The 288,358-nt window shown below is 38.5% G+C and overlaps 1 protein-coding gene and 3 pseudogenes across 1 annotated transcript; 2 read left to right on the top strand and 2 right to left on the bottom strand.

The window, feature by feature from the left end:
• Positions 1-24,476: 24,476 nt before the first annotated feature.
• LOC143671445 (mirror-image polydactyly gene 1 protein pseudogene) lies at positions 24,477-25,730 on the bottom strand (annotated as a pseudogene).
• A 21,788-nt stretch (positions 25,731-47,518) lies between these two features.
• On the top strand, positions 47,519-221,373 carry GUCY2F (guanylate cyclase 2F, retinal). Its single transcript, XM_077146970.1, is given in 30 exon segments — positions 47,519-48,067; positions 48,069-48,244; positions 76,481-76,669; positions 76,671-76,776; positions 99,758-99,836; positions 99,839-100,052; positions 100,054-100,106; positions 102,984-103,068; positions 106,794-106,882; positions 108,140-108,174; positions 111,189-111,296; positions 117,524-117,588; positions 180,647-180,824; positions 183,175-183,192; positions 183,195-183,228; positions 183,231-183,287; positions 183,290-183,331; positions 186,266-186,269; positions 188,305-188,453; positions 193,671-193,724; positions 193,727-193,809; positions 195,984-196,188; positions 196,950-197,076; positions 200,719-200,887; positions 200,889-200,934; positions 204,894-204,987; positions 206,315-206,357; positions 208,527-208,595; positions 221,103-221,191; positions 221,286-221,373. Coding segments are annotated over 30 exon segments (3,297 nt in total).
• On the bottom strand, positions 85,814-86,564 carry LOC143670929 (transcription factor E2F6 pseudogene; annotated as a pseudogene).
• Positions 91,786-92,284, top strand: LOC143670930 (double homeobox protein A-like; annotated as a pseudogene).
• Positions 221,374-288,358: the final 66,985 nt, after the last annotated feature.

Genomic DNA, 288,358 nt, shown 5'->3' on the forward strand with positions numbered 1-288,358 from the left:
GGGTCTCCCGCATGGAAGGTGAGCATTCTACCACTGAATCACCCATGTGCCCCGGATGCCTTTTATTTCTTTTTCTTGCATAGTTGCTCTGGCAGGAACTTCTGGTACTATGTTGAATAACAGTGGTGACAGTGGGCATCCTTGTCTTTTCCAGATCTTAGAGGAAAGTTTTCAGTCTTTCACCATTGTGAAAGATGTTCACAGTAGGTTTTTCATATATGCCCTTTGTCAAGTTGAGGAAGTTCCCTTCTATTCCCATTTATCTAAGTGTTTTATGAAGAAAGGATGCTGGGTTATGTCAAATGACTTTTCTGCATTAATTGAGATTGTCGTGTGCTTTTTTCCCCCCTGCAATTTGTTAATGTGGTGTATTATATTAATTGATTTTCTTGTGTTGAACTACCCTTGCATATCTGGGATAAATCTTATTTGGCCATGTTGTATAGTTATTTTAATTTGCTATTAGATTCAGTTTGCTAGCATTCTGTTGATGATTTTTGCATCTATATTCGTAACGGATAGTGGTCTGTAATTTTCTTTTCTTGTGGTATCTTTATTTGATATTGGTGATATTGGGTGTGAGGGTGATATTGGCCTCATAGAATGAGTTAAGAAATGTTCTTTCCTCCTCAATGTTGGGAGATTTGGAGCACGATTGGTGTTACTTCTTGGAATGTTGGATAGAATTCACCTGCAGGTCAGGTGCTTTGTATCGTTGGTATGTATTTGACTACTGATTCAATCTCTTTACGTGTAATTGGTGTGGTGAGATACTCTATTTTTTCTAGAGTCAGTGTAGGCTGTTTGTAAGTTTCTAGGAATTTGTCCATTTTCATCTATGTGGTCTAATGTGTTGGTATACACTTGTTCATAGTATCCTCTTCTGATCTTTTTATTTCTGAGGGGCCCATGGTAATGATCCCCTCTCATTTCTAACTTTATTTATTCATGTCCTCACTCTTTTTTTCTTTGTAGGTTATTTTGGTTTGCTAAAGCTGCTGGAATGCAATAACCAGAAATAGGTTGGCCTTTACAAGAGAGGTTTATTAGGTTACCATTCTAAGACCATGAAAATGTCCAGATTAAGGCATCAAGAGAAATTTACCCTCTCGAAGGAAAGGCTGATGGCATCTGGATCCCTCTGTCACATGGGAAGGCACATGGTGATGTCTGCTGGTCCTTCTCTCCTGCTCTCCTGGGTTGGTTTCAATGGCTCTCTCCTCTGGAGACTTTTGTCTGGATTTCATCTCTTAGCTTCTCTGGGCATTTCTTTCTCTCTAATTTCTCTCTCCCTGTGTTTCTGTCTTTTATACTCTCATAAAGGACCAGTGAAGGATTAAAGCCCACCTTGAATGGGCTGGGTCATATCTCAATTGAAATAGCCTAACCCAAAAGTCCTACCCACAATAGGTCTGTCCCTACAAGAACGAATTAAAATAACATATCCTTTTCTGGGATACATAACAGATTCAAACCAGCACATTTCACCCTCTGGACTCCCAAAAGACATGTTCTTTCCATATGCAAAATACATCTTCCATCAAAATATCATAAAAGCCTTAAACCATATTGTAATAATATTAAGTACGAACTATGAAAATCAGTTACAGGCATGGTTTGTTCTAAGGCAAAATTCCCCTCTGGTTATGGACCTGTGAAACTTAGAACAAGTTTTCTGCTTCTAATATAGAAAGAAAGGACAATCATAGAATAAACATTCCCATTGTCATAGGGTGAAATTGAAAGGAAACCAGGGGTCACTGGGCCAAAACAGTTCTGAAAACCAGCAGGGCATACTTTCTTAAATTTTAAGTTCTGAGAGTCATTTATAGAATGATATTTTATCCCACCCTCTCCAAGGGCTTACACAGCATCCCTGCTCTCTCCAAATACTGGGGTGAGGATTCCAATATCACGCATTGGGGAGACCACCTTGTTCTTGGCCCCACCCTCCACAAGCATCTGGGTGGCATCTAGACACTATGCCATCTCTGGGATACATGCTCAACCCCTTCAGAACAGTGGGGTGATCACCAGACTCTCCCCCATTCCTGGGGAATGTGCTCCACCCTCTCTGAGGTCTGGGAAGGCAGCATTCTTCCTGAACAAATGGGCTGCCAAGGTTCCCTCAATTCCCCAGGCATCTGAGAGTCCTGGGGTGGGAACCTTCTTCTTGAACAATGGAGCAGAAGGCCCACCCTCTGCAAACTCACCCTTTCAGTGTGCATGGGTGGGTCCACTCTCCTGGCCTGTGGTTTCTTTGCTCCAGACCTTAGCTTCCATGGTTCTGCCTTTGAAGTAATTTTTCCTTCAATCTGTCCCTTTTATTCAGACTGGCAGTGGTTCCATTTATACAGATCCTGGAACAAACTTGTCAGTTTCCCATGCAGGAAACAAGCGTCCCAAACATCAGACAATAGGACTTTCTACAAATCCTTTCTGAATAACTCCATTTCCAATTCTGACTCCCACTGACATGGCTGACTGGTTCTTCCATATGCAGTTAAATTCGCCAGTGCACTTGCCTCTGGGGCCTCACTTTCTGGAAGCCCAGAATTTTCCAGACCACCAGTTTCTGGTTTCTTTGTATCCAAGAGTTCAATTGGATTTTTTCTGTCTGAAAATGTCTTTTCTTTAAATGTTGGATGATTTACCTACAGTAATTTGATTAAATTTTAAATATACCAATTGATGGATTTTTACAGAAGCATACACTCATGTATCTATTAACTACATCAAAACAGAATTTTTTGAGTGCCCCAGAAGTCTCTTTCCTGCCACCTCCCAGTAAATACTCCCCCAAAGGTAATCACCATAATGATCTCTATCACCATACATGGATTTTGTCCATTATTAGACCTCATATATGTGTAATCATACAGTTTGTACTCTTAGTGTTTGTCTTCTGTCACTCAACATTAGTGTGTGATTCATTTATTTTGTTGCACGTAACAATAGTTCATTATGTTTCACTGATGGGTAGTATTTGATTGGATAAGTATATCACAGTTATTTGTGTATTCTCCCATTGGCTATTTGTGTTGTTTCCAATTTGAGGCTATTATCAATAAAGATGCTATGAATATTCTTGTATATGTGCTCTCATGGACAAAACCCTCATTTCTTTGGGGTTTATAGATAGGAATGGAATTTCTGTGTCATAGAGTATACATTCAATCAACTTCAGTAGATTCTGGCAAATAGTTTTTCCAAGATGATTATGCTAATTTACACCTTCAACAGCAATTATGAAAGTTCCAGTCGTTCCACATTCCTATCAACACCAGATATTATCAGTCCTTTTATTTTTAGTCATTTTAGTGAATATGTACTGGCACTTCATCATGGTTTTAATTTGTATTTGCTGATAATAATTTGAGCTCCTTTTCAGATGCTTATTTTCCATTTTATGTCATGTATTTTGGAAGACCTGGTTGAGCATTTTCAACCATTTAAACAAATTGTGTCATCTTTGATTTTCTTTTTTAAAGGATTCTTTCTATATTCTGTATATGACTTTTGTTAAATATATGTATTGTGAATGTTTTCTCCAAACCTGTAACTTACCTTTTCACTCTCTTAATGGTGTTTTTTCATCCACAAAAGTTTTCAATTTTTATGAGATACAACTTATCAATCTTTTCTTTTAAGATGAAAGCTGTTGGTGTATGGTTTAAGAAACCTTTGCTTACCTGAAAGTCCTAAAGGTATTCTCCTATTTATCTTTTACCTGATGTTTATAATATATCTTGAGTATATTTTTGGGTATAGTGTGAAGAAGATTATATATGGATATGTATATAAAGATTATATACAGATACCCAGTTGACACAGCACCATTTATTGAAAAGACCATCATTTGTTCTACTGAATTGCAGTGGGTCTTTTTTTCTTTTTTTGTAAGTCAAGTGATTGCATATTTGTTTCTGGACTATTCGGTTCTACTGGCTTGTTCTTGCATCAATGCAGCACTGTCCTAATTATTGTAGATTTATAATAAGTCTTCATAACTGAGAGTGTTAAGCCTGTCAATTATGTTATTTTTTATTTTCAAAATTGTCTTGCTTATTCTAGGTCTTCTGCATTTCCAAATGATTTTACAATTAACTGTTCAACTTCCATACAAAAATACCCTCCTGAGATTTTGATTAGGATTGCATTGAGTCTTTGATAAATTTTCAGAAAATTGAAATCTCAGCAATATAAACTTTTCAAATAAACAAACATGATGTATCTTTCCATTTGTTTAGACATTCTTTAATTTCTCTCAACAATGCTCCATAAGTGGGATTTTAAACATTTTTCATTCAGTTTGTTCCTGGGTAACTCACATTCTATGCTATTGTAAATGGTATTGCCTTTTGTTTAATTTTCTAATTGCTGTTATTTATTTAGAAATTCAACAGATTTTTGTGTATTTAATTTTTCTCAGACTTTGTTAAACTCATTTAATATTTCAAAGAGTTTGTAGATACCTTTGAGTATTTTACATACATAATCATGTTATCTTTGACTAAAGACAGGTTACTTCTTCATTTATAATCTTTATATTTGTGAAATTTATTTTTCTTGATTTGTGCTAACTAAGGTTCTACTACAATGTTAAATAGAAATGGAGACAACAGTCATCTTTGTTTTGATTCTAATCTCAGGGGGACAGAGTTCAATACTTCACTTGTAAGTGGGAAACTAGTTTTTTTTTTAATACCCTGTGCTGGTTTGAAACTGTTATGTACCCCAGAAAAGCCACATCCTTTTAATCCAATCTTTTGGGGACAGACCTGTTGTTTGATGGGACCTTTTAATTAGGTTGTTTCCATGTAGAGGTGACCCCGCTCATTCAAGCTGGGTCTTAATCTGCTTGCTGGAGTCCTTTAAGGGAGAGACATTTTGGAGAGAGTTCTGAGCTGAGAGAAGCTAAGAGAGAAAGGGAAAACACCCCAGAGAATCCAGAAGACCCACAGGAGCTGAAAGAAATATTTGGAAACCAATCCAGGAGTGAAGCGCCACAGACATTGCCATGTGTCTTCCCATGTGACAGAAGAAAACCAGATACCATTGGTCTTTCTTCAGTGAAGTTATCCTCCTGTTAATGTCTTAGTTTGGATGTTTTTATGTCCTTAGAACTGTAAATTTGTCACCTAATACATCACCTTTGACAAAGCCAGCCCTTTTCTGGCATATTGCTTTCTTCAGCTTTACCAAACCAAAACAGACTTTGGTTACCAGAGAAGCAGGGTGCTGCTGAATTTTCAAATACCAAACATGTTGGAATAGCTTTGTAAATGGATAAGGGGAAGATTCCAGAAGAATTGTGAGGAACTTCCTCAAAAGGGCCCAGATTGCTTTCAAGAGACTGTTGGTAGCAATGTGGACTCTAAAGATACTTCCAATGAAGACTTAGACAGAAATGATGAATGTGTCATTGCAAATTGGAAGGAAGGTGACCCCTGGATGAACTCCACAGGAGAGGCTCACCAGCCGAAGCAGGAATGGGGCCTGTCTCCTCTGAGTCCTCCTTAAAAGGCTTCTTGTGATTAGATTAAGCATCACTCATTGTAGAAGACACTCCCCTTTGGCTGATTACAAGTGGAATCAGCTGTGGATGTAGCTGACGTGATCATGACCTAATCCTATGAAATGTCCTCATTGCAACAGACAGGCCAGCGCTTGCCCAATCAGATAAACAGGTACCACTACTTGGCCAAGTTGACACCTGTCCCTAACCATGACATGACCCTTTGGCAGACAATTTGGCAAAAGTGAGTTTTGGTGTTGTATATAAGGTAGAATTTGAAAGCAATGAGCTGGAATATCTAGCTGAGGAAATTTCTAAACCAAATGTGGAAAATTCAGCCTGGCTTCTCCTTGCAGCCTGTAGTAAAGCATGAGAGCAAAGAGATAAGCTGAGAACTGAACTGTTGGGTACAAAGAAACCAGAAACTTATAGTTTGGAAAATTCTGAGCTTTTGAAAACTGAATCTCCAAAGAATAGTGCCCCATGTGATGATTTAACCAAACGTGGAACCAGTTAGCCATTACAAGAGGAACCAGGATTGGAGATGGTTCTTAATCCAATCTTAAACCAAGATCCACGAAAAAAAAAGGATTTGTGGAAAGTCTTATTGTCTGATGGATTATACCCCTGTATGTTTCATGCTAAACCAAAGAAAAAACAAACACATTTTTTTGTGTGTGTGTGTGGAATCTGTATAAACAGAACCACTGCCAATATGGACTAAAAGGGATAGATTTAAGGAAAAACAACCTCATAGGCAGAACCATGTTGGCTGAGGTTTGGATCAAAGAAAACTCAGGCCAGGAGAGCAGACCCACATGGAAAGGATGAATTTTCCCTGGAGTCTGAAGAGGGTGGAGCATATTCCCCAGGGATTGGGGAGACCCTGGCCACCATCTCCCTATTCTGAAGGGATTAAGACTGTGCCCCAGAGACGGCACAGAGTCCAGGTGCCACCCTGGTGCTTGAAGAAAGTGGGACTGAGAATAAGGTCGTCTCCTCAATACTCCCAGTGTTGCAACCCTCACCTCATATTTGGAGAGAGCAAGGCTGCTGGGTAAGTCCTTGGAGAAGGTTGGACTTCTACTCTTAAACCTCAAGGATAAAGCATAATTCTATAGGTAACTCTCAGATTTTGAAATCTAAAGGATTTTGCCTGCAAATTTTCAGAATTTTTTGGGAACTTTGATCCCTGTTTCCATTTCAATTTCTCCCTATTACAATGGAAACATTTATCCTATGACTGTCCTTCCTTTGTTTATTGGAAGCAGATAACTCATTCTGGATTTCACAGATCTCTAGCCAGAGAATAATTTTGCCTTAGGATAGACCATGCTTGTAGCTGATTTTGATGAGACTTTGTACTGTTTTTGACCTGGTATTTTTTTCACATTATGATACTGTGATGAAATGAATGTATTTTGTATATGGAAAGAATGTGCCTTTTGGGGGTCCAGAAGGTGGAATGTGCTGGTTTGAAACTGTTATGTACTCCAGAAAAGCCCTGCTTTCTTAATCCAATCTTGGGAGGGGAGACCTCCTGTTGGGTGGAAACTTTTGAGTGGGTTGTTTTCATGGAGAGATGACCTTACCCATTAAAGCTGGGTCTTAATCCACTTGCTGGATTCCTTTACTGGAGAGAGATTTTGGGGAGAGCTCAGAGCTGAGAGAAGCTAATAGAGAAAGAAAACATACTAAGAGAAGCCAGAAGGAACTAAGAGAGACATTTTGAAACCAACCCAGGAGTGAAGGGCCAGCAGGCATTACCATTTGCCTTTCCATGTGATAGAGGAGCCCCAGACATCCTTGGCCTTTCTTCAATGAAAGTATCCTCTTGCTGATGCCATAGTTTGTATATTTTTTATGGTCTTATAACTGTAAATTTGTAGCCTAACAGATCCCCTTTGAAAAAGCCAACCCACTTCGGGTACATTGCATCCCAGCAGCTTTAGCAAACCAAAACATACCCCTTATTAAATTAAGGACGTTTCTTTCTCTTCCCAGTTTGGTGCTTTTTTAAAAAGTCATAAACAGGTGTTGAATATTATTAAATGTCTTTTATGTACCTATTGGAAGCTTTCGCCTTTATTTTGCTAATATAGCAATTTATACTGTTTGCTTTTCAAATGTTAAACCAAGCTTGCATTACTAAGATAAACCTTACTTGGTCATGATTCTTTTCATATATTGCTAGATTCAATTTATTAATCTTTTGTTTAGGATTTTTGCATCTATGTTCATAACAGATATTCACCTTCAATTTTCCTTTCTTGTTATATCCTTGTTAAGCTTTGGCTTCAGGGTTCTGCTGGCCTTATCAAATATATTTGTATCAGATTTCTTTTTAGGTTTTGCAGTGTATATACTTACACCCTTTTACTTTCGACCTTTCTTTATCCTAATTTTTAATGTGAGTCTATTTTAAGCAGTGTCTGGTTGCATTTTTTTCTATAAAAGAAAAGGCAGTCTGGGGTGCATGGGTGGTTCAGTGGTAGAATGCTCGCCGTCTATGTGGAAGACCCGGGTTCAATTCCTGGACCATGCACTCACCCCCTCCCCCAAAAGAAAAGGCAATCTGAAAAAAATTATATTTTAGTTGAAGTGCTTAGTATGTTTACATTTAAAGTAATTATTAAATTATACTTGGGTTTATAGCTATCATCTTGCTACTTGTTTTCTATTTGTCCTCTCTGTTCTTTATTTCTACCTTCTTGCCTTCTATTTTATTATTGAAATATCTTTATTACTCCATTTCCCTTCTACTATGTTTTGTGTTTTTTTGGGTGCATAGATCAGGAATCAAATCCAGATCTCCCACATTGCAGGTGAGCATTCTACCACTGAACCACTCATGCACACCATTTCCCTTCTATTATGCTTTATTTATGCATATTTTCATAATTCCTTTTGTGGTTATCCCAGAGAGTACAATATGCATCCTTTCCTTATTCCAGCCCACCTTAAATTAGTACTTTCACCACTTCCTTAATATGTAAGAAGCTTACAATAATTCTGCCCTATTTAATGGTCTATCATGTTTTGTGCTATCATTATTACATATTTTTTCTATATAAGTTTGAAACCCAAAGGACATTAATGTTATCATTATTTTAAGTAATTAGTGCTCTTTGTTCCTTCCTGCAGTACCATGATTCCACGTGTGATCATTTGCCATCAGTCCAAATTATCCCACATAATATTTCTTGTAGTGTGTGTTCTGATGTCAAAATTTCAGTTGCAAGGGTGGTATAACACAAGAAAATAAATCAATGTAATACAGCACATTAACAAATCAGAAGGGAAAATTCACATGATCATCTTGATTGATTCTGAAATAGCATTCTACAAAATTCAACATACTTTTTCTGATAAAGACACTTCAAAGGGTAGAATCAGGGCCATGGTAGCTCAGCAGGCAGCGTTTTCATCTGCCATGCCAGAGACCCAGGTTCGAGTCCTGATGCTTGCCCATGTAAAAAAAAAAAAAAAAAAGGTAGACTCAAAGGAAACTCCCTCAATATGATAAAGGGCATATATGAAAATCCCATAGTCAGCATTATAGTCAGCATTGTACTCAATAGTGAGGGACTGCAAACCTTCCCCTTAAGATAGGGAATGAGATGAGGCTGTCCACTGTCAAAAGGCAGAAATGAAATGAAACAAAATGTTTCAGTGGCCAAAGATTTCAAATAGAATCGAGGGGGCATTCTGGAGTTTACTCTTATGCAAGCTTCAGGCAGATATTGTAAATTTGCCACAGTATGCCAAGCCTCAACAACAATATTCCTGAAAACCCTAAAGAATACCCTGGGCTCTATCTAAGACTTTTACAAAATATTAAGTTTATTTTTTCAGAAAGTTAAAACTTCCATGTTTTTCTTATTCCAGATAAGCCCTGAAATCCAGAGGTACCAGTAATTTACCACACCAATACTGTGGGTCAACAGTAGCGGAGGATAAAGGGTATGGGAGAATTTGAATTTTATTTTTTTATTATTATTTCATTTCTGAAGTCATGAAAATGTTCTTAAATTGATCATGGGGATGTATACACAACTATGTGGTGATACTGTGAACCAGTGATTGCATATTTTGGATGGTTTGTGTAGTGTGTGTATAAACCTCAATAAAACTATAAAAAAGGTGGTTGAGACCCATCCTAGGGAGTGTCTAGAGCTGAGATTATGTCCCTGCAGAAGGGGTGATTGGGCATGGTTAGTTCTGTTGCCTTAATGTTCTTTTTTATTCTTTTTTTTAAAAGGTAATATTGAAGTGTGAAATGATTTTTAGACGGAGCTGGAATGGGGAAAAGTTTTCAACACTTTTGTTTTATTCTAACCGATAAAGTTAATAAAAAGCTGCCCATTTTGGAAAAAAATTGTAGGCCTGAATTATGGTTGGGTCTTCACAGTAGGCCATCACCAGCTGGAAGTAGATGGTCACTGCTCTACAAGCCTAGTTAGGGCAGCCCTGAAAGACAGGAGAGAAGAAAGTTTCTCCCAGTAAACTAAACTTCAGATGGAACACTTAGTTTCCACATTGTGTGGAAGGAAAGTTCACCTGGGATATGTATTTATTGGTTAGAAACTTGTTAAAAGCATAAGTGGAAAATTGATGACAAGGACATCTGGGAGAAAGATAAGTAGATGGTCCTGTTGGAATGGGCACAGGGTGTGAAGGTATTTATTCTCTAAATAAAGAAAGCATCTAGTCCAGAGGAGGTTCTCAATGTTCAGGTAAAAAAGATGATCTGACCTCTGGATGTTAGCTGAGTTCTCTCCTCAACCATGTCAATACTTCTGCAACAATTAGATGAACAGAACAAATATGCAGTCAGGGATAAAGTTTCTGCATAGCTTCAGTAAAATAAAGCCCACTAAAGCTTATTCTGCCTACTCCAAATGATGATATGTAACCCCTCAACAGCATGGGCTAGTATTGAGCTTGTGATATGGCACCATTCCCAAGGGTAACCAGCTGGCTTCCTGGTAGCAGGTTGATTTCATTGGACCTCTTCCACTGTGAAGGTGTAGTACTTTGTCCTCACAGGAAAGACACATATCCTAGTATAAATTTACCTTTATATCCATAGGGCTTCTTCACATCCACCATCATTCATGGATTTACAGACTGACTGATCTATGCCAGGGTAGCTCACGCAACATTGCCTCTGACCAGGAATTCACTTTATGACAGAGGAAGAGAGGCAGTGGGCTCATACCTATAGAATTCATTGGTCTTGCCATCTGTTCCATCATCCAGAAATAGCTGCCTTGGTAGAAGGTAGAAGAGACTGCTGAAGACTCAGTTGTGGCAGCAGCTTGGAGACATCCCGTGAGGTTTTAGTGCTATCATACAGGACAGTTTATGCTAAGAAACCAGCAATCCCATGGCCAGAATGTACAGAATGAAAACCAAGGAGTGGAATTAGGAGTGACCCTTCTCACTATAACGTCTAATAATTCACTTAAAGAATGTTCTTCTAATATCTCCAAGCTTGGGCTTGATGTGTTTGAAAGTTCTAGTGCCTAAGAGAGGAATGCTTACACAAGGTTACATGGTCAAGGTGCCAATGAGTGGGGAGCCGAGACATAAACTGCTATTTTAGACACATTATGCTACTGAAAAACAGAGGAGGAGGGCAGACTGGGGTGACTGATCCCAACTATCATGGAAAATTGGATTCCTATGACACAGTGAGAGAAAGGAAAACTAAGTTTGGAACCTAAGGGATTCACTGGGTTGTCTCTTATATTCCTTTTGCCCAATAATACTGGCCAGATGTGAACTGGGGCAACCCAATAATATAAGACCTTAAGGACTTAAATCCTACAGATATAAAGATTTAATTTTCTCCAGAAATTTAAGGACCCGATTAAGTCTAGATGTTGGCAGAGAGTAAAAGGTACATGGAATGAGTGGTGGAAGAAGGCAGCTTTGATTATCATTTAGGCAAGCTACAGCAAACAGACTGTGGCAGCAATGCTTTATTATTTTTTACTTGATTTTGTCCCCGATATCTTACATGAAGAATATTGGTAGTGATTACTGTTTTAGGTTTCAAGTGGGAATATGCCCCAATTTACATCATCCTATGATCATACAGTAGTTGAAGGTACATTGTGTGACCCTGTGCTCAGGACACAACTCTTCACCTAGAACAAGGGCAAGAGTGGATGCTGAGGGGCGTAAGTGGTGGACTGTGTTGGATATGTCCTATCTTCTCTTTCAGATCCACACTACACCCTTTTTCACCCTGCTCTATGGATTTTGTGGATTACATCAACAGGCTTCCTTGTCCTTTTAGTTAGTTTCTAGTAAGTTGTGTCCACTGGGGAGCCATGACAACATATCATACAGATAGAGGATAATAAAATTAAGCTATTTATTACACCAGTTCCTTCACTGCAAGGCCATTGAGAATTGGTTGTGTCCTACCAAAGGCCTTTTCAAAATGGTCCTCTCAAAATGACTCTCTTTTTGAGCTTTGGTAATCACTCCCTTCCCTCATTACTTTTAATCTAGGGGTTTTAACAGCTTTAGGGCACAGCATTTTCCCTGGTGGTTTTGTTGCAAACTGCCCACACTTTTGTAAACAATTCCTTTATTAAACCTTTCTTGAATGTTCTTATTTTCAGCATGCCATCTCTTTCCTGCAGGGAACTTAATGTATCCATTCATCTTGTTTCCTCCCATTCTATCTTGCCCCTTTCCTCCTCTAATTCCCTTAACTCTAAGTGCTTACTTAGAGTTTATTACTGGGGTTGCAACTATTACCACTAACTTGATGACACCCAAATCTAAAACTGTAGTAAAGATTAACTTTCTCAGACACAACACTGCCTTTACGGCTGCCTACTGAACCACTTAAAATTTAACATTTCAAAACATGGAATTTGTTCATTTCTCTTTAAGACTATGTGCCTACTGCTGTATCCCCTAACAGAATTCTAAAATATGTCAGGCATAAGGGTCCTCATCTCATAAGTAAAAGACTCAGCTATATTCATAGAAAGAACATTTTTAAAGCTTTTTATTTGGAAATACTCTCAAATTTACAGGATAGTTGAAAAAATAATATCAAGCCCATACAGAAAACTCCAACATATCCCCCACTCAAATACCCAGATCCACCAACTTAAGTTAAATTTTACCATATTTGTCCTTCTTTCCTTCCTTCTATCTATCTGTCTATCTATCTATCTATCTATCTATCTATCTATCTATCTATCTATCTATATCTATCTATCATCCCTTCAAAAAGCATCAGCGTAGATTGTATATATCATGCTCCTTGAATACTTTATACTTTCAAAAATATTTCCTGAGAATAAAGGTATTAATTTATATACACTTATCAACTTCAAGCAATTTCACATCTATATAAAGCTTATAGATAATATTCTAGTTTTTTCATATCCCAATAATATCATTTGGGCCTTTTCTCCTCCATTATTAGTTCCAGTCCATAATCATGGATTGCATGTAATTGTCATTATCTCTGTAATTGCTCTTTTTTAAAAAAAATTATGGACATGTAAACAATATAAACATCCCCATCTCAACCACTCCCAAGCTAACCATTCAGTGAAATTAATCACACTTACAGTGTTGCACTACAGTCATCACTATTCATTACCAGAACTTTTCCATCACCCCAAACAAAACCCTACACCTATTATATATTAATTCCCCATTTCTTCTCTCCCTTCATAAAACCTATACTCTCTTTTCTGAATATTTTCATATTCTAGTTGTTTCATGTAAATGAGATCATAGACATTTTTCCTTTTGTGTCTGGCTGATTTCACTCAACATGATGTCTTCAAGGTTCATCCATATTGTAGCATGTCAGAATGTCATTCCTTTTAACAGCTGAATAACATTCCCTTGTGTGTATATACTAAAATTGTTTATCCATTTATCTCTTCATGGACATGAGCTGCTTCCAGAACTATTGAGAATAATGCCACTATAAACATAGGTCTATAGAAATCAAGTCCCTGTTTTCAAGTAGAAGAGCATTTTTAAAACACCATTATCACTGTCATACAGGTCTAAGTCTAAATTTATATTTGACTGGCAATTCACCCTCACCTCCACTCCTCTCAAATCAGTTGCTGTTATGTCAATTTACCCCTTAAATATTTCTTTAATCTACTCTCTCTTCTCCATTGTTATGGCTACTATGAAATACAACATAGTGATGAAGAGCATGGGCATTGGCCTCAGTTGGACCTGTGTTTGAATTCTATATCTATCACTTATTTGAGTAAATTAATCTCTTAATCAACAAATATTTATTGACTTTATGCCAGGTACGCCTCTAGGGCCTGAGGATTCAACAGTGAATAAGACTAAGTCCCAGCCTTCATGAACCTTACCTTCCAATTGAAAGAGATATATTAGAAACATGTGAACAAGACAGTAAATAAAATACTTTTGTATTAAAAAAAATCAGTACATTGGAAATATTGTTGGTTAACTTGATCACTTTTAAGAATTCCTGAATATGTATAACTCTGATAAGAAATCATAACTAATAATAAATGGCAAAAGCAAAATTTAAAATCTACTTTAAACTTTTGGCAAAAAAAATAATGTAGGATGTGGGTACATATTAATGTATATATTATAAGATGTGGAGTGGGGCCTCTAAGAGCAAGAGTGGCTAAGACTTAGTATGCTCTTAGTCTGACCAAAAATGTCATGTTTTGAGCACTTATTCTGTGCTACAAATATAACATGCACCATCTTTATCCCCCACACTAGTGCTGAGAGGCAATTCTGTTTATTGTCATTTCTTGAATTTAAGGAAAACTAGGCTTTAGGGAACTTAAGACACATGATAAACATGGCAACATCTGCTAGCTTTCTCTCCAGGCTTTTTGTTGTCCCCCCAGGGACGTACTACTTCTTCATCTCCAAAGGTCTCTGACTGCATGGGCTCTCATGGTTCTCATGGCCTCTAATATTTTCCAAATTGATTCCTCTTTTAAAGGATTCCAGCAAACTAATCAAGATCCACTTGGAATGGATGGAGTACATCTCCCTGTAATCAAAGGTTAACACCTACAATTGGGCATGTCACATCTCCTTGGAGATAATCTAATCAAGTTTCCAACCTACAGTACTGAGCAGGGATTAAAAGAAATGGCTGCCCCCACAAGATGAATCAGGTTTAAAACATGGCTTTTCTAGGGTACATAATCCTTTCAAACAGGCACAGAGGGGGCCTAAAGGTACAACGACTGAGGAATGGAAGGGGAAGTGTTGCATATATATGCAACGGACTAATTTCTGGGAAAATGGTGGAATAGGATAGGTTGCATTCAACCCTGCTCCAAGGAATAGCTAAAGAAGGGAAGCGAGGGTGACTGAGATGGTGATTCCAGGGTGTAAGTGACCTGGGAGAGTCTTCTGCACCACATAGTGCAGCTCTGTTTGCAAAGCTGAGGAACTGAGAAGCAGAGAACTGAAGGCCATTTGGTTGGTGCAAACAGCCTAATGTGGAAGCCTGGAGCACTCAGGAGCGCATGGACAGGGAGACTGGGAGTAGGAAGTAAGCCAAGCCACATTCCTTGAATGCACTACCCTCACTAGCACAGCCCTATAACCTGTGACTCACCCCACAGCCACGCACCTGAACCCCATCACCCACCCCCACTCCCCATGCTCCAAGTGCCCCCACCCTGCCAACCCCTTATGTGCATACCCATCCCACCACACAACCCCACCCAAAGGACAGCCCAACCCACCTCTTCAGTGCCAGCACAGTCTCACCGCTCCCCTCCTGAGCCCTATCACCCAGTCCCTGCCCCTGAGTCGCCAGTGCATAAAAGCTGCTCGCACTTACCACCATACCCAGGCTACACCTACCCTCAAGCTCATACAGTCTTGCAGTACCACACCACCTCCCCTGAGTTCTGGTCATGGGTACATCAGTTTATGGCACTCCCAGATCTGCACATGCACATGGCCCCCGGTCACACCCCCCCACCCCCAGCTCTGGGAAAGCACTGACCTGAGCAGCTGGGCCACATCTGACCATGCAGGTCTAATACCAACCCACTGCCATAGCTCTGTGTACGTGCACAAAGGGCCCTATGTCCTAGACCAGCACACACCAGGACCCTGCCCTCCAGACCTATGCACCTACACAGCCACATCCTCACCTGCTGCTGGGTGCCCATGCTGACAGGGATCAGCATAGCATCCCCAACTTAAGCCTATACCTGCAATGCAATGCATCACACACTGTTGTGCCCTGCCCCATACCCTGCATCCTGCTCCACATCCATCCTGCAAATATAAGGCTTTAGTTTACTGAAGGAAATAAATTTCAAAAGTAAACCAATCAAAATATTTACATGCCGTGAAGACAGCAGAAGATCATTAAACATATCACGATGCAGACAGATATAGTTAAGCCTAACAACCAAATTAAAACCCCAGAGGAGACACAGAAATTGGAACAATTAATCAAATATGTTCATATAACTTTACTAAATAAAATAAATGGGAGAGCTAAAGACATACAAGAGATCAAGAAAACAGTACAAGAGCATAAAGAGAATTTGAAAGAGTAAATAGAAAAATAGCAGATATCACAGAAATTAAAGATGCTGTAGACCAAACAAAAAAAACGTACTAGAGACAGACAACAGCAGATTTGAAGAGAGAGAAGGAAGAAAAAGCCAACTAGAGGACAAGACAACTGATTTTGAACACTTAAAACAGCAAATGGCAAAAAAGATGGAAAAACTTGAATTGGATCTCAGGGAATAATGGAGAAGACAAAATGCACAAATATAAGAATCATAAGTGTCCCAGAAGGAGAAGAGAAGAATAAAGGGCTAGGAAGATTACTTGAGAATATAATGGGGGAAAACTTCCCAAACCTTATAAAAGATATAAATATGCAAGTCAGAGAAGCCCAATGAACTCCAAATAGAATAAATCCAAATAGGTCTTTCCCAAGACATATACTAACCAGTCTGTCAAATGTTAAAGAGAAGCAGAAAATTCTGAAAGTGGCAAGAGAAAAACAATCTACTACATACAAGGGAAACCACATAAGACTGAGTTCAGACTACTCAACTGGCACTACGGAGGTGAGAAGACAGTGGTATGATATATTAAAGATCCTGAAAATGAAAGACTTCCAGCCAAGAATTCTGTACCCAGCCAAATTGTCCTTCAAAACTGAGGGAGAGATTAAAATATTCACAGACAAACAAATGCTGAAAGAATTTGTCAACAAGAGACTGGCCCAACAAGAAATACTAAAGGGAATTCTGCCAGTTGGAAAAAAAAAGAAAAGAGAGGGAGGTCTGGAGGAGGGCACTGAATTGAAGAATACCAGTAAAGGTAACTTGAAGGATAAAAAGAGAAAGAGGGAAAAGAATATATAGATCTGACAAATCAAATCCAAAAGATAAGATGGTGGATTCAAGAAATGCCTTTTCAGTAATAATTCTGAATATTAATAGACTACACTTACCAATTAAAAGATACAGATTGGCAGAATGGATTAAGAAATATAATCCAGCTATATGCGCCTTACAAGAGATTCATCTTAGACACAAAGATACAAATAGATTGAAAGTAAAAAGATGGAAAAAGATGTTCCATGCAAGTTTTATCCAAAAGAAAGCATGAGTAGCTATACTAAAATCAGACAAAATAGGCCTTAAATGTGAAGACATCATAAGAGACAAAAGACATTATATATTAATTAAAGGGACAATTTACCAAGAAGAAATAACAATCATAAATATTTATGCTTCCAATCAAGGAGTTCCAAAGTACATGAGACAGACATTGGCAAAACTGAAGGGAGCGATAGATGTTTCAACAATAATAGTAGGAGACTTCAATACACCACTCTCCTCTGTAGATAGGACAACCAGACAGAAGATCAACAAGGAAATAGAGAAACTAAACAACTTGATAAATGAATTAGGCCTAACAGACATATATAGGTCATTACACCCCAAAACACCAGGATATATATTCTTCTCTAGTGGTCATGGAACATTCTCCAGGATAGATTATATGCTGGGGCATAAAACAGGTCTTATAAATTTAAAAACATTGAAATTATTCATAGAACTTTGAATATCATAGAACTTATTATCATAGAATTATTCATAGAACTTTGAATATTTGCCAAGAACATCAAACTAACCCCAAAGCAAAATAGAAGAAGAGAAATAATAAAGATTAAAATCGATTTAAATGAGTGAGAGAACTAAAGAACGATAGAAAGAATCAATAAAACAAAAGTTGGTTCTTTAAGAAAATCAATAAAATTGATGGGCCACTAGCAAGACTGACAAAGAAAAAAAGAGAGAGGATGCAAATAAACAAATCAGAAATGAGAAGGGGTGCATTAACACAGACCTTGAAGAAATCATAAGATGATACTATGAACAACTACATGCCTACAAACTAGACACCTTAGATGAAATGGACAAATTCCTGGAAGCACACAAACAAGCTACCCTGACTCAGGAAGAAATAGAAGATCTCAACAAACCAATCACAAATAAAGAGATTCAATCAGTTATGAAAAATCTTCTTGCAAAGAAAAGCCCATGGCCAGATGGCTTCAGGGGGAATTTTATCAAACATTCCAAAAAGAACTAATACCAATCCTGCTCAAACTTTTCCCAAAAAAAATGAGGGAAAAGGAACACTACCTAACTCATTTTATGAAGCGAATATCATTTTAATACCAAAACCAGATAAAGATGCTATAAGAAAGGAAAACTATTGGACAATCTCCCTAATGAACATAGATGCAAAAATTCTCAACAAAATACTAGCAAATCAAATACATACAACAGCCTGCTGAGTGGCTGCAAGAAGGAATGAAGCTGTGAGGCATGCAACTTGGTGAATGAACTTTAAGGACTGTATGTTGAATGAAAGGTCAGGAACAAAAAGACAAATATTATCCTGTCTCAATCATATGGACTACCTATTATATAAAAACTTGGTGAACTAAACTTAAGAGCATGGGTTATCAGGTTGGGGCTATTGTAAAGGGTCCTAGATTGTAAGCTCTTACAACGGTCACATATATTCAGGAGTTGTAACTGATATTTCTAAGTTCTGAGATACTGAGCTGTTTGTATGTAACATGGTCATTCCCAGAAACTTTGGGTATTTAGGTAACATCTGAGAATCAGAGTTAAAGCACAAACTATGCAAGGCAGCAGTACATCATACAGGAATTGTTTAAAAAATTGAAGAAGTGATCAGACTTCGAGTAGAGATATGAATGAGGTTGATCTGGATATGACTAAGGTATATCAAAATAAATGGTAAAGTATGATATCATCCATATTTTCAAACTTCAACTTCTGTGTAAGACTAAAAGGACAGATGTTTATTGGGTGCAAAATTTATATTTTGGGTAGTGTATGATCAGTTTAGTTGAACACCATAATTACATGGAATCTTGATTAGGGTGTGAGATCTTGTTGGTTTGTCCAGGTTAGTGTGATGCCCAGATAAATCCCAGAGTAATTTGGGCAGTGAATAAATAAGTATTTGCCAAGTCCCCTTGGGGGATTGGGGAGAATGCAGGAAATATTCAACTTCCCCTTTTGGGGAATTTCCGATATTCTTGCAAGCAGTAGGGACAACCAAATCAATAGGCCAAGCCCCTGATCTTGGGGTTTGCCCCTATGAAATTTATTCCTGCAAAGGATAGGCTAAGCCTACTTAAAATTAGGCCTAAGTGTCACCCCCAGAGAACCTCTTTTGTTGCTTAGATGTGACTTCCATCTCTAAGCCAACTTGACAGGTGAACTCACTGCCCTCACCCCCTACATAGGACATGAGTCACAGGAGTCTAAATCTCCCTGGCAACATGGGACAGAAATCCTGGGATGGGCAGGGACCTGGCATCAAAGGATTGAGAAAGACTTCTTGACCAAGGAGGAGGAAATAAAGAAATGCGACAAGATAAAGTTTCAGTGGCTGAGAGATTTCAAACAGATTTGTGAGGTTATTCTGCAGGGTATTCTTATGCATTATATAGATATTCCTTTTTAGTTTATGGTTTATTGCAGTGGGTGGAGGGAAGTACCTGAAGCTGTTGAGATGTGTTCCAGTAGCCTTCATTCTTGAAGAAGACTGTATAACTACATACCTTTTGCAATGTGACCAAATGATTGTGAAAACCTTATGTCTGATGCTCCTTTCATCCAAGACATGGACAAATGAGTAAAAAAATATGGATAAAAATAAATAAATGAATAATGGGGGGACAAAAGGTAAAATAAATTGGGTAGATGGAAATACTAGTGGTCAATGAGAGGGAGGGATAAGGTGTGCGGTATGTATGAATTTTTTCTATTTCTTTTCTGGAGTGATGCAAATGTTTTAAAAATTATCATGGTGATGAATACACAACTATGTGATGACATTGTGAGCATTTTATTTTACACCATGTATGGAATGTATGTGTGTGAAGATTTCTCAATAAAAATATATATTTAAAAAAATTGTATTATTAGATTTTTAAGAAAAGCATTGATATGGGGAGCTTAATAATAATTGTATAATAGTGACATCTTGTGGCTATATGGGGTCATTATAGCTTTGGCTTTATTTTCTTTTTAGGAGCTGAATACTAGAGGGCAGCACTGAGTGTTTTTTTTTTTTTTTTTTTTTTTTGGTATTTTTATTGAGAAATATCCACACCCAGCACAACCATATAATACAATCAATGGCTCAAAATATCATCACATAGTTCTGTACTCTTTACGATGATCATTTTTAGAACATTTTCATCACTCCAGATAAAGAAATAACAAGAGAAAAAAAAAGAACACATACATCCCATACCCCTTACTCCTCTCATTGACCCACAGTATTTCAATCTATCCCATTTTTACCTCTTATCTCCCTCTATTATTTATTTATTTTTGTCCCCCCCCCCCCCACTTTTTTTTACTCATCTGTCCATACCCTGGATAAAAGGAGTATCAGACACAAGGTTTTCACGATCACACAGTCACAATGTAAAAGCTATATAATTATACCATCTTCTTCAAGAATCAAAACTACTGGAATACAGCTCAACAGTTTCAGGTACTTCCCTCTAGCCACTCCAATACATCATAAACTAAAGATGGATATCTATATAATGCATAAGAATAACCACCAGGATAACCTCTCAACTCTGTTTGAAATCTCTCAGCCACTGAAACTTTATTTTGTCTCATTTCTCTCTTCCCCCTTCTGGTCAAGAAAGCTTTTTCAATCCCATGATGCTGGGTCCCAGCTAATCCTCAGTAGTCAGATCCCATGTTACCAATGTTACACCTCTGGGAGTCATGTTACACCCCTGGGAATAATGTCCCATGTAGGGGGAATGCAGTGATTTCACCTGCCAAGTTGGCTTAGAGAGAGAGGCCACATCTGAGCAACCAAAGAAGTCCTTTGAGGGTGACTCTTAGGCACAGTTATCAGTAGGCTTAGCTTCTCCTTTGCAGGAATAAGCTTCATAGGGGCAAGTCCTAAGATTGAGGGCTCAGCCTATTGAATTGGTTTTCCCCCCTGCTGGTGAGAATATCAGGAATTCCCCAGGTAAGGTAGTTGAATATTTCCTCTTTTCTCCTTAGACCCTCAAGTGGACTTTGCAAATCCTTTTTTATTGTCTGCCCAAATTATTCTGGGATATATTGGGGCATCACACTAACCTGCACAAACCGATAAGATCTCATGCCCTATTCAAGAATCCATTTAATTATGGTGTTCAAGTTAATTGACCATACAAATTAAATTAGATAATGTGCTACCCAAAATATAAATTTTGCACCAAATTAACATCTCTCCCATTGGTCTCACACAGAGGTTGAAGTTTGAAAATATCATCCTTTACCCAGCATTCTGGTTTACCTTAGTCCTATCCAGATCACCCTCATTCATAGCTCTAAACAAAATCTGATCACTTTTTCAGCTTTGTAAACAGTTGCTGAATGGGATAAAAGTGACTTTCATAGTTTCAATGCACTAACTCTGAGTCTCAGGTGTCACATAAATACCTGAAATTTCAGGGAATGACCAGGTTATATACAAATAGTTCAGTATCTCAGAACTTAGAAATATCAGTTACAATTCCTGAATATATGTGACTACTGTAAAAGCTTACAATCTAGGAACCTTTACAATAGGCCCCAACCTGATAACCCATGCTCTTGACTTCAATTCTCTGAGTTAGTTTATTATAGTTAATCCATATGAGTGATGTGTGATAATATTTAACTTTTTGTTTCTGACATTTTATTCAACATACTGTACTTAAGGTTCATTTACGTAGTTGCATGCCTCTCAACTTCATTCCATATTGCAGGTGTTCAGTAGTCCATTGTAAGTAAACACCACAGTTCCCCCTTCCATTCCCAGTCACTGTACCTTTAGGCCACCTCCATCCATTAGGAATCATGAACACTGCCACAGTAAACATCAGTGTGAAAATGTCCATTTACGTCCCCACTGTCCTTTCTTCCAGGTATATACCTAGAAATTGAGTTGCAAGATCAAATGTCATCGCCACCCCTAACCTCCTGTGGAACCACCTCATGGCCTTCCAAAGGGCTGCACCTCTCAGCTCTCCTACAAACAGTGAGTAGGTGCATCTCTTTCTCCACATTTTCTCTAGCACTTGTTTCTCTCTATTCATTTTTAAACAATTTTATTGTACATTGTACAATCCAACCTAAATAAATATATATGCCTTCACCACCATAATGTATATGAAGACATTTCCTTTTTTTCTGCATTGAATCCATCCACCTCCCCCATACCCCTGCATGTTGACATTTAGTTTTGACATAATGCCTTTGTTACATTCAGTGGAAACATATTACAACATTACTGTTGACTGTAGACCCTAATTTGCATTGAATGTAGCTTTTTCTGTACATCTTCCATTTTCAATCCCTTGTAATCTTGACATTCATTTGTTCACCCTCATGCAAAAACATTTTTATATTTGTATATTTAGTCACCATCATTGTCCACTCTAGGCATTCATAAGTTATATTGTCTCAGTCTTTATCCTCTACCTTTCCTTCTGGTTTCATATGTACCCCCAGCCCTTCTCCCTTAACCATACTCACATTCAACTTCATTCAGTGTACTTATATTATTGTGTTACCATCAGGTAGTATTCTGCTATCTATTTCTGAATTTTTACAATCAGTCCTGTTACACATTCTGTATTCCTTCAACACCTAGTGCCCAATCTTAACCCTTTTTCTATCTCCTTATAACTTGTGTTCTTAACCTTAATTCTCAAAGATCATTCATTAATATTAGTTCATATTTGTGAGACCATTCAGCATTTGTCCTTTTGTTTCTGGCTAATTTCACTCAGTATAATGTCTTCAAGGTTCATCCACATCCTTACATGCTTCATGACTTTATTCTGTGTTAAAGCTGCACAGTATCCCATCATATGTATATATTACAACTTGTTTAGCCACTTGTCCATTGATGGACATTTGGGCTGTTTCCATCTCTTGGCAACTGTAGATAACGGTGTTATAAATATCAATGTGAAAATATACATTTGTGTCCTTACCTTCAGAGTTCCTCTGAATATATACCTAGTAATTGGATTGCTGGATCACATGGCAATTCTATACTTAACTTCCTGAGGAACCACCAAACAGCTTCCCAGAGTGCTTGTACCATTTTACATTCCCACCAACAGTGGATAAGTGTGCCTCTTTCTCTACATCCTCTCCAGCACATGTCATTTTCTGTGTTTTTGATAATGGCCGTTCTAGTGGATGTGAGATGATATCTCATTGTGGTTTTGGTTTGCATTTCCCTAATAACCAGTTATGTTGAAGATCTTTCCATGTGCCTTTTAGTCACTTGTATTTCCTCTACTGAAAAGAGTCTGTTTATGTCTTTTGCCCATTTTTTTTTTTTTTTTGCAAAAATCTGGATTTATTGACAGCAATATAGATCACAATTTGTCAGGGTACAGATTTTGTAAACTGAAAAGGAATGAAAGTGTACATGTTACAGGAAAAAAAAATGCCAGCATGACTAGGCTTTAGGGCAAAGAAATCAAGAGGGAAAGTGATAGAAGAGATCAGAGAGTTTTCAGACCACACAGAATCTTACAGGTTATTGTAAAAATTTACATTTTAATCCATGTAATGAAAAGCTGTAGGAGAGTTTAAGCAGATACGATTTGATTTTCAAAGATAACTGGGTATTATGTGGAGATATAGACTACTAAGGGCAAGTGTAGAAAATTCAGGGCCAATTGTACTAGTTGAGGTGGGAAATATTGGTGGCCTGAGTTATGGAGACAGCAATCAAGAAGTGAAATATGATTTAAACCAGACATGTTTTAAAGGTAGAGTAACAAGGGCTTGATGATGGGAGTTGTGGGGGGGGGGTGTAGAGAATGAAGGGTAATACACATCTAAAATGGAAAACACTGGGTGAGGAACAAAGTTGGGGGTAAGGATTAAAAAAAAGGAGGAAATCAAGGGCTCTCTTTAGACCTGTTAGGTGTGAGATATCTTTTTAATACTCAAACAGAAGTGACAAAATAGCCAATTGTATATACACAGCAAGCTCAGGGGAGCGACTAAGAACTGGAAATTTAAATTTGAGAGCCATTAGCATATAGTATTTAGAGCCATAAGCTTCACTGAAACCACTTAGAAAGTGAACGTAGGTAGAGAAATTAAATGGTAGGGTTTTGAGGCCTTCTTTATTTGTTTCTATTAAAAAAAAATCAGCTTTATATTAAGAAAAACTCTACAGTATCATTTATATACTAATAATATAAAAACTATTTCCCAGGATATTTTTTATGAAAATAGCTACTCTAACATATTCAGATTATATAAATTATGAAATAAAGATTTATTCATAAATTTTAAGGTAGCAGATCCTAGGAAAAATGGAATTTTAGTTGAAAAGGTTTATGTTACAATATTTAAACCTTTTTACTTTTGGAGTTCCAATGTTTCACAATACAGTAAGAAATATCATGAAGTATTTAACATTTAAAACTGATTCTGAAGTCTATGGAGATAAATCAAATTTGTGATTTTGCTGGGGTATTTAGATGATGAATGAGCTTTGTCAACCAGCAGTATTGGCATCGCCCCATGGATTTGTTGTTTTCTACTCAACATGACCTTCAGAGCACGTTCTTGATTGTTTTCAGCAGTCAGATGTCTCATGTTGTTTGCCGAAGTCTGGTTCTGCTCTTTCAGATGATGAAGCTCCTGCTCTAGGCGTTTGCACTGAGACAAAGCAGCATTCCGTTCTTCTATCACTGCATTCATTTCTTCTGCAGTTATTCTCTTTTTACATTCTTTGGTCTTGTAGATTCTATCCACAACTATAGTTCCATTCTGCTGAATAGCTATCCCTGTGTCTGCATTGTTTATTCTGTTCAGTAATTCCTGTAATGTCATGTCATTTTCTTCAGGGTTAATATTTTCTAGCGCTTTTAGAGACATTTCCATGTGCTTGAGTCTTGCAATAGCGTCATCTCTCTCCTCATTGGCTAATCGCAGTCTAGACATAATAGCTTCATCACGTTCCCTCTGTGCAAGATACACTTCTTCAACCAGAGCTGCTGTCTTTTCAGCAATTTTAGCTTCAGTTGCTTTCTCTTGGAGTTCCAGCTTAAGCTTTAGTTTTCTCTGTTCTTTATCTTCTATTATCAATTTTTCTTGAAGCTTTTTATTGCTTATTCTGAGACTGTCCAATTCTTTTAGAAGTGCTACTGTCTTCTCTTTATTTAAGTCTGAAGTAATTTGACAAGAAATCATGAATTCGTAATGCAAATCATTATTTCTATGCTCCATAAGGTTGGGTTTTTCAGTAGCGCAATAAGCTGTTTCATCATTTGGGTAAGAACTGATGACCTGAGAATTCCTTGATCTCTGCCCTGGCAGTTCTGCATTCTCATATGTGGCTTCATTAACTAATTCCCTGAATATCTGATGCATGCTTTCGGCAGAATTCATAGTCAGTAGCTCATCTGGTTGCGTACTTTTGTTTTTCCCTGTAGTTTCTGGTTCAAGATAACTGTGGGTTATATCTGAGACGTGCGCGGCGCCTCCGGGGCAGCAGGCTCGATGCACTCCCCCGGAGTTTCTCCGGCCAGACGGCAGCCACCCCGCCAGCCAATCGCCGCTCGGTCGGAGCGTCCGCTCCCGCGCGAGGAGGCGCGCGTCCCTCTTTTGCCCATTTTTGAATTGGGATGTCTTTTTGTTGTTCAGTTGAAGAAGCTCTTTATATATTCTGGATACTAAACCCTTTATCTGATATGTGGCTTCCAGATATCGTCTCCTATTGTATAGGCTGCCTTTTTACTTTCCTGACAAAGTTCTTTGCTCCACGAAACTGTTTAACTTTATGGAGTTCCCTTTATCTTTTTCATTTTTCAAAGCTCACACTTTGGGTGTAAGCTCTAGGAAATCATCTCCTATTAAAAGATTTATACGATATTTCCCTACATTTTCTTCTAAAAGTTTTATGGTCTTAGCTCTAATGTTTAGGTTTTTGATCCATTTTGAGCTAATTTTTGTATAGAGTGTGAGATACGGATCCCCTTTCACTCTTTTGCATATGGATAGCCAATTCTGCAAGCACCATTTATTGAAGAGGCTAGTCTGTCCTAGGTGAGTTTGCTTGTCCACCGTATCAAAGATCAATTGTCCATAGATGAGAGGGTCTATATCTGAACACTCAATTCGATTCCATTGGTCAGTATATCTATCTTTATGCTAGTACCATGCTGTTTTGACCACTGTATCTTTGTCATATGCTTTAAAGTCAGGTAATGTGAGACTTCCCACTTGATTTTTCTTTCTCAAAATATTTTTAGCTATTCAGGGCATCCTGTCCTTCCAAATAAATTTGGTTATTGGTTTATATGTTTCTGCAAAATAAGTTTTTGGGATTTTAATTGGTATTGCATTGAATCTACAAAACAATTAGGGTAGAATTGATGTCTTAACTATGTTTAGTCTTCCAATCCATTAAGAAGTTATGCCCTTCCATTTATTTAGGCCTCCTATGATTTCTTTTAGCAATTTCTTGTGGTATTGTGTGTATAGTTCTTTTGTATCCTTAGTTAAGTTTATTCTGAAATATTTTATTCTTTTTCTTGTGATTGCAAATGGAATTTTTTTCTTGATTTCCTCCTCAGATTGCTCATCACTAGTATATAGAATCTCTACTGATTTTTGGGTGTTGATCTTGTAACCTGCCACTTTGCTGTACTCATTTATTAGCTCTAGTAGCTTTGCTGTAGATTTTTCAGGATTTTGACATATGTTATCATGTTATCTGCAAACAGTGAGATTTTATTTCTTCCTTTCCAATTTGGATGCCCTTTATTTCTTTTTCTTGTCTAATTTCACTGACCAGAACTTTCAGCACAATGTTGAATAACAATGGTGACACTGAGCATCCTTGTCTTGTTCCTGATCTTAGAGGGAAAGTTTGCAGTCTTTCCCTATTAAGGATGATGTTAGCTGTGGGTTTTTTATATATTCTCTTTATTGTGTTGAGGAAGTTCCCATCTATTCCTATCCTTTGAAGTGTTTCACCAAGAAAGGATGTTGAATTTTGTCAAATGGCTTTTCTGCATCAATTGAGATATCATGTGGTTTTTCTGCTTTGAGTAATTGATATGTTATATTACATTACTTTATTTTCTTGTGTTGAATCAGCTTTGCATACCTGGTATAAATCCCACTTGGTCACAGTGTATAATTCTTTTAATGTGCTGCTGGATTTGATTTGCAAGTATTTTTTTGTGGATTTTTGCATCTATATTCATTAAAGAGATTGGTTTGTAATTTTCTTTTCTTGTTGTATAATTTCTGGCATTGGTATTAGGGTGATGTTGGCTTCATAGAATAATTATGTAGCTTTCCTTTTGAGCAAGAGTGGTACTAGTTTTTTCTTGAATACTTGGTAGACTTCACATGTGAAGCCATGTGGTCTTGGACTTTTCTTTTTGGGGAGCTTCTTGATGACTGATTCAATCTCTTTATTTGTGATTGGTTTGTTGAAGCCATCTATTTCTTCTTGAGCCAGTGTTGGTTGTTCATGACTTTCTAGGAAGTTGTGTATTTCATCTACGTTGTTTAGTTTATTAGCATATAGTTGCTCACAGTCTCCTCTCCTTACCTCCTTTATTGGGAGGTAATGGTTATGTTAATGGTTATGTCCCCTCTTCCATTTCATATTTTATTTATTTGTATCTTCTCTCTCTCTCTCTCTCTCTCTCTCTCTCTCTCTCTCTCTCTCTCTCTGTCAGGGTAGCTGAGGATCCTTCGTTTTTAATGATTTTCTTAAAGAATCAACTTCTGGTTTTGTTTATTTTCTCTATTGTTTTCATATTCTCAATTTCATTTATTTGTGCTCTGATCTTCATAATTTCTTTTCTTTTGTTTGCTTTGGGGTTAGTTTCCTGTTCTTTCTCTTGTTCTCCCAAGTGGACTGTTAATTCCTCAATATTGCTCTTTCTTCTTTTTTAATATAGGCACTTAAGGCAATAAATTTCCCTCTCAGCACTGCCATTTCTGCACTCCATATTTTTCATCATTCTGTTCTACATATTTAATCAGTAATTCACAATATCATCACATAGTTGCATATTCATCATCATGATAATTTCTTAGAACATTTGCATCAATTCAGAAAGAGAAATCAAAAGACAACAGAAAAAAATTCATGCATATCATACCCCTTACCCCTCCCTTTCATTGATCACTAGCATTTCAATCTAAGTTCATTTTAACATTCCCCCTATTATTTATTTTTATTCCGTATGTTCTACTCGTCTGTTGACAAGGTAGATAAAAGGAGCATCAGACACAAGGTTTTCACAATCACACAGTCACATTGTGAAAGCTATATCATTATACAATCATCTTCAAGAAACATGGCTACTAGAACACAGCTCTACATTTTCAGGCAGTTCCCTACAGCCTGTCCATTACATCTTGACTGTGAAGGTGATATCCATTTAATGCATGAGAATAACCTCCAGGATAACCTCTCGACTCTGTTTGGAATCGCTCAGCCATTGACATTTTATTTTGTCTCATTTCGCTCTTCCCCTTTTGGTGGAGAAGTTTCTCTCAATCCCTTGATGCTGAGTCTCAGCTCATTCTAGGGTTTTTTCTCAATCCCTTGTGCATCCCATAAATTTGATATGTTGTGTTTTCATTTTCAGTTGCCTCAAGATATTTACTGATTTCTCTTGTAAATCTTCCTTGACTCACTGGTTGTTTAAGAGTGTGATGTTTAGCCTCCATATATTTGTGAATTTTCTGGACCTCTGCTGTTATTTAATTCCAACTTCATTCCATTATGATCCAAGAAAGTTTTTTGTATAATTTCAATCTTATTAAATTTATTAAGACTTGCTTAGTGACCCAGGATATGATCTATCCTTAAGAATAATCCATGAGCACTTGAGAAAAATGTATATCCTGTTGTTGTAGGTTGTAATGTTCTGTAAATGTCTGTTAAGTCTGGCATTTTTATCATATTAATCAAGATCTTTGTTTCCTTAAGGATCCTATGATAGATGTTTGATCCATTGATGAGAGCAGGGAATTGAATTCTCCAACTATTATGGTACAGCTGTCTGCTTCCACCAGAGTTGTCAATGTTAGACTTGGGTTTTGAAGCACTCTGACTCAGTGCATAAATATTTATAATTGTTATGTCTTCTTGTTGAATTGTTACTTTTATTAATGCATAGTGTCTTTCTTTGTCTCCTTCAATTGGTTTACATTGTATGTGATGGATTGCTTTCCTTTTGCTGCTTTAAAATTTCTCTTTGTCACTGACATTTGACAATCTGATCAGTAAGTGGCTTGGAATATTTCTATTTGGATCTATTCTGTTTATGGTATGCTACACTTCTTGGACTTGTAATTTTATGTCTTTCCTAAGAGATGGGAAATTTTCTGTGATTATTTCCTCCATCAGTCTTTCTCCTTGTTCTTTCTCTTCTTCTGGGGCACCCACAACATATATATTTCTGTGCTTCATGTTGCCATTCAATTCCCTGAGACCCTGCTCATATTTTTCCATTCTTTTCACCATATTTTCTTTTGTGTGTTGGATTTCAGATATCCAGTCCTCTAGTTCACTAATTCTTTCTTCTGCCTCTTCAAATCTATTGTTATAGCTTTCCATAGTATTTTTTTTCATCTCTTCTATTGTGCCTTTAGTCCTCATAAGTTCTGTGATTTGTTTTTTCAAACTTTCAAGCTCTTCTTTATGTTCACCACATCTTCTTTATATCTTCCCTCAAATCATTGATTTGATTTTTTATGAGATTTTGCATGTCTGCTCAAACATACTGAATTAGTTGTTTCAGCTCCTGTATCCCATTTGAACTGTTGGTTTGTTCCTTTGATTGGGCCATATCTTTGATTTTCCTAGTATGACTTGTTATTTTTTTTTTTTTGCTGGTGTCTAGGCATTCAATTTCCTTAATTAGTTTATTCTGGAAGATTTTTTCATTCTTTTATCTAGAGTTTTCTTGCTGGATGAGCCTGTTTTCTAGCTGTTCTTTGACATTCAGTTCAACTTATTCTAGACCTCTAGCATAGCTTCTGTCTAACTTATCAGAATTTTTCCACTCTTGTTTTCCTGCTCATTGCCCTGCTTATATGGAGCCTTTTTTTTCAGTAGGTTCTCCTCAGATATTATAGACCCCAGTTAGATTTTCCCAGACCAGACAGGTCCATGTCTCAGGAGAAGAGAGTAGCCAGCATCAGTTTTCCCTGAGGGTGAGACCCAGCAGTGTGTCAAACTTTCCTATGAAGTCTATCCTGCCCAGCATGTGACGCTTGTCTCCCCACAGCTTCCCACCATCAGCTTAAAGTGATACAGTGCTTTTAATTTTATTAGACTGTCTTTGCCAGAGGTGTGGTTGAGACAGAGCTGAGGGAGTAGGTGGACTTTGATTGCTACTGTTTTTCAGCTCCTGGGATTCTACTTGAGCTGGATCCTGCACCCTTTTTCTTGGGAAAGGTACACCCTTTAGGGAATTAACCCCTTTCATTTGATTGGTTACTTTGTCTCTCAGACACACCTTAGTTCCACCCTTGCCTGGGGGTAATGTTGGAGCCTGAAAGTGCTTGCAGTTTTATCTAGTGGGCTGCTAAGAAATAAAAAAGAAGCAAAGAAGCCTTTTCAGTGTCAGACTTCTGGTCCTTGGGTTTGCCAATCAGGAGCTTGAGTTGGTATGTGGTTCTATGTATTTCCAGGCTCTATGTGTTCCCTTTCCTTGGGGTCCAGCCATTTTCCAGTATTTTGTGCTAATTCACAAAGCCTCTGTTATTTTTTCCATCAACCCTACCCCCTCTCTGCTGGGGCAAACACTCCTAGTTCCTTTACTGCTTATTCCAGGTTTATCTGTGTAGAGGCCTGTTTTCATTAGTCAAAGTTTATTAATTAATTCTGAAATTGGAACTTGGTTGATCTAATCCCTTGCTACTAGTAAAATGTGTTTCCTTTCTCTTCAGGGAAGCAGCCTGCCATGCCCAAGGGGGAGAGGCTCCAGCCTCTGTGGCTTGGGGAACTTACAGTTCTGTGTGGGATCTCAGCTGTTCTACCTGGTCCAGATTGTTATATGCTGTGTGTACAGTCACTTATGTTCCACCAGCAGTTGTTCTGTAACATTCCTGGCTATTTAATAGTTGCTCCGGAGGATGAACTAAATTCCACACCTCACTCTGCCACCATCTTGGCCCCTTCTAGAACTGAATGTTATTTTGGGTTAACCATGGCAGAAAGCAGGATTAGGATTTCAACTCTACTCAGAACTGGAGAAAACAAATGCATTCTTAATAGGATGAATGAATGAATGACTGAAAGACCCTTCAATACTCCTGAAGCAATACATCAAAATTATTAAGCACTAAGTCTAGGAGCTTGGGCATGAACCCTGACTCCACCATTTACAGTGTGACTTTGGCCAAGTCACATAACTTCTCTGGACTTTATCTTTTTCTGCATCTCTAAAGTGAGATAAGAATTACCTCCTGGGGTTGTTATGATAATTAAATGAAATAATGGACTTACAGTGTCAATTGAGAGGAGGTACTCAATAATTGGTAATTATTATGTTGCCTTCTGTCCAAGACTACCCTACTTTTAAAAACCAAAAAATATATATACCTTTTTCAGCATTATAAACAGAAAGATAATTTTCTATTTCTATTGAGTTAACCAAAAGAGCTTTTAGTGGAGTAGAGTTTGTATGAAGTGTGCAAAGGGAAGTAGAGAATTGTGGTTCAGAGTCCAAGATGGAATCAGGCAGATGTGGCTTTGAATCTAGTCTGGGCTTGGGCAAGTTGCTTGACCTACTTAAGCCTCATTTCTCTAAAATGGAGGAAATGATTAATGCTTCATAGAGTTTTTGTGACAATTAAAATGAGAGATTGTCTTTCATGCACATAGCACAGTGACTGGCACATAGAGCTTACAGTGATTTTCAGCTTTACTTTCCCTCCTTATCCTCAGTGAAGTTATATCTGACACAGCAGCCCTTGTGACAAAATTGGGAAGTTTGCCTTAAGTATGCTTTCCTGCAATTTTTCTCTCCTACTCTCATTCTTTCTCCATCTCCCTTGCTCCCCAGGCTCTCACATGACTTTCTGACTGCAAAAAACTTCTTGTCCAATCTTTGGGACACATCATTTGAACCTAGAGTGCACACTATAACCTTGCAGAGCAATTTATCTGATGTTTCCATCTCAAAAGGAACACATGGATCCCACACATGGATCAAAATAAATACATGGACCCCTTACACGTCATGTAAAGGTTTTATAACTGTCCTATGATGTATGAAGTTGAAGGTTCCCTATAGTGTTTAGCAGTAAAACGAAATTCATTAAATGTAAAGGGACTACACTTTTGTCTCTGTGATCTACACAGAGATGTGTAGATCTCTGGGGCAAGAGGTGTAAAGGGGAGTGGAGAAGCTAGATATGTCTTAGGAGACACTGGGTTGAACTACATGAAATTGCCAGTTTAATAGGTTATAAGTGGTAGAATTATCAGCAATTTCATATAGTTTCACCTATTGGATTGGCTGGTGGCAAATGTTAAAGAGAAAGGGCTCTGGAAAGCCCACAGGGCTGACATCCAGGCAAGATAGGTCAAGTGGTGTTGGCGAAGCTTATGGATGAGGTCTTGTCTTGTAATAAGGTGCCACATTGCTATCCCAGTCTAATCTGAGGTGGTAGAGATGGACCATTGTTTTCTGAATCCTTGTCACAAGTAGGTTGGGCTCCCTAGGGACACGATACCAAGAACTCTTCCTAAGACCACTTTTCAAGACTCAAAGAGGTCATGTAGCTTATCTGAGTTGCCTAGGTAATTGCCACAGAACAGCTGTGGGTTGATAGTATTCTATTTAAAAAAAAATTCGTATCTGCAAACTTTTATTTTAGTTGTTCCCATGTTTCTTATTAACCAGAGGGAAGCCTTCAGCTGGCTTGTTTTGAAGACAGTATATTCTACACAAGAGTTTTATAATTTTTTCTTTGAAACCAAATCAGCAGAAAAGGCTTAGGGCTTCCTTCCTTTCTTCTTTCCTTCCTCCCTCCCTCCATCCCTCCCTTCCTCCCTTCCTTCTGACATCATTTCCTATCTTTCTTCTTTCTTTTCAGAATAAATTTCCATCTGCAAAAACTTTGATTAGGAGTTCAAAACTATTCCTAGAGCAATACAGAAGTTTCTGGAGGTTCTCTTCAGAGGGTCTCAGTAGAGTCAGAAATACCACACAATGCATGACATGGAGCCCAGATAGAATGGAAGTGCAAACTTTCAGCTTGGGGATTGTTTATTTTGCACTTAACAAAGGAAAAGAAAAAGACTAACGAAGAACAGATGATAAGGTATACTTTCTGAAATGTGCTTGACAATGCGCACGTTATAAATATATTAACTTGAGAAATGGTAATAAAAGAGTTAATATTTTAGAATTTGTGATGAGGCAGGCATTATGCTCAGGAAAAATGATCTAAATTGTAACATAAAGTGCTAGCCTTATACCTTAGAGGAATAGACAGCTGATGATTTTGATCTGAAGAGCACCTGAAGTCCCTTTCCTTCTCTACTCAAAAAAGTAATCCAGGGTCGGCAACAATGGTTTAGTGGCAGAATTCCCACCTGCCATGCTGGAGACCTGGGTTGGATTCATGTTGTCTGCCCATGTTAAAATAAAAAAAGTAATTCACCCCCTTACTGATCTCCAACTGATCCTGGAAATTGAAATGATATTGTCAGGGATTAATTCCTTTGAGATAAACTTCTCCCCAGCCCTTATTAAAACACAAATACCTGTGGTTGGGATGGAGTATGGTAAAGTGTGCATATCATCATCCATTTACATATCAGTGCAAATGATTTATTTAAAGAGTTTCTTTCTCTAGAGTTTTTCTCTCCACTGGGGGAGAGGGCAGAGAAAGCTGGAACAGGGTGTTGGAAGACAAGTTTGACCTACTTGGTACTTTTGCCAAAGGTGGTTCTGATGAAGGCCCAGCCTTTTCAAGAACATAGCCATATTAAAAAAAAATTCACTTTTACTCCATGAATACAAATATTTGTCAAACACCTACTGTGCGGCAGGCATTGTGCAGAGCACTGAGAACACGATGTTGAACAAAAGCAAGTAGGGACTTTATAAATTTGACCTTACATACCAGCCATGCTGGTGGACATTACTGATCCTCAGTTCTATTATACATGATTGCTTTTCCTGCTGAGATTTCTTGGCCAGACCCCTCTCCACACTCACATTTTTGTAGTTACAAGCCTTGCACAAACTGAGTTATCAATGTGTGCATGCTAATAATAACATGGTGGATTGTGTCAGGAACCCAGAGAGTCAGTGTAGCATAACTCCAGGGTTGGGGAGGGGGCTTTATATTGTAGGTATTGATAGAGAAGTCTAGGCCAAAATGGAAAGTTATCAGGAGCTGGACCCACAGGACAGAAATAAGTACAAAACACTGGGAAAATCTGACTCCAGCAAGAAGCTAATTAGAGCAGCAAAGGCTAGAGAATGTTAAATTAATTAAGAAAGCAGTTTAACTGTGCAGAAGTTTAGAAATGTCATTACCTGGAGGAAGTACCAAACTCTAGAACTGGTATGTCAGAGAAGAAAGGGACTTGAAGATCCTCATGAACAGCTGAGGTGGGGGGTGGAGGGGGAGAGTCCTAGAGAGGGGGAAAAATTTGTTCCAGATCTCATGGTGAGTTAGTAAAAGAACTGGGTTCATGACCGAAGCCTTCTGATTCTTAACGCTGTCCTCTTCCCAAACAGCAAGGTAGGCCCAGTATTTATTGAAAGATAACTACATACTTGGCATTCTGTTTCATTAACCTCCATCCAACAAAGGGAGTAAATTAAATTTTCGCTCATTTTTCAGATGAAAAAATTGAGACTCAAAGCTAATATGCCAAATGTTGTACACCTGGGTCTTCCATTCTGGAAGACTAGGATTAGATATATATAGAGTCCTGTGTGACTGGTGCTCCCTACCCCCAAATGTGCAAGACTGCACCCTGAGTATGGGGCAAGTCAGCAAGGCCAGGGCTGTGGACTCTGCTTAAACAGTAGTGACAGATTTCTTCTGGTTGGATAGTGAGTTTCTAGTTGCTCTTTAAAATTTACCTAATTGATTCCTGGAACTAAGGAATTTTCAAATTTTCATTTTGGTGTATGGTCCAGGAATTCTCCTGCATGGAAGGTGAGCATTCCACTAAACCACCTGTAAAGATTTTTTTAAACCACAAATCAATCATTAAATCTCAATCTGACTTCCAGCAAGATGACCGACTAAAGTGGCTGGAGATTAGCCCTGCTCCACGGAAAGGTTGGAGAGGGGACAGGAGGGTCACTGAGGCAGTGATTTGGAAGTCTAGGGGACCTGGGAGAGCCTTCTGCACCATATGCTGCAGCCCTGGTTGCAGAGGCTGAGGAACTGAGAGGCAGAAAGCTGCATCCAAGCACAGAGGTGTGGGACCACGGAGCCCATGGGAGTGCACAGACTGGAATGCAGGTCTACGAAGTAAGCCAGGTCATGTTCTTTGGCCATGCTACCCTCACCAGTGCAGCCCCATGACCAGCGACTCACTCCACACACCACGCACCTGAACCCTATCACCCTCTCCCATTCCCCGCACTCCAGGCACCCCCACCCCACAAGCCCCCAGTGCATGTACCTGCCCCACACCCCCGCCTCAAGTGCAGCCCAACCCATCTTTCCTGCATGCTTCCCAAGCACTACCTCCCCCTCCCTGTTCCCTGCAGGCTATTGCCAGCACATAAAGTTTGCCGCCAGAACTAACCTCCATACCTAGGCTACCCCCCCCCCCATAGGGTCACACAGCCTCATCCCACCTTCCCTGAGCACAGCACATCCTTATACAGCACTCTCAGGCCTACGCATGCACACAGGCTCCCAATCACATTATTCGGCTCTGGGAACCGCACTTAACAGCAGTCCTAGAACTGTGCATGCGCACAGCCCTCAGACTCATTCCCAGCTCTGAGAAAGTGTCCACCTATGCAGTAGGGTCACATCTGCTTCCAATCCTTGAAGGTATAATGCTGATCTGCTGCCAGAGCTCTACGCATGTGCACAAAGGGCCTATGCCTTAGACCAGGGCACACCAGGGTTACACCCCACAGACTACTGCACCCACAGCAATACATTCACCCTGGCCGCTGGCTGCCCACATTCACAAGCATCAGCATAATATCCCCAACCTGTGCCCATACTTGCCCTGAAACAAATTACCGTACTGAGTGTTCCACCCCATGCCCTGCTCCCTGCTGTACAACCAACCCGCAAACACAAGGCCTCAGACTACTGACAGAAATCAACTTCCAAAGTAAATCATTCAAGATATTTACATGTGATGAAAACAACTGAAGATCACTAAGCATATCACAATGCAGACAGATATAGCCCTGCCTAGGGACCAAATTAAAACACCAGAGGAAATACAGACTTTGGAACAACTAATCAAAGATGTTTATACAACTCTACTTAATAAAATAAGTGGGATAGGAAATGACATAAAGGAGATCAAGAAAACAGTAGAAGAGCATAAAGAGGAATTTGAATGAATAAATAGAAAAAGAATGGAAATCACAGAGATTAAAGACTCTGTTGACCAAATAAAACACATACTAGAGGAATGCAACACCAGATTTTTAGAGACAGGAGAAAGAATAAGTGATATAGAGGATAGGATAATTGACTTCAAAGGTTCAAAACAGCAAATGGTAAAAAAAGATGGAAAAAATTGAAAGGGAACTCAGAGAAATGATAGACAAAACAAAGTGCACAAGTGTGAGAATTGTTGGTGTCCCAGAAGGGGAAGAGAGGAATAAAGGGCTAGGAAGAGTAGTTGAGGATATAATGGGGGAAAACTTCCCAACCCTCATCAAGGACATAAATATAGAAGTCAAAGAAGCCCAAAGAACTCCACACAGAATAAGTCCAGACAGGCCTTCCCCAAGGGACATACTAATCAGACTATCAAATGTTGAGGAGAAGCAGAAAATCCTGAAAGCAGCAAGAGAAAAACAATCTACTACATACAAGGGAAATCAAATAAGACTGAGTCCAGACTACTCAACTAGCACACTGAAGGTGAGAAGGCAGTGGTATGATATATTCAAGATCTTGAAAGAGAAAGACTTCCAGCCAAGAATTTTGTACCCAGCCAAATTGTCCTTCAAAATTGAGGGGGAGATTAAAGTTTTCACAGACAAAGAAGTCCTGAAAGAATTTGTCAACAAGAGACTGGCCCTTCAAGAAATACTTAAAGGAATTTGCTGGCTGTAAAAAAAAGACAGGAGAGGGAGGTCTGGAGGAGGGCACAGAATTGAAGAGTACCACTAAGTGTAATTTAAAGAATACAAAGAGAAAGAGGGAAAAGAATATACAGATATGACAAATAAAATAAAAAGGATAAGATGGTGGAATCAAGAAACTCCTTTTTAGAAATAACTTTGAATGTTAACAGACTAAACTTACCAATTAAAAGATGCAGATTGACAGAATGGATTAAGAAACATAATCCAGCTATATGCTGCTTACAGGAGACTCATCTTAGACACAAGGATACAAATAGATTGAAAGTGAAATGACAGAAAAAGATTTTCCATGCAAGTTGTAACCAAAAGAAAGCAGGAGTAGCTATACTAATATTGGACAAAATGGACTTTAAATGTAAAGACATCATAAGAGACAAAGACGGACACTATATACTAATTAAAAGGTCAGTTCACCAAGAGGATATAACAATCATTAATGTTTATGCTCCCAATCAAGGAGCTCCAAAGTATATGAGACAGACATTGGCAAAACTGAAAGGAGTGATAGATGTTTCAACAATAATAGTAGAAGACTTCAATACACCACTCTACTCTATAGATAGGACAACCAGACAGAAGATCAAAAAGGAAATAAAGAAGTTAAATAACTTGATAAATGAATTAGACCTAACAGACATATATAGGTCATTGCACCCCATAGCACAAGATTATACATTCTTCTCTAGTGCTCATGGAACATTCTCCAGGATAGATCATATGCTGGGGCACAAAAAGGTCTTTATAAATTTTAAAATATTGAAATTATTCAAAGCACTGTCTCTGATCACAATGGGATGAAGCTGGATCTCAATATCCACCAAAGAACGAGAACATTCACAAATATATGGAGATTAAATAACACACTCTTAAACAGTCAGTGGATTGAAGAAGAAATTGCTAGAGAAATCAGTAGCTATCTGGAGATGAATGAAAATGAGAATACAACTTATCAGAACTTATGGGATGTGGCAAAGGCTGTGCTGAGAGGGAAATTTATTGCCTTAAATGCCTATATTAAAAATGAAAAAGAGCAAAAATCAAGGACTTAACAGGAAACTTGGAGGAACTTGAGAAAGAACAGCAAACTAACCCCAAAGCAAATAGAAGAAGAGAAATAACAAAGATTAAAGCAGAGATAAATGAATGGGAGAACAAAAGAACAATAAAAATAATCAATAAAACCAAAGTTGGTTATTTGAGAAAATCAATAAAATTGATGAGCCACTAGCAATACTGACAAAGAAAAAAAAAAGAGAGAGGATGCAAATTAACAAAATCAGAAATGAGAAGAGGTGCATTGCCACAGACCCTGAAGAAATAATAGAAATCATAAGAGGATACTATGAACAACTATATGCCAACAAATTAAACAACTTAGATGAAATGGACAAATTCATGGAGACACACAAATAAGCTACACTGACTCAGGAAGAAATAGAAGATCTCAAAAAACCAATCACAAGTAAAGAGATTCAATCAGTCATCAAAAATCTTCTGACAAAGAAAAGCCCAGGGCCAGATGGCTTCACAAGGGAATTTTATCGAACATTCCAGAAAGAACTAACACCAATCTTGCTCAAACTTTTCCAAAAACATTGAGGAAAAAGGTAATCTACATAACTCATTTTATGAAGCTAATATTTTAATACCAAAACTGAGTAAAGATGCTATAAGAATGGAAAACGACAGGCCAATCTCCCTAATGAACATAGGTGCAAAAATTCTCAATAGAATATTAGCAAATTTAATCCAACAGCATATTAAAAAAAATATACACCATGACCAAGTGGGGTTTATACCAAGAATGCCACTATGGTTCAACACAAGAAAATCAATTAATGTAATACAGCACATTAACAAATCAAAAGGAAAAAATCACATGATCAACTTTGATTGATGCTGAAAAAACATTCAACAAAATTCAGTATCCTTTTCTGATAAAAACACTCGGAAAGATAGGAATCCAAGGTAACTACCGCAATATGATAAAGGGAATATATGAAAAACCGATAGTCAGCATTGTACTCAATGGAGAGAGAATGAAAGCCTTCTCCCTAAGATCAGGTACAAGAGAAGGATGTCCACTGTCACTACTATTCTTCAACATTGTGCTAGAAGTTCTAGCTAGAGCCATTAGGCAGGACAAAGAAATAAAAGGCATACAAATTGGACAGGAATAAATAAAACTCTCATTATTTGCAGATGATATGATATTATACTTGGAAGATCCTGAGAAATTACTTTGAGCTCAAAGTTACTTGAGCTAATAACCAAATTCAGCAAGGTGGTGGGATATAAAATTAACGTGCAAAAATCAGTAACATTTCTATACAAAAGCAATGACCTAGCTAAGGAGACAGGTAAGGAAAAAATTCCACTCAAAATAGCAACTAAAAGAATCAAATACTTAGGAATGAACTTAACTAGGGACATAAAGGACTTGTACACAGAAAACTACATAACATTGCTAAAACAAATCAAAGGAGATCTAAATAGGTGGAAAGACATTCCCTGCTTATGGATAGGAAGGCTAAATATAGTTAAGATGTCAATTCTCCCCAAGTTGATCTACAGATTCAACACAGTACCAACAAATTTCCAACAACCTACTTTGAAGATTTGGAAAAGCTAACTACCAAATTCGTCTTGAAGGGAAAGAGACCCCAAATAGCTAAAAGCATCCTAAAAAAAGAGGAACGAAGTAGGAGGATTAACACTTTGTGACTTTAAAACCTTTATAAAGCTACTGCAGTCAAAACAGCATGGTACTGGCACAAAGACAGAAGCATTGACTAACGGATTTGAATCAAGAGTGCAGAAATAGACCACCGAATCTATGGTCAACTGATTTTTGACAAGGCACCCAAATCCTCTAAACTGGGACAAAATAGTCTTTTCAATAATTGGGCATGGAAGAACTGGATGTCAATAGCAAAGAGAATGAAAGAGGACCCTTATCTTACACCCTACACAAAAATTAACTCAGTGGATCAACACTGAAATATAAGAACTAGCATCATAAAGCTTCCAGAAAAAATGTAAGGAAACTCTTCAAGACCTAGTAGGAGGAGGTAGCTTCCTAAACTTTATGCCCAAAGCACAAGTAACAAAAGAAAACATAGATAAATGGGAACTCCTCAAAATCAAATGCTTCTGTACCTCAAAAGACTTTGTCAAAAAGGTGAAGAGGCAGCCAGCTCAATGGGAGAAAATATTTGGAAATCACATATCAGACAAAGGTTTGATTTCCTGTATATACAAAGAAATCATACAACTCAACAACAAAAGAACAAACAATCCAATTATAAAATGGGCTAAAGATATGAATAGGCATTTTTCTGAAGAGCAAATACAAATGACTCATGAAGAGATGCTCATTTTTATTGGCTATAAGGGAAATGCAGATCAAGACCACAATGTGATACCACCCCACACCTATCAGAATGGCTGCTATTAAACAAACAGTAAACTATAAATGTTGGAGAGGCTGTGGAGAAACTTGAATACTTACGCACTGTTGGTGGGAATATATAATGGTGCAGCCACTATGGAAGACTGGTGGTTCCTTAGGAAACTAAATATTGAGTTGCCCTATGACCTAGCAATAGCACTACTTGGTATATACCCAAAAGAGCTGAAAACAATGACACAAACAGACATTTGCACACTGATGTTCATAGCAGCATTTTTCACAATCACTGAAAAATGGAAACAAACCAAATGCCCATCAACAGACGAGTGGATCAACAAAATGTGGTATATACATATGATGGAATATTATGCAGCAGTAAGAAAAAATGATGTCCTGAACCAGATGACAAGATGGATGAGCCTTGAGGACATAATACTGAGTGAAATAAGCGCAGACACAAAAGGGTAGATACTCTATGATTCCACTTTTATGACCAGCATAAAGGTATAATCAGAGGCTTATAATACAGAAGATAGGGGACTTAGAGATACATAGAAGCTAGAGATGGGTGAACCATTAGCTAATGAAGTTGAACAGCAATGTAAGGGAATAGACAGGAGTGAAGGTGATTCTAAAAATAGTGGGTCTAGAAGTAATATTACCATATTGAAGATGAACAAGATTGAAAGGGGTTGTATAGACCAAGTGTCCTGCTGACTCACACTAGAAATATGAATGAGTTCTCATAAGAATTACTTCAAAGATATGATTTCTGTATAAAGAGTGTTTAAGTCCAGGGTACAGGGGGGAAGCTGCTATTGCATGCTATAAATTAGGTTCCAAAGGAAACCATCAGCACTACCACAGCAACAGCAGAGGTAAATAATAGGGTGAAGGACAAGAGTTAAGAGGCCATTTAGATTTCCTATTTGGCGAAAGTGTGTTTATTGGTTTTCTATCTTTTGGGAACAATGAAATTATCTAAAATTGAGAATGTTGATGGACTTTGGGCCCTCAACATGAATCCCAATGAATGCAGGTGGCTGAAGGTTGCACTGACTGAGAAGTAGATTGGTGAACATGGTGTATACTTATGAACAAAGGTTGTGCTGATACAAAAAGAAACAATGTTGTGAGGCATGTAACAATGTGAATGAACATGTGGACATTTGGTGAGACAAAATAAGCCAGAAACAAAAAAACAACAATGGTATAGTCACCTTTAGAAAATGCTTATAAGAAAACAGGGGCCTAGATTGTAAGCTTTTAGAGTAGATACATTAAATCCAGAGTGGTGATTATTATTTCTGGATTTTGAGAGACTGTTTTATATATATATAACCTGATATTTAGAGATAAGAATGAAGTCGAACAGGTTGGGGTTAAAGTAATTCAGAACATAGGGGTAAGGAAGACAACGTCTATATTTTAGAACCATACATACTCTTGGAGACCAATAGAAGAAAGGTTTATTTGATCTGGAACTGAAATTTTCTGTAGTGCATAATCTAATTCAACCTATGTGTATAGTTCATCTGAACAATTGAAACACAGGAAGCACAGAATAAGAAAGAGGTCCTTTAATCCTGTATAGATTATTGTAATGCCTGGAAACATCCTAGAGTATATTAAGCAGATAATCAAAAAGTATTGGCAGTTCTCTGAGGGAGGGGAGAAAAAATATGGAACTATTAAACCTTACTATCAGGGAATCCCCTGATACTATGTCAAACTTTAGGGATACCCAAATCAATAGGCCATGGCCTCTATCATGAGGCTTACTCTTCTGAAATTTATGTAGGTAGCGTAGAAGCTTAGACTACCTATAGGCATGCCTAAGAGTTACTTCTGGAGGACCTCAGTTGTTTCTCAGATGTGGCTCAGTCTCTCTAAGCCCAACTCTGCAAGTAAAATCATTGCCCTCCCCTCTATGTGGGACTAGACATCCAGGGGTGAAAGCCTCCCTGGCAACATGGCAGGTGACGCCCAGGGATGAATTCAAACCTGGCACCATGGGATCAACAATTACATCTTGACCAAAAGGGGAAAAGAAGTGTAATTAATAAAGTATCAGTGGTAGAGAGAGTTCAAATAGAGTCAAGAGGCTACTCTGGAGGTTACTGTTCAGGTAGACCTTGCTAGCTATCATAACCTGCCAACCCCCAAGCAGGACCATTCCAGCCAATCCTAAAGAACACCTAGGGCAATATATAAGATTCCATAAGGGTTCCAGGCACTAGAGTAACTTTCCACAAACCTACAACCTCCAGATGGGTACCTGGTCCAGATAAGTCCTGAAACCTAGCCCAGCCTCTCCAGAACATCAGATAGTTCCATCTCCCTACCCCATATTAGTGACAGACCCTTCCAATATGGAAAATTTAAAATTGCCATAGCCCAAACAACCCTGAAAAGAGGTATGTAAATATCAAAGGTAATAGAGGAATTATATGTAGAAGATAGGACTTAACAAATGAGTATGAATGCTGAATCATTAAATCGATATCTCTTTTAGTCTCCAGCATTTTAGAGCAGCTGGAAGTGAAAACCTAAAATTGTGGAATTGTAACCCATGTCAAAGTCTAAAATATAATCTACAACTAATTATGGTGCTGTGCTTGGAAATTTATAGTTTTTTTGGATACATGTTATTGTTCACAAAAAAAGAAGGAAAAAAGTCAATTGTGATGATACAAAATTATTTAAGTCCTCTAGCTTCCTATATTCTGGAGCAGCTAGAAGGAAAAATATGAGAGGATCATATGGTAACCCATGACAAACTCTGGGATCTGTCCTGTAGCTACTTGTTGAAGAGTGCTTTGCAAACTCTTGCTTTTTTATTTCTTTGTTTTATATATATGTTATACTATAGAATAAACATAGATTTTTTTTAAAAAACCTCAATCTGGGTAGCATTGAAGTGTTATAATGGTGGCCTCGGTGACTTCATAGAATAGTCCTAGGTGTCTGCCAGCAGATCTTCCAGGTTAGTGCTCAATCAACCTGGGTGTAAATCCCAGTTCTAACATGGCTACCCTCAGGCAAGTTACTTACCTTTTATGAGCCTCAGTTTCATCATCTGTAAATGTACTACCTCAAAGGGCTGTAATGAGGTTTTCTTAAAATTGAGTCCTTAAAATAAGATAATATATGTAAAGAGTTTGGCTCAGTATCTGACACATAGCACTTGGTATATCTTAGCCTTTTATTAATCCAAGTCTTATTTCTGGCTTAAATGTACCTTTCCTGTGAAAGAACCCATAAAAATAACTGTATTTGGGGGAGCAGAGGTGGTCAATTGGCCTCTTTGCTCTGTTGTTCTGACTAAGGCCCTGTTGCCCAGTCCTTAGGGATGAAAGTATGAGGTCCTATAAGAACAGAGAGACCACACAGTTGCAATTGTCTTGTTTCAGTACAGATGAATAAAGAACCCCATGCCATTGCAGAGAATGGTTTACCTCATGGATCCCAACTTTTGCCATAACAGAAAAAAAGCCTTGGGTTGGAAGAGGATGGGAAGAGAAGTATGTCGCTATCCAGCTAGAGCTCTGTTTCTCCTGCTGGGTGGGGAGCTCTTTAAGGGCTTAGTCTACACCTCACACCTAATCCTTTGTGAATCTCTCCCTCATGTTTCAACAAAGTTAACACATGGAATATATCTCTTTTCTGGAAGGGAGGTTGGATTAGATTATTTGAAAGTTTAAGAATAAATTTGAGGCCCTAATGTACATAATCAGCCAAGAACCACCTTCCCACTGCCCCAAAGCAAAGTTGGAAGTTTACCCCTCCATCACTCATACCGCTGAGTCTCTGGTGCATGCCATTTTGTGACTTGTTTCCTTCTCAAGTCTTGTTGACCCAGCTTTTATCTGGGTACAAAAATTGGGGAAACTACTTTAGTAGGCCTTCAAGGTCCACTATTTATATCAGGGTCTCTAATGAAACTGGAGATAAGAGTCAGGATGATAACCAACAGTCTTGGAATAGGCAGAATTGTTGCTGGCAATAAGCAACCACTTGAGCCTACCCAGTGCATACTAGTACTGATTATCAGCTCTGAAGTGAACCATGTCATTATTTTTATCATTTGCTAGAATTAAGAACTTACTAAGGATTTTCCTCATTAATGTCTCCTCCCCAAACAATTAATTCTTATTATGGCAACTAGGTTATTCCTGACTTTGGATCAAGTTTGATTTTCTATTCATTCATGTCTAAAACATTTAATTCCTACTATCTGTTGGGCACTTGGTTAGGTATTAGAGCTTTAAAAAAGATCTCTAGGAGCTCCCCGAACAGTAGGATCTGTGTCCCATTTACATTTTCCTTCAGTGTTGCCCACTCCTTGTAGTTGAAAGTGTGAGGTCCTGTAAGGACAGTGATAACACACAGCTCAATTTCCTTGTAACAATACAGACTAGAAAGCACTATAGTTTGTAAATCAATTGCACCTTATCTAATGGGCATAAGGATGAAGCACAGATAGAGAACAATGAGCTCAACCTTAGGGTATTAGCTAAGGATACACAGAATAGTGGATACTTGAATGGGGTCTTGAAGGTAGAATTCATCAGGAGAAAAGGGAAGTGGAGCATGAGAGATGGGAGGGAGTCATTCCAGGCAGATAGAATGACATTTCTAAGGTATAGACTTGATAGAAAATGTTACATGTGTCAGAAGAAGTGCAAGAAGGTCAGAGGAGAGCTGTGTGAGATGGATTGTAGAGAAAGACAAGGCCAACCCAAGAACTTTGCATGTGTCATTTTGCATGAGTTCTCTACATTTGCTGACTCCAATTCATTAATTCTCATTCATTCTTTGATTCATTGTGGCCACTCAACTTATAGGTTTCCAATGGAAATCTTTCTATTGTTGGTTTCCTTGACTTCTCATCAAGACAAGTTTGACTTGAGTTCTCATATAGAGTTTGACACTGGATAACTACTTCCATCCTCAAAATTTCTTCTTCTTTGGACTGTAAGACACCACTGTCTCCTGGAGTTTGCTCAATTTCTCTAGACTTGTAAGTTTTTGTTATGAGTGCCTCTCTCTTTGCCTGGCCTTTAAATGTTGTGGGATCTCAGGGTTTTGTCATCTGTCTTTGATCTTATATACCATGTGTTCAATTACCCTCTATAAACTGATTATATACAAATGTCTATCTTTAGTCACCTTCTTACTATAAGCTCTAGTATGTCAAATTGCCTAGTGGACATCACCATTTGTATATTGTACAGGCACAACCAATACAATATATCTAAAAGAATTGCATTATCTCTCCCATCCCCTTCCTCCAGTGTTCTGTATCTCAGAGACATACCATTTTCAATCAGTTGCCTAGGCCTGAAAAGCTCAAAATCATCTTGGAGTTCTTATTTTGTCCCCTAATTTTCTACCTCCAAAATTCTAGTTGGTTCTATTTTCTTAATATCTTGATAGTTTTAATTTTGGTGGGATTTTTCTCCTGTCTTCTAAATCTGGCCCCATTCAAACCATTTTCCATATTCCTGCTAGAGTGATCTTTCAAAAATGGAAATCTTCTTAGGTCATTTTTCTGTTTCAAGCATGTGCTCACTGGTTGTTGTCTGCAGGATTAAATTGAAAAATCTATGAATGGCATATAGAACTCTTGGTGATCTGTTCCCTTCCTTTCCTGACATCACAGATCCAGGCATCTTGTTCCTCCTGCCTGGAAGGCTCTTAGTGTCAACTGCCTTTTCAACCCTATTCACATGGCTTTTTTCCCCCAATACTCAACTCAGAGAGATTTCCATCTTCTTTCCCTTTTCCTCACCTGAAACTGGGTTTAGGTGACCCCCTATGTCTGGCTTACCTCAGTCATAGCACGTCTTACCCTGCAATGGCATTATCTGTTTACACCTTTATCCTTCTTTTAAACTACAAGAAGGCAGTATGGCTGAGGAAAGATGAATGTATTTAAAAGTAAAATAATGATAATAATATGATAATGGTACCACTAATATAATGCTTAGCACTAACATAACATGCTAGGCACTATTATAAGCATTTGATGCCAGTTAACTCATGCAAACCTCCCAATTCTGTGAAGTAAGGAACTATTAAGAAAGTTGAATAGACAGGACTTGGTGATGACTTGAATGTGGGGGCAAAGAAAAAGGATTCTTAGTTGACTCCCGGATTTCTGACTTGAGCAGTGGGTAAACAGTGGGTGGAGATGCCCTCTACTGAGACAAGGAATATAGGAAAAGGTGGAGTGTTGGTGTGGGGAGAGAAACTCAATTTGGGGATGACCACTGCCTCCCCCAGTTCCACTCTTTTTTTCTGTCACCGTAAAAAGCTGGAGCAGGGACAATTCTCTGGAGTGGCATCAGATTAGAAGAGGTTTCCCCCTTTTTCTAGTCTGTATTGTGATAATAATATTAACCTGTGTAATATCTCTGTCTTTATAAGGTATCATATTTTCAACCCCAAGGACTTGGCAACAGTGCAGGCTATTGCCATTCTTTCATAACAGATATTTCTGGAAGCTTCAAAATAATATGAATAACAAAGCTTTTCCTCTAATTGACAGACATTTGGAAACCTTACTGCCCATCTCTGGAGAGCAGAGTCACCCTCCAGTATCTCTTTTTAGTTTGTTGGAAGTAGGAGGGCTATGTTTCTGGGATCCTGACCTTTCTTTCATATTATGTTCTGGTTTGCAGCTCCCAGCAGCCAGCCAGGACACCATGGCCTTGCATCCTCCTAGCTCTTATGGTGCTTGTGTCTCCTGGTCATCACATCCTTTCTGCAGTAAGTGGGGGCACATCCCTACAAGGTAAGGATGGTGGACCCTTGGGCTTGTGATCTGTTTTTCTCAAAGGCTCTGCCTGAGGTTGGTGCTCAATTAGTCATTCAGAGGATCAACAGAGACTCATTGTTTGATCTAGACTACTTGTTTGAATAGGTGATTCTTAACGAAGACTGTCAGATTCTCAGAGCCCTCTCTAGTTTTATTTCCCACCACCATATGACCACTGGATTTATTGGACTTGCCAACACTGTCTACTGTGAAGCAGACTCGTTCTTGGGAAACAGCTGAGACAAAGGGATTTTCTCTTGGGTGAGTGTGAATTATGAATTAGACAATAAAAATAGCTACTTGACCTTTTCTCAGACACTCCCTTGTCATATCCAGGTGCTGGTAACTGTCATGAAATATTTCTAGTTGGGCTCATGCTGGAGTCATTTCCTCAGCTGAAGACATTTGGACACACACAGCCAATCAGGTAGCAAGTGCTCTTTGGAGCTGCTGCCTACTTCTAGGGATTATCCTGACCACAGGACAAGACAGCCAAAGCATTCGTAATGCTCTTCAGGGGTTTCTCCAGGCAGAGAGAATTTGCAGTGAGTGCTTTCTCCTAGCTGAGGCTCAAACGTGGCTTCAATGAAAGATATTGTCATCTCCAAAAGGTTTCCTACCCTCACACTTTAGGATAGCATATCACTTCCCAAACCTTTATACTTTTGCCCTCTTTCATTCACACTCAGGCCCCAAAACTTTGCTGTTTCAAGGGAGCTTATTTTATGGACTGAGTACAGGTTCAAAGAATCCTGCGCTAAAATGTTCTTTCTGCCTCATCACCTGGTTGGGGAATAATAGCATCGAGAGCAACTGTAGCCATATATTATTTCTGCCAGCCCAAGAGGGACAGTTCTTAGTACTCAATTTTGTCTGTTGTTGTCATTGAGGGGAGGTTTGCTTTTCTCCCTTTCCGGGGACTTTCCTTCACAGGTACTAGTGCCCTGTGTCATCATATTCCCTTGTCTTCTCTGGACTCCAAAATGCACTCCCCCTTGCCTTCCCTCCCTGCAAAAAATAAAACGAAACAACACGGAGCTTCTCTTTCTGCAGCACATGGCTAGCTGATATGGAGGAGACGTAGCTTATAAATGAAAGCGAACTAAAATGAAAAGACTGCCTATGTTTTAACATGTTCCTCTTTCCAAAGAAAGTTTTATATATTCAAAGACATTCTTGCGGAGACAGTGGATAAATTTTGCAGCCCAGGTCTGACTCACTGAAACTATCATTACCAGGGTGAGTTGGGTGGACTTTTTGGAAGGTGAAGGGCCTTCCTGATCCTTTAGAATCAAATCTCTTTAATTACACTTTCAGCAAACCCTTGTGATTCTTGGTTTTGATTTTTTACTATTCCAATTTTTTAAATTTCCATCTTACCTTCTGCTGGAAAGTGATAGTGATTTATAGGAATGTTGCTTGATCCGCCCTTGCAGCCACTCCCATAGTTCAGAAACTACTTGTCAAACAGATTACTACAAGGTAAGTCCTCATTCCAGTCATTTCCATAACATGACAATGGGCTGGTTAGAGAGTGGTCCAGCTTAGGCCTGCCACATTACCCGAAGCCCATTTTGAGTTTCAAGTGTCTGCAGTATTGGAATTGGACTTTAGTTATGATCATTATAGGAGGATGAGGGCAGGAGGTTTTAGTTCCAGGATCTTATAATGTTAAACAATCAGTGTGGCTCTGATTACTTTAAAATAGAGTTTGATACTTTCAAAGCAGAGCACATTATTTATAAAGATATAAAACCATTTCCAGGGAAGAGCCATGTCAGAAACAAGCTGACATATTTACTATCATAACTTTATAATATTTTACACATCTTTATGAAGACCAGAGTCTCTTGCAAGTTTATATTCCATGAGTATTTCACATCTCACCCATTCTAACAGTATACTTTGAAATGGCATTTTGAGCTCTACTATGAAATGTTAAATAAATCCCAGCCTTGAAGTTCTTTGAGGTGTCAGACTGACAAAATTGGGAGCTCACCACCAATCACCGCTTTGAGGTAACAGGAGGTGGGGGTGGGGGTGGGCTAGAAAATATGCATATTATTCCCACCATTAGAGATTCATTCCTTTAGATAAATGGTTCTCACTCTGGCTGTGTATTGGAATTACCTGGAAATCTTTTTTAAACGCCTCCTACTTCCAGAGATTCTGATTTAATTGGTCTGAGTTGGGTCCTCAGTAAAGGTATTTTAAGTCACTTTCCAGGTGATTCTGAAGGGCAATTAGAGTTGAAAAAAACTGCTTTAAGTTAATGAAAATATAAGTAGATATTTCTCACTTTAAGTTACCAGTCATTTTGATCTTACTATGACTTTGTTTGATCAGATTATTTTCTTTATAACAGTATAGATCATCCATTAAGGGAATGGGGATTTTGTGATGGGAAGGGGACCAGAGAGGAAGAAATGTGGTTATGGAGCAAAAGAAGACGCTATGTAGGGCAGACATGTAGGGCAGGAAGTGGAGTTGGAACTCAGAAGGGTAGAAAAGAGGGAGTAAAGACAAAACTCTGCACTCCAGGATTTTGCCTCTGGTTTCTGGCAAAACATAGGTGAACTCTGATGAAACATGCTGAGACCTCAGCAGCATGAGTTAGAATGGGAGGTGGGGGAAGCATCAGGGAAATTGAACTATTAGTTTGGCTGTGGTTTGAGGATGATCTCTGGCAGCTCAGTGTCCCGTGTCCAAAAGAGTGTGTGGTATTTATGCATAGTACAGGTGTTGGTTTCTGAGGGCACTTCAACTGGTGGGTAGGTATGGCAGCAGAAGTCAAAGAAGGGGAGTGAGTCTTAAAGTATGATAGGATTTGTTGTCTACTGATCATCCATTCAGGCATGGCCTGTCTAGTGTGAACACCAGAAGCAAGAGCCAGACAATGAGCAAAAACATACAAAATATCAGAACTCTAGCCAGGTGCACTCAGGGTTCAGGGCACATCACTGGTCCCATTAAAAGATTAGAGATCTGGTGAGAAACTGAGTTAGAAGCCATAAAGTAGGGATTTGTCCAACATAGCAGAGACAACGGGAATGTTGCAACATTCCAGGCATAACATGCACAGGACCAGATAACTAGCTGATATTCAACCCCTCCCCTCTGGTGGTACTGAGGCTATTATTTCTGGTTGTTTTGTCTGTCTTGACTGAGAAGGACTGAAAAGGCACTAAGTTTTCATATGGAATCTGTGTGTGGCCTCGGTCTAACATCTTCCCTATTCTGTTGGCTATGAGGCTACTTCTTAACATTGCAGATCCCCAAGTAAACCTTTGGAGAGGGACTCTTTGTGAAGTACAAAACAGTAGAAAAGGACACCTTCCATTTGTGGGGGCCTGAAAATATTTGGAAGTAATGGAAATAACTGGAAGATTCATTTTGTCTGATCTGCTCACAATAACAGATCACAATCCCATGGCAGTAGCAGTTGTGATGGTGGCAATGGTGGTGAAGTTGAGAGAGAAGAGAAAAGAGCTAGCCTATTACTGCCTGGTATGCACTTCTCTTCCTTGTAAGTTGTTTCTAATTAGAGAATATCACTGGCATGTTATTAGGGTTATAAGAAATTTCTTTATCAGAAACAGGTTTAAAATGTATCTACATACTACCAAGGCTTGATAACCTTAGTAGTGAAGATGCTGATTGCAATAATGATAACTGTGTGCTTTGGGGAGTGGAAACAACAGAGGTGTTATTAGATGCACAGAGACAATAAAATCAATCAGATTACTACTCTACATGTGAACAGCCCTTTATAGTTTATCATACCTTTTTACATAGATCATCTCATTTAATCATCAGCATTACCCAGGAGATAGTTATTTTCTTTCAAGTTTTACAGCACCTGTAAGTCTCACAGTAAGAAGTACATAAGTGTAGGCATTATTAACAACAAAGAATGGAGTAAATGAAGTCCCAGATTAGGAGGATTCAGCTTTGAAGTCCCAGATTCTCAACACATTTCCCTTCAGCCTTGGGGCAATTGCCAATTGTCATAGTCAAACGAGGAAATGTTAATCAAAGTCAAAGGCCTCAATTTACAGTCAGGGCTGAGGTTTGCCCTGCATAAGCAAACTAGCTGAGTGGGCATGAGGGCCAAACTTCAGCCCACCCTACTCCTTAAGCTGTGCACCTTGATGGATGATTTTGTCCAATGGAAATATGGGGCCCCTATTCCTAGGCACAAAGGAGCCATCTACTCACCAAGCAGGGTACCTGCAAGGTTGCATTTATCCAGAAGTGATTCTTTTTTCTAATTTGCACAAAGGCTAGCAAGAAAAAACTACGGCTCTTTAGAGAACTTTTCAAAAGGCTATTTCAAACCCCCCTCTCATCTACTCAATCTTTTTGCTAATCAGCCCTATGCTTGGCTGGTTGTGAACTCCTTCCATTTTGAATTCACCAGGTTCTTGGCCTATTTGGGGCTTCCTTTAAATTCTTCCAAATTGGGAACGCTTCATCACAATATGATGTCTGGTAATTATGACACAGTCAGAATGGCCTTCTCTTGTTCTTCTAAAATTTGATATGTTGATGTTATCTTATTGCCAGGGACCTGACTAGCCTCTTCACATATATCAAGCATTCCTGTACATCAAAATAATAGTAACAATCACTACCACACAATGATAGTAGCTAACATTTATTGAGAGTTTATTATGTGCCAGTTGTTCTGCAATGGCTTTGAATGGATCATCTCACTCAATTCTTGCAACACTCCTAAAATTAGTGCTTTCCCCACTTTACAGCTGAGACTTCTGAGGCTCAGAGAGGTTAAATAACTTTCCTAATGTCACACAGCTAGTGAGTGGTGGAGCCAGATTTTGTATACATGTAGTGGTTCTCAAACCTGAGTGTGCACCAGAATCTCTTGAGGGGTTTGTTAAAACACAGACTCTAAACAACAACAGCAACAACAACAACAACAAGAAACACAGACTGCTGGGGCCCTTCCCTAGAGTTTTTTATTCAGGAGGGCTGGAGCAGGGCTCCAGAATTTGCACTTCTAACAAGTTCATAGTACTACTGATGCTGCTGGTACAGGGACAACACTTTGAGAACCACTGGTTTAATGAAAGATTTGTGCTCTACTGCCTCCTGTTCACTTGAGCTGCACTCCTAAATCATACTCCTTTGAAATCCTATGTTCCATTTATGGTTTATAATTCAGCTCTTCTAGTTTTCTTTCCTACCTTTGGCAGGGAAGAAAACTTTTGGGCTGATGAAATTATTTTAAGCACCCCAGGTATCAGGGGTCAGCCTTGTTTTCCTACACTGATAACAACAGTGATACTCATATCACTATTGCCAAAAGCCTTAGTGTTTATAGGGAGTTTGGTATAGATAAATGTAAGCAAATATAAATGGTGAAAGGAAAACTTACTCTTATGAATGCATATCAGTAATAATCAACTTATTGAAGGCAAAGCACAAGGGGAAATCCCTAAACATCTAGGTTTCTAGTATTTAAGAAGGCTTATTTTAATTTTTTTCTTGGGGGAGGTGGGTGCATGGTCTGGGAATTGAACTTGGGTCTCCTGCATGGAAGGCAAGCATTCTACCACTGAACCACCTGTGTACCCAAAAGCCTCATTTTTATAGCAGTTTAGGAAAAGCTGAAAATAGCATGCTGCAGGTGTGGAGAAATACTAGAAACTTTCTCAAGCTAGGCAGCAATAGTAGAACAATAAATGCATTTGCAATACATTTGGTTTGAGAAAAGTCATGATCTGATGCAGACTGAATAGTCATTGGATGTGATATGTGTCTGTCATCATGCAGAGCTACTTAGACCAGTGCAACACTGGTGGCAGTTACAGTGGTGGCCTCAGGACTTAAGGTTGAAACTTTGTGGGGTGTCCTCAGCTGATAGAAACAGCTGCACATTGCCTAGTGCTGTATTCTTAAAGTGTGCTTTTAGACTCTCCTGCACTGACTCATACTTGGGACTCTTGTGAAACATGCAGCTTCCAGAGCCCTATACCCAAGACCTGATGAATCATTGCTGGTGGTTGGGCCCTGGAATCTGCATGTTTGACACACCTCCCGCATGATTCTGATGCATGCTGTTTAGGAGTTACTGGCTTAAACGTTAAGGAAAAGGCTCTGAAGAAAGGTTGCTCTTTCTTTGTCTGTTATTGGGTTTGGTCTCCTTACACAGCTATACTATAAATGTGAGTGGGAGAAAACTGAGAAGAACAGGGTATGATGGGGTAAATCTCGAAGGAATGTGAGACTTGGGATGAATCACATTGTCTTCCTTTCTCCTATTCTGCCCTGCACCCCTCACCCGCCACCACACTCTTCCAATATTTGTTAAAATAAAACAGATTAAAATGAATGTCAGTGGCAGGAAATGTCACAAAAAGATTTATGTGAAGAACAGAGACAGTGGAGGGGGGTTTCTGTGGATGGGGAAGAATAGTCCCACTATTTTTGTTTTTGGGTCATTTTGTCTTGGAAAGGGTGGGATGTTTGTGGACTCACCAAGACAAATATGACTCCTAAGGACTTCTTTAGCACTAGCTTGTGGAATGATTCCATCTTAAAAGGTGTGAGGCTGGGCCTAGTGTCCCCCACAGAGGGCTCTGTGGCTGATAACCTGAGAGAATCAAGTGAGCTTTGCCTTCACATAAACATGGTTCTTCCATCTCAAGGAAACATTGGACAGAGTATTTCGATATAGGAAGAGAAGTAGCAGTTGAGTGACCTGGGAATTGGCTTCTCTTGGAGTTTCATCACATTTCCTGTCGCTAGTGTTGAGGATGAAGGAGAGGGTAGTAGGTAGTCTGCTGTACTAGTTAACACAATATAAAGACCTGGCAGCCAGACAGCTGGAGTGAGGCCCAGGTAGCTCAGAGAAAGTGATAATATCAAATCCTAGAAAGACAGCATCTCAAGAAGGTATATCTCCTGGTCCTTGTTTTGGTCACAGAGTGTCTTGACTGTTCACAATCAGGATGGAAACTTACAAATTAGTATTATTGAGTGACTACACATTGACACAGTCCTTGTCTAGGATTTAATGTTTCTGTACATTAATCCTTTCCTGATAACAAATTACAGTAAAATCTCATTTCAATGAATATAATTTCAAAATAATAAAGGTATTTAGTAAAATCATCCTGTGGAACAGAGGTATCCACAAATCCTTGTCCATGTAACACTAAATCAATTAAGGTGCTGTTGTTTGAATTCAGTATTTCTGCTTTCTACTTTGTGTTCAGTGGCATAGACTTGCCATATAAAAATAGAAAAGCCTGTTATTGTTTGTGCTGGTTTGAAAGGATGTATGTCCCCTAGAAAAGCCATGTTTTAATCTAAATCCCATTTCATAAGGGCAGAATAATCCCTATTCAGTACTGTGTGTTTGAAACTGTAATCAGATCATTTCCCTGGAGGTGTGATTTAATCAAGAGTGGTTGTTAAACTGGATTAGGTGACGACATGTCTCCACCCATTTGGGTGGATCTTGATTAGTTTCTGAAGTCCTATAAAAGAAGTAACATTTTGAAGACAGAGAGAGATTTGAAGAGAGCAGAGAATGCTGCAGCACCATGAAGCAGAGAGTCCATGAGCCAGCAACTTTTAGAGATGAAGAAGGAAAATGCCTCCCAGGGAGCTTCATGAAACCCGAAGCCAGGAGAGAAAGCTAGCAGATCATGCCATGTTTGCCATGTGCCCTTCCAGATGAGCGAGGAACCCTGACCATGTTCGCCATGTGCTACTTGGCAATTGTGAATAATGTCGCTATGAATATCAGTGTGAAAATATCCATTGGAGTCCCTGTTTTCAATTATTTTGGGTATAAGCATAAATAGAAGTAATGCTAGATCATATGGTAATTCTATACTTAACTTCCTGAGGAACTGCCAAACTGTTTTCCACAGGGGTGGTGCAATTTTACATTGCCACCAATAATGAATGAGTATTCCTATTTCTTCACATCCTCTCCAACTCTGGTAATTCCTTGTGTGTGTGTGTGTGTGTGTGTGTGTGTGTGTGTGTGTGTTTAAATAGTAGCCATTCTAGTGGGTGTGAAATGGTATCTCATTGTGGTTTTGATTTAGGTTTACCTAATAGCTAATGATATCGAGCATCTTTCAATGTGCTTTTTAGTCACTTGTACATCCTCTTTGGATAAATGTCTATTCAAGTCTTTCACCCATTTTTATATTGTATTGTTTGTCTGTTTATTGTTTAGTTGTAGGATTTCTTTATATATTCGGGGTGTTAAAACTTATCAGATATGTAGTTTTCAAATATTTTCTCCCTTTGAGTAGGTTGTCTTTTAACTTCCTTGATAAAGTCTTTTGATGCACAACAGTTTTTAATTTTGACAAGGTCCCATTTATCTATTTTTTTGTTGTTGCTTGTGATCTTGGTGTGAAGTCTAAGATGCTGCTTAACACAGGGTCTCTACATGCTTTCCTAAATTTTCCTTTAGGAGTCCTGATTCTTGTATTTAGGTGTTGCTCCATTTCTGAGTTAATTTTTGTGTATGATGTGAGATAGGGGTGGGTGCACCTTGATTCTTTTGAGTATGGATATCCAGTTCTCCCAGCACCATTTGTTGATGAGATTATTCTTTCTTAATTGAGCAGAATTGGCAGCCTTGTAAAAAAGTAATTGGCCAAAACCTCAACCAAAACTATTTCTGCCAATCTTAAAGAATGCCTGGGGCATTATATACGATTCTACAAAGGTTACATGCACTGGGTAATTTTTCAGAAACCTACAACCTCTAGATAGGTCCCTGGACCAGCTAAGTCCTGAAATGCTGAGGGGTCAGCCTCTCCAGAAATATCAACTAGTTCCATCCCTGTATCCCATATTATCGACAGTTCTTTTCAACATGAAAAAGACAGAATGGGCATAGCCTAAATATCCCTAAGGAGTGGGAGAAAGATAAAATGTGATGGTAGAGTTATACAGAGAAGGTAAGGTTTAGCAAATGAGTATGAGTGCTGAATCATTATACTGATATTTCTTTTAGCTTCCAGTACCTTAGAGCAGCTAGAAGTAAAAACATAAAATTGTGGAATTGTAACCCATACCAAACTCCAAAATCTCTTCTACAATTAATTGTTGTGCTGTGCTTTGAAATTTATTGCTTTTTTGTGTATAAGTTATTTCGCAAAAGAAGTTGATTGTGATGATAAGAAAAAAAAGAGTGTATGGGGGAAGATGGCAGACTGGAGTAGAGTGAGTTCACTCCTGCTCCATGAAACAAGATAGAAAATGGGGAGAAGATCTCCAGGACTGCTAGTCCTGGGTTTGAGTAGTCTAGGAGGGTCATTAAGCAGTTTTGGGGGGGGAAGAGCAAGTGGGTCAGGTGACTGGGATTCCCACTGGTCAGACTGTGGTGCACCAGGGAGGTGCAATTGGAGGGACAGCTAGTCTGCACAGCTGCTGGCTGGGGAAACCTCCCCACTGGTCGTGTTGGACAGTGCCTGCAGGGAGCTTTCGGGCCAGTGATCATCTACAGCAGGGCAGGCCTCAGGGTTGGGGAGTGATCACCCGGTCAGGTGCGGGAATAGCCAACCTACAGTCTCGGAGTCTGGCATGCCCACCAGCAAGGTGGATCAGCTAGCTGATCCGCCATGTGCTGGTCGGCTCCCAGGTCCCCTAACAGAGACCCACCATCCAGCTGCTCCTGGTGGAGTGGCCCTCCTGGTGGAGTAGCCCCTCTGGTGGAGCAATCCCCCTGCTAAGCACACAGACCTTGAGACACTCTGACCAGGAGGGGTGGGGCTGAGGGAGAAGGAGACTTGAGCCAGTCATCGGCTGGTTGGAAGTGGCTGGGAATTCAGGTTGGGTCTCCTGGGTGGTAGTCAGCCATTCTGCCACTGGAGTACCCACGCACCCTGGCCTAACTTATAATAGACCCTTAAGTTGAACTGTATCACCTACATGACATCTGGACCTTGATGTGGCAGAGAATAACCTACAAACAAAGGGTAAAAGGAAACATTCAGCAAAAACTAAGTAAATACAAAACTTTAGAAGAGTGAAGGAAACCATCCTGCATAATAACCATATCAAGATAAACAAATGCCCAAAACACAACAGAAAATCACAATGTGCATGAAAATCCAAGCAGAAATGGCCCAGCCAAATGACCAACTACTCAAGGATATTTACAAAGAAATTAAAGATATCAGGAAGATGTTAGACGAGCATAAAGAAGAATTTGGGAAGTTAAATAAAAAAATGGAAGATCTCACAGAAATTACAGATACAGTAGACCAAATAAAAAATATATACTGGAGACATATGATAGCAGATTCGAAGAAGCAGAAGGAAGAATAAGTGAGACAGAACAATAGAACTAGCATGCACAAAAGAACAAATGGCAAGAAAGATGGAAAAAATGTAAATGGATCTTAGGGAAATGATGGACAACAAGAGGTGCAACAATATAAGAACTATTTGGTGTCCCAGAAGGAGAGGAGAAGAGCAAAGGGTTGGGAAAGTTAGCTGAAGATATAATTGGAGAAAACTTTCCGACCCTTATAAAAGACATGAATATACACATTAAAGATGCCCAGAGAACTCCAAATAGAATAAATCTGAACAAGCCCACTCCAAGACACATAATAATCTGACTATCAGGTGTTGAAGAGAAACAGAAAGTCCTGAAAGCAGCACAAGAAAAGCATTCTACTACATAACAAGGGAAAACACTTAAGACTGACTTCAGACTACTCAACAGGCACCATGGAAGCAAGAAGGCAGTGGTATGATATTATTAAGATCCTGAATGAGAAAAGCTTTCAACCAAGAATCCTTTATCCAGCTAAGTTATCCTTCGAAATTGAGGGAAAGATTAAAATCCTCGAAGATGAAGAAAGATTGAGAGAACTAGTCAACAAGAGAACAGCCCTACAAGAAACACTAAAGGGAGCCCTGTCAGTTGATAAAAAAAAGACAGGGGAAGGAGATCTAGAGGAGGGCACAGAATTGAAGAATATGAGTAAAGGTAATGTAAAGGAAAAGAGAGAAAAAAAGAAAATAATATACAGATCTGACAAATAAAAACTAAAAGACAAGATGGTAGCATCAATAACTGCTCTGACAATAATTACTTTGAATGTTAATGGACTAAAATCAATTAAAAGATACAGACTGACAGAATGTGTGAAAAAACATAATCCATCTGCATGCTGTTTATAAGAGACACATCTTAGACACAAGAACACAGTCAGATTGAAAATGAAAGGATGGGAAAAGATCTTCTATGCAAGCTGTAAACAAAAGAAAGCAGGTGTAGCTATACTAATATCAGAAAAATAGACTTTAAATGTAAAGACATCATAAGAGACAAAGAAGCACACTACATATTAATAAAAGGGACAGTTCACCAGGAAGAAATAACAATCAAAAATATATATGCTCCCAATCAAGGAGCTCCAAAGTACATGAGGCACATATTGGAAAAACTGAAGGGAACTATAGACATATCAACTGTAATAGCAGGAGACTTCAATACACCACTCTCCACTATAGATAGAACAACCACACAGAGGATCAACAAAAAAATAGACAACTTACACAATAAGATAAATGAATTAGATCTAATAGAAATATACAGACCATTACATCCCAAAACACCAGGATACACATTCTTTTCTAGTGCATATGGAACATTTTCCAGGATAAATCATATGCTGGGACATAAACAGTCTCTATAAATTTAATAAGATCGAAATTAACTAAAGCAGTTTCTCTGGTCACAACAGAATAAAATCGGCAATTAATAATCACCAAAGAACCAGAGCTTGCACAGATATATGGAGATTAAACAACACACTCTTAAACAATCAGTGGGTCAAGGAAGAAATTGCTAGAGAAATCAGTAAATATCTGGAGATGAATGATAATGAGAATGCAACATATCAAAACTTATGGGATGTGACAAAGGCAGTGCTGAGAAGGAAATTTATTGTCCTAAATATCTATATTGAAAAACAAGAATGAGCAAAACTTGAGGATTTAACTGCTCACCTGGAGAATTTTGAGAAAAAACAGCAAACTAACCCCAAAGCAAATAAAAGAAGAGGAATAATAAAGACTAAAGCAGAAACAAACAAACTGTAGAACAATAAAACAATAAAAAGAATCAACAAAACTAAAAATTGGTTCTTTGAGAAAATTAAAAATTTGATGGTCCCCTAGTGAAAGTCTCCCTGGAGACGTGGGAGATGACTCCCAGGGGTGAATCCAGATGGTATGTGGGATCAACAATTACATCCTGACCAAAAGTGGGGGAGATAAGTGTAATTAATGAAGTATCAGTGGCAGAGAGAGTTCAAATAGAGTAGAGAGACTGCTCTGGAGGTTGCTCTTCAGGTAGACCTTGCTAGCTATCATAACCTGCCAACCCCCAACCAGGATCATTTGAGCCAATCCTAAAGAACACCTAGGGCAATATATAAGATTCCATAAGGGTTCCAGGCACTAGAGTAACCTTCCAGAAACCTATAATCTCCAGTTGGGTCTTTGGTCCAGGTAAGTCTTGAAACCGAGCCCAGCCTCTCCAGAACATCAGATAGTTCCATCTCCTTACCCAATATTAGTGAAAGATCCTTCTAATATCAAAAATTTAGAATTGCCATAACCCAAACAACCCCAAAGAGAGGTATGGAAAGACCAAAGGTGATGATGGAATTATACATAGATGATAGGGCTTAAATGAATATGAATGCTGAATCATTAAATTTATCTCTTTTAGTCTCCAGTATTTTAGAGCAGCCAGAAGTAAAAACCTAAAATTGTGAAATTGTAACCCATGTCAAAATGTGAAATGTGTTCTACAACTAATTGTGGTGCTGTGCTTTGAAATTTATAGCTTTTTTGCATATATGATATTGATCATTAAAAAAGAAGGAAAAAAAGGCGATTGTGATGATAAAAAAAATATTTAAACCTCTAGCCCCCTCTCTGGAGCAACTAGAAGGAAAAGTAGAAGAGGATCATATGGTAGCCCATGACAAACTCTCGGATCTGTCCTGTAACCACTTGTTGAAGAGTGCTTTGAAAACTATTGCTTTTTTATTTCTTTGCTTTGTAGCTATGTTATACTATACAATGAGAAAAGTTTTAAAAAATTGATGGTCCCTTATCCAGACTAACAAAAAAGAAAAGAGAGTGGACACAAATAAATAAAATCAGAAATGAGAGAGCGTTTGTTACCGCAGATCATGAAGAAATTTTTAAAAATCATAAGAGAATGTTATAAACAGCTGTATGCCAACAAACTAGATAAGTTAGATGAAATGGATAAATTCCTAGAAAGACACAAATTACCTATACTGACTTGAGAAGAAATAAAAGATCTCAACAAACCAATTACAAGTAAAGAGATCCGATCAGTCATCAAAAAATATTCCCAAATAGAAGAAGCTCAGGACCTGATGACTTCACAGGAGAATTTTATCAGACTTTTCAAGAAGAATTGACATGAATCCTGCTCAAACTGTTCTAAAAAATTGAAGAAAAAGGAATACTACCTAACTCAATTTATGAAGCTTACATCACTCTAATACCAAAATTGGATAAAGATGATACAAGAAAAGAAAACTACAGACAAATTTTCCTAATGAACATAGATATGAAAATTCTTAACAAAATACTAGCAAGTCATATCCAACACCACATTAAAAGAATTATACATCCTGATCAAGTGGGATTCATACCAGAAATGCAAGGGTGGTTCAACATAAGAAAATCAATCAATGTAATATTGCACATTAACAAATCAAAAAGGAAATCTCACATGATCATATCAATTGATGCTGGAAAGCATTTGACAAAAACCAGCATCCTTTCCTGAGAAAAACACTTCAAAAGTTAGGCATCAAAGGAAAGTTTCTCAATATCATAAACAGCATATAAGAAAAACGCTTAGCCAGCATCACACTTAATGGTGAGAAGTTGAGAGTATTCCCCTTGAGATCAAGGATGAGGCAATAATGCCCATTGTCACCACTATTATTTAACATTGTATTAAAAGTACTAGCTGGAGCAAATAGACAGGAGAAGGAAATAAAAGGCATCCAAACAGGAAGGGAAGAAGTAAAACTTTCATTATTTGCCGGTGACATGATACTATACTTTGAAAACCCTGAGAAATCTACAGTAAAACTACTTGAGCAAATTAACAAATTCAGCAAAGTGGCAGGATACAATGTACAAATGTACAAAAATCAGTAATCTTTCTATACACAAGTGATGACATATCTGAGGTGACAACTAAGGAAAAAATTCCATTCAGAATAGTGACCAGAAGAATTAAGTATGTAGGAATAAGCCTAACCAGGATGTCAAGGACTAACACTCGCAAAATTATAAAACAGTGCTAAAAGAAATAAAAAATGACTTAAATAGATGGAAAGATATTCCATGCTCAAGAATAGAAAGGTTGAATATCGTCAAAATGCTAATTCTACAGAAACTGATCTACAGATTCAGTGTAATACCAATAAAAATCCCAACAACTTACTTTGAAGACTTGGAAAAATTGATTATCAAATTTACATGGGTGGAAAAAAATTTACATGGAAGGGAAAAAGACCTCGAATAGCTAAAGATATCCTAAAAAAAGAAGAGTGAATTGGAAGGTCTATCACTTCCTGACTTTAAAGCTTACTATAAAGCTTTAAAACAGCATGGTACTGGCACAAAGACAGAAGGACTGACCAATGGAATGGAATTAAGAGTGCAGAGATTGACCACCAGATTTATGGACATTTAATCTTTGATAGGGCCTCCAAATCCACTGAATTGGGACAGAATAGTCTTTTCAATAAATGGGCATGGGAGAATTGAATTGCAATAGCCAAAAAATGATAGTGGACCTGTACCTTACACCCTATACAGAAATGAATTCAAAATGAATCAGAGACCTAAATATAAATGACAGTACCATAAAACTTCTTGGACAAAATGTAGGGAAATATCTTCAAGCTCTAGTAACAAGAGGTAGCTTCTTAAACTTTACACCTAAAGCACATGTTGTCAAAGAAAAAATAGATAGATGGGAACTCCTTAAGATAAAGAGCTTCTGAGCCTCAAAGGTCTTTGTTAAAAACGTGAAGAGACAGCCAACTCAACGGGAGAAAATATTCGGAAACTACATATCGGATAAAGGCTTGATATCCTGAGTACATAAATAAATTATACAGCTCAACAAGAAAAGAACAACTAACCCAATTATAAAATGGGCAAATGAAATGAATAGGCAGTTTTCTGAAGAGCAAATACAGATGGCTAAAAATTAGCATATGAAGAGCTACTCATCTTCATTGACTATAAGAGAAATGCAAATTAAGACGACAATGAGATATCACCTCACACCTGTAAGAATGGCTGCAATTCAACACATAGGAAACTATAAATGTTGGAGAGGATGCAGAGAAATTGAAACACTTATTCACTGATGGTGGGAATATAAAATGGTTCAGCTGTTGTGGAAATCAGTTTGGCGATTCCTCAGAAAACTAAATCTTGAGTTGTCCTGTGACCCAGCAAAACCGATACTCGGTATATACCCAGAAGAGTTGAGGGCAGTGAAACAGACATTTGCACACCAATGTTCATAGCAGCACTATTCACAATTGCCAAGAAATGGAAACAATCCAGGTGCCCATCAACAGATAAGTGGATAAACAAAATGTGGTATTCATATGATGGAATATCATTCAGCATTTAGACAGAATGATGTCTTGAAACATATGATAACATGGATGAACCTTGAGGACATAATGCTGAGTGAGATAAGTCAGGCACAAAAGGACAGATATTGTATAATTCCACTATTATGACTCTGATAAAGCCGCCAGTGTTTTGGAGCAGCTAGAAGGAAAAATCTGAATTGAGGGCATGATAGCCCATGACAAACTGTGGGAACTGTTCTGTAGCTGCTTGTTGAAGTGTGCTTTGAAAATTATTCCTTTTTTTTTCTTTTCTTTGTATATATATGTTATATTTTACAACTAAAAAAGGTTAAAAAAAACTATATGCAGTTATAGGAGTATTAGATAAAATAAATTCCTGAAATAAAAAAATTGAAAATATAAAGTAACATAGCTCAGTACTATAGCAAAGTTGATATTTGTAATAATTTTTTACTTGATATTTTGAGAATGCATGGTTTTGATAGTTAATGAAATAGTATTTGAAAGACCTTAATATTTAGAATTCAAGTAACTCTGATATCTGTATTTATGGATTTTTTCCTTCCTTGCTTTAATTTTAAATTGTTTTATGAAACATATTTTACAAACAGGCATAATGATGATTACTTGGATATATGTTTTTTAATATGCCTATGGATAAGCTAACTAAAATATCCAATTTAGGTGTTTAAGATTTCCATATGTTAATTGTAAAAGTGTTTGTATTTTCATATTTTCCTGCGATAAGGAAAATATTTAGTAACATAGGTCATTACTATAGCAATGCAGATATTTGTAAGAATGTTCTACCTGATATTTTGAGAACGTTCACAATTTTGACAGCTGATCAAATGGAATCTAAATTAGTTTTTAATACTTAGAATTTAAGAACTTTGCTATCTGAATATGTAGATTTTTTCCTTGTGGCCTTAATTTTAAATTAGTTTATGAAACTTACTGTGCAAACACAAGCTTTACCATGATTATATGGATACTTCATTTAAATATGCCTATGGTTAAGCTAACTAAGATATCCATTGTTGGTGGTTCTAAGTATATTATTTGTTTTCTTAAATAAATAAATGTTTAAAAAAAAGAGTGTATATGATAGTTGGGAAGCTAGTTTTCAGATGATTACTTTTAACCTAAAAAGAAGCACATCAGAGTTGATAAGTCTGCTAATAGGGAATTTTGCCAACTTTAGCAACAGTGCATGTTTATTTCCAAAATTATTTGGTTTAATGAATGCCACATTTCTGGAATCTTCCCATAAAATTGTACCAATTCAACTCATTTCCATCCATAGCCTAGTAAGGGGAATTTTTGTTTTTAACTTATAGCAACTTTGGTGACTGAGACCTGTAGCACGTCAATTTACGATTTGAATTAAAATTTTTTGTCAACCATATTTGCATTTTATTTTCTTCTCTACCAACTTTGGAACAGAGTACATACCTAAAATCAATATTTATTCATTTTTTATGATATGGAAATAACCATTGTCTATCAACGAAGAAAAAAAACCAATTGGCCATAGATGTGCACATCTATTTCTGAACATTCAATTTAAATTCCATTGTTCTCTATATGAGTCTTTGTGCCAGTACTGTGGTGTTTTGACCACTGTAGCTTTGTAATATATTTTATAGTCAGGAGATGAGCTGTCCAACTTCAGTCTTCTTTTTCAAGAATGGTTTGGTTAATCAAGACCTCTTAACCTTCCAAATAAATTTGATAATTTGCATTTCCATTTCTGCAAAGTAGGCTGTTGAAATTTTGATTGGGATTGCGTTGAATCTGTGACTCATTTGGGATAAGATGAACATTTTAGCAATATTTAATCCTCCAATCCATGAGCATGGAATGTCCTTCCATTTATTTAGATCTTCTTTGATTTCTTTTTAACAAAGTTTTGTAACTTTCTGCATATAAGTACTTTGTATCCTTTCTTAAATTTATTCCTAGATATTTAATTTTTTAGTTGCTATTGTAAATGGAATTTTTTCTTGATATCCTCCTTGTGTTGCTCATTACCAGTATAGAAACACTACTGATGGTTGTATATTGATGATATACCTGCCACTTTCCTGAACTTGTTTATTAGCTGTAGTAGCTTTGTTGTAGATTTTTTCAGGATTTTCTATATATAGGATCATGTCACCTGCAAATAGTGAAAGTTTTATTTCTTCCTTTCAAATTTGATGTCTTTTGTTTATTTTTCTTGCCTAACAGCTCCAGCTAGAACTTCCAGTAGAATATTGAATAAACACTGGTAACAGTGGGCATTTTCTTGTTCCAAATCTTAGAGGGAATGCCTTCAGTCGTTCACCATTGTGTTTGATGTTAGCTGTGGGTTTTTCATTTGTGACCTCTATCATTTTGGAAAATTTTTCTAATTTTTTAAATCAAGAAAGTATATTGTATTTGGTCAAATGCCTTTTTTTTTTTTTTTTTTTTTTTTTTTTGCATGGGCAGGCACTGGGGAGTGAACGCAGTCAAATGCCTTTTATATGCCAAATTGAGATGATCATTTGCTTTTTTCTTTCTTTCTCTTAATGTGATGTATTACAATAATTGGTTTTCTTATGCCAAATTGCTCTTCCATATCTGGGTGAAAACTCACTTAATCCTGGAGTATAATTCTTTTAATATGTTGTTGGTTACAAATTTTTTTGAGGATTTTTGCATCTATATTCAAAAGAAAAATTGGTTTGTAATTTTTTTATAGTATCTTTATTTGGTTATGATATTATGGTGAGGTCAGCCTGAAAAATGAGGTAGCTTTCCCTTCTTTTCAATTTATGAAAGAGTTTTAGCAGGATTCTTCTTTGAATGTTTGGTAGAACTCACCTGTTATGCCATATGTCCCTGGGTTTTTCTTTGCTGGGAGGGTTACTATTTATTTTTTATTTTTGTATGCTTTAAGGTGGGGGTCACATTTCATTTTTTTTCTATGTGAGTATCCCATTATTGCAGCACCATTTGTTGAATTTTGTTTGTTTGTTTTGGGAAGTGCATGGGCCGTGAATCAAATCCGGGTCTCCCACGTGGCAGATGAGAATTCTACCATTGAACTGCCCTTGCATCCTGCGGGAAAGTGGGTTTTGTTTTTTTTTTAAAAAAATTTTTTTTATTGTATAATATAACATATATACAAAGCAAAGGAAGAAAAAAAAACAATAGTTTTCAAAGCATTCTTCAACATATAGTTACAGGACAGATCCCAGAGTTTGTCATGGGTGACCATATCATGCTCTCAGATTTTTCCTTCTAGCTGCTCCAGGATATAGGGGGCTAGAAGGAATAAATATTTTTTTATCATCGCAATTGACTTTTTTGTGAAAAATAATATATACACAAAAAGCAATAAATTACAAAGCACAGCACAGCAATTAGTTGTAGAACAGATTTCAGAGTCTGGTATGGGTTACAATTCCACAATTTTAGGTTTTTACTTCTAGCTGCTCTAAGATATTGGAGACTAACAGAAATATCAATTTAATAATTCATCAATCATATTCATTTGTTAAACACTACCATCTCTGTATAACTCCACCATCAACTTTGACCTTTCTAACCCACTCTTAGTGTTTGGGCTATGGTCATTCTAACTTTTTCATAATGGAAGGGGCTGTCAGTAATATGGAGTAGGGAAATTAAACTAGCTGATATTCTGAACAAGCTGGGCCCTCTAGGTTTCAGGACTTATCTGGTTCAGGGACCTATCTGGAGGTTGTAAGTTTCTGGAAAGTTACTCTAGTGTATGGAACCTTTGTAGAATCTTATATATTGCCATAGGTGTTCTTTAGGATTGGCTGGAATGATTTGGTTGGGGTTTGGCAAGTTATGATATGTAGTGATGTCTAATTGAAGCTTGCATAAGAGTGACCTCCAGAGTAGCCTCTTGACTCTATTTGAACTCTCTCAGCCACTGATACTTTATTATAATTCTTTTCCCCCTTTTGGTCAGGATGGAATTGTTGATCCCTATGGTGCCAGGGCTGGACTCATCCCTTGGAGTCATCTCCCACACCACCAGGGAGACTTTCACCCCCAGATGTCATGTCCCATGTAAGGGGGGGGGGGCAATGATTTCACTTGCAGAGTTGGGGTTACAGAGAGAGATGTCACACCTGAGCAGCAAAAGAGGTCCTCCAGAAGTAGCTCTTAGGCATTCTGCTGGGTGTGTGGGGGGGTGATGACTGATTCAATATCTTTACTTGTATCTGGTCTGTTGAAAGCTTCTAATTCTAGATTCTAATCTTCTTCCTGGTGTAGATTGTTCATGTATTTCTAGGAATTTGTCCATTTCACCTAGATGGCATACAGTTGTTCGTAGGATTCTCTCATGGTCCTTTTATTTCTGTGGTGTCAGTGATAATGTCCCCCTCTCATTCCTGATTTTTTTTATTTGTGTTTTCTCTCTTTTTTCCTTTGTCGATGTAGCTAAGAATTTGTCAGTTGTATTGATCTTTTCAAAGAACCAAATTTTGGATTTCTCAATGGTCCTTATTATTATTTTTTATTCTCTATTTCATTTATTTCTGTTCTTATCCTTATTGTTTCTTTCCTTCTTGCTTTGGGTTTAGTTTCTCCAGGCTTGCAGTAAGATCTTTGATTTTAGCTCCTTCTTCTTTTTAAGTGTATGCATTCAGGGCTGTAAATTTCCCTCCAAGCATTGCTTTCATTGCATCCCATAATGCAGTCATATATTGTGTTCTCATTTTCATTCGTCTCAAATATTTACTATTTTTCCTTGTAATTTATTCTTTGACCCACTGATTGTTTAAAAGCATGTTGTTTAATCTCCAAATATTTGTGAATTTTCCAGTTCTCTGCCTTATTGATTTCCAGCTTCATTTTATTATAGTCAAAGAAAGTACTTTGTATATTTTCAATCTTTTAAAATTCATCAAGACTTGTTTTATGACCCAACATGTGGTGTATCCTGGAGAATTAGCCATGGGTACTTGAGAATGATGCATATCCTGCTGTTCTGTTGTGCAAAGTTCTGTATGTGTCTATTAAGTCTAGTTCATTTTACATGTTTTCAAGTTCTGTGTTTCCTTATTGATCCTCTGTCTAATTGTTCTATCTACTGATGAGAATGGCGTACTGAAGTCTCCAACTAATATTGTAGAGATATCTATTTCTTCCTTCAGATTTCCCAGTGTTTGCCTCATGCATTTTGGGGCACCCTGGTTAGTTGTACAAATATTTATGATTGTTATTTCTTCTTGGTGGATTGTCCTTTATATTAATATATAGTGTCCTTCTTTGTCCCTTATAAATGTTTTGATTTAGTATATTTTGTCCAATATCAGTATAGCTATCCCAGATCTTTTATGGTTACTATTTGTATAGAATATCTTTTTTTCCCATCCTTTCATTTTCAATCTATTAGTTTCTTTGGCTCTAAGGTGAATCTCTTCTAAGCACCATATAGTTAGATTATGCTTTTTTATCCATCTTGTCAATCTGTGTCTTTTGATTGGGAGTTTAATCCATTAACATTCGGTGTTAATACTGTAAAGACACTATTTATTTCAGCTATATTATCACTTGTTTTTTATGTATCATGTCTTTTTTGTCTCTGTTTTCCTTCATTTTATCCTCTTTTTCTGTATGATTCATCTTTTCTGATGTATCCAACTGATCCCTTTCTCATTTTTATTTCTGTATTTTTAAAAAATACTTTCTTTGTGATTACCCTGGGGTTTATATTATACATCCTACATCTATAAGCTACTGATTTGAAAGATACCAACTTAGCTTCAGAAACATGCACATTTTCTGCTCCAGTATATCTGTTTTCCCTATTTATGTTGTTTTTGTCCCATGTTACCTTTTTATATTTTGTTTTGTCAGGAAATATGCCTTTTTCTTGTTCAATAGTATTTGACTCTCATAAGAATTGAAGAGTAGAGTTACATATGGATGATAAAATGTTATTGGGTTTTGCATTTACCATTTTAGTCACCTTTAATTGAGATCCTCATTTCTTCACCCTACTCCAAGCCACTCTTTCCTGTCTTTTCCTTTCAACCAGAAGAACTCCCTATAGTAATTCTTGTGAGCTGGGTCTTTTTATTTCTTTTCAAATTCTTTTAAAACATAACATACAAACATGAACACTCTTACCATATGATCATTCCATTCTTGGTATATAATCAATAACGCACAATATCATCAAATAGTTGTATATTCATCACCACAATCACCTCTCAGAACATTTGCATCAATCCAGAAAAAGAAATAAAAAGAAAAAAGAAAAAAATTCGTACATACCATACCCTTTCCCCCTCTCCCTCACTAATCACCAGCATTTCAATCTACTAAATTTATTTTAACATTTGTTCCCCCTATTGTTTATTTTTAATCCATATGTTTTACTCATCTGTCAATAAGGTAGATAAAAGGAGCATCAGATACAAGGTTTTCACAATCACACAGTCGCATTGCAAAAGCTATATCATTATACAATCATCTTCAAGAAACATGGCTACTGAAACAAGCTCTAAATTTTCAGGCAGTTCCTTTCAGTCTCTCCATTACCCCTTAACTAAAAAGGTGATATCTTTATAATGCTTAAGAACAACCTCCTGGATAACCTCTCAACTTTTTGGAATCTCTCAGCCATTGACACTCTTTTGTCTCATTTCGCTCTTCCTCCTTTTGGTCGAGAAGGTATTCTCAGTCCATTGATGCTGAGTCCCAGTTCATTCTATGATTTCTGTCCCATGTTGCCAGAAAGGTCCACACCCCTGGGAGTCATGTCCCACATAGAGAGGAGGAGGGCAGTGAGTTTGCTTGTCGTGTTGGCTGAGAGAGAGAGTAGGCCAAGTCTTTTATTAATGAACTCTTTCAGTTTATATTTAACTGTGAATATTTTAAACTCTCCCTTATTTTTTGAAGGAGAGTTTTACCAGATAAAGAATTTTTAAGTGGCAGTTTTTTTCCTTTGGGTACCTTAAATGTATCATATCACTGCTTACTCACCTCCCTGGTTTCTTATGATAAACCAGAACTTAGTCTCATTGGGGTTCCCTTGTGTGTGACAAATTGCTTTTCTCTTGCTGCTTTCAGAATTATCTGTTCATCTTTGACATTTGACATTCGGATTAGTATGTATCTTGGAGTGGGTCTATCAGGGTTTATTCTGTATGGAGTACATATTTTTATTGGACACGTTTATTTATTTCTTTTATAAGAGTTGGGAAGTTTTCTGTGATTAATTCCTCAAATATTCTTTCTGCCACTTTCCCCTTCTCTTCCCTCTCTGGGATACCCAAAACGCACGTGTTTGTATACTTCATGCCATCACCAAATACCTGAGATCCTGCTATTTTTTTCCCCAATTTTTTTCTGTATTTTGTTCTTCTGACTATATGATTTTGATTGTCCTGTTTTAATTCACTATTTCTTTCTTCTACCTGTTCAAGTCTGCTATTGTATGCTTCGATTGTATTTTCAATCTCCACTATTGTGCCTTTCCTCTCCATAATTTCCATTAGGTTTCTTTTTAAACTTTCAAATTCTCCTTTATGGTTGCACATTATCTTAGTATCCCCTAGCTCTGCAAACATATTTTCCTTTAACTGATTTAGGAAGTTTGTTTGAACTTCTTTGAGGGGTTGCTCCAAAGTCTATGAATCCTCTGAAGTTTTCATTTGTTCCCTTGACTGAGCCATATCTTCTTGTTTTTTACCATAGCTTGTATTTTTTGCCTATGTCTATGCATCTGATTATTTTGATGCGTTAACTCTGATGGTCAGTTTTCCCATCTTTTCTAGTTTTATTATTGATTGGCTTTGGGTTAAATCTCTTCTTTGACTCTTGGTCAAACTTATTTTGGATCTTTAGAGTAACCCATGTGTTCTAGTTTGCTAGCTTCTGGAATGCAACACACCAGAGACAGATTGACTTTTAATAAAAGGGGATTTATTACATTAGTTCTTCAGAGGAAAGGCAGCTAACTTTCAACTGAGGTTCTTTCTTATGTGGGAAGGCACAGGATGGTCTCTGCTGGCCTTCTCTCCAGGCCTTTGTGTTCCAACAACTTTCCCTGGGGTGATTTCTTTCTGCATCTCCAAAGGCCTGGGCTGAGCTATGAGTGCTGAGATGAGGTATACTGAGCTGCTTGGGCTGTGCTACGTTGAGTCGGTCATTTAAGCACCAGCCAATTAAGTCAAACATCATTCATTGCAGCAGGCACGCCTCCTAGCTGACTGAAGATGTAATCAGCAACAGATGAGGTTCACATGCCATTGGTTCATGCCCACAGCAATGTAACTAAGCACCTTCACCTGCCCAAGTTGACAACTGAGTCTAACTACCACACCGTGTTTAAGTGTTCAGAATTTCTCAACTCTTCATCTGAATTTTGCCCCGGAAATGTGGTACAATTTTTAAGATTGCATTTTTTTGTGCAATTGTTTCATATCTAAGAGAATGTTTCTTTCTTCTGTTCCTTTTCTGGGAATCTTGATCTGTTTTGTTAGTTTTTATGCAGAATTTTCCCCCTAGCTCCTATGATTTGGTTAAAGTCTCTCCCTCACTCAGTGCCCCCTTTTCCTTATACTTTTCAGCTCTGGGACCTGTCCTGTCTTACAGCAGTTTAGCTTCCCCCCTCCTGTTTTTTGGTGAGGCTTTACGGGTGGGTCAATTCAGAAATAACTGTTTTGTGTTTGCAAATGGACACTGGGTTGAGTGTATGCACCTCTTGCCAAAAGTTCTGCCATGGTTTCTCTCTCTCTCTCTCTAATTTCCTGGGGCCCTTTAGTATGTGGCACACCTCACCTACTTATGTCTTGCCCTGAGTCTCTGAGGAGTTGGGTCCCTGTGCTGGATATGTGAGGGATTATAACTTGCTGCTGTGAGTGCCTCTATTGCTTGCATCTGTAGCAGAAGGGACCTGGGCCATGCTCTCTGTGTGACTCCCAAGCTGTGCAGGACTGAATGACATAGAGGGGTCCAGACTGGCAGTCTGGGGATGGAAATCTCCTACCTTTTGATTCAGAATTTGTGAAATACAACATATATACCAAAAAAGCAATAAATTTCAAAGTACATCACAACAATAAGTTGTAGAACAGATTTCACAGTTTGGTATGAGTTACAATTCCATAATTTTAAGGTTTTGTTTCTAGCTGCTCCTAAGGTACTGGAGGCTAAAAGAAATATCAGTATAATGATTCAGCACTCATACTCCTTTGTTGAATGCAACATTCTGTATATAACTCTGCCCTCATCTTTGATCTTTCTCTCACTCTTTAAGAGCATTTGGGATATTCCCATTCTAACATCTTCATGTCGGAAGGGGCTGTTGATAATATGGGATAGAGGGATGGAACAAATTGATGTTCTGGAAAGGCTGGCCCCTCTGCATTTCAGGACTTATTTGGTCCAGTGACCCATCTGGAGGTTGTAAGTTTTGGAGAGTTTATTAGATGACTCTTAGGGGAGACTTTTCCAGGGATGTCTCAGGTTGCCATGTTGATGATGTCATGACTGTGAATGTTCCCTCTTGAGGCTTCTGTTACCTCATCTATGAAATGAAGATGGATTGGGCTAGACTACCTCTAAAGGTCCTTCCAGTTCTAAAAATTCTTACCTTTTGAAATGTCATTAGGGTAGGTCAATGAAAGAAAGTTAAAGAGGAGTTTAAGGGTAAGAACTTAGGTATAGTTAATGATGCTAGACATTAAAGATGGGTATGGTGGTACCTACCTGCCCAGGAAATACCACTGTCAGTTGTATCCCCCTCCTAACAATACAAATAAATCCGTCTCACATTCAAGGAACCCACATAAATACCTACATGCACAACACTTCTCATGAAGAATCAGTTAGTTTGCAAACATTCATCCATGCATCCAAACAATATTCATTGGTGCTTAATATGTATTGGGACACAGACAAATAAGACATGATTCCTGATCTCAAAGAATTCATAGTCTCATGGTAGAAGCTGACAAATAAATAAGGGCAATGGTGCTTATAAGTGCTATCATCAAATTCAGTTCAGGGTATGGTGGAGCACTAACCCAGTATCATAAGTTGGTTTCCCTTGAGATCTGTGTTCAGGTAGCTTGTTGGGGAAGCCCTTTTAAGTCTCAACACCTTTGAGGGAGAGAAGGTAGTAGGGTTGGGTAGAGAGAAGAACTGAACAGAGAAACAGTCTCAGCAAAGACCTCAGCCAGTCCCAAGGGTAGTTCTGGAGCTGGGATGGCCCTTCAGAGTTGTCCAGAATTGAGACAAATAGTCTGGCCCTTTATACCTGCTTATTTACCAGTGACTGGGTCCAGGAGGAATCAGAGAAAGGGGTGCAGGGGTGTGATAGTAATTAACAGCCAACCTTTCTGAAAAAAGGTCCTGGTTTGTAGTGTTTACTGATTTCCATGGTATAATTACTTCCTCCATGGCTGACATCTGCCTACCAACATGATGTTTACTGGCTCACAAAACTTCTGAAAATTTAACTGTTAGCTGTTGTGAGCCAGCACACTGCTGATGAGATGTGACTTTGGGAGAAGTGATTTTCCTCCACTGAGGGCAATTAACAGAGACACACTCACCTATAACCTGCTAACATCTCCAGTAGCTGATAGAATGTATGATTAAGTCCTGAAAGGAGCATCTGGGTGGCCCACTGCAGCATCCACCAAATTCAGTATATATCAAAGTATTTTGCTGTAATTCAGCTAACACATAGCACATAGTTTTACCTAACATTTTCCATGCAATGAAGTAATTTTAATGCCTCTTTCAGTACATCAAATAAAATTTTACCTGTACTGGGTCATCTTACTAAACTCATCCAATAGCTGCTTTTGCAGAAGAATGTTGATAATATTGACCTACTTACCAAGGATACTGTTAAGCAAACTGGCCAATTAATTGAAACTATTGGCTTGGCTCTTTTTTCCCCTCAATGGACCTGTTACTGGAGTAATTTGACCAAACGGATTGATGTTGAATTGTGTTGCCGAACAAAGGGATTGAGAGGTCTTGGGTTCTAGTTTCTCTTACTAACTCAAACCCTTGCCTTGTCAAACATCTCTGGCATTCTATTTTCCCATTAAACTCTGTGTGATTATGAATAAAAGAGGCTAAATTTCTTGTGTAGCTCACAAACTGGCCCCCAAAACATCCCTAGAGAATTTGAAGGATAGACTAATCTTCAGAATACATGTAGAGCCTCTTAGGGTAATTATTTTGAAGGAGCTGATGGTCATTTGAAAACTCAAGTTATGATGTGTTTTGTGTGTTTCATGTGTGTTTAACTCACCCTCATAACCTGTAGTTATATCTTAAAAAATGAGGGGTACCAGCTTTAGTTCAAAGAGGAAAATTTATTGGGGGAGGGTATTTAACAAGTTTAAAGAAATCATTTTTGAAAATAGATGAAGTTTTGGAAAACAGATGAAGCAACATGTAAATGACAAAGACCAGTTATTGAACTTAGTTAAACACACTTAGTTGTTGAGATTAAAGTTTCTGTGTAAGCATGTTTAATTAAAATTTACTAGTAGCAATAGGACATTTGCCTTTCCCCATGAGCTTAAAATATTTCCCTGGTATAACTAATTAAACTACTCAATGTACCTGTGAAATGCATCATAATCTGCATTTTAAAGATGTGAGTACTAAAGCACAAGTGGGCTTAAACTAAACTCATTTAGCATGCCAAGAGCGAAATTGGATATAAGATTTTTAGTCTCATGATCTAGCTGCCATTCTTCAACCATGGCCCCTGTTAATCCTCTCTATTCTAGTGTAGACTTACCAAAAACATAGCTTCATAAGTCTAGGAGGAGTTAAATTAAGTGTAAAGTAATTCCAATTATAATTGGGAAGTTGGATTTTAAAAAGTTGTACATATCATCTATTATTTTAGCAGCATTTATAGGTGGGTGTGACTTAGTGCCATGCTGTGTCTATAATGGGCTTAGTAAAGGTGGGAACAATTGCTCAAAATCTATTGGAGATTGTATGGTGTGTGAATAGACCTGCTTTAAAAAAATCTGTTGGAGTGTATTTTTGTGGGTGGTAGGTAATAAAAACAATTGTAGCTATGGGACTAGCTCCCATCTTCTCCTTCTAGCCCTCTTATTCTTAGGTATAATAACAGCTACCATTTATTGAGTGCTTTGTGCTAAGCCTGTTATATGAATTGTTTCCTTCAAGTATCACTACCAGACCATGAGGCACATATTATTACCTCCATTTTACATATGAAGTAGAGAGATATTAAAGAATTTACCCAAGGGCATACAGCTAGTAACTAGTGGAGTTAAAATACAAATCTAACATAGAAGATAGGGTTTAACAAAGGAGTATGATTGCTGAATCACTATATTGATATTTCTTTTAGTCTCCAGTACCTTAGAGCAGCTAGAGGTAAAACCCTAAAATTGTGGAATTGTAACCCATGCCAAATTCTGAAATCTGTTCTGCAACTAATTATTGTGATGTGCTTTGAAATTTATTGCTTTTTTGTATATATGCTGTTTCTCACAAAAAAAGAAAAAAAATCTTGTAGCTTCCAGTGTTTTGGAGCAGTTAGAAGAAAAAAAATCTGAAATAGTGGAGTGCTAACCCATAACAAACTCTGAAATCTGTTCTGTAACTACTTGTTGAAGTGTTGAATTCATTTGAAAATAATTGTGATTTCTTTTCTTTGTATATATGTTACATTGAACAATTAAAAAAAATTAAAAGGAAAAGTATAAATCTCTCATATTCTCTCTCTCTCTCTCTATATATATATATATATAAACCTACATCTTCCAACTCCAGAGCCTCTTTGTTATGCTAGCTCCCATTTGTTATATTTGTTCTTGTTTCTGTCTGCTGTTAGGCACTACTGCCTGAAGATGTGTCTCTCTTGTCCCCATTCCTAGTCCAGGATCCTTGAACTTATCTCAGTATCAGCTTAGGGCCTCAGCATCTTTCTTATGTTGGAGGCACAAGATAGAATTCTCTAACTAATTGGTTATAATGCATTTATTTATTTATCCCATTCAATAGTTTTTGGTGCTATATTTTATAAACATGCTTCTGCCATAACCTCTCTGTTGGCTTCAATAATGATCACGTGTATGCATTTGGCTTTGATTTGGGGAGAGACTCAGAGGCATTTCTTAGAATAGATTCCTGATTTGAAAATGACCGATGGAACCTATGTCTTTGTTCCCTATGACACTCTACAGTTTACTTTATAAGCATACCCCCATCAGATTCTGAGGAACAACCCAAAGGTTTGAGAGGCCTGCTGTATTGACCATTACTGTCGAGTCCCATGAAAAGTCCTTCTATCAAGCCTATACAGAGGCAGCAGCTAGAGGTGAAATTCCTGAGCAGCTGGAGTCAGATCAAGTAAGTGCAGATTGACAACTTATCATGAGCAAAGAACCTCAAAAATTGGGGAGTAAATATTTTTCCTATCCTGAGCCCTATTCCAAAGGAGACCTGATCAATAGGAGGCAACCACACAAATAAAAAACACCCCTTTTTGCAGCAAACATTTGTAAAACAGACACATTTTTGGAGAATTTTTTTCCACCTTCAAGCAACCCACAATGATAACATATAGTCTTGAAGAATAAATAAGATACATTTAAGAACAGGAAACAAACTTTAATATATACAGATGCTCTTCAATGGGACCTAGTAAAAGAAGTGCTCTTTCCAGCCCATGTTCTGGGACAATTCAGAAGATAAGATATAAGAGTTGGCACAGAACAAAATATCACCATTATCAATAAGTTGGTGTTGGAGAATGCAGCTTCTATCTAGGCATCTAAGCATCCCTATACTGAACCTGAGTATTAAGCTGACATCTCTACCTAGTCACCAACATTGCTGGACCACTGTATTCCTCCACTATGGGGGCAATCTTTTGTAAAATTCACAGCCTGGAGGAGCATAGCAGAATACATGCTTCCTGGAGGTAACTTGCTTTCAAGAGAAAGAAGACAGGAAAGCACAGGGATATTCATGTTTAGTTCTCCTTCAAAACTGACTGGTCGGGTTAAGTCATTCTTCCTTTGAGGGAGGAATGAATAAGTGGATGAAGAGAGGCCAGGAGTTTTTTGCTAGCAGAGCCCTTCTATATGCAAGGAATCATTAGGAATAGAGAGGAAGTGTTCCTCTCTAATATATAGGAAATAACATTTGTATATGTGTAGATGTATGTCTATATAGATATATTTCAGATTCAAATCACAACCACTTAAGGGATAGAGGAAGAACATGGAGTGTGTGTGTATGGGTGGTGGTCAGAGAAAAGAATAGAGAGCAGAGACAAAAACAAAGAAGACGATTACAAAGTAGAGTAGGGATATGAGAGGAAAAAGGGGAGACAAAGGAAGCCAGTTAGATTAGAAAAATATAGGGGAGAGTTTCTATACATTAAAGGCCAGAGGTAGAAATTATACATTTTCAGAATGATTGAGAACAAAATATATATTAATTAAAAATTTCTAGCATATACTAGAATGTTTTTGGCATTCATATAATAGACAGTTTAACACAAAATGGCCTAATTTTTCTTTTCAAAATTTGAAGGTAGGGAGGCTCTAGGAACAGGGTCAGTTGATTTGTCAGCTCAATGATGTCTTCAGAGAATGTGGTTCTTTTCATCTTTCCACTTTGCAAGCCATAGCATGCTGGCTTCCCCTCATGAGCTGGTTCCTGTCATGGTCCCAAGATGGCTGCCACAGTTCCAGACTTCTCATACAGATGTGGAAATATATGGAAATATATATAAGTGAAAAAATATATATTATATATATGTTATTATATATATTTATTCATAATATATTTATTTATTTATATATGTAGAAATATGCAGAGGCAAATTTGGGAACTGTCCCTTTCTTGCATCTCTTTTTAAGGAGTCTTTCCTATACGTACCCCAGGGAGATGTACCCACCCAACATCTTCTTGGTCACAATTGTGTCCCACACCCATGTGCAAGCCAATAATTTGGAAAGAAGAATAAGACCAGCATTATTTACCCTAAGGTTGCTAGGGAAGTGTGAACAAAAGTGAAATTCTGTTAGCAAGGAAGAAGGCTGTCAGATAGGCAGCTGATTGTGTCTGACATTTACATTCTCCATGATACTGTCCTTTATAGCCACTCATTATTTCTTCATCCTGTTGGCTGCTTTCTCTCTGCATAAATGATTCAGATGCAATTTATGTTTACCTATCTCTTTCTGTCCTGAGCATTGATAGTAAAGTTTGCTGATATGATTCTAATGAAAAAGTGACCAGCAAAGATATTAACAGTGCTGGATTTGAACTTTATCACCACTGATACTACCATATATTTATAATAAATGCCTCTCTTTCTTTTACAAGGCTCACACACACAACTCAAAACAATGATAAAAAATTCAGACCTTCTACTTTTAATATTTCATCCAATCCCTTTGAACTTGTGGAAAACATAAGGTAATTAAGGCAAAAAGGATACCATTAGCTTGGTTGCTAGGAAACCTGCACTTTGCTTTAGAACAGGAAGTAGAGCTAAAATGAAAAATCCAGAGCTTATGTAAAATAAAAAAAAAAGCCTGTTTGGATGCATTTCCACCCCCATTTTTTGCAGGTGCCTAAGCTAGACCTTCATAATGAAAGAATTATAGAAGGATGGGACAATTATCTTTATGTCTGATAAACAAAACACTCCTTTCCTCAAATTAACTTGCTTAAAAGTGTGTTTGAAGGTAACTGGTATAGCAGAAACAGCATATGATAAATAATTAGATAAACTTGGGTTTAAATCCTAGCTCTGACTCTTGTTAGCTATGTGAGCTTGTGTTAGCTGTGTGAGCTTGGTCAAGATAGGGTTGGTGTGTCTTAGTTTCCCCATATTTAAAATGGGTTGGTGATCTATATCTTTCAGTATTATCATGAAAATTAAACATGGCAACATGTTTAAAGTGACTATTGGAATTCCTGATACACAGCTACCTTTTTTGCCTTTGGGGCCATGATAACCTTTGAGGTTGATGGTGACCTAGTATCGGAGTGACAATCTGACTTTAGCATCATACTCTTATAAAGATTTCCAATTACTGGCAGATTGTCTCTTAATATCTCCAGCTTTTAAAATTATTTTTCTTTCAGAATTTCAAATGGAATTTTTTTCAGATCAAATAATTTAGTGTTCAGTGGTCTCCTATTCCTGGGCTCCTGTTGTTTAATCCCTATTCAGTCAGTAAATCAACAGCTATTTATTGAGCACCTGCCATGTACTAGGCACTATGTTGAACTTCCTGGACAGACCAGTAAAACGGACAGACAGGGTTTCTGTCAGTGGTGCATTGGAGCCAGTTCACAAAAGCCAATTGTATGTATCTTTTCCCAACTGTGTGGTCAGTGACATCTGTTGGCATTTGAAATCGGGCATAATGAGAGAAATAGGCAAATAATACAGATCAGAACATTTCCCTCTGTAGGATTGTTGTTAAATGTTTACTGCACGTTACTCGCTTCTGCCCTTGTGAGGCATACATTCTAGTGAGCGAGATAGTAAATGAATAAATGAAAGCATTAACAAAGTGTTTCTCCCTTGCACAGTAACTTTCAATGAAAGCCTACCCATTGTCTATAGAAGTGTTTTGCAACCTTTTGTGACTATTGCCCTGTTTCTTTAAAAATTAAAACAAACAAATATCAATAAACACTATAAGGTTCAAATCAGCAACAAAGAAATCTCTTGGCCTCCCTCTCTTGCCTCCTGAGAGGCAACCATTTTCATTTCTCTTTCTTTTTTTTTATATTTTATTTTAAAATACTTTCAAGCATACTGGACAATTACAAAAATAATTCAAACCCCATAGAGAGAGAACTCCAACATATATCTCTACTGTCCTCCCCAGATACCCAGACTACCAACTTTAATATTTTGCCATGTTTGCCATATCATTCTGTCATCTTATCTTTCTATTTATCATTTATCTATCTATCTATCTATCTATCTATCTATCTATCTATCTATCTATCTGCCATCTATCAATCTATCAATCATTTTCTGAAAACTCGAGTGTAGGTTGTGTATATCATGCTATTTGAACACATAGTAAATTCCATGTACATTTCCTAAGTACAAGGATAGTCACTTATGTAACTGACTCTTAAGTGTAGTTATCAAGTTTGAGATATTTAACATTGATATAAAGCTTATGGTCTATATTCTAATTTTTCATATGTCCCAAAAAAATACCCCTTTGAGCCTTTTCTCTTCCTTTGGTAGAGCTCATTCACTATCATGAATTGCATTTAAAAGTTATTGTCTTTTTAGTTGCTCTTTTTTTTTTTTAAATTGCGGGAACATATACAGCATAAACTTTTGCATCTCAACCACTCCCAAGCATACTATTGAATGTGATTAATCATATTCACAATATTGTGGTACCCTTACCACCATCCACTGCTAAAACTTTCCTATCTTCCCAAACAGAAACCCTACATCTATTATGCATTAACTCCCCATTCCCCCATCTCTCCACCCATGGCAACCTGTGCTCTAATTTCTGTATCTATGAGTTTGCATATTCTCCAATATTTCCTTTGGGAAACTTGCATATTCTCCAATATTTCCTTTGGAGAATATTGGAGTTACTAAATATCCAAACACCATAAATCTATAAAAATTTCATTTGCTTTGATACCAACTTAACTTTAATAGAATATACAAAGTATTATTCCTTATAATAGTCCACCCTCCATCTTTATAAACTTCTTGTCACAAGTTATATGTTTATACTTTATAACTTCAAAACCATTGATTTGCAATTGCATTCTATGAAGTTGCCTTTGAGATTCTGTAGGAAATAAAAAGTGGAGAGAAAAACAAAATATACAGAAGTACTAGCATTTATATTTACCCATGTCATTACCCTCACTGGAGATCTTTATTTCTCATGCAATTTCATGCAACTATAGTCCTTTCCTTTCAATCTGCAGAACCCTCTGTAGGATCTCTTGTAGAGTCAGCTTAGTGGTGACACATTACATAGCTTTTACTTAGCTGGCAGTGTCTTAATCTTTCCCTCAGTTTTGAAAGACAGTTTTGCCAGGTATAATATTCTTGGTTGGCAGTTTTTTTTTTTTTTTTGCTTTCAACAGTTTAAATAAGTGGTTTCTGATGAGAAAAGAAACACATAATATTTTTGAAGCTCCCTTAGACATGGCATGTTGCTCCTCTATTGTAGCTTTCAGAATTCTCTCCTTATCTTTAGCATTTGACAATTTGATTATAATATACTGTGGCATGGATCTATTTGGACTTATCTCGTTTGGAGCTCGTTGAATGTCTTGGATGTGTATATTCATGCCTTCATTAAAAGTGGGAAGTTTTCAGCCATTAATTCTTTGGATATTCTCTTTTTTCCTTTCTTTCTTTTCCTTCTGAGACTCCCACAATGTATGTGTTGGTGCAGTTTCCTCAGGCTCCATTCACTTTTCTTCATTCTTTCTTCTTTCTGTTCCTTGTACTGAATGATTTCAATTGTCTTATCTTCAAGTTCTCTGAATCTTCCTTCTGCCAGCTCCAATCTGCTGTTGAAAGCATCTAGGGAATTTTTAATTTCTGTTACTGTGGCTTCAGCTCTGTTTATTTCATTTTCATAATTTCCATTTCTCTATTGATAATCTCTTTTGTGTTCATCTATCATTTTCCTGATTTCCTTTGGTTCTTTAATCATGTTTTCTTTTTGCCCTTTGAGCATATTTATGACCATTTTTAAAAAGTCTTTGTTCCTCCTCACTTATTGTTTCTAAAACTTTTATCTTCTCCTATGCCTAGGCCATTCTTTCCTGTTTCTTTGTATGTTTTATAACCTTTTGTTGAAACCTGGGCAATTTGATATTTTAATGTGTTATCACTGGAATTTAGATATGGAGGCATCTGTTCCTTAAGCTTGTATCCAGCTAATGTTATGACAGAGCTTTCCTTGAATGCCAGGAGCTAACAACAAAAAAGAAGCATAAGAATAAGGAGTAGTAGGAGGAGAGGTGGTAAAAGAAAACACCATCCCCAGCCTATGCAGATTGAGCTGTGTAAGTGCTCTCGTTCTGGGTTTATCCACACAATGAGGTTAGAGAATAGCTCCAGGTCAAGGCATAGGGACTTCCCTGATCTTTTCTGCATGTGTCTTGTTTTGGGCATGCACATGTGGACCTTGGAATTCCCCATTTTCTCAGTTCTGAATGTTCCTTATTCCCCAGGAAACAGTTCCTTCATGGTCCTTGGCACTACACTGAATCACCTATAGCTAGCCATCTCTTGCCCCAAGCAGCACGACTTGACTGGGGCAAGAGAACTTTGTGGACTGCCTTCTACACACAGGGTGAGTACTGGAACAGCAAGTCCTTCAGGCCACCACCAAACAGATTGGATCAGACATAAACCCTCCCAGTGTGTGAAAAAAGTTTATTCTATTCCCTCCAGAATGAGGACCATGGATTTGCATTGAAAGTGTTGGCTAGTTTGGGGTGGGACCCTCTCCTCTGCTCATTTTCATCTCCTTTAGCATTTTGTCCTGGTATCTACCTCTATTTTTCTAAATACTGTACTGCTACATAATTTGGACATAATTTTTTACACCTTATTATAGTTTAGTTGGATTTTAGGATTTTTATACTACCTTATCCTCCTTCAAACCCACAACCCAGTTATGTCACAATTTTTAGTTAAATCCATGTGCAGCATTTTAATATTATATCTATGTAATAAGCATTCACTGCTGAGCCATGTAGTACACTATGGTTATAATTAATTTCTTGTATAACTTATGGGTTTTTCTGGAATTAATAATTGCCTTTTTTTCTCATTTGCACAGCCTTTCCACACCTTTAAGTGAATCTGTAAAATCCTCTCAAAACAATGTCATGGATGATACAACTTGAAAAATCCCTTGTCAGTCCATTTCATTTGTTTTTACTGGCACCCTCTATTCTCCTATTGCAATCTAAACTTGCTGCTTCCTAAGGCTGCTGCACAACTATTAAGCTAGGATCTCCCTTATCATCCTGGAAATTCCCCTTCTCTCTCTTCTGAGCTGGAATAACTATAAATATCTCCTAACGCCTATATTCTTAGTTATCCTCTCATTTTGGTGGAGCATATCCTCCATAATTCCTGAGAAAGGTGTACAGAGGTAAATTTTTGAGATGGTATATATGAAAAGTCATTATTCTATCTTCATTGTTGATTGACAGTTTGACTGAGCATATAAATCTGGATTAGAAATCATTTTCCCCCAGCACATTGAATGGATGGCATATTGTCTTTTAACTTCCATTGTTGCTATTGAGAACCTCAGTATTATTCTGATACCTGATTTTTTTATGCAACTTGTTTTTACATACTATGAAGTTTCATGGTGGCTTCTGAGTCTTTGATACATATTATGCTGTCCATGCAGTGGACTTTTCATCTAGAAGTTTTCTGTCTGGGAAATTTTCTTATATATTTTAAATAATTTCTTCAACAATATTTTCTTTGTTCTCACTGGAAATACTGTTATTTGTATATAGGATTGCCTGGATTGATATTTAATTGTCTTATTATTTCTCCCGTATTGTCGATGCCATTGTTTTTAGTTTTCCTTCCTGAGAGAATTCCTAGACTTTGTGTTCTAGCAGTTTTACTGAATTTTTTATTAGCTATTATATTTTCCATTTATAAGAGTTAATTCTTGTTGTTTAATTATTCTATCTATATATATATATTTTTTTTTTTTTTCTTTTTTTGGCATGGGCAGGCACCAGGAACTGAACCCGGGTCTCCAGCATGGCAAGCGAGATTTCTGCCACTGAGCCACCATCGCACCTAATTATTCTATTTTAATAGCATCTTGCTTCTATTTAAAAAAACGTGGCATTTTCTCTAACTTTTCTGAAGATATTCAGTTTCTTTGAAGTTTTCTTCTGTTTTGCCTGTTTTTCCTGCTTATTTGTTTCAGTTTTTCTGTTTTGCATTGGAGGCTTTTCTTTCAATATCTGATATCTACAGGGTTCAGTATTGAGCAATTGGCTAGCCAGCTGTTTTTAAATTATTTATTATTTTTATTTATTTTTCAATATATGTAGGTCATAGCTCTTGAGTTAGTCACTTTCTTCAGGGAAGAATCCTCCAATCTCCTGCTTGGGGTTCATATACTGGCTATCAGTATACTTGGAGCTGTGTTGAAAGAAGGAGACTGACGTTCTCACCAATAAGTATTAAGACTTCATCACTCTTTTTAGTGCCCCATCTCACTCCTACCTTCCTTTGGGCCTAGTGTCCCAGCTCTGGGCCTTCTTTGAATTAATTTAACCTGCTTTTCACAGAGGTAAAGCTGGAGTCACCTGGCTCTTCTGGATAGAGGTGGGGATGGGGAATTTCTAATCACCCCTTACACAGACTTCCAAATACCTCACCCTTTTTTTAGTGTTCTGCCTTGCCTCCCACTATTACAGGACTTGATGCCTCTAATTCTTAAATTTTTCCAGAATTCTGATGGGGCATAACTACTTGTTGCTCATCAGTGTTCCTCTCTGCAGGACTTATGTTTGACAGTCTTCCACACTGCTAAACCAGATACCACTCCTGTAACAGTTTTCTGGCTTCATATTCTGTGGATCAGGGTTACATAGCTCTCCTAATCCCTTCAGAGATGGAGTTTTAGTGTTTCTATTCCTTTTTATCTTTGTTGTTTGGGAGTGATATTTGAGAGGCAGAAAAGGATGAAGAAAAGTCTTTATTTCACTAACTTTACTCTGGAAGTCCAAGGAAAGTCATGAAGGGAAAAAAGACTTTACAAAAGTATGCAAACCATATTCATTTTTTTTTGGTCAGTTGCTTTCTATATATACATTGTTTTGGCTTTACAATGGTGAAGTTTCACTTAGACATTTTTCGTAAGTAATGTAAATATTATACAGATGTATACAAAGACATCACGTTCAGATTCACTGTGTACACCTACTCAATTACAACAGTTAAATGTAAATATGAACCAGTATAAGGCAATTTTTTTTATATACTATGCATAATCCTTGAAGAAAAAGAGTAGAATCCACAGAGAACTTTCCATTTGAAGTTTGATGTCTGTTTCAATGATATTCTTTGTGATGAAGTTATTTCTGTAGGCAAGATGTTTATGTAATTGACAAAAAGTAGTGGGTAATTATAAAGAGTTGCTTTTGAATACAGAAACCATAATTTCCCATTAATCTAAGCAGTGGACCGCTCCAAGATGCTACCCCTCTTAACACCACTGAGTAGGAAGGAGATACTACTGTCCTCAATGATACTACTAACTGTGAACAAGAAAACTCCATAGATGATTTATTACTCTGAGAAGCAAATTCAAGGCATAATTCATCCATTTGGGATGTCACCCCAAAACTTAATACATTAATTCTCAAATGCTACAGCTAGTCTGTTGTTCACTTCAAGCAATTCTTCACTTTGCTGAGGAGGATTTTCTTCTTCCTCAGTATACTCTGGAGGCCTGCTTTCAGTTGAGGGAGTCCCTCCATCTTCAGGCATTTTGTTACTTGTGTTATCCTGCTCTACTTCATATAAAAAAAGTCAATAGGTCCTTTGGTGCTCCTTATATGTACTGTTATAGAGTCTTCTCTGGGAGCTGGAACATCCAATCTGGTTTCTGCTGGAGCTTGAACTGCAATAGCAATCTTTCATAGAAGGCTTCGATGCTATGAATATCCTGATATGTCATATGCGAGTCTTTCATTTTCTTTGTCATCTGTTAATTCAAACAACTGCTGAGCACAATCTTCAATGAAATCGTTCAAAGCCTCTTTCATTGTTCATAAGTCAGAAAGTTCTTCCTTTAGCTTCCTTTGCTGGGGTATTGCGCCAAAATTGCTGAGCTCAGATCCTATGCATTGAATATGGTTCTTAGACTTTTTTCCAACCAGGTCAATTCCAACTAAGACGTTGATAATGTCATATACTCTTCATTTCACACTCCTAGTTTTGTGGCAACCTTATTTAAGTCAAGAATACTTCCAGGAGCATATCTGACAAGATCCATAAATTTGCAAGTTAAATAAACTAGTGATACATCAAAACGAGGTCTCTTCACCTTTAGAGCATTTTTTATGGACACATATTGAACATTATCTTCTAAATTAATCCTTATTTTTGCTAGCTAAAGTTACAACAGCAGCAGTAGGAGAGTACAGCCCATGGCTTCTCAGGCCACCTCAAACCATATTCTTTTATTGGTGAGTTTACTGCAGTTCATTCATTAATTTAACAACTATTTATGAAGCTCAGATATAATATGTATGGTAAAGAGTATAGGATTTGATGGCAAACTACCATAAATTTACTTAGGCTCTCCGAGTCTCCTTTTCCTCTCTTGTATTTTGGGAATATTAATAGTAACTACCTCTGCATTATTGTGAGGATTAAATGAGTTAAACACATAAGGAGTTTACCTAGAGCCCAATAAGCCTTCAATAAATGCAAATTATTGTTGTTGTTGTTGTTTTTATTATTTCTGAGGGCTAGGAACTCTGCAGGGGATATAATGGAGAAAAAAAATGAGATGAGCACTTCCCCTTAATGAAGGGGAGCAGTTTTACCATTTCAGGAGTGCTAAGGGTACTGGGTCAAAAATTGAGGCTCTAATACTTATTGGTTACAAATTCAAGACTGGGATATGGGACCTGTATACTCTCCACTTCCAGGGTGATGCTACCAGAGCATTGTGCTCCTCTTATTTTTTTGCATGGGCAGGCACTGGGAATCGAACCCAGGTCTCTGGCATGGCAGGCGAGAACTCTGCTTGCTGAGCCATCATGGCCTGTCCTCCTCTTTTTTTAAATGTAATTTTATTGAGATATATTCACATACTATAATCACCCAAAGAGTACAATCATTGCCTGCCATGCCAGAGGACCTGGGTTCGATTCCTAGTGCCTGCCCATGTAAAAAAAAAAAAAAAGAAAGAAAAAAAAAAAAGAGTACAATCAATGCTTCACTGTGTCATCATGCAGTTGTGCTGTCATCAGCACAATCAAGTTTTGAACATTTTCATTACTTCAAAAAATACATATCAAAATATAAATAGAAATGAAAAAGAACACCCAAAACATCCATGCCCCTTATCCTCACTTATTCTTTTTTTTTTTGTTCATTTTTTTACTCATCTGTCCATACCCTGGACAAAAGGAGCATCAGATGCAAAGTTTTCACAATCACAGTCACATTGTAAAAGCTATATAGTTATACAATCCTCTTCAAGAATCAAGGCTACTATAACACAGCTCTACAGTTTCAGGTACTTCCCTCCAGCCACTCCAATACAACATAAACTAAGAAGGGATATCTATTTAATGCATAAGAATAACCTCCAGGATAACCTTTAAGCTCTGTTTGAAATCTCAGCCACTGAGACTTTATTTTGTTTCAGTTCTCTCTTCCCTCTTTTGGTCAAGAAGGCTTTCTCAATCCTTGATGCCGGGTCTGGGCTCATCCTGGGAGTTCTGTCCCACTTTGCCAGGGAGATTTACACCCCTGGGAGTCATGTCCCATGTAGGGGAAAGGGCAGTAAGTTAACTTGCTGAGTTGGCTTTGAGAGAGAGACCATATCTGTGTGCTTCTCTTTTGAAATGCAAACAATAGCAGCTATGGTGTACTCAGTGCTTACTGTGTACCAGGAAGTTTACATAAATGATCCCACTGAATCCTCAGATCAAGTCTATAAATTAAGTATTACTCTCTTCATTTTTTGGATGATGAAACTGAGGATCAAGATAACTTGCCCAAGGTCATATAGGTGGTAAGTGGCAGAGATGAGTTTTCAACCCAAGTCAGCTACCAGAGCCTCAATATTTAAGCACATCTTTGGCTTTGGTTTTTATTTTTTCATCACACTGTGCCCATGTCCAATACTTTAAATGTAACAATATTAAGTGTCTAATGCTTTGGATTGCTTTCTTCTGATGCAGGAGAAACTGGGGCTTAATGAGGATATGTGAAAAGAGAACAATGAATCAGAATGGAGAGATTGGAGGGTAGAAAACCAGTGAGAAATTTCCTAATTTGGTGGTAGGATTATTGGGCAGGACTTCACTTTGTATTAGTATATTTTTGAACAAAATAGATTTCTAAAATAAGGTTTTGGTATCTACATTCCTTCATTTCATTGTATACCCAATTTTGTTTTCAATGAAATTCTATTGGCTGCAAATGCATATTGCTAGAACACACATTTTGGATATTTTTTCCAAATGTCATTATTTGGTTAAACAAGGGAAATCCTCTAGATTTCTCAGCAAGCCTAGAGGATGTTATGCTCCTTACACCTATTACTTCTCATCATTCTAAATGTGGGTGCCTGGCAGGGGTTTCCTAGGCTGAAGGGGATATATTTAGGACTACACCATTCCAGGATTGGGCCCATGACACAGGTTGTCAAAATAGTTGCCAGCAGCTCACACTGGCTACAATTGTCTCTGTAACCCCATTCTGTAAAAATAAAGGCACTGTGTCATGAGCATCACATCACACAGATTGGTATTTTATATACCTCTTGGTTGCGATTATGCACTATTGGATATGCACCTTTAGTAACAGTTACCCTGTGGTTTCTTGATCTCTCCATGTGTCTGGTTTTTTGTTCAAAAATGATGATACTGCCCTTTCATCCTGCAAATGATGCCTTTTAGGCCAGACATGGTTTCTTCCATTTATTAGAGAAGCTGCGGGTTTACAAAACAATCACGCATAAAATACAGGATTCCCATATTCCACCCCACCACAGACTCCTTGCATTGGTGTGGAATATTTGTTACAATTGATTATAGCACATTTTTATAATTGTACTATTAATTAGAGTCCATGGTTTAACTTATAGTTCACTGTTTGTGAGCTGTAGTTCCATGGATTTTTAAAAAATTTATTCTCTTACCAAATATGCAATCTAACATTTCCTCTTTTAATCATATTCAGATATATATTTCAGTGCTATTAATCGCATTCACAATGTTGTGCTACCATCACCACCATCCTTTACCAAAACATTTCCATGATTACAAATAGGAACCCTGTACATTTTAAGCCTTAACTTCCCATTCCCCATCCCCATCCTGTGCTATGGTAACCTATATTCTAGATTCTGATTCTATAAGTTTGTTTATTCTAATTGTTTCAAAACAGTCCATTCATACAATATCTGTCCTTTTGCATCTGGCTTATTTCACTCAACGTGATGTCTTCAGGGTTCATCCATGTTGTCAGATGTATCAGGACTTCATTCCTTTTTATGGCTGAATAATATTCCACGGCTTGGTTATCCCAGATTTTATCTATCCATTCATTGGTTGATGGACACTTGAGTTGCTTCCATCTTTTATCCATTGTGAACCACATTGCTATGAACATTGGTGCACCAATATCTGTTGGATTCCATGGTTTCAATTCTTTGGGGCATGCCAGTAGTGGGATTGCTGGTTCATATACCAGTTCTATACTTACCTTCCTGAAGAACTGTCAGACTGACTGTCTTCCACCATTTTACATTCCTACCAGCAAAGAATGAGCATTCCTATTTCTCTCTATCCCCTTCAACACTAGTTATTTTCTATTTTTTTAAATTGTCATTCTAATTGGTGTGAAAGAGTATCTCATTGTGGTTTTGATTTTAATTTCCTTGATGGCTAATGATGTTGAGCATCTTTTTGCATGCTTTATGGCCATTTTTCACATTTTGTTTTAAAGCTGTCTGTTCAGGTCTTTTGGTTTCTTTGTCTTTTTGTTGTTAAGTTGAAGATTTCTTTATATTATATAAAATATAATATAAATTTTTTTAAATATCTTTGTCTTTTTGCTGTTAAGTTGAAGATTTCTTTATATTATATAAAATATAAGTATAAAATTTCTTTATATTATATAAAATATAAATATAGGAAGGTAATCCTTTATCAGATATGTGCTTTCTAAATATTTTCTCCCCTTATATAGGTTGTCATTTTTCTTTCATGATAAAGTCCTTTGAGGAATGTAAGCTTTTAGTTTTGATGAGGTCCCATTTATTTATTTATTTATTTTGTCACTTGTGCTTTGGGTTTAAAATGTAAGAAACCATTGCCTAACACAATTCACTACTGATAATATAGGGCTTTCTTTTGCTATCTTCGCTATCAGTCTTTGTAAGTTTTATACATTTTTTGTCCCTTACTGACTTTATTTTTTGCCTACTTTTATATCTATTTGATTTTTTGTGTTGTACTTTATTGAGTGCTTTCTCATTCCTATCTGGATATATTTTTCATCTATTTTCCTTGTCATTTACCATTGGGCTAAAATTTAACATTCTAAACAATTAACAATTATATTTGATTTGCTATCTACTAAATTTCAATAGCACACACATATATTTTTCTTATAACCCTTGACCCTCCACCATTTTTGTACTTGTTGCCATTTATATGCTTGTAATTTGTGTATGTAAAAACACAGATTTATCATTATTTGTTATGCATTTGCATGTTGGTACCTGTAGGAAGTAAGAGATGGGGTGATATACCTAACATATAGTACAATAATACTGGCATTTATAATTACCCAAATAGTAATCTTTGCTGCGGGTCTTTATTTCTTTGTGCTGCTTTGAACCACAGTCTCATGTCCTTTCCTTTCAGTCTGAAGAACTCCCTTTAGCATTGCTTGTAGGGCAGGTCTAGTGGTGATGAGCTCCTTCAGCCTTTGTTTATCTGAGAATGTCTTAATTTCACTCTCATTTTTGAAAGAGAGTTTCACTGGATATAAAATTCTTAGATGGCAATTGTTTTCTTTCAGCACTTTAAATATTTCAACCCACTACTTGCTTTCCTCCATGGTTTCTGATGAGAAATCGGCATTCAGTCTAATTGGGACTGCCTTGTACATAACAAATTGCTTTATTTGAAGCTCTCAAAACCCTCTCCTTGTCCTTTGCATTTGATAGTGTAATCACTATATGAAAGAGTATATTTTTCTTCATGTTTAACGTGTTTGGTGTTGTTCTTGAGCTTCTTTGATATGCCTATTCACATTTTTTTGCTGTTTGGGAAGTTCTCTGTCATTGATTCTTTGAATATTCCTTCTACCCCTTTCTCTCTTTCTTCTCCATCTGAGACTCCCATAATGCATATATTGGTTATATTGGTGCACTTGGTGGCGTTCTACAGCTGCTTTAGGCTATTTTTTCACTTTTAATTTTCCTTTTGTCTTTCTGCTCCTCAGCCTGACTCATTTCAAGTGTCTTGTCTTCAAGTTCACTGGTTCTTTCTTCTGCCAGTTCCAATTTGTTCTTAAAATTCTTCTGGGTTATTACTACTCACACGTTTGAGACACCAAGAATGTCTTTCAACATGGCCCAGAAAAACTCTGCAAATGAGATGATCTCTATGTCAAAGACGCAGTCGCATCAAATTCACAGTGGATCAACTGAAAATCCTCATAGACACTTTCAACCAAAAACTTTGCCCAGTTTATGCTACCAAACAAAAATTTGTTTTAGGGATTAACACCAAAGAGTCTAGAATCCAGATTTGGTTTCAGAATCCAAGAGCTAGACACTCATTCCAAAGGACAGAACCTGAGCGGGCCTTAGAATCAAGCCAAGCCCATGGGCAAGATCCCCCTGCAGACACTCAAGTTAGAGAAGCCAGATGGTGTCGGACCACCTACACATACTCTCAATTATGCACTCTGATCAAGGCATTCAAGAAAAACCCTAACCCTGGGATTGATTCCAGAGAATGACTTGCTAAAGAAATAGGGGTTTCAGAGTCAAGAGTCCAAATTTGGTTTCAAAACCGAAGATCTAGATTCTATGACCAAAGAAAAAGAGAATCTGGTGAGATTTGAGAACAAATACAAGACAAGGCGCAAGATCTCTGAGAAGAGAGAGTTCAAGGCATAGAAACTACACAAAATATCACTAACTTCACTAGCAACTGTTTTATTTCTCTGGTGCCAGAATGAGGGGGCATAGAAACAAGTTCAGTGTATCAGATATCACCATCCTGAGATCCAAATCTTTCTCACTCTTCCTGGAAATAAACTCTTCCTCTGAGACTGCAAGTTGAGCGTTCTGGAAATGGTAAGCAAGACGTCAGGAGGTAGAGATAGGTCCAAGAGGCATGCCACAGCACTACTCACCCAGCCTGGATCTAGAGTTCAGCAGAGTTTGAGGACAGTGAAAATAAAACAATACATATCATTTTTAATCATCATAGTAAGAATCAGTTGAGACATAAATCATCAGTGGATGTAAAACTCTCGAAATGAATATTTTATAAAGAGCAAGATATGTATCGTCTCAAAGAATCTACCCATGGATTCCTTATTAATTAAAAAAGGAAAATTGGTGTATTTGTATTGGAGAAACCTGACAGACTCAACCTTAACCAAGTGCTCAAAATTTGCTTTTTCAACAATAACATGGACTGAAGTGAGGTGCCTCCTAATATGAAGTATCTAAGAAAGATACAACATCCCTTCTGTGGTATTACTGCCAAAAGTGTGCATGCTTTATCTAATCATGAGGAAACACCAGACAAACAAAACTAGGTGACATTCTACAAAGTAACAGACCTGTACTTTTCAACAAATGGATTGAATAATTGCAATAAAGATGGAGAGATAGTGTGCTAACTCAGTAAGTTTCCTGAAGAGTTATCTTCTATATGTAGAATGTGCTACCATATATGTGGGGATTAGAAACAAATCCAGAGACCTGGTTATGCCTACAATTTCTCTCAAAAGATGTTCAAGAAACTGGTAACATTAGTTAACTCTCTTTTTATAAATGTAATTTCATTGAGCTATACTCACACACCATACAATCCATCCAAAGTACACAAACAATGGTTCACCTAGCTGTGCATTCATCACCTGCTCATTTTTGGAACATTAGCATTATTCTAGAAAAAGAAATAAAAAGAAAATCCCAAACATCCCATACCCCTTACCCCTCCCTCTTATTGACCACTAGTATTACAATAGAATTAACTAAGACAACATTAGTTAACAGAACAAAACATCCATACACACATGAGCAACTGAATTTTTTCTCAGTATAATTATACAATCATTATCAAAGACCAGGGCTACTATGTTACAATTCAGAAACTTCAAGTATTTCCTTTTGGTTATTCTACAATACTCAACACTAAAGAGAAATATCTATATTATGAGGCAGTAGTCACAGTCATTTATTAAATCCTAATTTCTCAGTTGTACCTACTCCATTTCGCACTAGTTACCTCTTGGGAAGAGAGGTGGAAAGTTGAAGATAGAACTGTTTTTTAACTTTAATCTTTTTTTTATACTATTTGTTGTAGGATCAAATACACAACTCGAAATTTCTCATTTTTACCACTTTTAAGTGCACAATTCAGTGACATTAATTCTACTCATAGTATTGTGCTACCATCCCTAGCATCCATACCTCAACTTTTTCATCATCTCAAACTATCAAATTATCTATTAAGCAACAACTCCTCCTTTGCCAAACACACTACCCCCTCTCCACCACCATGACCGCCGGTAACCTGTAATCTATCTGTCTATGAAGGTTGCTTATTATACGTATATCATATAAATGAGGTCATACAATCATGCAGTATTTGTCTTTTTGTGTCTGGCTTATTTCACTCAACACGACATTCCTTTTTATGGTTGAATAGTATTCCATTGCATGTGTTGACAACATTTTGTTTATCCTATTATCTGATGATGGACACTTGGGTTTCTTCTACCTTTTGGCTATTGTGAATAAAGTTGCTACAAACATGAGTGTAAAAAAAATCCTCCTGGGCATTTTTCATTTCAGTTATTGTGGTCTTTAAATCCAGTAGTTCTGTTTGGTCTTTTAAAAATTTTTATCTCTTTGCTTAAACTCTCATATTCCTTATTCATTGTTTTCCTAATATCCTTTAGTTCTTTGTCTGTACTTTCCTTTATTTCTTTGAGCACTGTTAAGATAATTTTTTAAAGGTTTGTTTGGCATTTCCACATTCTCATCTTTTTCCTCGGTATTTTCTTTACTTTTATATTCTTTCTTTGAATGGACCATCATTTCCTGTTTCTTGTTTGTCTTCTACTCTTTTATTGCACACTATATATTTTAGTATTTAAAAATGTCAACTCTGGGATTTATTTCTGAGATGTCTGTTTTTCGGTTTTATAACCAACTGGTAAGAATGCACTGATTTTTTTGAGCTTCAGACCTCCTATCAGCAGTATCTGCTCAAGATGAATGCAGAGTATAGGGCTTTCCCTGTCTTTCTGGGCCTCTGTCTTGCTCTGGGTTTTTGCTTGTTATTTGTTTCCACATTCCCCTATTTTCAGGAATTTGATTGTTCCCTTTGTTTCCCAGGAGACGGAGCTCCCTCTCAAGGGTTATTAAAGTTTGTAGGCCTTTGTCCAAGATGTCTGCCTCTATAGCTTTTACTCTCCTTTCATTGTCACAAGCTGCTTTGTCCTGGAGGGCAAATCCTAGGAGTAGGGCACAATAGAGTAGACTTTCCAAGTCAGCTTTTCCAGGCAAAACAGTGCCAGGGACCCACAAAGGGGGTGCAGACCAGTTCCAAAGTGCTTTGGAGAGGAGATCAGAAAGGGTACTAAAAGCTTTTTCAGTAGTTCCCCAAAGCTGAGCTTTCCTGCCTGCCCAACAAATGCAGCCCTTTAGCTAGCTGTCCCCTGAAGTCCTGAGGAAGCTCCATGCCTTCAAATATCCAATGCCTCTGCCCCTGTCCAGGGAGGGTTCAAACAATTGCTTCTGTCACTTTTTCCTGGGCAGGATTGAAATAATGGCTGTCACTAACTTTGTATGAAGCAGGTTGAAACAATAGCTGCCATCAAAGCTGGACTCCCTGTGATCCTAATTCATGAATCAAAAGCTGAGATCAGTGATCATCTGTTCTGATATGGTGCTTTGGGAAGAGGGTTTTTGTGTCCTTTTTTGTCACCAGTGAGTTAGTCATGAACTGGTTACCACAGCAACCTGTGGTAGTGGCTGTGAGAGTGGAAGATGGGCACTAGTAGCTGCTGTACAGAGAACAATTTACTGTCCTGTATATAGTTTATCATCCTCTTCCTCCTGTGTTTCCCTGGATACTATACCGTGTTCTTCTGGTCTCTGGAGTTTCAAAATTGTTGTTTCAAACAGTTCCTGCCTGTTTAATAGTTATTTTGGTGGAGGGACTTATCCACTCCTCAATCTTCCCTGGAAGTTCTAGGCATGAATTAACATCCATCTGAGGACAAAATTCTTAGGAAACCGTTTTGTGTCCTGAGCACAGTAACTCTTACCTGATGATCTACTTAACAACATGAACCATTAAATTGAACAAAGTTAAATATCCTGATCCGGACATTGACTTCATGGATACAAGTTATCTAAAGACAATGAGTAACAATCAATGATTAGTTTCATAAAGACAATGAGTAACAATCAATTATTAGTTTCATTTATCATTCATTTGCTCATTCAAGTGCAGGTCTATACAGCATGGAAAACCAAAAGCCTGAGTCATCAGCGGTCTCATCATTCTGGCTGTGATTTCAACATTGTCGTCTCTCTGAGAGGAATTCCAATCCAATTCTGTCTTGCTTCTTTGTAGGTATAATTAGAAGCCAGGCCAGAGGGTTTGGAGAATGTCATTTCTTCCCTTGTCCCGCCCTCTACTTCTCTTTTTTATTATTTGCAGCAGCTACAACTAGAGACATTTTATGACAGATGGTAACAGACTGTACCTTATACTTATGGGAATTGGAAATTCCCACTGCTGAAGGGCAGAATTGGCTGAAACAAGAATATAAGCCAACCTGAACACAAATCTAAGCCCTGACAGTGAGGGTAGGTAGTCGTGGCAGCCAGTCTTTTTGTCTTCCTTTGCAATTAAATGCTGTTCCTATAAATATGTTCTTACTCTGGACCCTCTATCACACTTTGTGGCTGTGTGGTTTGTGTGCATGTGTGTGTGTGTGTGTGAGACAGAGAGAGAGAGAGAGAGAGAGCTGGAGAATGCTGAAGAAAAAAAAAGGCTTCAGGCTTCAGTTGTCTTGGGGAGTTACTGTCAGTCAGCCCTAATTAGGGGTCGACCTCAGAGCACATAGTCAGTATAGCCCGGCTCACTGAAAACCCAGTGGAATGGGTCAACTTGGAGGTTTTTTGTTCTTTTTTTTTTTTTTTTTTAAGAGTTTTAACCTTTGCTTTTGGCTCTATGTAGATATAGTCTCTTCCCTAGAAGCCTCTGTGCCTTTAAAAACTGATTACAAACATTCTCCTTGCCTTCAGCAGTTTACTGCCCTATGTTTTTTGCCCTTCAATTTTTACTTATTTATTTGATTTATTTATTTATTTTCGTGAACAGGCACTGGGAATCGAACCCGGGTCTCTGGCATGGCAGGTGAGAATTCTGCCACTGAGCTGCCTTCTCACTGCCCTTTTTTTCTTTCAATTTTAACTAGCATTGATCTTAGAGTCTACCTTATATCCTTCACTTATTGTTATAACCTTCCAAAGACCCAGAAAGCAGGCATACTCTTGCATAAATCCTAAAGACTGTTGAATGGAGCATCCACGAATATCAGGAGAGAGAGTTAGTGAAAATCTTTTAAGGAACCTCGGTGTATGCTAGGCTATTAAATGTGATTATTTTGATGGCAGCACATCTCATTCATTTCTGATTCCTCTTTCTATAGAGTGTATGTTAAGGTGGAGTGGAGAAGGGAGGACTATAACTCAAGGGACTGAGATGTTGATATCTGTTCTGCCAGCAGTTAGCCTTGTTATCTGGGGCAATGTTTTTGAATTGAACAACTGGAAGGATGGAGCTTCTATTAACAAAAATGGGGTAGACCATAGATGGAGCAGGAGGACTTGGGGTGAACATTAGGAGCTCAATTTTAGGTATGTTGAGTTTAACATCCAAGTTGAGATCCCAAATTAGGCAGTTGAATATATATATGGAATTAAGAATAGAATTCTGAAGTAGAAATAAAAATCTGAGAGTTACATGTATAAACACATTATTTAAATCCATGAGACCAGAAAACAGGCAGGCAGGGAGAATAGATCAAGAAGAGGACTTTTTGAGATTCTTGGACTGCTCAAAGCAGATGCCATGAAAATGGGTTAGCTTAATCAATGGGAATTTATTAGCTTACAGTTTGAGGCCAAGAAAATGTTCAAATCAAGACATCATCAAATCCATGCTTTCTTCCTCAAGACTGGCTGGCTCCCTTGCCACATGACAAGGCACATGGTGTGTCTGCTGGTGTCTCCCTTCCCTTCTGAATTTGTTGATTTCATATTCTTGCTCCCATGGCTTTCTCTGTATTCATTCTGTTTGTAAAGGACTCCAGTAATAGGATTAAGTCCCTTCTTGAATGAGATAGATCACACCTTAATTGAAGTAGTCTCATCAAAAGATCCTGTTTACAATCTGTTTACACACATGGGGATAGATTAAATTTAAGAACATGTCTTTCTGGGGTAAATGCAGCTTCAAAGGACCATAAAGACCAGGGACTCAGATGTTAAGGTGTCAGGGAGATGAAGAAGAACCCATTTACTAGCTAAACAAAACCTGTCTGCAAGCTGAATTTGGTCCTTGACTAGACAAAGAGTTGGGAAATTTTACAGGAGTTCAGAATTAGAAGGAATCCCAAGGAACATCTATTCCAACCAAGAAGGCCAAACTAAGAGACAGGAGACCTGGGTTCTAGTCCTGATTTTATGACAAGTTGAGTGACCTTGGAAGATCACTTAACTACTCTGGGTCTTACCTTCCTGTGTATCAAGAGAGCTAGACCAAATGACCTCCAAGATTTAATAATTCATGATTCTGTGTCCTCATTTTACAGAAGAAGAAATCAAAACCTAGAGAAAGGGGAAAAGTGACTCACTCAAACATCCTGGCATTAGGAATAGACCACAGGCCAGTGTGCACTCTTCTATTATTGGTTTTTAAACCCTGTATATTAGAATCCTCTGGGAAGCTTTTAATAATACTTACTACTGGGTCCTAAACCTAAAGCATCTCATTCTGTTGGTCTGGGTTGTGTTGGACACTAGTATTTTTGACACTTCTAAGGTAATTCTAAGTGCAGCCATGGTTGAAAACCCTTAGCTTAATGTTAAACAGGCATGACAATGCCTTGCTAGCAACTATACCTCTCTGCATCTTGACTTGGATTTTCAGAGCAAAACTGATTCACTCAATTTTTGACCCTTTTATTCAGTCCAAAGTTGTTATAGGAAAATACCTTCTTAGTCCTTGAGAAACCAAAGTAACAAGTATCGGCTTTCTCTGAAGCACAGTAAAATGGCATGACTATAACTTTCTTTAGCTCCATCCTAAAAGTAAAATGTTATGGAAAACCTGAAGCCATATTGGGGTGTGGGGTTTGGGGGTTATTGTTTGCTTTTCCTCACTATGTTTTTGGAAAAAGAGATACAAGGATTGTTCCAAAAATAAATGGAGTTGCTATTAACAAAAATGGGGTAGGCTGTGATGATAATGAGCATGGTACACCATCAGGCATAGTACACACATACTGTTACTTTTAACATATTTATTTGGCAGGCATAGTCATTCTGTCTGCTCTAGCAGCCATGCTGCTTTACTGTAGCTTCCCATGAAAGCTTTGTCACTTTGCACACCAAGTGGATATAGAGTTTCTTGGTTACAAAGCATATTCTCCATTTGCTACACTACTTACCTCTGTATTCGTGGTTGTGTGTGTGTCAGTATACATGTCTGTGTGTGTGTGCAGTTGTGCATTTAACACTGAATTCTAGTGTTCACTTTCTCTGGGAAGTATATGTCTAGGAGACAACCATTTTGAACCAAGGGCATAGACATGAACTGGAGAGACCTGTTAATTACAATCTTGCCCTACACATCTACCATCTAATCATAGTGCCAGCAAAATGACTTTCACCATGTATAACACTCCAGTAATTAACCTGGTAAATTTCCCTTGAGCTCTTCTTTTCTATCCCATACCTGATTTTCCATGCCCTTTATAACTTTAAATCACTTTCTTAGTTTAGGAGCATACAAATATATTGTATATAACTTTGTTTCTCATAAAAGTGTCATATTTGATATATTTAAAGATGTGAAAGCCTGGGGGAGAAAAACAGAAAAATTCAGGGGAGAAACCAAGCAAGTCCTCAGAAACAATTTTTTTTTCCCTCTGGGTCTTCATAGCTCTACTCCATTCAGACACGTAGCCCATAATAATGAGCACAGTCTTGGAATACACTCTGAGACTGCTCTAGGGTGATTGGGGCTCAAGATAATTGTAATTATAAAAAAATAGGCTTCACCATTGTTTGGAACCATCTACAATTCAATTTACTTTATCACACAAGCCATGAATAATCCTTTAAAAGAAAATGGATGGGTAGTGCTGCCAGTCTGGTTCAGCATTCCAGAAACAAGTAGTTATAAAGCTTCAACTAATTGGTAGGAATAGATTCAAATGGAAATGGAATTTCTGAATATACTATCCTGGACACCAACTGGAAAGAATGGGAGCTCCATAGTACTGACACTGCGGATGTGGAAAACAAGTTATTGAAGTTTGGAAAGACCTCCCACTTTTCTGTTGGCAGGCCCTCAAGCAGATGCAAAATGCTAGTTTGCAGAAAGGAAAATTTTCTGAGGAGGTAAGGAATGGAAAATCACTAGTAATCAATTTGTATCAGTTTAGATTACAAGGGAACTTCTTTAAGGGAAGGCATATCTTAATATTGAAACACTGAAAATAAAATCAGTCATTTGCATTCAGGTGACATAAATTTCTTGGTGCTCTATCCACTTAATTTAAAATAATAATAATAATGAGGGGGTACTTTGCAGCCTTGAATAATAGTCCATGTTTTAAAAACCCCCACTGTTTTTAAAAACCAGTTGACTCTTTCCCAAAGATGTCATAGTAATAACAGAAGGCATTAGTCTTCTCTTTGGTCTTGTGTAGGATACTTGAAAAGTTATGGACTGAAATTGTTTTCCACTCTAGAAAACTCACATGAATTCCCCTTAATGTATCCAAATCCTGCTAACCAGGCATCAGCACACCATATTACACTCTTTTCTCTGAACTACCAATGAACTAAAAGTCAGTACCACAAAGCTTAGCACAAAATTATTTTTCAGTTGTTTTTTGTGTATTGATTGTCCTCCCACTCTCTTCCCACCCTCATTCCTGCAAAATGAACTACTCCTTGAGGTCAGGGACCATAGATAATAGTTCATATGCCCCAACCACTCAACACAATAGGCATCCAGTAAATACTTGCAGTTTTACTAATTCACGCAACTCCTCTAGCTTGTGAAAGAGGAAATTTAATCATATCTTTGAGAGCCAGAGAGGTATTTTGGAAGGATTCATATTACTCCTAAGCAAGTGTATACTACACGCTTCCAAAACCAAATGCACCTATTTGAAATGTGCTTTCATTTCTATTTTGATTTAGCATGACATGCCCAATTATTTTTCTAAAAAAATTAATTTTATTGACATATCTTCACACACATACAGTCCATACATGGTATACAATCAGTGGCTCACAATATCATCACATAGTTGTGTATTCAACACCATGATAATTTTTTGGAACATTTGAATCACTCCTGAAAAAGAAATAAAAAGGAGAAAGTACAAACTCATATATCCCATACCCCTTACCCTTCCCTCTTATTGACCACTAGTATTTCAATGTACCCAATTTATTTTACTCCTTATATCCCCCCTATTAATTTATTTTTTATCTATTTCTTTTTTTGCTCATCTGTCCATACACTGAATAAAAGGAGCATCAGACACAAGGTTTTCACAATCACACAGTGATATTGTGAAAGCTATATAGTTATACAGTCTTTAAGAATCAAGGCTACTGGAACACAGCTCAACAGTTTCAGGTACTTCCCTCCAGTTACTCCAGTACACCATAGACTAAAAGGGATATCTATATAATGCATAAGAATAACCTCCAGGATAACCTCTTAACTCTGTTTGAAATCTTTCAGCCACTGAGACTTTGTTTTGTCTTATTTCTGTTTTCCTTCTTTTGGTCAAGAAGACTTTCTCAATTGCATGATGCCAGGTCCCAGCTCATCCACGGAGTTCTGTCCCACATTGCCGGGGAGATTACACCCCTGTGAGTTATGTCCCATGTAGGGGGGAAAGGCAGTGAGTTCACCAGCCAAGTTGGCTTAGAGAGAGAGAGATCACATCTGAACAACAAAAGAGGTTCTCTGGGGGTAACACTTAGGCATCATTATCAGTAGTCTTAGCCTATCCTTTGCAGGAATGAGTTTCATAGAAGTGAACCCAAAGATTGAGGCTCAGCCTATTGATTTGGTTGTCCCCACTGCTTGCGAGAATATCAGAATATCAGAAATATCAGAAGTTCTCCAAATGGGGAAGCTGAATAGTTCTTCCTTTCTCCCCAGTCCTCCAAGGGGACTTTGCAAATACATCTTTAATCACTGGTCAATTTACTCTGGGATATATCGGGGCATTACACTTACCTGGGCAAACCAACAAAATCTCATACTCTATTCAATATTTCATGTACTTACGGTGTTCAACTAAACTGACCATACAAGTTAAATTAGGTCATGTGCTACCCAAAATATCAATTTTGCACCAAATAAACATCTCCCCTTTTGGTCTCACAGAGAAGTTGAAGCTTTAAAATTTGGATGATATCATCCTTTTCCTGTATTCTGATCTACCTTAGCCCTATTCAGATCAGCTTCCTTTATATCTCTACTCAACTCTGATCACTTTTCAACTTTTTAGAAAGTTCCTGTAGGGTACTGGTGACTTTCACAGCTTCAGAGCTCTAACTCTGAGTCTCAGGTATAACATAAATACCCAAAGTTTCTGAGAATTACCAGGTTATATACAAACAGCTCAATATCTCAGAATTTAGAAATAACTCTCAATTACTTCTTTACTCATGTCATCATATATTTCCTTCTGATTCCTTAGTAATCAATTCAAATATTTAGACTTTCCAGTGACCAACTTACATGCTGATAAGAACACTAATTATCAAATCCAGACTCAACTTTGAAGGACAAGTGTTATGTTTCTCATGTACAACTCACAATGTCTATGGGTGCAGATGAATTAAAAGGCCTTTTATTTTATGAAGGCAACATAATACTTCCCCTTCACAGGTGAGATAATATATTTATTCTCAAGAACTCTATTCCTCCCCAGCTTAAATTAAAGTATTCAAAATTTCCATTTGTGGACTTTTTCCTTCAAAGCGACACCAAAATGTCAGCTTTAATTCATGTGATTTGTTATTGTCACAGTGGTGAGTGGATTTGCTTCAGAACAGTGAAGTTACTTTCTGTGTCCATAAAGTCAACAAGGCAGATTATGCTGTAGAAAAATGGAATTAAGTTAGGTAGATGTGGCTTGATTTTAGAGTCACCAGAAAGCATGAGGTGTTGCTCTGTGGTGCCCTTTATTTTTTGCCTCATTCTGATAATGCCAATCTTTCTCTTCCTCTTGCTTTCTGCAGGCATTGACCCTGCCTTTGCTATGATGGTCTGCCTTGCTTTGCTTATAGCCCTGCTGTCCATTAATGGATTTGCTTACTTTATGAGGCACATTTTTTGTTCTTTTTGTATATAAAAAACACAAGCCCGTAACAGCCTTGTTCATATTGGTTTCCAGGAAATCATGTTCCAGTAAAATTCCCTCATTACTGGTTTTCTTTTTTTTCATAGTGATTTACCATCCCTACCAGTCCCATTTAGAGTGAAGTGTTTTCATAAGGCCAAGAATAATTTCCTTTGCTGTGTTGTCAGTGTTGTTTCTGTGAGTAGATCTGACTCTCAAACAATGGTGAAGTAGGAGTAGTATTTTAAGGCAAGTCTACTCCCTTTTTCACTGGCACAGTCTCCTACAGGTGGTATGGACTGGTAGGGAATGGAGTTAGATTAGTTTATTGAGTTCTAAAAATTAAGCAGACTTTGGATAGAATCCAAGCTCTAGGAATAATGATGCCTTAGTCACAGGATTGTTGTGAGGATTAAATAAAGTAAGTAAAGCATATATAACAATACCTGACTCATAGTAGGTGCTCTGTAAATGGTACATCTCAATCCCTTCACAGGTACATGGGATACTCCTGCTGATTGCTGGGAGCCCAGGATTCTCATGTTGAAGTTCATGACTTTTGCCCAGGGTATCAAATAAAAGCCACTCTATCTAATCATCGTCATCATCATCCTGTCATTGTCTTACCTGGTCATTTCCCCTAATAGTTGACCAAATAATCTGGTTAACTCTTTCAAGATCAGAGATAAATGGCTGAAGATGGCTTAGCATAACACCTTTTTCTTGATAATTTTAGTTTTTTTTAACAGTTGGATCCTCTCGATAATAGCTTCAGTTGGGAACAGTAAAAAATGGAATCAATCACAAGCCTCCCACATTTACTCTCTACCCTGCAAATCACACCTTTGTCACTTCTTTGTAAGGGTTGTCCTGACAACAATATGGCATGGACTGGTAGGGGATGAAGTGGGACTTTTATTGTCAAGTTCCAAGAAAAAATGACTAGAATGTATTAAATAGCTGTGTGACCTTAGACAAGCCACTTAACTTTTCTTGACCAGAATTTTCTCATTTGTAAAATGAAGAAATTGGATTAGATGATCTTTAAGAGCCCTTCCAACTTTAATATTCTAGTGAGTCTGTGAAATATTAGGTTAAAACATAATGGTTTTTACTTTTAGTGTTTTAATTATGTTGGCATCTTTGTGAAAAACTGTTAGCCAAGCTCTCCAGTATTAGAAACTTGATAAAGCTACAAGGAGTAGTAAGTAGCGTATGAATCATTAAAACACATTAGATCAAAGGAAGCTTTTCTTTTAATTCCTGTGACTGTGACCTATCTGCAGAGAACAAAAATTTGATGTCTTTAATTTAGCTGCTGGCAAAGAATAAAGTATTTAATTAACATCATTAGATACTTAGTGAAAAATAAATGCCATCCATTCAAAAAGCTTTCCCCTTTAGAATGATTTAAGGTGCAATAGACTTTCTCTACCCAATGCCAAAACATCCCATAGAAAGGTAGAAAATGGAATCCCTCAGCTGCCTTTGTTACTTGTCTATATCCCATATGATTGGTCTCACTGATCTTTACAGCTAAATGGGCTGGTTACTTTGGCATCAGGTGAGCTCAGCCTACAACTCTTGGGAAGAGAAGGAAAACAAGTACTTAGGATGGGGAGATGTGGGGGCGGGGGGGGGGAGGTTGTTGGGAGCATGTGAGCCGAAGGGCAAAGAAGACTGGAGAGGAAAATGATTAGAGAGGAACATGATTAGAAAGAAGAATGATTGGAGAGGAAAATTAGTTTGAGACAATTGGTACTTCAAGTGGTCACAGAATACTCAGAGACGGGGAGAGAGGCACATCATTTTCCAGTCACTTGGACCTCTATTATTCAGCTAAGAAAGCACAAAAGATGCCTCCTCTTTGCTTCCTTCCTCCCTCTCTCTGCCCACTGTGACTGCAATCAGAAGAGCTGAGTGGAGCGGCTGATGTCTTTCTATAATAGTTGATGATTACTTTGCAGGAGAGTGACTCCCTGTTCCTTCCTTTTCTGTGTTTTGATTGTTTGAATTTTGTCAGAAAGAATGACATGCAAAGAACCCAACCACCCCAAAACAAAGGATATTTTGAACTCCTCCTTTCCCCCTATTTCTCTGAAACAGATTGTGTTGTCTTTCTATAAAGCTCTCCTGTGCTTTGTAATACTAATGATGATAATGATAATAATGTTTCCTTATACTTTCATAATGCCTCATGCTTTTCAGAGCATTTTCACATATGCTATCTCATTCAATTTTCAAGAGACAACTCTATAAAGTGGGTAATGCGAGGACTATTATCTTGCTAAATAGATAAGGACACTGAGGCATGAAGAGGTTAAAGTATGTATCTATAATTAATGACAGAACCTGCACTGTACCTCAGGTCTCTGAATTGGAAGTCTAGTTCCCTTTTGATTAGAGTATATTCTGTAGCGTGATTATTTTTACAGGTGTGCCTGCTTTAAGACAGTTCACTACACATATGAAACAGATAAGTTAGGGAGTGATACTTTCCTTTGCCAAAAGAGTCATATTCTTTACCCAAGAATTCACTACAGGGCTCTTTTAGTTTTCTCTGTGGGGCAGTAGCTCCCACAGTGATAAGGGACCTGTTTGTTGGCAGACAATTAGAAACACATTAATTGTTTGTTTACAAACCAGTGGAATCATTTTTTTTAAAAAAGCTGGCTGGGTTGCTGGTACTTAAAGTTATACTGACATTGTAAACTTCTTAGATGAACTTAACAAAGCATTTTGATTCAGTGGTTGTTTTCCCCTCTCTGGCATTTGGCTTTAATGCATTCCACAGGATTACCATTATGGGGTTATAGAAAAAATGAAGCCAAAGTGGTGTTGTCAGCACCCCTAAGACAAACTAGAATAAAACAACCACATAGACTAATCCAAGGCACTCTACAGGTTCTCAAGTGGCCTGGTCAGTTCAACTGAGATGACCTGCCTGACTGTGTGGGTAGACATAATCTTCTATGTAATTCATTTGCAGAAAAAACATTTCCTACAAATTAATGGGCATGGTTGAATAGAATCAGGTTTAAATATGTCTGTGTAATGGCTAAACAAGGGAATAATTCAGTAAGAGAAAAAAATTTAGTTAGCCCACTTGTTTGGAATCATGTAGACAAAGAGACCAAAGGATTGACTTTTTCCACTTTTCAACCTGTTACTTTGGTGACCACATAGGTATGATTTTTCAGGTGGTCTTGTGGGCAGAAATCAGCCAGAGACCAAGGATTCTAGTCCCAGCTCTGCACTGGGCTACTGGATCTCACATAATTTTCTTAATTTTGTTTTTTTTTAAATGTGGTTTTTATCTATAAAATAGAGATTAATGATTCTTGGTCCTGGTATTGTTAGGGGGCGTATAAAAAAGCTTGTTACGTTCTTTAAGAGGATTCAGAAGTGTTTTGAATGTGCCCTTATGTCGGGTCACCATTTTATTAGTATGAGATTCAATCTCCATGCCTCACCTGTTTGATGCCTTTTCAATAGCATTTTCATATTTCCTTTTTGATCTTTGTAACTCTGCAACTTGTGGGGACCAGGGTCACTGCCTCCTTTTGCTGTGGGTATTATGGTAAAGATCTATGTGTGTTATCCATCCAACTATCTTGAATATTATTTAACTTCTATCTGAAGGCCAATCAGCCCTGGATTTGCAAAACATCCAGCTGCCTGTGACCCTGTGATTTTATGTTCATTTCAGTTATCATACAAATGAAATCCAGTTGATTAAAAGACCCAATAGAATTCAATTGGCTTTGGATGATGTGACGTTTATCTGTCCCCACTTTGGTAGTAAGATAAGGAGCAACCTTTTTTCATGCTGCACTATCCAAAAGAGTAGCCACAAGCCACAGGTAACTGCTGAGTAGTTGATGTGTGGCTAATCCAAAATGAGATTGGCTGTAGGAGTGAAATAAACACTGGATTTGAGAGACAGTATAAAAACGTAAAATATCTCATTAACAAGAATGAAATATTAATTACATGTCAAAATGATAATATTTTAGATATATTGGGTTAAACAAAATCTATCATTAAAATTAATTTCACCTGATTTTTGTTATGTTTTTTAATGTGACTGCTAGAAACAACATATCTGGCTCACATAACATTTCTACTGGGTAGTACGTTCGTAGAACAACAGTGGAAATGAACTTGCACTTTGAGCAATGGTTTAGCTTTGACCTCATATAGCCCTTCTTTGTACATTTGAACTCTCAACATTTGATTGTTCCTCAAGGGCAGGGGTATACCTTTATCATCTTTTTTGATAAATGTTGACCCATAGCACCTGACATCGTGCTAGTATAGTATAGTAGGTCTTTGTAAAATCTTGGTGAATGAATCAACAAATGAAAGAGAGTTAAGTTTCACCACAGGTTGTTTTGATTTTGATTGTGCTGTAATAGGCAGTCTTCACTGAGTGCTGGTTATGATGCCTTATCCCTGGACTAGGCTTTGTGAGAGATGGTGCATAGTCCCTGCCTTCAAGGGGATTACAACCAAGTTGGGGAGACTAATTATTCCACACAAAAGAGTAAATAAGCACCATATTGCACAACAGAAACTAAAAATACAGTAGGATTTCAAAGGAGATAGATAAATGGTAGAAGACTTTTCAGATAATATGGTACTAAAGCTGGATTGAAAAGAGCCAAAGGATAGAATTGTCTAGGTCACAGGCCACAAAGTGGTAACTACTTTTCTTCAACCCTCACAATTTAAAAAATAGTAACCAGATTTAAAAATGGAGAGATTACACATAAATATCTGGATGTCTGGCTTTCTTTTAAAAGTTGGAAGATCTGCCAACCTAGGGTCCCATTGTGGCAATTGACTGAAACTCAATAGTTGTTGCTCTTTTTTAAAGAGGCATACTCTCTGCAGTTCTTCACAGTTCCCATCATGTAGTATCGTCTTAGGCTTAGCCAATTTCACCTATTTATGTTACCTGCCAGTCAATAAAGGCATTCTAGGCAGAGAAAACTACATTAACAGAAGCCTGGAGAAGAGAATGCACTCCATGTACGAAGAATTTTGTTAAAGGTAGCTGGAAAAGGGGAGCATGTCTCCCTGTGCCAGTCAGTATGGCCATGACAAAGACATTTGTCTTTGCAAATTCTAATTTGGTGGTGGCAGGATATAGGGAGAGGATACAAGCACATCATATTGCCCGCATGTACAATTATGTTGCTGCATCATTTTATCAGATCTCAGAATTAATTGTTACCTCTGTGACCAGAGTATAGTTAGGCAAACATGCCTAAATGTGACACTGAAAGGTATACTTTTTTTTTTTTTAACTAGTTGACTATGTGAGAATGGATTTACCTGGTAATACCCTGTGCAATTGGAATCAAATGCAATGTTCAGCTGTTTGGTTTAATTCTCAATTTCAACCCTGCCTCTTATTTGTTGAAATCATCAGATCATTTTAAAAGGTTGATATGTTCTTGGAAATGTATTGCTGACAGCCAAAACTATCATTGTGACTGAAAACTATATTCCATCTCCATGTCTTAATGATATACTGATATTAGGCTCAATTTTTGAACCCATCAGAAAAACTTTAGGATGCTTGATGGTGGAATTTGTCTGTATCTGCTATACCCAATATTCCTTGTATGAAATTTAGTGTTTTTGGTAAAAAGGGTAGATACTGAGATCTAAGCTCTGAAGCAATTCCAATATATAACTCAATAAGAAGAGAAAAGAATCTGATGCTGTGACAAGATATCTTATATATAAATGGGTGATCAGTAGTAAAAACAGATGGCTTTGTCATTGTTTAAATGTCATAGAATATAGTAAAGTTGTGGTCAGAATAAAGCGATTATTACAATCCCTACTTCTTTGGTGGTATCAACATCAAAATAACAGTTCATGTCAATTGCCTAGACGTTTTAGCTCTGAAGTAGCAACATAATAAACATAACTGAATTTTGGATTGTATTAGTTTATTACATATTAGTTTATATACATATATACATTTCACTGATATATATATATATATATATATATGTATATATCTTGCCATAGTCTATAAAACCTCCACCTATGCCTTCCTGCTTTTGTGCTGAGACATAAATTGCATTTAGGTGACTAAAACATACCAGTTCTCATAAAATCACCATTAATATCAGAGTAGTGCTACCTTCAGATGAACAAAGTGCCTAAAGTTATAGAATCTTCTTCAAGATGGTAAATCTTTTCCTTCACTTGTAAATAAATTTTGGCATAATAAGAGTAAAAGATATCATCATCACTTTTTACCATATAAGGGAAAGTTTATTTCATTTAATTTTTACTATTTTGACCCAGATGGAAAAGGATGACACTACCCTAGAAGAATATAGCTTTTGGCCTCCAGATCCATTTTGGCTTGTATTCTGATTCTGATGGGAAAAGATTGGGCTCATACATTTTCCTTAATTGATGCATAGTCTCAATCTTGCAGGTGGTGGTATCTAATCAGTCGAGAAGTCAAGCCAAGAGTTCCATACAAATGGAATGTCTGAGAGTGTAAACTCTTAGTGAAAGTAAAATTAATTCAGTCTAAAAAAAATTAGCTGGTCAGAAGTCAGGCTATGAAAGGAAGGTTTTTAGAAAAAGATGAAGCTATAGCCCAAGTCTATGTAGATTTTGGCAGATTCTCTCACTGTCTCCTTTGCCCTTCATGGAGAGGTCTACATCTCAATATCCACATCTAGGTGTTCCTGCTGAGATATGAAAATAAAGAATGAAAGGGAAGTAGATTTATCCCTGGCTTTGCACTTTGGGGAGGGTTCGGGTTGATGCAAAGGTTATGTGAAGAGTCAAGTTTTACATGTTTTCTGAATCTGGAGTTTTTGGAGTTTCAGCACATTGGGAGCTGGTTATAGTCTATCATTGTCTTGGAACTTGGACTGTGATAACCTTAGTAGGTTGCATTTAATGCAGGGCTAAGTCAACTAGTGATCTTCAGTTAATCAAAGACCATTAAGAGCCAAGTGTTGAAAGGTACTTAAGATTATTATTATTTGGCAATCGAGAGTGAAATAAAGCACGATGTGGTGGAAAGAGCACAGAAATAGGAAATGTAACACCTAGATTCTTCCTTCAGCCCCTATATCCCTCTCTAAGTTTCTGTTCGCTAATGATAAAGAGAGCATTGGAGGTGGGAGTGAGGGCTGTACTAGATAATACCAAATGTAGCAGTTAGCTCTGATTTGCTATAATTATAAGAAAGGCACAATTTGAAACATGGAGAAGAATAAGAGGGATCTGCTGATTTATTATCTATTCATGTGGATTAAGACTGTTGGTTCAGTTGAAGACAAAGATGTTCAATTTTAAAGTTTAGCACAGATTGCAATAATTCCTATTCTTGACATTCACCTGTGCAGTTGCCAGCCTGCTCTTAGCAGACTTATGTATACTATATAACAGAAATGGAAGAAAAGAGAATTTAGCCTACTTGATTATCAGACTCATAAATCATGGACAGATGATCTATTCACTATCCACCATCTTAGTGCTCTCTGGGATACTCTCTGTCATTAATATTCCCATTACAAACAAGGATGCTGGTCAGGACAGTACAATGAAAAGGAGCAGGCCTGAGAGAGAGGAGTTGGCAATTCTGTCCTAGCTCTGCTCTGGATTTTTTCAAAATGTTAGACTTTTATCAACAATACTCCTTGTAATTAAATCTTTGAAAAATTGTTTGATATCAGGAAACTCACTTCACCCTTTTGGGTGAAATAGTCTATAAAATGAGAGTCCCAGATTAGATTATAACTGACATTCTTTCTTGCCCCCCAATCTGTGACTTTAATCTTCTCTAGCAGATGGAATCACCTTGAAATTTTCACCTTTATTTGTGATATATGGAGACAAGACAAAGTAACCCTTACCTAAATAAAGAAGATGAGGAATAGGGAAAATTAACCAATCTGATTTTTATAGGGTTTAACTCTTATTCTTTTAAGGATTAAAAAAAATGATAAGCACAGTATCTACACCACAGCTCAATGCTCTGCCCTAAATCATGAGAATTTTGTTCATAACCTTCATTTCCAAACCTTTCACAGAGTGAAAGTCATGCCAATGTAAGCTACCAATCACCTCGGAGGTTCAATTTGGGAGGTTCCCAAAGCTCTCCTTCTCTTTGGGGAGTCTAACTCCAGCTGCCTGTGAAAACTCCAACATCACAATCTATGAGGTAAGACATCCAACAGCTATCTAATCTATAATCTTCTTGGGTTTCAAAATAAGATAGTGATTTAGGAATTAGTCCTTGGGAGAAAAATATTAAGGCTTTTGGAAAGGAAAGTCTTTCCAGGTCCTTGTCTGGATCCACTTATGGACTTTTTGGTTGGTATTTTTGACAATGATTTTCCTTAGAGACTAATCTACTTAATTTTAATGTCCTTGATTTTTCAGTTTCATGTATTTACTATGCATGTGGGAAAACAATCCAGAGACTGAAACACTTTATTATGTCCTCCATTTCAGAAAATATAGACATAACAATAGAAGAAATACTCCTGTCAACTGTCTGCAATGAAATATTTAGTCAGTTTTTCATAGGGTAGGGTTTGAGGCAACCCTTCCCCTCAGATTCTAGTTGTTCTTCTTATACCTGTTATCCTATGATGTAATTTGAATATTTAAAAAATTTATTCATTTATTTTCTCAGTGTGTACTGACTGGCTTGTAGAGTAACAGGTACTTTCTGCTGTGTGAAATAGAAATCCTTTTTATTCCACTTAAGTTTCTGCCTTTCAAGTTTTAAGAAGCCAAACTCTACCCCTTGTTCTAAGATAATGGAATTTGGCAACCAGACAAATATTGCATCAGAAGAGCTGAACTGTTTCTTCTCAGCAGGAAACAGTTAAGCAGGGGGTGAAAGGGAAACTAGACTTCCTCTCTGTTCCTCCTAAGTGAGAACTTCTCAGTGTGGTTTTCTTTGAAGATACTCCCAAGAGCAGCAAACACACTCAACTTCAACAGTAACTGCAAAGAAATTCCAAAACAGAACAGGAATGAGTTTTTGGATTGTGAACTACTTTGGATTTCCCAAGTTAATGCACTCTTTTATTGTATATATAATTGACAGGGAATCACAGCACCAAGATTGGCATGTCATATTTTCTCAGTGTACCTGAGTGATTTGACTTAATTTAGAGGATGAAAACTTCTGGATCTTGCCTCAGACTTAAAACAGAGAGGGGATTTGCTTCAAATTTAAACTCGAGGTATTGAGAATTGGCAGCTCTAATTTCTGGAAGACCAAAAATAAAGTAATCAGATAGCTTTGGATGTCAAATTGACTGGGTTGATGGTTTTATAAATGTATGTATGCCTCAAAGATTCTGATGTAAATCTCAGGAACCTAAGGCATTCCCTTAGTTTTCTATCTGTAAAGTGAGGGAATTGTTCATGTTGGAATCTCCTTGGGAAACTTTAAAATTAATACCATGCCCAGGCTCCACCCCCAGCTAATTCTGATTTAATTGGTATTGGGTGGGATCCAGGAATTGGTATTTTTTAAGTCCCCCAATATGTGCATCTAGGTTGAGAATTGCTGGACTAAGAGATCTCTAAGGCCTCTTCTAGCTTGGATAGGCCATGAATCTCTGATTCTGTAGAAGAATTTACATGTTGAATTATAGTCTGTTTTCTTTGTTGAGGTTGGAAGGTTATAATGTAGAATTGAGAGGGGAAAATAACGTCTGTATGTAACTGGCCTTTAAAAATCTGTCAGGTATTTCCTCATTTTCAAAGGAGGCAACAAGTTGAGTTAGTTCCCAGAATGACTGTTGATCAGTGAGATCATGAGTATTTCTGAACTGTGTAGGCCAAAGCGGGCCTTTATCTGCATAAGAGGAGGGTGTAAGTGAGAACAATACCCTACAGAATGCACTTAAGGTTAGGATGATGTTAGGGTATAAAGTAAGACAGCTGAGGCTAGAAAACTGCCTGGCTAGAGCTGAAGGGAATCTGGAAGGCAGCTGAAGTCAACTGAATCAACAGATTCAACAAAAAGGTCCAGCATGCCTTCTGAAATAGTCCTCATTAGGAGTGTTTTAAAAACAATTCATTGTCTAGTTTCTGATTAAAATAAATCATATTTTAATAAGAATTGTTATTTGAAAATCTGGAAGTCATAATGTATGTGGAGTAGCAGACACTTAACAAAGGATGGGCTGTAATAAGATGTGTCATAACATTGCTCTATGCTGACAGAAATTCACATTTTGTACACACATGCATAACCTTTGAAATTGTACAGGAAAATTAACCCTTATTTCATAGATTCCCTTTGAAATGTGAAGAGGAAGCCAGATAAGTTGACTGCTGGGCAGAAAGAGATGTTAATGGTAGATGCAGTGGGAGAATGTCTTGATTTGCTCTAAAAGCCACAGTATGGGGGGGGGGTATGGTGAGGTGGGCAAGATATTGACCTTGACATACTCAATGAGAACCCTATGAACTCATCTCTCTTCATTTTCTGACACCATTTGCCTCTCTGCCTCTTTGTCTCCTCCTGTGTTTTCCTTTGTCTTACTTTTCTCTCTCTCCCTGACCACTGTCCTCCTTTATCTTCCTTTCTCAGGCCAATTTTTCTGTTACACCACTTTTTTCCATATCCCTTATAGCTTTCTTTTCCATTCCTCTTCTTTCCACCAACCATTTTCTTACTCTCATAATAAAATTATAGATTGTCAAAGCTTAAAATAACTAATACATCATCTAGTGAGTCCAACTCTATTGTTGAGAAAACTGAGGCTTAAGACTGATTAACTAGTCACCCAAGGGCATCCCTAAGTTTGAGACAGAGCCACGTCTAAGACCCATTTCTCTTAACTTTTAGTCAATGTACCATAGCATTAATGCAAAACTTATGTATTTTAAATTGCTTTTGAAAACTTTAGTGAATAGAGTTTGGTGTTTCTTGCTCTTAAGTAAAAAATGAGTGGTGAGTGAAGCATTTTATCATTTTCTCTCTTGAAAGAAAACACAACAAAACAAATAGTGTGTGTGTAGTAAAGATATAACCTGATCATTTCCTCCCTTTTCCTCATTATTCATGAAGTTTGATGCATACAGACTGTGGTAGTTAGATTCAGTTGTCAACTTGGCCAGGTGAAGGCACCTAGTTTTGTTGCTGCAGACATGAGCCAATGGTACATGAACCTCATCTGTTGCTCATTACATCTGCAGTTGGCTAGGAGGTGTGCCTGCTGCAATGAATGACCTTTGACATAATTGGCTGGTGCTTAAATGAGAGAGCACAATGTAGCACAGCCTAAGAAGCACAGCATCTCTCATCTCAGCACTGGCAGCTCAGCCCAGGCCTTTGGAGATGCAGAAAGGAATCACCCCGGGAAAAGTTGTTGGAACCCAAAGTCCTGGAGAGAAGGCCAGCAGAGATTACCCTGAGCCTTCCCACATAAAAAAGAACCTCAGATGAAAGTTAGCTGCCTTTCCTCTGAAAAACTAACTAAATAAATCCCCTTTTATTAAAAGCCAATCCATCTCTGGTGTGTCGCATTCCGACAGCTAGCAAACTAGAACACAGACTTAATAAAATTGCTTATAAAGTATGTGAGAATTATTGAAATCTTAAACAGACACAAATCCCCAAACCAAGAAAACTCAAAGAGAAGAAAGGGCAAAAAAGTAGGAGCTGGAAGACTTTGGTTCAGATCCTGGCTGTTACTGCTTAGCTTTCTGACCTTGAACAGGTCACTTAATCTCTTCAGACTTCTGCTTCTTTATCAAAACATGAAGATATTGGACAAGGTATGCTTAAGACCCTTTCCAGCTCTCAAATTTGATGCTTTGGCAGGAAAAAGCTCTTAATTACCTGTGGAAGTTAATAAGCCAGACAGAAGGCTAACCCAAGTTTATAATGGGATAAACTGCTAGAAAGAAGATACCAGTCATGTATAGGCAGAGTCAGGCTGCTAGTACTGATGTTCAGGTTGTGCGCTGCCAAAAGTGCTGCATCTAAGAGGGTACTATTCATATTGTAGACATATAGAAGCTTATATGGGAACAGTGCAAAAATGGGTGCAGATATTCTGGGCTTCCCAGGTTTGTTCTCATATGGGGTGGGGTGGAAGGAGAGCCTTTTCATATATACATATCTATATCAGCTTGCAAGATCATGCTCATACACAGTCATTGGTAAACATGCTTGCACCTGGCTATAAAGTCTCCCAACTATGTCCTAGGAGTTCCCTTAAGCGTTCCCTACGGTTACTTCTCTCTCCTGCCTAAAGTTTTTGGAGGCCTAATTCCAACCTTCCACCCATACCCTACAATTTGACTCTAAACCTGAAAAAGAAGCCTCACATAACAGGCAGGGTTTGGTGGGAGCAGAGCATCTATGCTGCTAGTGGAATGTGTTCCCTTGTGTCTGGGGAATGGGTGTGTAAATGAGAGAGTGGTACCTGCTTGTATATGTATACAGCCAGGGCTGCTGTCTGCCATCACAAGCTTTTGAAATTACACTTATACAATTTTTAAAAAATGTACTTGAGGAAGGGCACCCTTCAAAAATTAGTACAAAGGTGCCATAGCAGCCAGCAGTAACCATGGGCCAAGTAGTATAATTGCAAGTGTGCTAGGGAGGCTTTGTTGTCCACTGGTATTCCACACATTGGTTGATTTTGTAAATTCCCAGTTAGAAATTTATTCCTTCACCTTAAATCTTAGTCTTTGATTCCTCTAAAGGGGAATGTCCTTTGAAGGCTAAAAAATTCAATCTGGTGCCAGTCTTTACACCACGCCATCTGTGATTGAGTCTTTAGTCCCTGGCTGAGAACAGATTCCAATGAAGAAAACATGGTGAGCAGTAACTAGAGAGGGTATGAATGATGGACATCACAAAAATGAGGAAAAGGAAAAGACTAGGGCAGAGGTTCTGAAATAGTGAAGGTGCATCAAAATCATTTGGAGGGCTTATTAAAATACAGATTGAAGGACTCTACCCACCCCACCCAACCAAAATATCAGGTCTGGAGTGGAACCAGATCATTTGCATTTATAACCAGTTTTCAGGGCATGCTGATGCCTCTGGTCAGGGCCATACTTGGAAAAATTGACGGGTGAGAGACTAGGATGGCTGATTTGGGGGCTTTGACCATTCTGTTGCAAGCAGTAACTGATCCTGGATTACCCTTCTGAACTTTGTGAACATTGAGTCTGGCTGGGGTAGTTTTGTTTCACTGCTGAAGGCCTCTGAGGGCCATTTCCTAGTTAAAGGGCTTTGAGCTTCTTGACTAGAAGATGCTCTCTAAACACAAAGTGTGGGTGAGTAACGCAGATGGCCATAGCTTCCATTAGCTTTTGCCTCCAGCAGGTTTCCAGATACATTGCCACAGCTGGATATATTCCTTAATAAGAGAATGGCTACGCTCTCTTATTCACCGAATTTGACTGCACAGAGCTTTCTGCTTTATTATCTCTACTTGACGACAAATTGGTGCAGACTGAAATGGAATCTCCAGGCTATAGATAATGGATGTGAAAGTACTTTGAAAAGTAGATAGCACTGTGGAAATGTAAGGTATGATTATTATTACAGAGAAAAAAGAATCTATATTTGTATTGTTTTTTTAAAAAAATTGGTTTGGACAGAAACCAAATAGTGCTTGATGACATATGAAACCTTGAGGCCATGCATGCAGAAAAAAATTATCTATCAGGTACTTGTGTTAAAGACAATAAAATAATTGTTGGTTTTGACTTGACAGCAGCCTTAGAAATAGCTCTTTTGTACTTGAAAAGTTGGAAATAAACTTTCAAAAGAGTCTGTATCACTCATGTTACTATGGTAGTATACCTGTGTATCCAAATAAATAAATGTTTAATCTACATTAAAACTAATCGGTTTATGTTCAAAGCATTAAAGCCCCCTACAATGGCCTGTCCTACAAGAGAAAAATGGATCAAGGTAAATGTAGGAAACATTTGCTGCACTGTACCTCTCGCCCTACATCTCCCACCACAAACACCTCAAGGCAATGGGAATTACAGCCACCAACAATCACCATTAATCACAGGGAACCTGGTGCTACATTACTTAATCATGAATCAGTGAAATGATCTAGCAGTTTCTGCATTTAGTTAAGGGAGGTGTTGCAGAGAGTGGTATCATTCCCTTTCTGGGGTCTGTGTGCCTGCAATTATTTCACTCTTTTGAGTTAATTGGAATTTTTAACCTTAACTTCTCTGTATGACCTAATTTTTAGCTCAGGATACTGAGTGTCAGTGGGCTGGAGGGTGGGAGAGAAGGAAAGAAACTTATTTTGGGTTCATGGTCAAATTATAAACCCTTCGTATGGAAGGGACATTGCTCTAAAGCTGGTCACGACTAAGTCTCATCACTATTCTCCACCTTTTCTTTCCAGGATGATTGAATGTGTCTGAGAAAAGTTCCCCTGTGGATATTTTGGAAACATTAAGTCCATCAAATCAGGTGCAAGTGATGTGTTTGAAATTCAAAGAGAAATCCTCATCTATATACCTTCCCACTAAAATCAATCCTTTTCCCAAAATAATTAACATCAGCTGTCTAGGAAGGCCCCTTTAACAAGTTTCCCTTCTCTGAGGAGGGAAAACTACAGGGTTGCAAATGGCTTCCTATAATATATGATGCAATGGAAGAAGCGTGGGCTCTGGAGTCAAAGATATGTAGAAGTCAAATCCCTACTCTGCCACTTAAGAGTTGCATTACCTTGGTCAGGCGAATAACCTAAACTCCTTAAGCCTTAGTTTCCTTATTTGTAAAAGGGGTATATTCATGTCTACCTTCTAGGGTTAGAATGAGGATTAAAAGAGATAACATGTAAATGCACTTTGCACATTACCTGACACATAGCTTCTTTATAAATTGGTTGCTATGGTGATTATTATTAAGTAAATATCCCATAGTTATACAAAATCCTTAGTTGTCAAAACTGTAACAGTCACTTAGTCATTTCTATTTACATGAGAAAAAGATTATTTCCCCACTCCCACCAATTATGTTCAAGGAGTCTTGGATGATTTATTTAGTGAAGTAGCCTATGGATAAGGCAGGGATGACAATGATCCCTTTCAAACCATTTCAAATCTTGCCTCCTCCTTGAACTTTGAGTCCATAAAAGACTTGTGGAAACTGTCTCTGTTTCCTTCCGACTCTTGTGATGAGCTTTTAAGAAGGTAAACATAGCTGTCTCCACATTTTTGAGGAAAGCAAGTTCAAATCAACCTCACAGTTCAGAATGATGCACTTGCTATATGCAAAGTACCATATAAGTGAGAACACAAAGGAAATGGAAGAGATGAGGCCCACAGAGGGACAGGATGAGATGTAATGAATTGGTATTTCCCTTACATGTGGTTATAGAGCCTGGAACTGAAGGGAAATAATGAGAGATGGGTCCAGATGGGGCACTGGGGTCAGAGCTACAACAGACAAAGCCCATACTGGGTTGATGACCCAAAATGCTAGAGACCTGGATCCAAAGTATGAGGTCAAATTTGGGAAAGCTGATAAACCAGAAGTATGAAACTAAGCAGATAGGTAATAGCCCAAGGTAGAGTGTATTCATGACACCTTTATTTCATACTTTCAAATTTTGATATAATTTTAAACTTACAAAGTTTGAAACAATTCTTCATGAATTATTTACATTGTGCACATTTGCTTTTCATTCTCTCCCTATTTGTATGTTATTTTTTCTGAACCTTTTGAGAGTAAGTTGTATACATCATACCCTTTGGACTCTAGATACTTCAGTGTGTATTTACTGAAAAAGGACAAACTTTAATATAACTACACTATAATCATCAAAATCAGAAAATTTAACATTGATGCAATACTATCATCTAAACTACTGTCCATATTCTGATTTTATCAGTGGTCCTAATAATGTCCATTAAAGCTTATTTTTTTACCACTCCACTTTTCAATCCAAGTTCATACATTGTATTAAGCCTTCATGTCTTATTAGTCTTATTTAACCTGAAATGGTTTCTCATTCTTTCTTTGTCTTTCTTCACCTTGATGCCTTTGAAGAATGCAAGTCAGTTACTTTGTAGAATGTCCCTCAAATCAAGTTTGTCTAATGCTTCTCGCAGTTAGATTTAGGTTAGGTGTTTTTGGCAGAAATATCACAGAAGTGATGTTGTGTCCTCTTCAGTGGATTATATAATGAGGCATAATATGTCTGTTTGTCCCATTATTAGTGATGTTAACTTAGATCACTTGGATTGGTTGGTGTCTCACAGGTTTCTCCACTGTGGAGTTACTATTTCCCTTTGTAACTGTGGTAGTTTGTAAGTTGCCAGAATGCAATATACCAGAAATGGAACGGCTTTTAGAAAGGAAATTTAATAAGTTACAAGTTTACAGTTCCAAACCTATAACAATGTCCATACTAAAGCATTCAGGGAAAAATACCTTAATTCAAGAAAGGCCAATGAGTCAGGAACACCTCTGTCATTTGGGTAATCTGGCATCTGCTTGTCCATTGCTCCTGGGCTCTGTTGCTTTCAGCCTCTGTTCTTGTGGGGTTCCTCACTTTGCTTCCCCAGGGCTTGCTTTCACTTCTTGACTTTCCTAGGTTTTACCAGGTTCTGGCTTGCTTAACATCTCATGGTGATGTCTGCTAAGCTTCAAGCATCTTCAATCATCTGTGTCTCTGTTCTCTAAGTGTTGGTATCTGTGTCAGCTCTGCTCTGAAGTTTCTGTCGGCTCTGTCATTTCTTCAAAATGTTTCCCCTTTTTAAGGACTCCAGTAAATTAATCAATACCCACCTTGAATGGGCGGAGTCACACCTCCATTTAACAAAAAAGCCACACCCCCAATAGGGCACGTCACATCTCTGTGGAGGTAATCTATTCAAATGTTTCTGCCTTACAGTATTAAATTAGGATTAAAAGAAATGGTTGCCCCCACAAGATTGGATCAGGATTAAAACACGGTGTTCTAGTTTGCTAGGTGCCAGAATGCAACATACCAGAAATGGAACAGCTTTTAAAAGCGGGACTTTATTAAGTTGCATATTTATACTCCTAAGGCTGTGAAATTGTCCAAATTACAGCAAGTCTAAAGAAATGTCCAATCTAAGGCATCCAGGGAAAGATACCTTGGTTCAAGAAGGACAATGATGTTTCGGATTTCCTTCCCAACTGGAAAGGCACATGGTGAACATGGCGACATCTGCTAGCTTTCTCTCCAGGCTTCTTGTTTCATGAAGCTCCCCTAGTGGTGTATTCTTCCTTCATCTCCAAAGGTCTCTGGTTGCATGGGCTTTGGCTCTCATGGTTCTCATTATTCTCTTGAGGCTCTCTCGCTTTTTCCAAAACATGCTTCCTCTTTTAAAGGATTCCAGTAAACTAATCAAAACCCACCTGAAGTGGGTGGAGTTATATCTCCCTCTAATCAAAGATTAATACTCACAGTTGGGTGAGTCACATCTCTGTGGAGATAATCTAATCAAATTTCCAACCTATAGTACTCAATAGGGATTAAAAGAAATGACTGCTTCCACATGATGGATCAGGATTAAAACATGGCTTTTCTGGGGTTCACAAAAGATTCAAACTGGCACACATGGCTTTTCTGGGGTACATAATACTTTCAAACCAGCACAATAATTAACACATAATTTGTGGAGAAATACTTCTAGGCTATGTAAATATCCTGTTCTTCATCACACATTTACCCTCTTATTTTAGCACCCATTAATAATTTTTTAATTTCAGCATTCCTTCTATATTTATTTTTATTATAGAAGTTTTGGGTTTGCAAAACACTCATGTATAAAATAAAGGATTCCCAATTATTATTATTAACACCTTGCATTGGTGTGGTACATTTGTTACAATTGATGAAAGCACATTTTTATGATTGTGTTATTAACTAAAGTCCCTGCTTTAACTTAGTGTTCGCTGTGTAGTGCAATTCCATAGGCTTTAAAAAAATACTGTTATTTTTATTTTTAAAAATACTTTTAAAAATTACATGCATACAATCCATCCATAGTGTATAACCAATGGCAAACAATATTATCACACAGTTGTGTATTTGTCACAAAGATCATTTTTGGAACATTTGCATTACTCCAGAAAAAGAAATGAAAAAAAAAAACCTCATACATCCCATACCTCTTACTCTTCCCTCTCGTTGACCACTAGTATTTCAATCTAACCAATTTTTTACCCTTTATCCCCCCCATTATTTATTTATTTGTATCCATAGTTTTTTACTCATCTTCCCATACCCTGGATAAAAGGAGCATCAGACATAAGGTTTTCACAATCACATGGTCACATTGTAAAAGCTATATAGTTATACAATCATCTTTAAAAATCGAGGCTACTGGAACACAGTTCAACAGTTCCAGGCACTTCCCTCTAGCCACTCCAATACACCATGAACTAAAAAGGGATATCTATATAATGCATAAGAATAACCTCCATGATAACCCTTCGATTCTCTTTGAAATCTCTCAGCCACTGAAACTTATCTTGTCTTTATTCTCCCTTTCCACTTATGGTCAAGAAGGCTTTCTAAAACCCATGATGCATGGTCCTGGTTCATTCCAGGAGTCCTGTCCCACATTGCTAAGGATATTACACCCCGTGAGAGTCGTGTCCCACTTAAGGGGGAGGGCAGTGAGTTCACCTGCGAAGTTGGTTTAGGGAGCGAGGCCACATCTGAGCAACAAAAGAGATTCTCTGTGGGTGACTCAGGTATAATTATAAGTAAGCCTACCTTCTGCTTTGCAGGGATGTTTCAAAGGGGTGAAACCCAAGATTGAGGGCTCAGCCTATTGAATTGATTGTCCCCCCTGCTTGCTAGAATATCAGGAATTTCCCAGATCGGGAAGCTTAATATTTCCTCCTTTCTCCCCAGTTCACCATGGGGACTTCGCAATTTTTTTTTTCTCTGTCCAGATTACTCCGGGATATATTTAGTCATCACACTAACCTGTACAAACCACAAGATCTCATGCCCTATTCAAGACACCATGTAATTAAGTTCCATGGACTTAAAAAATTGTATTCTATTACCATAAATATAACTTAACATTTCCCCTTTTAACCCATTCATATATATATAATTCAGTGCAGTTATCTATGTTCGCAATGTTCTGCTACCACTGCCACTATCTATTACCCAAACACGTCCATCATTCCAAATAGGAACTTTGTACATTTTAAGCCTTTACTTCCTGTTACCTATCCCCACCCCATCTCTTGGAAACATATATTCTGACTCTATGAGTTTGCTTATTCTAATTATTACATATCAGTGAGATCATACAATATTTGTCATTTTGTGTCTGCTTTACTTCACTCAACATGAACAAGGTTCATATATGTTGTATTATGTATTAGCACTTCATTACTTTTTAATGCAGGATAATATTCCATTGCGTGTATATGCCACATTTTTGTTTATCCAATGATCAGTTGATAGACACTTGGGTTGTTTACATATTTTGGAAATTGTGAATAACACTGCTGTGAACATCAGTGTACAAGTATCTGTTCAAGTCCCTGCTTTCAGTTCATCTTGATATATACTTAGAGGTGGGATTGCCAGGTCATGTGGTAATTCTATACTTAGCTTTCTGTGGAAACTCCAAACTGTTTACCACAGGTGCTGCACCATTTCACATTCCCTTCAGCAATGAATGAGTGTTCCAATATTTCAACATCTTCTCCAATATCTGTAATTTTCTTCTTTTTTAATAGTAGCCATTCTAGTGGGTGTGAAATGGCATCTTTTTTTTTGGTTTTGATTTGCATTTCCCTAACAATAAATGATGCTGTGCATCTTTTCATGGCTTTTCAGCCATTTGTATATCCAGTTTGGATAACTACTATTCAAGCCTTTTTCCCATTTTAAAAAATGGATTGTTTGTCTTTTTATTATTGAGTTGTAGTATTTCTTTATACATTTTAGATGTTAAATCCTTATCAGATATGTAGTTTCCAAATCTTTTCTCCCATTGAATAGGTGGTCTTTCACTTTCATGATAAAATCTTTGATGTACAGAAGTTTTTGGTTTTGATGAGGTCCCATTTATCCATATTTTCCTTTTGTTGCTTGTGCTTTGGGTGTAAAGTCTTAGAACTGATGTCTAACACAAGGTCCTGAAGATGCTTCTGCACATTTTCTTCTAGGATTTTTTTTATTCCTGGTTCTTATGTTTAGGTCTTTGATCCATTTTGAGTTAATTTTTGTATATGGTATGGAATATGGGTCCTACTTCAATTTTTTTTTGCATTTGGATATCTAGTTCTCCCAGCACCATTTGTTGAAGAGACAATTCTTTCCCAAATGAGTGGATTTGGCAGCCTAGTCAAAAATTAATTGGCCATAGATATGAGGGTCTCTTTTGGAACTCTCAATTTAATTCTATTGGTCTACATATCTATGCTGTGCCAGTATCATGCTGTTTTGATCATTGCAGCTTTATAATAAGTTTTAAGGTCAGAAAGTATGAGTACCCCAATTCTGCTCTTATTTTCAATGTAGTTTTTGCTGTTTGGGGACAGGGATGATTGTTGTATGTACCCCAGAAAGTTATGTTCTTTAAGTTCATCCATTCCTGTCAGTGTGGACATATTGTACATAGGATCTTTTGGTGAGTAATATTTTAAGTTAAGATGTGATTCACCTCATTCAAAATGGGTCTTGATCCTCCTAGTGAAGTCTTTTAGAAGAAAATGAAATTCAAAGAGAGAGAAAACACAGAATCAAGAAACTGAAAGTGACAGTCACCCAGTAGAGAGGGGAAAGACAAACAGATGCCACCATGTCCCTTGTCATGTGACAGAGGAGTCCAGGATTGCCAGCAGCCAGTTTTTAGGAAGAAAGCAATACCTGATACTGCCTTGATTTGGACATTTTTTCTAAGCCTCAAATCCATAAGCTTGTAAGTTAATAAATTCTTATTCTTGAAAGCTGACCATTTCATGCTGTTTGAATTTCAGCAGCCTAGCAAACTAGAAAAGATTTTAGTACTGCTAGAGTGGGGTGCTGTTATCACAAATAGCAAAAATGTGGTAACAGCATTATAAATGGGTAAAGAGTAGAGGCTGGAAGAATTGTGGGTGTTTGATAGAAAAGGCCTAAATTGTTTTAAAGAGACTACTGGTAGAGATATGGACAATAAAGGTACTTCCAATGAACCTTTAGACAGAAATAAAGAATGTGTCATTGGAAACTGAAAGAAACATGATCATTGTTTGAAAGTGGCAGAAAATTAAGTCCTGATGTGGGATGTAAGGTAGAATTTGAAAGTGACAAGCTCAGATATTTAACCGAGGAGATTCCCAAATGTGGAAAGTGCAGCCTGTTTTGTTCCTGCAGCTTATAGTAAAATAAAGGAGGAAAGGGGTTGGCTGAAACTGAACTCCTGGGCACAAAAAAATTGGACATCGATGGTTTGGAAAGTTCTGAGCTTCTAGAAAGCAAGTCCACAGAGAATAGCATCCTAAGTGAGTATTTAAATGAATACAGAACCAGTTTGTCATTTCAGTGCAAGTCAAGAATGGAAACGCAGTTATCCAGAAAGCATTTGTGAAAAGTTCTTTTGTATTTTGTCTAGACCCCTGTGTACTACATGCAAGTTTTTGTGAGATATATATGAACAGAACTACTACCAGCCTGGATTAAAAGGCACAGAAAAGGGAAAGATTGAAGGAAAAATGACTTCATAGGAAGAAACATGGAAGCTGATGTCTGGACTGCAGACACAGTCTCCAGCCAAGAGAGTTGGACTCACTCATGTATGTGGAAAAGGTGAGTATACCCCAGAACGTAGAGATGGTGGGCCTCCCACCCCATTGTTCAAGAAGAGTGCTGTCACCTGTGTTGGTTTGAAGCTATTGTGTACCCCCAGAAAAGCCATGTCCTTTAATCCCCATTTAATATTTCTGGGTCGGACTTTTTTTTATTGTTTCCATGGAGCTGTGACCCACCCAATTGTGGGTGGAACTTCTGATTAGATGGTTTCTGGAGATGTGTCTCCACCCATTCAAGGTGGAGTTGCTTACTCGAGCCTTTTAAAAGGGAATCATTTTGGAATAAGCTTTAAAGCCACCAGAACCAACAGAGCCCACACAGCCAGAGACCTTTGGAAATGAAGAAGGAAAATACCCCTGGGGGATCTTCATGAAACAAGAAGCTGGGAGAGAAAGCTAGCAGACATTGTCGTGTGCCCTCCCAGCTGAAAGAGAAACCCCAAACGTTATCAGCCTTTCTTGAGTATAGGTAACCTCTTGTTGGTGCCTTAATTTGGACATTTTCATGGCCTCAGAACTGTAAACTTGTAACTTAATAAATTCACCTTTTAAAAAGCCATTCCATTTCTGACAGCCTACACAATGGGAGATAATATTTGGAAATGACATATCAGATAAAGGTCTAGTATCCAGAATTTATAAAGAGATTGTTCAACTCAACAACAAAAAGACAGCCAACCCAATTACAAAATGGGAAAAAGACTTGAACAGACACCTACCAGAAGAAGAAATACGGATGGCCAAGAGGCACATGAAGAGATGCTCAATGTCCCTGGCCATTAGAGAAATGCAAATCAAAACCACAATGAGATATCATCTCACACCCACCAGAATGGCCATTATCAACAAAACAGAAAATGACAAGTGCTGGAGAGGATGCGGAGAAAGAGGCACACTTATCCACTGTTGGTGGGAATGTCAAATGGTGCAACCACTGTGGAAGGCAGTTTGGCGGTTCCTCAAAAAACTGAATATAGAATTGCCATACGACCCAGCAATACCATTGCTAGGTATCTACTCAAAGGACTTAAGGGCAAAGACACAAACGGACATTTGCACTCCAATGTTTATAGCAGCGTTATTTACAATTGCAAAGAGATGGAAACAGCCAAAATGTCCATCAACAGAAGAATGGCTAAACAAACTGTGGTATATACATACGATGGAATATTATGCAGCTTTAAGACAAGATAAACTTATGAAGCATGTAATAACATGGATGGACCTAGAGAATATTATGCTGAGTGAATCCAGCCAAAAACTAAAGGACAAATACTGTATGGTCCCACTGATGTGAACGGACATTCAAGAATAAACTTGAAATATGTCATTGGTAACAGAGTCCAGCAGGAGTTAGAAACAGGGTAAGACAATGGGTAACTGAAGCTGAAGGGATACAGACTGTGCAAAAGGACTAGATACAAAAACTCAAAAATGGACAGCACAATAATACCTAATTGTAAAGTAATCATGTTAAAACACTGAATGAAGCTGCATCTGAGCTTTAGGGTTTTGTTTTTTTTTTTTTTTTACTATTCTTACTACTTTTATTTCTTTTCTCTATATTAACATTTTATATCTTTTTCTGTTGTGTTGCTAGTTCCTCTAAACCGATGCAAATGTACTAAGAAACGATGATCATGCATCTATGTGATGATGTTAAGAATTACTGAGTGCATATGTAGAATGGTATGATTTCTAAATGTTGGTGTTAATTTCTTTTTTTTTTTCTTTCCGTTAATAAAAAAAAAAGCCATTCCATTTCTGGTATATTGCATTCCAGCAGCTTACAAACTAGAACAGATTTTGGTGCTGAGAGTGGGGTGCTGCAGTTTGCAAATACCAAACATGTTGGAACAGCTTTTTAAATGGATAAGGGAACGATTCTGGAAGAGTTGTGAGGAACCTGATAGAGAAGTCCTAGAATGCTTTGAAGAGACTGTTGGTAGAAATGTGAATGCTAAAGATACCTCTGACAAGGCTCTAGACAGAAATTATGCATATCATTGCAAACTGGAAGGAAGGCGATCCTTGTTTTAAAATGGCAGTTAATCTGGCAAAATTGACTAGTGGCCCTGGTGGGAAGGCAGATTTTAAAAGCCAAGAACTAGGATATTTAGCAGAAGAGATTTCCAAATTAAATGTGGAAAGTGCAGCCTGGTTTCTCCTTGCAGCTTATAGTGAAATGCAACAGGAAACAGATAAGCTGAGAACTGAACTTTTGGATATAAAGAAACCAGAAATAGACGTTCTGGAAAATTCTGGGTTTCCAGAAAGAGACTCAAGAGAATAGTGCCCCATATGAGGATTTATCCAAACATGGAACCAGTCAGCCACTTCAGAATAAGACAGGATTGGAGATAGAGTTATCCAGGAAGGATTTATGGAAACTCCTTTTGTCTGATGGGCATGAACCTTGCCTACTACATAGAAAGCCAACAAGGGAGTTGTGGAATCTGTATAAAGAGAGCCACTGCCAGTCTGGATTAAAAGAGGTGGAAAAGGGACACATTGGAGGAAAAATAAACTTCAGAGGCAGAACAATGGGAGCTAAGATCTGAAGTCAAGAAACCATGGGCCAGGAGAGTTGACTCACCCAAGTACTTGGAGAGGGTGAGTTTGCCCCAAGGAAGGCCTTCCACCTCATTGCATTGGAAGAGTTGTGCCCCAAGCCCTGGAGAGGGTAGAGCACATTCCTTGAGGATTGGGAAGAGCCTGGCTGCCATCACATTGCTGTGGAGGAATTGAGCCTATGCCCCAGAGTTGGCAGAGAGACCAGGTGCAACCCTGATGCTGGAGAGGGTGGTGCTGAGAAAAAGGTGGTCTCCCCATGCCCCCAAGGTTGCATTCAGGGAGAGGCAGACCACTGCATAGACCCTTGGAAAAGGTGGTACTACTGCTTTCTAAAGCTCCAAGGGTAAATGACTTTCAGACTTTGAAATCTAATGGCCTTTGCCCTGCAGGTTTCTAGAACTGTTTGGGTCCTGTGAACCCTCTGTTTCCTTCAATTTCTCCGTATAGAAATGGAAACATGCATCCTATGACTGACCCTCCTTTGTATGTTGGCAGCAAATAGCTTGTCCTGAGTTTTACAGATCCAGAGCCAGGGGAGATTTTTTGCCTTAGGACAGACCATGCCTGTAGCTGACTTTGATGAGAGTTTTGTACAGTTTCTGACTTTGTATTGTATTTGTACTGTTACTGAAATATTTAAGTTTTTTTGATATTGTTATGGAATGAATGTATTTTGCATTTAGAAAGAACATGTCTTTTTTGGGTCCAAAGGGTGGAATGTGATGGTTTGAAGCTGTTATGTACCCCAGAAAAGCCATTTCCTTTAATCCTCATTCAATATTGCTGGGTGGGACATTTTTGATTGTCTCCTTGGAGATATGACACACCCATTTGTGGGAGGTAACTTTGGATTAGATGGTTTCTACAGAGATATGTCTCCACCCATTCAAGATGGGGGTTGTTTACTGGAGCACTTTAAGAGGGAACCATTTTGGAAAAAAACTTTAGAGCCACCAAAACCAACAGAGCCCACACAGTCAGAGACATTTTGGAAATGAAGAAGGAAAGCACCCACAGGGGAGCTTCATGAAACAAGAAGCCAGGAGAGAAAACTAGCAGACATTGCCATGTTCTCTCCCAGCTGAGAGAGAATTCCTGAACTTTATCGGCCTTCCTTGAGTGCAGATAACCTCTTGTTTGTGCCTTAATTTGGATATTTTCATGGCCTTAGAACTGTAAATTTGCAACCTGATAAATTCCCTTTTGTAAAAGCCATTCCATTTTTGGTATATCACATTCTGGCTGCTTACAAACTAGAATGCCACCCCATGTTTCTGAGATGCCTGAGGTTTCTGAGATTGTGGAGATGCTGGCAGCCACCCCATTCTTGAGGAGGGTGGATCTTAGAGTGCAGCCACCACCCTGAAGCTTGACAAGAGTAAAGTTGAGAGCCTGGTCAATATCCCAATGCTTGAAGATGCTGGAGCCTGCAGTGAAGTGTTTGGGGAGAGCACAGCTGCTGTGGAAGCACTTGGAAGGTGTGGGGCTGCCACTCCATCAGGCCCTGAGGATGAGGCAAAATTTCATAGATGACTTTTAGACATTGAAATCTAATGGAGTATGCTCTGCAGGGTTTCAGAACTGTTTGGGACCCATGACCCTTGTTTTCCTTCCAATTTCTCCCTATGGAAATGCGAATGTTTATCTTATGAATGCCACTCCTTTGTATGTTGGAAGCAGATAGCTTGGATTCTAAGATTCACAGGCCAACAGCTGGAGGGGAATTTTTTCCCAGGACAGATAATATTCATAAGCAAGTTTGATGAGATGTTGTACTTAATATTGTTACTGAAATTATTTAGGGCTTTTGGGAAATTGGATTGGAGTGAATGTGTTTGCATACGGAAAGAACATGTCTTTTGGAGGTTCAGATAGTGAAGCATGATGGTTTGAAGCTGTATGTACTCCAGAAAAATATATTCTTAATATTAACCCATTCTTATGGGTACGGGCCCATTGTAAGTAGTATCTTTGGATGAGTGAGCTCTTAAATTAAGATGTGACCCACCTCTTGAATGTTGGGTATTAATTCTTTTACTGAAGTCATTTATAAGAGAATGAAATTCAGACAAAGAGAGAAAACCACATAAACGATAAGACAAAAGCAATGAAACCTAGAATAGAGGGGAAAGACAGACACCACCATCTGCCTTGCCATGCCACAGAGTTGCCAACAGCCTGTCTTTGGGAAGAAAGCATCACCTGATGATGCCTTAATTTGGACATTTTTCTCTGCCTTCAGAATGTAAGCTTGTAAGTTATTAAATTTGCATAGTAAGGCCACACATTGTATGGTATTTGCTTTTGGCAGCTAAGCAAACTAGAACATTTATCTTTTTGTGTCGGGCTTATTTCGCTCAACATGATGTCTTCAAGGTTCATCCATGTTGTTGCATGTATCAGAACTGCACTACTTTTTTATTGCTGAATAATATTCATATATATAGATATCTCATTTTGTTTATCCATTCATCTGTTGATAGACACTTGGATTGTTTCCATCTTTTGGGAAATGTGAATAATGCTGCTATGAACATTGGAGTACAAATATCTGTTCAGTCCCTGCATTCAATTATTTTGTATATATACTTAGAAATGGGATTTCTGTGTTATAGCAGAACTCTATAGTTAACTTTCTAAGGAACCACCAAACTTTTTTCCACAGTGGCTGCACTATTTTTCATTCCAACTGACAATGAATAAGTGTTTGTATTTGTTCATGTCTCCTTTAACCCTCATTATTTTCTGTTTTTAAATGGTAATTATTCTAGTGGGTGTGAAATGGTATCACTGTAGTTTTTTAAAACTTGCATTGCCTTAATGACTAATGATGTTGAGCATATTTTCATGTGGTTATTGGTCATTAGTATATCTTCTTTAAAAATGTTATCTCTTGCCCATTTTTGATTGGGTTCTTTGCTATTTTGTTGTTGTGTTGTAGAATTTCTTCATATATTTGGATATTAAATCCATATCAGATATGTGGGTTCCAAATATTTTCTCCAGTTTTGTAGGTTATCTTTTTACTCTCATGATGAAATACACCAAAGTTTTAAATTTTGATGAAGTCCCATTTACCTATTTTTCCTTTTGCTGCTCATGTTTTTAGTGTAAAGTCTAAGAAAACATCACTGAACACATGGTCATGAAAATGCTTCCCTATGTTTTGTTCTAGGAGTTTTATAGTTTTGTTCGTATAGTTAAGTTGTGATCCAATTTGAATTAATGTTTTCATATGGTGTGAGGTAGTGGTCCACTTTCAATATCTTGCTTACAAATATCCAGTTATCCCAGCACAATTAGTAAAAGAGACTCTTCTTACCCCCATTGAGCAGACTTGACATCTTTGTCAAAAATCAATTGACTGTAGATGTGAAGGTTGATTTCTGAACTCTCAATTCATTTCCGTTGGTCTACATGTCTGTCCTTATGCTGATACCATGCTCTTTTAATTACTGTAGTTTGCAATAAGTTTTAAAATCAGAATTCCCCTAATGTGTTTTTCTTTTTCACAATTCTTTTGGCTATTTGTTCCTTAGCTTTTCAAATAAATTTGATCAGCTATTCCATTTCTATAAAGAAGGTTCTTGGAATCTTGATTGAGATTGTGTTGAATTTCAAGATCGCATTGGGTAGAATTGATATCTTACCATTATTATTCTTCCAATCCATGAACATGGCATGTGCTTTCACTTATTTAAGTCTTCTTTGATTTCTTTTAATAATGTTTTGGTAGTTTCCCATATTCAAGTCCTTTACATCCCTGGAGAAATTTATTCCTAGATATTTTATTCTTTTAGTCGTTGTTGTAAGTGGAATGTGTTTGATTTCCTCTTCTGATTTTTCACTACTAGAGTGTAGAAACACTGCTGATTATTGCATGTTGATTTTGTATCCCACCACTTTGCTGAATTCCTTTATTAGCTCTAGTGCCTCTGTTGTGGATTTTTCAGGATTTTTCTATATACAGAAACATGCCATCTGCAAATAGGGAGTTTTACTTCTTCCTTTCCAGTTTGGATCCATTTAATTTCTTTTCCTTGCCTAGTTTCTCTGGCAATAACTCCCAGTACAATGTTGAATATCACTGGTGAATGTGAGTATTCTTGTCTTGTTCCTGAACTTTTGGGGGGAAATCTTTCAGTTTTCACTATTGAGTTCAATATTAGCTATGGATTTTTTTCTTATAAATTCTTTTATTATGTTGAGGAGACATTCCAATAAGTCATATTCTTATTTTTCTGGATCTTGTTATCATAAAAAGTTTTTGATGTTTCAAAATTTATCTGTCTTCAAATTCAGTGACTTTTTCTGTCATCTCCAATTTATTACTATTATTTTTTAGTTTTTAGTCTTTATTGTGAAATATATATACAAAACATCAATAAATTTCAAATTATACCACAACAATGAATTATAGAACAGATTTCAGAGTTCAGTATGGGTTCCAGTTCCACAATTAAAAAATTTTCTTTTTGGCTGCTCCTAGACATAGGAGACTAAAAGAAACATGAGTATGAAGATTCAGCAGTCATACTCATTTGTTAAATTCTACCTTCTCAGTGATAACTTCACCTTCTCCTTTGATTTTTCTCCCAAACTTTAGAGGTATTTATGCTTTGCCCATTTTTAAAAACTTTTTTATTATATAATATAACATATATACAAAGCAAAGAAGTAAAAAAGCAATAGTTTTCAGAGCTACCTTACCATCATCTCAGATTTTTCCTTCTAGCTGCAACAGAACTTTGGAGGCTAGAAAAAATAAATATATATTTTTATCATCTTCTCTAGTTTGCTAGCTGCTGGAATGCAACACACCGGAGATGGATTAGCTTTTAATAAAAGGGTATTTATTTCATTAGTTCTTCAGAGGAAAGGCAGCTAACTTTCAACTTAGGTTCTTTCTTACATGGGAAGACACAGGGTGAACTCTACTGGCCTTCTCTCCAGGCCTCTGGATTCCAACAACTTTCCCCAGGGTGATTTCTTTCTTCATCTCCAAGGGCCTGGGCTGAGCTGGGAGTGCTGAGATGAGGTATACTGAGTTGCTTGGGCTGTGCTATGTTGAGCTCTCTCATTTAAGCACTGGCCAATTAAATCAAACATCATTCATTGCAGCAGGCACGCCTCCTAGTCAACTGCAGATGTAATGAGTGACAGATGAGGTTCACAGTACCACTGGCTCATGTTCACAGCAATAGAACTAGGTACCTTCACCTGGTCAATTTCGCACCTGAACCTAACTACTACATCATAACAATTGACTTTTTTTCTCTATTTTTTTTTGTGAAAATAACATATATACAAAAAAGGAATACATTTCAAAGTACAGCACAACAATTAATTGTAGAACAGTTCAAGGTCTTTTGGGATTCCATATGAATTTGAGAATATGCTTTTCCATTTCTGCAAAAATGGCTGCTGGGATTTCAATGGGCATTGCATTAAATCTGTAGATGCTCTGAGCAATAACAGCTTAAAAATATTTTTTCCTATCCATTTACATGGGATGTCTTGCCATTCATTTAGGTTTTCTTTAATGTTTTTCAGCAGTTTTCAGTGTACAATTCCTTCACCTCCTTGGTTAAATTTATTCCTAGATGCTTTATTTTTTAGAAGCTATTGTGAATGAAATTATTTTTTGGCTTCCATTTCAGGATATTCTTTGCTAGTGTATAGAAACAAAACTAATTTTTGAATGTTTGCCTTGTAGCCTGCAGCTGTGTGCTGACTTGGTTTATAATTCCTAGTAATTTTCTTTTGAATTCTTTCGAGTTTACTAAATAAAGAATCACATCACCTGTGAATAGTTTTAGTTCTTTCTTGCCAATTTGAATGATATTTATTTATTTTTATGTTCTAATTGCTCTGGCAGTAATTCCAGTAAAATGTTGAATAGCAGTAGTGGAAGCAGGCATCGTTTTCTTGTTTCTAAACTCAGGGGCTAGACCTTTAGCTTTTCACCAATAAGTATGATGCTATCGGTGGGTTTTTCATATATACCCTTTATTATGTTGACGGAGTTACCTGTTTTTTTTTTTTTGAGTGTATCTTGAAGGGGTGTTGGATTTTGTCAAATGCCTTCTCTGCATCAATTGAGATGACACTGTGATTTCCCCCTTTATTTTCTTAATGTAATGTATTACATTGGCTGATATTTCTTATGTTGAACCACCCTTGCACCCTTGGGATAAATCCCACTGGATCATGATGCATAATTCTTTTAAAATGCTGTTAGATTTAATTTATTAGTATTTTATTGAGGTTTTGCATCTAGATTAATAAGAGAAAATGTCTAGTTTTCTTCTTTTGCAATGTATTTCTGGATCTGAGATTAGGGTAATATGGGCCTCATAGAAGGAAATAGGCGAGTTCTCTCTTAAATTTTTTGGAAAATTTTGAGAAGGATTGGTGTTAATTTATGTTTGAATGGTTGGTAGAATTTCACCAGTGAAGAAAGATCCAGGGCTCTTTTTGATGAGAGGTTTTTTACTATGATTCAAACTCTTTACTTGTAAGTTTGTTGAGATCTATATCTATTTGAGTCAGTTTTGTGCAAGTTGTTTATTTCTAAGAATTTGTTTCCTGTAGATTATCTGTTGGCATGCAATTGTTCACAGTATTCTCTTATGATGCTTTTAATTTTTGCATGGTCATTGTTATAACTCCCTTTTATTTTGGACCTTAGTAATTTCTGTCTTTTCTCTCTCTTTGTCAATCTAGCTAAAGTTTTGTCTATTTTATTGACCTTTTCTATCAAACATCTTTGGTTTCATTGATTCTCTCTATTATTTTCTATTCTCTACTTCATTTATCTCTACTAGAATCTTCATTATTTCTTTCTTTCTAATAACTTTAGGCTTAATTTGCTCTTCCTTTCCTAGTTCTCCAGATGTGAAGTTAGGTTATTGATCTGAGATCTTTCTTCTTTTTCATGTAGGTATTCATAACTGTGAATTTCCCTATGAGTATTGCCTTCACTGCCTCCCATAAGTTTTTGGTATGTTGTGTTTTCATTGTCATTTGTCTCAAGATATTTCCTAATATCCCTTGTGATTTATTCTTTAAGCCATTGACTGATTAAGAGTTTGTTGTTTAATTTCCATGTATTTGTGAATTTTCCAGTTTTTCTTCTCTTATTAGCTGCTAACTTCATTCCATTGTGGTAAAGCAAGAGACTTTATATAATTGTGATCTTTTTAAATTTTTTGAGACTTGTTTTGTGGCCTAACGTGTGGTCTATCCTGGAACATGATCCATGTGCACTTGAGAAAAAAGTGTATTCTCCTGTTGTTTTGAGTAGTGTTGTGTAATATCTGTTAGGTCTTATCATTTGTAGTATTGTTTTTGTCCTCTGTTTCCTTACTGATCTTCTGTACAGATGGTATATCCATTATTGAAAGTGGTATATTGAAATTTCCATGTATTATAATAATACAGCTATTATTGTAGAGCTGTGAATTTCTCCCTTTAATTTTATCAGTTTGCTTCATGTATTGTGGAGCTCTTGGATTTAGGTGCATTTATATTTATAATTGTTATATCTTATTGATGGATTGACCCTTTTAATAATAAGTAGTGTCTTTCTTTGTTTTTTGTAATATCTTTTGACTTAAAGTCTATTTTGTTCAATATTAGTATAGACAACCCAGGTCTCTTTTCATTACTATTTGCATGGGATATTTTTTCCATCCTTCCATTTTAAACTTATTTATGCCTTTGGTTCTAAGGGGATTCACTTAGAGGATATCATTGGATCACACTGTTTCATCCATTCTGCCAGTCTGGGGTTTTGATTGGAGAATTTAATCCATTTTTCATTAAAAGCAATTAATGATAAGGTGGGACTTACTTCAGTCATTTTTCTTTTTAAATTTGTACATCTTATACATTTGTTTTTCTTCATTTCCTCTACTGAAGTCTTTTTTTTTGCATATAGTTGGTCTTTTGCAGTGAAACAGATAGATCCCTTTCTCATTTCTATATCTGTATATGTTTTAAATCCTTTCTTTGTGGTTACCATGGTGCTTGTATTAAACAATCTGACTCTATAACCTACTAATTTGAAATTAAAACATCCTAACTTCAATAGCATACATAATCTCTGTTCCTGTAACCCTCCATTCACTTTCTTTGTGTTGCTTTGTCACACATTACTTCTTTAAATTTTGTGCACCCATATCATAGATATATGTTTATTTCTTTTAAATTGCATTCTGAATCTTCTAAGAAATAAAAAGTAAAGTTATGTTGCAGGTTGAAACTGTTGTGTACTCCAGAAAAGCCATGTTCTTTAATCCTCATTCAATATTGCTGGGTGGGATCTTTTTTATTGTTTTCATGGAGATTTGACCCATCCAATTGTTGGTGGTACCTTCTGATTAGGTGGTTTTCTATGGAGATATGTCTCTACCCATTCAAGTTGGGTTGCTTACTGGAGTCCTTTAAGAGGGAACCACTTTGGAAAAAGTTTTAGGGTTGACAGAACCCACACAGCCAGAGACCTTTGGAGATGCAAAAGGAAAGCATATCTGGGGAAGCCTTATGAAATGAAAAGGGAAAGCAAGCAGATGTTGCCATGTGCCTTTCCAGCTGCCAGAGGTGTCAGGGACCAGTTGGCCTTTCTTGAATCAAGGTATCTTACCATGAATGCCTCAGTTTGGATATTTTCATGGTCTTAGAACTGTAAACTTGCAATTTAATAAATTCCCCTTTTTAACAGCCATTCCATTTCTGGTATATTATATTCTGGCAGTGTTAACAAGCTAAAACATTATGTATCAAGAATGCAATAATAGGACTTCCGGAGAAGATGGCAGCTTAGTAAGATGCGCGGGTCTTAGTTCCTCCTCCAGAACAGCTACTAGGGAAGTAGAAACGATACAGAACAGCTCGCAGAGCCACGACAGAGACCAAGAAGACAGCGTACCCCATTCTGGAATGGCTGACTGGCTAGGAGAACCCACTGCAGTGAGATCGCCGAGGGGCGCGCGCTTCCCCGGGCCGGAGCGGCAGGCGGCCGGAGTCCCTCCCTCCCTCCTTCCCAGGCCAGCTGGGAGAATTGGACAGGTGATCCCCTCAAGCCGTGGTGGCTAGCGTCCCCCCATGTGCAGCCCCCCGGACCAGCTGGGAGAATTGGATCGGAGATCCCCCAAACCACGGAGACTGGCAACCAGGGTCCCATCCAAACACATGGCTTCCCAGTCCGGCTGGGAAATTTGGACAGGTGCTCCCCCAAGCTGCGGAGGCCAGTGCCCCCCCCCCCACGCTTGGCATCCCGGGCTGGCTGGGAAATTTGGACAGGCGCTCCCCCAAGCCGCGGAGGCTGGCAACCCTCCCCATGTACGGATTCCCGGGCTGGCTGGGAGATTCGGATTGGCCAAAGCCGCTTCGGCCGGCGACCCTCTCCTACAGTGAGAGTTTTGCAAAGTTAAAGGAGCCACAGCATCTTTTACTGGTGGGACCCACAGACAGACGAGCACCACTAGCGCCACCTACTGGGCAGGATAAGAAAAACAGAGCCCAGAGATTTCACAGAAAAATCTTTCAACCTGCTGGGTCCCACACCCAGGGAAATCTGATTAAATGCCCAGATGCCAGCAGAAGATAATGGATCACATGCGGAAAATTGAAGATATGGCCCAGTCAAAGGAACAAACCAATAGTTCAAATGAGATACAGGAGCTGAGACAACTAATGCTGAATATACGAACAGAAATGGAAAACCTCTTCAAAAACCAAATCAATAAATTGAGGGAGGACATGAAGAAGACATGGGCTGAACAAAAAGAAGATAGAAAAACTGAAAAAACAAATCACAGAACTTATGGGAGTGAAGGACAAAGTAGAAAAGATGGAAAAAACAATGGATACTTACAATGGTAGATTTAAAGAGACAGAAGCTAGAATTAGTGAATTGGAGGATGGAACATCTGAATTCCAAAAAGAAACAGAAACTATAGGGAAAAGAATGGAAAAATTTGAACAGGGGATCAGGGAACTGAATGACAATATGAAGCGCACAAATATACATGTTGTGGGTGTCCCAGAAGGAGAAGAGAAGGGAAAAGGAGGAGAAAAACTCATGGAAGAAATTATCACTGAAAATTTCCCAACTCTTATGAAAGACCTAAAATTACAGATCCAAGAAGTGCAGTGCACCCCAAAGAGAATAGAACCAAATAGGCATTCTCCAAGACACTTACTAGTTAGAATGTCAGAGGTCAAAGAGAAAGAGAGGATCTTGAAAGCAGCAAGAGAAAAACAATCCATCACATACAAGGGAAACCCAATAAGACTATGTGTAGATTTCTCAGCAGAAACCATGGAAGCTAGAAGACAGTGGGATGATATATTTAAATTACTAAAAGAGAAAAACTGCCAACCAAGACTCCTATATCCAGCAAAATTATCCTTCAAAAATGAGGGAGAAATTAAAACATTTTCAGACAAAAAGTCACTGAGAGAATTTGTGATCAAGAGACCAGCTCTGCAAGAAATACTAAAGGGAGCACTAGAGTCAGATACGAAAAGACAGAAGAGAGAGGTATGGAGAAGAGTGTAGAAAGAAGGAAAATCAGATATGATATATATAATACAAAAGGCAAAATGGTAGAGGAAAATATTATCCAAACAGTAATAACACTAAATGTTAATGGACTGAATTCACCAATCAAAAGACATAGACTGGCAGAATGGATTAAAAAGCAGGATCCTTCTATATGCTGTCTACAGGAAACACATCTTAGACCCAAAGATAAACATAGGTTGAAAGTGAAAGGTTGGGAAAAGATATTTCATGCAAATAACAACCAGAAAAGAGCAGGAGTGGCTATACTAATATCCAACAAGTTAGACTTCAAATGTAAAACAGTTAAAAGAGACAAAGAAGGACACTATATACTAATAAAAGGAACAATTAAACAAGAAGACATAACAATCATAAATATTTATGCACCGAACCAGAATGTCCCAAAATACGTGAGGAATACACTGCAAACACTGAAAAGGGAAATAGACACATATACCATAATAGTTGGAGACTTCAATTCACCACTCTCATCAATGGACAGAACATCTAGACAGAGGATCAATAAAGAAATAGAGAATTTGAATATTACTATAAATGAGCTAGACTTAATAGACATTTATAGGACATTACATCCCACAACAGCAGGATACACCTTTTTCTCAAGTGCTCATGGATCATTCTCAAAGATAGACCATATGCTGGGTCACAAAGCAAGTCTTAACAAATTTAAAAAGATTGAAATCATACACAACACTTTCTCAGATCATAAAGGAATGAAGTTGGAAATCAATAATAGGCGGAGTGCCAGAAAATTCACAAATACGTGGAGGTTCAACAACACACTCTTAAACAACGAGTGGGTCAAGGAAGAAATTGCAAGAGAAATTAGTAAATATCTCGAGGCGAATGAAAATGAAAACACAACATATCAAAACCTATGGGATGCAGCAAAGGCAGTGCTAAGAGGGAAATTTATTGCCCTAAATGCCTATATCAGAAAAGAAGAAAAGGCAAAAATTCAGGAATTAACTGTCCACTTGGAAGAACTGGAGAAAGAAGAGCAAACTAACCCCAAACCAAGCAAAAGGAAAGAAATAACAAAGATTAGAGCAGAAATAAATGAAATTGAAAACATGAAAACAATAGAGAAAATCAATAAGACCAGAAGTTGGTTCTATGATAAAATCAATAAGATTGATGGGCCCATAGCAAGATTGATAAAAAGAAGAAGAGAGTGGATGCAAATAAATAAGATCAGAAATGGAAGAGGAGACATAACTACTGACCTCACAGAAATAAAGTAGGTAATAACAGGATACTATGAACAACTTTACACTAATAAATAAACAATTTAGATGAAATGGACGGGTTCCTGGAAAGACATGAACAACCAACTTTGACTCAAGAAGACATAGATGACCTCAACAAACCAATCACAAGTCAAGAAATTGAATTAGTCATTCAAAGCCTTCCTAAAAAGAAAAGTCCAGGACCAGACGGCTTCACATCTGAATTCTATCAAACATTCCAGAAAGAATTAGTACCAACTCTCCTCAAACTCTTCAAAAAAATCGAAGTGGAGGGAAAACTACCTAATTCATTTTACGAAGCCAACATCACCCTCATACCAAAACCAGGCAAAGATATTACAAAAAAAGAAAACTACAGACCAATCTCTCTAATGAATATAGATGCAAAAATCCTCAATAAAATTCTAGCAAAGTGTATCCAACAACACATTTAAAGAATTATACATCATGACCAAGTAGGATTCATCCCAGGTATGCAAGGATGGTTCAACATAAGAAAATCAATTAATGTAATACACCATATCAACAAATCAAAGCAGAAAAATCACATGATCATCTCAATTGATGCAGAGAAGTCATTTGACAAGATTCAACATCCTTTCCTGTTGAAAACACTTCAAAAGATAGGAATACAAGGGAACTTCCTTAAAATGATAGAGGGAATATATGAAAAACCCACAGCTAATATCATCCTCAATGGGGAAAAATTGAAAACTTTCCCCCTAAGATCAGGAACAAGACAAGGATGTCCACTATCACCACTATTATTCAACATTGTGTTGGAGGTTCTAGCCAGAGCAATTAGACAAGAAAAAGAAATACAAAGCGTCAAAATTGGAAAGGAAGAAGTAAAACTATCACTGTTTGCAGACGATATGATACTATACGTCGAAAACCCGGAAAAATCCACAACAAAACTACTAGAGCTAATAAATGAATACAGCAAAGTAGCAGGTTACAAGATCAACACTCAAAAATCTGTAGCATTTCTATACACTAGTAATGAACAAGCTGAGGGGGAAATCAAGAAACGAATCCCATTTACAATTGCAACTAAAAGAATAAAATACCTAGGAATAAATTTAACTAAAGAGACAAAAAACCTATATAAAGAAAACTACAAAAAACTGCTAAAAGAAACCACGGAAGACCTAAATAGATGGAAGGGCATACCGTGTTCATGGATTGGAAGACTAAATATAGTTAAGATGTCAATCCTACCTCAATTGATCTACAGATTCAATGCAATACCAATCAAAATCCCAACAACTTATATTTCAGAAATAGAAAAACCAATAAGCAAATTTACCTGGAAGGGCAGGGTGCCCTGAATTGCTAAAAACATCTTGAGGAAAAAAAACGAAGCTGGAGATCTCACGCTGATGGACTTTAAGGCATATTATGAAGCCACAGTGGTCAAAACAGCATGGTATTGGCATAAAGATAGATATATCGACCAATGGAATCGAATAGAGTGCTCAGATATAGACCCTCTCATCTATGGACATTTGATCTTTGATAAGGCAGTCAAGCCAACTCACCTGGGACAGAACAGTCTCTTCAATAAATGGTGACTAGAGAACTGGATATCCATATGCAAAAGAATGAAAGAAGATCCATCTCTCACACCCTATACAAAAGTTAACTCAAAATGGATCAAAGATCTAAACATTAGGTCTAAGACCATAAAACAGTTAGAGGAAAATGTAGGGAGATATCTTATGAAACTTGCAATTGGAGGCGGTTTTATGGACCTTAAACCTAAAGCAAGAGCACTGAAGAAGGAAATAAATAAATGGGAGCTCCTCAAAATTAAACACTTTTGTGCATCAAAGAACTTCATCAAGAAAGTAGAAAGACAGTCTACACAATGGGAGACAATATTTGGAAACGACATATCAGATAAAGGTCTAGTATCCAGAATTTATAAAGAGATTGTTCAACTCAACAACAAAAAGACAGCCAACCCAATTACAAAATGGGAAAAAGACTTGAACAGACACCTACCAGAAGAAGAAATACGGATGGCCAAGAGGCACATGAAGAGATGCTCAATGTCCCTGGCCATTAGAGAAATGCAAATCAAAACCACAATGAGGGCGGGCCGCGGTGGCTCAGCGGGCAAGAGTGCTTGCCTGCCATGCCGGAGGACCCCGGTTCGATTCCCGGCCCCAGCCCATGTAAAAAACAAACAAACAAACAAAATATAATAAAACAAGAAAATGTTTAAAGATGTTTCCCTTCCTTCCTTCTCTGTCTTTCCTTCCCTTCCTCCCTCTCTCTAAAAAAAAAAAAAAAAAAAAAAAAACCACAATGAGATATCATCTCACACCCACCAGAATGGCCATTATCAACAAAACAGAAAATGACAAGTGCTGGAGAGGATGCGGAGAAAGAGGCACACTTATCCACTGTTGGTGGGAATGTCAAATGGTGCAACCACTGTGGAAGGCAGTTTGGCGGTTCCTCAAAAAGCTGAATATAGAATTGCCATACGACCCAGCAATACCATTGCTAGGTATCTACTCAAAGGACTTAAGGGCAAAGACACAAACAGACATTTGCACACCAATGTTTATAGCAGCATTATTTACAATTGCAAAGATATGGAAACAGCCAAAATGTCCATCAACAGAGGAGTGGCTAAACAAACTGTGGTATACACATACGATGGAATATTATGCAGCTTTAAGACAGGATAAACTTATGAAGCATGTAATAACATGGATGGACCTAGAGAACATTATGCTGAGTGAGTCTAGCCAAAAACTAAAGGACAAATACTGTATGGTCCCACTGATGTGAACCGACATTCGAGAATAAACTTGGAATATGTCATTGGTAACAGAGACCAGCAGGAGTTAGAAACAGGGTAAGATAATGGGTAATTGGAGCTGAAGGGATCCAGACTGTGCAACAGGACTAGATACAAAAACTCAAAAATGGGCAGCACAATACTACCTAATTGTAATGTAATTATGTTAAAACACTGAATGAAGCTGCATCTGAGCTATAGTTTTTTTTGTTTGTCTGTTTGTTTGTTTGTTTGTGTCTTTTGTTTTTTTTCTTTCTTTTTCCTTTTCTTTTTTATTATTATTATTATTATTATTTTCTCTATATTAACATTCTATATCTTTTCTGTTGTTTTGCTAGTTCTTTTCCTAAATCAATGCAAATGTACTAAGAAATGATGATCATGCATCTATGTGATGATGTTAAGAATTACTGATTACATATATAGAATGGAATGATTTCTTAATGTTGTGTTAATTTCTTTTTTTCTTTAATTAATACAAAAAAGAATGCAATAATACTGGCATTTGCATTTGCTTATGTAGTTACCTTTTTTAAAAGCAGTTATATTGAGATATGTCCACACTCCATACAATTCACTCAAAGTGTACAATCCATGGCTCCCAGTATATTCAGAGCGTTGTGTATTCATCACCACAATCTATTTTAGAACATTTTTATTACTCCAAAAAAGACCAATACCTTACTCCTTATACCACCTTATTATTGACACAGCATTGGTATGGTATCTTTGTTACAGTCAATGAAAGAATATTAAAATATTACTGCTAACTATAGTCCATAGTTTGCTTTAGGTGTTTGTGCTGGTTTGAAAGGATTATGTGCCCTAGAAAAGCTGTGTTTTAATCTGATTCCAATTTGTGGAGGCAGCTGTTTCTTTTAATTCTTATCCAGCACTATAGATTGGAAAGTTGATTAGATTATCTCCACAGAGATGTGACTCACCAATTGTGAGCATTAACCTTTTACCAGAGGGAGATGTGACTCCATTCATTACAGGTGGGTCTTGGTTAGTTTACTGGAATCCTTTAAAAGAGGAAGAATTTTGGACAAAGCAGCAGAGCCACAAGATCCACAAGAATCGTGAGAGCCCACACAGCCAGAGACCTTTGGAGATGAAGAAGGAAAATGCCTCTTGGGAGCTTCATGAAGCCAGGAGCCTGGAAAGAAAGCTAGCAGATGTTGTCATGTTCGCCAAGTATCTTTCCAATTGAGAAACCCTGAAATTCATCGGATTTACTTGAGTGAAGGCAACCACTTGGTGCCTTAACTTGGACACTTTTATTGACTTGCTTTAATTGGGACATTTTCAGGACCTTAGAGCTTAAACTTGCAACTTAATAAATTCCCCTTTTTAAAAGACATTCCATTTCTGGTATGTTACATTCCAGCAGCTAGCAAACCAGAAGAGTGTTTTCTCCCATATGCCATCCATGTTGACACCTTGTAATGGTGATGTACCTTTGTTCTAGTCCATGAAAGAATATTCTTGTATTTGTACTATGAACAATGGTTATTATCCACAACAAGGTTCACTGTATTATACAATCCCATGCTTTATCTTCTAGCTTTCCTTCTAGTAGCACGCACAACCCTAAACTTCTGCTTTCAACCACAATCATATCCAAAGTTCAGCACTGTAAATTACACTCACAATAATGTCCTACTATCACCTCTATACATCTCCAAAAATTTACAATCAACCTAAATTAAAATTCTGTACATATAAACCATCAGCTCCCCATTCTCTACCCTCATTTTAACTCCCATATTCTAGATTTTATCTCTAAGAGTTTTCTTATTATAAGTTGATCACATTCGTGAGATCATACAATATTTGTCCTTTTGTGTGTGGCTTATTTCACTCCACATAATGTCCTCCCAGTTCATCCATGTTGTTGCATGTATCAGGGCTCCATTCTTTCTTTTTTTAAAAAAACAGTGTTATTCACACACCATGCAATCCATCCAAAGTGTACAATCAATGGCTCTTGGTATAATCACATAGTTATGCATTCACCACCACAATCAATATGAGAAATTCTCATTTCTCTGGGAAAAAAATCTCATACCCTTTAACCCCTATTATTGATATTTAGCTTTGGTATAGTGCCTTTGTTACACTTGATGAAAGAATATTACAATGCCACTCTTAATTATAGTCCTTAGTTTGCATTAATTGTATTCTTCCCATAAACCAAGTATATTAGTTTCTTAAAGCTGCTAGAATGCAATAACCAGAAAAAGAACAGCTTTTAAAAGGGAATGTATTAAATTGCAATTTTACCATTCTAAGGCTATAAAAATGTTCACATTAAGGTGTCCAGTAAAATATACCTTGGTTCAAGAAAGGCCAATGAGTACAGAACATCTCTGTCAGCTGGGAGGACATGTGGCCAGCATCTGCTGGGGTCTTTGGCTTCTCATTTCAGACAGCCTCCTTGGAGTCATTTTCTTTTTTCATCTCCAAACATCTCTGGCTGTGTGGGCTCTGTGTTTTTTTCCAAAATGGATCCCTCTTAAAGGATTCCAGGAGATGGATTAAGACCCACCTTGAAAGGGTACAGATACAGTTCCATGGAAACTGCCTAATAAAAAATTATCATCCACAATTAGGTGGGTCACATCTCCATGGAAACAGTAAAAGAGATCCTACCCAGCAATATTGGATGAGGATTAAAGAACATGTTTTCCTGGGATACAAAACAGTTTCAAACCAGCACATCATCCTATTATTAACAGTTTATAATAGTGAAGTACATTTGCTCTAGTTCATGTAGGAACTTTCTTATTTTTGTACAATTAACCACAGTCATTGTCTACTATAGGTTTTGCTATGTTATACAGTTCCATGTTTTATCTTTGAGCTTTGCTTCTGGTGGTATACATGACCCTATCCTTCCTTTTCAATCATACTCACACTCAGAATTGTTAGTTACATTTACAGTAATATGCTACCATCACGTAGTATTGTGCTATCCATTTCAAAACACTTAGAATCAATATTATTAAACATTCTTTACAAATTGAGCATCATCTTCCCATTCTCTACTCTCTTTTTATTTCCTGGTAAACATATAATCTATATTTAAATTCCTAGAGTTTTCTTATTATAATTAGTTCATAATAGCAAGATCATACAATATTTGGCTTGTTTTTTCTGGCTTATTTTGCTCAACATAATGTCCTCAAGGTTCATACACATTGTTACATGCATTAAGATTTCATTCCTTCTTACAGCTGAATAATATTCATCATAAGTATATACCACATTTTGTTTATCCATTCATCAGTTTATGGACCTTTTGGTTACTCCCATCTTTTGGTATTTGTGAATAATTCCACAATCTCATTGATGTGCAAATATCTTTTCATGTGACTGCTTTCAGTTCTTCTGGGTATATGCCTAATAGCAGGATTGCCAGATTATAAGGTAATTCTATACATAGCTTCTTGAGGAAATGCCAAATTGTCTACCACAGTAGCTGCACCATCTTGCATTACCACCAGCAATGAATGAATGTTCCTGTTTCTCCACATCCTCTCCAGCACTTGTAGTTTTCTGGGTTTTTTTAATAGTGGCCATTCTAGTGGGTGTGAAATAATATCCCATTGTGGTTTTAATTTGCATTTTATTAATACCTAGAGTGCTGGTTTGAAAGGATTTATGTACCTTGGAAAAGCCATTTTAATCCTAATCAATCTTGTGGGACCAACAATTCTTCTAATTCTTATTCAGTACTATAGGTTGGAAACTTGATTAGGTTATCTCCACAGAGATGTGACTCACCCAATTGTGGGTATTAACTTTTGAATTGAGGGAGATGTGACTCCACTCATTCCACATGGGTCTTAATTACTTTACTGGAATCCTTTAAAAGAGGGAGCATTTTGGATAAAGCTTGAGAAATATGAGAGCAGCAGAGATATGAGAATTACAGAGTCCACCAGTCAGAGACCTTTGGAGATGAAGGAGTATGCCCCTGGGGGAGCTTCATGATGCGAGAGAACTGGAGAGAAGCTAGAAGGCATCACCATGTTCACCATGTGCCTTTTCAGTTGAGAGAGAAATCCTGAACTTCATTGGCCTTTCTTGAGTGAAGGTAACTAGCAAACTAGAACACCTAGAAATGTTGAGCTTCTTGTCATGTGCTTTTGGGCATTTGTAGTTCTTCCTTTGAAAAATGTCTATTCAAGTCTTTTTCCCATTTTTTATTTGGGTTGTTTGTCTTTTTATTATTGAGGTTTAGGTTTTCTTTATATATTCTGGATATTCAACCCTTATCAGATAGTGGTTTCCAAATATTATCTCCCATTAATTAGGCTGCCTTTTTACTTTCATGAAAAAGTCCTTGAAACATAAATTTATTTAATATTGAGGTGGTCCCATTTATCTATTTTTTTCATTCATTGATTTTGCTTTGAGTTTAAAGTCTAAGAAATCATTGCAAAAAAAAAAAAAAAAAGAAATCATTGCCTACCAGGATGTCATAAAGATGCTTCCCTACATGTTGTTCTAGGAGTTTTATGGTCTTGGCTCTTATACTTCGGTCTTTGAACCATTTTGAGTTAAGTTTTGTATGAAGTGTGAGATAGAGGTCCTATTTCATTAATTTGGATATGGATATCTAGTTCTATCAGCCCCATTTTTGAAGAGCCTGTCTTTTTCAGGTTGAATGGATTTGACATCCTTGGATGTCAGGTCTACTTCCGTTTCTGAACTCTCAATTTCATTCCTTTGGTCAATATATCTATCTTAATTCCAGGATCATGCTGTTTTTACCATTGTAGTTTTGTAATATACTTCAAGATCAGGAAATGTGAGTCCTTCAAATTCTTTCTTCTTCTCAAGGTTTTTTTTGGCTTTTAGAGGTCACTTACACTTCAAAGTAAATTTTTCTCATACTGATGTTTCCATTTTTGCAAAGCATGCTGTTGGAATTTTGTTTGGTATTGTATTGAATCTGTAAATCAGTTGGGGTAGAATTGAAATCTTAATGATATTTAGTCTTCCAATCCATTAACACAGACATTCCTTCCATTTTTTTGGTTTTCTTTGATATCTTATAACAATTTGTGTAGTTTTGTATGTACAAGTTCTTTACATCCTGGTTAAATTTATGCCTAGATATTGATTCTTTTAATTGCTATTGTAAATGGAATTTTTTTCTTGATTTTTCTCCTCAGATTGCTCATTACTGTTATGAAGAAACACTGATTTTTGTGTTGAGCTTATATCCCACCACCTGCTGAACTAATTTTTTAGCTCTAGTATTTTGTTGTAGAGCTTTTGAGACTTTATGTATAAGATCATGCCATCTGCAAATAGTGAAAGTTTTACTTCTTTTTTTTCAATTTGATTCCTTTTATTTATTTTTCTTGCCTAACTGCTCTAGTTAGTACTTCTATTGTAATGTTGAATAGCAGTGGTCACAATGGGCATCCTTGTCTTGTTCCAGATATTAGATGTAAAGCTTTCAGTCTTTCACCACTGAATATGTCACTCGTGAGTTTTTAATATATGCCCTTTATTATGTTGAGAAAGTTTCCTTCTATTCCTATCTTTCAAAGTTTTTTTTTTTCAAGAAAGGATGCTGGATTTCATCAGAAGCCTTTTATGCATCAATCAAGATGATCATGTGGTTTTTCCCCTTGATCTATTAATGTGCTATATTACATTAATTAATATTCTTGTGTTAAACCAACCATGCATACATGGAAGAAAATCCACCTGAAAATGATGTATAATTCTTTTAATGTGATGTTGGATTTGATTTGTGAGTATTTTTCTTGAGGATATTTGCATCATTCATTAGAAAAATTGGTCTGTAATTTTGAGTTCTTACAGTATCATTATCTGGTTTGGGTATTGTGCTGATATTGGCTTCATAGAATGAGTTAGGTAGTGTTCCTTCTTCAGTTTTTTGGAAAAGTTTGAGCAGAATTAGTATAAATTCTTCTTGTAATGATTGGGAGAATTGACTGATTCAATCTCTTTACTTGTAGTTGGTCTGTTGAGGACTTCTACTTCTTTATACCCAGTGTAGATTGTTCATGTGCTTCTAGGAATTTATCCATTTCATCCAGGTTATCTAATTTGTTAGTATACCATTGTTCAGAGCATCCTATTATTATCTTTTTTTATTTCTATGGGGTCAGTAGTAATGTCCCACTTCTCATATCAGATTTTATTTATTTTCATCTTCTCTCTCTTTTTCTTTGTCAGTCTAGCTAAGGGTTTGTCAATTTTTTTGAACTTCTCAAAGAACCGACTATTGGTTTTGTTGATTCTCTCCATTGTGTTTATTGTCAATTTCATTCATATCTTCTCTAATCTTTATTATTTCTCTTTTTGCTTGCTTTGGGATTAGTTTGCTGTTCTTTTTCTAGTTCCTTCAGGTGTGCAGTTAGGTCTTTGATTTTAGTTCCTTTTTTATATGCAGGTATTTATGACTATAAATTTCCCTTTCAGCACTGACTTTGATGCATCGCATAAGTTTTGATATGATGGTACTCATTTGTATTCATCTCTGTATATTTACTCATTTATCTTGCAATTTCTTCTTTGCCTCACTTATTTTTAAGAATGTGTTGTTTAATCTCCATGTATTTGTGAATTTTCTGTTTCTCTGTCTATTATTGACTTCCAATTTCATTCCATTATGGTCAGAGAGAGTGCTTTATGTAATTTCAATAATTTTAAATTTAATGAGACTAGTTTTGTGACCCAACATGTGGTCTACTTGGAGTTTGATCCATGAGAACTTGAGAAGTGTTTATATCTTGCTGTTCTGGGGTGAAATTTTCTGTATACGTCTGTTAGGACTAGTTCATTTACCATATTATTCAAGTTCTCTGTTTCCTTATTGATCTGCCTTCTAGATGTTCTATCAATCGATGAGAGTGTTATATTGATGTCTCCAACTATTATTGTAGGAACATCTATTTCTTTCTTCAATTTTGCCAGTGTTTGCCTTATGTATTTTGGGATATCCTGGTTAGGTGCATAAACATTTATGATACTTATTTATTTTTGGTTGATTGCCCTTTTTATTAATGTATAGTGTCCTTATTTTGCAGTTAAAGTCAATTTTGCCTGATATTGATATAGCTACCCCAACTCTCCTTTGATTGCTGCCTGCATGGAATATCTTTTTCCAACCTTCCACATTCAACCAAATTGTGTTCTTGGGTTTAAGATAAAACTCTTGTCAATAGCATATAGATGGATCATACTTTTTATCCATTGTGCCAATCTGTGTCTTTTGATTATGGAGTTTAATTGATTATCATTCAACAATATTATTGTATAGGCAGTTTTTCTAGTTTGCTAGCTGCCATAATGCAATATACCAGAATGGCTTTTAAAAAGGGAAATTTAATAAGTTGTTAGTTTATAGTTCAAAGGGCAAGAAAATGTCCCAATTAAAGCAAGTCTATAAAAATGTCCAAATTTGGGCACCAATAAGAAATTACCTTCACTCAAGTAAGGCAAAAGAATTTCAGGGTTTCTCTCTCAACTGGAAAGGCACATGGCAAACATGGCAATATCTGCTGGCGTGCTCTCTAGGCTTCTTGCATCATAAAGCTCCCCCGTGGGCATTTTACTTCTTCATCTCCAAAGGTCTCTGGCTGCATGGGCTCTGGTAGTTCTCATGGCTACCTCATCGTTCCGAAAAGGAACTCTCTCCAAAACGCTTCCTCTTTTAAAGGATTCCAGTAAACTAATCAAGACCCACCTGGAATAGGGGGAGTCACAACTCCATGAAGATAATGTAATCAAAAGACTCCAACGTGCATTATTCAATAGGATTAAAAGAAAGGATTGCTCCCACAGGATTGGATCAGGATTAAAACTTGGCTTTTCTAGGGCACATAATCTTTTCAAACCAGGACATTCCATCCTCTGAACCCTAAAAAAGACATTTTTCCCATATACAAAATACATTAATTCCATCACAATATAGAAATCCTTAAACCATTTCAGTAACAATACAAATACAATGCAAGGTTAAAACCAATAAAGTTAGTTACAGGCTCTAGCTCTGGCTCTGGATCTGTAAAACTCAAAACAAATTAACTGCTGCCAACATACAAAGGAGGAACAATTATAGGACGCTTCCATTTCCATATGGAGGAATTGGAAGGAACACAGGGTCACTGGACCCAAGCAGTTTCAAAAACCTGTAGGGCAAAGTACATTAGATTTCAAAGTCTGAGAGGTCTTTATCTTTGGGGCTTTAGAAAGCAGCAGTCCTACCCTTTCCAAGGGCCTATGCAGTGGCCCACCTCTCTCCAAATGCAACCCTGATGAACAGTGGGGAGACCACCTTTTTCTTGGCTCCACCCTCTCCAAGCATCAGGGGGCACCTGGGCTCTCTGCCATCTCCTGGGCACATGTTCAACCCCTTCATGTTGTGGCAGCCAGGCTCTCCCCAATCCCCAAGGAACATGCTCCACCCTCTCCAAGGCCTGAGGCAGCATGACTCTTCCACTGAAATGAGGTGGAAGGCCCATCCTCTGCCTTCAGGGCAAACTCACCCTCATGATGTGCTTGGATGGGTCTGCTCTCCTGGTTCAAGGTTTCTTGACTCTAGACTTTAGTTTCCATAGTTCTACTTCTGAAGTTATTTTCCCTCCAATGTGTCCCTTTTCTGTCCCTCTCAGTCCAGACTGCAGTGGTTCTGTTTATACAGATCCTGCAACACTTTTGTTGGCTTTCTATTTAATAAGCTCAGATCATGCCCATCAGTGATAAGAAATTTCCACAAATCCTTCCTGGATAACTCCATCTCCAATCTTAGCTTTCTCTGAAATGGCTGACTGGTTCCACATTTCTCCAAAGTTTCACATGGGACAGCACTCTTTGGGGTCTCCCCTTCTGGAAGCCCAGAATTTTCCAGAACATCAATTTCTGATTTCTTTGGGCCCATGAAATTAATTCTCAACTTATCTCTCTCCTGTTGCATTTCACTATAAGCTGTGAGGAGAAACCAGGCTATACTTTCCACATTCAATTTACTTTATCCATTTAATACTTTGGTTTTTATATGTCATCTCTTATTTTCTCTCTTTTTACCATTTTAGTTACCCTTACTGATAATCTTCATTTCTGCACTCTCCTCCAAACCTCTCCCTCCTGTATTTACTTTTCAGCCTTGAGAACTCCCTTTAGTATTTCTTGTAGGACAGGCCTCTTGTTGGTGAACACTGTTTGTGTTTATCTGTGCATATTTTAAATTCTTCTTCATTTTTGAAGGACATTTTGTTGGATTTAGAATTTTGGGCTGGCAGTTTTTCTCTTTAAGTACCTTAAAAATATCATATCACTGCCTTGTAACTTCCATGGTTTCAGATGAGAAACTGGCTTTTAGCCTTATTGTTTCCTTTGTTTGTGATGAATAATTTTTCTTTTGCTGCTTTCAGGATTCTTTTCTTGTCTGTGTCATGTGACATTTTGATTAATATGTTTCTCAGAGTAGGTCTATTAGCATTTATTCTGTTTCAAATACCTTGTGCTTCTTGAACATGTACATTTCTGTCCCTCATAAGAGCTGGGAAATTTTTGACCATTATTTCCTCAAATATTATTTCTGTGCATTTTCCCTTCTCTTCTTCTGGACACCCCATGATGCATTTGTGTTGTCATTCTAATTCCTGAAACGCTGCTCAATTTTTTTCCCATTTTTTCTCTATCTGTAAGATTCCAACTGTAATTTCTTCTAGTGTGCTCATTCCTTCTTCTCCTTGTTCAAATCTGCTGATGTATTTCTCTAGGGTATTTTAATTTATTGTGCCCTTCAATCTCATCATTTCTGTTATGTTTCTTTTCTATATTTTCAAATTCTTCTTTGGGCTCACACAGTGTCTTCTTTTTTTTTTTAATTTTTATTGACATATCTTTACATACACACAGTCCATACATGGCGTACAATCAGTGGCTCTCAATATCATCACATAGTTGTTTATTTATCGCCATGATAATTTTTTAGAACATTTATATCACTCCAGAAAAATAAATAAAAAGAAAAAAGAAAAAAAATCCTATACTCCCTACCCCTCTCTCTCATTGACCATTAATATTTCCATCATAAAAAGACAGACTACATGGTCATCTCTGAGTGTTGGGACAAGGAATGCATTATTTCTTCCTTTTGCTTATTTGCATTTTCTAATTTTCCTATAAAAATAGATATTACCTCAAGTTTTTAAAAAATTTACTTTTTATTACCAAGACAACATACAAACATGAACATTCTTAACATACAAACGTTCCATGCATGATGTAGAATCAATGGCTCACAATATCATCGCATAGTAGTATATTCATCACCATGATCATTTTTTAGAACATTTGCACCACTTCAGAAAAAGAGATAAAAAGAGAAAAGAAAAAACTCATGCATACCATACGCCTTACCCCTCCCTCTCATTGATCACCAGTATTTTCATCTACTCAATATATTTTAACCTTTGTTCCCCCTATTTTTTTCTATACCCCTTACCACTTCCTTTCGTTGTTCACTAGTATTTCAATCTACTCAATTTATTTTAACCTTTGTTCCCCTTATTATTTATTTATTTTTAGTCCATGTTTTTTTTTTTGCCCATCTGTTAATATCATAGATAAAAGGAGCATCAGACACAAGGTTTTCACACTCACATAGTCACATTGTAATAGCTGTATCATTATACATTCATCTTCAAGAAACATGGCTAATGGAACACAGCTCTAAAGTTTCAGGCACTTCCCTCTAGCCTCTCTAATACACCTTAAATTAAAAACGGGATATTTATAAAATGTGTAAGAATAATCTCCAGGATAACCTCTCGAATCTGTTTGAAATCTCTCAGCCATTGACACTATTTTGTCTCATTTATCTCTTCCCCTTTTTGATTGACAAGGTTTTCTCAATCCCTTGATGCTAGTCTCAGCTCATTCTAGGATTTCTGTCCCATGTTGCCAGGGAGGTTTACACCCCTGGGAGTCATGTCCCAAGTACAGAGCGAAAGGGTAGTGAGTTTGCTTGCCGTGTTGGCTAAGAGAGATAGGCCACATCTGAGCAACAAAAGAAGTTCTCTGGGGATGACTCCTAGGCCTAATTTTAAGTAGGCTTAGTCTATCCTTTGCAGGGATAAGTTTCATATGAATAAACCTCAAGAGTGAGGGTTTGGCCTATTGATTTGGCTGTCCCCACTGCTTGCAAGAATATCAGGAATTCTCCAAATGGGGAAGTTGAATTTTCCCGCTTTCTTGCCATTCCCCCACGTGGACTTTGCAAATACTTTTTTATTAACAGTTCAAATCAATCGTCTATCTTTCCTTCTGGTTTCATTTGTGCCCCCAGCCCTCCTCCCCCTATCATTCTCATATTCAGCCTCATTGAGTGTACTAACATTATTGTGTTACAATTAGAGAGTATTGTGCTATCCATTTCTGAATTTTTACAGTTAGTCCCATTGCACAATTTGTATCCCTTCAGCTCCCATTACCCCAAATCTACCCTATTTCTATCTCCTGATGGCCTCTGTTCTTAACTGAAATTCTCCAAGTTCATTCATTAATATTAGTTCATATCAGCAAGACCATACAGTATTTGTCATTTTGTTTCTGGCTAATCTCACTCAGCATAATGTTCTGAAAGTTCATCCATGTTCTTACATGTTTCATGACTTTATTCTGTTTTACAGCTGCATAATATTCCACCATATGTATATACCACAGGTTGTTTAACCACTCATCTGTTGATGGATATTTGGGTTGTTTCCATCTCTTGGCAATTGTAAATAATGCTTCTATGAACATTGGTGTGCAATTGTTCGTTTGTGTCCTTGCCCTCATATCCTCTGAATAGATACCTAGTAATGGTATTGCCAGATAATATGGCAATTCTATACTTAGCTTCCTGAGGAACCACCAAACTGCCCTCCACAGTGGTTGTACCATTTGACATTCCCACCAACAGTGGATAACTGTGACTCTTTCTCCACAACCTCTACAGCACTTGTCATTTTCTGTTTTATTGATAATGGCCATTCTGGTGGGTGTGAGATGATAGCTCATTGTGGGTTTGATTTGCATTTCCCTAATAGCCAAGGAAGTTGATCATCATTTCATGTGCTCTTTATCCTTTTGTATATCCTCTTCTGAGAAGTGTCTGTTCATGTCTTTTGCCCATTTTGTAATTGGGTTGTTTGTCTTTTTGTTGTTGAGTTGATTAATCTCTTCATATATTCTGGATACTAGACCCTTATTTGATATATCATTTCCAAATATTGTCTCCTATTGTGCAGGCTGTCTTTTTATTTTCTTGATGAAGTTCTTTGATTCGCAAAAGTATTTAATTTTGAGGAGTTCCCATTTATCTATTTCTTCCTTCAGTGCTCATGCTTTGGGTGTAAAATCTAGGAAACCACCTCCTATTATAAGTTTTATAAGGTATTTTCCTACATTTTCTTCTAACAGTTTTATGGTCTTAAATCTAATGTTTAGGTCTTTGATCCATTTTGAATTAATTTTTGTATGGGGTGTGAGATATGGATCCTCTTTCATTCTTTTGCATGTGGATATCCAGTTCTCCAAGCACCATTTATTTATTTATTTATTGTTCCAGCTGAGTTGGCTTGACTGCTTTATCAAAGATCAATTGTCCATAGATGAGAGAATCTATATCTGAACACTCTATTCAATTCCATTGGTCAGTATATCTGTCTTTATGCCAGTACCATGCTGTTTTGACTACTGTAGCTTCATAATATACCTTAAAGTCAGGTAGTGTGAGCCTCCGACTTCATTTTTCTTTCTCAGGATATTTTTAGCTATTCGGAGTACTCTGTCCTCCCAGATAAATTTGGTTATTGGTTTTTCTATTTCTGAAAGGTAAGTTTTTGAGATTTCAATTGGTATTGCATTGAATCTGTAAACTATAGTCTTCAATCCCATGAACACAGTATGCCCTTCCATTTATTTAGGTCTTCTGTGATTTCTTTTAGCAATTTCTTGTAGTTTTTTTTATGTAGGTCTTTTGTATCCTTAGTTAAATTTATTCCTAAATATTTTATTCTTTCGGTTGCAATTGTAAATGGAATTTTTTTTCATGATTTCCCCCTCAGATTTCTCATTACCAGTGTATAGAAATACTACAGATTTTTGAGTGTTGGTCTTGTAACCTGCCACTTTGCTGTACTCATTTAATAGCTCTAGTAGTTTTGCTGTGGATTTTGGGGGTTTTTTAACATATAGTATCATATCATCTACAAACAATGAGAGTTTTACTTCTTCCTTTCCAATTTTGATGTTTGGTATTTCTTTTTCTTATATAACTACTCTGTCCCGAATTTCCAACACGATGTTGAATAACAATGGTCATAGTGAGCATCCTTGTCTTGTTTCTGATCTTAGGGGGAAATTTTTCAGTATTTCCCCATTGAGGATGATGCTAGCTGTGAGTTCTTCATATATTCCCTTTATCATGTTGTGGAAGTTCCCCTCTATTCTTATCCTTTGAAGTGTTTTCAACAAGAAAGGATGTTGAATTTTGTCAAATGCCTTTTCTTCATCGATCAAGATGTGTGGTTTTTCTGTTGTGATTTTTTGATATGGTGTATTGCATTAATTAATTTTCTTATGTTGAACCATCCTTGCATACCTTGGATGATTCCTACTTGGTCATGGTGTATAATTCTTTTAATATGCTGCTGGATTCATTCACAAAAATTTTCTTGAGGATTTTTGAATCCGTAATTCATTAGAGAAATTGGTCTGTAATTTTCTTTTCTTATATATCTTTGTCTGGCTTTGATATGAGGGTGATGTTGACTTCATAGGATGAGTTAGGTAGTCTTCCCTGCTCTTCAATTTTTTTGAAGAGTTTGAGCAGGATTGGTACTAATTCTTTCTTGAATATTTGGTAGAATTCACATGTAAAGACATCTGGTCCTGGACTTTTCTTTTGGGGGAGCTTCTTAATGACTAATTCAGTTTCTTTATTTGTGATTGGTTTGTAAATGTCATCTATTTATTCTCGAGTCAATGTTGGTTGTTCATGCCTTTCTAGGAAGTTGTCCATTTCATCTATGTTGTCTAGCTTATTAGCATAAAGTTGTTCATAGTATCTTCTCATCACTTCCTTTATTTCTGCTGGTTCAGTGGTTATGTCTCCTCTTCCATTTCTTACTTTATTTATTTGCATCCTCTCTTTTCTTCTTTTTTGTCAACCTCACTAAGGGTCCATCAATCTTCTTGATTTTCTCATAGAACCAACTTGAGCTTTTGTTGATTTTCTTGATTGTTTTCATGTTATCAATTTCACTTATTTCTGCTCTAGTCTTCATTATTTCTTTCCTTTTGCTTTCTTTGGGATTAGTTTGCTGTTCTTTCTCTAGTTCTTTCAAGTGAACAGTTAATTCCTCGATTTTTGCTCCTTCTTTTTTTTGATATAGACATTTAGGGCAATAATTTTCTCTCTTAGTACTGTCTTTGCTGCATCCCATAAATTTTGATATGTTGTGTTTTCATTTTCACTTGCCTCAAGATATTTACTGATTTCTCTTATAATTTGTTCCTTGACCCACTAGTTGTTTAAGAGTGTGTTGTTGAGCCTCCATATATTTGTGAATTTTCTGGCCCTCTGCCTATTATTGATTTTCAACTTCATTACTTTATGGTCTGAGAAAATTTTTGTATGATTTCAATCTTTTAAATTTATTGAGACTTGCTTTGTGACCCAGTATATGGTCTATCCTTGAGAATGACCCATGAACACTTGAGCAAAAGGTTTATCCTGCTGTTGTGGGATGTAATGTTCTATAATTGTCTGTTAAGTCTAGTTCGTTTATTGTTATTCAAATTCTCTGTTTCTTTATTGATTTTCTGTCTAGATGTTCTGTCCATTGATGAGAGTGGGGAAATGAAGTCTCCAGCTATTGTGGCAGATGTGTCTATTTCTCTTTTCACTGTTTGCCTCATGTATTTTGGAGTACTCTGGCTTGGTACATAAATATTTATGATTGTTTTGACTTCATGCTGAATTGTTCCTTTTATTGGTACATAGTGTCATTCTTTGTCTCTTTTAATCGTTTTACGTTTGAAGTCTAATTTGTCAGATATTAGTATACCTACCCCTCCTTTTTTCTGATTGTTGTTTGCATGAAATATCTTTTTCCAACCCTTCACTTTCAACCTATGTTTGTCCTTGGGTCTAAAATGCATCTCCTGTAGACAGTATATAGATGGATCCTATATGTGCCAGTTTTTAAGTCCATCCTGCCAGTCTGTGTCTTTTGATTTGGGAATTTAATCCATTAACATTTAGTGTTATTACTGTAAAGGCAGTATTTTTTTCTCTGACTTTACCTTTGGGATTTTATATGTGATATATAATTTTTCTTCTTTTTACCTTTACTGATAGTCTTCAGATAGTCTTCATTTCTACACTCTTCTCCACACCTCTCTCTCCTGTCATTTCCTATCTGTCTCTAGTGCTCCCTTTAGTATTTCTTGCAGAGCTGGTCTCTTGATCACAAATTCTCTCAGTGATTTTTTGTCTGAAAATGTTTTAATTTCCCCCCCCCCTTTTTTTTGCATTGGTAGGCACTGGGAATCAAACCCAGCATAGCAGGTGAGAACTTTACCTGCTGAGCCACTGTGGCCCACACTCCCCCTAATTTTTGAAAGATGATTTTGCTGGATATAGAATTCTTGGTTGGTAGTTTTGTCTTTAGTATCTTAAATATATCATAGCACTGTCTTCTCACTTCCATGGTTTCTGCTGAGAAATCTATGCATAGTCTTATTGGGCTTCCCTTGTATGTAATGGATTGCTTTCCTCTTGCTACTTCAAAATTCTATCTTTCTCCTTGACATCTGACATTCTGATTAGTAAGTGCCTTGGTGTATGTCTATTTGAATCTATTCTGTTTGGGGTATGCTGCACTTCTTGGGTCTGTAATTTTAAGTCTTTCATAAGATTTCATAAGTGTTGGGATAATTTCCTCCATTAGTTTTTCTCCTCCTTTTCCCTTCTCTTCTCCTTCTCAGACAAGCACAACACATATATTCACGTGCTTCATATTGTCATTCAATTCTCTGAGTCCCTGCTCATATTTTTCCATTCTTTTCCTTATATTTTATTTTGCTTGTCAGATGTCAAAGATGTTCTGTCTTCCAGTTCACTAATCCTTTCTGCCTCTTGAAATCTAACATTGTAGGTTTCCATTGTTTTTTTCATCTCTTCTACTGTGCCTTTCATACCCACAAGTTCTGTGATTCGTTTTCCAGACTTTCAATTTCTTCCTTTTTTTCATCCGTTCCCTTCTTTATATCCTCCCTCAATTCACTGATCTGATTTTTGATGATGTTTTCCACATCTGTTTGAACATCCTGAATTAATTATTTCAACTCCTGTATCTCATCTGAATTGTTGGTTTGTTCCTTTGACTGGGCCTTATCTTCAATTTTCCTAGTATGATTCTTTATTTTTTGCTGGTTTCTAGATATTTAATTTCCTTATTTAGTTTATTCTGGAGATTGTTTTCATTTTTTTTACCTAGGATTTTCTTGCTGGATTACTTTGTTGTCTATCTGTTTTTTGACATTCTGTTCAGCTTATTTTAGACCTCTAGCTTGGGTTTTGTTTAACAGATCAGAATTTTTCAGTTCTTGTTTTCTTGTTTTTTGCCCTGCATGTGTGGTGCCTTTTTTTCCTTTAGGAGGGTGGGCTTAGGTATTATAGACCCCAGTAAGATTTTCCTAGACCAAACTGGCCTCCTCTCAGGAGGAGCCACCTGCATCAGTTTTCCCTGAGTGTGAGACCCATAAGGTTGAATGACTTTCCTTTGAATCCTCTAGACTATGTGTTTTTCCTATCCTGCCCAGTATACAGCACTTGTCTGCCTGCAAGTCCCACCAGCATAAAGTTACGCAATGCCTTTGACTTCAGCAGACTCTCCCTGCTGGGGGTGTGGTTGAGACAGAGGAGAGGTTGTATGCTGGGTTTAATCACTTCAATTTTCCAGATCCTGGGACATGAATTACTTGAGGGAGGGATTCCATCTCTGGGCCCCACCCCTCTCCTGGGGGAAGGCATAGCCTCCAGACAAGATCTTAGATAAGCTTAATTCTGCCCTTGCCTGGGGCAGTTGAAGCCTGAGAAGCCTTGCAGTTGTATCCAAAGAGGAGTCAAGCTGTAGAAACACAACCATAAAACAGAAAAGAAAAAAATCCTTTTCAGAGTAGGACCCCCATTCCTCGAGTTTGTCAATCAAGAGCTTAAGTTGATACATTGCTGTCTGTATCTCCAGGTCCTATGTTCCCCCTCCTTTCCTTCAGGGCCTAGACCCTTTCATATATTTTGTGCTGTCTGATCCAAAAAAACCTCTGTTTTTTTTTTTTACTTTTTCTGTCAGACCTGTCCCCTCTGTGCCAGGGCAAAACCCAGCAACCTCAGCTTTTACTCAAGGTTCTTCTGAGCTGGGGGTCTATTTCTAGTAGTCAGAATTTGTTAATGAATTCCACAATTGGAGCTTGGTTGAGCTCAGCCCCTTGCTGTCAGTAAAATCTCATTCCTTTACCCACTGGGAACCAGCCTGTAGGGTAGGGGTGCCAGCCTCTGTGGCTTGGGGGATGGTTCTGGGTGGGATTGCAGCTGATCTAGCTTGTCCAGCTTGTCCAGGCTGGTGTACACTGTGTATCCAGTCACTGATGTGGCCCCAGTAGTTATTGTGTACTGCTCCTGGTTATTTACTAGCTGCTCTGAAGGATGAACTAAATACCACACCTCATTAACCTGTCATCTTGGCTCACACAGTCTCTTCTTAACATCTTTATCTCTTTAGCCATATTTTCCTTCATCTCCTTGAAGTAATTTAGAAGATTTAGGTCCCCTATCAATTCTACAGGCTGAACATATTTGATTAGTTGTTCCAAATTCTGTGTCTCCTCTGAAGTTTTAATTTGTTCCTGTTTCTTATTGTGGGTTGTAATTTTTTGCTGATGTCATCTGATTATCTTGATGAATTTACTCTGGAGGTCAGTTTCTCTCTTTTGCCTAGGAATTTCTTGTTGGTTAGATTTGTGCTAAGGTACTTTTTTGACATTTGGTTCAAGTTATTCTGGACCTTTAGAATAGACTGTATTTAACTGCTCATATTTTTTCCACACATATTCATCTTACTTTTGCCCTGGATATGTGGTGCAATTTTTGAGATTACACTATTTCTGCAATTGTTTCACCCCCATGAGAAATCTTCCTTTCCCCTGTTCCTTCTCCGGCATGTGGTTCTGTTCTATTTGTTTTTTATTTGCCTCTATAGTTTGTTAACACTCCTTTCATTGTCTCTAATTTTTTTTTCCTGTGGAAATTTCTTGGAGGAGGGACACAATAGAGAGGACTTCCCCAAGTCATTATTTCCTAGACAAAATAGGGCCAGGAACCCACAAAAGGAGGGTAGATCAGACCCAAATCGCTCTTGGGAGGAGACCTGGAAGGACTCCACACTACTCTTTGATGGCTCCCCAAATCTGTACTTTCCTAGCCTGCTCAACATATGGTACTCTTCAGCAAACTATTCCCCACATTCCCAAAGTGATATTGTGCCTTTTAGTCTCAATTGACTCTGCCCTTGGTGGTGTAGGGGTGAAACAGTGGCTGCCAGCTTCTTTTATCCATAGTGGGTTTGATAACCTAGCACAGAGTTGGGACCAGCAATCTGAATTTGCTAATCAAAAGTTATGAGCAGTGCTGTGCCATGACCCCACCCCCCTTTTCTTGGAGAAGAGACACCCTTCAGCAAAATGTTCCCGAAGAATGAGCTGTTTCTTTAAATTCCCCTCACTTCTACCTTTTGTGGGGGGCTAGATGAAACTTCAGGTACTTTCAGATCTGGGACCCAGCATTCTATAGTCACTAATCAAAAGCTGCCATCAGTATTCAGCCTTGCCCGACCCTACTCCCAATCTTGAGGAAGAGCCACCCTTCAGCAAACTGTTTCCTGAGCACCAAGAAGGCACTGTGTCACTAAATAGCCCCCACTTCTACCTATATGGGGTGGAGTTGAAATAGGGGCTGCTATATGCCTTTATTTTTTAGAGCAAGTAGGTAGAAAATTTATTGGGTACACATGCAGAGAAGGAGCATGTGGGCACTATTGCAAGAGGATAGAGGCAAGATGAAATAGGCAATGTGGAGCCATTTGTTTTCATAGATTAGCTTTACTTATTTACCCTCCCTCTTCCTTGTTCAGGGCTTTTTATTTTACACTCCCTTCTCTCCAGGGTGGTGCCTCATGGTAGATAATGAATTTGGGAGGGTCGGTTGGCTCTACTCTTTGCTGTAGATGACTCATTCAGGTGGGGGTCATTTCATTTCCACCCTTCTCTGTAGATGACTCACTCAGGTTGGGGTTGTTTGGCTTCAGATGTATCAGCTGCTGCTTGGTGTTTTCCATAAGTGGGTAGCACCTGGGCAGATTTTCTGTCTAAGACATAGGCCCTCCTGACCTTGATTAACCATCCTTGCTTAAGGGCTCCTTCATGTTTTTTTCTTTCCCATTTCTCCCTGATCTAGCTGCCTCAAATTCCCCCTCAGAAACCCTAGAATGACCTGGGACTCAGCATCAAGGGATTGAGAAAAACCTGCTCGACCAAAAGGGGGAAGAGCGAAATGAGACAAAATCAAGTGTCAATGACTGAGAGATTCCAAATAGAGTCGAGAGGTTATCCTGGAGGTTATTCTTATGCATTATATAGATATCACCTTTTTAGTTAAGGTGTAATGGAGAGGCTAGAGGGAAGTGCCTGAAATGTAGAGCTGTGTTCCAGTAGCCATGTTTTTTGAAGATGATGTATAATGTTATATCTTTTGCAATATGAATGTGTGATTGTAAAAACCTTGTGCCTGATGCTCCTTTTATCTACTTTATTGATAGATGAGTAAACATATGGATTAAAAATAAATAAATAATAGGGGGAACAAATGTTAAAATAAATTTAGTAGATTGAAATTCTAGGGATCAATGAAAGGGAGGGGTAAGGAGTATGGCATGTATGAATTTTTTTCTGTTCTCTTTTATTTTCTGAATTGATACAAATGTTCTAAGAAGTGATCATGGTGATGAATATACAACTATGTGATGATGTGAGTTATTGATATATAGGAATGAAATATCTTATATCTATATCAAGAATTGAATGATCATATGGTAGGAATGCTTGTGTTTGCATGTTGTTTTGTTGAATAAATAATGCAAAACAAACAAAAATATGCCCCCTCAGAGACTTCTCTCTTTAATCTTAAGGGGTGCTGAGGGATGATGGTCTGACTTTTGGAGCTGATTCTGGCATATCAGGGGGTATAGGCCCTGCCTGACAGGGTTTAGAACTTTCTGGATATCTATTTTGGTTGAGAGGGGAGGAGTCCAGAGGGGTCAGTAGAATGGCAGAAAATCCTTGCATCAGCATTGGTTTCGGTGAAAGCCTTAAGAATGTAAGGGCCAGTTAATAGCAAAGGGAGGATAGAGGTGAATGGGCTTAGGAGATGCATTAGCTAAGTAAGACTGGAGAAGCAGGAAGGAAATGACCATCTTTCAAGTCCAAGAGAGAATTTTAGCTGGGTTGCTCATTCCTGCTTAGCTGGAGAATAAGAGAGCCATGTGCTAAGTTAAGGAGTACAAGAATGAAGCATAGAAGGGGCTTTATTGGGCTGTGGCTTTGGCTGCTATGTGACCTGGTTATTTCCTTGAGGCATGTTATTATTATTATTATTATTTTTTGATGGCCAACATTATGAATTATTGCTATTTTTTTGTTAAGAAAGTATCAGCATCATTTACATCTTGCTGTATGGAGTAATGCTGACTTTCAGGGCTGTAGAATTTTAACTCTGAGTCTTGGGTGTTATACAGATATTTAAAGTTCTATGGAACTACTAGATTATACAAGGACCAAAGTATTTCAGAATTTAGAAATAGCAGTTAAAGCTTAGGAGTAAATGTGATTACTGTAAGAGGGTACACTTTAAGCTTTAATTTTTATAAGCATTTTAAAGAATTCATTTTTAGAAATACAAACATTTGATAGTTGTTTTATATTTAGGGTCATTAACTACAAACCATAGCAGAAATTTTGTTCTGTTTTACTTTTACACATTACCAGGATTATGTTAATTAACAGGTAGAACTTAATTTTTATAATTGCCTTACTTCTCTTTTAAAGTCCTTTTGTTGAAGATGAAGTTCTGACTTATAGCTGACAACTTTCAGAGAGGCTTTAGAGGAAAGTAGCATAACTGATAAGCATATTTGGTTGTTCCCATGATTTGAAATATTTTACCTTATGCAGATCAGTATTAGGATAGGACAGTTTCTAAATATATGAATAACATTTCACCTATGCAAATTTAGCTAACAGAAGGACAGAAAAAATAAATTATGTAATACTTTTTAAACACTTTTTTGTAATGTGTTAAAACTATGTTAGCATTCTGCTTTTACAAAGTAAGAGAAGAAATCTTTTGGAACAGTTTTCCTTTAAGAGTGAGAAGACTTGTCTTTTGAAATAAAGAATAAAGTTAACATAAACGTTAGACATATATTATACTGATACGATATAAAATTTTTATCTTTCAGACAGAGTACTCAGATGGTTAGGAAAATCTTTTTTAAACTTATTATTAAGAGCCATTTAACAGACAGAAGCATTGACTAGGACAGACAGAATGTATTTTTATAAACTATTACTTTTTGTAGTCAGCAGTGATTCTAAACAAAACTTACTTTCTTAAATTCTTCCCAACTTTCCAAATTCATTCAGGAATTGTAGTCAGTAATGACTACAAAATTCACTTTCTCAAACTTCTGCAACATTCCATATCCATTCAGGACTTGTAGGTAGTAATGACGATGAAAGTCACTTTCTTAAACCTTTCTGTGGCTTTCCATATCCATTCCGTTAGCAATGATTACAACAAAATTCACTTACATTAGGAATATATTAGTTTACAAAGTTAACACATAGCAAGCACTACTTTGAGTCAGTTGGAGGCCAGTAAGGTCTGTTACTAAGGTACTTTTAAGATACAAGGATTATTTTGAAACCCACGGGCAGTACTAAGTGAGTAGGGTATGAAACTTATTTTTAAGCTGCTGCCATTTAACAGCAAATAGATATTGAAAGTTAAGGTAAGGAGGGATAGAAAAATGTATTTTTACTATTTAGGACTAAATACTTGCATGTAGTTAGGGGTTATTCACAGGGTAGCCCTGGGATGTTCTCATCCCATATAGATAAATTTATTTGCTTAAAGATTTCCTCCAGGATGCCAAGTGACCTTGATCTAGTAGGAACTTTAGGGTAACCAAGGGAATAAACACTAGCTGAGTTTATTAGTCTTAAGGTGGCCCCCAGGGAGAAAAATGATTTTTTAGATGGGGTGGGGTATTTTGGTACTACAAAGTATTGATGATTAAAATTATGCTGCCAATTCAACAAAGGAGAGGCTAAGTGAAAATCTTGGCTTTAGGCTTTTTATTTACTACTGCCATGGGCATGTTCACAGAAATGATGGGCCAGAATGACTGGCCAAAAAAGAATAAATGACTCCAGTATTAATTTAAAAATTATTTGTCTTACCTGCCACATTGAAGGTCACCTGGGCTTGTCAAAACCAATGTTCTTCAGTGATGTCTAAAGATCCACCAAAGGCCTTGAGCCTCCTCAGTCTTGCTTGAAAGCAGTCACTAAGGCCTTCAAGAGGGCCTTGACTACTTTCTGGGACTCAGCATACTCTCAGGCCCAATGTCCAACTTTCCCTCACCTAAGAAAAGGCCCTGAAGTTTCTTGGCTTCTCTAAGGACACTAATACTTCTAGTGCCCTATTTTTCTGCATTTATAGCAGGATCTGTCTGGCTTCTTCCCCAGTGTCCTTGAAGCAGCTGTTTACCATTTATGGCAAGCCACTATGAGCTGAGCTTTGTTCCTGTCTTTCCTTACCTTTTTTTTTTTTTTGCCTCCACAGCCCTGTCCTGGTTATTAAACACAGGAAAAGTTCATGAGCTCATTTATAGGATTTTGTAGCCCAGAGGCTAGTTTCTGGAGTTTCTTCCTTATATTGGAAGCTGACTGACTAATAAAGTAGGCTTTAAGCATTGTTTGCCCTTCTGGGGAGTCAGGGTCTACTTGGATATACTTTTTCATAGCCTCCACCAGACCTCCCTGAAATAAAGCAGGGTGTTCCTTATGTTCATGAGGTATGTTCTGTAACATATTATAGTTTACATGCTTGATGGTCCTCTTTTTCATTCCTTCTAATAGACAAGTTATCATGTGGTCTCTTGCTTTCAAGTCTAACTGACCCCTCTGGTAGTTTCAATTTGGGTCAGCATTTGTAACTGCTACTGCCCCTACTGCATATTGGGAAGGCTGCTGGCCTGCAATTTGGTTGGCATGGCCTGTGCTTCAGTCTAAATTTGACACTTTTTCAGGAGTTCAAGAGGAAACAATGATTTCCACATCCCTCTAGGTAAATTCATAGGTTAATACCAGGTTTTTAAATTCTTCTATTTATTATGTACTCATAGGCATAATATAATTTGAAAGAGCCCTTCATGAATTTATCCTGATATAAGGTTATAAAAAGCTATACATAAGGAATTTCTCACCACTTTCCCTCCTTTTTACAAAAGAGATTTAACTGCAGGATAGGATTATAACTACCTTGTTTGTAGGAAAACACTAACCATCCTCCAGGTGATATTGTGGCCATCCTCTAGGCGATATTATGGCAACACAGTATTGCAGTAGAAAGGAAGCTTTTTTATTTTTAGCTCTGTGGTGGAATTATTCCAGTTTTGTACCAGGCAACCCAATGGACTGTCAGCTGGAATACTGGAAGCCCAACCCATTTCTAAGGAATAGAGAGAAGAGAAAAGGCAGATTGCAATGCTGGCCTGAGTCACTAGACTGCTGTTTTGAGCACTGATTCCTTGGTGCCATGGGATCAGACCCCCTCTTCCCAGGTGTCCCCAGGATACTTGAAGACTCAGAGAATGGATGGCCCAGTACCATTCTGACCCTGCTGAGCTAACTTACCGATCTTCCTAAAAGTGTTTGCTCTTTTAACTTACTGCCTAAAAGAATGGAAAGGATTTGCCACAAATAAAAAAGCTCTAGGGAGGGAATCTTCCTAGGTTTTTCTACGATTGGGTTAGAGGAAAGTAATGTGCAGCAAAGAAATTAGACTACACTTAAGGGGAAATGTCCTGGGAAAGACCAGTTACAAAACAATTTGTGGTTTGGTACACTTTTTAGGCAATCTATGGGTTCTGGGTATGGCGGTATTATAGGACAAGGCCAGGAGCGAGGCTTCCTCTGTCCCTTACAGAACACATTTTAGAAAGTGAAAGCAAACTTAACACTAATACTTTCCCCAAGAGAAAAGCCTGCCAAAGTTTTAGCCAACTGGAGAGCAACAGTGGAGATTAGAAAACATGGTTCAGGCTGGCCCTTGGCAGGTGAGGACTGGATAGCTGTAGCTGAGTTAGAGAGCACAAGAGGGCCTGTATGTTCTTTTTAAGACAAATGGGAGTTGAGGGAGCCTACTGATTTTCACAGGTTTAGCTCACTTCAATCAGAATAGCCAGGACTTTCTCTTATCCTGCAAATCTCAGTTCTGGTTTTCAGGGAGAGACACTCCCATTGGAATGTACCCAGTTCCCTTGGGACTAAACCAGAGGTGACTCCCTAGAATGTCCAAGACAACACCTTGTTTAATGTAAGAATCCTTAGGCAGAATTCTGTTTTATAAAAGATGGAATGTCTTAGAAGGCATTGAAAGCCAGACAGAGGAGAAGGAGGAAGATTATCATGGAAGCAGGAGAGTTTTGTCAAAGAAGTGAAAAGAGAAGCAGATTTAGTAGGTGGAAGAATGTATTAATCAGGGTTCTTGAGAGAAACAGACCAACAGGTGATATCTGCAAATGTCAGATTTTTATAAAAATGTCTCAACTGTGGAGATGCACAAGTCCAAATTCCACAGGGCAGGCTGCTAGCTGGCAACTCTGATGAAAGTCATCAACAAACTCTCCAGGAGAGGCTGGCTGGCTGAAGAAGTGAAAATTCTCTCTTCTCCCTTGCAAGTCTTCAACTGATTGGATTAAATATGGTTGATTGGATTCTCTCATTGAAGAAGACAATTCCTTAGTTGATTATAGATATAATCAGCCACAGATACACTCAGCAGTTGTCATAGCCAAGTTGGCCTTGGTGGGTAGAAGTCCATGTCGCTGAGCCCATGCATAACCTCCATCCCTACCACCATGATGACTTTGTTCATGAGCCCATTGGTCAATGACAGGAGTGAATGGGGAAAGAGGATGAAGTATCCACAGAATGGGTCACTTTTCCATTTGATTATCAAAACCTTCCTCTGCTGAAGTCACCCTCTCATGAGTATTCACATGGGACAAAAATATCTTCTTGTTTTTTGCTCACTCAGAAAGACTTATACACAAACCTTTTCCTCAGACCTCTTTGTCACCAATCTTCCAATTATGCTCCCTCCAAGTCCCTGACCATCCAGTCAACCATTAGCAACAGCTCATGAGTCAGTATACAAAGCACCTCTGGCCAGTTTTGCTTCCAAACAAAATGAATAACCAGGTGCACTGCTTGAAGTTCTGCCCACTGAGAGGATTTTCCCTCACCATTGTCCTTCAGGGACATCCCAAATAGGGGCTGCAATGCTGCAGCTTTCCACATTCTGGTGGTACCTGCATATCGTACAGAACCATCTGTGAACCAGGCCTGAGTTTTCTCTTCCTCAGTCAACTGTAAGGTACTCCCCAAGAAGCCATAGCTGTGGGCTGGGAAAGAGAAGGTAAAGTGGCAGGAGTGAGGGTCATGGGCAATTGGGCCACTTGTGCTTTTAAGACCCACTCAAACCCTATCTTGTTTAAACCATTTTTATTTTTGATGGAGAGGTGCTATGCATGGCCAACTTTATGGCTTGATGGATTAGACAACAGCCAGTTCATAGCAGGCAAATCAGGTCTCATGGTAATTTGGTGGCCCATGGTGAAGTGTTCAGTCTCTACCAAGGTTCAGTAGCAGGCCAAAAGCTGTTTCTCAAAAGGAGAGTACTTATCTGCAGAGGATAGTAAGGCTTTCCTCCAAGATCCTAAGGTCCTACATTGTGATTCTTCTATAGGAGACTGCCAACGACTCAAGACAGCATCTTTATTTGCCACTGAAACTTCCAACACCATTGGATCTGCTGGATCATATGGCTCAAGTGGCAAGACTGCTTGCACAACAGCCAGAGTCTGTCATAGAGCCACCTTTTTTTCTGGCTCCCACTCAAAACTAAAAGCTTTTCTGGACACTCAGTAAATTCTGCCTCTTTGAGTGCTGTAGGAGTGGTCATATGCAAAAGCTTATTCTTCATGACATGCCCCACACCACTGGACACCTAGAAATTTCACTGAAGTGAAAGGCCACCTGCATTTTTGTTGGATTTATCTCCCATCCTCTGCCATACAAATAAGTCTAGAATAGTTTCTACTTCTTGCTCACTAGGTCCAATCAACATGATATTATCCATATAATGGGCCAGTGTGATGTCTTGTGGGAGGGAGAAATGAACAAGGTCCCTGCAGACAAGATTATGACATAGAGCTGGAGAGTTGCTATATACCTGAGGTAGGACAGTGAAGGTATACTGCTGGCTTTGCCAGCTAAAATCAAACTGTGGTCCTTACTAACAGCTATTGAGAAAGAAGCATTTGCTAGATCAATAGCTGTATGCCACATACCAGGTGATGTGTTGATTTGCTCAAGCAATGATACTACACCTGGAACAGCAGCTGCAATTGAAGTCACCACTTGGTTAAATTTACACTAATCCGTTGTCATCCTCCAAGACCCATCTGTTTTCTGCAACCAAATAGGAGAGTTGAGTAGGGATGTTATGGGAGTCACCACCCCTGCATCCTTCAAGTCCTTAAGAGTCACACTAGGTTCTGCCATGCATCTAGGGATCTGTTATTGCTTCAAATGGACTATTTTTCTAGGTAGAGGCAATTTTAATGGCTTCTGCTCAGCCTTTCCTAATATAATAGCCCTCAATCCACAAGTCAGGGAACCAATGTGGGTATTCTGCCTGTTGCTAAATATGTCTATTCCAATTATACTTTCTGGAACTTGAGAAATAACCATAGAATGGGTTCAGTGACCCACTGGCCCCACTGTGAGATGGACCAAAGCTAAAACTCCACTCATCACTTGACCTCCATAAGCCCCTACTGTGACTGGTGGACCACAGTGATGTTTGGGTCTCCTGAAATTAGTGTCACTTCTGAGCCAGTGTCTAGTAATCCAAGAAATATTTGATTATTTCCTTTTCCCCAATACACAGTTACTTTGGTAAAAAGCCATAGGTCTCCTTGGGGATGAGTGGGAGGAAGGTTTAAAATGTAAATTTTTGGCAGTGTAATAGGGTTCTTCCCCAAGGGTACATAGCCTTCCCTTCATTCAAGGTGTTCTGTAAATATTTCAAGTCTGAGAATACATTAAAGCGCCATGACTCTCTGTTTTCATAATTCAAGTTAGACCTTTATTCACTTGGCCTAGAACTTTTGCTTATATGGTTCAAACAAGAATTTAGTATACTGCCCATATATTTTACTTCTAGGTACCCATGGTCTACTAGCCAATGTAGTTAGTCTCTGAGATTGAGATTATTTTGACTGATGCTTTGCATCTGCTGTCCATTATGGTATCCATGCCCACCTTGTCTATGGTGATTATTGCCATATGGCTTCTGCCAACTCGGGATCCAGTTATCACCATTGTGTTTGAGGATTCCAGCTCACTTACAGCAGTTCCCACAGCTCTTCAGGGATGATGAAGCTAGTCTCACAAATGTATTCCCCAAAGTCCTTGTAAAAGGTGTGTCCTCTGGACATTCCTGGAGGGTGTGAGCATATCTTATATGATAAATCCATTCTAACATTTCAATTTCTTAAGCCTTTGGATCCCCTCATTTACATTATACCTGGGAAGTTCTTGTATTTTAACCTCAGGTTATGTTGATGACCTTTTGATCCATATTTCAGACAACCACCCAAACAAACTGTTAATGTACTTTCTATCCCCTCGATCTAAAACACTGACTGCAGAATCTCTACTTAGTGGAGTCATATCAATAAATTCAGCCTGATCCGACTTTATCGTCCTTCCACCATTATCCCACACCCTTAAAATCCATTCCTATACATATTTGCCTGATTTCTGTCTATATAAATTGGAAAATTCAGGCAGTTTTTTTGAGAATAGTGTACCTCCTCATAGGTCACACTTTGTACCTCACCTTTTGGGGCCTGTTGGGGCTTAGTCTAGTTATAGGTCTTGAAGAAAAGAGTAATGGTGTGGGTGGGTTTGCAAAGAATTAGAAATGTCTTTCCAGCCAATTAACTCAGGGCATTCCATTGCAGTTTCATCTGGTAAAACAGGATTATTCTCTTCAGACAGAGGAATGAGGGCTATTTCCCCTGGTTAAGTGGTTACAAGTTTAGCAGACACTGAAAGGTTAATCTCTTCAGGTGGGGGTTGTGTAGCAAACTCCTCAGAGTGGACTATAGGCTGCCAAGGTGTTTTCCCAAGCAAGCTGGATGTTGGAAAGTTGTTTTCTTAGGGAAGACTAGAGGTTAGGAAGCTGTTTCTTTAGAGCAGGCTGGTGGTCAGGTACCTGTCTCCTCAGGACAGGCTGGAGATTGGGTGGCTATTTTCTCAGGGCAAGCAGGAGGTGGGGTGGCTATTTCCTTAGGATAGACCACTACAGGTCCATCTACGAAAAATTCAGCAGAATCCAGGGTTTTCATGTCCCAACTGCAATCATTATCAACCCATATGTCCCCATCCCAAATTTCAGGATCCCATTCCTTTCCAATTAATGCCCTTACTTTAACAGCAAACACTCTGCAAGTTTGAGAATTTGGTTTACATTGTAAATCTGCTATTCAGACAATGAGACTGTGGGTCTGGTTTTCAGAGGTCTCACGTCTGCAACCACAGGAAAGATTTTTCTTTCAGGGCACACATAGAAGATTTTACATCTTTCAAATGGCATTTAAGTTGCAAATATGAAGCCTTCAACTCATCCCTTGTCTCATAACTATATCCAGTGTATCTAAGAGCAACCAACCAACATCATTATAACTCTCAACTCCACAAAAATCTGCTAAGATGTCAAAAACACTGTCACCCAGAACCTTGCCTCTTATAGGAGTATGATTAGGAGAATCAAATTGTGATATATTGCATATTTGTATTGCCAATCCATGCTATGCCATCTTGATTATTAGAAATAGAGTCATTAGTGCCTTTGAATCTAATTAGAGTAGAAAACCAATTGAGATTCTGTTTCTCAATAATCACTCCCAGTACCATGCTCTATTAGTCAGGATTCTCTAGAGAAACAGAACCAATAGGAGATATCTGTTAATATGAGATTTCATAAAAGTGTCTCATGCAACTGTGGGGATGCACAAATCCAAATTTCATATGTCAGGCCACTATCTGGCAACTCTGATGAAGGTCATTGATGAACTCTCTAGGAGAGTCTGGCTGGCTGAAGAAGTGAAAATTCTCCTCCCTTAAAAGTCTTCTGCTTATTTGGATTAAATCCATCTGATTGGATTCTCTCAGTGAGGAAGACACTCCTTAGTTGATCATAGATGTAAACAGCCACAGATGTAATCAACTGACTGATGATTTAATAAACCATCATTCTGGTTTATTAATCAGCCACAAAATGTCATTGCAGTAATATGCCAGTGCTTGCTTGATCAGACAACTCACCTGGCCAAGTTGACATAAACCTAACCATCACAAAGGGTCTGGGTTCTCAGAGGAGAGGAAAAGAGGGCATGGGGAAACCTTGGACAGCCAAGGAGAGGAGAGGAAAGGACCTGGAGAGAGGGAGAGGGAGAGGGAAAGGGAGAGGGAGGGAGAGAGAGAGACTTGCTTTTGCTCCCATTGGACTCCGGCTTGATATGGGGAGAAGTCCCCAGTCAAGTCCCAAAAGGTGGTATCACCGGCCACTATGAGCCTCCTTGGATCTACATGGTGTGGAGATGGATGGGGCTTGTGCCACCTCCGAGAAGGGAGCTGAAGGCTCAGGGTAAAATGAAGTTTATGTCCTGTGGGAGCCATAATAGAGCCCTTAGATTAAGCCATGTGAGTGGGGATGTTTTACAGAGCTGAGGATAGAGAGAGAGAGACAGAGAAGAGAGTCAACCAAGAAGAAAAAGTGAAAGCATAATGCCAAATTTCCTGGTACTCACCAGTCCAGATGGTTGGAGAAGAGAAATGACTCCTGGGTTGCTCACCGAAATATGTTGCCAGATTTTGGCTTCTAGGTTAGGTTCTTGGCTGTGCTGTGAGAAAGAATTCAAGAACACAGCACAGATAAAGAGCAACTAGGTAGAAAATATTACTGAGTACACATGCAGAGAAAGGAGCATGTGGACACCTTTGCAAGAGGATAGAGACAAGAGATAATATACTGCCTTTTGTTATGGGCTAGTTGAAACTGTAGCTATCCTCAATGCCCAGTGTTCCAAATTCACTAATCAAAAGCCGTGATCTGTACTCAGCCACGATGTCCCTCCATTCTTGAGGAAGAGGACTTTTATTTCTGGTCAGAGACTGGATCCTGGGGCATCCTGCTTTGGAAGTGGGAGATAGACACCAGCCTCTGAAGTGTGGAGAGTTTTCCTCACAGCTCTTCACCACAAGTTATTAGTCACTTCCTTATACTCTTCCCTGGATGGTATACAATGCTGTTCTTGTCTCTGGCACCCCAAAACAGTTGTTTCAGACAGTTCCTGGCTATTTAATAGATAACTGCTCTGCCATCTTACCTGGAAACTCCCCATGTAGTTACCTTAACCAGTGGCCTTTATTTCTTCATATCATTCCAAGCTACTATTTATTGTCCTTTCCTTTCAACCTGAAGAATTCCCTTTGGCGTCCTTTGTAAGATGTACTTATAGTGATGCATTCCCTCAGCTTTTATTTATCAAGGAATGTCTTAATCTTTCTTCCCTCTTTAAAGGATGGATTTGATAGAAATAGAATCCCGGGCTGGCAATTTTTCTCTTTCTGTACCTTATTTATGTCATCTTATTGCCTTCTTGTATCCTTGATTTCCAATGAGAAATTGGTACATAATCTTATTGGGGATCTCTTGTTTGTGACAAGTCATTTCTCTCTTGCTGCTTTCAAAGCTCTCTATCTTTCATGCTCAGGATTTTGGTTGTGATATGTCTTAGAGTAGTTATATTTAGGTTTGTCTGTTTCAAGTTCATTCGGCTTCTTCAATGTGTGTATATATCCATGTATTTCATCAATATTGGGGAGTTTTCAGCCATTATTTCTTCAAATATTCTTTCTGTCTCTTTTTCTTTCTCTTCTCCTTCTGGGATTCCAGAATTTAATTCACTAATGAACATGGTGTGCTTCATGTTGTCCTATAGATCCCTTAGGCTCTGTTCATTTTTTTCGTTCTTTTCTCCATCTGATCTTCAGACTGAATTACTTCAACTGCCCTATCTTCTAGTGTGCCAACCCTTTCTTCTGCCTGCTCAAATCTGCTGTTGAATGCCTCCTGTGAATTCATAATCTTTATGATTGTGTTTTGCTTTGATTTATGCATGCTTTCCCTGATTTTCACTAGTTGTAGATCTGTTTTCCTATAGCAACGTAGCTTATTTAAGAGAGTTGACTTAACATCTTCGATTAGTTGTTCCAATGTCTGTACTTCCTCTGTTTTATACTTTGTTCCTTTGAATGGACCATACCTTCCTGTTCTTTGCATGTTTTGTGATCTCTTTGTTGAAATCTGTGCATTTGATTATTTTGATGCGCTAACTCTGAAAGTTAGATTCTCCCTTTTACCTAAGGTTTTGGTGTAAATTTGCTATGTGTTAATGATTAGTGCAGTTTATCCTGAACCTGTAGATCATCCCATGTTTAACAGTTTAGTTCTTCTCAAGGTTCTCTGCACCTGAATCTTGCCCTGTTCATGTGTGGTAACTTTCAAAAAAATTTTTTGTATGTTCAAATGTTTCCTTTCCAAGAAAGAATTTCCTCTCCCCAGCTTCTTCTTCCTGGGTTCTGGGCTGTGTTCTTTGTTTTTATTGCAGTTTTTCCTTCCTGGAAGCTGCAGTCATTTCATTCCACTCCAACAGTCTGGTCTTCTTATTCATTCAAGCTCAGCTCCCCTTTCCACTCAGCTTATTTGCTTCTGGTAACTTCTGGGTTAAGGGACCCAGACACAAGCCCCGAGCTGTCATCTATGGAAATCGTTGGGGTTATTGTGCAAAGAAACCCAATATTTTCATTTAGGTGCACCAGTAATTGGGCCCTAGGGGACTTCAATTGAATGCATGCAGGTTGCCAAACTACCACCAGGGTAAGTATAGAACTAGTATATGACCCAGCAATCCATCTACTAGGTATATACCTAAAAGAATTGAAAGCAGGGACTCAAATAGACATTTGTGCATCCATATTCACAATTGCCAAAAGATGGAAGTAACCCAAGTGTCCATCAACCAATGAGTGGATAAACAAAATGTGTTGTGTACATTCAATGGAATATTATTCAGCCATAAAAAGGAATGAAGTTCTGGTTCATGCAACAGCATGGATGAACCTTGAAGACATCAAGCTATGTGAAATAAGCCAGATACAAAAGGACAAATATTGTATGATATCACTTATTTGAAACAATAAGAATGAGCAAATTTATAGGGCCGAAATCTAGAATATAGGTTGGGGATGGGGTGGGAATAGGGAATGGGAAGTTAAGACTTAAAATGCACAGGGTTCCAATTTGGAATGATGGAAGTGTTTTGGTAATGGATGGTGGTGGTGGTAGTACAACATTGTGAACATAATTAATAGCACAGAAATATATATTTGAATGTGATTAAAAGAGAAAATGTTAGATTGGATATGTGGTATCAATAAAAAAGTTTTTTTTAAAAAAATCCATGGAACTACACTATATAAACAGGGAGCCAAGTTAAACCATAGTCTTTAATAGTACAATTATAAAAAAAATTCTGCCATCAATTGTAACAATGTTCCACATCAATGTGCTGGTGTTGAAGTGGTGTATTGAAATTCTATATTTTATGCACAATTGCTCAGTAAATCCTCAGCCTCTCTAATAAAGAAAAATTTAAAAAATACTGCTACTATGGGTTGATTAGACCTCAGAGACACCCTTTTGAATGTGCCTGACCACTGAACCACTACCATGAGTTGCACAAACTCCCACATGGATCTCACTATGGGGGAGGGGTCCTGCTTTGGTTTGCTAAGGCAGCCAGAGTACAATACACCAGAAATGGAACAGTTTTTAAAAAGGGAATTTATTTAAGTTACACGTTTACAATTAAGGCCATAAAATGTCCAAACATGAGGCATTCAGGGCAAAATACCTTGACTCAAGAAAGGCTGATGGGTCTGGAATACCTCTGTCATCTGGGAAAGCATGTGGCTGGCATCTTCTGGTCCTTTGGCTTCTGTTTCCAAACAACTTCCCCAGGGGCATTTCTTTCTGCATCTCCTAAGGTCTTTGTCTCTGTCAACTCTGTCCCAGAAATATTTGTAAATGGGTACCCCAGTCTTTAAGTTCAGCTAGGCCAGTGCTTGACTCAGGAGCAGCTGTCTCTGCTGATGCTATCCTTAAAGATTTTATGTTAGATATGAGGCTAACAAATATCTTGGGGACAGGCCACTTCAACTCTTAAACATTTTATTATAGCCAGTTAGAGAGGTGTTATGGGAAAGGTGAAGTATAGGTCTACCCAGTAGATATTCTGATACCCTTCTTGCTAAATCATGTACTCCCAGTGTTCTCTGCTTCTCAGGGTTATCCAGAATTTTAGTAAGATATGACTGCATGTAGGCATCTACCTGCTTCCTACCTGAGATCTGCTCTATTCGTTATAGCTGAGGCGAGATGACTAAAGATTGAGGAAAGATCTAGGCCTGACATTTTCCCATGCTAAAGGTGTTAGTGTAATGCTAGATAATGTAACAAATAGACCTCAACATGTTTAATGTCTCAAACACAGCAGAAGTTTATCTTACCCACATAAGAGTACAAGGTAGGTGTTCTTATGGTTCTGTCATGCCCTAGGACCTTATCATCTGTATTCAATCCTGAGAGTGAAAAAGTAACATAAAAGAGTAATATTTGTGTCTTAAAAGCCTTGACCTAGAAATGGCACACATCACTTCCTTTCACATTACATTGTTTACTGTTCACTTACATAACTACACTTAACTCCAAGGGAGGTAAAATGTGGACTGTTTGCCTAATTAGAAAAGGGAACAGATTGGTGTTGAACAGATAGCATTTTCTGACACAAACACTTTGTACTCTGTCTTACACCAGAGGTCATCTGCCCAATAGTTTTGGCTGCTTGGTCCACAAGAGAAGGTACAATGAAACCTTGGAAAAGCATTCCCACTTTCTTTGTGTAGGCTGAACTTCCATATTTGCCTTAGCTGCTTTAGGCAGCAGTGGGCTTAGAGAACTGTTATGGATACCAGGTATTTATGCTTAGAACACAGCCTTGGTGGTCAATAGCTGCCATTCCTACCTGGGGTAATTTAACTTCTACTTGGACCACCTTGCTGAAGAAGCAGACTCATATTTCAGGTCTCTCAGTATACTCTATCTCAATGAATGCTCTCACTATCCTTTCAGTGCTCAAAATAGAATAATCCTTGATTTCATCCTTTCATCCAACCCCACATCCTCAAGTCATGTGATATCCACCAAAATGCAACTCAGATCTGTCCATTTCTGTTCATTCACACTGTCACCACTACAGGTCTTCATATATATCTTCATGCATCTGTGTCAGCATGTTTGGAGGATAAGTTTCTCTAATAATTTTTAATGGTAAAATTCACCAGATGCTTTTCTATCCTTATCTTCCCTAATCTCTCTGGTATTTATCACACTTCCCTGAAACTTTTTCTGGTGTTTATCTCACTTTCCTGAAGCTCTTCCTATGGTGTTCATGACATTGTCCTAAATGAGATTTTTTCTACACCTTTGCCCTGCATTCTAAATCTTTTATCAGGCTGTTCTTCTGTAAATGTTGATATTCCCCTCTTCTCTTTTTATTTCTATACTTCTCATGAGTAATCTCTTCTAATCCCATGACTACGTTTGTCATGTACAGATTTACAAATCCTAATTCCATATATATAGGTCAGATCTCTTCTGAGCTCCAAATCCTGCATATCCAACTGTCTGGGGAATAGTTCCTCATTGATGTCCCATAGATATCTCATTTTATGTCCCAAACTGAAGTTATCACACTTCCCTACTACCAAATTTGCTTTCTCATATATCTGAGGTCAGATTTCCTAAAAGGTGTACCTGAGATGGCAATTTTCTTTCAAATTATTTAAGATAACGCTCCTCCAGAGAAAAAGGAGGAGGAAAGGAGGATAAGGCAAAGCTGAAAGCAAGGGAATTATGTCATCTCAATTTGAGACTAGCTTCAGTATGATCTCATGGGAAATCACTGATGCACTAGTTATGCCAGAGTTCTGCCTTGAGGCTAATGAGTTAGACTTTTGTACTGTCCCCAGTAGGCCAGTGGATTAAAGTCTGTGTGTGGGGCCTAGCCTCCTAAGGTAACTTTTCTTTGACATAGACTCTAGGTCAAGTTTCCTGAGAATGGGGCAGCTATGAGTTATTATCAGCAAACATTTATTGTAGCTGGGGATGCATGGCAAAGGGGATAGGGACAGGGCACCAATACATCCACTATTGAGTTCCATATATTGATGTACAGCACCACCATCTCCCCAGGAGTCCAAGTAGAAATCAGGAACCAATCATTGAGTTCTTTCTCCCACTCATACCCCACTAAATAGCAATAATAACATAAATTACTTACTGAGTACCTACTACAAAAGCTTCAAATTCCATAGTATGGTTCACAAAGTCCCACATGATGTGGCTCCTATCTATCTCTCCAGTCTGGTGTCTCCCCCTGGTGCTCTTCATTCTGGCCAACATGAACCTGTTGCAGTTCCTTCACCATAACACACTTTCACTCTTAATCCTTCCTGCCATCTTACTTTCTTCTGGTCAACACCTACTTGTACTTCAAGACAGTCTAGATATCATGTCCACTGTAAAGTCTTCTTTTATCCTCCAGGCTGAATTAGATATTTAATATCTTGGTGCTCTCAGCCTATTATGGATAGAATCATGTTCCCCACAAAAGGTATGTTCAGGTCCCAACCTCAAGTTCCATGAGTGTGAACCTATTTGTAAATAGAACTTTTGAAGATGTTGTTAGTTATGGTATACCCAAATTAGTTAAGGATGGGCCTTAATCTAATATGGATGAAGTCCTTATAAGCAAAGAAAATTCAACATGGAACAAGAATATAAGGGGAGCAGCCAGAAGCTGGAGGTCAACAGAACCTGGAAGAGAAAGGAGAAGACCCCACCATGGGTGCTATCATGTGACAGAAAAGCCAAGGAACAGTAAAGATTGCCAGCCAGCAAGAAGATATCAACTCTAGGAAAAAGGAAGACTTTTAGCTTCTGAAACAGTCAATAAATTCCTGTTATTAAGCAAACCCATCATATGATATTTGCTTTAGCAGCTGAGAAACTAAAGTAGCATCTCAAGCACCTTTCCATTAGAATATACTTCTTTATGAAGTAAAATTGTCAATTTACTTGTCTAACATCTCTCTTTGAAAGTGTGCTCTTTCAGGACATCTTGTTTATCTCTAGCACTTAGTCTCATGCTTACCTGAGAAATCAGGATTTAAGGGGTGATTTTGATGACTGACTCATTATATAAATATTCCTTTTTGCTTTCTGGTATATTGAAGTAGACAGAGGGGATGACCTGAAATCTCTAAATTGTAATCCAGCTGCTTTGACCTCTGATGATGATTGTATATCCCTTATCTTCTGCCCCTGTGATTATAAAAACCTTGTGAATAACCTTCATTTGTACCCAGTTATTCAGTTTTTCAACTTTAGAGCCTTATAATCACTAATAACAGCCCCTAATGTTTATTAATTAAGGGTCCTATGTTAGCCTAGAACTAACCTGCCCCAAGTCCAAAGTTATCTTCATAACCAAGACTGAATCTAACCGAAATGGACCCACCTGATATACGCAGTAGCTTAGACTTTAACCTACAATTCATCTACATCTCATTCTGCCACTTTCTCACATAGGTTCTGTGACTAAGCATGTAATCAATCTGCATATGCTCAGTAATGAGATCACATCTAATTACATTATCTGGGGCCACTGTACTCATTATCCTAAATCCTGCCCATCTTTTTCTCTAATAAAACTATCAGAATTCCTGCGGTTCAGGGAGATAGATTTTGGGCTGCTAGGCCATCTGCTTTTCTACTATGTGCCTAGTAATAAACTCTTTATCTTTCTGAAACCCCAGTGTTTTAGGAGTTGGTTATTGAGTATATTTGGTGAAAGAATCCATGGCTTTTTTCTGGTAATAATGCCTTGAAAATGGGGGGTACACACTAAATAATCTGTAGTATTAGTGAAGAAATGGATGGTTTCTAAAGGGAAGTAGCAAAAATTCTAGATCTTTTCCTCTGATACTACTTTTTCAGGTGCTACACTGATGTTTATATAGGCTACTAATTTGAATAGATACTGCATAGATGAGTATTCACAGAAAGACAATCCATTCCACCTTTTACTGTACTAACACTCTTTAGTTATCCTGGGTCACTAAGAATCATTTCAGATCACCCCCAAAATAAGACAAAAAGCCCCAGCTTTTTACCATGAGAGACCCTTCTCTGAAATGTCTCTCTTTGCCATTGTATTCATTTTTTATTGCTGCTGCAACAAACTAGTACAAAACAGCATTATCTCAGTTTTATAGGCTGGAGGGTCAGCAAGATCTTCTGCTTGAAGCTTCATAAGGCTGAAACCAAGTGTCACACAGGTTGAGCTCTTATCTGGAGGCTCTCCTAGAGCCTTTTCCAATTTCATTCAGGTTGTCTGTAAATTCAGTTTCCTTGCTGACTATCAGCTAAGTGCCTTTCTCAGCTTCTAGAAACCACCCACATTCCTTGGCTCATGGTCTCCTTCCTCCATTTTCAAAACCAGCAATGCAGGTTATCCTTCTCACATTTCTAATCTCTCTGACTTCCTCTCTGTTTTCCTCTTCTGCTTTTAAGGGTGAATGTAATTAGACAAGATTCACAGAGATAATCTCCTTTTTGCCATACAAGGTAACACCTTCACAGAAACAATACAGGGCAGTGAAAATCATAGAGGTCAAAATTCTGCTTACCACAGCCACCAATCATGAGAAGAGTGAAGAGAAGGGGATGGGCCTAAACTCTGGTCCCTAGCTGAAACCCCTCTATTGGAGAGCTAACTGTGACTCTTGTCTCTCTTGGTTTCCAGATAAAAGGGCTGCACCATGAGAAGATCAACCCTTTCTTGGGCTGCTTCTATAATTTGGGGATGTTTGCCATTGTGGCAGAATTCCATTTCTGAAGGAGCCTGGAAGACATACTGACAAATCAGGATATGAAACTTGACTGGATGTTTAAGTCATCATTTCTGTTTCATCTCATGAAGGTTAGTGGGAAGACTGAAGAAACTTTGGATTTTCTCTATAGATCAGAATTGTAATTGTTCGTGATGTTTTATTTTCCTCAGATCAATCTGATCATCTCACTCCTCCACCTGCTCTCTCAGTGACTGCCCCACACCCTGCCACTCCCTTTCTCATGGTCCTTTTATCCATATCTGATAAAAGGTACTGATATAGAAAGGACTTGCCTACATGTCCCTGTCCCCTTGTTTGAGGCTCATATTTACCTTTTACTACCAGTTGCCATTGAGTAGTATTCTGTCTTAAGCGAACCTTTCTTCCATCCCATTTCTCTGCTTTCTGGATCTGGGTAAGTGTTCATTAGCCCCTACCTCCTGGTTTTTACCTTCTTAAAGATAATTTAGTCTAGAACTAGGTTATGGGTCTTTGCATACCACAGGTGTGGAGGAGGCAATCAGTATGGACAGAAAGCCCAAAGACCTTTGGTTCCACCAGGCAGCATCTCCACTAGCTCTGAGCCCATGACTAATGGCAGCCAAGGGGGTTTATGGATGGGTCCTTGAATGGACTTCAGGGGACTACTAAATATCCATTAATAATATGCAAATTGTGTGTATGTGTATTTCTATGGGGCTCATTTGGAAAATCAATGACTTGTTGGGCTTCCAGCATATTGATCAAAATCTTTATCTTTGTATGGTGGCCTAATCACTTTCAAGGGGGCTTTATAGATGTTATATCCTTCTAATTCTCCACAAGATAGGTGAGATTAGCTACCTTTTAAAGAGGATTAGAGAAGCTAAATGAGATACACTTTGTCATATAATGTCTGGTACACTTAGTAAGGTGCTCAGGAAATACTTATTGGCCAACTATTAAGTGCAGAGCAAATAATAGAATCTAGGTCTTCTGATTCTTATTCTAGTACTTTTCCTACTCACCGTGGAAGCAAAGTCCTGTTATCTAAGGCAGATACCACTAAATGACAGTCCTCTCAAGCCCAAGATGAATGACACCAGAGCATTAGGCAATCACAGGTGAAATCTTACTCACTGCAGATTCTGCTTGGGAAAATTAGGGACTGAAGACTTTCTAAGGGAACAAGATATAAAGCAGTAAAGCATACAAATATAAAGGGATGTTGAGGGTTCGCGGGTCGTTCAGTGGTTAGAATGCCCACCTTCCATGAAGGAAACCCAGGTTCGATTCCCAGACCATGCACCCCCCCCCAAAAAAAATATAAAGAAATATCAAGATGCAAAGGAGAGTCAGATTCTTAAAAGGGCTCTTGGCGTAGACAGTTCTGAGATGACTGCAATAGAATATGGATATGTTTATATGCAATATGATTAAACCTATCTGATGAGTGACCTGGTAGATCACATCTCAATGTCCTATGAAAGCTGCCAAGTAATAATCAGAGAACAGTAGTATTAGGCTTTCTTCTTCTCTTTTATTGTTTATTTTTTCATTACAAAATAATACATGTAATAAATTAAAAACTCAAATATATAAATATATATGGGCTATATAGTGACATTTACTCTACCCTCTTCTGTCATAACCTCCACAAAAGTTTAAAATTGCCAATCATTTATTAGTAGCTTTACAATTCATTTCATGCTTATTTACATACATTATAGATGGTTTTGTTTTGTTTGTTTTTAATATACATGCTGTCACATAGTTCTGCAACTTGCTATTTTTCAGTTATTTTATGTCTTGGAGATGTTTCCTTGTCAATAATAGAGATTTATTTTATTCGTTTTAACTGGCTACAGAATATTCCATAGTCTGGATGTATGAAATTTTAACCAGTTCCTTTGTGATTGATAGTTAGGCTATTTACAATTATATATTATTATAATTCAGAGCTGTAATGAACATTGTTGCATATATATCTTTGTGTACATGTGCAAATATTTCTCTAGAGGAGAAATAGAATCCTTGGGTCATGAGTTCTGCATAATTTTTATGGTCATTGCCAAATTGCTCATCCAAAGGACTGAACCAGTTTTCATTCCTGTCAATAATGGATGAGAGTTGTGATAGTCCTTTTGGAGAAAACCATAATCTCCAAATTCTTTACAGTTATGTGCATGGATCCATCCTGTGTCTGAAATATCAATGAATTGGCCTATAGCACATAGTTCTCCATATACACAAAATATGATTCTTCATCAAAGAATAGAATTTTAGAGCTAGAAGGGATCTGGAAACCAATGCTTCTGAAAGGTTTGTTTTGCCTGCATATAAGAAAAAAGGCTGAATTCTGGATCAAAATAAGCTCATGCCATTATTAATCTCAGAATGTAGTTCTAAATACATAAAATAGTTAAATAAATTGCTGAATCCTGTTTGTATCATGTGCAGGGCCTGAAGTACTCTCATGGTATAAATGAGAGTTTGCTCTTGGGAGGCTGAAGTCTATCATGAGGTGGTAGATGGGGATTTTGTTCTAAAAGTGACAGATTATGACTTTAATGGCATTTAGAAATGCTGAGACTCTACCAAGAGGAACGAACGAATTGTACCTTTCTGATGCACAGAAGATAACTCCAAAGTTCGAATGAGAATGTGCACTGAATTAAGGTCCCAGGCTGATTTCAATTCCCCACTGTTTTGAAAATCTAGCCTCATTTCCAAGTCAAGGGAGTTCGATGAAATCTACATGTGAAACATAGGCCGAGCCTGGCCCTCCAAACAAAGCCAGCTCGATAATGTTCAGTTTCTGCTGTGGCATGATTAGGCTGTATTGTTTGGAGACCCCAGCAGTCCTGGAGGAACTTGCTAAACACTAGGCACAGAGGACTTGTCAGATTGAATGGAAGGTCATTTGGTAGCTCGACCCCTCACCATGTATATTCTAGAACAGGGTGTTGGTAGAGCCAGTAGGCACTGTCTGTTAGAGAGAAAGAAGCAAGTAGGGGGTCCCAGCAAATAAATACTCCGCGGATTGTGTAGGGTGGATTCTGGCAGAGCCTTCTAGTAAATAAATAGGCATGCCTGTAATGTTATTTTGTGTTTTTGTCTTTTGTCTAGTGCACCGATGTCAACACCAAAGAATGCTTGTAGTAATCAAAACAGATTAAAGGAATAGAAGAAATCTGAGATGGGAGTCTTGGATGAGAACCAAGAAAGAGAGAACTAATGGAAGGTAGGGAGGAAGAGAAAAGAGCTAGGGAATGAATATAGTTAAAGACTTATAGGAAATTTGGGCATCAAATGTTTTATCCTTATTACAAAGATGAAGAAGAGAGTGACATAAAACATAGAAAAGCAAACAACAGAAAATGATAGAGGGAGAGATGCAACATTCCAACATATATTCACATGCTTAAAAGGACGTTTGGTATTATAACTTTCAAATCTGCCAATTTTATTACATAGGAGAAAAGAAGACCGAAAGAGAGAAAGAGTCAGTCCAGTCATAGTTGGCATCATCTTTGCTCTTTACAAGACTGTAGAATATTAAACATTTTGATATCTCTCTAGTCCAACTCCCTCATTTTACAGATGAGGAAACATGATTTTGCTAAAATCATGCAGCTACTTGGCAGCAATTTCAGGATTTCAATACAAGTTTTCTGAAGTATAGTCCCTAGACTTAGTCAAAATAGAACCTAAATTAACAATTTCCTATTTTTCTACCCATCCTTGCTTTGGAGGACTTGAAGCTCTTGGTAATCATATTGAAAAGTATGTGATATTGCTGCCTTCTCTCTCTCTGTGAACCTATTCTTGTTTCTGACTTAGTCATATGGTTATTATTTGGCTAACTAATTTGAGAGTTTAGAGTGGTTGTCTCATGTCACCTTTAGAGGGTAAGAAGACAGCTGCAGAGATTGTAAGTACTTTCTGTCAAAATTAGTCATCTATGAAAGATAAAAGACAATGCTCAGCTTCCTAGAGTTCCATTTAATGCACAGGTTGGCAACTTTCAAACTTAAGAAACACTGGTCTTAGTAAAGGATAACTGCAGTGGGGTTTTTTGTTGGTTTTGTGTGTGTGTGTGTGTGTGTGTGTGTGTGTGTGTGTGTGACTGTCTCTGTTTTTGTCTGTTTCCCCTTATCATTTCATTTCATTTCACTCTCTAATTGCAATGGCAGTCCAGATGCTCAATCTATTCATTCTGTATGTGCTGCAGCCAGAGGCAGCTTCTAAACGCATATTTGCTCATATTACAGCTGTGCCTAAATCCATTGAATGGCCTCCCATTGCTCTTAGGATAAAGTTCGAATTTCTTTACATAGTTTAAAATCCCTGCTTGGTTTGGGCCTTGCTGACCTCTCATCCTTAACCATCTCCTCCCTCGTTATGCTCCAACTGGACTGAACTTCCAGTTATTTACTTACAGCAGTCCCTCTCCTAATTTCAGACCTTCATGCACTCTGTGCCTTCTGCCTATACTCTTCTCACTCCACTCTGCTATACATTCATCTGGGTCTGGTTAAATTCTACTCATTCTTCAGGGCTCAAATTATCACCTTCTCAAGAAACTTTCCATGATCCCCTATGCTAGGTTAAGTTCTCTTAATGATCCTATAAGGCCCTGAATTACCTCTATCATACTTTGTTGGTATTACTTCTTTAATCAGCTGTCTTTTCACCTCTCCCCACAAAACTATAAGCTGTGTGAAGTCAGGAAACAGGTCTGCCTCTCTCAGTGCCTTGTATGGTACCTGGCAGAAAAAATATTTGTTGAATTAATGAATGAATGAAATGAAATAAAGGCAACACCCCCCACCCCCAACCTTAGATGGGAGGGTTAATAGAATTATATAATTGGAAGGCCCTGGGAGATTATCTGGTACAATATCCATTGGGAAAACTAAGATTCAGAAAGGTGAGCCATTAGTGGCCAAGCTGAGATTTTTGGATCCAGGTCTTTTGTTTCCCAGTTCTGTTTTCTTTTCTACTACATTACATTGCCTTACCAAAGTCCATTATATCAACATAGCAAGTCTCAGAGTTAGTACTGGCCTCAACAGATGCAAAACAAGCCAAAGTAATTTTTCTAGTTTTCCTAAGAGTTCAAATTTAATGGTAGCTAGTGGCTGTTACTTGGCTCTCGAGTGGAGATGAGGAAATGGGGTATGTCGTAAGTGTATTTATTACTGTCCACTCTCAATTATATAAGTATAGTGTAGATAAAGCTTAATTTTAGCCATTAACAACATACATGTCAGTGCTTTCTGGAACTACTATTTGATAATGATTGTATTAATCACCCAGCCTTTTACCAGAGAGTTTCACCCTTTTTTTCCTTCTTGTGCTTTAAAATGTGTAGAGGAGAGAGGATGCCAGGAAGAAGCAAGTACATTTCATTTCACTGTTCCCAAATATATACCCCTGCCCTCCCCTCAAAAAGTATAAGCCTAAAATCCCACCTTCAGAAATGTATTCCTTTGATGAAAATATCATTCAACCTTTTCAGTTTAATTGCATGTGTCTGTCCTCCCAGGCAGGTAGACACGAGAGCAGAACCAGTAGAGTGAGTGTATCAGAGACTTTCCATGGATTGGGGGTGTCAGAGGTGTCTGATATGGGGCCAAGGGCTGGAGACACCTGGAAGACAAAGACAAAACTTGCTACCTGATCAACAGGGGTAAAGGTAGGCTTTGCTTTCCTGCCATTTTGATCAGGATTGGCTCAAAATAAGAATTTCTAGGGTGGGTTTCTTTTTCCTGGGTTTTACTAACAAACCAAAATACTTTCTGACCTGTTGCCCTCTTTCCTGCTTCAAAGGAACTTGCCCTCTGGGGTCCCTTTCCCATGCCCAACATTTAACAAGGTAAAAAGTTTGCCATCACATTCCCTCTGACCCCACCCCCCTCAGCAATACTCTTCTCCAGCCTGCCTATTCAGACATCAGTTGCTGATTTACATCTCCAGCTCTCTCTTTCACGCAGCACATTGAACATGTCTCAAGACCTGTCATTTTCTTCATCATAGTAACTTTTCCTTGTACCTGGTTCCCTGTCCTGTTGTTGCTGCCCCCACCCTGTTCTACCCCATTTCACCTCACCGGCTCTTACTGCACGAGCTTCCAAGCCAGTCTCCCTGACCCCAGCCTCACTCTCTTTTCAATCCAATTTGTGCAGGTCTGCCAAATTAATCTTCCTGGACACAGCTTTCATCAAATCCCTCTCCAGGTCCAGCACCCCTACTGCCTTTTGTATTCAACCAAAATGCCTTCATTTGACTCTCAGGGTCTCTTACCTTCAGCCCCCATTTTTCTGGTCACCCTCTCTACCCCGCTTCATCAATCCCATTTCTCATTTATCATTATTCCTTAACAGAGCCCCTCTCTTCAGCCAAGCTAATCTGTATACCACCTCCCCACATACCCCTGCAAATTGCTCATTTTTGCCTCTTGTTCTTTTGCACATGCTGTTTTTCCCTTCTGCAAAGCCCTTGCCCATAAGTTCCAGGAAGCTGCATCCTTGACTTTCTTAAGAAACTCCTTTAAGATTTAACTTTTCCAGGAAACCTGGATTAAGTTGATCAGCTCAGTTATTTATTTATTTGAACCTAATGAAATTGCCGATGTTCAATTGCTATTGACCTACAGAAATGGCAATTTCACGTGGTTCAACCTAATCCCTGCCCCATCAGTTTTTGACTACTGTATTCATCCTTTAATCATGTATTTCTTTATAAATTGCTAAAAATGCCCTCTGGAAAAAATGTTGACTCTGTGACTGCCATAAACTCTCTGGAAGCAGAGAATATCTTCACAACGGGGCCTAAAATGCAGGAGAGCATGCAGTTTGTGCTCAATTTTGGCTTCTAATGAATTCATTTCCCTGTACTATATAGTGTCCCTCATCACCAGTTTTCCAATATTGCAATTTGGTGTTCACATGGTCTGTGAATGCTTCAAGAGCAAAGGTGAGGACTGATTCATCTCTGGTACTGCCCCTGAACCTAGCACACTGGCTGACATATAGAAAACCCTCAACAAATATTTGCAGAACTGAGTTAAAGGAGTTACTGTGCTATTTTGTCTAGGAAGAAACAGAGGAGACCTGGAGATTCTTATAATCCTCTTAGAGAAGATCTGGAGAAAGCAACTTGTGAATACCTGAGCCCTGGTACAATCAAATTACCAGACATATATAGATCTCAGCAAACAGTAAATCCATGGCAACCAGTCTGGCATTGTGATCTCTTTTCCTGACAACCTTCCAACTGTTACTTGAAGGCTCAAGAGAGCAAGAAAGCGGCAGATTGTTTCTGTGTTTTGTGCTTTGCTGCCCTTTCCTATACCTCTGCTGTGTCTGCCTGCCAGGTCCTAGGGTGGGGAGAATAGTATGCTTTGTGCATAATTCCTTAGACTCAAAGAATCAGACCCCGGGGGGAAGGAGGAACAAGCATGCCAGTCTGTCTAATAAAAATATAAAGCAGTCAATGAAACAGCACCCTTAGAGCTCTTGTATGCATCGTAGAATTAGCTCAGTTAATTCTTGCTGCATTCGTTACACAATGCCTTAATTTCAGAGTTGCTGTGGATGGCTCTGGAATCTTGAGAGCCCTGAGGGGTAGCAGGTTGGATTCTTTTGTAGGAGATGTTTATAGCTTTGCCATCATCATGCAAAAAGTGATGACCCAGGGCACCCCATTCTGCATGATGGATCTGCCTGCTGAAAGTAAACAGGAGGTGAGAAAAGGGCAACAGGGGCCTACTGTGACCCCTGTCATTAGGCCAACACTGGCTGCCATGATTTGCCAGAAGAATGAACACGTATATCCCCAGAAGATACTAATTACAAAGGGAAACAGAGATTTATAATGGAGAATCCTAGCAGATACTAATATAACCAAGTGATCAAAGTTTATGTCACTAATGATAGGACATATGAACCTCATGCTTTCTTGATATGATGCACCGAGAACAGCACAACACCACATCTGTGCTATTCTTGCTCAAAATTCACAATTTTAATTTAATCCCAAGAAGACATCAGAGAAACCCCAATTGAGAGGAATTCTACAAAATAACTGGCAAGTACTCATCAGAAGTATCAAAGTGATGAAAGACAAGGAAAGACTGTGGAACCATAACAGATGAAAGGAGACCAAGACACAAAAATCAAATGCAAATGCAATATGGCTTCCTGAATTAGATCATGGAACAGGAAAAATACATTGGGAGAAAATTAGTGAAATTAAAATGAGAACTGCAGATTAGTTACTAGTATTATATGAATGTTAATTTCCTAATTTTGATAATTATACTATGTTTATGTAAGTTGCTAACATTAGGGGAAGCTGAGTGTACTATTTTTGCAGCTTTTATGGAAATCTAAATGTATATCAAATTATTTTTTTGAATGCAAAAAAAAAAAAAAAAAACACAGACACAAAAACTCCCAACACTTAGCTATCATTTACTCCACTTAGGGTCCCATATCACTCCTCTACTCAAAGCCCTCCAATTGTTATCTATTACTTGTTAAATGAAGGCCAGACTCTTCACACAATATACAGAACCCTTCACAATCTGACCCCTAGCTACCCCTCTAGGCTTATATCATGGTCAAGTTCATGTGTCAACTTGGCCAAGTGGTGGTTCCTGTTTGTCTGGTTGGGCAAGTGCTGGCCTGTCTGTTGTGATGAGGACATTTCATAGAATTAAATCACGGTCATGTCAGCTGCATCCAAAACTGATTCCACTTGTAATCAGCCAAGGGGAATGAGTTCTACATTGAGTGATACTTAATCTAATCACTGGAAGCCTTTTAAGGAGGATTCAGAAGAGACAGGCTCTCTTCCTGCTTTGGCCGGCGAGCCTCTCCTGTGGAGTTCATTCAGACCGTCCATCAGAATCGTCAGTTTCACAGCCTGTCCTGTGGATTTTGGACTCTGCATTCCCACAGTTATGTGAGACACTTTTATAAATTTTATATTTGTTGATTCCTGTTGATTCTATTTCTCTAGAGAACTCTAACTAATACACCTGCTTTCAGTTCTGCTGGGTATTTACATAGTAACTGGATTGCCAGAATGTGGCAATTCTATACATAGCTTCTGAGGAACCAGTAAGCTGTCTTCCACAGTGGCTGTACCATTTTACATTCCAACCTGCACTTAATGTCTTCCTATTTCTCCACATACTCTCCAACACTTGTAATTTTCTATTTGTTTAATAGTGGTCATTCTAGAGGTGTGAAATGATGTCTCATTGTGGTTTGATTTGCATTTCCCTAATAGCCAGTAATGTTTAGCATCTTCACATGTGCTTTTTAGCCATCTGTATTTCTTTTTTTGAAAAATGTCTATTTAAGCCCATTTTTAATTGGATTGTATATCATTTTATTGTTGAATTTTAGATTTTCTTTATTTATTTTGGATAGTAAATCCTTTTCAGATATGTGATTTCTAAATATTTTCTCCCATTGAGTAGGCTGCCTTTTTACTTTTTTGACAAAGTCTTTTGAAGCACAGAAGTATTCAATTCTGAAGCATTCCCATTTGTCTATCTTTCCTTTCCCTTTCCCTGCTTGTGTTTTGGGTGTAAGGTCTAAGAAACCACCTCCTACTAGAACATCTTGAAGATGCTTCCCTACATTTTCTTCTAGGAGTATTGTAGTCCTGGCTCTTAAATTTAGGTCTTTAATCTATTTTTGAGTTAATTTTCATAGAAGGTGTGAGATAAGAGTCCTTTTTCATTATTTTGGATATGGATATCCAGTTCTTCCAGCACCATTTGTTAAAGAGACTATTCTGTTGCAGTTGAGTGGACTTGACAACCTCATCAATGATCAATTGATCATAAATGCACTGGTCTATTTCTGAACTCTCAACTTGGTTCCATTGATCAAAATGTCTATATACCAGTACCAGGCTATAAGCAGTAGCTTTGTAATAAGCTTTGAAGTCAGGAAGTGTGAGTCCTCCAACTTTGTTCTCCTTTTTCAAAATGTTTTCAGCAATTTGGGGCTCATTACCCTTCCAAATAAATTTGATGATTGCCTTTTTCATTTTTACAAAGATGTTAGAATTTGGGGGGGGGGATTGTGTTGATTCTGTAAATCAATTAGGGTACAATTGACATTTTAGTGCTATTTGGTTCTCCAACCGATGGATATGGAATGCCCTTTCATTTATTTAGGTTTTTAGGTCTTTGATTTCTTTTAGCAGTATTTTATAGCTCTCTGAATACAGGTCCTTTATATCTTTGGTTAAATTTATTCCTAGATAGTTGATTCCTTTAGATGCTTAGTTTTTTTTCTTGCTTTCCTCCTCAGTTGCTTGTTCCTAGTTTATAGAAACACTGTTGAATTTTGCAGATTGATCTTGATTCCTGTCCCTTTGCTGAACTTGTTTACTAGTTCTAGTAGTTTTGTTGTAGATTTTCTTTTGACCTTTCTATAGGATCCCGTTATAAGCAAATAGTATAAGTTTAACTTTTTTCTCTCTAATTTGGATGTCTTTTATTTCTTTTTCTTGCCTAACTGCTCTGGCTAGATCTTCCAGTACAATGTTGAATAACAGTGGTGTCAGGGGGCATCTTTCACTTGTTCTCAATCTTAGAGGGAAAGCTTTCAGTCTTTCACCATTGAATGTGATGTTAGTGTGCTGGTTTGAATCTGTGGTCAACCCCAGAAAAGCTATGTCCTTTAATCCTCATTCAATATTGCTGGGTAGGAGCATTTTGATTCTTTCCACGGAGATGTGACCCACCCAATTGTGGGTGGTAGCTTTTGATTAGATAATTTCCATGGAGGTGTGTCTCCACCTATTGAAGGTGGAATTGCTTACTGGAATCCTTAGAAGCGGAAACATTTTGGAGAGAATCCCTTTTTTAGAGCCACGAGAAAGCCAGCAAACACCGCCATGTTCGCCATGTGCCCTTCCAGCTGAGAAAGAAACATTGAATGCCATCGGCCTTCTTGAACCAAGGTAACTTTCTCCAGATGCCTTAAATTGGACATTTCTATAGACTTGTTTTAATTGGGACATTTTCTCAGCCTTAGAACTGTAAACTAGCAACTTATTAAATTCCCCTTTTTAAAAGCCATTCCATTTCTGGCATATTGCATTCCAGCAGCTAGCAAACTAGAACAGCTTATCTTCTGTCGTTTTCCACATTTCACTTAAACCACATGGTTGGCAGTGCCCTGAAAGCAATATATTCTTTCCCACCTCTGTGCCTTTACATGTACTGTTGACATTGCCTGGAATGCCTCCACCTTTTCTCTACTTTGTCTCATCCAACTCTTGTCACCTCCTCTGGGAAACATTTTGTGACCTCTTCGGTGTTGATCAGGTGTCCATCCTTTGTGCTCACCTGTACATATCTCTGCTAGAGCACTTATCACATTGTTTGTCATTGTTTGTCCCCTCAACTGGACTGTGAAATCCTCAAGGGTGTGAATCATGCTGGGCCTAACCAGAGAGGTGATCCATTCAACTTCATGGTTCTGTGAAAAGGGAGTAAGTTCTCTCTCTGCCAGAGAGTGGATGGGGCAGTTGTGCTCCAAGATACTTATTCCTCTGGAGTCTATTACAGCAGACAATAGGATGCTGAGAAGGAAAAACCATTACTGGCATAGGTAGACTTGGGATAAATGAATAGAAGATATGATGTCAGACAGAGCTGAGAAGTCAGAAGCAAAGCTAAAATTCTTTCATGGGGGCAAAGAGGCACATGTTATGGTATAAATCAACACTACTGGAATGTTATAGCCAATATAAGGGTGGAGATGACGTACTGGTAGGGAAAGCAAGGTTTGGTTCATGATTCAGAGGTTAGAGTTGGAAGTGGGTAGAGCTTGTGATGAGAAATGAGCCTGAAGTGATAGTCATGGGCCATGTTAAGGAGCTTGGATTTTATCCTACTGGTATCATAGACACGTTTTGAGTAAGAAAGTGACATGTACAGATATGTGTTTTAAAAATGATTTGGATAAGTCTAGGCTAGAAGCAGGAAGACTTTTTCAAGGCCCAAGTATAGGATGCTTGGAAGAATGAAAGCTAGCTATTTTTTCTGCTGTCAGGTAGTTTTCTTCCTTTGAAAAATAATCAGCCTGGCTGATCCAGACCCCTGGTCACTACTGGCTGATGCATATGAATAAGGTATTTAGGAACTCCCAGTTGAGATCTGAGCCATTTGGAAGCTGAGAAATGTAGTAGATTGAGACTGCTTGGGTTCATATTTGTAACTCTGTCACCAGCCATATAACACTGAGCAAGTTGTTTAATGTCTCTGTGCCTCAGTTTTCCACGTGTAAGGGAACATAACTGTACATATCTCATCAGTTGGTTGTGAGAATCAAATGAAATAATGCATCAAAAGCCCTCCATCCATAGTCTGATAAATAGTAAATTCTCCATGAGAAGTGGAGTTCAAGGATCAGCAGCCCCGAGGATCATGATGTGGTCCTGTACTATTTACTTGAGTTCCTGCATTCCCTTTGCCTAGGGGCCAAGCACCACCCAAAGCCTGAACCTGGCCTGGGCCTGGCTTTGCAGGGAGGAATGGTGGATCTATTATGGGGATTAGAAAGCTTAGATTATTAGGGGTGGGTGTGGAGCACCTGATCATTAGAGGCATAACATTGGAATTGACATCAGATAGATCACATTTACAACCTAGCAGAAGCAGAACAAGGCCAATATCTAAATGATACCAATTGTCCAATCAATTGACTTCTCCCCTTCCTTACCAAATTGACTGATAAAGACTTTGTTCAGATACAATTTATATTAAGGTCACCTAAGAGAAAGCAAGGAGATGACTCCTTGTGTTTTCTCCTGACCAGTGCCTTTCTTGGCTAAAACTCAGTTATCTTTTCCAAAGCTTGGTGCTTTATCCATTATTTGTAAACCCTTCTCCTCTTACATCTGGACAAAAATCATAGACAGACGTAAGAAGCCTCCCCCTATATAGAGACCAGTGGTTCCTCCTGAATGCACCTTCTAGAATGTCTGCAGTTGATTAAGCAGTCCTCGGCTGAGGTTGCAGAAGAAGGACCAAGTTTTGATGAAATATTTAGCCATGTGAGGCTCTGTGGATCTTCTCACCACCCAGAAGTCATAAATACAAATTACCAAAGTCTGATCCCTTGGATGCTCATCATATTATGGAATAATCTTTTGCAAGCGAAAAGGGCACTATTCTTGGAGAAGAAGCATGGGGAATACTGTGAGACCCCTGGGTTCTCCAGTGTGCTGGAAACATCACTAGCACATTCTCCAAGAGCCCAAGGGCTATGGTACTCTTCTGCATCTGAACCTCTGTTCCAGGCCATCTGCAATCTGGCCTAAAATTTTGAAAACAGAAATCAACTGCTGAGCATGTAGGTATTAGGGAATAGATGTGAACCCTCATAGAGCCATGTTTGGTTTGGAGATGCCAGAGAATTCTGATGAGTATACCATTTAAGTGATGTCAGATTGCTTTTAGAAGGTTAGGAAAAATATAGAATACTTGAAAGTGTTTTCAAGATGGAAGAAAGTACAAATGTGGTGTTGTCTGTTTTCTATAACGGAAGATTATTTAGGTTCCTAGGGAACTGCTCAAGGTAAGAGGGCTCATGAAAAGTGATAAGCCCTCTCCTTAAGATACTGAACTTCTAATAAAGTCTGCATTTTCCTCATTGGTGGGGATTAGATGGGGGTTGGGGAAAAGGATAGTAAGAGACCTGCTAAGAAAGCTAGAGTATGGTTCCTATGTTGGAGTATGAAATATAAGCCTTTCTTAAAAGTACAGAAACTGAGGATGCTCTCTAAGTGCTGTGTCAGCTCCAGTGGAGAGGCTTTTGAATCTGGCTGGTGTGCAGCACTGAATACTTTATGAGTGGCAGGTATCTGAGGCAGAAAAGAGAAAGACTTGGATTGAAAGCCTGATGAAGTCATCCATGTCCCCAGCTAACAATGCCTCCATTAGCCTGGCTGGAATTCTTTAGGATACTCAAACAGTTGTTTAATAGTATGGAAAAGGCAATGGACCATGAAGGTCAGATTTCTATAACCTCACAATGAGGCAGAGAAAAAAAACATTTATTGTCGTGTTGATGCTAGAGATGTTATTTCAGATAGCAGCAGAGAAACTGGTGATAGGTAGGAGGTGTGTACATCATGCGACTTTCCAACAAGACACTGCTGGGGCTCCCCTGACTGAAATGCTTCACTGGAAGTTTATACTGTCTGAAAAACAAAGGTAACCACCCAGCTTCCCACAATTAATAAAACTTGACCAGGAAAAGGAGAGGGAGGCTCCCTTAGTTAGATAATAGGGAGAGTTTGAAGCATCTAAGCTGGCTATTGAAATTGTTGTATTGGCCTTTGTGGATGTGTAGATGTAGACAAGGCTCAGAGGGAAACTGCTTGGTGTTGGCCTTGGGATATTGGATGCTAAGTGGAGCATGTGTGGCCCACTTGGTTCACTGCAGAAAGAGCTCTAGGATTATGCTCAGCAAAACTACCACTAACCTGTTGTTGTGAACATAGCCATGTGCATGCTGAATAGAGCAGCAAGAATGATTCTAATGCTATGCCAAACTACTTTGTTCCTGTAGATGAACAGAATTGCAGGAAGGCATATTGAAAAGTTGTGGTATGGCAGCCACCTCTGTGGAATCAGAGTATAGAATGGGACAAGATCAGTTGAAGTTCTGCATGATGCTGACTGACCTGAAGCGGAGATGTGAGGTATTACACATTTACTGGTCCCCATGGTAATAAATGGAGGTAGATTGTCCCATGTAGATAGCATGTCCTATTTAAGAGATCAAGAAACCTCTCACTGTCCAAGAACTGGCAACAGAGGAACAGTAGTTTCTACCTTTGAGAAAAAGGAAGGTTTGGTAGGTTAATGATCTAGATGGGTAAAAACAGCACTCCCTGCCCTCTTTCTCCTTATCCCATCCACAACTGACCTGAACTTAAGAACAAATCCTATTGCCTTTGACGTGGATGCTATTCATGTGTCAGCACCTCAGACCTGAAGGAACCTTTGCTCATACTTGAAGAAATCATAAAGTTAGGGGAAGACCCATTCAGAGAAGAAAAACCCTGTGAACTGGCCAGTGTGAAAATGAGGGTGGGTGGTGAATTTTCTTATTTGTATATGGGTTCAACTCTCTTACCTTGGCATTTTAGAAGAAGGAATTTGTGATGAGGGGCCTGCAGGAGTAAGCATTCCTTGGCTCCTCTTTCTGCTCTACTTACAGTTTAAAATCTTCAATAAAAGGAAGAAGACCAGCATCATCGATTTTATGCTTCAGATGTTGAAGCAATATTCTAGCAACTTGGAAGATTTGATCTGAGAGTAGACTGAAGAGCTGGAAATTTAAAAACAGAAAATGGAGAAGTTTCTAACACAGATGCTACCACTGTATATGCGAACACCTGAGGAGTGTGAATCCTTAAAACAGTGTGTTTTATCAAAAAAAAGAAAAAAAATTACCCATTAACTAACTGCTCCTTCCTCCTGCCCTGCACCCTCTCTATCCTCAATAGGTTTGAGCCACACCTTCAAATCAAATAAGATTTGGAAACCAAGGGAGCAGGGCACAAAAACTAATTTTCTACTACCTGTAGATCATACTGGTCACTTATATTCTTGGTCCTTTAGTTTTTTTATATGCCATTTCATGACTTTGCTAGGAAGCTGACCAATTAAAAGAAGACAGTTCTTTGAGAACCTAGAGGAAAGTAGCAGGATTGTTTTTCTAGGATTCCCCCCCCACCTCCACCCCACTTAGGTGAAAATTTGCCTGTTGCTACAATTTCCAAATTTTCCAGGGTACCTTATGATGTTGTAGTGTGATCTTCAAGGACATGACTGGGAAACTAGTCTCATGAAAAACAACAAAGGAATATTCCTGGGGGGTGGGGCAAGGTAGAAGTTTAGAGAGTTGAAAAACTTTATGAAAGCATGGACTTTGTCGGTCTTTTCAGTGCTGTATTTCAGCACCCAGTGCAATGTCTGGCATATTGTAGGTACTCAATAATTATTTATGGAATAAATGAATAAGTTGAGGCTTTCATCCAGGTGTCATTTTCATCCTCATCATTTACTCAGTCATTTTGGAGGAATTGTGTTCTATCAATCAGGTATATAACATAGAGAGAGGCCCATATCCTCTAAGGAATAGCTGTATGCTTTTCAGATAAGTTGCCGACGCGCTCAAAAGGGGGCTGCGTGGTAGAACCTGAGAGCTTTAACTTGGTCATTTTGTATTTAAGCACCATTGTGGGCTTCACTACCATCTGACCCATGAGTGAGACCATTGAGATGGTAAATCTGATGTCTTTCATGATGTCTACAAGGTAAGCCAGTCAGAGGGGAAATATATTCCTAAGTAAAATCTTCATATGAGGTCCAATGTTCATCTTTGTATATTGCAAAATAGAAGGATGCTGTTCTAGTTTGCTAGCTGCCAGAATATGATATACTAGAAACAGAATGGCTTTTATATGGGGGAATTTATTAAGTTGCTAGTTTACAGTTCTGAAACTGTGAACATGTCCAAATTAAAGCAGGGCTGTAGAAACATCCAATCTAAGGCATCCAGGGAAAGATACCTTGGTTCAAGAAGGCCAATGACGTTCAAGGTTTCTCTCTCAACTGGAAAGGCATGTGGCAAATGTGGTGACATCTGTTAGTGCTCTCTCCAGGCTTCTGGTGTCATGAAGCTCCCCTAGGAGTGTAGTCTTTCTTCCTTTCCAAAAATCTCTGGCTGTCATGGTTCTCGTGGCTCTTGAGCTTTTTCCAAAATGGCTCCCCCTTTTAAAGAGCTCCAGTAAACACCCCCACCTTGAATGGATGGAGACACAACTCCATGGAAGCCATCTAATAAAAAATTACCATCCACAATTGGGTGGGTCACATATCCATGCGAACAATCAGAAAAGCTCCCACCCAGCAGTATTGAATGAGGATTAAAAGACATGGCTTTTCTGAGGTCCACCATAGATTCAAACCAGCACAGATGCCAATTGACAGAACATTGTTATTTATGAATTTAAATTTAAGCAGTTCACCACTTCTATTGGTATCCCATTGGAAATGAAGTTCAGGTAAAATGCATATAACCTCACACTTTACAAAATAAGAATTCTCTACCCAGCAAAAGATTACCAGTCAGATTTCTTTTGAGCAATTTCCTAGAATTAAGACTAAAAAGAGATTTAAGTCAAGAGAATTATTGCACTTTAGTGGCTAATTGCCCACAGTGTGGGCACTGGAGGAAATGCAGAAGTATCGGTGTTTTGCCCATGGCTGGTGACTGCTACAGAATCCATCTTGGTAAAGTGGGTTGCTCTAATATATGCTCTTAGAATTTAACCTCCTCCTTTAGGTACCTCTGTTACATAGGAGGGGACTTTAGCATAACTCCAGGAAGCTATAAGGCCTGCTCTTTGGAATTGCTACAGGATAACCAAAAGCCCACGTATGATTGTGAGGTTGAAAATCCCTGCTACTACCTTCCCCCAGCCCTCTTACCTATCAATTCTCATTCTCCATATTAAAGATTGCAAAAGATGAGTAGAGAACAGAAGACTAAATTCACTCATTTTGCTGCATGCTTCCTTGCCCTTGATTTTATATCTCATGTCTAGGCAGAAAATGACTAAAAGTATCACGGATACTTGTCTTACTGATGGAGCAAGATGCCCCAGGCATACTGGATTTTAGACAGCTCCTTTGTCCAAGGAACCAAGATAGAGCTGGAGAGTGAGTAGCCCCATTCATTTGATCCTTCACAGTAGTCTGAAATGTTCTAGCTCTCAATTCACACACAGGCATTGTGTTTATCTCAGATTAGACAGGGCTCTTTTAGGTCAGGTAGAGAGCCTCAGGGTTAGGCCAAGTCACCCAAATAGGGCTTATAAATAGACATTGTACCTGTCAATCAGCAGGAGCTGCAAGCTAATCAAGGAACACACATGGAAACCACGGTGGAGGTAAAATCAATGGAGTCAGACTACCTGTATTAACCTGTTGAACTCAGGCAGCCTGGATAGAAAAAAAAAAAAAGCACTGAAAGCTAATTCAGTTGAAACTAAAATTCAAAGATGATTCAATGTGGGCAGTAAAGAAGCCACTGTTTCGATTAGCACAGCTGATTCTGTTCAGCTGATTGTTGGGAGTTCTTAGGACAAGGCCATTAGATATTTTGGTACTTTATGGCTGCCATGGGAGGAAGTGGGGGTGGGCTACTCCCAGCACAGAGCAGGGATATATGAATAAAAAATGGAATCTAATTTTTCAATTTTATTTATTAAAAGCAACAGAGTGCAATGGAAGTAAAAATTGAAACAGCAGTGACACCAAACCTGTTTGTTCATTTTCTTTACCTGTAAAATTGGAATCATCTCCCCTGGCACTTGATAAACTGAAGTGGAAGTGAGAAAGCTACTGAAAAATTATCAAGCTGGTGATTTATTTTCAGTTTCAGTTCTCCTACCATCACCCCCATCTTAATCAGACCCCTTTCCACTCCTCCCATTTCCCTTTCAGTGTCCTTAGTGCTGCTTCATGCAACTCACAATTCCCCATAGCAGGCTGCCCACCAAGGCCAGACGGTGCCCAAGCTCTCTGCCCTTCTAATCTCCGCATCCATATCCTTGGGACCTCCTGGATGATTGACTCCTTAAAGCTGAAAGGTCAATTACCCATCTCTGATAATGGACAGTCAGTGAGTTTCTCCTCCCATAAAGCATTTGCATTATAACATTGGCTTCTTCTGTGCAGGCAGACATGCTTATTTGAGGACAGGGATCCTTTTCTCAAAATGCACGACATAAAGTAGGGACTGGGTGGAACATGTTAAGGTACAAAGTCCTATAGGTTCAATGGATTATTGTTATTTGGCCATATAGAAAAAGTCAAAAGAGGGGTCTATGACTGCTTACTAAACTTTCTCTGGAGCTGAGTCATAACCACAGTTCTAAGCCTGGTCTAAATACATACTAATCTGATGGTGATGATGATGGTGTTAAAATATTGCACTTATCATGCACTAGGCATATTTTAAGTGCTTTAACATATATTATGTTATTTACTCCTTAGAAAACCATGAGTTACGCATTTTACAGATGAGAATACTGAAGCACAGAAAGTTAAGTGACAAGGCTACAGTCTGTTAAGTGGTGGACCTCAGATTCTAACTAATACAGTGTAGATTTAGAGTTTATGCTCTTAACTTATACACTGTGAGTGAGGTTCTCTAGGAGAACATGGGTTTTTAGTTGGCACATTTCAGTGAACTCCTTTTAGCTTACTTTTCTTTTGGATGTACCTACAAAGCCTCAATGTACTGGTTACCTAAATGAGTGAGTGCACTCCTGATGGGGAGACAAGGAACACAGATTTGTCTTTCTTATTTCCATGTGTCCAGCTCTAACTGATCCCTACAAAGTAGTTGAGGGCAGTACTGCTGCCCCTCAGGGAGGCAGAAATAGGAGAGAAGGTGGCTAGTGTTTAAAACTTGTGTCTCATACCAAATGGCCCTGCAAAAGACAAAGCAGAGGGGGTTTTCTCTTCTCCCGCCTCATTTTCCTTTTCCCTGTACTCCCCTTAAGGCTTCCCTAGGTCATTCACCCAATATCAACTGGATAAATACCTGCTGGAGAAGCAACCTAGGAACCTTCTCCTAGGGTGCTTCTCCAGGGACATGATAGGGACAGCTCCCCAAATCTCTACTTTTCCTTTCCCCCTGGAACTTCTTAGAGCCTGATATTTTTTAAGGGTCAAATAGGAGGCTTTGAAGTATCTACACTAATTTTAGAATCTCTGCATGTGCAGCCTACACATTTGGTATTTTTTATAAAGCTCCTTAAGTGATTCTAATGCACAGCCAGACCTGCGAACCAGATTGCCCCTCTCTGCCTTCCTCACTTTTTGAAAACACTTAGCTTCTGTCATACTCCTAAAGCACTGTGAAAAAAAATGCTAAGAAATTATTTTCTTGCTAATACTGTTTTCCATGATTCCCAGGTAGAGACCATCAGAGATGCCTACATGGTGGCCTCAGGTCTCCCAAAGAGGAATGGCAGTAAGCATGCAGCTGAAATTGCAAACATGTCCCTAGATAGTCTGAGTTCTCTTTGCACCTTTAAGGTACAGCCACATGCCAGAGGTGCAAGGCCGGATTCAAATAGGCATGCCCTTAGGTAACAACAGCCATCAAAAGCAAGACAGGACGTTCCTATGAGCCTCAATGGAAGATTAGAGAAAGGTAAGGAAGGTAGTTTTCTCCTGATTATGGACAAGTGGATTATCCAGATATGCAGCCCTGTATGATTCCTTTATGTCTCTCCAAGTTTTCTCTCCTCCTGTCACCTGTACTATTCCAGTGGGTAGCAGTTCTTGTTCTAGTTCCCAAAGGCTCTCACCCTTCTCACTAGTGACAATATTTACATGTTTGAATATGTTATAAGATCAACATATTGATGTCGTATTTAGGAAAATTCATTTTATTAATTAAAATCACCACTAAAGGATTTTACTCCCGAATTCATCCCTTCCTGCTTTAATATTTTCAGAATCTCCCTCTTCATTAAATCCTTCCCATGTATCTTTACACAGGCATCTTGAGTGACATCTCACTTGATACCACAGATATTTCACTTACTACCCCCTCTTTCTCCCTATCCACCCCCCCCTTCTCTTTCTTTCTGCTCTACTCTTCCAGGTTTCTTTTACACCTCCTCCTTTATCATTCCTTTTCTACCAAACCTTAAAAAAGAATAACAGTGTGCCATTTATTGACTATCCACTACCTCCTAAGCCTCTTTTCAATCTAGTTTCAGTCCTCACCACTTGTCCCAGGTCTTATCCATCCTTATTCCTCTGCAGCATTTGATTCTTGATGTCCTCCCTAAAACTTCCCTCAATTGGCTGTCATCAACATGCTCCTCACACTGAAGGCTTTTTCTTGCTTCCTTTACCAGTTCTCTTAGCTCTTCCTGTCCTCTAATTGTGGCTGCCCTAGCATTTTGTGCAAAGCACTCAGAGTTGTGGTCTTCTGGCTTTCTGCATGTCCTCATCTCTAATTTATTTCTCATTTTACCTCAACCTGGCTTTCATTTTCTACCATTGTCTGATAATTCCTTCTGTCTCCACTTATCCCTTAAATTTTTGTATTCCCCTGGGTCTGTCCTTGACTCACTGTTTCCTCCCTCTGTATGTTCTCCTAGGTTATCTCATTCACGTCTATGTTCTGACTACCACTTGTATGTTGATACTTCCAACTCCACAGGTCTAGCACAGTCCTCTTTCTTAACTTTAGCTTTGTGTGTCAAACTGCCTGATGACATTTCCACTTCATTATTCCACAGGTGACTCAAACTTAACACATTGAAAACAGAATTTTCTTCCCCCACAAACTTCCTCCTCATCCTGTATTCTCTATTTCAGTTGCTGGTACAAACCACCATTTGCCCAGTTACTCTAGTTATAGTCTCTGGAGTAATTCTTATTTTTACACTCACTCTGAACTCCAACATTTATTCAACTGATTTCTAAATCTTGTAAATTTTAACTTTTAAGTTTTCTCAAATGCATCTTATCTCTCCTTGACCCTCACTACCCAAGTCCAGACCCCGTCATCTCTTTCATGGACCACTGCAATGGCATCTTCTTGCTCCCATTCTCAACTTCTTTCCAATCAACATTCCCACAGTCATCAGCATTATCTGTATTTAGTTGCCTGTCTTTCCACTAGACTTTAAGTTCTTTGATGGCAGTAATCATATCTTACCCATATTTGTATCCTGAGTGCTTAATATATAGCAAGTGTTTAGTAATTTTTTTTACAGAGGAAAGCCCTCATCTCTCATTAGTGCTTCAGTTTCACATCTCCAAGCCCCCTCAGCATACCCCTTCTGGGATGATTCACCATCACTTCAAATTCAACATATCTAAAACCTCAAGTCATCTTTCCCCACAAACCAGCATAAGCTCATAACACCATGCCAATTTCCCCATGATTGTCAGACAGTCAAGTTTGTTGGTTCTTTTTTTGTAATATCTTTCTTTTATCTCTGCCTTTTGTCCTTAACCCAGTTGTCATTTCTTTTGTCAGTATTCACTACATTATGATTGAATTATTGCATCAGCCACCTAATAGATTCCCTCTTCAATGCATTCTATATATGTATCTTCATTTAGAAATTATTTTCATCATGTAACTTCCCTGCTCAAGATTCTCCAGTGGCTCAAGGTCCTCCATCATGTGCAACCCACTTAAATCTAAACTTGTCTTTAGTTTCTAACATGTCACTTGAACTAGGGAGGCTCCTTTCTCTAAGTGTTTTCCCAGTTCCATACTGAATTCCAACCCCAAACCTTTGATTCATGTCTTTTTTCTCTGATTCAGATCATACCCACTTGTTCAGTTTGAATGGATTTATGTATCCTAGAAAAGCCACACCTAATCCTAATCCAATCTTGTGAAGACAGCCATTTCTTTCAAACCCTATTCAGAACTCTTTGCTGGGAACTTGATTAGATTATCTCCATGGAGATGTCACCCACCCAATTATGGGTATTAACCTTTGGTTAGAGGGAGATGTGATGCTACCCATTCCAAGCGGGTCTTGATTAGTTTACTGGAATCCTTCAAAGGAGGAAATATTTTGTAGAAAACTTCTGAATCATGAGAAAGCCATGAGAGCCATGAGAGCCATGAGAACCAAGAGAGCCCTCCAGCCAGCGACCTTTGGAGATGAAGAAGGAAAACACCCCCAGGGGTGCTTCATGAAACAATTAGTCTGGAGAGAAAGCTAGCAGACATTGCCATGTTCGCCATGTGCCTTTCCAGTTGAGAGAGAAACCCTGAACTTCATTGGCCTTTTTTTGAGTGAAGGTAACCTTTTGTGGGTGCCTTAATTTGAACATTTTTATAGACTTGCTTTGATTGGGACATTTTCACTGTCTTTGACTGTAAACTTGCAACTTCATAAATTTCCCCTCTTAAAAGCCATTCTCTTTCTGGTACATCACATTCTGGCAGCTACCAAACTGGAACACCACTCATCAAGATCCCAATCAAATCCTATGTTCTCCATTGAACCCTTCTTGACTGATTCAGATCCTAATCAACTGTCCCACTCCCAATCTCTAAACTATTATAACACTTTTGTCTATACCATATCTTGCCTCAACCATATATTGTCTTGGGTTGTTGATTATTTGTTTCCTATCTGGTAGTCTCATCTTTCAATTAGACTAAAGGAACTCCTGAAGAACTGAGACCATGTGCTACATTTCATTTTTTATTCCCCATGTTGTGCAGCTCATTGCTCAGTGAATGCTTCTGAATGAGTGAGAGATGAGTTAAAATGAGCAAGTCATAAAAGCCCATTGCCAAATTGCTTTGTAGTTCTCATTTATTTTTATTCTCAGCAGGAAGAACTTTTTAAACAAAACACCTAACTACTTGATAACTCAGGATACAGCAAAAAGGTAATGCTGAAAATTCTTAACACAGAAACAGAACAGAGACCAGACAGATGAATGTGGAGAACTTGACAGATACTCCTGAACTAGACTTTTGGTATGACTGTTTAACTTTTTTCAAGTACTGTCTATTCTCTGAATAACTAATATAACCATAATGAAATGTAAGATTAAACCCATTCTAAGGGAAAATACAAAATATTCTTGGATTATCTATACTTCTATGCCCCTAAAACACATGACTGAAAGTCAACTCTACTTATTTTTCAGGTTTTCCAACTGTCTTAGCAATAATTCTTTTGAAAGACACATTTTGGGGGACAGACAGTCAAATGAGAGCCCTCCTTTCCAACCCAAGGTATAAGAAAGAGTTACGTCTTTTTCTTGCAAAAAGCATGTTTGAGTCCTCAGTCCCTACCTGGGCTTTTCTGCTTTGGGTTTGATGCTTATTTGTCCCTGTTGAGAAATATAAGCTTCTTGTGTGTAGCTGTTACTTGGAATTGTTATAAACTTGCTTTCTTCTGGGAAAAATCTTCCTTTATATTTCCAGAGGTACTTGATGGCAACTTTTTTCTTTCATGAAGCAACATTCCTTCCCCTTGCAGTGTTCCTCTATTAGCATTGGGTGCCTACCTGGTGACAGTAATCCCGACCCTCTGCTATCATATAGAGCCAGTTGTTGCTGGAGTGGTGGGCCTCACCATGGCCAGATACTGCTTATTTGGAGACACCATGAGCACAGCTTCTGTAATGGAATCAACAAGGTTACATGAGCATCTATAGAGGGAAGGCAGGGATGGTACCATCCTGCTGTAGGGAAAGTGATTCTTTCTCAAGATAGGGTAAAGTTATACAGGGACTTGATTTGGAATGTTTTTAAAGAAAAATAAAAGACAATTTGAGAAAATTAAGTCTATTTGTCAAACAATTTTCCTGGTCTGTAATGGCCAAGAGAGTAGGGGGTGATGTTGGACTGAATATGGACCTTTTTTGTTACAGAAATGAAGCTGTAGCTAAGTGACACTGAAACATCCAGTCAATTTGATGACAACAACTGAAAAAACTCCTTTGGGTAAAAGAAAAAACTGCTGATCTCGATGGGTTTGGTGGGCAAGGGGGTGGTCATACTGAAAAAAGAACTAGGTAAGGGACTGATGTGTTCAGTTTTTCAACTAGTTTCTGGAGACACACTCAAAGTTAGCTGACTCTGAGCCAGCTTCTATTTGTTGTTCTAGCTCTGTTTATGAACTAGTTAAGATCCTAGGATTCTGGCTTCATCAAATAGCCCCCTTGAATTTAGTGAACAGTAATCCCTTCAAACTAAGGAGCTCGGAATTCTGAAATTATTAATTTAAACTTGCCTGTATATAAACCCCTTATTTCTATCAAAACAAGAATGGTATCCAAGACATCATTTCTTCTCCCCTTCTTTGAGAAGAAAACTATACAAACTATTATGCCAATGATATGTTGCTGGCAAGATGCTAACTCAACTCTTTCTTGGTTATTTACTGCCACTTCTAAGGCAGTGTCAGAATCACAATGAGCTTTTTACCTATATCATGATTGAGCAAAGTGATTTTTGCAGATTGTGGTAGTTAGATTCAGTTGTCAACTTGGTCAGGTGAAGGCACCTAGTTCTGTCTTTTGAACCTCATCCGTCACTCATTACATCTGCAGTCAGCTAGGAGTTGTGTCTGCTGCAATGAATGATGTTTGATTTAATTGGCTAGTGCTTAAATGAGAGAGCTCAACATAGCACAGCCCAAGCAGCTCAGCACACCTCATCTCAGCACTCACAGCTCAGCCCAGGCATTGGAGATGCAGAAAAAAATCACCCGGGGAAAGTTGTTGGAACCCAGAGGCCTGGAGAGAAGGCCAGCAGAGACCATCCTGTGCCTTCCTACATAAGAAAGAACCTCTGTGGAAAGTTAGCTGCCTTTCCTCTGAAGAACTAACAAAATAAATCCCCTTTTATTAAAAGCCAATTCATTTCTGGTGTGTTGCATTCTGGCAGCTAGCAGACTAGAACACAGGCTATTACAGTAAAAGCTTAGAGAACAAATTTCATTATATATACTGTTCTCATAGATTATATAAAAAGCACTTAAAGCCCTTAGCAGCCCAGGCTCTGGTAACTACAAGCTCTTCTCAACTTGTCTTGTCCAAGCTCTGGCAAAACAAGTTCTTCTCAAACTTCAGCCATATTCTCAACTAGTCCCTGATAATACAGTGGCCTATATCACAGTGGATATTACCTGGTCTGACCCCACTCCCCATCATTCATGTGCAGAAACAGGCTTGTACAATGGGTCTAGTCTTAGTCAACCTAGCCTGTGCAACCATGATTAAGAAGGCAGCACAGAACTCAGAAGCTGCTGTCAGAATAAATTTTCTGACATCTGGGAAAGTCTTCAAAATTCATAGACATGGCAGACTTTGCATATGACTTTGCTCTTGAAGTACAACCTGGATGAAGTGAAATTGATCACAGAACTGCAATGAAGATTTGGCACAGTACTCCTAGACTGATGTAAGCTTGTAGAAGATTGAATTCATATTCTGGTCTGCACCAGGGAAGCTCCAAACATTTCACATTAGAAATACACAGTTGAGAGCAGAAATTGAAATTTGAGATTTGGGCAGCACTTTGTCCAGAGATCAGCTGGAAGGAAGAAAATAGAGTGTATCATCCACAGCAGGTGTTCATTAATCACAGATTGTGCAAGGAAGGCATCTTGAGGGATACAAAGAAACACGCAAATGTATTCTGTTCACAAAAGGAGCTGGTTTGTGTGCTATTCCAGAACCTAATGACCATAACCCAAATATGACATTAAGCTTCACACCTAACTGAAGATTTGTAAGAGATAGCCTCTAACCTCATATTGGCTATGAGATGAGGACAAATCACAGGTCTATATTTTAAAAATCAATTTCACCAATATCTCCTATGTGCCCAGTTGAATACAACTGGAATAGAAGAGATTAGTGACCCAACCCTGAAATGATCTTACTTACCACACTACTAGATGATGGGTGAAATAAGCACACCGTTCTCTTTGAGCTGTGTGTTCCTCACCTGTATGGTTATTCTTTAGAAAGGCTCCCTGAAGACCAGATGATGGCGAAAGATCCACACCAGCCTAGCCTGTGGCTCTTAGAAATGGGACAAGCCCTTTTAAGCAGAGATTTTGAGCGACCATTAGTCAGTGAGAAAGTTACAAACAGTAGTACTGTAGCTAAAAAGAGAAGGAAAGTACTTGTGAGCACACATAACAGAAATCTTTTTTTCTCTCTATTATTGTTTTATTTCTTTTTCTGTTGTCTTTTTATTTCTTTTTCTAAATTGATGCAAATGTACTAAGTAATGATGAATATGCAACTATGTGATGATATTAAGAATTACTGATTGTATATGTAGAACAGAAATCTTTTGTAGGTATTTCCAACTTTGTCTTCCCACACAGATTGCAATCAGCTTCTAAAAGATTGACTTTCTCTAACATGTGTGCAAACAAATCTCGGACTTTTTTCTAAGACTTATCCTCAACAAGGTCTCACTTCACAGGATGACAGTTTCAGAAGGTCAAGGATCTTACCTCAGTTAAGAAATTATTGTTCTTCACCAAACAATTACCCTTAGGTTCTAAATAATTTTTAAGTGATAGCTCTCCATGTACATCTCTTACTCCAGGTTGGGATCATTGGTTTGAAAATAATACGTTCATGTGTGTACACAGATATATGCACATCCCCAAAGGACAGCTATGAGTGTACAGTCTCCACAAAGTATTTATTGGCAAAGCTCTTGGGATATTTTCCATTGATGTTTTAAGTACAGCAGTATTGGCAGAGGGTTGTATAGGTGCACATGGACAAAATACCCTTGTGCCTTTAACATGGGGTTATGTAAAACTCAGGAGTTCAGCACCAGCAGAAGCCTGTGTGAGAAGTTGCTTAGGCAAAACTTCCCTAAGTCACATTTCGGTTGAGAACACAGTGGTAATTGCTAGTTTCTCCATCTCAACCCTGGAGTTAAATTAATGCCTTTCTGTCGCATAGCCTTTCATTTGAGATGGTGTCTAGAAGGCTAATAGATACCACAGCTAAGGCCTTATTTGGGCCTGGAGTGGAAGACCATCTGCTACCCTCCCTCATTCTGAAATCCTAACTAGACCTCTCTCCATAGGAGTTCCCTAAGGGTCTAATTCATTTAGAAGTGCAGGCATTTATTATACTGATATTTTCTCATTCCTTTTACCTGAATGGAGTCAGAGTTATGACTCTCCTTCTTTTACAGCTTACCACACTCATGTCAGTCACAGAACCATGACAGTTCTTTGAACTGGGAGGAAGGATAGAGCTCAAGGTATAATGTGCTTTTGTTTTTTGAACTAATGCACTTGGACACACCCGCTTCTGAAGAGGTCATAGTCTGCTGAAAAAGTTTACCTAGGACTCACAGCTACAATTTTGGCAGACTCACCAGCTCCATTTTGGGGTTTAGACAGATTGCTCACCTTTGCCTCATTTTTCTTCCCTTTAAAATATGGCTACAGTGCTGAGGATTGTTGAAACTCTTGCATTTCTCAGACTGTGAGCTGTACCTTTTTCTTCTGAAGGACTTTCCAGAATTTGGCTATCCAATAAGTTCTACTATTATTTACATTTTCTAACTTCCATTTCTGGTTGCTCTTTGACAGTGCCAGACATTGTTCAAAAAGCCACAATATTGATAAGTTTGGGCCATTTATCTGCTCAGCAACCACCTTTTCTGGCTCTTCATCTATACTACTAGCCCATTATTTACCAAGAGGCTTTATGACTTTATCCTAGGACCAGGAGGAACAAAGTCAGTTTCTATGAAAGACAAACTTTTTCTGGCATCTTTTCTCTTTGTTAGAGCAATCACTTGATCTAGGGTTCAGGATTAAATTTTTTCTTCTTTTTTTGCTATATTCACTGGATTCTTCTCATCTACTTCTGGATGACCCAAGGGCCCTGGCTGCCCCAGTTGTTAAAGACCATAGAGATCTGATAATCTAACTTCCTCATTTTCAGATGAAAAAATCAAGGTCCAAAGAAATGAAGTAATCTAATGAAGATCACACAGTCAATTGATAGCAGAATCAGGCCGAAATCCAGGAAGCCTGACTTCCTGATTAGTGCCCTTTCTATGACGTACTTTATGGAAATTATTCCCACAGTCATTATTTTTGAATAAAGCAAAACCAGGCAGTAAGTGATGCACAATTTATTTTAGTCATTGGCATGCCCTCCACAAATGGTGACAATTTATATATAACTGGATTTTAGAAGTTAAAGTTGGGAGTTCTGATTCTAGTTGATTCAGTATCTCTAGGAAGCTGTCCTATGGCTCACTGCAATCCCCTCTTATGCCATTCTGGCAACAAATTATCAATGTTTCATTGGCCAATTCTACTTTTAAAATATCTCCTAGCTGGTGAGATTGCTCACTTATAAGGACACCAAGGCTCCTTTCCCACCTCTTAAGAGAACTCAGACAATGATATGATGGGAGTAGGAATAGTACTTAGGCAGTGAATCTAATAACCCAAGTCTTTGATGGTCCCGCTATACATTCTGTTATTTTTTCAGTAGAGGTGGACAAAGGCAGCTTGGTTTCCTGAAACACTTTCCTCTGTATTGCTAGGCACACATTCCTTCATTAAAAAGCTGAAGAAAGGAAGAGGTGCCATTTTCAAAGCTGAAAAGGAAAAATATGCCCCCAACCCCATGATTTCCATTGCTCCACAATATTCAAATGAGAAGCTCTTAGACCTTGGTTGCTTCATATACAAAAACAGGACTTACTACAAAAAGGACCTTTGCAGCTTTAGTTTCCCCCACCCCTAGAGCATTTGGGAATGCACTACAGTAAGTTGGAGGAAGAGGCAGGGAGAGGTTTCACCAGAGGCCCTGTTAAGTCATGGCTATTGGGGTTGCAGGAGCTCCATGGGGAAGAGAGCTAGAGAGGGAGATACTGAGAGAGGAGAGAGGAGATACTTAGCACAGGAGAAGGTAAGGGAAAATGAGAAACTGGAGGAGAGGTCATAAGATTCAAAGAGAAGAAGAGAGAGGAGGGAAAATCTTTTCTGTCTTTGTACTCCCCACCTCCCCACCAGATACAGGTATTGCTCATGACATGGTAGGGCCTAGGGTATAGGAGGATCCTTAGTCCTTTGGAGGCATGGAATATAGCCCTAATAAGACAATATCCCCAGCACACCAAAAATTCTTTTTTTTATTTTTATTTTTTTGATATATATTATATATTCACATACCATGCAATCATGTAGTTCACAATATCATCATATATCTGTGTATTTATCATCACAATAAAAATTTTCTTCTTTTTTGTGAAAAATAACATACAAAAAAGCAAGAAATTTCAAAGCACATCACAACAATTATTTGTAGAACAGATTTCAGAGTTTGGTATGGGTTACAATTCCACAATTTTAGGTTTTCACTTCTAGCTGTTCTAAGATACTGGAGACCAAAAGAAATATCAATATAATGATTCAGCAATCATACTCATTTGTTAAACCCTACCTTCTCTGTATAACTCCACCATCACTTTGATCTTTCTCCCACTCTTCAGGGGTATTTGGACTATGCCCATTCTAACTTTTTCATGTTGGAAGGGGCTGTCAATAACATGGGATAGAGGAATGGAACTAGTTGAAGTTCTGGAGAGGCTGGGCCCTCTAGGTTTCAGGACTTATCCAGTCCAGCGACCCATCTGGAGGTTGTAGGTTTCTGGAAAGTTACCCTAGTGCATGAAATCTTTGTATAATCTTATATATTGCTCTAGGCATTCTTTAGGCTGGCAGGAATGGTTTTGGTTGGGGTTTGGCAAGTTATGATAGGTAGCAATGTCTAACTGAAGCTTGTATAGGAGTAACCTCCAGAATAGCATCTCGACTCTATTTGAACTCTCAGCCGCTGATACCTTATTTGTTACACTTCTTTCCCCTCTTTTGATCAGGATGGCATTGTTGATCCCACAGCCCAGCACACCAAAAATTCTGGTACAACATTTCCACCCTCTGTGCTGTTGGACATCAAGGGGCACTCCAGTACATGGGTCAGCCAGGTGTGATTTCAAAGGTTGAAGGAAGGCATTGAAAGCAAGAAGCATCTTTTCCTTCCATCTGGCTGATGCTTGAAATTTCTCCATCAGAGCCTCTTCACTTGGGCTTAAAGCTCTTGGATTCAGAAACAACAGAACCACTCTCCACACACTCACCCACACACATCTCCTTCACTGAAGTGGTGACACTTTAAGTTGTTGCCCTTAGTGGAATAAAAGATTTGGATTATATTGGGAGGGAAGAGAGAATGTAAGGGCAGTTAAATAATTGGGGGAGAGGGGCACAAAGAAAAACCAAAATTAGAAGTTGTGGCAGTTTGGGGAAGGACGCATTTAGTGATGAGAAGTTCAGTATCTCTAGGAAGCTGTCCCATGTCCCACTACAATCCCCTCTTGTGCTATTCTGGCAACAAATTATCAATGTTTCATTGACCAATTCTACTTTTAAAGTATTTATTTTTTTATGAGCTAGTGGTAATTCATTTTATTGCTGCTTTTCTTAAATGAGTCTTATTTTGGTTACTGTTTTTCTGACAAGTTAGAAGTACCATATGATATATCTACATATCTATATCTATCTCTCTGTCTATACATACATACATACATATATATATATATATATATATATATATATATATGTATATGTATATATCAGCAATGTTTACCATGGCTTCTTAGATAGGCTTATATTCTGCAAAGACTTTTCCAAAAGGTTGCTCTCAGTCAGTTTACGTTGTTCTTACTAGAGTTGGATGCTTTTTTACCTTGTTGCTGAACTCTAGGGTTAAATGTTATTTAGTTCTCAGACCCCTAAGCATTAGACTTGTTTTATTTGCAAAATCTCTTCTACACTGACTTTTTTTTTTTTTTTTTTTTTTTTTTTATAGGAAAGACAGAGAGAAGGAAGGAAGGATAGAAGGAAGGAAGGAAGGAAGAAAGGGAAACATTTTTAAACATTTTCTTGTTTTATTGTATTCTGTTTCTCCGTTTTTGTTACATGGGCTGGGGCCGGGAATCGAACCGAGGTCCTCCGGCATAGCAGGCAAGCACTTTGCCCGCTGAGCCACCGCGGCCCGCCCTCTACACTGACTTTTGATGCACAACAGCATGTGCACATGCACTCACAAACACACACATACACACACACGCACAACAGCAATTGAGCTAAGTAATCATGAAGTTGTGTTGAGTCATAAAGGTCAGAAGGTCACCTCCTTAATTCTTGCTCCATCAATGACAGCGTGATGTTGGACCAGTAACCTCATCCTCCCTGGGCTTCAGTTTTTCCTTTTATGACTTGTGCTTATCAGGATGTTCATTAATCACAGGCTTTCAAAATCCCAACAGTTTGTTTTTGGCATCAAGACTTGCCCCTTGACTCCAATGTGCTAGAGAAGTTATGTGATATGGAGAGAAAAGCATTTAAGATTTGGAGTTTAGTACATTTAGATTCAAGTCACAGTTCTGCCTACTTATTGACAAGTCATTCAGTCTCCCGGAACCTCAGTGTTCCCATCTTAGAATGAAATTAATGGTAATCCTTACCTTTCAGGGTTGTTGTGAAAATTAAATAAGGCAGGAGATACCAAAATGTCTTTAAAATATGCCACACCAAAGTAAAATGTTATTATTTGTGGGATTTATGGGACCACTCAGGGATTTATGTTGGGTCAAATAGTTTGCTTTAGGCTACCATACTTGTTTCCCTCTCTCCTTCTCTTCAGCAGAATTTTGGAAGTAGGATGGGTAAACAAAGAGCAAGAATACTAAGAATTCTCTGGGATGGATTCCAAAACCTCAGAGAATCCCTGGAGCTCCCTTACATACCATTTGATTTGTAAACTTGCCTGAGTCCGTGTCATGGTGAGGTTCATGTGTCAACTTGACCAAGTGGTGGTACCAGTTTGTATGGTTGGGCAAGTGTTGGCCTGTCTGTTGTGATGAGGACATTTCAGAGAACTAAATCATGATCACGTCAGCTGCATCCACAGCAGATTCCATTTGTAATCAGCCAAGGGGAGTGTCTTCTGCAATGGGTGATGCTCAATCTAATCACTGGAAGCCTTTTGAGGAGGACTCAGAAGAGACAGGCTCTCTTCCTGCTTCTGCTGGCAAGCCTCTCCTGTGGAGTTAGTCCGGACCCTCCATCAGAATCATCAGCTTCACAGTCTGACCTGCGGATTTTGGACTCTGCATTCCCATGGTCATGTAAGCCATCTTTATAAATTATATATTTGCTAGTGTTCCCCATTGATTCTGTTTTCTAGAGAATCCTAAGTAATACAACTTGGTACCAGGAGTGGTTCTTAAGAAACAGAATCTTAAAAATGAGTTTTTATGAACGGTTTTCTACTACAACTGGACTCAAAGGCACTAAGGACTCTGACTCCCATAATCAGAATAGCACTCCTAATCCATGGAGTGAGTTGGCAAAAAAAGATAGTCAAAATATCACTAGGCTCTGGGGGATAATGTTTTTGACACCTTTACAGAGTTTTGTGGAAATAAGAGGTATAGAGATGTTGACTGGTTGTTGTTAGATACACTGGCTACATTAAGGAGTGAAAAGGATGGGCTTAAGGCTTCAAACGAGAAGCTTAAGCACCGTCTGACTGATGTAGATGTTTCTATGAGTATCCTGAAGGAAAATCTTACTTCCCATAGCCGTAGACTTGAGATCTCTGAAAATCAGACTCAGAATCTTATTGTTAGAGTAGCAACTTTACAACATAAACTGAACGCTCAATGTTGCATGGTGTCTGCCATTAAAGTGAGGGCATTGATTGGAAAGGAGTGGAAACCTGAAAAATGGGATAGTGACATATGGATTGATAATGATGTCGGGGGTGAAGTCATACTGAGTCTTCTCTAGATAACCCTGTAATAGTTTGCCCTGAGGACATAACTGCCCCACCTCCAGCCTGCTTTGAGGAGTTGGCCACCCAACCTCCTCCTGAAGGGATTAGCCCTGAAGTGATTAATCCTGCTTCACCAGATGAAACTGCAAACGAAGGCCCTGAAACAAATGGCTTGAAAGATATTTCTAATTCTTTTCATGACCCACCCCTACCACCCCTCATTTCTTCCAGACCTGTAACTAGACTAAAGTCCCAACAGGCCCCTAAAGGCGAGGTACAAAGTATCACACATGAGGAGGTACATTATACTCCAAAAGAACTGTGTGAGTTTTCCAATTTATATAGACAGAAATAAGGGGAATATGTGTGACAATGAACTTTAAGGGTGTGGGATAATGGTGGGATGAATATAAGGATGAATCAGGCTGAATTTATTGATATGGGCCCACTAAGCAGAGATTCTGCGTTCCATGTTATACTTTGAGGAGTTAAAAAAGGTATTAACAATTTGTTTGGATGGTTGGTTGAAACATGGATCAAAAGGTGGCCTACATTACCTGAGGTTGAAATGCCAGAGCTGCCCTGGCATAATGCAGATGAGGTGATTCAGAGGCTTAGAGAGATTAGAATGTTAGCATGGATTTATCATGCAAAGCCTGCTCTTACACCCCAGGAATGTCCAGAGGATGCACCTTTTACCACAACAGTGAGAAATAAATTTGTGAGACTAGCCCCATCATCCCTGAAAAGCTCTGTAGTTGCACTTCTCTGTAGGTCAGATATTACTGTAGGAACTGCTGTCACTGAGCTGGAATCCTTAAACACAATGGGGATGATGGGATCCCGAGTTGGCAGAAGCCAGGTGGCAGCACTTAATTGCCAAAGACAGGGTAAATTTGCTGTTATAATAGACAGCAAACCCAAAGCAGGAGTCAAAATTATATGACTCGCCGAGATTTGTGGCATTGGCTAGTAAATCATGGGGTACCTAGAAATACAATAGATGGGCAGTCTCCTAAATTCTTGTTCAAGCTCTATAAACAAAAGAATTCTAGGTCAAGTGAACAGAAGTCTAAGCTGAATTACAAAAATACAGAGTCACGGCCCTTTAATCAATTTCCAGACTGGAGACAGTTTACAGACCCAGAGCCCCCTTCAACGAAGGGGAGGCCAGGTCCCTTTGGGGGAGAACCCTGTTACACTACCACAGATTTATACTGTTAATCTTCCTCCAACCCTTCCTCAACAGGGTAACTGTGCACTAGGGGAAAGGAAATGATCAGCTATTTCAGGGATTATAAGCGTATTAGTTAGGGTTCTCAAGAGAAACAACATCAACAGCAAATATAAAATTTATAAAAGTGCCTCACATGACCGTGAGAACACAGAGTCTGAAATCCACAGGGCAGGCTGTGAAGCTGATGATTCTGATGGAGGGTCTGGACGGACTCCACAGGAGAGGCTTGCTGGCCAAAGCAGAAAGAAGCCTGTCTCTTGTGAATCCTCCTTAAAAGGCTTCCAGTGATTAGACTGAGCATCACTCATTGCAGAAGACACTCCCCTTCACTGATTACAAATGGAATCAGCTGTGGATGGAGCTGATGTGATCATAATCTAATTCTATGAAATATCCTCATTGCAACAGACAGGCCAGCACTTGCCTAACCAGACAAACAGGTACCACCACTTGGCCAAGTGGACACATGAAGCTGACCATGACAATTAGATACTGGTTCAGGAGTGACATTAATTCCAGGGGACAGAAAATGTCACTCTGGTTCACCAGTCAGAGTGGGGGCTTATGGAGGCCAGGTGATCGATGGAGTTTTAGCTCAGGTCCATCTCACATTGGGTCCAGTGGGTCCCCGGATCCATTCTGTAGTTATTTTCCCAGATCCAGAATGTATAATTGCTATATACACACTGAGGAACTTGCAGAATCCCTACATTGGCTCTCTAACTCATACAGTGAGGGCTATTATGGTGGGAAAGGCCAAGTGGAAGCCACTGGAACTGCCCCTACCTAGCAAAATAGTAAATCAGAAGCAATACCAGATTCCTGCAGGGATTGCAGAGATTACTGCCACTCTTAAGGACTTGAAGGATGCAGGGGTGGTGATTCCCACCATGTCCCCATTCAACTCTATTTGGCCTGTGCAGAAAACAGATGGGTCTTGGAGGATGACAGTGGATTATTGTAAGCTCAACCAGGTGTTAACTCCAATTGCAGCTGCTGTTCCAGATGTGGTATCATTGCTTGAGCAAATCAACACATCCCCTGGTACCTGGCAAATGCTTTTTTCTCAATAGCTATTAGTAAGGACCACCAGAAATAGTTTGCTTTCAGCTGGCAAGGTCAGTAGTATACTTTCACTGTCTTACCTCAGGGGTATATCAACTCTCCAGCCCTATGTCATAATCTTGTATGCAGGGACCTTGATCGTTTCTCCCTCCTGTAAGACATCACACTGGTCCATTATATTGATGATATCAAGTTGATTGGACCTAGTGAGCCAGAAGTAGCAACTACTCTAGACTTACTGCTAAGGCATTTGTGTGTCAGAGGATGGGAGCTAAATCCAACAAAAATACAGGGACCTTACACCTCAGTGAAATTTCTAAGTGTCCAGTGGTGTGTGGGGCATGTCAAGATATCCCTTCTATGGTGAAGGATAAGTTGCTGCATCTGGCCCCTCCTATGGTAAAAAAGAGGCACAATGCTTAGTTGGTCTCTTTGGATTTTGGCAACAACATATTTCTCATATGGGTCTGCTACTCTGGCCCATTTATCGACTGACCAGAAAAGCTGCTAATTTTGAGTGGGGACCTGAACAAGAGGAGGCTCTGCGACAGGTCCAGGCTGCTGTACAAGCTTCTCTGCCACTTGGGTCATATGATCCAGCAGATTCAATGGTGCTGGAAGTGTCAGTGCTAAATAGAGATGCTGTCTGGAGCCTTTGGCAGGCCCCTATAGGAGAATCACAACACAGACCCTTAGGATTTTGGAACAAAGCCTTACCATCTGCTGCAGATAACTACTCTCCTTTTGAGAAACAACTTTTGGCCTGCTACTGGTCCTTGGTAGAGACTTAAAGCCTAACCATGGACCACTGAGTTACCGTGAGACCTGAATTGCCTATCATGAGCTGGACATTGTCTGACCCACCAAGCCATAAAGTTGGGTGTGCACAGCAGCACTCTATTGTAAAATGGAAATGGTATATACGAGATAGGATCAGAGCAGGTCCTGAAGGCACAAGTAAATTACATGAAGAAGTGGCCCAAGTGCCCATGGTCTCCACTCCTGCCACATTGCCTTCTCTTTCCCAGACCAGAGCTATGGCCTCTTGGGGAGGTCTTTACAGTGAATTGATGGAGGAAGAGAAAACTCAGGCCTGGTTTACAGATGGTTCAGCATGATATGCAGGTATCACCCGAAGGTGGACAGCTGCAGCATTACAACCCCTTTCTGGGGTGTCCTTGAAGGACAGTGGTGAGGGGAAATCCTCCCAGTGGTCAGAACTTTGAGCAGTGTACCTGGTCTTTCATTTTGCTAGGAAGGAGAACTGACCAGAGGTGCATTTGTATACTAACTCATGGGCTGTTGCTAATGGTTTGGCTGGATGGTCAGGGACTTGGAAAGACCATAATTGGAAAATTGATGACAAAGAGGTCTGAGGAAGAAGTATGTCGTAGACCTTTCTACATGGGCTAAAAACATGAAGATATCTGTGTCCCATGTGAATGCACACCAGAGGTTGACTTCAGCAGAGGAAGGTTTTAATAATCAAGTAGATAAGATGACCTGTTCTGTGGATACCAGTTAACCTCTTTCCCCAGAAACTCCTGTCATTGCATAATGGACTCATGAACAAAGTGGTCATGGTGGTAGGGATGGAGGTTATGCATGGGCTTGGCAACATGGACTTCCACTCACCAAGGCTGACTTGGCTACAGCCACTGCTGGGTGCCCAATCTGCCAGCAGCAGAGACCCACACTCAACCCCCAATATGGCACCATTCCCTGAGGTGACCAGCCAGCTACATGATGGAAGATTGATTATATTGAACCACTTCCTTCATGGAAGGGGCAGCGATTTGTTCTAACTGGAATAGACCCATACTGTGGATATGTGTTTGCTTTCCCTGCATGCGATGCTTCTGCCAAAACTACCATCTGTGGGCTTGCAGAATGCCTTATCCATCATCATGGTATTCCACACAGCATTACTTCTGATCAAGGAACACACTTCACAGCAAATGAAGTGTGGGAATGGGCACATGCTCATGGAATTCTCTGGTCTTACCATGTTACCCATCATCCAGAAGCAGCTGGATTGATAGAATGTTGGAATGGCCTTTTGAAAACTCAATTACAGTGCCAACTAAATGACAATACCTTGAAGGGCTGGGGTAATGTTCTCCAGGAAGCTGTATATGCTCTGAATCAGTGTCTGCTGTATAATGCTGTTTCTCCCATAGCCAGCATCCAGTGGAACCAAGGGGTGGAAATGGAAGTGGCACCAGTCACTATTACCACTAGTGATCCACTAGGAAAATTTTTGCTTCCTGGCCCTGCAACCCTGAGCTCTGCTGGTCTGCAGGTTTTAGTCCCAATAGGGGAATGCTTCCACCTGGAGAAACAATAATGATTCCATTGAACTGGAATCTAAGACTGCCACCTGGTCACTTTGGACTTCTCATGCCCTTGTATCAACAAGCCAAGAAGGGGATTGCATTATTGTCTGGGGTGATTGACCCTGACTATCAGGGGGAAATAGGATGCACCTATACAATGGAGGTAAAGAAGAGTTTTCTTGGAATATGGGAGATCCCCTAAGGGGTCTTTTTCTACTACCATGCCCTGTGATTAAAATCAATGGAAAACTGCAACAACCCGATCCAGGCAGGACTACCAATGGCTCTGAAACTTCAGGAATGAAGGTTTGGGTCACCCCACCAGGCAAAGAACCACAGCCAGCTGAAGTGATTGCTGAGGGTTAAGGGAACATGGAATGGGTAGTGGAAGAAGGTAGTGATAAATATGAACTTCGACCACATGATCAGTTACAGAAACGAGGACTGTAATGCTGTTTTGTTCCTGTTATCCTATGTAAGTTTTAAGATATCAAGTTTAAGAATGAATATTACCCAAGGACTTGTAACTTATTCTAGAGAGAGTTAATGTGTTTCCAGTTATATGCAGGACAGTTTACTATTGTTAGGTGAAAGAAAATATGTGTGTTTTAATGTTTTTTATTTAGAAATTACATATGGTTTAAGGTGATATGTATAGATGCCAAGTCTACAAGGGGTGGACTGTCATGGTCAGGTTCATGTGTGAACTTGGCCCTGTGGTGGTACCTGTTTGTCTGGTTGGGCAAGTGCTGGCCTGTCTGTTGCGATGAGGACATTTCATAGAATTAAATCATGATCACATCAGCTGCATTCACAGCTGATTCCATTTGTAATCAGCCAAGGGGGGTGTCTTCCGCAATGAGGGATGCTTAATCTAATCACCGACAGCCTTTTAAGGAGGGTTCAGAAAAGACAGGCTCTCTTCCTGCTTCAGCTGGTGAGCCTCTCCTGTGGAGTTCATCCAGACCCTCCATTGGAATCGTCAGCTTCACAGCCTGCCCTGTGGATTTTGGGCTCTGCGTTCCCATGGTCACATAAGATACTTTTATAAATTTTATATTCATGAGTGTTCCCTGTTGATTCTGTTTCTCTATAGAACCCTAACTAATACAGTCCATAACACTCCCATCCTCCTTTGCAACCATTAGTGTTGGCATCCCAGAGTCTCCCAGGATCCACCCAAATCTCTGGGCAGTCCTGGCATCACAGAACTCTTTGGGGTTTATATGATGGCTTCCTGATCTCAAGATAAGCAATCAAACATGTCTGTAGGTTGACGTCTTCACGTTTAAGCCTTAAAGGTATGTTTTATCAAAATGAGATCCATTAATGCCTTGAGTATTACAAGTGCTCAAGGATAGAGGATTCCTGTTAACCCTCTTACTGTGCAACTGTTCTGTACAACACACTGCATTTAAGTATTGTGTGAAAAAGAAAGAACTTAAGAGGCAGAGGAGTTGGGTTCAATATGTTTTGAACCCAAGATATGGCCTGATAGTTTTTATTCAAATATACCATGAACTCTTTAAGCACAGAGCCATGCTTTATTTATGTCTGTATTCTCACCCTTATTCAGCAAGTGTGAATGTTCATGGAATAGATGCAAGCATGAATGACGTGAATGCATTTTCAAATTGTTTGCCTCTTCTGAAAAGAATGGTCCCCGATAGTCCAATTATTTGATATTTAGGGTGAGTTGGTTGCCGATTAATAGAGTTTGGACTATTTTCTTCCTACTTGCTTCATGGAGGGTTTATTTATAGCCTTGAACCAAATATTTCTTCAGTCTGCTTTCCATTTCTTTATCTCTTTTGGATTTTGTGAGAGCAGGAGAGATAGACTCTGAATGTATATATCCTAGATACAAAAGACAATGGATTGTTTAATGACAAAAATCAGGGCAAAAATTACAAACAAAATCTTAAATTGAGCATCCAGATATTTTATTGTCCTGAAGCCAACCATCCATATATTCCCAAAGATGGAGCTGCATGGCGATGGGTAGACAAAATACCTAGATGAGAGCTTGAGATGGTGTTCACTTTTATTCTGGAAGCTCTGACAGCCTATGGAGCCTGGTTGAGCCTAAGGTGCAGATGGAAAGAGAGACTTGGAGGAAGGAAGACTCTAATACATGGTGATAAGGATAAAGCAGAGACAATTTCTGAGCCAAATTGAATGCTCCTACTCTCCTGACCAGAGGAACTTCTTTAGAAAAACTGATTATGACATGTTTAAAACTTTCAATATTTTCTATAATAAGGGAAAAGACACAGAAGAGACCTTCTGGCTGGTTGGTAAAAGAGCCTTCACAAAACCCCTTGTTATGCCTGCACCAGTGGGCAAAGGCAGGTAAGTGGACCTAATACTTCATCAGAGGCTTTCTACTACCCTATTCTGCTACACTCTCTTGACCAACTATTTTGGTGTCTTTCCTGCCCTTCAGGCAAATGGACGATGGCCTGCAACCAGTAGAGATCACAGCCTTCCAGAGAAGGAAAACAGACCTTCAGTTAATGAGAAACAAGCCATGAGGTAAGGGCCAGCAGAAAAACAAAGCACAGGAGTTCACCAAATTTTCAAACCTGGGGCTCCCTTTGGCATGGGTGCCTGTATCAGCCTGGACCTGTTGGGCAGAGTGTGATGGAGCTGGTGGATTTCCAAGCTCCATTGAGTTTTGCAAAAACCTCATTGTGAGGATGCCTGTTGCAGAGTGAACTGCACCCAGGGGAGGTCAGCTACCCTGGCTTAAAAAGAGGCCCTTTCTTCCTGCGCTAATACCTTTGAATGATAACAAAGCTGGCCTTGTTATCCGATTATAAGCAGGTGCACCCATCTGTCTCATTTTCATGTACCTGGACTACATTGTATATCACCTCAGTCCTTCAGAAACTCAAATCTATCTAGGCAACATAGCAATATTGCAACTACCCACTTTTCCTGAGATCTGTTGGCAAGATTGTCTTGGAGAGGATGCTTACGTCATTACGCCTGATCACTTCTGAGGCCAGCATTGACAACCAAATGAGGTTTGCTACTCCTTGTCTGCCTGGCTTGGATTCAGGGTAATTTCCCCCATTCTTCTTTCTATACCAGGAAAGTATTATTCTAAAACAGTAACAATAGCCTAATTATCAAGAAGTCTCCCCACTTATTTGAGTCTGAGGAATCCATTTCTTTCTTCAGTCCCTTTCAATATCTCTTGTCTTCTTTCTCTTGCTTTCTTACTCTGTCTTTCATGGAGACTTTGCCCTTAAAACCATTGCTCCCTCTACAGATCCCTCAGAAATCACAAAACTGTAAAGAAAACACTAGAGCATCTCCACACATTCCTGCTCCCTTGTTTTCTAGCATTTTCCAGGATAATCACAATTCTAGCAGCAAGTACCAAAGCCATACTTCCTAGTCTCCTACTAGACTCAATTGGCTTTGTCAATTATCTGTGTTTATTTATCCTCCTAAGGAAATCGAATGTGTCTTCATTTCTGCAGATATCACAGGTGTCCTGTACCAGTTATAAATGTTTATGCTTCCGTAAGGCCAGTGTACTGAGCATGTGGCATTCCTACAACCCTCTGAACCACCCTCTGATTCTCTGCCACCTGGAGCCTGGCTTAGATCTCTTATAATGACAAACATAAACACATAAGCAGCTGGAACACAGTCACCAAATTTCTGGGAATATTCTTTCCTGTAGGAACAGAAATACAGACACCCTCAGATGCATACATATCACATACTTTGAAGGAAAGGGTTAGAAAGCTTTTGAAGTGTTATTGTTTGGCATGGCATTGCAGGCATTGGAGGTGCTGAACAGAAACCCATCCATTCCTGAGAAAGTGTTAGCATTTGCAGTAGAAGACACTGCATCTGACTCACCCTCACTGGCTGTGTGCTTGACAGTGCTTTCCTGGTGTGGGAATAGATATGGCTTAGTCCATTTGCACAACTCATCTGGACTCCCCTTGACAGAGGGCAAGTCTTTGTGGACTATGGGTATATGGAAAAAAGTGAAGCCAGCTGACCCAAGAGGGAATTCACCCTCTAATTCTGTCCTCCTTAGCACTTGTGGGTTTTGTTTGTTTTGTTTTTGCCATGGGCAGGCACCTGGAATCAAACCCAGGTTTCCAGCATGGCAGGCAAGAACTCTGCCTGCTGAGCCACTGTGGCCCACCCAAGCACTTGTGTTTTAATCAGCATGTTGATTGGCCACAAGGACCTTGGTAGCAACATTGTTAACAATGCTGTGCAAATCACAAAAATCCCCAAGATGAGCATCCTTGACAATTTTCAGAAGAATTTGACCTAAATCTACAGCAACCTGATACTTCACTTCTCCCTCATTTAAATGCCCTGTGTCCACACCACCCAGTCACACCACCTATATCAGAATGTTTCCAGCTTTCCATAAATTTACAAACTGAATCTTACTGAGATAGATCCAACTTACAAAAGACTCATAATACCTATGAATTAGTATGACCCACTGCTGCCACAATGAAGCTATTGAGGGGGAAATTGAAACCTTCAGAGAGTCCTGTGGAGTCAATGACCCACTACTGTCACAATGAAGCTATTGGGGGGAAAAGTTGAAACCTTTAGAGAGTTCTGTGGAGTCAAGCAGGAAGGAAGGAAAGATGCTATGGAAAGTGGGCACAGCTTTGGAGAGCCGGCTACAGGTCAGCTATAGGTGTACATCCCTACTATCTACCCAGTGGCTCCCATCTCATATCCTCAACATCTACCACTTCTAAAACTTCCTAAAGTTTTTAACTTCATCTGTTTATTTTCCCTACAATTTTGCCAACTGGGGTTCCTTTGGGGCTGAAAACCTTTCTCTTTTAATCATAGAGATTCTTTTGGGAGGGTTGAAAGTGATTAACTATTTATGCCATAATGAAGATGCACTTAGCTAGACGTTTGGGAAGATTTGGGGGTTTGTTGTTATTTAAAAGAGGAGAAATGAGGAGGTAGGCAGTTTTGAAGAATGGGGGGTCACAGTGGCAGACTTGGGAGAATATATGAGCACTGGATTCTTGGAGACAAGAGCCCTGGGAGATGGGAGAAGGGTGAAAACAAACATGAGGATAGAAAATTCAGTTTAGAGACCAATTCTTTTAAACTTTTGCTTTTGTTTTTCCTTGCACTCTCAGGACAGGGATAAAGCCTTCTGTTTCCTTCTGCTCTCAAGATCCAGGCCTCCCACCGGAGCTCTAATTTAGCTCTGCTACATGTGGGTTAGATCAGCCTTTGAGAACTGGCCTGGAAACCAGACTATCACATATATAGCACAGCTTCTAGGCAACCCAAATCAGTTTTTTGGACAAAAAGTTCCAAATCATTAACTTACAAAATTTTAGGACACATCTCGTTAATATGTTGATAATTGCCTATACATTAGCACACTCCATTTTTGTTAAATTTGCAAAAAAAAAAAAAAAACTTTGTAAATAGCAACATCTAACTATGCAAATTTGTCAAATGATACAGGAAAATTTAGCAATGTACAAGTGTTCATGAAGTAGAGTGGTGGTGCAAGGCTTGGGGTCATTCATATTGAAATCTTGTGAAAGATCTAGGATGGAGAAATTATACTTATTGTTTTCCCTTTTTCCCACCCAGGAGCAAATGGCTCCAAGATTTGAATATTTTCTTGGTGAGGCAATGGAAAAGCTCACACCAGTTCAACACATTGTTTGCCTGGGCAAGAAATTAGTGAATGACTATACATCTGAAGATGACCTATCTACAGGATTATTCAAGTCTTGCTCCAGTGTAAAGGGTCCCTGAGAAATAATTTTCAATAAGCTGGGCTCATTACCCAGCTATCACCAAAAAAAAAAAACCTTTTTGAATGTAAACTGCGGTGGATGTAGACCCTAAGCAAGGGTATAGCAAACTCCATTCACGTTTAGTCGTTCCAAAATAGCAGGACTAACTTGGATTAAGAAGGTCTCCATTTTCACAAAAAAAATTAGCAGACAAGACACTTTGTTTACTTTTTCATTTTGTTTGACTCTCTAGAAAGTATTTGATGAGCATAATTTCTAACTCAGATATGATGAGATTAATGCCAGGAAAAGAATCTTACAGCAAAACATAAATCTGAATTCTAGCCCACTGTGATCTCAGTTGGCTGGAATGCACAGGGGATAGGCGGAGGAGAAGAATCTGGTTAATTTTGTGTAACTGAGGGCTAAGAAGTTCCTTTGCTTTTATTCCTTATCTTTCCAAATCTTTCCAATATTGTGATGGTCTATTTTCTTGCTGAAGTAAAAATAGTCTAGACAACATGATTGAATTGTCCTTGCTAGGTGAATATTTCACTGGGCCTCAGGGTCATGTTCTCAACATGAAGCAATAGATGTGAGAGATACTACCAGGCTAGAAGTCATGGGTTGAAGGCAATTTCCCTTAAAGTGTTGTATTATCCTTCCCTATTCCCACCCACCCAGACTTTCAACCTCGTACCTGTACCCCTAAAATAAATCCTTTTGAACATTTGTTTTTACTTTATGCTTTTAGTTTTCCGGATTCCACTTTTGAGTGGTTATTGACAATGACTTGCCACAGCCACCTAGACCAAAGCAATATGATTTAAGTGGCAGATATGTTTAAAACAGTTAAGCAAGCTTTTCTTCCCTTTTAATAAAAAAAACTCTTTATTAAAACAGCTGAACCTCAATACATCAGTCAGTAAAGCAGTTAATTCTTTTAGAACAAGACTTTTAAAGAAAAAGAAGTCTAAAGTATAATTTGATTCCTTTCTCACTATTATTTAATGTTTCCATTATCAACTCACTCTGAATCTGACTTAGAATCATATGAAAGATCTTCCCAGTAACTTCCCCTCAAGCTTCAAAGCATTTGTGGATTATTTCTTTCTTAACAGAAACTAACTTCTCTCAACCTCAGATAGCCTATTTACTATGCCAAAGCTGTTCAAGCAGATGCAAAAAAGACTGAAGTTGACTTTTTAACCTCCTTGATCTGAGTTTCTAATTCCTTTTCCTAGACATGGCAGAAGAGAAGGAGACATAAAATATTCTCTATTTGTGTCAAGGTCTCAGTCAAAAGCTTAGCTTTTAAGACAACTTCTGGAGAGATGCAAGTCTCTATAGGAAGTTTTGAGTTCAAATAGGACTTCACTTCTCCCAAAGGAAGTTGCATTGCTTTCTAGTATCAATATGGAAGAGACTTTGGTGGAGGTGGAGGCGCTGTGAAAGAGGGTGAATGAGGCTGTTGGTATAGGCTCCAGGGATGAAACTTCTTTCTCCCAGATATTCGACAGTCCTTTAACCCTAGGAACTACAGCCCCAGTGTTGGACCTGCAAAATAAGGACTGCCCAACTAAAATCTTCTATTGAGCAACAATACTCACTGTGGGTGATCCCTAGTTCTGTAGCTCATCCTATGCCTGATTACTCTGTTTGGTATTTCTCTAGTCAAGCATGTCAGTCTTATCTTGTCTAGCCTAGTAATCCTGTCTTGTTCATGATCACATCTCTGCTTGCCTTGATTCTATCGTGAACACTTTTCCAAACTATTTCTTCTATTTTTGGATCCTTTTTCATTAAGGATCTTTCAGCATTGATCAGCATTGATCAGAATTAAGTTTTTAACAATTGTTTTAGTGTTTTCATTTCATTCTCAATAGGAGAAAAACACTTCCTATTCCCATATGCTATTTGATTTCCCTAGTGGGGAGTAGCCTGATTCTTGCATACAATCTATTATTTCTCTGTTAGCCTATTACTTTTGCACAGTGGCTTGAGTTGGTGGATGAGAGGGAACAAACTGATTTCTTCACAGCTGTTTTTTTTAGGTAGCATATATTCCTTGTACAAAACATATTTAGAAAACAATTTAAACAAGATTTTCAAACAGATCTAAATCAGTTTCATTATATCCCTTATATCTGCTTGTGATTTGTAACTTCTCAAAATGTATTGATAGAAAAAGGAAGGCAAATGCTAATAAGCTGCAACTTGAATTCTGTTTTTTTTAGGTTTTACTGTACTTCACAAACATAAGTTAACAGAATTGTCAGCCCATGGGAGATTAAGTTTCTTTATTTAGATTTTATTCCTACGAACTTCAATAGTAATATATGTTCATTGTAGGAAATTTGGAAAAGAAAGAAAGGTACAAAGTATATTAAAATTGCTCAAAATCACTTGAGATCCTTTATTTTTTCTTCTTTAGGTTCATTTCCTAGATTATCCAATGTTATTATAGCAGCCACCCAGCCGAAGAATGCCTTAATTCTCAAAATAGTCCATTTACTTGTATTTTTTATCTAATTTTATTTTTGTTGGTAATGCTACTCCTATTTTTGGTGGTGGAGGCTGAATCTGTTTCGATTGTGGGCAGCATTTAGTGATCTACTGGTTCCTTATTTCATTTGGTGTGGCGAAGCAGGAGATAGTAGATGGCTATCCATCTCATAAGAGGGCTTTAACTTGGTTTACTTCATAAAGCTACTCCATCAAAAACATTATTCCAAGGACTCTTATTCTGTTTACCTTGTCTTAGACTAAGTATAAATAACTTTTTTACTGAACTGCTCATCTCATCACATTCTTGTCCTTAATCCAAATGGAATCAACTTACGGGGAGTGGAAGGTGGCAAACAGCCAAACAGTACTATTTCATGCACTGGGTGGCCACATCTATGTGACATCAAACAATTGGATGTAACTTATAAACTCAGTCAAATCAAGTAGCCTTAATTAGCTGAATGTCCACATGGATTGGCCATCTTATTTTAGCCTCTTCTCCAGATAGAGGTGGATCAAGTCATCAAACATATTTTCCTTCTGGCTGCTTGATTTTAGCCCATTAAAATAATGGAATCTGTGCAACAGAACTTTCTCTTGCCTCATCCCTGGTCAGTGCCATCTTCTCAGGTCAAAATTATTGATAGGTAGACCATAGACATAGAATCACGTTACCTAATTTAAAATGTGATATATTCATGTGTTTTTTGGGCTTTGCCTAAAGGAGTATATACAACCTTCAATATCTTATCTTTTTGCCAGTTTGGATTTGCTGCAGACCTTCAAGGAGGAACTAAGAGGAGAGGTGATTATTAATCTACATACTGACTTTGACTCATTGCAAATTAGAATGGCTTCAGATGAAGCTAAAGATTTTTCTAAGACAACCTAATTCCAAGCAAATGAATATGCACATGGAGTCATAAGTTGGCAAGACCTTCTGAGACATCAAACCTGTCACAATATGGGGGAAGATATTGGAGTGCAGAGAGGAGACACCAACTTCATAAAGTCACCAGCTAGTTAGTGGAAGAGCAACAACTTTTGCCAAGTCAAAAAGAAATTTGAGTTATCAAGGACAACCCCTGATCCTTGGAAATACTTCTTAGAGATCCTGGGGTAAGACCCCTAACTATATGTATGGGCAAAGGCTTGGCAGATATACTCTAGTTCAGGGTGTTTGTGAGCTAGATGATTATACTGACAAAATTCAGAGAAAGAGAGAAAATATTGCAATTTCTTGATCACTAAATTGCCTACATGTTTTTAAAGTGATCTGGCATAAGTGGATGGAATATAAAACTTCAATTCTGCCCAGCCCTAAGGATTCATTTGTAGGATACAGCACATGGCCTCAGTCCTATAGCACTAATGTCTCAGAAATACCTCAATGTCTCTGAAAGACTGAGGAGGTGCCTGGATTTAAGAGACATCTTGGAAATGTTTCCAATGTACTAATAATCCAAATGAGAGCTCCAGTATATATTAGGGGAAGTCAGAGAAGAACCAAGCCTGCAAACTTCAAAGCAAGATAATAACTGAATTTGATTACTACTTGTTAACACCACTTTTCAACTCCAGAACCATGAAAACTCCCGAGTTGTGGTTACAGTTGTATATCCAGTGGATATAAGCTGGTCAGAGAGGGACTCTGCCCTTGCATTCATTTCTTTGGTGTGTTTCAGAGGCAAGATTACTCTCCTTTGAGTATTCTTTATTCCAGGAGCTATCTCGAATCAGAGTAAATATTCTAGGATGGTTGTGAGCCTGTAGAACCTGCCCCATAGGTCAGACTTTGGTTGACTTAGTCACTGACTCCTAGGATAAACATCAGTAATTAATATCCTCATTTATACCTGTAATTTGAAAGGACAATATTACTTTAACGGCCTTTAGTGAAAGTATTCCAAAAAGGTATCACAAGATGGTTATGTAATTTTCCCTCTTGGTGCATATATCTCTGTATTTCAGAATATTTTCCTGGGTACCAAGATTGTGTTCAGATCTTTCAATTTTCTTAATCCCAAGACTTCAATGGTTCTCTGTTTTTATAAATTCCTTAGGCCAATACCAACCTATATGGAGGCAGGGCAAGATGGTGGCATAGTAAGTTGTAGAATTTAGTTTGTCCTCAATGGCAGCTGGTAAATAGCCAGGAACTATATGTTTGGGGGATTTCAGTGGCAGGACACACAGTGTACACCAGTCTGGAATGGGTGGAACAACCAAGATCCCACAGAACTGTAAGTCTCCCAAGCCACGGAGGCTGGTACCCCACCCTCATGGGAATGGAAGGCTGCTTCCCTGAGGAAAAAGGAAGCAGACTCCACTAGGAGAAAGGAAGGTAGCACACAACCAACCTCCAACTGTGGAATTAACTTCAGACTGCTGAAAACAAGCCCTAAGCATGGAAAAATTTAGAGTAAGCACTAAAGGAACTCGTAGTTTTTTCCCCAGCAGAGAGTGGGTGGGGATCATGGAAAAATGAACAGAGGCTTTTTAAGTTGGATGAGCACAAAATACTGGAAAAAGACTGGGCCTCAAAAAAGGGAGCACAAAAATGAGGGCACATATAGCCATGTACCCACTTCAGCTCTTGATTGGCAAACCCAAGGGGCTGGGGGCTGGCTCTGAAAGGGTTCTCTCTCTCTCTTTCTCTTTTGCTTATATTTCTTAAAAAAATCATTAGATAGAACTGCAGGCATTTTCTGGCTTCAGCACTGCCTCAGGCAAGGATGTAATTGATGCATGTCTTAAAGACAAAGTAAGTGGTCAGGTGAATGGGGATAATTCCCTAAAGGGTGTATCCTTAAGTAGTTTCCACTGGGAGCAAAGGAAGGTTGCTCAGCTAAGCTCCAATTGTGCTTTTAATCCTTGCAGAGAGGAGGCAGAGCTGACAGAAAAAAATAAAATGAAACAGGAAAAAGAAAGAATAAAGACAGAGGAATTTGGAGTCACCGAAGCTCAGGGTATTGGAACCTTTGGGATTGACTCTGAAGGGGATTTCTTTTATTCTTTTCTTTTCTTTTAAATATTCTTATTAGAGAAAGCCCTAAGCGTTCTCAGTTGTCAGTGGGACCCAGGCAAGTGTTGAGTTAAAATATGCTGAAAGACAAACTAATGAGTCAAGTGGGGGAGATAATTCCCTAATGGGTATATCTCTCCCAAGAAAAGGGGCACAAGGCCCAGCTCAAGTGGCCACACTCTTTCAGGAAATTCAGGCACCAGAGGCTGGAAAACAGAAGCAACATAAGCTTGCATTCTGCCTCTCAACCATACCACTGGCAGGAAGAGGCTGCTGAAAATTAAATGCACCACACTACTTTACACTGGTGGGAAGCTTTGAGCTGAAAAGCGCCACATGCTGGGCAAAATAGGAAAAGCACAGAGTATGGAGGCTTCATAGTAAACTCTGAGAACCTGGGTCTCACCCTCAGGGAAACTTGATACTGATTAAACCCTTCTCCTGACATATGGGCCTATCTGGTCTGGGAAAATCTGACTGGGAATGATCATATATGAGTAGACCCTCATCAAAAAAGTTTCCAACTGCAGGTATTTAGGTGAAATCTGGACTCAGACTTAAAGTGCTGAAGCTATGAATGTCAGCATTACCTCATACAGGAACTGTTTAAAAAGTTGAAAAAGTGATCAGACTTAACCAAGAGATATGAATGAAACTAATCTGGATAGTACTAATGTAAATTGGAGTACAGGGCAAAGGATTATATGGTCCATATTTTCAAATGTCCACTTCTGTGTGAAACCAAAGGGAGAGATGTTTATTTGGTGCAAAATTGATATTTTGGGTAGTGCATTACCTAATTTAACTTATGTGGTCAGATTAGTTGAACATCATAAATACATGGAACCTTGTATAGGGCATGAGACCTTGTTGGATTGTACAAGTTATTGTGATGCCCCAATACATACCAGAATAATTTGGGCAGAGACTTTGCAAATAGGGGAGAAAGGAGGAAATATTCAACATCCCCATTTGGGGAATTCCTGATATTCTCACAAGCAGTGGGGACAACCAAGTCAATAGGCTGAGCCCTTGATTTTGGGGTTCACCCCTAAGAAACTTAATCCTGCAAAGGAGAAGCTAAGCCTACTGATAATTATGCCTGTCACCCACAGAGAACCTCTTTTCTTGCTCAGATGTGGCCTCTCTCTCTAAGCCAACTTGGCAGGTGAACTCACTACCCTTCCCCCTATGCAGGCCATGACTCCCAGGTGTGTAACTCTCCCTGGCAATGTGAGACCTGGCTCCTTGGATGAGCTGGGACCTGACATCATGGGACTGAAAGGCCTACTTGACCAAAAGGAGGATGAGAAAAGATGAGACAATAAATTTTCAATGGCTGAGAGATTTCTAACAGAGTTGAGAAGTTATCCTGGAGGTTATTCTTATGCATTATATAGATATCCCATTTTAGTTTATGGTGTATTGGAGTGGCTGGAGGGGAGTACCTGAAACTGTTGAGATGTGTTCCTGTAGACTTGATTCTTGAAGATAATTGTATAATGATATAGCTTTTACAATGTGACTGTGCGATTGTGAAAACCTGTGTCTGATGTTCCTTTTATCCATGTATGGACTGATCAGTAAAAGAATAAGAATAAAAATAAATAGATGATGGGGGAGATAAAGGGAAAAAATGGATAGATTGAAATACTGGTGTTCAATGAGAGGGAGGGATAATGGGTATGGAATGTATGTTCTTTTTATTTCTTTTTCTGGAGTGATGCAAATGTTCTAAAAATTATCATGGTGATGAATACAAAACTATGTGATGACATTGTGAGCAACTGATTGTACACCATGTATGGATATATGTGTGTGAAGATTTCTCAATAAAAATATTTCTTAAAAAGGTTCCATAAAGGGAGAGTTAGACCAGATAAATCAGAGTTGAAAAATTCTGATCAGGTAAATGGAAGCTATGCTAGAGGCCTAGAGTATGTTGAACTGAATACCAAAGAACAGATAGAGAACAAAGCCATCCAGCAAGAAAACCCCAGGTAAAAGACTAAAAACAACCTCCAGAATAAGCTAATTAAGGAAATGAAATGCATAGCCACCAGCCAAATAAGTAGTTATTCTAGGAAAATTGAGCATATGGCCTAAAGAAGCAAATCAACATTTCTAATGAGATACAGCAGTTGAAACAACAAATCAAGGTGTTTGAACAGACATGAAAACTCACATAAAAAAGGAAATCAATGAGTTGAGGGAAGATATGACAAAAGAGATGAAGGATTTAAAGCAGATATTGGGTGACACTAAAGAAGAACCCAAAAGTGTGATAAAGCAAATGGCTGAACTTATGGGAATGAAAGGCACAATAGAAGAAATGAAAAAGCAATGGAGACCAGAAAAGCTGATTTGAAGAGAAAGAAGAAAGGATTAGTGAACAAGAGGACAGCACCTCTGAAATCCTACACACAAAAGAATAGATAGGGAAAATAATGGAAAAATATGAGCAAGGTCCCAAGAAACTGAATGAGAAAATGAAGTTCATGAATATATGTGTTATGGGTGCTCCAAAAGAAGAAGAGAAAGGAAAAGGGGCAGAAAAACTGATGGAGGTAAAAAAATCACTGAAAATTTCCCATCACTTATAAAAGACATAAAATTACAGATCCAAGAAGTGCAGTGTATCCCAAACAGAATAGATCCAAATAGATCTACTCCAAGACACTTAGTAATCAGATTTTCAAATATCAAAGACAGACTGAATTCTGAAAGCAGCAAGAGAAGAGAAATCCATCACATACAAGGGAAGCTCAATAAGACTATGTGAGGATTTTTAGCAGAAACCATCGAGACAAGAAGGCAGTGGTACGATATATTTAAGATTCTGAAAGAGAAAAACTGCCAACCAAGAATTATATAACCAGCAAAACTGTCCTTCAAAAATGAGGGGGTGTCATATTATCAAACAGTCACTAAGAAGAGTTTGTGATTAAGAGATTGGCTCTACAAGAAATACTATAGGGAGCACTACTGGCAGATAGGATAAAACAAGAGAGAGCAGTCTGGAGAAGAGTGTAAAAATGAAGATTATAAGTAAGGGTAAAAAGAGAAAGAGATAAAATAAGATATGATATATAAAATCCAAAAGACAAAATGGTAGAAGAAAGTATTGCCATCTCAGTAATAACAACATTAAGTGTTAATGGATTAAACACCCAATCCATACACATACACTGCCAGAAAGGATTAAAAAACAAGACCTATCTATATGCTGTCTACAAAAGACTCACTTTAGACCCAAGGACAAAAACAGATTAAAAGTGAAAGGATCACAAAAGATAGTTCATGCAAACAACAACCAGAAAAGAACAAGGGTACCTATACTAATATCAGACAAATTAGACTGAAATGTAAGACCAATTAATAGAGACAAAAAAGGACACTAGGTATTAACAAAAGGAACAATTCATCAAGAAGACAAAAAAATCAGAATTGTTTATGCACCAAGCCAGAGTGCCCCAAAATACTACAGGTAAACACTGACAACACTGAAGGGAGAAGTAGACACCTCTACAAAAATAGTTGGAAATTTCAATACACCATTCTTATCAATGGATAGGACATCTATACAGAAGATCAATAAGGAGACATATTTTGAATAATATGATAAATGAACTAGACTTAACAGTCATTTACAGATCGTTACACCCCACAATAGCATGATACACATTTTTCAAAAGTGCCTATGAATCATTCTCAAGGATAGACCATATGTTGGGTCACAGAGCAAGTCTTGATAAATTTTAAAAGATTGAAATTAAACAAAACACGTTCTCAGATAATAAAAGTATGAAGGTAGAAAACAATAATAGGAAGAGGGCTGGAAAATTCACAAATACGTGTAGGCTGAAAAACACATTCTTAAGCAACCAGTGGGTCAAGGAAGAAATTACAAGAGTAATCAGTAAATATCTTTAGACAAATTGAAATGAAAACACAATATACCAAAACTTATGGGATGCAGTAAGGGTGGTGCCGAGAGGTATATTTATTGCCCTAAATGCCTACATAAGAAAAGAAGATAGAGGAAAAATCATGGAATTAATTGTTCACCTGGAAGAACTATAGAAAGAACAGCAAACTAACTGCTAAGCAAACAGAAGGAAAGAAATAATGAAGATTAGAGCAGAAAGCAATGAAATTGAGACTATGAAAATAATAGAGAAAATCAACAAAACCAGAAGTCAGTTATTTAATAAAATTGATGGACCCTTAGTTAGGCTTACAAAACAAGAGGAAGGATTCAAGTAAATTAAATCAGAAATGGGAGAGGGGATATAACTTCTGACTCCACACTAATAAACGAGGTAATGAGAGTATACTATGAGCAACTAAAACTATATGCTAAGAAACTAAACAATGTAAATGAAATGGACAACTTCCTAGAAAAGCATGAACAACCAAAATTGAATTGAGAAACAATAGATGACCTCAACAAACCAATCACAAGTAAAGAGATTGAATCAGTCATCAGGAAGATCCTAAAAAAGAAAAGTCAGGCCCAGATGGCTTCACATGTGAATTCTACCAAACATTCAAGAAAGCATTAGCACCAATCCTCCTCAATCTCTTCCAAAAAATTGAAGAGGAAGGAAAGCTACTTAACTCATTCTACGAAGCCAACATCACCCTCATACCAAAGCCAGACAAAGATACTACAAAAAAAGAAAACTACAGACCAATCTCTCTAATGAATATAGATGTAAAAATCTTCAACAAAATTCTAGCAAATCGAATCCAGCAATACATTAAAATAATTATATATCATGACCAAGTAGGATTCATCCCAGGTATGCAAGGATAGTTCAACATAAGAAAATCAATTAATATAATACATCATATCAATAAGTCAAAGAAGAAAAACCACATGATTATATCAATTGATGCAGAAAAGGCATTTGACAAAATTCAACAATCTTTCTTGATGAAAACACTTCAAAGGATAGGAATAGCAGAGAACTTCCTCAACATAATAAAGGTAATATATGAAAAACCCGCAGCTAACATCATCCTTAATGCGGAAAGACCAAAAGTTTTTCCTCTAAGATCAGGAACAAGATAAGGATGTCCACTGTCAACCATTCTTATTCAACACTGTGCTGGAAGTTCTGCCCAGTGCAATTAGACAAGAAAAATAAGTAAAAAGTATCTCAATTGGAAAGGAAGAAGTAAAACTCTCACTGTTTGCAATCGATATGATACTATATGTCAAAAAATCCCAAAAAGTCTACAGTAAAGCTAATAAATGAGTAAAGTGGCAGGGTATGAGGTCAACACCCAAAAATCAGTAGTGTTTCTATACCCTAGAAATGAGCAATATGAGAAGGAAATCAAGAAAAATTCCATTTAAAATAACAACCAAAAGAGTAAAATATTAAGAATAAATTTCACCAAGAACGCAAAAGACTGATACACAGAAAACTACAAGAAATTCCTAAAAGAAATAACAAAACACCTAAATAAATGGAAGGGTATATGGTATTCATGGATTGAAAGACTAAATTTAGATAAGTTGTCAATTTTACTGAAATTGATATGTAGATTCAATTGCATTGAACAACTTACTTTGCAGAAATAGAAAAACCAATATCCTAATTTATTTGAAAGGGCAGGGTGCCCTGAGTAGCTAAAAGTACCTTGAGAATGAAAAATGAAGGGGGAGATCTCACACTACCTGGCTTTAATGCATATTACAAAGCTACAGTGGTCAAAACAGCCTAGTGCTGGCATAAAGATAGATGTACTGACCAATGGAATTAAATGGAATGTTCAGAAATAGACCCTCTCATCTACAGACATTTGATCTTTGATAAGGTGGTCAAGAAAACTCAACTGGGCAAGAGCAGCCTCTTCAATAAATGGTATTTGGAGAACTGGATATTCATTTGCAAAAAGAATGAAAGAGGATCCATATCTTACACTCCACACAAAAATTAACTCAAAATGGATCAAAGACCTAAACATTAGAGCTAAGACCATAAAACTTTTAGAAGACAATGTAGGGAAATATCTTATGAATCTTGTGATAGGAGTGCTTTCCTAGATCTTACAGTGAAAGCACTAGCAATCAAAATAGAAATAGATAAATGGGATCGCCTCAAAATTAAACACTTTTATGCCTCAGAGAACTTTGTCAAGAAAGTAAAAGGCTGCCTATGCAATGAGAGACAGTATTTGGAAACTATATATAAGATAAGTGATTACTATCCAGAATAAATAAAGTGATTCTACAACTTAACAACAAAAAAACACACAACCCAAATAAAAAATGGACAAAAGACCCACAGACAGACACTTTTCAGAAGAGGAAACACAAATGACTCAAAAATATATGAAAAGATGCTCAACTGCACTGTCTGTTAGAGAAATGAAATCAAAACCACAATGAGATATCATCTCATACACTAGAATGACCATTATAAAAAAAATTAAAACCAGAAAATGACAAGTGCTGGAGAGGATGTGTAGAAAGAGGAACACTTATTCAACTGTTAGTGGGAATGCAGAATGTTGCAATGCCCCAGAGGGCAGATTGGCATTTTCTCAGGATGTTAAGTATAGAATTGCCATATGATCCAGCAATCCCATTACTATGTATATATATGTATATATTCGGAGGGACTGAAGGCATGGACACAAACGGACATTTGCACACGGATGTTTATAGTGGCATTACTCATGATTGCCAAGATATGTAAACAGCCCAAATGTCCATCAGTGGATGAGTGGAGAAACAAACTGAGGTATATGCATATGATGGAACATTACACAGCTCTAAAACAGAATAAAGTCAGGAAGAATGTAAAACTGTGGATGGACCTTGAGGACAGTATGTTGAGTGAAATTAGCCAGAACCAAAGGGACAAATACTGTATGGTCTCACTAATATGAACTGACATTAATGAGAGTACATTGAGAGTTAAAGTTGAGAACACAGGTTATCAGGGAATAGAAAGAGGGTAGAGATTAAGCACTTGGTGCTGAAGGGATATAAAATGTTCAACAAGACTGACTGTAAAAATCCAGAAATGGATAGCATAATACTATCTAATTGTAGCATAATAATATAAGAACATTGAAGAAAGCTGAGTGTGAGTATGGTTGAGGGAGTGGGGTTGGGGGCATGCATGACAGCAGAAGAAAAGATAGAGGATGAAAACTGAGATGGTATAATTTAGCAATGCCTAGAGTGGACAATGAAGATGATTAAATGTACAAATACATTCTTGCATGAGGGAGAACAAATGAATGTTAACATTGCAAAGTTTTGAAAAGGGTATGGTATGCATGAAAAAATACAACTGATGTAAACCAGAGTCTGTAGTTAACAGTAACATTGTAATATGCTTCCATTGAATGTAACAAAGGCCTGTAAGGTGAGATTATGGGGCTTTTCAGGCTCAATGGCAGAAATAAGTGATCACTTCTGGGTCTGCCAATAATCCTTTGGTATTCCACTACAACTGTCACTCAAGGCTCCCACATGAGAAAATCTGAGTCTTCAAACAGGGAAGTGTCTTTCTTGGATTGAAGATTGCTAGATACCTAGATCTCCTCTGGATAGAAGCAAGAAGGAAGATGCTGTCGGTGTATGCTTTTGCCTGTGGAGTATATAGCAAAGGCAACACGCCAAAACTAAATGTCACATAAGGGGGATATGAGGGAGTAGTATGGGATTCTTTGCGAAGAAAAGGAAATGTCCTCATATAGACTGTGGTGGTGAAGGCATGTCTACGTGATTATACCAGGAACCATGGATTTTTTTACTTAGGTTGTATGATGTGCAAATAAAACTGTTTAAAAATGAACAGAGAGATACAAGTGCTGGAGAAAATGTGAAGAAAGAGATGTACTTACTCACTGTTAGTAGGGAAATGAGAGGTGCAGCCCCTTGGAGGGCAGGGTGGTGGTTCCAGAGGAAGCTAGGGGTGGGGTTGCCATATGATCTTGCAACCCCGTTGCTAGGTATATACCTGGAGGAACAGAGAGTGGGGACAAGAATAAATATTTGCACACTGGTTTTCTGGGAGGCAGTGTTCGCGATTTGCAATGGATGGAGGTAGCTGAAGTACACTGACTGAGAAATGGAAGGGGAAAATGGTGTATACATGCAATAGACTACTGAGCGGCTGCAAGAAGGAATGCAACTACGGAATGAACCTTGAGGACAGTATCTTGAAGTAAATGTCAGAAAGAAAAAGACAAATATTATCATGTCTCACTCATATGGCTCTGCATCACAAAATTCCAAAGACTGATTTTGCCAAAAATAGCACTTTGAGGGAGAGGTTGGAATAGTGAGAATCTGAGAAAACAAAAGCCAACCACCCCTGATGCATCGTGAGAGGAAAGGTTGTAAACATTTACCCATTAATAATTTTCTCCTCATCTCACATGAAATGTATATTTAGTTAATTCTTCTTTACAAGCAATTTCACTCCCTTTTGCAATTAAACCAATTTCTCCTCTTTTCCACTCCAATTTATAGATTAGGTTTTCCTGCAATAGTTAAGGAAAAAAGACTTTGGAAATGAATAACTATAGGAAAACCCGCTGGTAGATGTAGTCAGAAAAAGGTAGCAAGGCTGATGGAAGGATTGGGATTCCTATTGGACTAGTCTTATATATCATTCTGAGAGATGCCATCTTCCACCTGCACACAAAGCAAGGTTGAATTCTAAGCAAGGAGGTGCTTGCTAAATTTCACAAATGCTTCTGAAGACCTCCACCACCCAAGTGCAACTTCACTATTTGTTTGGTGTTATGAAGCCCCCAAGCACTAGGCACACCCCTTCAAATAAAAAACAAAATTTTAAAAGTCAAGTGTAAATATTTCCGTAAGGAGCATATCATTCTTCTCTATTAACAAGAACTCTGGTTAACAGACAGGAAATTGAATTGAAAGCCTTGAAAGATAGGGAGAAAATATTTTCACCCTCAAATTCGTGGCCCTAAAATACTAGTTGTAGAGTTAAATAAATTCCAGCTTCTGAGTCTGGTAAAAAAGATAAAGAGGTATATGCCATGCTTAAATTTCTAGGCCCCTCCAAGTCTCTTTTAAGATTAAAAAAGCAAATCATGTTTGTTGTCATTTTATCCTTACTATTTCATGTAAATAATGGGATGCTGAAAACTGTTCGGATATGTGCTCTGATTATAGATTATGGGGAATAGTAGTTAGCATGCACAGCAATGAGGATAATTCAACGATTCACAGCAGTGCTGGCACCATATCTCAAGCAGTTAGCAAAGGCTCTGACATGTACTAAAAAAATAAAATAGATGATGCTTGGTGGTTAATGACAATGATATACACACTTAGTTATCAAAAAAATCTCACCTACTCACCCCTAAATATAGTTTTTGTTGTCCTTGTTTTTCTTTTCTATTCCAATAAGCAAATTCATAGAATTTCAAAGCTGGAAGAGACATCAAGGATCATTTAGTTCAACCTTATTATTTCACAGACTGGGAAACTAATTCCAGAGAAGAAAGCATCCTCTCAAAGTTTGCACAGCTGTTTAGTTGCAGACCTGGCACCAGAACTTCCTTTCTCCCTGTTTCAAGTGCATTGTTGCTGTTAAATTCAAGCACTGTCTGTCCACAGAGTAACCTCTATTGAAAAGGCATATTTAGTTTATTATTAAATGTCCCTAATAACTTTTGCAATTCAGTTCGATATATTCTGACCCCTTTCCATCATGAAGCTGATGCAGCATTTGTGATTAATTAGGTCTTATGTGGCACTATCATGTCTAGCCTGCTCCATGAACTTGCATTTTCTCCTTTACTTTTTGGCACCAATTGAAAAAGCTATGCAAACCATCTTTTTTGGATGATCTCAGTTGGTTAGTTATATGACATCAGTAGAGAGGAAAGGCCTCAACACTTGATTATTTAGTCTATGCTCTTGAGAATTTCCTGACTTATACTTTCTAAATGGACTTAGTCTTTAGGCCTTACAAGTAAGTAAATCATGCTTATGTGGATAATATATTGATTAAGTTTTCCTTTTCATGGGAGAGAAGCTTGAAAGTGACAATCGATGGATCAGTTTAGGGTCACATATTGAGCAATTGGTTTCCAAGTCCTCTGACCCAAATCTTCTGACTGTGAAAAATTACAAGATCAAGAATCTACTAACTGCCAGATCTGCTATGTAACAGCTTTTCAGAATAACTTCTTAAAATAATGCTTTCATGACATTAGTTTACTTATTTCAAAATTTCATCTCTTATTTATGCTGAGTCCTAACTCAATTAGAAACAGATAGAGAATTGAATTTATTCAAGGTCAGTTGTAAGCAATGGAAACAGTAACTTCAGTGGAACTGCAGTTCTCTCTCTTTGGTCTCTCTCTCTGGTCAGTTTCATGGAGATAAGCTTCTGGTCAGTTCCATGTCCAGAAGAACAATGTAATATGTTGAATGTTAACCAGTGAAACAGGCTGTTAACCAGCCATCTAGTGTACTATCACCTGATCAGCTACAATAAGATGATTTGCAATAGGCTATCTTCCAGTTTCTCTCTAAAGCATTACCCATTAGGATGTTGGTTAATCTGCATTCTGTGAGACCTGCTGGGTATTTGTAAGTCTGGAAATCCTGGCCATGTGTTAGGAAGTATCTCCAGTCATCTTTTATCACAATATCAAATAAGTAGTGCCAGATGAGCATCTGAGAGTATCTTTTCTGTTTCTCTTCCAATCCTATGTCTGAGCCAAAGAATCAAGGCAAGGTCTACTACATATATGGCAAAAAGATCTGGCAGACGCCTTGTTAATCAGATCCACAGAAGCAGTCATATGAGATAAATGGTCTCCACAGTGGATTTTTGTATATATTAGGGGTGCTGAAATGGTCTGGGGTTGTCTGTATATCAGAAATCCGTCAATGTGGAGTTTCCAATTCTATTTCCTCTTTAACTCTCCATCTTTGGAGAAAACATTAACTGTGGCTATTAACTCCAAGCATCATTAGTTTTCTGAAAAGCCAGTTAATATTATATAATTTTCACACCAGGAAATTGCTAATCTATTCTCTTTAGCAGAAAATATCATCATCATCATTCATGCTAGCATTTTTATACCTACTGTGTGGCAGGAACTTTACATACATCAGGTCTCCCAGTAATCACACAGCTCTGTGAGGCAGGTATTATTATTAACCTCAATTTAAAAATGAAGAAACAGAGGCTCAGAGAGTTTAAGCAAATTTCCCAAAGCCATGAAGTATATAAGCGGTGTGGCAGAATCAAAGCTAGATTTGTTTTGACTCCAAAGCCCAATCTCATTAGACTATGCTCACATGATCTGAAATTATCTAAGGAGTTCAAAATAACATTTTGATCAAAATATTTGATCAAAATAACAGTTACAAAATAACTGCAGATTTTGTAAAGCACTGGGCTATTTGGAATTTTGGATTCTGGGAACTTATTTACAACTTGAGGGGACAGTTTCCTTGCTTTGGGGCTTGGTTCAACAGATACTTGATAGATGAGCCAGTGCTTAAGAACACTGAGGGGTGGGGTGTGGGGGCAAATATATTCAGCAATCAGAGTCAGAGCATGAAATCTCTGGGTTTTTCGTGGTAGGGTGAAATGAGTTCCCTCAAATTTTTTTTTTTTCGCATGGCCAGGCACCGGGAAGAGTTCCCTCAAATTTTAAAATGAAATACGCAAAAACAAACCATTAAATCACATTGCTTTTAACTGATGTTTCAGTCTTTTTTTTTTTTTTTTGCATGGGCAGGCACTGGGAATCGAACCCGGGTCCTCGTACATGGCAGGCAAGCATTCTTACCTGCTGAACCACCATGGCCCACCTGATGTTTCAGTCTTTTAAAGAAGTTTTGTTTCAAAACATTTGACAGAAGAAAACTTATCTACTGAATCAATTTAGTAAAAAATGTTTCACATCACTGATGCCATGAGTGCTTCAGGAAGGTCTACCATTTGCTTACAGGGGACCTTATGATGCATATTGAATGCTGGGGCTTTGATGGAACTGAACGAGGAGCCAAACACAAGGACTAGCTACTCTCATTTGCTAACCCCAGACCAACTGAGGCCAAATCTTCTCACTAAACTGTGACTTGAACTAAAGTTTGTTGTTGTCAGTTGTTTTTTTTCCTTAACATACAGTGAATTGATTCAAACTGGAACCAATGTTCTGCATTTTCTAAAATGATTGAACTCAAACTAACACAGAATTTATATCTAAATCCTGAACTGATATGCATGTAGTCCAGTCTATTTCAGTTCTTGGTTGATGATGCCACTGAGCTGCCAGACTTAGAGTCTCGCTCTGTGTTTGAGGAGCACAGTTCTGTCTTGATTGAGCAAATTAGTGACAACATCTGAAATCCCCTGGATCACATTACCCATAAACCCACCCAGGCTCTGACAGGGCATGAGCAACTGACCAAGGTAGAAGAATGCTGTCTGCTTTCAAATACAATGGGATGTTTGTGCATGTCCTATACAATATATACTGGCCTCTTTCCTGTTTCTCAATCATACCATACATACTCCAGCCTTAGTCTTTGTGCATGCCATTCTGCCTGGAATTTTTTGCCTCCACATAGTTTGCTCTCTCCCTTATCTTGGATCTCTGCCCAAATGTCACTTTAGTGGAAAATGCTTTCTGTGATTACCTTATCTAAAACAGCACCCCATTGCACTCTTCCTCTTCTGCTTAAATTTTAATTTGGAGCATCCAACACCACTTGACAAATAATACTTTTGTATGTAGTTGATTATAGATTTTCTCACTCCCACCAGAGAATGTAAGCTCTATGAGAGCAAAGACTGTTTTCTTCACTGCCCTATCCCTAGTTCTTAGAATAGTTTCTGGAAAATGGTAGATATTCAATGGATATTTAGGAAAAAGAAAGCATAATATAAGATAATATGGCAAGGTCCAAAAATCATAGTCCTGGGAGTCAGGAGACCTCAGATTTAGTTCCAGCTCTCAAACCTTATGTTGTCTGGGACAGATCACCTTAACTCTTTGGGTCTCAGATTCCTCACTGTTCAACTGGAACTATTTGTTTCTTCTTTATCTACCTCATGGGGGTGTTTTGAGATTCAAAAGAAATAATATATGTGAAAGCCCTTGGAAAAGTAGAAGGTACTAGACTTGTTTATGTTTCTTACAAGACTATTGAGTTCAGATATTCTGACAGAAGTCATTTTCATTGTTTTAACCAATACAGCCACTATGTTGCCTAATTAGGTTAAGCCCCTGGGACGAAAAGCAAGTAAACTACTAGTAAATGGACCTAACCAGCTTTATTCCTTGGCAGAAGATGCCTGATGGTCAAAAGGCCAGTCTAAGTGAAACCTGAATCCAAAATGATTATCTTTGACAAACCTTGCAGTGGTCCTGGGACTGAACAGCACATTTGAAAGAGGGACTCAGACCAATGACACACTGGGTTCAGCCACCACACAAATAATGGCTAGAATCCACTTATTTTTTCAGGATTTGGTCAATCATTAGTGTCTCAAATGTCCTAGGACCACTAGGCCCATGGAAGGCAACAGTTGACCACTTTCTTGGAATCCTATTCTATCCTTCTCTAGCTTGCCAAAGACACACAGTGAACAAATCATCAGAAGTCACCAGATATCTCCACATCCTGGCAGGTTCCATCAGCACCAAGCCCAAATCCAATACAGCTAAACAACAAGCTGTTGATAAAGTCTCTGAATCAAATTTATGTGAAAAATTCTATAGTCTGTACATACAATGATTCTTATTCATTTTCCATCCATCACCTTGGCATGCCTTTAGGAATCACAGGCTGGCATGATTTTTTTGATGAAATATGAAAACAAAACTGCTTTTCTCCAAAGTTGCAAATGAATTGACTGCACAGCCATTGGCTAATGCCCCAAATGAAACTGCATACTCCCCTCTGCAAGAAGGATCCTGAGCTTAAAAGCCCAGAAGGTGGGGACAGGCCATGGTGACTCAGTGGCCTGCCATGCTGGAGACCTGGGTTCAATTCCCGGTGCCTGCTCAAAAAAAAAATGCCCAGAAGGTGGAAGCTGAGGCTGCCATGAGAACAGAGAAAAGAGAAAAAGGAATACCTAAAGAGCCCTCCATTCCCTAAGGTCCCTGAGTCTAAGCTAATTTAAGGGTAGCTTCTGAGATAGGGAAAAGAGGGCAGGAAATAGACTTCCTCATTCCTCCTGCTCGCAATCCACCCCATTCCAACTACCCCTCTGTGACTCACCACTTTGATCTTTTGTTTCTGGGGGTATTGGTGGTGAGGAAGTGATGGTGAAAAAAATCTATCAATACCCCTAGAAGGCAACTTCAATTCCTAGCCCTTGTCCAACCTGGGAAGAACCTTCATTGCTTTGCTTCAGACTGAACATACCAACCCTTGGCTCAGGCATCTAAGTGCTCTTGGAAGCTCTCCCTCTCAGATGTCATGTCCTAAACTTGCCCTCACTTTTGAACAAGCTTAAACTGGCACCAAAACTAAATTCATAGATTAACTGATTTTAAATATTTTAAATTACAAAAGACATACATATTTGTTGACACATTTTCAACAATACAAAAACATACCAACTAAAAAGTGAAAGATTCCTTTTGGTCTCCCAAACTCTCTCCCAGGGGTCAATGCTGTACATGGTCTGAAACGGTTAAGTAGTTTCAGGCACTTTTTATGTATTGTGTCTTCAGGCATTTCAAGCAGATCATTAAAAATTCTAGGTAATATCAATTTTGAATCCATGAAGCAGTATCTAGTAATGCTACATGCTACAGATCACAGGAGAATTAGAGAAGGTGAAGATGCTCTAGGTGGCATGATTCCTTTAAGACTCCTGCTGGTGCATTGTGTTGGATAATTAGTTGGCTGCCCATTAATGAGGAGCATCAATAGGAGACAGATGTGGGACACTTAGACCCCAGGGAAGCTATACGGAAAGATCCTGAACCCAGATTGAACATTTTTAGTTTCCCGGTAGTCTCTGGGTTGTGGCTGATGCCAAACATCCCTGCCAGGCTGAGCAATAAGATGTCTTGATGAAGGCCAATGTCTTAGGTTAAATACTGGCTTTTTTGGCTACCTTCCACACTGCTACTTACTACACACTCCCTCCCCCTCCCAGAAACAAAAAGCTGTGGAAGAGCCCCAGATACAACTCAAAACAGTAATGTACATGCATGGTGGGTTCCACTAGTGTTTAATCAAAGTAGTTTACTTTCAATACTGTGTGATGGCAGCAAAATACTTTAAGTGTAATTAACAAAGCTGATAAAAACTGAGACTATATAACTTAGCAAACCTAGAGTGGATGACAGCATTGGTTAATTGTACAAATATAAGAAAAGTTTTTAGATGGACTATAACAATGTATGTCACTATTACAAGGTGTTAATAATGGGATAGTATATGGGAAAAATACAATTAACACAAACCAAGGTCTATAATTAACAATAACATTGTAACATTCTTTTATTAATTGTAACAAAGACATTATACCAATGCTAAATGTCAATAATAGGGAGAAATAAGGGGGGTGTATAGGATTCTCTTTTCTCCCAGAAGAAATGGGAGTGTTCTCATATTGATTGTAATGGTGAATGCCTACCTATGTGATTATACCAGGAGCAATTGATTGTACATTTAGGGTGGATTGTATGGTGTGTGAATTAAACTTAAGAAAAATTGGAGGGGATACTTTGGTTTGCTAAAGCTGATGAAATGCAATATACTAGCAATGGGTCAGCTTTTACAATGGGGATTTTTTGACCTACAATTTACGGTCCTTAGCCTGTGAAAATGTCCCTACTCAAGGCATCAACAGGGTGATACCTGGACTCTGAAGAGAGACTGCTGGCATCTGGGATATCTCTATCACATGGGAAGGCACATGGCCAGCATCTGCTGGTCCTTCTCTTCTGGCTTTTAGTTTCTGGCTTCAATGGCTTCCTCTCTGTTTTCTGTAAGTCCTTTCTTAGCTTCTCTGGGCTTTTCTCTGTGAGCTTCTCTCAATTTCATCTCTTAGCATCACTGTGTGTTTTATACTCTTAAAAGAACTCTAGTAAGAGGATTAAGACCCACCTTGAATGGGGTGAGTCACATCTGAGTTGACACAACCTAATTTAAAGGTCCCACCTACAATAGGTCTGCACCCACAAGAATAGATTAAAAGAACATAGTCTTTTCTGGGCTACATAATAGCTTCAAACTAGTACATACATGAAGATCTGTGAGTCAGGGATTTATGAAACATGTAAGATTTTTACAATTGTTCCCTCAACCAGAGCATCCTACAGTCTTACATTATTAATCACCTTTCCCTGCCACCTCCTCATAGATGTCAAGAGCTGTTGTCCTCCTTCTGTCACCATTGAAGAAGCAGTGCAAAGGCAGAGATTTGATATTTGGCTTGCCATAAGTACAATGGAAACATCAGAAATAGGAGAAAGAACTGAAAGGCAGTGGCTAGTGGAAGCCAGGAGTTTTGCTCTCAGATATCTTCCTCTCAGGACTGGGTTCAATTGAGTCAGATGTTTAGCATGCTTGCAGGCATTCACTCATTCACTCTTCACCTCATTTTGCCAAGGACCTGAGAAAGCTTAGCATCTCCAGCTGTTGTGCTTTACTTAAAAGTGCTTCACAATGGGAAGTGTTCCTTAGGGCAATGTCACAACTTTCCCAAACTAAAATGCCATCAAGCCACCCAGTAGTGTTGTAATTAGGATTTGTAGAATTCAGGAAGTTACAGAACTCACTAGTTTAAGAAATATGTTGCATTATTCAAAAATCACCTAGCTTAATCAGAAAATCTAAAGATCATTGCAGTTGGCAGCTTATAATGTACAGACCCACAGAATTTCTGGCAGAGCTGGATGGGGCCAAAAATCACATAGTCAACATCCCTAATTTCACCCTAGCCCAGGGAACATCAAGGCACATACCCCTGTTTCTGTCTCATCAGACTATGGGTATGTCATTCATCTTCCCTTAGGGCTATCAATGACCTACCCGAGATCAGATGGCTTTGGGTCATTGTAATGGGTCCTTTTTTCTTGCAGTTTTCATGGTTTTGGTTCTCTATAAGATTTGCATTTCTCTTGATTTCCAGATCTACCATGAGAAAAAGTTACCTTTATGAAGACTACAACATTGAGGTGGGAATATAACAATGCTTATAAAACCCCTGAGAAACTTTCTAACCCTACCCTTTATGATTGTCAAGTTTCTTTGGGGTGTCCCCAGTGGAACAAATTATTTCTTTTAATCTTGCCAATGGCTAGGAAAATGAGCCACAGGAGTGTATGAGGTTCAAATCATGAGGCAATTAATTTATTAATAATACTGTGGCTACCCACAGTTCTATTAACAAACACTCAGTGGCGTGTTGTGCTTTCCCCTAGGCACCTCATTAAGTATTTGATAGAGCTGGTGATTAGCATTAGCATCACTAATACCTGACACTGCCTGTGTTCCTTGCATCTGAAGATTTACCTTTCAGGGCAGGAAGCAAAGGAAAGAAAATAAGTAGCAAGTGAAGATAATAAGGGCCAAAGAAGGGGCACATATATTGTTTGGAAACAGGATGGGTAGCTTGTTCATTGTGCCTCAGAGTTTAAAATTTAATAAAATAGCAAAACTGGTGTAATTTGGGAAATAATAATAGGGTGGCCAGCTTTTTATTTTGTGAAACAAACGAAAAACCTTTACAAGCTTAAACCTCCATCATTTCATTAAACATGACAGTTAACTCCTAAGTGGTAGGAAGGGCATAATCTCAAAATAAATTTAGTTTATAAGGAAAATCACTGAATTGTCCTGACTTGTCTAATTTCAACAAAGAAAAGTTACTGAATTGTTTTTAGTGGAAATTTGGTCACAGACTGGAACTGATCTACACATTGGCTTTCGACTCTGGTCTATATGAGAGCTAACAACCTCAGTCTTACATTGGCAGCCACTGGCTGGTCTGGGGTGGTACTGGTTAGTTTTGCAGAAAAACAGCTACATGTGGGGACATAGCATAGGAAAGTTCTGGGAAAAAAGGGAAGGAAGATGGAGGGATGGTTCTTTCCACTATCTTTCTGTGGCATGTAGGTATGTGGTGGCTAAAAGTAGGAACATCTTGTAGGTAGACAAATAGATGGTTTACTGGCAACAATTTGGTACCACTCCAGGCAAAAGTAAGGTAGCGCAAGTAGACTTCTCATGACCTGGACTCTTCCCCACCATTCTCAAATGCATGGCACACTTAGAACCCCCCCCACCCCATTCTTTTCCTGACACTGTTTGCCTGCATTATATATTGACAGAACCTACTAAATAGAGTCCAAATACCCAAGTTCTAGTCCTGGTTCAAACACTGGCCAAGTGAGTGATTTTTAGCAAGCTCCTGATCCTCTGAGCCTGGATTTCTTCACCAGTATAATGAAGGAGTTGGACTAAACACATCTGTAGGTCTTTTTAGCTCTGATATCCTCTGTACAGTATCCCAGCCCTCTTTCAAGCTAACCTCAGTTCATTCACTGACTTTTGCTTCATTTTGGGCAGATGGAGTATTCCTTGGCACTGCATTCATTGTTTACTGCAAAGTTTCTTATCTGGTTCCTACTGGATTAGTGGCAGAGCTGTCCTCACCTTGTTCTTCCTCTTTTTCTTCCCCATTACAAGGTCAGCAATGCCAGACTGCACTTACCTTGCAGCTGTACATTATATCACCAAAAGAGTGCTGCTTTCTGGGTTTTGTAAATTGAGAACTCAAGGTTGTTTCACTAATTTTTTCATGGTTCCTTAGCAACATTCTGTTTTTCTAATAGGCCAATTTGTCCGTTTATGTTAGACAAGATTGACTGGTCCAGATAACCTCTGTGAGTGAATGTTTCTATGGTTCCCGAGACTGCTTCTAAACCAAATTGCTGTCTTCCATTAGATATTGCTGGAGATATGTTATTAGGATTAGTATGAGTGGAGAGAATGGGGAGTCCAAATAGAGGAAGGGGCTAGACTGGAGGAAGGAAAAATGTAGTTGAAGCAGAAGGGTCCACTCTTCCAAGCAGAACTTTCCCCCTCACACTATATTCCCAGAAGGGGCACTATAGGTCAGACACACCTGCATTCAACCCTAGCTCTTTCATGAATTATATGCTTGATCTTGGATGATTTTCTTAACCTCTCTGAGCCTCAGCTTCTCATTTGTAAGGCTGGAGGGTTTTTTGCAGATTAAATGAAAATACTTTATAAATCAGTTGACACATAGCAAACATTAAAAGAATGGTAGCTATTGCAATTCTTTAAAATAGCTTTTTGGAGCTCTTCTATAGCTATATAATGAAGTTCTATAATCTCCCCAGCTAAGCTTTCTTATCAGGATATAGCCAAGTTTCTCCAGAAAGGTGAACTGTATACACCTAGACTGACAGTGATAGTCAGGCAGCCATATTCAACTCACGTATCAGGGACTACCTCACTGTAAGATTCTCCAGGCCTCACTATATCCTGGAGAAGTTGTTTTGAAACTTCTGGAAACACCCAGGGGGACCATGAATCTTCACTGGGCAAAGGAAAGACTGCAAGGGTATAACTTTCTGATCTGTGACCTACATCTGGTATTTATAATCCTAACAAAACTGCAAGATTAGCATTGTATCTCCATTTTGCAGTTGGAGGAAGAAGCACAGATGAACAGTTTCATAGGTTTCTGTAGCCTTGGGGGTGCCACGTTCTACCTAATGGTTTGAATCTGAGGTTAGCGTTCATGTCCACTGCTATCTAGTTATACTCATAATTCTATGTGTGTGTGTGTGTGTGTGTGTGTGTATCAAGATGTAAGGTGCTGCCCCAGAGGACAGAAACCCATATAAAAAAGGAGGCACAAAACCACAGAGACACACACTGGCAGAGACAATGTTATATTTTCACCAAGGCCTGTTTAATTTTCCTTTTCCTGGAATCACAGGAAAGTTACATTTTCCACCATTGCCTGCAATTAGGTGAGGCTCATTTTGACTGTTTTCTTGCCATTGGAATGTGGAAGAAATGATATAAACTACTTCCTAGCCTGGCCCTTAAAATATCTCACAGGGAGCAGGCCACAGTGGCTCATCAGGTAGAGTTCTTGCCTGCCATGCCTGAGACCCGGGTTTGATTCCTGGTGCCTGCCCATGCTAAATAAATAAATATATATATATATATCATGGGAACTTTCAGCCCTCTCTTCCTCTGCTGTAGAGAACTTGCATCCTCACATTGAGATGGTGCCATTAGAAAATGGAAAGAGTCTTTACTTATGCCAAGTCACTAAGATTTAAGAGTCTATTTCTTACTGTAACATGGCCTATCTTATCTTGACAAATTCAAATAACAGTTACATACAGTGAGAAATACATACATTAAATAGTACGTAGAGAGGTGATAGAGAAAACCGTTTGGCAAGTCAAAGCTAGGCTGATGAATAAATGAGGAAGTAAATGGGAGAACAGAAGTTGAGAAGCCAGAGCAGATAGTTTGTAGAGTGATAATCAGAACAACATGAGGATATCTGGTACTCCATGCTTCCTGTTTCAAGCAAAGTGAAACCACATCCTTAGTTCTTACTGAAGCTGCCCCTCAAATCAGAAAGACAAAGCAATGTTGGAGAGAATATTTTCAGTATCATAGATAAAGCTTATGTATTAAACGCATCCTGGTTGAGCAGATGCTGATATTCAGCAACCTCTTGGGTTAGAAGCAATTTTTTTAATCAATATTTTTATTGAGATATCTTCAAAGACATACAACCCATCCAAAGTATACAAATCAATGGCTCACCATATCATCACATAGTTGTGTATTCATCACCATGATTATTTTTAGAGCATTTGCATAATTTCAGAAAAAGAGATAAAAAGAAAAAAGAAAAAAATCTCATGGGCAGTGCAACAGTGGCTCAGAGGCAGAATTCTTGCTTGTCATGCCAGAGACCCGGGTTCGTAATCCAGTAGCGTCCATGCCAAAAAATGAAAAAAAAAAAGCTAAAACAAAAACAGAAAACCTCATACATCCCATACCCCTTACCCCTCTCTCTCATCGACCACTAGGATTTCAATCTGCCTAATTTCTTTTACCCATTATCTCCCCTGTTATTTATTTTTTGTCTTTATTTTTTGTACTCATCTGTCCATACCCTGGATAAAAGGAGCATCAGACACGAGGCTTTCACAATCACATGGTCACATTGTAAAAGCTATATAGTTATACAATCGTCTTCAAGAATCAAGGCTACTGGAATACAGTTCAACAGTTTCAGACATTTCCCTCTAGCCATGCTAATACACCATAAACTAATAAGAGATATCTATATAATGCATAAGAATAACTTCCAGGATAACCACTCTACTCTACCTGAAAGCTCTCAGCCACTAAACATTTTTTCATTGTTTTTATTTTCATTGATACATATTATATGTTTACATACCATGTGTTCTACTTGGCTAGCTGCTGGAATGCAATACACCAGAATGGAATGGTTTTTAAAAGGAGGAATTTAATAAGTTGCTAGTTTACAGTTCTAAGTCTGAGAAAATGTCCCGGTTAAAGCAAGTCTATAAAAATGTTCAAATTAAGGCACCAACAAGAGGTTACCTTCACTCACAGAAAGCTGATGAAGTTCAGGGTGTTTCTCGCAAGTGAACATGATGATGTCTGCTAGCTTACTCTTCAGGCTTCTTGTTTCATGAAGCTCCCCTGTGGACTTATTCCTTCTTCATCTCCAAAGGTCTCTGGTGGTGTGGGCATTCTGATTCGTGGCTCTAAAAAGGGGACTCTCTCCAAAATGTTTCCTGTTTTAAAGGATTCTAGTAAACTAATCAAGACCCACCTGGAATGGGTGGAGTCACATCTCCCTGTAACTAATACCCACAATTGAGCGAGCCATATCTCCATGGATATAATCTAATCATTTCTACAATGTAAAGTGCTGAATAAGGTTTAAAAGAAAAGGCTGTCACCACATGATATGATATCAGGATTAAAACATGGCTTTTCTAGGGTACATAATCTTTTCAAACAAGCACACCATGTAATCATCCAAACTGTGTAATCAGTGGTTCACAACATGATCATTCAGCTGTGCATTTATCATCACAATTGACTTTTTTCTCTTTTTTTGTGAAAAATAACATATATACAAAAAACAATAAATTTCAAAGCACATCACAACAATTAGTTGTAGAACAGATTTCAGGGTTTTGTATGGGTTACAATTCTACAACTTTAGGTTTTTACTTCTAGCTGCTCTAAGATACTGGAGTATAAAAGAAATATCAATATGATGATTCAGCAATCATATTCATTTGTTAAACCCTACCTTCTCTGATAACTCCACCATCACCTTTTATCTTTCTCCCACTCTTTAAGGGTATTTGGGCTATGCCCATTCTAACTTTTTCATGTTGGAAGGAAGTGTTGGCAATATGGGATAGGGGGATGGGATGTGTATTAGTTAGGGTTCTCTAGAGAAACAGAATCAACAGGAAATATTCATAAATATTAAATTTATAAAAGTGTCTCATGTAACTGTGGGAACGTAGGATCCAAAATTTGTAGGGCAGGTTGTGAAGCTGACCATTCTGATGGAGGGTCTAGATGAATTCTACAGGAGAGGCTCTCCTGCTGAAGCAGGAAGAGAACCTATCTGTTCTGAATCCTGCTTAAAAAACTTCCAGTGATTAAATTAAGCATCACCTATGAAAGAAGACACTCACCTTGGCTGATTACAAATGGAATCATCTGTGGATGTAGCCAACTTGATCATGATTTAATTCTATAAAATGTCCTTATAGCAAAAGACAGGCCAGTACTTGCCCAACCAAACAAGCAGGTACCACCACCTAGCCAAGTTGATATATGAACCTGACTATGACAGGATGAAACTTTAGTTTGTCTCATTTCTTTCTTCCCTTTTTGGTCAAGAAGGCTCTCTCAATCCCATCATACCAGGTCCCTGCTCATCCCTGGGGGTCCTGTCCCATGTTGCCAATGACATTTACTCCCCTGGGAGTCATGTTCCAGGTTGTGGGGGAGAGCAGTGAGTTCACTTGTCTCAGATTTTAAACCTGCTGAGTTGATTTAGAGAGAGAGGTCACATCTGAGCACAAAAAATGTTCTCTGTGAAGGACGCTTAGCCTTAATTATAAGTAGGTTTAGCTTCCCTTCTGCAGGAATAAGTTTCATGGGGATGAGCCCCAAGATCAAGGGCTCAGTTTATTGAATAGGTTGTCCCACTGCCTGTGAGAATATCAAGAATTTTCCAGGTAGGAAAGTTTAATATTTCTTCCTTTCTCCTATGTCACTCAAGGGGACTTGGCAAATATTTTTTATTCTCTGCTCCAATTATTCTGGAATGTATTGGAGTATCACACTAACCTGTACAAACCAACAAGATCTCATGCCCTATTCAAGATTCTGTGTAATTATTTATTTTATTATTTTTACATAGGCAGGCACCGGGAATCGAACCCGGGTCCTCGGGCTTGGCAGGCAAGCATTCTTACCTGCTGAGCCACCGTGGCCCACCCAATTCCATGTAATTATAGTATTCAAATAAACTAATCACACTAGTTAAATTAGATAATGTGTGACCCAAATTATAAATTTTACACCAAATAAACGTCTCTTCTTTTGGTCTCATGCAGAAGTTGAAGTTTTAATATATAGACCATATCATTCTTTACCCTGTATTCTGATAATACAGGGTATTATCCAGACCAGCTTTATTCATATCACTGCTTGAAGTTTGATCACTTTTTCAACTTTTGAAATAGTGGTAATGCTGACTTTCATAGCTTCAGAGCTCTAGCGCTGAGTCTGAGGTGTCATATAAATACCCGAAGTTTCAGGGAATGACAAGATTATACATAAATAGGTCAGTATCTCAGAATTTAGAAATAACACTTACAACTCTGGAATCAATGTGACTGCTGTAAGAACTTACAATCTAGGACCCTTTACTATAGCTTTCAATCAGAAAACCCATGCTTTCAACATCAGTTCTCCAAGTTTGTATATTATCATTAGTCCATATGAATGAGGCCTGATAATATTTGTCTTTTTGTTTCTGACATTTCATTCAACAGTCTCTCCTCAAGTTTCATTCATGTAGTTGCATGCTTCACAACTTCATTCCTTCTTGCAGCCACTCAGTAGTCCATTGTATGTATACACCACAGTTCCCCCTTCCATTCCTCAATTTGTTGTACCCTTAGACCACCTCCACCATTATGAATTATAAACACTGCTAGAAGCAGTTTTGAAGATCATTTAGTATTTATTTCCCTCATATCTTCTGTGGTGAATTGAAGCTGTATGTATGCCAGAAACATGTTCTTAAATCTAATGCATTCTTGTGTGTGTAAACCCATTGTATGTCAGATCTTTGGATAACACTACTTCAGTTACACTGTGATCCATCTCATTCAGAATGAGATGTAATCCTATTACTGGAGTCTTTCATAAGTGGAATCAATATGGAGAAAGCAAAGAGAAATTCACAGTAGCAGGAAGCTGAAATCAATGAAACCCAGAAAAGAAAGGAAAGACCAGAAAATGCTGCTATGTGCCTTGCAACACGGCAGTGGAGACAAGGATTGCCAGCAACCAGTCTTCAGAAAGAAAGCATCACCTTGAAAATGTCTGGATTTGGACATTTTCTTGGCCTTAAGCTGTATGCTAATTATTTCCCATTGTTTAAGTAAACTCACGTCATAGAATCTACTTTAAGCATCCTAGGAAACTAAATCAACTTCCCTAGTGGAAAGGAATTTTGTTTCTATTTTCTACCCTAAGAATATATAAAATGAAATATCTCCTGACTCTGCACCATGGTTTAACACATCCAAGTTTCCTTCTTGATCAGGGGTACCAAATGTTACATCACAGAGCAGTCTCATGGATACCAAATGTTACATCATAGAGCAGTCTCTGTATTTCACACAAGGTATGGATATCTAGCTCGCAACCTGACAAAGATCCACTCTGGAGTTGCCATTCATGTCTTCCTGTAAGCCTGGGATTTTGCCTGCTAATAACACAGACTGTCCTTTAAAGTTCTCATAAAGCCCATATGCTGCAGTTTAAGCACACATCCTCTCATGCTGTTATCAGTAGAAATAGGGGATACCTACTACCCATCCTTACTAATTGCCTCCACTGAGCTTTGCTTCTTCCTTAGGTAGCTAAGCTAACTGCCTCTCATTAACTTAGGAAATCTTTCTTCTTTGGAAAGCCTCGAGTATTCCGGGCCTGACAACAGCTGCGTTTCTTCTAGGGCCTAAGGAAGTCAGTGAGCATTTTACAACTTCTTAATGAAGTCTTAAAGGGAAGGCCATCCACAAACTCCCAGGGAATTGTACAGTGGCTTGAGGAAAATCTCATCCTGGCCTATTACAACAGCACTACCTTGCCAAAGTACACAGGGCCAAACACTGTGCTCTGCCTCAATCTGAGCCAGAGCAATAGAGGTTAAAATGCAAGAACAGCAGGTCTTACCTGAACTAACAAGTCAGGCCTGGTCAGGCCTCAGGCCAGTCAGGTCCATACCATGCAGGAGTTATCATAGCCAAGTTACAAGTCTTGCTTCTCCCCAGCCATGAACACAGGACAGACTTCTAGGGACTGCCTTCTGTTTCCGATCCTAAAGCATGAGTTGAAAGGAGAAAAAGAAACTGAAAGGAAGAAAGGAAAGAGGAAAGAAGGAAGGAAGGAAAGAAGGAGGAAAGGAAGAAGGGAGGGAGGAGAAAGAATGAATGAATAAATGAAAGGTGGCACAACCGGCTTCTGAGTTTTCCTGCACTATAACCACAAGACATGTTGAGATCATATTTGCACATATCTAGACAACCAGAATTGTGTGTGCCTGGTAAATTCAGAGCACTAGGATTATGGAAGGAATTTAGGAAACAGGAGACTCTCTTTTTTCTGATATGCTTTATCCTGCAATCTAAACATACCAAAAGGACTTGAGGGCAATTCCAAGAAAACATAGCAAATGTGAAATAATACAATCCAAGTGAATTTACAAAAATGCTTAGATTAATCCCCTCATGTAGTCTAATGCCCCAACCCCAGGATGCATGCTGGATTTCTCAAGTTGGTTACTTGTTGGCCAATACTGTCCTCTGGCTCCATCTCGAATCCAGCCAGGGTCTCTTTTGGCAGCAGCTTTGTGGAATTCTGATACCTCATTAGGTATCAGATACCTCAGCAACCCGATATCGATTACACTCAATACAGCAGGAGGAGATATTAAGGCCAACATTATGAAGTATTATATTGTTTCTGGTGTCATTGAAAGGAAGTGATTTCGGAGAGGAAATAAGCATGTTCTCTGAAGATTTGAGGGCAGAATTTCTAGAAGAGACATTTTTTCTTAAATCCCTTTCTGCGCCAATAATCTGTGATTAGTAATGTAATTTTAAAACTATTTTATTGAGAAAACATTAAATTTGGCTACTTTGCCCTCTTCAAATTTCATTGCCTTGGTGATAAAAAGGAAGTTGTACCATTCTGCCTCCCTGTAGTACTCAGCCTGATTGGGACTGGGGCAAGTATTGGGAGCTCTAACCCTCAAAATATCCCAAGAAGACTGTGCGCGCGTGTGTGTGTGTGTGTTTATTTCTTCCAAAAGGAGAAAGATACCTGAAGCATTATAGAGACTTACCCAAAGGCAGGCCCCCTCCCCTCCCCACTCACCCCATCTCAACCTACCCACTAAGATAGGCTAAAATTCCAGGAATTCCTGACACCAAGATACCCTCCAGCTCTCAACTGAAATTTCTCCTAATGTTGCCTTCCACCTTCAACAAAAACCAGGACATTTTAACTAAGCTGCCAGGGCTGAAACGGGTCTGAAACAAGCAGCTGAGTAAAATAGCTTAAGTGAAAGAGGAGAGAGCAATGAAGAAAGAGACAGAAGTCTCTTGGATTAAAGTTGGTTTTCCTCTGGTCCTCCAGGAGGGAAGACTTTGAGATGACAAAATCCCAAGGCAAGAAGGGGCTGTGAGAAACAGAGTCACATTTAAACTACTCCAGAGAGATGACACAGGACCATCCTTTTGAACATTTCTTGAGAAATTCCCTTAATTATTGTTTGTAAGTGTTTCCTTTTTGACTGACTTTTATTCTTCATGTTGCTGCTAGCTCATTTCTTCTTGGTTTGCAGGTGGTGATGTAGAGTGATGAGTGGGTAGTGCTGAGTGGGGTACTATGTGATATACAAAGAGGGAGAAATCAGGTTCTGACCTGAAAGATCTGGTCACTTTTTCCTCTGATAATGTTTTAGAGAATCTGAATACAGTTTGGACAGCTCAGAGCCCCAGCCTGAAGGAAGAATGATGTAGGTTGCTGTCCTACACAGGCCAGGCTGATAAGATCTAGCACAGAAATCCCTTTGAGTTATGTGACACTTGTCCAAAAAACTCCCAGAGGCACCTTTGCTCTTGCTGTTCCTGGAAAGGCCTATAGAAATCCTCAAGAGTCAGAACACTAAATATCCCAGTTGTTTTAGAGAATTGTGGCACACCTGAAGAAAAACCAAACCAGAAATAATCTCCTTTCTCTGGTTGGCCCATAGAAAGGCTATTTCCAGTTCTCTGCATCTTTTCTATTAATGCTCTGCATCTTAAAGAAAATCCTATTCTTGTTTGATTGATATATCATGTGTTTCCACTTAGCATATGGCAGCCAAGCTATTATTCTCATGCCATCTTATTGGTGGTGAAAACTATGTGAATTGGGACCTCATAGTGGCATTTCAGAGAAGGGGTGACAGAGGCATTAGTCAATCTAGTAGCATCCAAGCTGGGACACAGAGTGAAAAATAAAAGAAAGCATAAATATACTCACATATAGACATGCACACATGTTTCCAAAAGGTTCTTGACTCTTCTATCCTCCCCTCCACACACACAAAGAGCTTCAGCAGTGAAGCCTGGCCTCCCAGACATATCCAAATAAGAGGTATAGGGCTCAAGACAAGAATTAGCAGAAACCAGGATTACAGAGGTTATATTTTTCTTAATCCCTTCTCTCCCATAGAATTTCTTCCCGGTAAGGGACTCTGTAGATAAAAATGGCAGAGTTAGGTTTCTCTTCTAATGTCCTTCTCTGTGACCTATACCCAACGTGTCTGGCCTCATTGCCACACCCCACTAAAGCACTTATCCATCCCCATTCTATCTTATCTCTGGTGTTGTCTTTGGAGACTGATCTTTCCTGTAGTTTCTCCTGCCCAGTGCAGCCATGCAGGTCAGAGTAGCAACCTGGTTGGAAAAGACCAGCAAAAGCTGAGAGGACCATCCATACTTCTGTACCCTGTCCAGAATCTCCTCTGTGATCAGGCACCTGCAAAGCCTTAATTGAGTGAGACACTATTGGATATGCAAAAAAGTAGAAGACTGATTCTGATCCCAAGAATCACACAATATAGCTGAGGAAGAGATAGCAAATATATCCACTGGAGACTGGAAAACTAGATATAACAGTAGAGATGTATTCAATACGTGTGCTGAAATAGATGAGATTCCATGGAAGAGGGATTCCTTGTTACTTAGAGGAGTCTGAGAAGTCTTTAAAGAGGAGATAAGACTTGATCTAATGTCCATTAAATCTCCCCATGGGGCTCCATGCTGAAATGGGCTGGCAATCAGCTCTTCCCAGGTGTGCTGGGTTTAGAATTGGGACAGAGAGGCTGGGGGGGAACAACCAAGCACCCTTCCAACTACAGTTCACCTGTGATTCTCTTCCCCAGATTGGCCTTCTGCACCTCTACCTATAGCTCCAGGTATCATGTTCTTGAGCTTTGAATTTTCATCAAACAGCAGCTGGAAACCAGACATTAGCTGCTTCAATAATATTGGTTGGATTTCAAGTTGCTTTCAGAATTTCAGAGGGAGGAAATCTGCTCTGCTCTTGCTTATTGTAATCAAGACCATATGCTCTGGTCCCATGGAAACATAATTGGTGGAATACTTTCTCCAATCATTCATCTTGGGGATTCAACATCAGATACAAACCTGGTTATTATGGAAGTGACACTGGCTGCTTGAGCTCAAAAGCAATGCTCCTGGGTTCCCAAGGATTGCTTGTACTCAAAAGAGATAAACTCTTGAGCCTCTGGAAAGGGCATAGGATTCTGAAATTTCTCTCCCTCCCTTATCCCTATGAAACATAAGAGCTTCTTATAGTAAGAGAAAGAGGAAAGTAGATTGGAAGCTATGACTCCCTTCCAAAAGCCTTTGGGGTCCAGGGTTGGCCAGGGGATGGTCCAGTGTTCACTGAAGACTGCTTTGGTGTGGTGGGAAGCCAGGGACCTGGGCTCTAGTCCCAGCAGGGCCATCAATTCTTGATGTGATCTTGATGCAGGCTGTTCCTCACCTTGTTTCTCCCTTGTACACACCCTAGGCCCCAATTTGCAAAATGAGGTAATGGCCTCCTTTGTAAGGATTTTGGCAGCTCTGAAATTCTGTGAGTCAAAGTTCAGCTCTTAAAACAGTGGACAGTACTTTGGGGAAAGCAGCCTGTGATAGAGCTCATTCCAAGGATAATTTCATGCACAGGAATGGTGGATGCTGTCTCTCCAGTGTGATGTGGGGGTACCCTTGCCATGGTAGAGGCATTCCCTCACTTATGCATCAAGATCCTCCGCTAGCCTACTCTTCTTTCATTCGGGTGATTAACCTAACAAGTTGGTTGAAAGTGAAAGATGGGAAAAAGTATGCCAAATAATAACTACATGACAGCTAGGTGGCTATACTCGTATCAGATAAAATAGATTTTAAGTAAAAAACTGATACAAGGACTGAAAAGGTCACTATAAACTGACAAGGGGTCAGTTCAACAGGAAGACATGAAAATCACAACTATATTGTAAAATTTAAATGTTTATGATATATAATATTATATATGCATCTAACAGCAGTATATCTATATCTATATCTATCCATATATATATATATAGTATAGCAGCGTTGGAATACATATTCTTTTCTACTGCACCTGGTTCATTCTCCAGGTTGTCCACATGTTAGATCACAAAACAAGACTTCATAAACCCAAAAATATTGAAATAAAATATATATTCTCCAACTACAATGGAATGAAGGTAGAAATCAATAACAGAGGGAAAGCTGGAAAATACACAAATAGTGGAAATTAACACACTCTTAAAAAATGAATTTACTTCCCTCCTCCCCTACATGGGACATGACTCCCAGGGGTGTAAATCTCCCTGGAAACATGGAACAAAAATCCCAGGATGAGCTGGGATCCAGCAACAAGAGATTGAGAAAACCTTCTTGACCAAAAGGGAGAAGAGAGAAATGAGAAAAAATAAAGTGTCAGTGGCTGAGAGATTTCAAACAGAGTTGAGAGGTTTTCTTGGTGGGTATTCTTATGTATTATATAGAATTCCCTTTTCAGTTTATGGTGTATTTGAGTGGCTAAAGGGAAGTACCTGAAACTGTAAAGCTGTGGTCCTGTAACCTTGTTTCTTGAAGATGATCGTATAATAATATAGCTTTTACAATGTGACTGTGTGATTGTAAACACTTGTGTCTGATGGTCCCTTTCTCTAGGGTATAGGCAGATGAGTAAAAAAAATGGATAAAAATATAAACAAATAATAGGGAAACAAAGGATAAAATAAATTGGGTAGCTGGGACTACTAGTGGTTAATGGGAGGGAGGGGTAAGAGGCATTGTATGAATGAGTTTTTTTTTTTTCTTTTTATTTCTTTTTCTGGAGTGATGCAAATGTTGTAAAAAATGATCATGGTGATGAATATACAACTATGTGATGATATTGTGAGCCATTAATTGTACACCATGTATAGAATATTTGTATGTTAAGAATGTTTGTGTTTGTATATTGTGTTATCAATAAAAATATTTTTTAAAAAATGAATAGGTCAGACTTCACAGAAGATCATGTAATAGGACAGGCTGAGTTCACCCCTGCTCCATGGAACAACTAAGAGAAGTGACAGAAAAATGACCAAGCAGTAGTTCCAGTGTGTTAGTGACCTAAGAAGATCTTCTACAATATATAGGGAGGTCCTGGATGGAAAAGCAGAGGTATGGGGTGGAGAGAATTGGGTGAGTGTGCCCTACCAGGTTCAAGATGTGGCACCCAAGAAAGTGCCTACCCCCACAGGGAGCCTGGAAGATCAGGTCCCTCAGCTCTGAAGCTGGGAGATCCCTTGGAGAACCTGGAAATGAGAAAACTTGTTTCCTGTGCACAGAGACCCTATGGCTAGTGCACAGAGCCTACCATTCCCTATCCATATGGAGGCCCAGAGCCTTCAGGAGGGCATGGACAGAGAGGTGGGGATGAAGAACCAAACCATGCCCCACTGAATGCAGCCACACCCCACACCCTGCCATGTGCCCCTGCACCACACCAGGTGTTCATGCACTATACCTGGCACCCACGCACTGCACTCAATGTCCCCACACCCATAAACTCATGCTCTGCACCCTCATGCCACACCCCACACCCATGTACCATGCCCTCTGCCCCCACAAGGGCAGTTTAATTGCCCGGGCCCACAGCACAAAGTCATTCTAAATGGGAGCCTGGGGGCCACAAGACTCATCAGGCCTACAGGCAGAATCTCCACTGAGGTGCACACTGCCCACCCCCAAGCCCTGGGGTTGGTGGCTTTCAGCACATACTGGGACAAGTGGACCTTGCTGGAATTGTAACAGGTCTCCACCCAGCTCAGCTGGCAGCTGTGTGCAGGGAGAGACAGGCCTGAGGGGAAGAGGAGGTCCTAGAGTGCCATCTTCTGGGAAGAAATGGAACTTTCAATCTAGCAAACTGATTATCTGTCTAGACTTAAAGAGATCCTCAAGTAGGGTTGCATCCCCTGCCTGAGATCCAGGCCTTGGTTTGGAGGGGAATAACTGACTAAGTGCAAAAGGAGGCCTTCACTTTGAAGATCATTGCTTTTTCTTTCTTATCTTTGTATATATGTTGTATTTAACAGTAAAAATGCTTAAAAAATAAATAAAATTCCTGAACTCCAAAAATAAAAAATGAGGGTGTTCTAGTTTGCTAGCTGCTGGAATGCAACATACCAGAAACGGAATGGCTTTTAACAAGGGGAATTTAATGAGTTGCTAGTTTGCAGTTCTAAGGCCGAGAAAATGTCCCAATTAAAACAAGTCTATAGAAATGTCCAATCAAAGGCATCCAGGGAAAGATACCTTGGTTCAAGAAGGCCGATGAAGTTCAGGGTTTCTCTCTCAGCTGGAAGGGCACATGGTGAACACAGCATCATCTGCTAGCTTTCTCTCCTGGCTTCTGATTTCATGAAGCTCCCCGGGAGGCGTTTTCCTTCTTCATCTCTAAGGGTCACTGGCTCGTGGACTCTCTGCTTCGTGGTGCTGCAGCATTCTCTGTTCTCTCTGAATCTCTCATTCTCCAAAATGTTTCCTCTTTTATAGGACTTCAGAAACTAATCAAGACCCACTCAAATGGGTGGAGACATGTCATCCCCTAATCCAGTTTAACAACCATTCTTAACTAAATCACATCAACCAGGGAGATGATCTCATTACAGTTTCAAACATACAGTATTGAATAGAGATTATTCTACCTTTAAGAAATGGGATTTATATTAAAACATGGCTTTTCTTAGGGGACATGCTTCCTTTCAAACCAGCACAGAGGGTGACCTTCAACACAAACCCAAGAAACTAAATAGCTTTAGATGACTGAGGGAAATCAACTTTCAAAATATCAATATCAAGATAATCAAATACCTCAAAGCCAACAGAAAATCACAAAGCACATGAAGATGCAGAAAGAAAAGGCCCAGCCAAATGACCAAATTAAAAAGCCAGAGAAAGCACAGAATTTGGAACAACTAATCAAGTATGTACATACTAATCTCCTAAATAAGTTTAATGGATTACCTAAAGACATGCAGTATACTGAGAAGACACTAGAAGAGAATAAAGAAGAATTTGAAAGAATGAATGAAAAACTAGAAGATGTCAAAGAAATGAAATATATTGTAGAACAAATTAAAGATATATTAGAGAGGGCAGTGCGATAGTGGCTCAGTGGCAGAATTCTCATCTGCCGTGCTGGAGTCCCAGGTTCGATTCCTGTTGTCTGCCCATGCAAAACAAAATATATATTTTATATCATTATATATTTGTATTATTATATGTTGTATATGTATTATATATACTATATATATATATGTATATATATATATACAAAACAGAAGACAACAGCAGCTTTGAAGAAGAAAAAGAAAGAACAAGTGACATAGAGGACAGGGCAATTGATTTTGAATGCACAAAAGAACAAATGGAAAAAAAGATGGAAAAATTGGAATTGAATCTCCAGGGGACGATGGACAACAGGAACCACAAAAGTATAAGAATGACTGATGTCCCAGAAGGAGAAGAGAAGAGTAAAGAGCTAGGAAGATTACTTGAGGAGATAATTGGGGACAACTTTCTAAACCTTATAGAAGACATAAATATGGAAATCAAAGAAGCCCAATTAACCCCAAATAAAATAAACCCAAATAGGCTGACTCCAATATACATACTAATCAGCCTGTCAAATGTTGACGAGAAGTAGAAGGTCCTAAAAGAAGCAAGAGCTGAGTGACTCAACACATACAAGGGAAACCGCATAAGACTAAATTTGGACTACTCAACAGGCACCATGGAGGAAAGAAGGCAGTAATATGATATATTTAAGATCCTGAAAGAGAAAGAATTCAAGCAAGAGTTCTTTATTCAGCTAAGTTGTCTTTCAAACGTGAGGGAGAAATTAAAATTTTTCACAGACAAACAAAGGCTGAGAGAATTTGTCAACAAGAGACTTACCCTACAAGAAATACTAAAGGGAGTCATGTTGGCTGAAAAAAAATGTCTTGAGGAGGGTACAGAACTGAAGAGATCCAGTAAGAGTAATTTAAATGATAAAAAGAGAGAGGGAAAAGAATATATATGTCTGACAAAAAAAATCAAAGGATAAGATGATATATTCAAGAAGTGTCTTTACAGCTGAGTGTTAATAGACTAAACTTACCAATTAAAAGATACAGATTGGCAAAATGGATTAAGAAATATAATCCACCTATATGCTGCTTACATGAGACTCATCTTAGACCCAAGGATATAAATGATTGAAAGTGATAGGATGGAAAAAGATGTTCCATGTAAGCTGTAACCAAAAGAAAGCAGGAGTAGCTATACCAATAACAGACAAAATATACTTTGTGTAAATATTTCATAAGAGACAAGGAAGGACACTACATATTAATGAAAGGGGCAATTCACCAAGAAGAAATAACAATCATAAATATTTATGCTTCTAATCAAGGAGCTCTGAAATATATGAGGCAAACATTGGCAAAACTGAAGGGAGTAATAGGTGTTTCAACAATAATAGTGGGAGACTTCTATACATCACTCACCCTTATAGATAGGGCAACTAGACATATGATCAACAAAGAAAGAGAGAACTTAAACAATTCAATAAATGAATTAGACCTAACAGACATATATGGGTTGTTACACCCCAAAACACCAGGATATGTATTCTTCTCTAGTGCTCATGGAATGTTCTCCAGGACAGATCATATGCTGCAGCATAATGCAGGTCTTTATAAATTTACAAAAATGGCAATTATTCAGAGCACTTTCTCTGATCACAATGGCGTGAAGCTGGAAATCAAAAAACACCAAAGAACCCGAACTTTTACGAATATATGGAGATGAAATAACACTCTTAAACACTCAGTAGGTAAAAGAAAAAAAATGCTAGAGAAATTGGTAAGTATCTGGAGATGAATGAAAATTAGAACACAACATATCAGAATTTATGGGATGTGGCAAAGGCGGAGCTGAGAGGGAAATTTATAGCCCTATATGCTTATACTAAAAAGAAGAAAGAGCAAAAATTGAGGACTTAACTGCTCATCTGGAGGAAATTGAGAAAGAAGAGCAAACTAAACTCAAAGCAAAGAGAAAAGAGATATAATAGATATTAAAGCAGAAATAAATGAATTGAAGAGCAAAAATGCAACTGAAATATCAATAAAATAAAAAGTTAGTTCATTGAGAAAATCAATAAAATCATTTGACCACTAGCTAGGCTGACAAAAACAAAGAGGATGTGCATAAACAGAATAAAAAATGAGAAGAGGGCTTATTACCATGAACCATGAAGAAATAATGAAACCATAAGAGGATGCCATGAACAACTATACACCAACAAACTAGACAACTTACATGAAATGGACTAATTCCTAGAAATGCACAAACAACCAACAATGACTCAAGAAGAAATAGAAGATCTCACCAAACAAATCACAGTAAAAAGGTTCAATCAGTCATCAAAAAATTTCTTACAAAGAAAAGCCCAGGGCCAGATGGCTTCACAGGGGAATTTTATCAAACATTTCAAATAGAATGAAAACCAATCCTGCTCAAACTCCTACAAAAAGTTGAGGAAAAGTAACACTCATTTCATGAAGCTAACACCACTCTAATACCCAAACTGGATATAGATGCTACAAGAAAGGAAAACTACAGGCCAATCTCCCTAATGAATATAGATGCAAAATTCTCAACAAAATGCTAGCAAATCAGGCCATGATGGCTCAGTGCAGAGTTCTTGCCTGCCATGCCAGAGACTGGGGTTTGATTCCTGGTTCCTGCCCATATTAAAAAATATATACATATATATACTAGCAAATTGAATTCAATAACACGTTAGAAGAATTAAACAGTTCCAGGAAGATGGCCAAATAGGGTAGATCGTGTTCAGTCCTGCTCCAAGGAAAAGTTAGAGAAGGGACAGAAGGATGACTGAGATGGTGATTCGAGAGTGCAACTGACCTGGGAGAGCTTTCTGCACCACATAGGGTGGCCCTGGTTGCAAAAGCTGAGGAGCTGAGGAGTTGAAGATGGGAGCTAATGCAGATGGATGGAACCCACAGGAGTGTGTGGACAAGGAGATGGTGACTAAGAAGTGAGCCAAGCCACATTCCTTGAATGCATTACATTCACTGGTGCAGATCCATGACCCCTGACTCACCCACTGCCCTATGTAACTGAACCCTGTCACACGCCTACATTCCCCATGCTCTAAGCGCTCCTGCCCCACCAACCACCAGCACACATACCTATCCCACAACCCTACCCTAAGTACAGCACAAACCACCCCTCCTACACCCCTCTCAAGCACTATCTCCTCCTTACTGCTCCCTGAAGGGTGTTGCCAGTGCATAAAGGCTGTGGGCACATACCTCCATACCCAGCCTACACCTGCCCCCTGCCCATAATGTCTCACAGCCTCACCCTGCCCCCTGAGCTCTGCACATCAGTTTATGGCACTCCTAGACTCGAGTATGCACTGGGATCCCAGTCTCACCCCTCAGATCTGGAAACATCAGTTTATGGCACTCCTAGACCAACACATTCACATGGACCCCAATCAAGTTCTTCAGCTCTGGGGACATCACTTTACAGCACCCCTAGACCTGTGCATGCACATGGCCCTCAGTCATGCTTCCAAACTCTAAGAAAGTGCTGATCTGTGCAGCCAGGTCATATCCACCCTCAGCCCATGAAGATATAATGCCAACCCACTACCTTAGCTCTGTGCATGTGCACAAAGGGCTCCACACCCTAGACCAGTGCACACCAGAGTTATGCCTCCCCAGTCCTATGCACCCGCACAGTTACATCCTCCATGGTCGCTGGACACCCATGTTCACAAACACCAATGTAACATCCCACCTGAAACAATACTGCACTGGAAGGCATCAGAACACTGTTGTGCCCTGTCTCATACCCTGCATCTTGCTACATATCCATCCCACAAACACAAGGCTTTAGACTACTGAATGAAGTCAACATCCAAAGTAAATCAATCAAGACATTTACATGTGACAAAAACAACAGAAGATCACTAAGCATATCACAGTGCAGACAGATATAGCCCAGCCTAATGACCAAATTAAAACATCAGAGGAGACATAGATATTGGAACAAAAAATCAAAGATGTTCATACAACTCTACTTAATAAAATAAGTAGGATGGCTAATGACATAAAGAAGATCAAGAAGACAGTAGAAGAGCATAAAGAGGAATTGGAAAGAATAAATAGAATAGCAGAAATCACAGAGATTAAAGACTTTGTTGACCAAATAAAAAGCACGCTAGATGTACATAACACCAGCTTTGAAGAGACAGAAGAAAGGATAAGTGATATAGAGGACAGGATAACTGATTTTGAACACTCAAAACAGCAAATGGCAAAAAAAAAAAAGGTGGAAAAACTTGAATTGGATCTCAGGGAAATGATAGACAAAAAACACACACAAATATAAGAATCACTGGTGTTCCAGAAGGAGAAGAGGGAGTAAAAGGCTAGGTGAGGATATAATGGGGGACAACTTCCCAAACCTGAAAAAGGACATAAATATAGTAGTCAAAGAAGCCCAATGAATTCCAAACAGAATGAATCCAATTACACCTCCCCCAAGACACATACTAATCAGTCTGTCAAATGTTGAAGAGAAGAAGATAATTCTGAAAGTAGCTAGAGAAAAACAATCTAATACATACAAGGGAAATCATCTAAGACTGAGTTCAGACTACTCAAATGGCACCATGGGGGCAAGAAGGCAGTGGTATGATATATTTAAGATCCTGAAAGAGAAAAACTTTCAACCAAGAATTCTGTACACAGCCAAATTGTCCTTCAAAAAATGAGGGAGAAGGCAGTGCAATGGTGGCTTAGTGGCAGAATTTTTGCCTGCCATGCCAGAGACATGGGTTTGATTCCTGGAGCCTACCCACGCAGAAAACAACAATAAAAAATAAATTAATTAAAATGAGGGAGAGATTAAAATTTTCACACACAAACAAATCCTGAAAGAATTTGTCAACAAGAGATTGGCCCTACAAGAAATACTAAAGGGAGATCTGCCAGTTGGAAAAAAAAGACAGCAAAGGAAAGTCTGCAGGAGGGCACAGAATTGAAAAGTACCATTAAGGGTAAATTAAAGGGTAAAAAGAGAGAGGGAAAAGAATATACGAATCTGACAAATAAAATTCAAAAGATGAGATGGTGGATACAAGAAATAACTTTAAAGTAATAACTTTGAATGTTAATAGATGAAACTTTCCAATTAAAAGATAGAAATTGGCAGAATGGATTAAGAAATATAATTCAGCTATATGCTTCTTACAAGAAACTCATCTTAGACACAAGGATACAAATAAATTGAAAGTGAAAGGATGGGAAAAGATTTTCCACACAAGTTGCAACCAAAGCAAAGCAGATGTAGTTAGACTAAATCAGACAAAATAAATTTTAAATGTAAGCACATCAAAGGAAACAAAGAAGGACACTAAATATTAATTAAAGAGACAATTCATTAAGAAGAAATCACAATCATAAATGTCTATGCTCCCAATCAAGGAGCTCCAAAGTACATTAGACAGACATTGGCAAAACTGAAGGGAGTAATAGAAGTTTCAACAATAGTAGTAGGAGACTTTAATACAGCACTATCCTCTGTAGATAGAAAAACCAGACAGAAGATTAACAAGGAACAGAGAAGTTAAACAACTTGATAAATGAATTAGACTGAAGGACATATGTAGGTCATTGCATCCCCCAACACAAGGATACACATTCTTCTCTAGTGCTCATGGAACATTCTCCAGAATAGATCATATACTGGGGCACAAACCAGGTCTTAATAAATTTAAACCCATTGACATTATTCAAAGCATTTTCTCTTGTCATAATGGAATGAAGCTGGATCTCAATAACTGCCAAAGAATGAGAACATTCACAAATAGATGGAGATTAAATAACACACTCTTAAACAACCAGTAGGTCAAAGAAGAAATTGCTAAAGAAATCAGTAGTTATTTGGAGATTAAAGAAAATGAGAATACAACTGATAATAACTTATGGGATACAGCAAAGGGAAATTTATTGCCCTAAATGCCTATATTCAAAAGCAATAAATAGCAAAAAATCGGGGACTAAACAGCACACTTGGAGGAACTTGAGAAAGAACAGCAAAAAAAAAAAAAAAAAATCACCACAAAGCAAATAGAAGAAGAGAAATAACAAACATTCAAGTAGAGTGAAAAGAATGGGTATATTAGTTAGGGTTCTCTAGAGAAACAAAATCAACAGGAAACACTCACAAATACAAAATTTATAAAAGTGTCTCATGTAACCATGGGAACAGAGAGTCCAAAATTCACACGGCAGTCTGTGAAGCCGACATTTCTGATGGAGGGTCTGGATGAACTCCACAGGAGAGGCTCAACAGCCTAAGCAGGAAGAGAGCCTGTCTCTTCTGAATCCTCCTTAAGAGGCTTCCAGTGATTAGATTAAGCATCATTTATTGCAGAAGACACTCCCCTTGGCTGATTACAAATGGACTCAGCGGTGGATGCAGTTGGCGCAATCATGATTTTATTCTATGAAATGTCCTCATCGCAACAGACAGGCCAGCACTTGCCCAACCAGACAAACAGGTATCACCACTTGGCCAAGTTGACACACGAACCTGACCATGACAGTCCACCCTTTGTCAACTTGGCAGCTATACATATCACCTTAAATCATACCTAATTTCTAAATAACAAACAATAAAACACACATGTTTTATTTCACCTAACAATATTGAACTGTCCTGCATGTAACTGGAATCACATTAAATCTCTCCAGAATAGGATGCAAGTCCTGGGTTAGTATTCATTCTTAAACTTGATATCTTAAAGCTTAAATAGTATAACATGAACAAAACAGCATTACAGCCCTCATTTCTGTAACTGGCAATGGGTTGTAGTTTATCACTACCTTCTTCCACTACCCATTCCATGTTCCTTTTACCCTCAGCAAGCACTTCAGCTGGCCGTGGTTCTTTGCCTGGTGGGGTGATCCAAACCTTCATTCCTGAAGTTTCAGAGCCATTGGTAGCCCTGCCTGGATTGGGTTGTTGCAGTTTTCCATTGATTTTAATCCCAGGGCATGGTAGCACTAAAAGACGCCCTAGGGGATCTCCTATATTTCAAGAAAACACTTCTTTACCTCCATTGTGTATTTGCAGTCTTATATCCCCTTGATAGTCAGGGTCAATTACCCCAGCCAGTAATGTAATCTCCTTCTTGGCTTGTGGATCCAGGGGCATGAGTAGCCCAAAGTGACCAGGTGGCAGTCTTAGATTCCAATTCAATAGAATCATTGTTTTTTTCCGGGTGGAAGCACTCCTACTTTTGGAACTAAAACCTGTAGACCAGCAGAGCTCAGGGTCACAGGGACAGGAAGCAAAAATTTTCCTAGTGAATCACTAGGGGTAACACTGAGTGGTGCCACTCCCATTTCCACCCCTTGTTTCCTGGACCCATGGATGCTGGCTATGGGAGAAACAGCACCATACAGCGGACACTGATTCAGGGCATATACAGCTTCCTAGAGAACATTACCCCAGCCCTTCAAGGTACTGCCATCTAGTTGGCACTGCAACTGAGTTTTCAAAAGGCCATTCCATCATTCTATAAATCCAGCTGCTTCTGGATTTGGGGGAACATGGTAAGACCAAAGAATGCCATGAGCATGTGCCTATTCCCACACTTCATTTGCTATAAAGTGTGTTCCTTGATCAGAAGCAATGCTGTGTGGAATACCATGATGATGGATAAGGCCTTCAGTAAGCAATGAATGGTAGTTGTGGCCGAAGCACTGCATGCAGGGAAAGCAAACCCATATCCAGTGTATGTGTCTATTCCAGGTAAAGCAAATCACAGCCCCTTCCATGAAGGGAGTGGTCCAATGTAACCAACCTGCCACCATGTAGCTGGTTGGTCACCTAAGGGAATGGTGCTATATTGGGGGCTGAGTGTGGGTCTCTGCTGCTGGCAGATTGGGTACTCAGCAGTGGCTGCAGCCAAGTCAGCCTTGGTTAGTGGAAGACAATGTTGCTGAGCCCATGCATAACCTCCATCCCTACCACCATGACCACTTTGTTTATGAGCCCATTGGGTAATGACAGGAGTTGCTGGAGAAAGAGGTTGACTGCTATCCACAGGATGGGTCATCTTATCCACTTGATTATTAAAACCTTCCTCTGTGGAAGTCACCCTCTGGTGCGCATTCATGTGGGAGACAAATATGTTCACATTTTTAGCCCATTCAGAATGGTCTATCCACATATTTCTTCCCCAGGCCTCTTTGTCACCAATTTTCCAATTATGGTCTTTCCAAGTCCCTGACCTTGCAGCTAAATAATTAGCAACAGCCCATGAATCAGTATACACATGCACGGGGATAAAAGCCTCCTTGGTGATGTGGGAGATGACTCCCAGAGATGAATCCAGCCCTGGCACCATGGGATCAACAATTCCATTCTGAGGAAAAAGGGGAAATGAAGTGTAATAAATACCAGTAAAGTATCAGTGGCAGAGCGAGTTCAAATAGAGTCAAGAGACTACTCTGGAGGTTGCTTTTATGCAAGCTTCAGTTAGACATTGCTGCCTATCACAACCTGCCAAACCCCAAACGGGACCATTTTAGCCAATTCTAAAGAACACCTAAGGTAATATATAAGATTCTACAAGGGTTCCATGCATTGGTATAACTTTCCAGAAACCTACGACCTCCACATGGGCCCATGGACCAGATAACTCCTGAAACCTAGAGGGCACAGCCTCTCCAGACCATCAGATAGTTCCATCTCCCTAACCCATGTTAGTGGCAGATCCTCCCAATATGAAAAAGTTAGAATGGCCATAGCCCAAACACCCATAAAGAGGGGGATAGAAAGATCAAAGGTGATGGTGGAGTTATACGGTGAAGATAAGATTTAAGAAATGAATATGGTTGCTGAATCATTAAATTGATATCTCTTTTAGTCTCCAGCATCTTAGATCAGCTAGAAGTAAAAGCCTAAAATTGTGGAATTGCAACCCATGTCAATCTCTGAAATATGTTCTGCAACTAATTGTGATGTTGTGCTTTTAAATATATATATATATATTTGTGTGTGTGCATTTCATAAAAAAAGAAAAAAAATTGATTGTGGTGATAAAAAGTATTTAAGCCTTCTAGCCTCCTATATTCTGGAGCAGATAGAAGGAAACATCTGAGAGTATGGTATGGTAGCCCAGACAAACTCTGGGACCTGTCCTGTAATAACTGTTGAAGAGTGCTTTGAAAACTTGCTTCTTTATTACTTTGTTTTGTATATATGTTATACTATACAATAAAGAAGTTTTAAAAAAATTATACAACATGACCAAGCAGGTTTTATACCAGGAATGCAAGGGTGGCTCAGTAAAAGAAAAGCAATCAATGTAATAAGTACATTAACAAATTAAAAGGGGAAAAAATCACGATTATCTCAACTGATGTTGAAAAAGCATTCAACAAATCTCAGTATCCTTTTGCTGATAAAAACACTTCAAAAGGTAGGAATTGATGGTAACTTCATTAATATGATAAAGGGAATATATGGAAAACCCATAGCCAGCATCAGACTCAATGCTTAGAGACCTAAAGCCTTCCCTTCAAGAATGGGAATGAGACAGGGATGCCCTCTGTCACCACTATCATTCAACATTTTACTAGAAGTTCTAGCTAGAGTAATCAGGCAAGAAAAGGAAATAAAATCGCATTCAAATCAGAAAGGAAGGAGTAAAATTTTCATCAGTCCCAGATGAAATGATACTAAACTTGGAAAATCCTGGGAAATCTATGACAAAGCTTCCTGAGAAAATAAAGAAATTCAGTAAAGTGGCAAGATATAAGATTAATGTGAAAAAAATCAGTGATATTTCTATATACAAGAGACAATTGTGTTTCTAAATGAAGGGACAATTAAGAAAATAATCTATTCAAAATAGCAATTAAAAGAATTAAGTATTTAGGAATAAACTTAATTAGGGATATAAAGGATCTGTAGAGAGAAAGCTACAAAATTTTGCTAAAAGAAATCAAAGAAGATCGAAATATTTGGAAAGCTATTCCCTGTTCATGGAAAAGAGGGTTAAATGTTTTAAGACATCAATTCTACCCAAATTGATCTAAGATTTAATGCAATACCATTGAAAATTTCAATAACCTAATTTGAAGACTTGAAAAATCTAGTTATCAAATTAATTTGGAAAGGAAAGAGGCCTGGAATAGCTAAAAATATCAAAAAAAAAAAAAAAGAGCAACAACAAAATGTGAGAACTAATACTTCATGGTTTTAAAATTATACTAAAGCCACTGTGGTCAAAACATGGTACCAGAAATAAGAGAGAACAATTGACCAATGGAATCAAATTGAGAAGGTGGAGACAGACTACCAAATCTATGGTCAATTGATCTTTGACAAGGCCCCAAAATCCACTGAACCAGGACACAATAGGATTTTCCATAAATGGGTATTTGAACTATCAATAGTTAAAAGAATTAAAAAGGACCCTTACCTCACACACTATACAAAAATTGACTCAAAGTGGATCAAAGACGTTAATATAAGAGCCAGTACCATAAAACTCCTAGAAGAAAACATAGGGAAACATATCCAAGAGCTAGTAATAGCAGGTAGTTTTTTAAACTTTACACCCAAAGCACACCAACAAAAGATAAAATAGATAAATGGGAACTCCTCAAAATCAAATGTTTCTGTGCTTCAAAGAACTTTGTCAAAAAGGTGAAGAGGCAGCCAACTCTTGGGAGAAAATATATGGAAGCCACATGTCATATAAAGGTTTGAGAAGAAATCATACAATTCAACAACAAAAGAACAAACAACCCAGTTACAAAATTGGCTAAAGATATGAACAGCTATTTTTCCAAAGAGCAAATGCAGATGGCTAAAAAAACACATGAAGATGTGCTCATTTTCATTAGGTAAAAGGGAAATGCAAATTAAGAGTACAATGAGATATCACCTCATACATATAAAGAATGGCTACTATTAAACAAAGAGTAAATTACAAATGTTGGAGTGCATGTGGAGAAATTGGAACATTTATTCACTGCTGGTGGGAATGTATAATGGTTCAGTTGTTGTGGAAAACAGTTTGGCAGTTCCTTAAAAACTAAATATGACCTGGCAATACCACTACTCAGTATATACCCAAAAGAGATTAAAGCAGTGACACAAACAGACATTTTCATGCTGATGTTCATAGCAGCATTATTCATAATTGCTGAAAGATGGAAACAACCCAAGTGTCCACAAAGAGACAAGTGGATGAACAAAATGTGGTATATACATATTAGGGAATTTTATGTGGCAGTAAGATGAAATAAGGTCCTGAAACATATAATAACATGGATGAAACTTGAGGACATAATGCTGAGTGAAATATGCCAGACAAAAGGATAGATACTGCATGGTTTTGCTATTATGACCTTGATAATGGTAAATCCAGAGGCTTATAATACAGAATACAGGGGACCTAGAGATACTAGAGATACACGGAAGCTGGAGATGGGTGAACAAAGGTTGAACTCAAATGTAAGGGAATGGATAGTAGTGAAGGCAGTTCATTAGTGGGCTTATAAGTAATATTGCCATACTAACAGGGGGCATGATTGAAAGGGGTTGCATAGAGCCATGTATACTACCAATTAACACTACAAATATAAACAGTTCTTGCATGAACTACTTCAAAAGTATGGATATTGTACAAAAAGACAACAATGGAAGGGTATAATGCATACTATGAGGTATATTTAACAGGAAGACATCAAAAATACCACAGCAATATCAGAGTTATATAATTAAGGGAGAAGGACAAGAGTTAAGGGGAGTTTGGGATTTTTTATTTGGTGAGGGTGCATTTATTTCTTTGGAGCAATGAAAATTGTCTAAAATTGAGATTGTTCATGATATTACAACTAAGTGTGGATAAGGTGAATCATTGATTGTTTACTTTGGATGTTATACATGATGCCCAATGGATGAAGCTGTCTGAAGGATACATTGACTGAGAAACAGAATGGTGAACTTTGGTGTATATGTATGATCGAATATTGTGTGGCTACAGAAAGAGATGAAATCATGAGGCATGCAATGAGATGAATGAACCTTGGGGATATGATATGGTGCAAAATAAGCCAGAAACAAAAGGACAAATATTGTATGGTCTCTTTTAGAAAATACTTATAAGAAAGTTGGGGCCTAAATTGTAAGTTCTTATAGTGGTCACATTTAGTCTGGAGCTGTAAATGTTATTTCTAGATTTTGAGATGCTGTGCTACATATGTATAGCCTGGTATTTCTCTGGAACTTTGGCTACCTGTGTGACACCTAAGACTCAGAGTTGGAGTTCTGCATCTCTTAAAGTCAGCATTGCTACATACAACAACTGTTAAAGAAACCAAAGGAAAGATCAGGCTTCAATTAAAGATAAAAACAAAGCCAATCAGGTTGGGACTAAGGTTAATCAGAACACAGGGTAAAAGATGATACTGTCTGTGTTTTAGAAACTTCACCTACTATAGGAGACCAAAGGAAAAGACGTATATTTTGTCCAAACTTAAATTTTCTGTAGTACATAGTCAAACACAACCTGCCTGGATACCTCATTTAAACAACCCAAGCACATGGAACCCAGAATGGGAATGAAGGCTTATAATTCTGTTTAGCTTAATGCAATACCCAGATATATACCTGAGAACATTGGGCAGATAATTAAAAAGCATTGTCAAGGTCCCTTGAAGCACTGAAGGAAAAATATGGAACTATTAAACTTTAGCACCAGGGAAACCCCTGATACTCTCTCAAGCATTAGGTACTCTCAAGTCAATAGACCAAGCCCTTGATCTTGAGGCATGCTGTTATTAGGCTTATTTCTGTAGATGAGAAGCTAATCCCACCTATAGTTATGCCTAAATTTAACTTCCAGAAAGCCTCTTTGGTGTTGCCTCTCTCTCTCTCTCTCTCTCTCTCTCTCTCTCTCTCTCTCTCTCTCTCTCTCTCTCTCTCTCTCTCTCTCTCTCTCTCCCTCTCAGACCAACTCTTCAAGGAAAATCATTACCCTCCTCCTATATGGACATGATATCCAGTGTTGAATGTCTCCTTGGCAAAGTGGGACATGACTCCAAGGGATGATCTTGGTCCTAGCACAATGGTATCAAGAATGCCTTCCTGACCAAAAGGAGGGAAACAAATGTAACAAAATATGGTATCAGTGGCTAAGAGATTTCAAATAGTGTCAAGAGACTATTCTGGTGGTTACTCTTATGCAAGCTTCAGGTAGTTATTGCTAATTACCACAGTTTGCCAACTCCAACAAAAAAAATTTCTGTTAATACCAAAGAACACTTAGCACTTTATCTGAGAGTCTACAAAAGTTTCACACAGTATCATTACTTTCCAGAAACCTACCACCCCCAGATGGTTGCTAGACCAGATAAGTCCTGAAAATCAAAGGGGAAAAACTCAGAAATGGACAGCACAATGCTACCTAGCTGTAATACAATTATGTTAAAACACTGAATGAAGCTGAATGTGAGAATGATAGAGGGAGGAGGGCTGGGGGCACAAATGAAATCAGAAAGAAAGATAGATGATAAAGACTGAGATGGTATAATCTAGAAATGCCTAGAGTGTATAATGATAGTGACTAAATGTACAAATTTTAAAAATGTTTTTGCATGAGGAAGAACAAAGGAATGTCATTACTGTACGGTGCTGAAAATAGATGGTAATTAAAATTCTAACATTTTAACTTATGTGTCAGACTAAAGCAAAAAGTGTTTATTTGGTACAAAATTTATATTTTGACTAGTGCATTTCCTAATATAACTTATGTAGAGAGTTTAATTGAACACCATAAGTACATGGAACCTTGAGTAGGACATGGGATTTTGTTGGTTTGTCCAGAGTGATGCCCTGATAAATCCCAGAGTGATTTGAGCAGTGAACAAAAAAGTATTTGCAAAGTCCCCTTCAGGGAATGGTAAGAAAGGGGGAAAATTCAACTTTCCCAAGTTGAATTCTTGATATTCTCACAAGCAGTGTGGACAACCAAAGCTATAGGATGAGCCCTCAATCTTGGGGGTTGTTCGTATGAAACTTAACCCCACAAAAGATAGAACCTACTTAAAATTAGGCCTAAGAGTCACCCCCAAGAGAACTTCATTTGTTGCTCAGATGTGGCTTCTCTCCAGCCAATGCAACAAGGAAACTCACCATCCTCCCCCTGTCTATGCGGGACATGACTTCCAGGGGTGTGGACCTTCCTGGCAGCATGGGACAGAGGTCCTGGAATGAGCTGAGACTTAGCATCAAGGGATTGAGAAATCCCCTAGTATGAGCTGAAACTCAGCATCAAGAGATTGGAAAACCTCCTCGACCAAAAGGGGGAAGAGTGAAATGAGACAAAATAAAGTGTCAATGGCTGAGAGATTCCAAACAGAGTCAAGAGGTTATCCTGGAGGTTATTCTTACGCATTAAATAGATATCATCTTGTGAGTCAAGATGTAATGGAGAGGCTGGAGGGAAATGCCTGAAAATGTAGAGATGTGTTCCAGTAGCCATGTTTCTTGAAGATGATTGAATAATGATATAGCTTTCACAATGTGACTGTGTGATTGTGAAAACCTTGTGTCTGATGCTCCTTTTATCTACCTTATCAACATATGAGTAAAACACATGGAATAAAAAAAAATAATGGGGGAACAAATGTTAAAATAAATTTAGGTTGAAATGCTAGTTATCAATGAAGGGGGGTGTATTAGTTAGGGTTCTCTAGAGAAACAGAATCAACAGGGAACACTTGCAAATATAAAATTTATGAAAGTGTCTCACGTGACCGTAGGAACACAGAGTCCAAAATCCACAGGGCAGGCTGCGAAGCCGATGACTCCAATGGATGGCCTGGACGAACTCCACAGGAGAGGCTCACCAGCCAAAGCAGGAATGAAACCTGACTCCTCTGAGTCCTCCTTAAAAGGCTTCCCGTGACTGGATTTAGCATCACTAATTGCAGAAGACACTCCCCTTTGGCTGATTACAAATGGAATCAGCTGTGGATGTAGCTGCCGTGATCATGACCTAATCCTATGAAATGTCCTCATTGCAACAGACAGGCCAGCGCTTGCCCAATCAGATGAACAGGTACCACAACTTGGCCAAGTTGACACCTGTCCCTAACCATGACAGTCCACCCCTTGTCAACTTGGCACATATATATATATCACCTTAGACCATACTTAATTTCCAAATGAAAACAAATAAGCACACATTTTTTTTCTTTTACCTGACAATTCTCAACTGTCCTGCATATAACTGGAAACACATTAAATCTCTCCAGAATAGCGTGCAAATCCTTGGGCAACATTCATTCTTAAACTTGATATCTTACAACTTAAATAGTATAACACAAACAAAACAGCATTACAATCCTCGTTTCTGTAACTTATCACGTGGTCGAAGTTCATATTTATCACTACCTTCTTCCACTACCCATTCCATGTTCCCTTTCCCCTCAGCAAGCACTTCAGCTGGCCATGGGTCTTTGCCTGGTGGGGTGACCCAAACCTTCATTCCTGAAGTCTCAGAGCCATTAGTGGTCCTGCCTGGATTGTGTTGTTGCAGTTTTCCATTGATTTTAATCACAGGGCATGGTAGTACTAATAGACGCCCCAGGGGATCTCCTATATTCCAAGAAAACTCTTCTTTACCTCCATTATGTAGTTGCAGTCCTACTTCCTTCTGATAGTCAGGGTCAGTTACCCCAGACAATAATGTAATCCCCTTCTTGGTGTGTTGATCCAGAGGCATAAGTAGCCCAAAGTGGCCAGGTGGCAATCTTAACTTCCAGTTCAATGGTATCACTGTTGTTTCTCCTGGAGAAAGCACACCCCGTTTTGGAACTAAAACCTGTAGACCAGCAGAACTCAGGGTAGCAGGGACAGGAAGCAAAAATTTTCCTAGTGGATCACTAGGAGTAATAGTGAGTGGCACCACACCCATTTCCACCCCTTGGTTCCTGGACCCATGGATCCTGGCTATGGGAGAAACAGCACCATACAGTGGACGCTGATTCAGAGCATACACAGCTTCCTGGAGAACATTACCCCAGCCTTTCAAGTTTTTGCCACCTAGTTGGCACCGTAATTGAGTTTTCAAAAGGCCATTCCACCGTTCTATCAATCCAGCAGCTTCTGGATGATGGGGAACATGGTAAGACCAGAGAATTCCATGAGCATGTGCCCATTCCCGCACTTCATTTGCTGTGAAGTGTGTTCCTTGATCCGAAGCCATGCTATGTGGAATACCATGACGATGGATAAGGCATTCTGTAAGCCCACGAATAGTAGTTTTGGCAGAAGCATTGCGTGAAGGGAAAGCAAACCCATATCCAGAGTATGTGTCTATTCCAGTTAGAACAAATCGCTGCCCCTTCCATGAAGGGAGTGGTCCAATGTAATCAACCTGCCACCATGTAGCTGGCTTGTCACCTCGGGGAATGGTGCCATATCGGGGGCTGAGTGTGGGTCTCTGCTACTGGCAGATTGGGCACTCAGCAGTGGCTGTAGCCAGGTCAGCCTTGGTGAGTGGAAGTCCATGTTGCTGAGCCCATGCATAACCTCCATCCCTATCACCATGACCACTTTGTTCATGAGCCCATTGGGCAATAACAGGAGTTGCTGGGGAAAGAGGCTGACTGGTATCCATAGAACGGGTCATCTTATCCACTTGATTATTAAAATCTTCCTCTGCTGAAGTCACCCTCTGGTGTGCATTCACATGGGACACAAATATCTTCATGTTTTTAGCCCACTCAGAAAGGTCTATCCACATACTTCTTCCCCAGACCTCTTTGTCACCAATTTTCCAATTATGGTCTTTCCAAGTCCCTGACCATCCAGCCAAACCATTAGCAACAGCCCATGAGTCAGTATACAAACGCACCTCTGGCCAGTTTTCCTTCCAAGCAAAATGAACAACCAGGTGCACTGCTCGAAGTTCTGCCCACTGGGAGGATTTCCCCTCACCACTGTCCTTCAAGGACACCCCAAAAAGGGGTTGTAATGCTGCAGCTGTCCACTTTCGGGTGGTACCTGCATATCGTGCTGAACCATCTGTAAACCAGGCCCGAGTTTTCTCTTCCTCAGTCAATTCACTGTAAGGAACTCCCCAAGAGGCCATAGCTCTGGTCTGGGAAAGAGAAGATAATGTGGCAGCAGGAGTGGAAACCATGGGCATTTGTGCCACTTCTTCATGTAACTTACTTGTGCCTTCAGGACCTGCTCTGGCTCTATCTCGTATATACCATTTCCACTTTACAATAGAGTGCTGCTGTGCACGCCCAACTTTATGGCTTGGTGGGTCAGACAACACCCAACTCATCATAGGCAACTCAGGTCTCATGGTAACTTGGTGGCCCATGGTTAAACGTTCAGTCTCTACTAAGGCCCAGTAGCAGGCCAAAAGCTGTTTCTCAAAAGGAGAGTAGTTATCTGCAGCAGATGGTAAGGCTTTGCTCCAAAATCCTAAGGGTCTGCGTTGTGATTCTCCTATAGGGGCCTGCCAAAGGCTCCAGACAGCATCTCTATTTGCCACTGACACTTCCAGCACCATTGGATCTGCTGGATCATATGGCCCAAGTGGCAGAGCAGCTTGCACAGCAGCCTGGACCTGTCGCAGAGCCTCCTCTTGTTCAGGTCCCCACTCAAAATTAGCAGCTTTTCTGGTCACTCGATAAATGGGCCGGAGTAGCACACCCAAATGAGGAATATGTTGTCGCCAAAATCCAAAAAGACCCACTAGGCGTTGTGCCTCTTTTTTGGTTGTGGGAGGGGCCAGATGCAGCAATTTATCCTTCACCTTAGAAGGGATATCTCGACATGCCCCACACCACTGGACACCTAGAAATTTTACTGAGGTAGAAGGCCCCTGTATTTTTGTTGGACTTATCTCCCATCCTCTGACACGCAAATGCCTTACCAGTAAATCTAGAGTAGTTGCTACTTCTTGCTCACTAGGTCCAATCAACATGATATCATCAATATAATGGACCAGTGTGATGTCTTGTGGGAGGGAGAAACGATCAAGGTCTCTGCGAACAAGATTATGACATAGGGCAGGAGAGTTGATATACCCCTGAGGTATGACAGTGAAAGTATATTGCTGACCTTCCCAGCTGAAAGCAAACTGTTTCTGGTGGTCCTTACTAATAACTATTGAGAAAAAAGCATTTGCCAGATCAATAGCTGCATACCAGGTACCAGGGGATGTATTGATTTGCTCAAGCAATGATACTACATCTGGAACAGCAGCTGCAATTGGAGTTACCACCTGGTTGAGTTTACGATAATCCACTGTCATTCTCCAAGACCCATCTGTTTTCTGCACAGGCCAAATAGGAGAGTTGAATGGGGATGTGGTGGGAATCACCACCCCTGCATCTTTCAAGTCCTTAAGAGTGGCAGTAATCTCTGCAATCCCTCCAGGAATACGGTATTGCTTTTGATTTACTATTTTGCTTGGTAGGGGCAGTTCTAGTGGCTTCCACTTGGCCTTTCCCACCATAATAGCCCTCACTGCACGAGTTAGAGAACCAACGTGGGGATTCTGCCAGTTGCTCAGTATGTCTATGCCAATTATACATTCTGGAACTGGGGAAATAACTACAGGATAGGTCCGGGGGCCCACTGGACCCACTGTGAGACGGACCTGAGCTAAAACTCCATTGATCACCTGGCCTCCATAAGCCCCCACTCTGACTGGTGGTCCAGAGTGACGTTTTGGGTCCCCTGGAATTAATGTCACTTCTGAACCAGTGTCTAATAATCCCCGAAATATCTGATCATTTCCTTTTCCCCAATGCACAGCTACCCTGGTAAAAGGCCATCGGTCTCCTTGGGGAAGACTTAGAGGAAGATTAACAGTATAAATTTGTGGCAGTGTAACAGGTTTCTTCCCCATAGGGACCTGGCCTCCCCTTCATTCAAGGGGCTCAGGGTCTGTAAACTGTTTCAAGTCTGGAAATTGGTTAAGGGGCCGTGACTCTGTGTTTTTGTATTTCAGGTTAGACTTCTGTTCCTTTGACCTAGAACTCTTTTGTTTATACAGCTCCAACAAGAATTTAGTAGGCTGCCCTTCTATTGTATTTCTAGGCACCCCATGATTTACTAGCCAATGCCACAAATCTCTGCGTGTCATATAATTTTGATGCCTCCTTTGAGTTTGTTGTCTATTATAATACCCACGTCTACCCTGTCTTTGGTGATTAAGTGCTGCCACCTGGCTTCTGCCAACTCGGGATCCTGTCATCCCCATTGTGTTTAAGGATTCCAGCTCAGTGACAGCAGTTCCTACAGTAATATCTGACCTACAGAGAAGTGCAACCACAGAGCTCTTGAGGGATGATGGTGCTAGTCTCACAAATTTATTTCTCACTGTTCTGGTAAAAGGTGCATCCTCTGGACATTCCTGGGGTGTAAGAGCAGGCTTTGCATGATAAATCCACTCTAACATCCCAATCTCTCTAAGCCTCTGGATCCCCTCATCTACATTATACCAGGGCAGTTCTGGCATTTCAACCTCAGGTAATGTTGGCCACCTTTTGATCCATGTTTCAACCAACCACCCAAACAAGCTGTTAACACCTTTTCTAACTGCTCTAGCTATAACATTGAATGCAGAATCTCTGCTTAGTGGGCCCATATCAATAAATTCAGCCTGATCCAGCCTTATGTTCCTCCCACCATTATCCCACACTCTTAAAATCCATTGCCACACATATTCCCCTGATTTCTGTCTATATAAATTGGAAAACTCACACAGTTCTTTTGGAGTGTAACGTACCTCCTCATGTGTGATACTTTGTACCTCACCTTTAGGGGCCTGTTGGGACTTTAGTCTAGTTATAGGTCTAGAAGAAATGAGGGGTGGTTGGGGTGGGTCATGAAAAGAATTAGAAATATCTTCCAAGCCATTTGCTTCAGGGCTTTCATTTGCAGTTTCATCTGGTGAAACAGGATTAATAACTCTAGGGCTAATCCCTTCAGGAGGAGGTTGGGTGGCCAACTCCTCAAGGCAGGCTGGAGGTGGGGCGGCTATGTCCTCAGGGAAGACTATTACAGGGTTATCTAAAGAAGTCTCAGCATGGTCTAGGGTTTCAACCTCACCCCCAACATCATTATCAATCCATATGTCACCATCCCATTTTTCAGGGTCCCACTCCTTTCCAATCAATGCCCTCACTTTAACGGCAGACACCATGCAAGACTGAGATTTCAGTTTACGTTGTAAAGTTGCTACTCTAACAATAAGATTCTGAGTCTGATTTTCAGAGATCTCAAGTCTACGGCTACAGGAAATAAAATTTTCCTTCAGGATACTCATAGAAACCTCTACATCTTTCAGACGGCACTTAAGCTTCTTGTTTGAAGCCTTAAGCCCATCCCTTTCACCCTTTAATGTAGACAGTGTATCTAACAACAACCAACCAACATCTCTATAACTCTTATTTCTGCAAAACTCTGTAAAGGTGTCAAAAACATTATCCCCCAGAGTCTGGCTTCGTATAAGCGAAGCATTAGGAGAATCGAATGATGATATTTTGACTATCTCCTTTGCCAACTCAGTCCATGGATTGGGAGTGTCATTCTGATTACGGGAATCAGAGTCCTTAGTGTCTCTGAGCCCAGTCAGAGTAGAAAACCATTCATAAAAACCCATTTTTAAGATTCTGTTCCTTAAGAACCACTCCCGGTACCAAGATGTATTAGTTAGGGTTCTCTAGAGAAACAGAATCAACAGGGAACACTTGCAAATATAAAATTTATGAAAGTGCCTCACGTGACCGTAGGAACGCAGAGTCCAAAATCCACAGGGCAGGCTGCGAAGCCGATGACTCCAATGGATGGCCTGGACGAACTCCACAGGAGAGGCTCACCAGCCAAAGCAGGAATGAAACCTGACTCCTCTGAGTCCTCCTTAAAAGGCTTCCCATGATTGGATTTAGCATCACTAATTGCAGAAGACACTCCCCTTTGGCTGATTACAAATGGAATCAGCTGTGGATGTAGCTGCCGTGATCATGACCTAATCCTATGAAATGTCCTCATTGCAACAGACAGGCCAGCGCTTGCCCAATCAGATGAACAGGTACCACAACTTGGCCAAGTTGACACCTGTCCCTAACCATGACAGGGGGGTAAGGGGTATGGTATTTATGAATTTTTTTTCTGTTTTCTTTTTATTTCTTTTTCTGAATAGATACAAATATTCCAAGAAATGATCATGATGATGAATATGCAACTATGTGATGATATTGTGAATTACTGATTATATATGTAGAATGAAATGATCAAAAATTAAGAATGTTTGCGTTTGTTTGGTGTTTTTTGGTATTTAAAAAAGTAAAAAAATAATTTTAAAAAAAAAGGGGGTCAGCCTCTCCAAGAACATCAACTAGTTTCACCCCCCATTCCACACTGGCATCATACCTTTCCAATATGAAAATGTTAGAATGGGCATAGCCCAAATACTCTTAAAGATTGGGAGAATGAGCAAAGAAGAAGGAGGAGTTATAACAGAGAAGATCGCCTTTAACAAATGTGTATGACTGCTGAATCATTACATTGTTATTTCCTTTAGTCTCCAGTGTCTTGAGAAAGAAAAACCTAAAATCACAGAACTGTAACCCCTACCAAATTCTGCAATCTGTTATATAATTACTTAATAACATGTACTTTGAAAATTATTGCTTTTTTGTGTATATGTTATATTTCACAATAAACATGTTAAATAATGAATGGGTCAAAGAAGAATCATAAGGGAAATTAGGAAATATCCTGAGACAAATGAAAATTAAAACACAACATATCAAAACTTATGGGAGGCAGCTAAAGCAGTGTTGAGAGTGAAATTTATAGCTTTAAATGCTTGCATTACTATAAAAAGTAGATCTCAAATCAGACACATAACCTGATAACTGAAGGATTTAGAAAAAGAACAAACTAACCCCAAAATGAGTATAAAGAATTTAAAAAACAATGATTAGAGCAGAGATAAATAAAATACAGAATATAAAACAATAAAGAAAAGAAACAAAACCTAAAGCTGGTTTTTAATAAATATCAATAAATTCAACAAAACTTAGCTATGATGACAAAGAAAATATGAGAGGATAACCAAATAACTAAAATCACAAATGAATTGAGGAACTTTATTATAGATACCACAGAAGTAAAAAAAATTATTAGAGGATACTATGAAGAACTCTTTTCCAAAAAATTAGCTCGCCTACTTGAAACAAACAAAATAGTTAAAGCACATAAACTAACTATACTATATAAAGAAGAAACAAGATTTCCAAAGACAAAAATCAAATAAAGATATTGATTCAGTAATCAAATATCTCCCAACAAACCAAAGCCCAAGACCAGATAGCTTTAGTAGTAAATTTTACCAAACACTCCAAGAAGAATGAAAACCAATCATTTGCACAACTTTCCAAAAATTTGAAAAAGAGGGATCACCCTCTAACTCATTCTATCAGGCCAACATTGTCCTAATACCAAATCTAGATAAAGATACCATGAAAAATAAAATTGCCAAACAATGTCCCCTATGAATATAGATGTAGAAATACTCAAAAAATTGCCCCAAACTGAATCCAACAGCACATTAAAAGAATTATACACCATGAACAGGAGGGATATATCCTAAGTATGCAAGGGTTATTAAACATAAGAAAATTAATTAATGTCAATATACCACATTAATAGAATGAAGACAAAAATCTTATGATTACTCAATTGATGCAGAAAATGCACTTGACAAAATCCACCATTCCTTCTTGATAAAACACTCAGAAAATTAGGCATAGAAGAAAACTTCCTCAACATAATAAAGAATATATATGAAAAAATTCACAGCTAACATCCTACCCATTGGTGAAAGACTCAAAAACATTTTCTCTATGATCAGGAATGAGACAAAGATGCCCCCTCTCACCATTGTTATTAAACATTGTGTTGGAAGTCATAGCCAGAGAAATTAAGAAAAATAAATAAATAAATAAAAGTCATTCAAATTGGGGAAAAAATTGCAAACAATTCCTTATTGGCAGATGACCTGATCCTGTATATAGAAAATCCATAAACAGTCCACAATGAAATGACTAGAGCTAATACATTAATTCATCAAATTGGCAGGGTACAAGATCAACAAGCAAATATCAGGAGAGTTTCTATACCCTAGTAATGGTCAAACTGAGGAGTAAATAAAAAAACTTCCATGTACAATGTGCTGGTTTGAAAGGATGTATGTTCCCCAGAAAAACCATGTTTTAATCTAAATCCCATTTCATAAAGGCAGAATAATCCTGTATGTTTGAAACTGTAATCAGATTATCTCCCTGGAGATGTGATTTAATCAAGAGTGGTTGTTAAACTGGATTAGATGACGACATGTCTCCACTCATTTGGTTGGATCTTGATAAGTTTCTGGAGTCCTTTAAAAGAGGAAACATTTTGGAGAATGAAAGAGATTCGGAAAGAGCAGAGAATGCTGCAGCACCATGAAGCAGAGAGTCCACAAACCAGCGACATTTAGAGATGAAGAACGAAAATGCCTCCCGGGGAACTTCATGAAACTGGAAGCCAAGAGAGAAAGCTAGCAGATGATGCCACACTCGTTATGTGCCCTTCTAGCTTAGAGAGAAGCCCTGACTTTGTTCACCATGTGCCTTCTCACTTGAAAGAGAAACCCTGAACTTCATCGGCCTTCTTGAACCAAGGTGTCTTTCCCTGGATGCCTTTTATTGGACATTTCTATAGACTTGTTATAATTGGGACATTTTCTCAGCCTTAGAAGTGTAAACTAGCAACTTATTAAATTCCCCTTTTTAAAAGCCATTCTGTTTCTAGTATATTGCATTCCAGCAGCTAGCAAGCTAAAGCTACAATAACTAAAATAATCAATTATCCAGGAAAAATTTAACCAAAGATATAAAGGAGTTGTACATGATAAACTACAGAACATTGCTTTAAGAAATAAATAAATAAAAGGAAGGACTTTCCATATTCATGGATAAGATTAAATATTTTAGATGTTAATTCCATGCAAAATGATTTACAGATTTAATGCAATGCCAGCAAAATGCCAACAACCTGGTAGTATGATGGCTGAATAGGGAGCTCCAGGACTCAGTTCTTCCACCAGAACTACTACTAAAGAGGTAGGAATTGTCTGAAACAACTGTTTTGAAACTCCAGAGGCCAGAAGGACACTGTACAGCATCCAGGGAAAAGCAAGAGGAAGAGGCTGATAATTTATGGTAAAGAACAGTAAAATCCTCTCTCTGAACAGTAGCTACCAGCACCCATCCCACACTCTCATAGCAAGCTACCATGGAGCCACGCCCCTGGATAGTTCATTGGTGTGCTGATTTGGAAAGATGTATATACTCTAGAAAAGCCATGTTTTAATCCTAATCCTGTTTTGTAAAGGCAGCTGTTTCTTCTAATCCCTATTCAGTATTGTATGTTTGAAACCGTAATTAGATCATCTCCCCCAAGATGTGATTTAATCAAGAGTGGCTGTTAAACTGGATTAGCTGGAGACATGTTTTCACCCATTTGGGTGGGTCTTGATTAGTTTCTGAAGTCCTATAAAAGAGGAAACATTCTGGAGATTGAGTGATTCAGAGAGAGCAGAGTAGAACGACATAGCCATGAGAAGCAGAGATCCACCAGCCAGCGACCTTTGAGGAAGAAGAAGGAAAATACCTCCTGGGGAGCTTCATGAAACAGAAAGCCAGGAGAAGAAGTTAGCAGATGATGCCGTGTTTGCCATGTGCCCTTCTAGATGAGAGAGAAACTCTGATTGTGTTCATCATGTGCCCTTCCACTTGAGAAAGAAACCCTGAACTTCATCAGCCTTCTAGAACCAAGATACCTTTCCCTGGATGCTTAGATTGGTCATTTCTATAATTGTGTTAATTGGGACATTTTCTCAGCCTTAGAACTGTAAACTAGCAACCTATTAAATTCCCCTTTTTAAAAGCCATTCTGTTTCTGGTATATTGCATTCCAGCAGCTAGCAAACTAGACACATGGTGATAGAAAGGGACATAAAATATCCTCTTCCCCAAACCATAGTTGAGCGTGGCTGATCACTGATCATGACTTTTG

The sequence above is a fragment of the Tamandua tetradactyla genome, chromosome X, assembly GCF_023851605.1.
Source record: "Tamandua tetradactyla isolate mTamTet1 chromosome X, mTamTet1.pri, whole genome shotgun sequence".
Classification (NCBI taxonomy): Eukaryota; Metazoa; Chordata; class Mammalia; order Pilosa; family Myrmecophagidae; genus Tamandua; species Tamandua tetradactyla.